The sequence below is a fragment of the Phocoena phocoena genome, chromosome 8, assembly GCF_963924675.1.
Source record: "Phocoena phocoena chromosome 8, mPhoPho1.1, whole genome shotgun sequence".
Taxonomy (NCBI): Eukaryota; Metazoa; Chordata; class Mammalia; order Artiodactyla; family Phocoenidae; genus Phocoena; species Phocoena phocoena.
This window is the reverse complement of record NC_089226.1, coordinates 49,754,888-49,966,464: the sequence shown is the minus strand read 5'-3', so window position 1 is coordinate 49,966,464 and position 211,577 is coordinate 49,754,888. Positions and strand designations below refer to the sequence as shown.

Genomic DNA, 211,577 nt, shown 5'->3' with positions numbered 1-211,577 from the left:
ACCACCTGTAGAACTCTAGAAATGTGTAACTTTTGCCCACCATTCACCCAGCTGAATTATTGTCCAGGGTTGTAACCAGCTGCTGTATATTTTTAAAACACTAGAGGTGAGTGCACAGGGGTGGGGTAGAGCAGCCTTCCACATCCCATACTTGTGGTTTTTTGTGGTGTGTCACACAAGTAATAACAAAGTTTTGGCAAGGATTTTAGGTTTATTACTAAATATATTCATAAATGAATTTTGAAGATGTGTAGATGACCTAGGGATCAATTTATGTGTGGTGTGGAGGAGGGGACATCAATTTTAGCTTTAAGAATACCACAATATCCTGACTTCCTGGATATTTCTTTTTTTTTTTTTTTTTTTTTTTTTGCTGTACGCAGGCCTCTCACTGTTGTGGCCTCTCCCGTTGCGGAGCACAGGCTCTGGACGCACAGGCTCAGCGGCCATGGCTCACAGGCCCAGCCGCTCCGCGGCATGTGGGATCTTCCTGGACCGGGGCATGAACCCCCCTCCCCTGCATCGGCAGGCGGACTCTCAACCACTGCGCCACCAGGGAAGCCCTGGATATTTCTTAGAGTGAGGGTTCAGTCTAATACGAAGAAAGTCTGATCATAAGAGACACTTAACCAGTAAGGGCTCAAAGCTATGACGGAATTATGGTAAAGTTACTCATATTTAAAAGAAACTGAAGTATGTAGACAGAGGCAAAAAGATATTAGAATTTTCTGAAAATAATTTTTCTTTAACTCCTTGCCCTAAATCCTAATTTTTTTAAATTATTGATGTTATTGTAGTATTCTTAGTATTTGGGTACATGATATATAAGAGTATCTTTTTTTTAGCTCAAAATTCTTTGACTCATTACTACATTTGTGATCTTTTCATTCAAAGTCATGTAACATTCTTTCATTCATATCTGCTAAAGGATAAAGACAAGACAAAGAGAACAAGCATATGAAAATTTTAAAGCAGCCCCAAGAGTCAAACTCAATAAGTCTTCTTTCAGAGGAGGGAGGTCCTCTTGGAGATGGTATATGAAGACTGACTTTAGTGTGTTGGACAGTAATATTAGTGGCCTTTCTGGACTCCTGTTGTTCAGTTTTAAATTTATCTTGAATAGCTTGCTAATTTTTTACAGAAATTCATAACATTCTAAGCCTCAGTGGTAATAGCAGCCTTATGGGGGTGATGGTTAGGATTAAACAAAGTTATGTAAAGCATTTAGCAGAGGACTTTGGAACATGTAAGTTTCTTGTGGATTTTTTATATTTTTAAAAAGTAGTCTCAAAGTACTTAGGACCCAAGGACAGGGATTACCTCAGCTGAACACTTCGCAATTTGTTGATAAGTCAAACTTGTATGACCAAATTGTTAGGAAAATACAGTTCCAGTTTTTCCTTTGATAAAGTGATGATATAGGGCAACAGTTTTTTTCAGCCCATACCACGTAAGGAATGTAAAATTCTTGTAATTGAGATCGTGTTAGTGCCTGGGGTGGCTGAAGTCAAAAAAATTACAATAAAATTTTGTTTGTGTTCTTGTATAGTTTGAAAAATCCCAACAGTTGATTATGAAAATTAGGCCCTGTCTTTACTGAGGATCAGTGTAGTTAATTAATTCTGTAAAAGATGATGTCCTAAATTATGAAAAATGTTAGAATTGTTTCATGCCTTCAAAGTTCTAAAATGCTTTTATATTTTAAGCTATGAAATTTGAGAGAACAGCCGTCAGTTATGTTGTCCACCTGTCTGTGTCTCTTCCAAAATAGAATCAATTTTCTTAGCATTCTCAGAAATGAAATGCCGGCAACCCAAAGGTGATGTATACCCAGCAGTTACAGTAAGAATTATTTTAAGCTGATCACAGAATTGAGACAAGCAAACTTAAGGGGGAAAATGAAAAACATTTAACCAAAAATTATCTTTATATTATAATTATTATAATTATAGCTTTATATTGAGTTAAATGTTTTCAACAGCGTGTATTTTTAAAGTAGACACAGATGAGCCTGTTATACAGGGTTCAGCAGTTGTAGTTTCTCCAGGGAAGATCTTTAACTCATTCAGCAAATTTCAATGTTTCGTATTTTAAGCATTTTACTTTAACAACATTCAGAAAACTAAAACGTATGTTTTCTAGTCTTGTTTAGTTGACCCACTGTTGGTTTGTAACAAGTTGGCATAATTTTACCTGCTGGGTTTAATATGCCACAAAAGGTATACGTAGTAAATATAAATATCCCAATGTCAGGATGTAAAATCAAGATGCTCATAGCTAATGATTAACCAGAAAAGTGAGCCCTCTATCCTATGATTTTTTATTTCTCAGTTTTTAATAGGTTTGGATAATTAAAGTGGCACTAGAAAAACATTTCTTTGCAAGAATATGAAGATGAACTTAATCCAATATCAATATGTTCATGAATATAGCCACTTAAGGAAAGTGCAGAGATATACAATTGTAAGCAATTAATGTACAGTAAGTTGGTACATATTCATAATTCTTAATTTGATATGTACTATTTGATGGTGATGTATGTTATTGAACTTGCTGTAAAAATTAGTCCTCAGTGAGTTCTGTCTTAAAACATTTTAGGAAATGTTCGTCAGAGTCACCCTCTTTATACCTAAGTCATGATTTGATGAATTTGGCACATAGGTGCTTGTAAATGGAACAGCTTGGAGACTTTTGAGCTACTCCGCCACCATAAGATAAAGTTCAGTAACCATAACCCTTAGCATAACCTAAATGATAATATTTTTTCACCTTTGAGCCAAAATAAAACTCAGCTTTCCTCCTTCCTTACCCTGCACCACCAGACTTTTAGTCCATTAATGTAGTATTAAGTGGGATCTTTCATAGTTTCTTGGCAGTTGTCCCCATTGAACTGGACAGCATTTATGCTGTTGGCTCGGTGTTAGCATATGTAGAGCCATTTTCTTGTGAATGTTTCATAATATCTTATATACAAGACAGAAAAACTATAGAAAAACTTATTTTTTAAACATGATGAAATAAAGCAGTTGCCTAAGTGGTGATGTACAAAAGTATACAATTGCAAATAACGTTAACATAGTAGAGTACTTCATTACAATTGCTAAGCTGCAACTAAACGTCTTACGTAAGTGTGATATAAATGACGTTTACCAGTCCTATACTATTTCAGTGAAATACTTTCCTAATAGGATGGTACAGCGTTTACTCTGTCCCAAAAATTGAGAATGCAGTGAAAATTAAGTACTTTTTTGTTTGTTTTTTGTATTTCAAATCGGCAGATGTTTATTGAGCATCTACTATGTACAAGAAAGCTACTTTTCTAATACTGCAATGGATTAAAACAAATCTGAAATACAGTTCCTTCCACCAAAAACTCCATCAAAAAACGTAAGATACCTCTGAAGTAATCAACACAGTTCTATATGTGTTTGCAATACCCTTTGGGGAATTAAGCAACATTTACTAAACACCTAAGCATATCAGAGTGATCTGTTAGCAAGCATTCTAAACAGAACGATCTGAAATATTAAAGTAACAACGCAGAACTGACAAATATTAGTCTATTAACAAAGATTAGATGAATGAATAAAGAAATCCATACGAACTACTAAAAGGAAGGCTTCAAAGGTGCTTCAGAGGAGATGGATTTTCTTCTTGGCTAAATAAAACATGATAGAAATGCTGGTCCTTTTCTGGGGTTCGGCTTACTAAAAAGCCTATACTTGGAGTTTATGACGTTTTTCTTTGAGCTCGGGATATTAAAGTTGCAAAGGTTGGAGAGTTCTGATGTAAAGCCTGAGGACAGCTAGGTGGATTGGTTGAAATCTGGTTCCTGAGATGAAGGGACAGAAATGTGTGCTGTTCTGGGCCCAGCATGGGTAACACATCTGTAGGAAGAAAATTGGCCTGGAAGGCAAGAAACCTTGGTTGAAAAGTTGACTTTGGTACTAACCTGCAGTCTCAGTTTTTTAAAGGTCATTTGAAATCTAAGTACATGAAGTACTGTTTTTGATGATGAACTTTACATTTATTTATTTTACATTTGGCAAGCTCAATGGAAGAACCTCCATTTCAACTCTGCTTTGTTTACTCTTTGTATCTTTAATATTGGGTATTATGCCTCTTGAGTTTCAGTCCCATGACTATTCTGTTTTCAGTATTCATGTTTTTGTCTTTCTAAAATTTTTTGCTTCTTTGTTTCTTACTAGTCCTGAGATAATTTATGAGCAATTATTGTAGCATTTCATCTGGCAGTGTATTTGCCTAAGATGGGTTGCTGGATTTTCTTGTTTTCCGGATAAACTCTGCACTCTCGTCTTTCTCATTCTTGGAATCCGTTTTGCATTCGTTGCAGTTCTGGGTTCTTGTATGGAAATTCTAATATTTATGGAGTACTGAGAGCAAGCCAGATTTCAGGAGTTTATGGAGTGAGTGAAAGGAATGGGGAAAGAAGTAAGCACTGCATGTAGATAATTTTTAAGAAGTTTGGCTCCAGGGCTTCCCTGGTGGCACAGTGGTTGAGAGTCCGCCTGCCGATGCAGGGGACACGTGTTTGTGCCCAGGTCCGGGAGGGTCGCACATGCCGCGGAGCGGCTGGGCCCGTGAGCCATGGCCGCTGAGCCTGCGCGTCCGGAGCCTGTGCTCTGCAACAGGAGAGGCCACAACGGTGAGAGGCCCGCGTATCGGGGAAAAAAAAAAAAAAAGTTTGGCTCCAAAAGAGGTAAGAAAGAAGAGTTTACAGAGGGCATGTGGGATTGAAAGGGGTTTGTATTTAAATCTTCCTACTTCAGGGTCAAAATCACATTCTACTTCACGCGGTCTGATCATTTCCCAAAGGAATCAGGACTTAAAATTCTACCTTGCCCTGAAATCAGGCCAGGGGGAGAGGAGGAAGAGCTCTGAAGTATTTTTGTGATTTTTTTTTTTTTTTGTACATAATACTCAGTGCTTTTCATTTGATTTGATTATTTTTCCTTCCCAGTTTTCAGGTCTTTTCATTTAACCTAACTTGTACTCCAAGAATAGTGGTTTTTATCACAGTTCCAAAAAAAGCATAGCAATGACCATGAGCCTCAGCTTCTTTTGAAAAATGCCTTGTTCTAAAAGGTGGTGTCTGCCCTTTATACCTATATCATTAATTCTTCCTAGCTAGACTGACTGGGATGATCTTCACAACCACTTTTAGAAAAAATGGTGCTCAGTTGAACCAGGAGGTTAGACTTGAACAAGACATGTCTGTTTCTTGTCCAGCTAAGATTTTATCAATGTACATTAACCTAAAGGAGGAGAAATCTGAGATAGTCAAATTGTTTAGATTACTTAAATGAGGAGGGTATAACTGTCACAAGGAGAGAAAAGCAACTAACACCTTAGGGCAACCAGGCCCTCCACAAAAGTGGAAAATACAATTCTGACTGATACGAACTAAATTTTCCATAACCTGTACTCACTCTCATCCCATTACCCAGTAACGTAAATGAGCTGCTGTTTCTCTCTGGGAGTTTAACTGGCAGAATAAATGGAAAGATGTCAGCAAAAGAAGGAAGCAGGTAAGACAGATAAGATTTTGTATAATCAAAAAATATATCAAAGGTGTTGGTTATTACTAGATCTTGGCACAGTAACCCAGGTTTCATTGCTTTCCATGAGATGTACCAGAAGAAATAACCTGAGGTATTTCCATGAAAAGAGAAACTTTGGGCTACCCGTGAATTGCTCTGCTATAAGTTACATTTTGGATTGCAGTGCATAGTGCAAGCCTCCATACATCCAGCAAGATGCCCCATTTTAGACTAAAACTTGACTGTCCAGACTAATAACCTATTTCTAACAAATTTAAGACTATCTCATAGTCTCCCACCTCTTCAACCATCTGGAGAGAGGAAAAGATAAAACAGCGTTACTTGAGTAATTGTCATGGGCCCAAAGTTATACCCAGATTCAGAAAGTTATTGGACACCCCTGTTTACTGCTGAGTTGTTTATTTAGGGTGTTACTTATTTAATTGTTAATTACTAATACCTGCTCAGTGGTCTGATGAAGATAAACTTCATATAGGCTGTTAATTTACATACCTGAACCCATTCTGCCTTTCAGTAATCTGAGTAGAAACTTAAAAGTTATGTGTAACACATCGTAGCTTGAGAGAACCCTAAATTTGCAGAATATATCTTGATACTGTGTAAAGTTCACTTAAAATGTACTTAACAGTTCAAATAACTGGGAAGTAATTCCTCTGATAACACTGGCAAGGACATGCTATTAAAATATTTTTGTGCTAGTTGAAGTCAAAATAGACCTACAACCTGTCACGTTGTATTTGTGTATATTATGCATTATGATGGTTAAATCCACTTAAGATCATCACCATAGGATCATGAGAAGTTGATTTAGTAGTTGAGAGTATGAGCATTAGCAATGGAAAGACCTGGGTTTGAATCTCAGTACTTACCTGATTTGGGGTATATTCATCAGTCTGAGACTTTGAATCCTATAAAAATAGTATTTGTCAGCTTCATTGAGTTTTCCGAAGAATTAAGAAAATAATATGAAATTTAATAAGCTCTCAAAAGGCAGTATAGTGTAGTGGCTTAGAGCATAGTCTCAGCCAGTCAGCCTGGGTTGAAGTCACACTTCTGCACATTGTGTTGACTTTGAGCAAGTTATTTAACTCTGCCTCAGCTTCCATCTGTGCAGTGGGAATAGTACCTCCCTCATTGGCTTGCTGTGAGAATTGAATGCATGTATAAAGCAGTGTCGCCTGTGAGATCACTTTTGAGGCAAAAACTAGTTTTTTGCAAATCTACTCACCGTGTATTAGGATTCACTGAAAGTACATATATCCTTCAAAGTTAAACCATTTTTAATCATGAAGAGTATGATTCTCTCTGCTTTAGATGTTATAAGTTAATGCCCCATCAGTTTTAACAGTTTACCAAATACCTAGCTTAGTAAATGATACTTCATACGCTATATATTTTATGCATAACATATGATATTCATACCATAATTCATAATTAACAGGGATTCTATCACAGTTTAAAGATTGAGAAGATAAGGAAAGTATTGTCTAAAATAAAACCATTTTCAGGGTTTGGTCTGCGATACCTGAAGTGAGTTCAATCTTTATGGTTCACTTTAAGAATGTTAGGTCTGTAAGACCTTACAAAGGCATAGCTTGAAAGAACTGCCTTTGAGTCAGGCCTGGGTTCTGGATTTCTGGTCTAATAAGCTAGGAAGTAAGGTATCAGCTTAGGCAAATTAACTTTTGAATCTGTTTCTTTATCTTTAAAAATACAGTAACATTTAACATAGAACACCAGATACATAGGGTTTTTTTGTTTTTTTGGCCACGTACCACATGGCATGTAGGATCTTAGTTCCCTGACCAGGGATCAAACCCACACCCCCTGCAGTGGAAGCACAGAGTCTTAATTACTACACCACTAGGAAGTCCCTGGGGACCTGTATTTTTAGGGCACTCACCATGTGATTTCCTCTTCACCTAGTTTTACTTGAAAGCACCGTGGTAAATTAACTTGCCAAAGTCAGGCCTCAATACATAGGCCCCCTCTCATTTTTGTGTTCCTAACTACTTTCCATTGTGCTCACTATTTCTTATTGCTGCAATTCCAAGACACAGTTGCCAAAACTTTTTAAATGTTTCTTTGTAGGTATGTTCAATGAAGAATGTAATCCAGCCACATCAAGTATTGCTTAATTCAGATGTATAAAGTTTATTTTAGGGAAATGAACAAATTATATGATCCATGTCTTCATCTAAAGCATTTGATTTAAAAATTTTGAATAAGAAGCAGCCCTACCATATCCTATTATAGACATCCAGGGTGTCAGTATTTGGGGATAGGGGGTACTGGTTCAACCAGTTCTAAATCCATTTATTTCATTCTGTACATATGTATTGATTAGTTACCAAGTGAGAGGCTGTGGAGGTACAAAGATTACTATGACCCTTTAGACCATTAGACTCAACCTTTTACTGTCATGTACCCCTTGGTTAATCTAGTGAAGTCTATGGATCACTTTTCAGAAAAGTTTTTAAACATAAAATACAGGGCTTCCCTGGTGGCGCAGTGGTTAAGAGTCCGCCTGCTGTTGCAGGGGACACAGGTTCGTGCCCCGGTCCGGGAAGATCCCACATGCCGCAGAGCGGCTAGGCCCATGAGCCATGGCCGCTGAGCCTGAGCGTCTGGAGCCTGTGGTCCGCAACGGGAGAGGCCACAACAGTGAGAGGCCCACGTACCGCATAAAAAAAAAAAAAAAAAGCATAAAATACAGTATATTGGATAATAAAGGGAGACAATGATATTGAAATAATTATCAAAAAAATTTTAATTTTGGACGTAGAAATATATATGCTTTATAATTCATTAACAAGCAAGTTGTCTGCAGCAATCGTAATAGGAAAACATCAGAGTTCAGCTGTGACACGTTTACGCCTAACACTACTGTGATCTGTTGCCTGCATTCAAATTTTATTGGAAGTTATTGAAAATAGAGATGTAATTTTTCCCTATCCAATTTCATGGACCCCTGAATTCTGACTATGAACCCCTGATTAAGAACCCTGGCTAAATTTTTTAATAATAGGAGCTTTCTCTTTTTCACTGTTGTACCCAAGACCCAATTAAGAGACCCAAGCACTGAAACACTTGTGACGCTCTACCTCATATATTCAAAATCAAAATAGTTGCATCATAAAATGGACTTAAGGAAGTTCTCAAATTTCTCATGTTGAGGACATAGATACTTTTAGAAGGTACTAAATTATCTCCATTTGTTTCGTGGGGGCAGGCAGGGAAAGAGGCTGCTTTGCTGTTTTCTGGAAGTATCCAAGCTTGTCTATATCTGCTATACTTGGTATGTGGTTAAGAGCTCGATAACAGAATAAATGAATGAACCTTTACCATAAGGGGTTCACGATTTTAGAGAATATTAAATTCATCAAGGTATAACATGAAAAAATGGAATACCATGCTAGGGAGTACATGCTCTGCTCCATAAATGGACAGATTAGAGGTGTTTGTAACTAGTATCTCTTATAGATAGAATGAAAGAATAGGACTGGTATCTTCAAGTGGTCACACTGGAGTGTAAGCTCCCTGAGGGAAGGATTTTTGTCTTTTTTCACTGTATCTGATATATTCCAAAAACCTAGGAAAGTTCCTGGCACGCTCAACTAGTTTATCCTTACCTAATCAGCCTCAAATCTGTGGTACCTCTATTTCTCTAGACACTGCTCAAACATTTCAACATTAACCTACCTGCAACTATGGAAATTTTTAAAAAATACCTCTTCTTCCTTAGACATTCAATAAGTGAATCGAGGGATATTGTTTTTCTCAGTAGCAAGCTAGTAAGTACTGCCATAAATATATGTTTAGCTACCATTTTCATTCAACAGTACTTCAGGGTAGAAATCACCTGCATTTTAAAATTAAGGGACAAATCAGCTGAGGGTCACCTGTTAACAAGTAGAGAGGAATTGAAAATAGAACCCAGGTTTGTTTGACATTTTTTAAGTCTACACAAGAACTACTGCTAGTATCTTTTGCTTTTAGTTGAAACAGAAAAGGAAAAAGTAAATGTCCCAGACCTAAGTAGCTTCCATTTGGCCAAGACTACAAATGTAGTGTTTTCCCTTCATTTCCCAAAGAGGTGCAACAACCATGTGACACCAAGGCTTTTTGATGACAAAACAGAAGTTCCATAACTATTTAAATCACATTTTTTAAAGTCTCATTTGAAAATACACATTTTTTAAACTTTAAATATAGATAAGTTGTAGTTTATGCTGCAGTAATCTCTGCTTTATTTTCACAATATATTAGTACTTGATATTCTTTTCATATTTTCTATTCTGTCCTCCAAGAAAAACATTTCAAGGTTTCTGGGGTTTGTGTTGGTAATTTACAGCTAAAAGGATTTTTTAATGCCCATTCTCCTACCTATACCCACCAATATCAATGGGTACATTTTCATATAGCTTGTTTAGAAGGCAGTAAAGCAGCTTAGACAAAACATCATTGTTTAGACTAAGGAAATGTTTATGAAAGTGGAGTGATTTTCAAGCCCTTTTGATCCACATGGGGAGCACTAGACCAATATCTAAATTAATGCATGATACAGATACATATTTCAGTTCTGACTGAGCATTCATGTTGGTCAATCCATAACTTGGAGAAGTTCAATAGAACTTCATTTTACATATGAAGAAATTGGGTACCTGGGAAGTAAAACCTGGCTTGGCCTGTGCTTATGTGAAACCATTTATAGGCTTTATCCATGCTGCTTAGTGTGAGCATTCACTCACTTCACTGCAGAAATACTGTTTGATCACAGCGTGCTGCCCCAGTCCCTGCTGGAGACATTCCATAATATGTGGTATATGGACCTACTGCCATTGTAAACTATAAGGAGTTCTGAATTCTGAATCACACCTGGTCCCAAGGGTTTACAATAAGGGATTGTTGACCTGTAGTTATTTTCTTTCCAAAATAGTCATCTAGGTGATTTGGTACTTAGAAGCATAAATACAGTGACAATATTCTACCTTCTAACCTCTCCCCTTTCAGTGCAAAGCTGCAACATGACCGGGTCATAAACCAGTAAACTGCCTTTGGCCGCCAGATATTATTGTTAACAGTAGGTAATACGCTCTTTTCTTCTGCCAGGCACATACGCAGTTAGGCATGCAGCAATTGTTTAATGGATAAATAAGTTGTTAAATTATAACACTTTGATGGATTGCTCAATCCTTTAAGTAATAATTGACTTACATCACCTCTTATAACCTGATTCTTTTGTGACAGATGTTAGCTAGTGAAGTGGACTGTCACAGACAATGAAGGAAATAGAACATTGTTTATGAAACCCTAGATGGCCTGGACAGGAGACTAAATTGGAATCCTTAATTCCCAGTGCAGAGAGGGCCTTGATATTTAAGAATAAAAATATTAATAGCTGAGCTTTATGTCATGTGTTTAATGTCATGACCATAAAGCCGTTACTGTAACACTTAAGTTTATCTTCTAAAGGAAGCCTGTGAAATGTTTCCAGAATGACTTGGTTTTTAGTGATATTAGTTATTGTTTTCCTTCGGGATCTGATTCTTTGTAGATTCCAAGATGATGCAGTTTCGTCAAAGGCTGTGCCATCCTCAGTTTCTTTAAAAATAAAAAAATACTCTGCAATTAGGTAAAACATTGTTAGATGGACTGCCGCCATCTGGTCTCTTTTCCTGTCACCCAGGTTTTTCATCAACCACAGCTCTATGAAAGGACATTGAAGGGTCTCCTGTTACACACAATATACTAATGCTCATTACAGAACATTGAAATAAGATGACAGCTTCCATTATCAGCCTACACAGTAATCTTTCCCTACCTTCTGTCCTCTTATTTCCCACTTAGTTTGTGTACTACTAACTATATTGAGGTAACCTGACCACTAAGTTTGAAGATTCTTTGAGACCAGGAGCTATACCGTATTTATTTTCACATTTCCTTCTGTGCTTAAAACAGGACTTCTGTTTCTTCAGTAAATATTGAGTATCCACTAGGTGTCAGATATTATACTAGGTAGATTCTGGGGACACCAAGGTAACTAAACAGGGAACATGCTATTCGGAGTCTAACAGTCTTGTGGAGGAGAAGTGGAAAAATAGATCTGTAAGTCAAAAAAGCTGCAGTGTAATATTATAGTGGAATAGATGATTTCCTGGTTTAAGAGTTCTAAAAAAATCATTTCCAAAAACATCTCCCCAGTAAGTCTGACTCAGTGACTAAATTTCCACCACTAGAATGTCATTATAAGACATTACACTGTGGTTGCTTCTGGGCAGGAAAACTAAAGGATATTAATGGGCTGTGAAATCACTTTTTTATTCCTTTTAAAAATTTTTAGATTTACATAGTACAATTCACTCTTTTTGATGTATAATTCTACAGGTTTTGGCAAATGCACAGTCATGTAATCACCACAATCAAGATGTAGAACAGTTGGATCACCCCCCAAAATTCTCTCTTTTTATAATTTGTGATAAAAATTAATTTTATTTTTCAAAAATTAATGCTGGAATGTTCTATGTGTATCTACTCTTAATTCAAAAAAGTATGTCTTTTGGGATAGCACCTTTTATCTTAAGCCTCTTTAGAAATACAGATATCCAAGGAGGGGCTGAATCATTATACCATTGTTAGTCGTCCACACCTTGGTTTGTAGATGAAGCTGTTGAAAGGAATTAGGACTCAGAAAAGGTAAAGGGTGCATGGTGTATGTAGTGTGTGTGTCTTAGGTTAGAAAGAGGGTAGGAGTCAGTGGGCAGAATTGGAGATTAGGGCCTGACAGTGGAACAGTGTACATGGAAGTGTAGATATGGGTAGTGTGTTTTGTGTTTAGTATAAGGGCCCTGGGTTCTCAGAGATAAGAAACACCAAATAAAGAGATGAGCCCTGAAGAGGAGGAGGTCTTCATGTGAAGATGAATTTTTATCTGGAGCTACAGAACTGGGATTCTAGTACTGATTCTGCCAGTAACCTGTTCTCAAAAAGTCATATCCCCTTTCTGGGCCTCAGTTTCATCATCTATAAAAAAGTTTGCATTAAGTATATTCTAAAGCCCATTTCAGTTTTCTTCAACTAGAAACAAACCTTTGTGTGTGTGTGTGTTTCTGAATTTCTGTCCTCCAGTTTCAACTAAAGAGACCCATCTGTAGATAACAATAACCAAACTAGCAAGCATTATGATCCCCTAAAATTTCATGTAGTTTGATGTCAGAAGCTGCAGAGCACGGTTAAGGCTGATCTGAATTGGGCTTCAGTGACACAGCTCTCTGACCCTCAGTCTTCTCATTTATAGAATGACTGTATATACTCTATGGTTCCCTGTAGTTCTCACATTTTATGACTATAAAACCTATTAAAACTACCAGTGTTGGGCTTCCCTGGTGGTGCAGTGGTTGAGAGTCCGCCTGCCGATGCAGGGGACACTGGTTCGTGCCCCGGTCTGGGAAGATCCCACATGCCGCAGAGCGGCTAGGCCCGTGAGCCATGGCCGCTGAGCCTGCGCATCCGGAGCCTGTGCTCCGCAACGGAACAGGCCACAACAGTGAGAGGCCCGCGTACCACACACACACACACACAAAAAGAATTCATTTAATCTTCCTGATTTACTAGTGTGGTAGAGACTAGTTGTTCATCAAAACATGGGCAAGTAAAAGGACTACATTTCCTGGCCTCCTTTGCAACCACATTACTGTGTTCTGGCCAATGAAATACGGGCAGAAGTGATCAACACCACCTCCAAACCTGAGTCATGAAGATTTCCCATGCAGTTCTCCATGCTCTCTTCCCTCATCTATCAGAGGATCCAGCAGAATCGTTATGCAAGGGGCTCTCTCTTTCTCCCCCTGCCACCTGCAACCTCCATTGGATTGTGATTTGAGTCAGAAACAAACTCGTTGTGTTAAGTCACTGAGATGTGACCGTTACAGCAGTTAGTGTACCCTGACTAAAACAAGGTTTGACAAGAACCCAGAGAAGGAAGAGAGAAATTGTTCACAGTGTCTGGCTCATTATGTACAATAAAAAGGGTGATTAACCTCATTAACTTAAAAGATGACGATTACTTTTATGGGAGATATTATGAGCAAATAGCTGTTAAAGTACTTCAGGTAAAGTGTGAAAAATGTAAGGATTTACACTCTGGTTTCCAAAGATTTTCATAGACACCCTGGGGACACCTCAAGGAATGAAGATACCATCCCTACAGTGTCTCGTACGCTGTGCTGCTAAATCAAGTGAACACATTTCGCTAAGTTTTATAAAGATATAATAACATGGATGAATACATTTTTTATGCTGCATTGGGAATCCTTCCTCCATTTTCTTTTTGCTGCACGCGGGCCTCCCCCGCCGCGGAGCACAGGCTCTGGACGCGCAGGCTCAGCGGCCACAGCTCACGGGTCCCCTGCTCCGCGGCATGTGGGATCCTCCCGGACCCGGGCATGAGCCCGCGTCCCCCACATCGGCAGGCGGACTCCCAACCACTGCGCCAGCAGGGAAGCCCCTTCCTCCATCTTGATGTTTTTCTCTTGTGTATTCAAATCCAAGAGCTGAAATGTGGGTTTTCAATTTCTCCCTCGAGTTAGCCTATATATAATCAATAGCTTCCTTCACTCTTAACACATTTTCTGAACATTGCAATATTTAGCTGGAGCCATATTTTTATCTTGAGGAATTAAATTTCTATAATTTGGTTTACCCTTGGCTTTTGAATGATCTAATGTCATATACACATATATATATATAAAATTTTTATTTATTTATTTATTTTGCTGTACGCGGGCCTCTCACTGTTGTGGCCTCTCCCGTTGCGGAGCACAGGCTCCGGACGCGCAGGCTCAGCGGCTGTGGCTTACGGGCCCAGGCGCTCTGTGGCATGTGGGATCTTCCTGGGCCGGGGCACGAACCCGTGTCCCCTGCATCGGCAGGCGGACTCTCAACCACTGTGCCACCAGGGAAGCCCCTAATGTCATATATTTATTTATTTATTTATTTATTTTTGGCTGAGTTGGGTCTTTGTTGCTGCGCGGGGGCTTTCTCTACTTGAGGAGAGTGGGGGCTACTCTTCGTTGTGGTGTGTGGGCTTCTCATTGTGGTGGCTTCTCTTGTGGCGGAGCATGGGCTCTAGGCATGGGGGCTTCAGTAGTTGTGGCTCGCGGGCTCTAGAGCGAAAGCCCAGTAGTTGTGGCACACGGGCTTAGTTGCTCCGTGGCATGTGGGATCTTCCCAGACCAGGGCTCAAACCCCTGTTCCCCGCATTGGCAGGTGGATTCTTAACCACTGCGCCACCAGGGAAGCCCTCGTGTCATATTTTTGATCTAGCAACTTTTTGCTGTGTTTTCTCTTTTTTATGCTTATTTGCAAAGTTGATTCCTATGGAATTGCACGGATAGCTACTTAGGCTTTTAGCTTCACATTTTCTCCTGAAATGCACATGAATTATTTCTTCTTGACTTTGGTGAATCAGAATATTAGCACAGCCTCCCAAGACTATTTGCTGCTATTACCCTTATCATGCTCCTTCTCTGAATCTTATGTTTTCAAAACATTTAGGAGCTGGGCAATTGGTTTTGAAGCCTTGATAAGTGTTCACGGAAGCTATGTGGCTTAGAGGATACAAACAGACTTTGTATTCAGACAGACCTGATTTCCAGTACTGGCATAGCCACCAAATATCTATATATGACACTGGTCAATTTCACTTCTTAGGAGTCACAACTAAAATTAAGATGGTAAAGCTCACTTTGCAAAGATAAATGGGATATATAGGACGATTTCTTTTTTTTCTTTCTTTTTTTTTTTTTTTTGGCTATGCGGCATGGCATGCTGAATCTTAGTTTCCCCATCAGGTATTGAACCCACACCCCCTGTGGTGGAAGGGCAGATTCTTAACCACTGGACCACCAGGGAAGTCCCTGATTTCATTTTTTTAAATAAGGATACAATAATCTTAAAATACTAGCAAACTAAACCCAGAATGTACATTATAACCATGTATTTGTATCAGGAATATGTTTGGTTTAATATTTTTAAAAATCAAAATATAATTTATACCTTAACTGATTGATGGGATAAACACATTTCGTCATTTCAGTAGAAGCAGAAAATTTTAAATAAAATTCAACATCCATTCATAAAACCGAAAACCTTACCAAACTGGGACTAGAATTTATTTTTTTCTGTTTTTTGGCTGCATCAGGTCTTCGTTCTCTCCAGTTGTGGCGTGCAGGCTTCTCTCCAGTTGTGGCATGCAGATTTTCTCTAATTGTGGCATGCAGGCTTCAGAGCGCGTGGGCTCTGTAGTTTGCAGCACGTGGACTCTCTTGTTGAGGCGTGCGAGCTCAGTAGTTGTGGCTCACAAGCTTAGTTGCCCCTCGTCATTGGGATCTTAGTTCCCTGACCAGGGATTGAATCCACACACCCTGCATTGGAAGGCGGATTCTTAACCACTGGACCAGCAGGGAAGTCCCTAGAAGAGAAGCTCTTAAGCTGATAAAGGATATCTATTTTTTAAAAACTTATGCTTTAGGAAGCAAAAGCTGTATTAAATTGATAAAGGATAACTTTTAAAGTATATAATACTTAATGTTTAAAAGATGAAAAATTTTCCTTTGAGATCAAGAATAAAAGACTTATTTTATTCCCCATTGTCCTGGAGGTCCTAGCCAGCACAGTAAAGCAAGAAAGAAATATAAATAAAGGTGTTAAGGATTGGAAAGGAAGAAAGGAAAAACAACTACATTTAAATTATTAGACTTAATAAGAGCTTAGAAAGTTTACTGCATACAAGACTAATTATAAAAACCAATTGCATTTTTATATACCAGCCACAAATAGTTGTATTTTTTGTTTGTTTGTTTTTTGTTTTTTCGAGGTACACAGGTCTCTCACTGTTGTGGCCTCTCCTGCTGCGGAGCACAGGCTCTGGACGCGCAGGCTCAGCGGCCATGGCTCACGGGCCTAGCCGCTCCGCGGCATGTGGGATCTTCCCGGACCGGGGCACGAACCCGTGGCCCCTGCATCAGCAGGCGGACTCTCAACCACTGCACCACCAGGGAAGCCCCACAAATAGTTTTTAAACGTATCTGAGATGGACAACTTATAATAGCATTAAACATAACAAGTACCTAGGATTAATCTAACAAAAGATGTGTCTATCTCTAGAGAGAAGACCAAAACTTTATTCAGAGACATTAAAGAAGACATAATAGAGAAATATTCCATGTTCAGACTAACTATCTTTCACCCCACTTCTTAATGCTCTGAATATAATACCCTTTCTGAAGCCCAAGTCCTGGTGCTTCAGAAACCTTCTTGTCTCCAGCTCTTTGTTGCTGTAAACAGATGTCTGGATAAGAAGGAAGAACTAAAACTCTGCACAGAAATAGCTCCTAATAGTCTCAGCACTGTTGTGTCCAATCCTGGACACAAACTTAACTGTCACCAGCTCTGATGACAAGGGACACTCTACTGGGACTACATGGTACACCCTGACCTTTGAGAGTTCTGGGGAAGCCCAGCACATCTCCAAACAAAAGAAAAGTCAGCATTTATAGATGGGTTCACTCTATCCAAATCACATTCCTTCTTTTGATCCTTAGTACAAGCCTATGGGGAACAGTTTTGTATTACCCCCATTTCATATGTGAGAAAGCTGAGGTTCCTCAAGGTTAATGACAACCAAAAATAGTCAACTATAAAACTGGGACTCAAATCCAGGGCTTTTGACATCAAATTTGATGCATTCAAACACAGCATTTTTTTTTTTGCGATACGCGGGCCTCTCACTGTTGTGGCCTCTCCCGTTGCGGAGCACAGGCTCCGGACGCTCAGGCTCAGCGGCCGTGGCTCACGGGCCCAGCCGCTCTGCGGCATGTGGGATCTTCCCGGACCGGGGCACGAACCCGTGTCCCCTGCATCGGCAGGCAGACTCTCAACCACTGCGCCACGGGGGAAGCTTCCAAACACAGCATATTTTTGAGAGCAACCCTGTCCTACTACTTTTTCAGGGCAAATACAATGTCTTACAGATTCTTGAGTCTTTTGACTGGGCAAATCTTTTCCTAATGCCTCTCTTCTCAAACAATTGAGTTTCTAAAGGCATTATATTTTTACATCTTAGAAGGAAAGCAAATGAGAGAAAGGAGAGAGAAAAGTAGGGACTTTAAAATACTTGCTTCACAAATTGGCCATTGATTTTTTTTTTTAATTGAAGTATAGTTGATTCACAATGTTGTGTTAGTTCCCCGACCAGGGCTCGAACCCGTGATATATATATATTCTTTTCCCTTATAGGTTATTATAAAATATTGAATATAGTTCCTTGTGCTGTACAATAGGTCCTTGTTGGTTATATATTTTATTTATAGTAGTGCGTATCTGTTATTCCCAACCTCCTAATTTATCCCTCCCTCTCTGGCAGTTAAATTTTATAGTCAAGCCAAAACTTTCTTTCCCTTACCTGTGACATGAGATAATAGATTTACGTCTCTTTCTCAGACTTTTTAGGATTAAATAAAGTAAAAAATGGAAAGGGCTTAGCACAGTGCCTAGCACATAATATGTGCTTAGTAAATGTTGTTGGCATTTATTGTTATTGGCAGCTACTATACCACCAGAAGATAATCCCACAGGCTTTACAACCAGAGTATTGCCCAGATCAAGGCAGAGGAAGCACAACCCCAGACTAACTGCAGCCTTTTTTTGCCAGGTCTTTTGTGCTATTCTTAAAGAGACATCCTTTCCCTAGAGAGCTGCAGAGGGGAGGAAGACCCCTGGAAACTAAGTGTTTTTGGTTCTCAACATGTGATTCACAGGGAAGCTATATTGTTTAAGACATCTCCTTTGTTCATTTGTTCATTCTTTTATTTTTTTACTCAATGGACCTTTATTGAAGAGCCAGCTATGTACCAGGCGCTATGCTAGTCACTGAGAATGGAGAGAAATACATCATAAAATAGCGTTGTAGAGGGAACTCTGGGGCGATCATCTCAGGTGCAAAGCTCTGGGGGTCCAGGACTGTTCCTTTGGAGGAAGAGGGGGCAGACTACCAGTTATGGTGGGAAATGTATGAGCTTGACATCAGAGGGATCAAGGTTTGAATCAAGGTGCTGCTTACTTTCTGTGTGAACTAGAACAAATTCTTCATATCTCTAACACCCCATTTCTTCATCTGTTAAATGGGAACTAAATACTTACCATGAAAGGGTATTATAGAGATTCAGTGGTGTCATGTAAATGATATGCTTGGCCTTTAGTGGCTCCCACTCCTCATGAAATTGATCCGCCCTCTTCCCCACCAACCTCTCCCCTCCAAATTGCATTTTTCTTTGTTGTGGTTTCTTTTTCCCTTTAAACCTGACTTTAATTTGCTGTAAAACTGCTCTCCAACAAATAATAATAATAAAATAAATGGAGAAGTGAGTGGGACACACAGTGTACTTTGCCCCCAACCAGGAAGCCACCCTCCCACTTCTCTTCCCACACAACCATCATGTTTCAAGAACAAACTACTGGGTCTCAAAGGCCAGTCATCCTTAATTGCCCATAACCAAGCATTTCAGACCATCTCTGATTAGTACATCAAAAGGAGCCCATTGCGTGTAGGTGGACTATTTCCACATTTGCTCTTTATCCCTCAGTAACTGGTCAGACTATTCAGAAGGGAAAAGGATCTTGAAAGGTTGTTGACTCTAGAAGAATGCCGAATATGTCATCCTGGGCTCTTGATGCATCAGGACAAATATCCTTTGTTCTCTCCTGGATAGTGATGCCATAACTTCTTGGTTTCTATTTGAACCCTGCTCTAAACACTGAAAAGTTGTTTTTTTCATTTATTTACTTCACCATTTATTCATTCATTCACTCACTAGACATTTATTGACCACCAACTATGTACCAGGCCTGTGCTAGATCTTGGGGATATATCAATGAAAAAGACAGACAGACTAGACCAGAGTAGACAGACCAAAAAACCAAAAATCATGTCATCAAATAAATTAACAAGAAAATTGTGATAGATAATTACTGCGAAAGAACTAAACGGGTAATGTATAAAAGAGTAAGTAAGTAGAGAAGGGAAACAGAGTGGTCAGAATGGGCCTATTTAAATTGAGCCCTGGGACTTCCCTGGTGGTCCAGTGGTTAAGAATCTGCCTTCCAATTCAAGGGACGTGGGTTTGATCCCTAGTTGGGCAACTAAGATCTCACATGTCACGGGGCAACTAAGCCCATGTGCTCTAGAGCTCGCACGCCATGACTAGAGAGAAGCCCACAAGCCGCAACAAAGAGCCCGCGCACCAAAACGGAAGATCCTGCGTGCTGCAATTAAGACCCGATGCAGCCAAATAAATAAATATTTTAAAATAAAAATGAATAAATTGAGCCCTGAGGTGCCAATATGAGAAAAGCCAGGAAGAAGCTTTCTTAGCAGAGGGAACAGTAAGTGGAAAGGTCTCTGAGAGGGGGGAGAGCTTGGTATGTTTAGAGAAATTAAAGGAGTATGAAATGAAGACTAAATAGGGTTTTATAAGCTAGGACTATGGATTTTACTTTAAGTGTAATTTACTAACTATTCAACAAACACTGAGTGCCTAACCTGTGCCAGGCATTTTTCTAGGCTCTGGACATGCAACATTGAAAGTAACTCTTGAAAGTTACATTCTAGTGCGGGAGACAAGGAGTAAACAAAATAAATAAGTAAAATAGATAGCATTTTTAGATAGTGCTAAGGAGAATATTTTAATTAACTAAGAAAAGGAGTTACGTGTAGGGTTGCAATTTTAGATAAGGGTGGCCAGATAAGACCACACTGAAAAAATTACATTTATGTAAAGATTTGAAGTGTCCATGTGCTGTCCAGGAGCAGAGCCCAATATTTAGAGGTCAAGGAAGATGAAGAGTACCAGGAAAGGGGAATGACAAAAGTACCTGGAATAGTAAGAGAAAAATCAAGCAATTGTCCTGGAAGCTAGAAAATGTTTCAGGGAGGAGAGAGATCAACAGTGTAAAATGCTGCAGATAGTAAATAAAGATTAAAAACTGACACACAATCATTGGATTTAGCAATGTGGAGGTGGAGGTCATTGGTGACCTTGAAAGATCAGTTTCACTTCTATAGTGGAAGCAAAACCCCAGTAGGAGTATGTTCAGAGAGCATTGGAGTAAGGGAACTGGAGACCTTGAAAATAGAGACACTTTCAAGGAGTTTTGCCATAAGGAAAGGGATGAAATTAGGTAGTAGCCACAGGAGAAGTTAGGTCAAAATAGAGTTTTTCCTCCAACTTTTAAAAATGTTCATTTACATTTTTGTAAATGTAAAAAGTTGAAAGAATAGCACCGTACCAATATATTCTTCACCTAGTTGTGGCAATTGTTGACATTTTGCCATATTTGCTTTCTCTCTAGAGAGAAGGGTTTCTTTAAAGATTTTTTTCGAACTGTGAAATATAATGCACATACAGAAAAGTCCACAAAACAAAATGTATAACTCAATGAATGACCACAAAGCTAACACCCATGTAACCAACATCAGTATCAAGAACTAGAACACTGCCTGCATCCCTACAGCCCCCTTGTGCCCACTCCCTCCCATTAAAAAGTAACCACCATCCTGAATTTTCATAGTAATAACTTCTTGCTTTTCCTTCTAGTTTTACTGCATAATAGTGAATTTCTAAACACTATAGTTTCATATTTTGCTTGTTTTTGAGCTTTAAGAATGGAATAATACATACAGCGATATTTTGTATATCTAACTTCTTTAGCTCATATGTTGTGGGTTTATTTCTCTGTTGTATAGTATTCTGTTATAAAAATATGCCACCATTTATTATTCATTGTACTGTTTATGGTCATGTTGATTGTCTCCAGTTTTTCACTCATACGAATAATGCTGAATGCTGAATGCTGCTGTGAATGTGCCTGTATATGTATCTTGGTGCACATGTAAATGCATTTCTATTTCTATTGGGTATATTCCTAGGAGTAGAATTGCTGGGTCATAGGTATGTATAAATGCAACTTCCACAGTGAATACCAAAGAGTTTCCCCATTGGTTGTGCCAATTTACATTCTCATCAGCAATGTTTGAAAAGATGTTGCTCCACATCCTTTTCCTTCTTTTTCTTTTAAATGCTTGCCATCTTAGTGAATATGTTGTGGTATATCATTGTGTAATTAACATTCCCCTGAGTACTGATGTTCTTTGACCATTTGGATATCATCTTTTGTGACACGCCTTTGAAGATTTTTGCCCATCTATAAATTTGAGTTGTTTAACTTCTATTGATTTGTAGGTGTTTTTTCTATATACTAGATATAAGTCCTTGTAGATTATTTGTGTTGCACATCTTCTCTCAGCCTGTGCTTTGCCTTTTCATTTTCTTAATGCTGTCTCTATATGAATAGAAGTTCTTCATTTAATGTAGTTAACTGATCAGTCTTTCTGTATTGTGCTTTTTTGGGTTCTGTTTAGGAACTTTTCCCCTATCTCAAGGTAGATATTCCCTGGTGTAATCTCCTAGAAGTTGTATTGTTCCACTTTCCACATTTAGGGCTATAATCTACCTGGTGTTGAGTTTTGTATATTGTCTTTCCTCTTTTTAGTATATGGATATCTAATGACCCAGTACCATTTATTGAAAGACCATCCTTTCCTCACTGTTCCACCTCTATGATAAATCAGATGTTAATGCGGCAATTCATTCCTAAGCTTCGTGTTTTACTCCATTGGTCTATTTTCTTGTCTTGCCGTTACCATACTGACTTAATTACTATAGCTTTAAAATAAATCTTGATATCTGATGAAGCAGTTAGTCCTACCTTGTTCTTTTTCAAAAGTGTCTTAGCTGCTATTGGACCTTCCATGTCCCTACAAATTTTAGAATCACCTTATGGAGTTTCATAAACAAAACAAAAGTCTTCTTGGGATCTGGATTGGAATTGCAATGCATCTATAGATAATAGAATTGATATCTATAAAATAATCGAGTCTTCCAACCCATGAATGTAGTATATCCTTCCTTTCTTTAATTTTTCTCAATAAAGTTCATAGTTTTCTAGGCAAAGATCTTGCACATTTTTTTGGTGTGAATTTATTTCTAAGTATTATTTGAAACTTTAAAGATTTTAATTCCTGTTGTTGGTGCATAGAAACACAATTGATTTGTATTTTCACCTTTATACTGCAACCTTCTTAAACTCGCTTTTTTTTATTAATAATTTTTTTTTTTATTAATAATTTTTTTTTTTTTTTTTTTGCAGTACGCGGGCCTATCACTGTTGTGGCCTCTCCCGTTGCGGAGCACAGGCTCCGGACGCGCAGGCTCAGCGGCCATGGCTCACGGGCCCAGCCGCTCTGCGGCATGTGGGATACTCCCGGACCGGGGCACGAACCCGCGTCCCCTGCATTGGCAGGCAGACTCTCAACCACCGTGCCACCAGGGAAGCCCCTTAAACTCGCTTTTTAATTCTAGTAATTTATCTGTAGGTTCCTTTGGATTTTCTATGTATATAACCATGTCATGTGTGAATAATGACAGTTTGTTTATTCCTTTTCTTCACTCTGAAATTACAAAATACCTCCTTATTTCTGTTAGTAATTTTAAAATGATAATGAAATCTTTGATTTGGAATTTATTTTTGGTATACGGTATGAGGTATGGCTACAAGCTAATTTTTTTTTCCCAGATGAATATCCTGATTTTTTATTTAACAGTTATTGAATAAGCCATCTTTCCCCAATAATTTGAAATGAGACCTTTATAATATATTAAATTCCTATGTGTATTTGACTGTATTTTTTATGGTTTTTTCTCTGTTCACTGATCTCTTTCTGTCTTAGTTATTGTAACTTTAAAATGTTTTAATATATGGTGGGACTTTTTTATAGAGTATTTATTGCTATTCTTTTAAATTTTATTTATATAAATTTGAGAATCAGCTTATCTACTTCCAAAAGAAAATTCTGTTAGGATTTTTATTAGGAGAGCTTGAAATTATACATTCTGTTTCTGACGTTGAGTCTTCCTACCCATGAAGAGGAGCTGCCTTTCTAATTGTTCTGTGTTCCTTAGTATTACAATATAGACCTTGTGCATTTCTCATAATTTATTCCTAGACATTTGTCTTTTTTGTTGATATTGTTAATGAAGATATTTACTGCATTATATTTTCAAACTGGTCATTGTTTGCTTGAAGTTTGCATAGTAGTTTTTCTGTGAGTTAATTTTGTAATCCAACCACTGAACTAAATTCTCTTCTTGTCTGTAATAGTTATTCATTTGATTCTCTTGTTTTTCCCCAGGTAAGCAATTATATCATCTCTAAACAATATACAATTTATTTCCTTCTTTCTACTGTTTATTTCTCTTCTTTTTTTTTCCATTAAGGGGTTATAAGCAGGAGGGCTATCTAATCTGATTACAATATTAAAGAATACATTGGCTGCAAAAGCAGAACAAAGGAAACTTTTGGAGTCCAGTACAGTAATTCAGGTACGAAAAGATTGTGGTTTGGGCTAAGAGACTGACAGCAGAGACGGACGGAAGTCAATAGACTGGAAATATATTTCAAAGGTAAAATATGTGGCAGAGAACAGGCTGATCGTATTATGTTAAAGATTTGCAAACATCCTGGAAATCTTCAGAATATAAGAATCATAGTTAGTTAGAAAGGACCATAAATATAAACAAGTGTGTACTCTAATCCTATCTTTTCTTGGATTCACTCCAACTTCCCAGCCACCTCCAGTGATAGCTCCCTACCTCCCATGTAGTCTATTCCATTTACTCCGCAAACCCTTCTCTTTGTCAGGTACTGGGTGGGGCCCTAAGAAACATGGGTAATCAAGATTCACTCCCCTCTCTGGGGGAACTCAGAGAAAAGGACAACTCTCTTAGAAAGTTTCTTTCCTGGCAGATTCTGCCTTCTAGTTTCCTGTCTAAACTCTCTTACAGAACAAGGCTGACCTCTCTTCCTATGCTGCTCATACCCCAGATGTTTGTAAAGCTAATCATAGCCTTTTGGGGTTTCTTATCCCCTTTTTCTTTTTTTTTTTTTTTTAACCTGATCTCTCTCCAAGTTCCCTCTTTATCCTGGTCCAAATTTAAGAAACTTGAAACTTGTACTTTTGTGTTATTTTTCTGAGAGTTATTATGTCATATCTTTACCTTTACTCCATAATTCAATACCTGGGGAATTAGTGTTCATTATATATAGTTAGATATTCTTGTTCATATTTTTTTGTTTTGACTTAGTGTTTCCTTTTTTTAAACTGTCTTCATTAAGGAGTTAGTATGTGAAGTGTATAATTAGCTTTGGAAACAATAGACTAAAGAGCCATGTAATCAATTACCTTGCCAGGCTCAGCAAACACTAGCTGGTTACAAGGATAAAAGCATTTATCCAATGAAAAGACAGAATAAAATAATAATGCATATGGAAGGAAGCTCGCAAGTTGATTTGTGCTAAGTGAAATATAAATATATGATTTCTCCAAGATAAGCAATAGTATAGAATCTGCTTTTATGGATACTATATAACATCCAGTCCAAATAATAAGAATTTTTTTCCCCAGTAGCCCATTACTCTTCCAAAGTAGTTACATTAATTATGTGTTCACAATCCCCATCCAATTTAACAGTCAATATATTTAATGAACATGTTATCTTCTTGGCCAGGCGTTTTTGTGTAACATTTGAATATAACTGTATTTACAGTATCAAAGTCTTAATGCAATTTGACATGTTTTCCCAAGTGGGTTGCAGAGAAGTGACAGGGGGGAAGGCAAGAGGTTGTTTTCTGTGAAGAGGGTGACTGACCTTGGTCAATTCAGAATGGAGACAGCTGTGAATTATAATGGGTTCCTCTGATAATTGTCATATTTAAACTAAACTGATGATATGATAGCTCAGGGAATAATTCCTGGTGCTTTGCAAGTGTTGTGGGCAGTTTGCTTCCCTGCATGATGTAAGATAAAATTTTCTCCTTAAATCTTTTCTTTAAGCATGGGTAACTTGAAATAGTGTAAATGGTTTTGCAGTCAGATATGTCCGACTTTGAAATCTGATATGAATCTGGACAATTCAATAGTGTTTTATTTTGCACATTACTTAACTTTTCTAATTTGGTTTTTAAAAATTTAAATGGATTATAATATTTCCCTAATAAGGTTATTGTGAATTGAATTAATACAATGTGTGTGTATTATTGTCATTGTTCAATGTTTTTATATATATATATATATATATAAATATATATATATATATATATATATATATATATATATATATATAAAACCAACTAACAAAAACCCTTACTTAGTAAGTATTTAGTAATGTTAGAGGCCAAATTCCCCATCATGTGTTCCCTTTCTTTGCAATCCATTCATTTGCCTAAATTACTTCTCTCTTCTTTCATATCTGACATTTATTGGGTTAAGTTTTTTTGATTCTGCTTCTGAAATGCTTTTCAAATTAGTTTCACCACCTCCATTCTTTTTGGCAATGCCTTAGTTCAGGATACTATTGTCTTTAGCCTAGATTATTGCATCAAGTTTTTAACTAAGGTTTTTCCCTCCCTCCAGTTCCCTTGGCACTTCCAGTACATCATCCACACTGTCCAAAGATTCTCAAACCACAATTTTTTTTTTTCCCCCTGCGGTACGCGGGCCTCTCACTGTTGTGGCTTCTCCTGTTGCGGAGCACAGGTTCCAGACGCGCAGGCTCAGCGGCCATGGCTCACGGGCCCAGCCGCTCCGTGGCATGTGGGATCTTCCCAGACCGGGGCACGAACCCACGTCCCCTGCATCAGCAGGCGGACTCTCAACCACTGCACCACCAGGGAAGCCCCTCAAAACACAATTTTGACTATGGCAACTTCTCTTGCCTAAGTACTATTAATAGCCAGTCTTCACTGCACAGATCTTGTCTTCTTCATCTTTCATCTCCGATATCAAACAGGGTGTTCTATGTTATCCACCCTCTTCCATTAGCTTCTTTAACTTTCTGTTATTACATTAGATTATAGCAAACTTTCTGAACAAAAAATGGCTTTTGAACATATTTTATTTTTTTAATATTTATTTATTATTTATTTATTTATTTTTGGCCGCACTGGGTCTTAGTTGTGGCATGCATGCGGGATCTTAGTTCCCCGACTAGGGATTGAACCTGGGCCCCCTGCATTGGGAGCATGGAGTCTTACCCACTGGGCCACCGGGGAAGTCCCTGAACATATAATAAAGATGTTCAGCTTCACTTAGAATGAGAGATCTGAAAATTAAAACTACGTAAGATATTATTTTTCATCAGTTTGGCAAAGATAAAAAAGTTTGACAATACATTATTTTGGCTAGGGTATGGGGAACTATTCTCATACATTGTTGATGGGAGCGTAAATTAGTACAATCTTTTTGGAGAATAATTTGACAATATGTATCAAAAATGACCATAATTTTGACCCAGCATCCTATTTATCCTACAGAAATATACATACAAGATATATATGGAGAATATTCACTGCAGCACTGGAACAGCAACAGGTGGAGAATAACCAAAATGTCTATCAACAGGGTGATGGTTATGTATATTACAGTATATCCACAAAATGTAATTCTAAAGAGTCAAAAAGAATGATGCAATCTCTGTGCAATGATTTTTTTTTTTCCCTTTCTTGCAGTACGCGGGCCTCTCACTGTTGTGGCCTCTCCCGTTGCGGAGCAAAGCTCCGGACGCGCAGGCTCAGTGGCCATGGCTCATGGACCCAGCCGCTCCACGGCATGTGGGATCTTCCCAGACCAGGGCACGAACTCGTGTCCCCTGCATCGGCAGGCGGACTCTCAACCACTGGGCCACCAGGGAAGCCCGTGTGCAATGATATTTTTTAAATCTCTAAAATAAAATAAAAAGCAAAATGTACAGCAGTATATGTAGGATGCTATCATTTGTATAAAAATTTTAAAAGATACGTATGCATGTATATTAAGTATTAAAACATCTCTGGAGTAACATACAAAGGATTGAAAAGAGTGATAGCCTCCAAGGAGGTAAACTAGGAGAGACTTACGCTTTATGTTCTTCACTACTGTTTGAATTTTTTTTTTCACCAGGCACACATATTATTTTTCAAAAATACCCCAGAGCAATGGCTAAACAAATTATGGCAGATCACCTTGATGATATATGAGTCTGGTACTGTGCTGAATTCAAAACAGTCCTATGAGATGGCATTGTTCATTTCTAACAAAAAGCTAAACTGATGATGGATGAGATGGAATGTCTGGACAAGGTCCCCAGAAGCAGAAGGGATATGAGCCTGGCCCTTCGTGGCACCAACTCCCTGCAGCCCGCCTCAGAAGTACCTAAATTGTGAAAAATACCCCATTTTATTCTAAGTATGACTCTGCATGTCTGTGCTGTTTTTTCACTAGATTGGAAGCTTCTTGAAAGCAAGAGCCATTCATCAGTTTATCATCAACTACTATCACAATGGCTGGGGTGTGGTAAGTGCTCAGTAAAAGTTTGTTGATATCAACAGATGATTTTCTTTTAGCAACCAGATATTTATGAGATGTAAATGCTAGAACCTGTCATCTTTTGTAAAAGGTAGAATATTTTGTTTTAATTTTTTTCGGCTACACCACATGACTTGAGGCATCTTGGATCCCCGACCAGTTATTGAATCCGGGCCACGGCACTGAAAGCACCAAGTCCTAACCACTGGACCACCAGGGAACTCCCAAGGTAGACTATTTTTTTTTTTTAAACATCTTTATTGGGGTATAATTGCTTTACAATGGTGTGTTAGTTTCTGCTTTATAACAAAGTGAATCAGCTATACATATACATATGTTCCCATATGTCTTCCCTCTTGCGTCTCCCTCCCTCCCACTCTCCCCATCCCACCCCTCCAGGCTGTCACAAAGCCCCGAGCTAATATCCCTGTGCCTTGCGGCTGCTTCCCCCTAGCTAAGATAGACTATTTTAATTTCTGTCTTCATTTTACCAAGCAATTTAAAATGGAAAAAATTGAGCTTGCCTGGTGGCACAGTGGTTAAGAATCCACCTGCCAATGCAGGGGACACGGGTTCAAGCCCTGGTCCGGTAAGATCCCACATGCCGTGGAGCAACTAAGCCCGTGCGCCATAACTACTGAGCCTGCGCTCTAGAGCCTGCGAGCCACAACTACTGAGCCCACGTGCCACAACTACTGAAGCCCACATGCCTAGAGCCCATGCTCCACAACAAGAGAATCCACCACAATGAGAAGCCCGTGCACTGCAAGGAAGAATAACCCCCGCTCGCCACAATTAGAGGAAGCTGCGCACAGCAACGAAGAACAAAAGCAGCCAAAAATAAATAAATAAAACAAATAAATTCATTAAAAAAATAAAAAGGAAAAAGTGGAATCTTGATGGTAAACACTGTAGCCACAGAATTCAGGAGCAAGCTATTCTCTTTGATGTTTGGTTTTCTAATGCATAAGAGAATAGTACGAAACATTCTAAAAACACGTGCCTCTCCACATAGCTGACAGAGGCAAGTGTGAGACTGACCTTGTGGATTATCCTGTGAAAAATTTCACTCGATGCCTTTTGTTTCTAGCTCCGTTTGGACTGCTCAGAGCAGGAGTTTTTGGCCCCAAGCCTGTTTATGCCTGGAGGAGCTCTGCCTCATGTCAGAGGATTTCTGGCCCTATCAGCTCTAGTGACCTGCTTCTGAGATGTACAAACAGTACACTCATTGCAGAGCTTCTAGACTTTGGAAAACTGTGGTATTTAGACTCTCCAGAGCAATCAGCAACTCCTAAAAGGCATTTGTTCAAAGCCAAACTGAAAGTTACTAGACATTTTCCAAAATAGTGCTTAAAGCAATACTTAGTTCACTAAATCTGAATTTATTGGTCTCCTCTAATTTCCCATCTTTTCTGGAGGTGTGAGTCAACCAATGGTGAACAAGGGTGAGGGGCTAGGAGGTGGTTTGGGTCTATCAACTGGGACTTAAAACTTGGGTTTATCAACTTAGAATCTCAGAGAATTCCTTTTCCAGCATCACCTGGGCAAAGCAGAAAGGTAATAAAAATAGCACAGACTGAAAGCAGGCTGACCAGAGTTTGAAACTTGGTTCTGTCAACAACCGGTCATGTGACCTTGGGCAAATTACTTAACTTCTTTGAGGTTTTGTGTCCTCATTTTGCAATGTTGTGGTAAGAATTTGATAGACCATCATCAGCACACTTCCAGGTGTGTTTTAGGTGCTCAATAAGTCTTGATGAGCAACATGAGTTGAATAACATACTTAAGATGACTGGCATATAGAGGAGTTTAATAAATATTAATTCCCTCCCTACTCTCTACCCTCTCACTTTCAGTTCAGGCTATATGTTGCCCTTTGGTGAATTTTCCCCCTTCAAGATTGCTCCCAAAGGTCATCAAAGACTATTTTTAACCAGAGAAAAAAAATTAAGGCAAAAAGGGAGCATGCAGTGGAAATGTATTCACTTTAGCTTCCAAGCCCCAAAGGGATGACCTTGTTTTTCTATTTGTTTGGTCAAGAATAAACCTGTGCAATGCTGTTGAGCAGAGAAAATTTTTTATTTTAGTTTTTAAAACTGTTTATAGTGTTGCAAAATAGATTAGAAACTACAAATGGAGAGTGGCCATCGCCAAACCATGCATTAGAATCTTCTTACACTTTTATTACAAAGGCACCATGGATCAGTAGCTGAGCACATAGCTTTAATCTCTGACCAACCTAGATTAGAGTCCAAACTCTGTCCCTTAGTTTCCTTGTGAGCTTGGGCAATTTACTTAACCAGTCTGAGCCTCAATGTGCTTATCCGTAAAATGAGGCTAATAAGAGTATCCACCTCATAACAGCACTATTTACAATAGCCAAGACATGGAAGCAACCAAAATGTCCATCGACAGATGAGTGGATAAAGAGAATGTGGTATGTATATATATATATATATATATATATATATATATATATATATATACACATACATACACACACAATGGAATATTATGGAATATTACTCAGCCATAAAAAAGAATGAAATAATGCCATTTGCAGCAACATGGATGGACCTAGAGATTATCATACTAAGTGAAGTAAATCAGACAAAGACAAATACCATATGATATCACTCATATGTGGAATCTAAAAAAATATAAATGAACTTATTTACAAAACAGAAATAGACTCACAGACATAGAAAACAAATTTATGGTTACCAAAGGGGAAAGTAGGGGGCTGGGGGAGAAAGGGATAAATTAGGAATTTGAGATTAACATATACACACTACTTTATATAAAATATATGAACAACAAGGACCTACTGTATAGCATAGGGACCTACTGTATAGTTATTCAATATCTTGTAATAACCTAAAATGAAAAAGAATCTGAAAAAGAATATATATATGTATTAGATATGTATATACATATAACTGAATCATTTTGCTGTACACCTGAAACTAACACAACATCATAAATCAACTATACTTCAATTTAAAAAAGAAAAGGGTATCCACCTCATGAGTTTTGTAAGGATTTAATTAAATAATTACTATGCTTACAATGGTGCCTGGCATAAGGCTCACTCTCAACAAATTGTAGCTGTTATTTTCATCATCTCATTTAATATAATCCCACAAGCCAGCTACCATTATTGCCTCTATTTTACGAATAAGGAAACCAGAGTCTGAGATGATGAATATAAAAGTATTTAGCATATCACCAGGCAAATAGTAAAAGCTCAAAATATGTGAGCTTAAAAAAAAAGAATAAAAGCAATGTTCCCCAACCTGCAGATCAATATCTGTGATTAGAACTTAAAGTCAAGTACTGATCCTTTATGCTCTGCAGGCATTTTGAGTAGAAAGAGGAAACTAAAATGACCTATTAACTTGTCTATCTACTCCCATGTGCTAGGAGGATATGGCCAGAGTCCCCATACAGCTAGCATGTAGGTGCTGCATGTGCTCAGTAAATATTTGCTAATCAACTAAGTGAAGCAGTGAGCACACAGCAGCCCTGTTCTGAATCTTTCCCATCAGGAGATGTTGTGCAGTTCCCGTTCCTGACCTACCCCCCCTCTTCATTGTGACTTCCTTCCTCATCTTAAACCTTCAGGAAAATTAACACAGGACCCTCCTCGCTGAAAGATAAGAGGATGTGTGCCTTCAACAAAACACTTGAGCGTTCCTGGAGATGTCAACCCTGCAAATTTCACCCAAAGTCCAAAACTGGGCTGACCACATCTAGTTGAGAAACCGTAGTAGAGTCTTTATTAAAAGTAGGCACCTGATGGATTTCCCTGGTGGTCCAGTGGCTAAGACGCCATGCTCCCAATGCAGGGGGCCCGGGTTTGATCCCCGGTCAGGGAAATAGATCCCGCATCTGCAACTAAGACCCGGCATAGCCAGATAAATAAATATTTAAAAAAATAAAAGTAGGCACTTGAAAGATTGTAACATTTTGAGGGGATGAGCAGGACTCAACGTTGTTTTGGAAAGGAGCATGTTTAAAGCCTGAATAATCAATAGTTAAGCTTTGAAAAACTTACTTGCTTCAGTGATGCATAGTACAGGGAATGTGCCCAGCAAATGGTAGTTTTTATTACCAGAAAGAAGGGCGAGAGTTGAGGCCAAATCCCTTAATAATAAGTTCTCATATCCAAGAGCTCAAGTCCTCAGAACATGGTCCTCAGAAACAGGATTTTATTGGTATGTTTACAAATTGCCTAGAAGACAGGCAGCTGTGATGGGAGTAATTGTGAGATTTAAGGTTAGAAGAATTTAGGTCCCAAATCCCAACACTAACATTTTTAGGCAGTGTGAATTGGATTAATCACCTGTCATCTCTGAGATTTGGGTTCCCCATATGAAAGTAATTCCCAGGATTTTTCTGAGTAACAAGAGAAACGTGGATTATAGCCCTTTATAAATTGTGAAGTACTCTTAAAAACACTAGCAAGTCCTTTTGTCTCTGACCCTGTACCAGCGATGCCCTAAGAAAGGAAATACGGTACTGTGCCTGAGGCGCCAGTTTTCCCATCAGATGGGCTGCAGAGATCTCATGAACTCACAGCCACTCTTGTGTCAGATGCTGAGTTACTGACAGGGTAGAAGGGGACATGAAGGGGATCTGGGACACAGGAAATTCCACATCAGCTTTCTCAGATCTATCTAGCAAGGAACTCTTCGCCATCGTTCACCCTCATCAGGAAAACTCATCTGCACTCTCAACTTTCTCACAGAAGAAATGCCTCTTACAAAGGATCCAGGAAGTTGGAGGAAAAAGGGAAGCTGGAGGAAGAATGTTATTGCTCAGCACTTTGTTTTCAGAATATTCCTGCAGTGACTTTTCATCTTCAGACTTTTTCATCTTCATGTCAGTGTGAACAGCTGGCATGTTTCATGAGCTCTTTCTTACAGCAGCAGTGTGGTGTCACACACAGAGCTTTAGAGTGACTCAAGGCTTGGCTCCAAGGCCCTAGCCTTTCACTAATGTGTGACCTTCAGCTGATTTCTACTTCCTTTGAACTACGGCTGCTTCTGAAAACTAAGCAAAGCCATGGAGATAGAAGAAACATCACTTCTTAGCTCAAATTTTTGCTCTCAGAAGCCACACTTTTAGTTCCCAATTAGATTTCCTCTTGAATTGGTCTCCAAATGATATTTCCTGAGTTATTCTAGTCTCCTCTACGGTTGTGACCTCCAACACGATCTTCTTAATCTGAGTACTTAGTGCCCAGACCCGAACCCAGCACACAATATGTTCTCAGTACATGATTGTTAAATAACCGATTATAGGTATTAACTTAAAACTCATTGTAATCTCTTTGAGTGAAGCCCCCAAATTACCCCCCACACAGTGCAAAGCAGGTGCTCAAGAAACACAAATTGATTAATTCATCCATTCTGCATTTATCATCTCTTCCTCCTGCTTCATTTGCATCTTCTCATCTTTGGGAAGTTGAGATTTCCTGTTGTGTTTTCTGTTTCCCAGCCGTCACCAACCACTAGTACAAACTGGCGTCTTCTTGGAAAATCTCCCCTTAAAGGTAGGGTTTCCAGGTTTAGCAAATAAAAATACGTGACACCAAGTTAAATGTGAATTTCAGATAAAGAGTGAAAAATTTTTTAGTATAAAGGTGTCCCATACAACATTTGGGTCATACTAATACTAAATTTTTTTAACTGTTTATCTTAAATTCAAATGTAACTGAAATCTATATTTTATCTGGCAACCCTACTTACAGGGTCTTACCCCAAGCATAGACACCAATATGAAAGCTGTCATTTCTCGAAATTACACCTTTTAGGCTCCATGCTCATTAACTACTCAGTCCCCAAACATGCCTAAGGAGACAGCAAGCTGTTTTATTTTCCTTCAAGCACATGCCCTGCTCAGAGTGATATGTTGGAGAAGAGAGAATCAAGTTTCTTAGTTTCCTTGCTGATCTCAAGTTTCCTTCCTTTCACCAATGAGCTCTCTCTCTCTCCTCACCCATGGGATAGGTGCTTATAGAAATATTCCATCAGCACCCAGAAATCAGAGTATCCAAACACTAAACTTTGCTGCTCCCAAAACCAGTTTATCTTTCCAAATCTCCCTGCTGCTGTCATTGAAACAGAAACCTCACCTCCTTCTCCAAACACAGGAGATGTTTTAACTTCTTTTAACGTCTTTTGTATGTCTTTTTGTTTAATGTCTTTCGTATGTCTCCTCCTTTTGTATGTACTAAGTCACAAAGTCCTGGGTTTGTCCTTTTTTTAAAAAAATTCATTTATTTTATTTTATTTATTTTTGGCTACATTGGGTTTTGTTGCTGTGCATGGGTTTTCTCTAGTTGCAGCGAGCCAGGGCTGCTCTTCGTTGTGGTGTGCGGGCCTCTCATTGTGGTGGCTTCTCTTGTTGCAGAGCATGGGCTCTAGGCACAAGGGCTTCAGTAGTTGTTGCACGCAGTCTCAGTAGTTGTGGTGTGCAGGCTCAGTAGTTGTGGCGCATGGGCTTAGTTGCTCTGCGGCATGTGGTATCTTCCGGGACCAGGGCTCGAACCTGTGTGCCCTGCATTGGCAGGCAGATTCTTAACCACTGCACCACTAGGGAAGCCCCTGGGTTTGTTCTTGCTGCTGTTTTTTATTTTTTGTTTACCCTGCAGAAACATCTCTTGGACCTGCCTCTTCCATTCCACTTCTCCAGCCAGCCCTGCTGATTTAGTGTCATCACCTGGGGCCTGGATTGCAGCAACAGCATCCCAGCTCTTCTGGCTCCCTGCATCTGTGCAACTTCTAGTAAATTCGTTGTTATATAGTGCCCTTTTCCCATCTGTGATTCCCTTTTGGGAGAGGCTGTCATGAGTCTCTATTTCCTGTTTAACAAATAAATACCAGGCTTCACAGCCCATTCTTCAAGGCCCCAAACCTATATAGCTTCTTCTCCATGTCTGCTTTCCACAGACTGATGAAATCCAATTTCTATTTGCCAGTCCCTGCTTCTGGCAACACCAACCCCATCATTGCATTAGCTTTGAGTCCCTAAATCCCTTCCTTCTCCTCCTCTGGGTCAATCCCCATCCCTTGCCTCCTTCAAAACCCAGCCCATTAGAAGATAACAAAGCCAATCTTGGGGTGAAGCACGTCTTTCCAAACGAAAGAAAGCAAAAGATGAAAACATAAAGGGATTGTACAATAAATTTTATTACACAAGAATGAAAATTTTCTTTATGTCAAAACGTCCTATAATCAAAACAAGAGAAACTAGGGAAAATGTTTGCCATGTATAACAAAGTTAATATTCTTGAAATAATTTTACAAACCAATTAAAAAGAGACATTCCAAAAGAAAATGAAGAAAAGATACTAGTGTGTAACACACACACAACGTAGAAGAGGCCAAGGCCGAAAACATGAAAAACCATAATACTTCAGTAGTAATAGAGAAATGCAATTAAGATAAAGATGAGCTTTCCTTTTCCTTTATCAAATGGGCATTTTTAGAAAGGATGATGGGACTTCCCTGGTGGTCTGGTGGTTAAGAATCCGCCTGCCAATGCAGGGGACACGGGTTTGAGCCCTGGTCCGGGAAGATCTCACATGCCGCAGAGCAACTAGCCCGTGTGCCACAGCTACTGAAGCCCACGCACCTAGAGCCTGTGCTCGACAACAAAAGAAGCCACCACAATGAGAAGCCTGCGTACCGCACGAAGAGTAGCCCCCGCTCACCACGACTAGACAAAGCCAGCGCGCAGCAATGAAGACCCAACACAGCCAAAAATAAATAAATAAATAATAAAAATTAATTAATTATTTTTTAAAAATTTTTAAAAGGATGATGGTGTCGATATGAGTGCAAGAACAGGACTTTTCACACATGTTTTAGCAATCAATTTCAGGCTGTTTCTTGTACTTCTTTAAAATTGCATAGATTTGAAAAAATATTACTTTTTTACCTTATTAACAGTGTTTCCCAATTTTTCTACAGTAAATATGTATCCTTTTTATGGTTAACAATATACACAAATGCATTTTTTAAAATCCTATAAAAATTAAAATGAAGATGAGGAGAGAGAAGAAGGAAAGTACATTATCTTAACTCTGAAAGACATGGTTTGGGAATCCCTGATGGCCAGTAACTAGTTGTGATTAACCTCTCAAGACTAGAATCCTCACCTCAGAGAGCTGTTTTTAAGATGAAACCAAAATGTGGTGTGTAACCTGTTGCCACAGTACCTGGCATTTTGTAAACATTCAAAAAATGGTGGCATCTATTATTATTCTGTTGTATCCTCAGCATCGAGTTTCAGTGTTCTGTGTATAGTAGGTGCTAAATTAAAATATCTGACTGATGATGTGATTTTATCTGGACCTTTAATATTTTTCTCTACTGACCCCAGACTCTTTCCCCTTTTCCTTTCCTCCTGCCTCTTCCACATCTGTCTAGCCATCCCCTTTCTCTTTCTCATTACACTCCATGTCTTATGGAACAATATTTCCCAAGTACTCTGAACAGCATTTTTCAAAATGCAACTCCCAAAGCCATTGACTTGTCAGCCTTACCTGAAGGTCAACAGCAATGACAAAGGTTGCCAGTCTTCTCTTCACTCTTTTACTAATACCTGACCTGAAACTCACCTGTCCTCGGGATGCTTCCTTTGCTTGACTGTACCTGAGTCTGCTCACATGAGTGCTTCCTGGTGGCTTGTGAAATGTCTGTCTGCTGGCCTTTTCTTTCCTCCAGGCTGAAGCTAATTCTATGTTTCTTATGATGCTTCCTGCATGTTCGTGTTCATCAGTCTTGTAAATTGTTTACAGCATTTACTAGTCAGCAAAATATCCCCCTTCCCTTTCTTGTCTTCCCCCCTTCATCCCTTCCACTCCTTCACCCTCTCCTCCTGAAAATATAATTATTAACTTCTTTTTCTCTGACATAAATTTGTATTTGCTTTGGGAAAGTAGGATGAATGCTTTTGTGCCTATGACCCATAGGCACAATATTGACTATATGTCCTTGTGTTATATTGATATTTCAGAAACATACACTAAATACTTTAGGGCAACTGATAAGAGATAATAACAACAGCAGGATGTTATGCTGCAACAAACTCTGGATTCTCTCCCTCATAACCTCATGGCTGTTAAAGTATGTGATTATGGGATGTATCATTAGACCAGATTTGAATTCTGTCTCCAATACTGTACAACCACAGGCAATTCACCCATCCTCTCTGAGCTTTAGCTTCTACATCTATAAAAAGAAAATGATAACATCTATCTCAAAAGGTGAGAATTAGGGCTTCCCTGGTGGTGCAGTGGTTGGGAGTCCGCCTGCCAATGAAGGGGACACGGGTTTGTGCCCCGGTCCGGGAAGATCCCACATGCCGCGGAGCCGCTAGGCCCGTGAGCCATGGCTGCTGAGCCTGCGCGTCTGGAGCCTGTGCTCCGCAACGGGCGAGGCCACAAGAGTGAGAGGCCCGCGTACCGCAAAAAAAAAAAGAAAAGGTGAGAATTAAATGTATGTAAAGCATATAAGAGACAATCTAACACAGAGTAGGAGTAGGGACATTCTAACATAAAGAGAAATGTGAATTTCCCCCTCCCTTTCCAAATTCATTCATTCCATGGGGATTTATAATCCAATAGAAAAAACCAAGACCTGCATAGATGAAGTAAACACTAAACACAGTCAAAATGAATTTATCAAACACATAGCATATACCATCTGCCAAGCACTCTACTAAAAGCACTTTGCAAACATTACCCAATTTAATCTTCACAACGGTTACTATTATATCTCTGTTTTAAGATGAGGAAACTAACATCCCACAGGTCCCACAGTTAGTAAGATGTGGAGCCCAAGCAATCTGGTACCAGTGTTCATGTTCATAACCACTGTGTCGTACTTTTCTCACTCATGCCTTGCACATAGTAGGAACTGAAGAATTATCTTCAAGTCTCTCCTAGCCTTTTTGACCAAATCAAAGAGTAATGACCACACATTCCAGGAAGAGCAAGCCTTACCTAGTCTTTGATCAAAACAATTGACTACTTTGCAGACAGGCTAAAACTCCAACCCAGTCTGGTGCAAAGGAACCAAACTGGGGTTTTTTTTTTAACTGTCAATAGGCTAGTTCCCCTAGGGCCAGTGACTCTGTAATAATAAATACCCTAGGTTGTGAAGAGGTTGACATTTTTTAAAGGTCCCTTTGGACTCCACAGATTTTTTCAGAGAGATATCATTTGGTAAGCCCCTTTAATATTTGTTTTCTCATTTAATTCTCACAGCTACCTTATAGAGTATCATTTATAGACCTAATTTATACTGACAGAGAAACTGGGGCTCATAAATGTTCAGTTCCCCAAGTTCACTCTAGCCAAGAAGTGTTTAGGATTTGAACTTTGGACTGTCCAAAGCCACTGAAGTTTCCATTATCCTACTCTTAGAAATGGCAATATCTGTAAGGCTGTCCTTATCAGCACTGGGTCCAGATGCCTCACCTGTGGACTCAGAGTTCTGACTACTTGTGTGAACCCAGTGTGCACATTTGGAAGCACTCTCTGTTCTCAATCAACAATGAAGGAGTAACTCTGGCAATAACATTTTCTCTTAAAACAGAGCATTTAGAGTAAGTCTTCAGGACACCAAAGTAGTAGCTGCAATTTAAAGCCATGATAAGGGGCAGAGAACATTTTGTTCTAGCCAGTCTGTGACTCTATCCGTCAAATTAATGATTCCAAAAGACTTTGAAGGTTCAGACTGCTATAGAAAGACTAATTGGAAAAGCCCTGGACCTTGATTGTATTTAACCCTGTTTCAATAATATTAACTGCTTGCCTTGCTGGGTAAGTTTTGTTGTGAGTGCCTCTTTAAGACATTTGAGGATGTGGCTAGGAATATGGTTGACACCTCCGGTGTTGATATTTCCTACTGAAATCTTTATGGACACCGACTTAAAATTTTTTTTATTGAAGTATAGTTTATGCACAATATTATATGAGTTTCAGGTATACAACATAGTGACTCACAATTTTTAAGATATACTCCGTTTATAGTTAGTATAAAATATTGGCTATATTCCCTGTATTGTACAATATATCCTCGTAGCTTATTTGTTTTTGTTTTTTTTTTGCGGTACGCGGGACTCTCACTGCTGTGGCCTCTCCCGCCACGGAGCACAGGCTCCGGACGCGCAGACCCAGCGGCCATGGCCCACGGGCCCAGCCGCTCCGCGGCATGTGGGATCCTCCCGGACCGGGGCACGAACCCGTGTCGCCTGCATTGGCAGGCGGACCCCCAACCACTGCACCACCAGGGAAGCCCACTTATTTGTTTTATGCATAGTAGTTTGTACGTCCTAAAACCGTATCCCTAACTTGCCCCTCCTCCATCCCTCTCCCCACTGGTAACCACTAGCTTGTTCTCCATATCTGTGAATCTGTTTCTTTTTTGTTATAGTCACTAGTTTATTTATTTATTTATTTATTTATTTATTTATTGGCTGCATTGGGTCTTCATTGCTGTACGTGGGCTTTCTCTAGTTGCAGCGAGCAGGGGCCACTCTTCGTTGAGGTGTGTGGGCTTCTCATTGCAGTGGCTTCCCTTGTTGCAGAGCATGGGATCTAGGCGTGCAGGCTTCAGTAGTTGTGGTGCGCGGGCTCAGTAGTTGTGGCTTGTGGGCTTAGTTGTTCCGCAGCATGTGGGATCTTCCTGGACCAAGGATCGAACCCGTGTCTCCTGCATTGGCAGGCGGATTCTTAACCACTCCACCACCAGGGAAGTCCCTGCTTTATTTTTTACATTCCACATATAAGTGATATCATACAGCATTTGTCCTTCTCTGACTTATTTCACTTAGCATAATGCCCTCCAAGTCCATCCATGTTGCTGTAAGTGGCATTATTTCATTCTTTTTTATGGCTGAGTAGTATTCCATTGTATATGTTTACCACATCTTCTTTATCCATTCATCTGTTGACACTGACTTTTCTTGAAGTAAACAATGCAACCACTAGAAGTTCCACAAATTTATGTTTTTAAGCAGAACCTCAGCTCTATTCAAAAAGAAATTCCGAAATTATTCCATCTCAAGGCATGCTTTTGTTTTTGTTTTTGTTTTTCCTGTACGCGGGCCTCTCACTGTTGTGGCCTCTCCCGCTGCGGAGCACAGACTGCAGACGCGCAGGCTCAGCGGCCATGGCCCACGGGCCCAGCCGCTCCGTGGCATGTGGGATCTTCCCGGACTGGGGCACGAACCCGTGTCCCCTGCATCGGCAGGCCGACTCTCAACCACTGTGCCACCAGGGAAGCCCCAAGGCATGTTTTTTAAGTTAACTGTATTGAAGTATAGTTGATTTATAATATATTAATTTCTACTGTACAGCAAAGTGATTCAGTTATACATATATATATTCTTTTTCATATTCTTTTCCATTATGATTTATCACAGGATATTTTATATAGTTCCCTGTGCTTTACAGAGGACCTTGTTGTTTATCCATTCTATATATATTCAATAATAATTTGCATCTGCTAATCCCAAACTCCCAATCCATCCCTCTCCCACCCCCCTTTCGCTTGGCAACCACTAGTCTGTTCTCTATGTCTGTTTCTGTTTCGTAGATAAGTTCATTTGTGTCATATTTTAGATTCCACATATAAGTGATATCATATGGTATTTGTCTTCTCTGTCTGACTTACTTCACTTGGTATGATAATCTCTAGGTCCAACCGTGTTGCTGCAAATGGCACTATTTCATTCTTTTTTATGGCTGAGTGGTATTCCACTATATATATGTACCACATCTTTATCCATTCATCTGTCGATGGACATTTAGATTGTTTCCATGTCTTTGCTATTGTGCCACAGTGAACACTGGGGTGCATGTATCTTTTCTAATTATTGTTTTCTCCAGATATATATCAAGACATGTTTGTTTTTTTTGCGGTACGTGGGCCTCTCACCGTTGTGGCCTCTCCCGCTGCGGAGCACAGGCTCTGGACATGCAGGCCGAGCGGCCATGGCTCATGGGCCCAGCCACTCCACGGCACACAGAACCCACCCGGACTGGGGCACAAACTCGTGTCCCCTGCATCGGCAGGCGGACCCTCAACCATTGTGCTACCAGGGAAGCCCCCAATACATGTTTTTAATGAGAAAATTATCTAGTTCTAAGGTGAAGATCAAGCTAAGCATAAGAACAAATGGATTCTGAACCCTCATTAACCTAGGTATCACCTATTTAGACTTGGTGATAATTTTGACTGCGTTTAGGGTAAATTAATCTTAGCTTAGCAAACCCTTTCTTCTTAAGACTAACTCACAACGTGGGGTTCCTGGATACTTAATGAATCTGTGAAAGTGGTTATGGAGGTTTCAGAACAATTTCCAACCTCGAGTGGGACCTATCAGGCTAACTCACATGTTAACTTTGGTGTTGTAATGATCTATTCAGTGTGACAGATCAGCTCCAATGGGCAGTCACAGATGATCTTAACTATTTAAATAAATAATGAAACAAATAATTATCATGAATTATTGTAGTTTGGTTAACAACATTTTTCAAAATTTGGGATACATGATGTTAGGGGGTGGGATCTATGTGTACAAAAAAGAAGTCCTTGATGGTGAAAAGTTTGGGAATTACTGTCCTTGAGTATAAATTAACAAAATCAGCAAGACCACAGAGGGATGTGTAAAATGTAGTATACTTTTATGTATATTACCCAAAAACTCGAATGGCAATAACTGAAATGTAACAGTGGTTGTTTTTGGTTTATAGTCTGTAGGCAATTAATCATTTTCTTGTTTTCTGTATTTTTTGGATTGTATTTAATGAGTGTGCATTAATTTTTAATTGTAACTACATATAGGTTTTGTAATTTAAAAATCAGATCATGATTTCTAAGCAAGTATTTTAGAGAACACTAACCTATACACATTTATGTATTATTCTTTTAAAAAGTTTTATTTTGTATTGGAATATAGTTGATTTACAATGTTGTGTTAGTTTCAGGTGTACAGCAAAATAATTCAGTTATACATAAACATATATCTATTCTTTTTCAGATACATTTCCCATATAGGTTTTTACAGAATATTGAGTAGAGTTCCCTGTGCTATACAGTAGGTCCTTGCTGGTTTTCTGTTTTATACATAGTAGTGAGTATCTGTTAATCCCATACTCCTAATTTATCCCTCCCTTTCCCCTTTAGTAACCATAAGTTTGTTTTCTGTGTCTGTGAGTCTGTTTCTGTTTTGTAAAAAAGTTCATTTGTATCATTTTTTTTTAGATTTCACATATAAGTGATATCATGTTATTTGTCTTTCTGTATTATTAACATGTTTCATTTAATCAGGTACTTAACACCACTACATTTTCCCCTATTTTATCCAACTCAGACCCAAAACATATACCTAAAAGTATTTAATACTTTTAGATTGATGGTGAATGACCTCTTGGGGGTCTGAATCTTGACATTGGCTTGCAACATCCAGAAAATAACATCAAACCTGTCAATTGATTGGTAATAATCTAAAAGCAGGTAGGCTGGGGACTTCCCTGGTGGCACAGTTCTTAAGAATCGCCTGCCAATGCAGGGGACACGCATTCAATCGCTGGTCCAGGAGGATCCCACATGACATGTAGCCACAAGTACTGAGGCTGTGTGCTGCAACTACTGAAGCCCGCATGCTCTAGGGCCCATGTGCCGCAACTACTGAGCTCGCATGCTGCAACTACTGAAGCCTGGCGCGCCTAGAGCCCCTGCTCCGCAACAAGAGACCTTGAGGGTAAAGTCTGTGACTGTTTATCTCTGTATTCCCAGCATTTAGCCTAATTCCTGGTTCATGGCCAGGCTCAGTACATGTTTGCTGAGTTATTAGCAAGATGACAGGTCTGATGCTGTGATTTGCTTCCACTGGTAGCAATAAAAACCATAAAGATACTCTGGATTACTTGTTTTATGGGGAAAAAAATAGTGTATTGGACCAGGTGAAGGACAACTGGAGGCTAGTCCCAATCCCAGAACTTCCTACCCAATGAAGTATATTCTTTGAATATTTTTCAGCTCTTTGAACATCTATACCTTCATCTATAAACTTGGATATGATGATCTCACAGGGCTGTAATGAGTATCAAGTCAGCGATTGTGGGTAAAAGCTTTTTGTAAATGAACTAGTAAGCTTCAGGCAAGAACAAATTTAAAACTGTTCAAGTTCTGAGTTTGTCCTTTTTAAGGCAGCAATAATCCCCAGAAAATTCTCTTCCCAATCCTCTGGGCACAAAGATAACTATGCTATAGTTCAGGTCTCTTCTTATTCCTAGAGCCTCCGTGAGCTGAGGCAGCTTTCAAATTTTGAGGCCCCTCATCTTGAATCAGTCTCCTCCCTCTGATGTAGCTAGTAGTATTAGGGATATCCAAATTCCATTTAGGATTAACATTTGTGAGAAGGCCTTTCCTTGCTCCTTGCAGATTCAATACGAAAGAGGGGCCAAAAGCTGAGGCCTCCTTGTGCTTGAAACCTGGGCTAAATGGCTCCAGCACATGGAATACCCCTCCCCTCAGCCTCTGAAAACTGGGCCTCTTAGTACCGTGAGAAAGAATGTAACACTCATGTCGTTTTTCTCCTGTTGTTTGAGTCTCACCTTGATTTGCTCTAGCAGGCTAAAGAATTTAGCCACTAAGTCAATGAGAGGGAGTCCTTAGGATTTAAAGACTTTTGGGAAGGGTAGAAGAGGGGGCGCCGGGGAAGATTACAAATGAAAGAAGTGCCTTCTAATTGGTTACCCTTAGGGATGTTTTCATGGGCCTCACCTAGGGCTATACTTAGGATCAAATGGAAAGATGGGATCATTAACTCTGCCCTGGAATGCAGTCTAGCAGCACTGATGAGATGATTGCTACCGTCTGATTCCTCCCGGCTGGCTGCTCACAGAGGCTCTGGTTGTTGCTGGGAGCTGTGAGCATTTTGCAAATTTCTCCAGTGTTCCTACTGCTTCTGTTTTCATGATAGTTGTAACTACATTTTCCCCTTTATGGGAGAAAGGACCTTTTTCCTTTATGGTGCCTCTAATCTCAGATTAGGTTTTTGGACTTTAAAGATTTCCTTTCCAGGCCATATGTGTCCCCACAAACACAGGAACAACTATAACATTCAGTTGTTCAAACCTGCTCCATTCAGACGATTTCTACCACATTGGCCATATTCAATCTTATGTATTAATTCCTCACCTTTGCCCCCATTATTGCCCCCACCCAGAATGCTCCTCCCCTGTTAATCTTAAATCATCCTAGGAACTTCTCTGGCCATCCAGGGGTTAAGACTCTGTGCTCCCACTGCAGGGGGCACGGGTTCAATCCCTGGTCAGAGAACCAAGATCCTGTATTCCGTGATGCCAAAAAAAAAAAAAAAAAATCCTTCTATAACCAGTTCTCAAAAGCCGTCTCAATTTAATCCAGATTTACTCAAGCTACTATGTATTGTGTAGTAAGCAGTGTATTATATTGTGGAGACAGAAAGTTTAAGGAAATGAGAATGTGGTTCCTGACCTCATGGCACTCACATTCTTGGAGGGAAGGAAAGCAGGAAAACTCATTGAATAAAATGTGATCAGAGATATCACTTTTAGCCACATGGGAAATACACATGCCTGAAAGGGTTTGGGGCAACTCATATATCTTCTATGAAACTGTTTTGAACCATTCAAACTCACACTTACGTATATTTGCTGGAAACTCATTATACTCAGAGTCAGTTTAGTTGATGTTATTTTTGTGTCACAATCAGATTTAAGCCCCTTGAGTTTAAGAACCATATTTTTTTGTATCCCACCAATGGCACATAACACTCAATAATATTTATTTGGCTTAACAGTTGGTTGCTTGATTTGGAGAAGAATGGAGTTGAAGAAAGAGCTTGGATTGGGGAATCCAGCAGCGCTGAGTTCTAATTTTAGCAGTAGCATTTGTTAGTGGTAGACTTTGGCAAGGCATTTAGCCTCTCTGAGTCTCAGTTCTTCTTCTTAAAATGGAGATGAGAACACCTTCCTCTCAAGTTGTTATGATTTTATTAGATAAGTGAAATGTTTGGATTTAAAGTAAAATTCTTTCTTCTTCCTCCTCCTCTTTCTGATAGGACTATCGGAAAAGGGATGATCCTTTGCACCTACCTCTTCACAGCCAATGTAACCATATTTTAAAAAATGAAAAATACGGACGTAGGCTTTAAAAACTTTTTTCCAACTTATGAAAAGTCTTGCAAAAGCATAAAAATTAAACCATATCTAGTGACTCATGTAATTACAAGATGTAAGCTTCACAACGGCAAGGATCATGTCTGTCTTGTTCAATATTGTGACTTGCTTATCTCATACTAGGTATTCAATAAAAATCAAAGGAAGGGATGAATAAATTGATAATAATAAATTTATATAAAAGAAATATACCAATTCACAAAAATTAGTTTAGAATATCTGGAATATTTGAAATTTGGGCTGTCTCAGAAAATCCAGATCAAATCTTTATACTCCTGACCCCAATATGACTGCCTGTGGCACAAACCCATGGGTCTAATAGAGTTTGATTCAGGACAATTGGCAATAGGATTTCATAGTGAAGAAGTTGTTCCTGACAGCTCTGTAGCTGCAGGCAGAATAGGCACAGAAGGGCAGTTTCTCACACAGTACAGTCTGAAAGTGCCTCAAAATATCAATTTTGAAATGAACGGGAAGAATATCATCTAGCCAACTATCTGGAAAAAAGTGAAGCTTTCGACCAGTTAAGGGGATAGCACCAGGTTTCTATGATATTTTCTAGTTTCTAAAACTATTTTCTAGTTTTCTGGTTTTCAGAACACTTTTATACACATACTGTCATTTGATCTCTACAACAACTGTGTGAATTAGGCAATTCAATAAACATTTGAGCATTTTCTAGGTCCCAGGTACCGTGCTTATTACCATAAGACATAAATTTGGATAAGTCATTGTTTTTTATTTCCAGTAATAATAATAATTATCATTTTTGGGGTTCTTACTACTTGCCACGCACTATCCTAAGTTATTTTTTGAAATGTATCATTTAATCCTCAAATAACCTGTGAAATTGGTATTATTATTATTATTTGTTTTAGACATACAGAAAATGATGCTTATAGATGTTAACAACTTGTCACGGTCACACAGTTAACAAGTAAGACTGACAAGTAAATTAATAAGTAAGATATGACATTCTAACCTGAGCTTACCTGACTCCAGAGATCCTGTTCTCTGAACAAGCTACCAAAAAATCCTAGTAAATAATTTGACTAACAGTTGCTCACTACTAGAAATGGGTCTCAAGTCCTATGTGAAATAAAATAGGATATAGTAATTTAAAAATTTTAAATGTTAAATGGTTCTTGTTTAACAGGCATTCCTTATGCCAACTTTTTTTTTTTTTCAATTTAGTTTTTGTTGCGTTGGGTCTTAGTTGCTGCACACAGGCTTTCTCTAGTTGCTTCGAGCGGGGGCTACTCTTCGTTGCGGTGCACAGGCCTCCCATTGCAGTGGCCTCTCTCGTTGCGGAGCACAGGCTTTTAGGCACGCGGGCTTCAGTAGTTGTGGCACACAGGCTCAGTAGTTGTGGTTTGCGGGCTCTAGAGCACAGGCTCAGTAGCTGTGGCACACGGGCCTAGTTGCTCTGCGGCATGTGGGATCTTCCCAGACCAGGGCTTGAACCTGTGTGCCCTGAATTGGCAGGCAGATTCTTAACCACTGTGCCACCAGGGAAGTCCCCTCTCAGGTTTCTTGACTGAGGTTACACAGCTAGTAAGAGCAAAGCTGAGATTTCATTCATTTTTTTCATTCGTTTATTCATCACTTCCAGGGAAGTCCCTATGCCAACTTTTTTGGAGGTTATTGATCAAAATTTGAAATGCTTAACACTTGTGCCAGGAATTCTGTTTTAGTAATTATCAAATGAATCCAAGTAAGCAAATATATGATAACATTTTAGGCTGAGTTCTTCCTCAAACAGTCCTTGAGACAAGGATTTGAGTGTAAGTGATTTATTTGGATAGTGACTCCAGAATCACTTGTGAGGGAGCAGGGAAATGAGAGAGGGAAGGGCAGGTGCAAGATTAATTAACAGATCACTACTGTGGGCAACAGGGGTTCATTCCTACTCAGGAAAACTATACAGAATTTGCCTCAGAGATGTCTTACCCAAGGAAGTTGAGGTAGTTATCCACAAATTCCCATCCATCATTGGATGGTGAGCCGCTGGTTGTTAATGCCCGACCCATGCATGATGCAGGCTCTCTCCTCCCACTCAGAAAGTCCAAGGCCAAGTCACAGGTGCCTGAAGCAGAAAGAGATCCCCTAGTGTAAAAAAAGCATTGAGGGCCTAGGGCATATCTGTGGGGCACTGACAGCTCTGTTGCAGTATATTAATACTCTATAATGGTGTAGTATATTTAGTGTACAACTATTTTTAGTGTAGTATATTTAGTGTATATTTCATATACAACCTAAATATACTATTTTTTTAAAAAATAAATTTATTTATTTATTTTTGACTGGGTTGGGTCTTCGTTGCTGCATGCGGACTTTCTGTAGCTGTGGCTAGTGGGGGTTGCTCTTTGCTGTGGTGCACGGGCTTCTCATTGTGGCGAGCACAGGCTCTGGGCATGCGGGCTTCAGTGGTTGTGGCACACGGGCTCAGTAGTTGTGGCTCACGGGTTCTAGAGCACAGGCTCAGTAGTTGTGGCGCATGGGCTTAGTTGCTCCACCGCATGTGGGATTTTCCCGGACCAGGTCTCAAACCTGTGTCCCCTGCATTGGTAGGCGGATTCTTAATCACTGTGCCACCAGGGAAGCCCCCTAAATATACTTTAGAGGGAATTGGCTAAAGTTTTCTGAATAACCTTATGACAAAGAGATATAGTTTCTGTTAAGCTTTTTCCAAGACTTAAAACTGGGAGTCCTTAACCTAGTCTGGAGGCTCAGAGAAGGCCTCTTTAGGAAAGTGACAGTAACCATGTGTATGTTGTAGGGAGGGAACGCTGAGGGAAACAATTCAAGCAGAGGAAATGACTTTTTTTATTTTAATATTTATTTATTTATTTTTGGCTGCACTGGGTCTTCGTTGCTGCGCACAGGCTTTCTCTAGTTGTGGGAATAGGGGGCTACTCTTCACTGTGGTGCGCGGGCCTCTCATTGCGGTGGCCTCTCCTGTTGCGGAGCACGGGCTCCAGGCGCGTGGGTCTGAGCAGTTGTGGCACTCAGGCTCGGTATTTGTGGCTCACAGGCTCTAGAGCGTAGGCTCAGCAGTCGTGGCGCATGGGCTTAGCCGCTCCGCGGCACGTGGGATCCTCCCGGACCAGGGCCCGAACCCGTGTCCCCTGCATTGGCAGGCAGATTCCCAACCACTGCGCCACCAGAGAAGCCCAATGACATTGTTAAAGCCCTGAGAAAAGAAGATCCTTGGAGCTCTGCTTAAGTGGGGGGCAAATTAGAGAACCAAGGCCGACTGGCTTTCTGCGGCTCAGGGGGAGGCAAGGGCCAGAGTCGGTGGGACCTTGTAGGATTAGGGACTTGATGGGGCACTGGGAAGCCATGGAAGGGTTTAAGTTTTTGCAGATGTTTAGCATGATGGCTCCACCGCAGAATAGAGAAAGTGGGGAACTACACTACACTGCTTGGCCTCTAAGTTCTTTGGCTAAACGAAGAATGTGAGGCTGTCAAGAATATATTCCAAGGTCTCTAACAGGCTGATTATTGTTGTATTTAAACAAAAGAATGATATATTCATTTCAGGTAATCAGAGATACTTTCCATTTTTACTACCTAACTTGATTTAACAAAGGACCTTGTTAATGTAAATTTTTAACTGTCCAAGAGCTTTGCACATAGAAAAGACTTCATAGGTATTGGAGTTATTAAAAATTAATATTCAATATATTAAGATGACAATTGAAAAAACTTAGTTTTCATTGTCTTTGAACTTAATATATTCAATTATTTTATTTATATACCTAGAAAATGTCAAAAATTGCCTGATGAATGTTCAATCAACTTGACTTGAGTAAACAAATCTTCATCAAACAATTATACTTAATCATGTTTCTTTAAACATTTAAACTGAGTTCATAAATTTAGTACATTCTATTTCTTTTAAACACTTTAAATGCTTGCCCTCATAAGCAAAACTTTCCAAGTTCTTAGTTCTCTTAAATATTGCAATAATATTTATGAACAGTAAGATTATTTTATGTCAAAAATCAGTTACTCAATTACACATTTTTGTTTGAAAATTGTAAGGTTATGTATCAGATTCTCTAAAATGTTAAATTCTCTAAAATTGCAAATACTCCTTTTTATTTTTTATTTATTTTTGCAGTACGCCGGCCTCTCACTGTTGTGGCCTCGCCCATTGCGGAGCACAGGCTCCAGACGCGCAGGCTCCGGACGCGCAGGCTCAGCGGCCATGACTCACGGGCCTAGCCGCTCTGCGGCATGTGGGATCTTCCCAGACCGGGGCACGAACCCGCGTCCCCTGCATCGGCAGGCGGACTCTCAACCACTGCACCACCAGGGAAGCCCAATACTCCTTTTTAAAAGTGAATTACCTAAACTGATATAATAGTCAATTTATTTAAATAAAACCACTCATTTCAAAACAATGAGAGTTCTTTGAGCATATCATAAAAGGTGTAAAGTCTATTATCTGAGGCATAGTGTTACAATTCTTTTTCAGAGGCAGAGGTTTTTAGAGAAGGCTGAGGTTGTTAAGTCCTTTGATTTGTATCAGGGAGAGTAAGACATTTCAAGGATGGTAAGAATAAGACCATGTAAAATGTCTTACAATCCGAATTTTTCTTTGATTTAAAATGAAATGAATAAATGGAAGCATATGAAAACCCTGGCTCCTCCAAGATCATAGGGCAGTTGGTTTTTCTGGATTAATCTGTCAATGTCAAAACAATTTAAAAGATAAACACAGTTATTTGTTTATTTGTAATAGAACTTTCTCTGAAATGTTCTAGATGATGAAGGTATATAGGAGGTCATGAGTCCAAAATAGAATGTATTCACAGACTTTTTGCAAAAGGTTAATATTCTTCAACAGAAAGAAAATGAGACAAATCCTCTGAGGAAATGATTTACTTTAGAGCTAGAATGTTAATATGTTGCTGATGAGATCAAGGTGTTTCACAAGTCTCTTATCAACTATATCAAAATATTTCACATATCGAATCAAGGTGATTGGGAAATAATGGCCATATATTTACTGAGCTACATTTATAACTTCATGTTTTCTTTTATTTCTGTAATTTCCATTTGGTTATTTCTTTTTAGAGATTCATTTCTTTGTTTAAATTATATTTCATTCATTTTGTTCATCTTTTCCTCAAATTCTTTTAATATATTTATAGTAATTATATTAAAGTTCTTCCATCTTAATTCAACATCTGGGTCATCTGTAGAACTGCTTCTGTTTTCTATTGACTTCTTTCCTCTTGATTTTGGGTCACATTGCCTAGTTTGTTCTCAAGTCTTTTAATTTTTAATTGATGTCAGCCAGACAATGTTTTAAAAGACCATAGATACTAGAGTACATATTACCTCCTCTCCCCTCAGAGGACATGCCCTTTCTTCTGTTAGGCATCTAGGATAAGGAGCTGTTCACTTTGGTCCAATCAATAGTTGAGGTGGTCGAGGATGGGTTGCATCTTTAATTAGTTTTGTTTCATTTCTGTTTTCAAATGTCTTGAGGGAAAGATAGACTCTATGTATATTAGATGCCTCTTTTCTAGTAGTATGTTTTGACCTATGTACCATAAGACCCTGTCTTTGTCATCTAGTGCAGTCTTCAGTTTCATACTTTGCCACACACTCAGCAAAAGTCCTGCTGCTGGGTCTTCCTGTCTTTCATGATCCAGTGTGTGGTAGCAAAGGCACCTTGAGCTGCTGTACTCAGCAAGGTTGAAAGCTGAGGAGGCAGCCTGGGGCCAGAGGAAGGTGGTGGCTCATACTGGCTGCAAACTCATACTACTGCTGCTATCTTGCTCCCTTCTCTCTCAAATAAATACCAAATATGTACAGATTATTCCAATATTGGTTTGATTTACTTCATTGTCTGTATGTTTACCAACCCAAGGAAACTGGGGTTACCAGTTCAGCAGGATGAGGTTGTTTATGAAGCAGAGATTTCGTATCTTGGGCTGCATATACCCAGAGTCATTATTCTTAAGCCATTAAGGAGCACACTGAGCTCTTTTAAAATGATATGATAGATTGAATCATTGTTCCCAGTGCTTCATGAACTTCCTGTATGCAATTCTATAGCCACATACTTATTATATAATTTTTTAGTGTCTTCTACTAGAGGAGGCAGAGGACATCTCCCCTCACCCCAAACGATGATGTACTTGGCCTTGTAACTTGTTTTGGTCAATGAAATGTGGGCCAAAATGACAAGTGTGCTAGTTCCAGGCCAAGACCTCAAGACGCATCTTATGTTTCTGCTTCCTCTCTTGGACTCCAGTGACCCTCCATGAGAAGAACATGTCCCAGGTAGCCACTGGTCCAAGGAGAATGAGGAAATATGTGGCACAGGCTTGAATCCAACCAGCAGCCTGGAGTCAAGCCTAACTGATTCCAGTCAAGCCTGGCAGAGCCACATCCAACCTACAGACCAGTGAGAGAGGAAATAAATATTTGCAGCTAAAAGCCCCTGAAAGTTTAAAGTTGACTGATATGCAGCAAAAACTATTTCAAACCAATTGTTAGTATTAAACATTTTTTTAAAAAGTTTATGCTGTTTTGGTTCTGTGAAATTTTCTAATTTGTCTTAGGGCTCTTTCTTTATTTTTTTAAAATTAATTTTGGCTGCATTGGGTCTTTGTTGCTGTGCACGGGCTTTCTCTAGTTGTGGTGAGCGGGGGCTACTCTTTGTTGCGGTGCGCGGGCTTCTCATTGCTGTGGCTTCTCTTGTTGCGGAGCATGGGCTCTAGGCGGGTGGGCTTCAGTAGTTGTGGTGCACAGGCTCAGTAGTTGTGGTGCATGGGCTTAGTTGCTCCACGGCATGTGGGATCTTCTTTGACCAGGGATCGAACCCGTGTCCCCTGAATTGGTAGTCAGATTCTTAACCACTGCGCCACCAGGCAAGTCCAGATTTCCTCATTTGATTAGCCAGGTAGCTCATTTATTTGCTACCTGATTGAATTGATGTTATTTTCAGATTTTTGCTTGTCTATCTCCATGATTGTTATGATCATTCTAATAATAGAGGTAAAGGAACTGCAATTATCAGGATGTTTAGATTTTGTGTATTTAATTGTGAGGCAGTTTAATAAGAGTGTGTGCATTTGAATAAAAGGTTTTTAATTGCTTTACATTTTTCCTAGTGTTAAAAAAAACATTTAGGGGCTTCGCTGGTGGTCCAGTGGTTAAGGCTCCACGCTTCTACTGCAGGGGGTGCAGGTTCGATCCCTGGTTGGGGAACTAACATCCCACATGACGCAGCCAAAAATAAAAAAAATTGCAGAAGAAAAAAAGCTTTTAAAATAATGGCTTTATCTCAGGATAAAAGGGCACTATATATAATTCATTGAGCATCTGCCAGGCACTGTGGAAAGTATGTATACCATCTTTTTCCTTAAAAACAAATTTAATTTTTTTCATTAGTTAATACTTTCCTAAGGTAGAAAGTTCAAAAGGCAAAAAAGAGAATGAAGGGAAAAGATTTCTTCTTACCCTGCTTCCCAGGCTGCCCTGTCCAAGGGCAATTAATGTTACCAGGTTTTTTTGTATATTCTTCCAGTGATATTACCTGCACATACAAACATATACATAATTATATGTGTATATTGTGTTACCCTGATTTTTTAAAATCAATGTAGTGTTAACATACTATTACAGCGTTCTGTATCTTGCTTTTATTTATTTTTTCACTTAACAATGTATCTTAGAGAATATTCTGTAGCAACACTTGAAGAGCTTTCTCATTCTTTTAAAAAAGCCACGTAGTATTCCAAAGCACTGTTTCTCAAACTGACAGAAGTCTTGTGGTCAAAATTATTTTCATAACACTAAGATGTTATTTTCCTTTTTCAGTATCTTTCACTAGAGTACAGTGGAGTCTTCCAGTGTCTACATGTCCTGTGCTATTGTAACAGAATGAATGCAGAAGCAAACCTAAAAATCCAGCTGTCTTGTATTAAGCCAGACATTAAAGAGATTTGCAAAAATATAAACCATGCTGCCTTTCTTTCTGATTTTTTGTGTGTGTTTGGAAAATGTAATATTTTTTTAAAGAAAATATGTTTTTAGCAGTCTCACAGACTTAGAGAATGAACTTATGGTTACCGGGGCAGGGGGTGGGGGGAAGGGATAGTTAGGGTGTTTGGGACTGACGTGTACACACTGCTATATTTAAAATGGATAACCAACAAGGACCTACTGTATAGCACAGGGAACTTTGCTCAATATTATGTGACAACCTAAACGGGAAAAGAATTTGAAAAGGAGTGGATATACGTATATGTATAACTGAATCACTTTGCTGTCACCTGAAACTAACACATCATTGTAAATCAACTATATTTCAATATAAATAATTTTTTTTTTTTTTTTTGCCGCACACGGGCCCCTCACCACCACGGCCTCTTCCATTGCAGAGCACAGGCTCCGGACGCGCAGGCTTCAGCGGCCATGGCCCACAGGCCTAGCCACTCCGCTCACGTGGGATCCCCCCAGACCGGGGCACGAACCCGCGTCCCCCACACCGGCAGGCGGACCCTCAACCACTGCGCCACCAGGGAAGCCCTAAAAATAAATTAAAAAAAAAAGAAAAAAATATGTTTCTAGGGAATTCCCTGGTAGTCCAGTGCTTGAAACTCTGCGCTTCCACTGCAGGGGGAACCCCTGGGTTTGATCCCTGGCGGGGGAACTGAGATCCTGCAAGCCATGTGGTGCGGACAAAAAATAATGTTTTTATATTAACATGTAAAGCGTTTATTATTATTTTAAATGAATAAATATTTTTATGTCTAAGTTCTAAGTTTTAAAATGATAAACATTAGTAGATGTAATCCATATAAACTAAAGCTATTGGGGGTCCTCAATAATTTTTAAGAGTGTAACATGGTCTTGAGACTAAAACGTTTGAGAACTGATCTATTGCACAGGTGTACCATAATTTAGTCTGTCCCCTGCCAATGGACATTTCAATTGTTTTCAGTGTGTTGCTACTTCAAGCCATGCTAAGATGAGTAACCTTCTACACACTTTATTTCCCACACGTGAGTAAATCTGTCTTCTGTTCTTAGAATTGCTGGGTCAATGTACCAGGACAAAGCCCACAATAATATCTATCATCTCATTCCATCCTTGTAATTACCTTGTGAGGTGAGACATCATTAATTCCTTTTTACATATTAGAAACCAGAAGCTTAAAGACGGAGATAACTTTCTTAGAGACATTGGGCTAAGAAGCTGCTACAGGGAAAGGAGTGAAACTATTTTATCATCCTCCATGCTTTGAACCACTATTCTGACTTATGGTTTCTCCATGCAGTATATGTGTACACTCCTTCAGTTTAATTCACTTACCTGATAACAGGCTCTATTCTTGCCTTGGCCCAGTTTATTTCCTGGCACAGAACAGTCCTGGAATTAGATGAACTGAGCCTCTCAGAGCAAAAGTCAGTACCAGAAAATGACTTAAGTGATAAGAAGAACAGGGCTTTTTATTTTGAATCACAAGAATTTCAACCACCAAATAATCTGGGAAATGAATTTTAGAATGTGATGCAGTTAAAACTAATCCACATAATTCTCAGAGTAAATTTTATAACCAAACCTATACATCAAAATAACATTACGTATAACCACTTTTCCCCCCATGAAACTTACACTGTAGTTCCCTTTGTTTAAGCAACATCATTTTTTTACTTAAATACAAAAAAAGACAACCCTAAGTGTTTAAAAGAAATGTAATAATTTTTTAACCAAACCTGGCACTGCCAGAAATATCGTTTTCATACAAAAATCTAGCCCAATCCCTCATAAAAATCCTTCAGTGGACTCCCATTTCTTGTACTACAAAGCTCATAAGAGATCATTTGTGATTGGCTCTTATCTCATAAATTCTCCTACACACATATTTTTGATCTGTTTTGAAATACTTGCACATCTCAGAGATATATTTCCTTCTTTGAACAGGTCTCTTCACATAGGTGGACACAGAGTGAAACCGGCAAAAACTCACTTAACATGGGCCATAAAATTTTATATATGTAATATTGTGTTCTTTTCTCCAAGAAAGTCTTCCAAGTTGTGTGTGCTTTGGGACCCACAAAACCTGGATCTACCTGTCTTTTTTACCAGGAATGCCCTTTTCTCCCTTAATCTAGTTATTCCAATTCACTCCTTTGAAACCTGACAACTGTTAACAATTCAGGGAGGGCTTACCTGACCACTCCAGTCTGATTTAGATGCTTCTTTCATACTTATGGTCTATCCTGCTATCTTGTCACACTGTATGGTAATTGTTGGTTTAATTGCTTATCTCACCCAGCAGACTATGACTCTCTCTCTCTCTCTCTCTCTCTCTCTCTCTCTCCATACATACATAGAATAAAGACTACATATATACAGTGTAACTATCTCCACAAAAGCAGGGGCCATGTTGAATAGGCTAATGAAAAAAACAACTTTTTAGCAAGGAAATCTATCTACATATAATTTTTTATGAAATAATATTTCAGAGTTTTTCTATTAGTATACATTTGCTGCATATTCTTTTGCTTTTTTCATGCACAATTGGAAGGAAATGCCGAATGCTTAAGATAAATATATGGGAGCAAAACAAATTGAGAAATTGTATCAAGTCATATTTTTCTGCAAATGAGTGATAAGATTGCTAAAAGTAGGGTTGCTGGCAAAATTTCTAAGGCCCAAAAAACTATGAACTGGTTTTTAGAACATGGTGATCACATCATTTGAATTGTCAGTCAGCCTCTCCCCACTGATAATCTCTATCTCTAAACTCCATAACTCAACTGACCCTGTATTTCCCTATTTGAGCTACTGGAATACAACAGTGGACAAGCTAGGTGAAACTGAAATCAGAAGTTCTGGATCAGTCAACAAGTAATCAACAAGTATTCATTGAATATATACTACATGTCAATTTTAGAACTTCCTTTAGAGCTAACACTAGAACTGCTTTATTCTTTTTTTTTTTTTTTTTGTGGTACGCGGGTCTCTCACTGTTGTGGCCTCTCCCGTTGCGGAGCACAGGCTCCGGATGCGCAGGCTCAGCGGCCATGGCTCACGGGCCCAGCCGCTCCGCGGCATGTGGGATCTTCTCTCAACCACTGCGCCACCAGAGAAGACCCTCCTGCATATTATTGATACACACTGGATTCACATGTTAAAGGCAATATTCCACCTCCTGGCAGTGTTAGTTAACTATATGTTTTTAAAGGGATTCCTTTTTAATTCTTATTCCCTTATTTCCTTTTTACTTTCTATAGATTTGCTGATTTATATGCTCAACGTGTTTAGTATACACATTTTAGTCTTTCTGATGGCATCAAACATTTACATCAAAAAGGTACTTGAGGACTTCCCTGGCGGCGCAGTGGTTGAGAATCCGCCTGCCGATGCAGGGGACACGGTTGGATCCCTGGTCTGGGAAGATCCCACATGCTGCGGAGCAACTAAGCCCGTGTGCCACAACGACAGAGCCTGCGCTCTAGAGCCCGTAAGCCACAACTACTGAGCCCGCATGCCGCAACTACTGAAGCCCCTGCACCTAAACCTGTGCTCCGCAACAAGAGAAGCCACTGCAATGAGAAGCCCATACACCAAAATGAAGAGTAGCCCCTGCTCGCGGCAACTAGAGAAAGACCCCGCGCAGCAACAAAGACCCAACGCAGCCAAAAATAAATAAAATTAAAAAAAAAAAGTACTTGATTTCTTAGAACAGAGGATTTTTTTGGGGGGGGGCATTAAGTCCTCTTGTAAGCACTCTGAACCACGGGAGGAGTGTAGTTATTTTCCTCAAAACAAAACAAAAAAAAGGAAATATAACCAGAGGGTTTGATTTTTTGAAATAGCTCTGGGATACCCACTGTTTCCTGGTCAGGTGTAGTACTTTTTCATATTATCCCATGAGATTATAATTGGGCTATAAATTTCGTGAAGGCCAGGCCAAGGACCTATTATGGTCACCACTGCACCTAGCATAGAGATGGGCTTAATGTTGGTGCAGAGTGCATTAGCTGCATATTTTGATGAAAGAACCGGCATTGAAACTATCACGGGAGAAGTTTCATGCATTCATTTGTGTGTTTAAAAATACTGATTATCTAGTTCGTGGTCTGTCCAGAGGATATAAAGTAAAAGTATTCCTGTAGTATAGCACATGACTCAAATACAGTTGCTACGTCGCTCTTGAGTTTTCCACGTCTTTTGTGGGTACATAGATTTGCTGATTTATATGCTAAGCATATATTGTTTACTCTCTGTGTAGCTTCGGAGGGATACAATAGAAGCCAAATCAGATCTTCGAAAACTTATTTTTTAAAAGTTCACTTGGTTGTTAAGATGATATAAAAGAATAAGGAAAGGCAGATATTTTCTGTAACTCAAAGTTTAGTAACTAAATTGAGCTTTAAAATTACAAGCAAAACTATTAGGACTATTTTACTGCCGACATGTCCCTCCAGAAAACAGGAACGTTGACAGCTCCTTAATTTTAACTGTGTCTGTTATATCTAAGTATCATCACTAACAATGGTATGCAGTTGAGATCCATAAATACCTATTCAACAATATTCCTTAGTTTCAAATGACAAAAGATAAGCTCTCCTCCCCAGGCTTCTCATTTATATGCGATATCACGTTAGGAAGAAATGAAAAACACATGTCAAACCAATCCTGTACACTTTAAATATGTGCAGTTTCTTATATATCAATAACACCTCAATAAAGCTGCTGAAAAACCCCAAAACAAAAAGTAATGAAAATGTTACTTTATATGGGACAAATAAAGGAACTACTTCATTTCTTAAGAGCGGTTTCTTCTGGGGAACAACAAAGTACCTCTGCAGAGCCTAGTAGCCTGAGGACAATGGTGACGCACATTTTATGTAATTAATACCTAATTTTTTTTTTTTAGCCTACACCTACCTTACTATCTCTACTCAACGAAAAAAATACCCTTTTAGTTTATTGTGTTATGCTGCAGCTCCACGGCAGAACTACTTGAATGGTTTGTGTTTTGCATCATTTCCAGCCTCCAAACAGGATTTTAGGATCCTTAGAAGTAAAATATATATTATCTACGTGACCGAAATTGCGTATCCTAGGTGTGTTTCGAAGTGCAGAAGATCGAGGAGCTATCGGCTCGGGGCTGGGTGTGGCTGGCTGTTGTGAGAAACCTTTCCTAGTGCTCGAAGTAGGCTTCCCAAAGATCTCCTCCAAATCCCTTATGGAAAAGCGTTTCTCTCTCTCTCTCTCTCTCACACACACACACACACACACACACCCTCTAAATAAAGGCATTTTCCTCGGGGTTCAACACCAGAGCGCCAGCCTAGGTGTTTTTGTTTGTGGAAGTGGGAAGCAGTGTGCTGAAGCCAACTCTAGGGGTCCTTCCCGAGGTTCCGGGTGAACCCGGCGCCTCCCTTCGGGCCTCAGTTCCGGGAAGGACAGTCGGCCGCAGCAGCTAGACCCGCCCAGGCTTTCGAAAGCACCTGAGTCGCGAGTGGCGACGTGGGGGGGCGGGTCGGGTCGAAAGCCTCCGCTCGGCTCAGCCCCCACCCCCGTGGCGGCGGCCCAGCAGGCTGAAGGGATGATGATTGACGGAGCGGCTTGGCGGCTAGGGCGTCGCAGAGAGAGGGTAGAAGAGGGGACGACTGAGCTTTCCCCTTAAACTGGTTGGGTTGGGCCTCGGGAACAGCCTTCCCCAGGCCTATTGGCCTCCCTGAACGGGTTGTTATGGTAACAAATGACAGGCCGGTGCTTTATGAATCGGCCAATGAGAGGGGCCGTCTTTTCCACCCCACTTCTGAGCAGTAGGTGTTGCGAAAGCCCGGGTAGAATCCCGAGAAGAAGGTGGAGCCAGGACTTTCAGCGGAAGGGCGGGGGGGCGGGGCTGGCGACCTGGCTGGGCGAGCCAATCACGCCTGGCTTTATAAACGGCCCCGCCCCTTTACCGCACAATTCCCCTCCCCTAGCTCATTTCGCACGACGCAGCGGTTGGGAGCACAGACATTTTCGGAGCTGGAGCCGCCGCCATTTTGTGTCTGTGGAGAAAGAAGAGTCTGTGGCGGCTGGAAGTGGACGGAGATCACCCGTGAGACGGCGGCGTTTCACACCCGAGGTTCCCCCCGTGTCGTCCCCCAACCCCCCTCCGCGGTCAGCATGTGGTGAAGCCGGAGCCGCGAGACCCGGGGAGAGGAAGAGGAGTCGGAAGGGAGGCGGGGTATCGAGAGCGGCTTCAGCTTCAGCTGCGGCGGACCTCGGAGGGGGGCCGCGGCGCAATGTCAGAGCAGACGCCGGCCGAGGCCGGTACTGCGGGGGCCCGGGAGGACGCCTGTCGGGATTATCAGTCATCACTCGAAGACCTGACCTTCAATAGCAAACCGCACATCAATATGCTGACCATTCTAGCCGAGGAGAACCTGCCCTTCGCCAAGGAGATCGTCTCTCTCATCGAGGCCCAAACCGCCAAGGTTTTTATACACCCCGCAGCCTCCTATTCTTCTAATACTCCCTGATTTTAGTGTCAGCCTCATCCCAGGTCTCGCTTCTATCCAAAGGGGGACGGTGTTCCTCCTCTCCAACCCTCCCCCTCCAACTCAGGCTCGGTCTCTGGCCCAGGCTTCGAGCGTGGGCCTCTCTTGGGGGGAGGGAGTGGGGAGGATAAAGGGTGGAGTCCTACTTCCGCTTACCAGCTCCCTATTTAGGCCACTGCATCGTGTATCCCGACGCACACGCTTTGAATAGAGCCCTTCGGGGAGGGGGAGAATTAAAGGCAGTTCGTTGTGTGGGGAAGTAAGAGTTAAAACCATTTGAACCCCCTGGGATGGTGGGGAGTGGTTCTCCCCCCGTCCCCCCGCCCCGAACTCTTTTGGGTAACTGTGCTCTGTGGGTTGGAAGGAGGTGAAGGGGGACCTGGGAGCGAGCTGTTGGGGGGTGGGAATAGGGCCTTGGCCCCGAGTGGAGCAGCCGCCTGTTAGGAGCCCAACATGGCGCCTGAAAAGCACATGATGCGAAAGGGAAGAGAGGAGAATCCATTCCCTGCCAGCCAGGCAGCTGCTCACACCCGTCAGCCCCATTTTGGGGTGGGGGCGGCTAGATATAATTTGTATTCTCCTATCGGAGGGTCTCATTTGCCCCCAGATACGGGAAATTGGGGTTGAGGGTGGGGTTGGAGGGGGTGGGGAGGAGATCTTATCCAACCTGTAGGTGGAGAACTGGCCCACTGGGTAACAAGTACTTGTAGTTTTCTTTTGAAAAGTTCAGTTCCTCCTCCTCTTCCTTTTCTCTTTTTTTCCTCCCTTCCTTCCCTGAAAGTGAAGACGTGCTTTGCTTCACCCCTTGACAGCAGTGGTCCTCTGCCACCCTATATTTCCCTGTAGTCCTCCTCTTCTGTGGATTCATGTGGGAGCGATTTGTCATTTAAGTAAAGTTACTGTTAAACTTAGTTATCGTAATGAGTTTTAATAGCTTCCCAGTACTACGTTTTAAGTTATTTTTGAAGCTTGTACTTATGGTTTAGTTTTTTTCTAGTTGTTAGTGATTGAAATGATCAGGATGAGCCTCCTTTTAGCAGAGTGAACCCCTTTTAAAAGGCCACTTTAACAACAACCACCAATATATTGTTTAGAGGCGCTTTCTGTCTAGTGTAAAACTGAGTGGTCTGACTTTAATAAATGGTTTTGAAATGTGTGACTGGTATTATAAAATTTGTGAATAAAACATATAAAATATGTATTTGTCTTTTTTATTTACCTTTGTAAGGTGTAGAATTTGTTTCCAAGACTTATTTTTATCTACGTGGTTGTGTGTTTTAAACAAAAGTCTTTAAGTGACTTGGGTTCATTCTTCTTTAGGTTCCATCCACTCTTTTGGGTAAATCTGTTCACAAGATACACGGTTTCAGGTGGTCCTTTCATACCTTAAAGAGGACAAAAAGTAAGGTTTTTTTTTTTCTCTTTAGGGCCCAACAAGTTTGTCATGCTCAGTCTGACAGCTAAAATACAAGTCCTTATTCACCTTTTCCTGTGAATGTCTGTGTGAAACAGCTATTGTTCTTTTTTTAAAGTATGAGATTTTAAAAGGAAGCATTCCTCATACTCAACATCCTTTTTATTGATACAACAAACATGTTGGACATGAAAACTTAGTTTTGCCTTGTCGAAGGCTTAACATTAAATGCCTTTTTAAAAAAAAAACAAATGCACTTGCGTTTTTAAAAAAATAACATTGATTTTTAAAAATTCTACCTAGTATTTTTGGGGTTACTAATATTCCACAGAGCCTAATATTTAGCAGCTCAGGTTGTCACTCAAAGAACCATTTTCTTGCTGGTTTTTAATGGATCCAGAAGACTTTCAGAAGTGAAAACTAAATGCTGAATATAGTGACCACATTAAAATTTGTATTTGTGTGTGGCTACACAGAGTGGTGAAAATAGATGGACTATTTGCTGATGAAAGACAGCTGAAATTTTTTTGGCACACGTTTCCTGGTTATTTTTGTAAAGCCAGATTGAGGAAAAGATGTAACAGTCACTTTGGGGAAATAATTTAATGGGGTTGGGGTTGAGGGTGAGGGGAGGGATTTTCTGTCATTTGGTAGCAAACTGGCTTGGTTTTGTGTTTCTGGAGGTGAATGTTTGTGTCCTTATCCTCTAGCGTTTCAGCATTACTAAACTTAAGGATTCACACTTACTTGACTCCTTCCATGAGGCAGTAGTAGCAAAAAAATATTACATATAAGAATTCACTTGTACAATAAAAAGTTAGCCAACTGAACAGATTTTGGTTTTAAAGAGAGCCTGTTTATCTTCATAAGTACAACAATGACTAAAATGGTATAAAACATGACATGGTAAGATAAAGACACAGCAATAAAGCAGTTGACGTGTTGGTACTTAATAGTTTACCCACATGCAATAGCCTTGTGAAACCCTTTTATTAGTACTGTAAAAGAAAACTTTCATACAAAGTTATTCAAAGGTTTCCTTAGTCAACTTTGGTTGTTATCAGAAGCAAGAGCACTTCCACACACTTGTATGGGCAATTGGTTTTGTGAAATAATGGTGGCATTGTGTACTGCAGAACTGTGAGCTTACCCTGGCTACAGGTAGCTGTGGGTAAGTGTTGTTCAGGGTTAAGATTCCTATACACGTGGGAAGGGTAAATGGGGATAATTTTTGTTTTTGTTTTTAAATCGTGGGTACTCCTGTGGAGTGGGAGTTAACACTTAGTTTATGTGGTGTGTCTTAATGCTCCTCAACAAGTCTGTGAACCTGCTGATGCTTTCTGGAAACTTGCTGTGCCTTCTAAAAGCCAGTGATGGGTAGGCTTTACAGTTGAGCTGGGGCAACATTTCTTTGCTTTGGAAAGGGCCACCTGTATCGGCATCATCACACTGGCCCTGCACAAATTTAGAACTCCTGGTTTGTGCGTGTCAGAGGAAAAATATTTCGACGGAGAGTCTGTGCTCTGAAGAAAATCTTGAGGACAAATCCTGGTTTCCAGAGTCAAGTTCAACCTGATTTACATGACTCAGCGGCTGCTCCATCCAGTTTTCCTTGTATCAGTAACAACTTGCACTTTCCTGCATGTTCATGTGCAAGTTTAAAAGTGTTTTTTTGCCATTAACTTCATATGTGAAGTGTACTTAATTTCTTTTGTTCATTGGATTATAGAGAAGTAATCCTAATGATTTTACAGGTAACAAAAGGTTCATAGACGTTAACATATAAAATATGCCTATGGAAATTAGGGTTTCTGCCAGAAGTCTGAAAACTTTGTTTCATTGAGTCTAGGTGCATCATCATAAGTTAATGTGGGTCACAAAGCTTACACTTGGATTACAGAAAATATCCTCCCCCTTTTTTTGTCACTTAAAACACAGTTTTTTTTTTAACTATACGAACCTGAAATTCTATTGAGTGTTAAATGAGGGTACTAGAGACTTTTCTTTCCAGTAATTCTGAGCTTATTTTGTATGCTCAACTAAAGATCATTGTAAGAGGTGAGACCTTGAACACTTAAATTTCATAAAGGTTAATATTGATTCAAAAGTGTTTAATATCAACAAAATATTGAGGTCTGTATTGTACGTTAAACGCTCACTTTTAAAAGTAGTTCTTTGTTGGCAATTCATTGTACTAAACTTTTCAGTTTCTTTTTATTACTTCAGGCTCCCTCCTCAGAGAAGCTTCCTGTTATGTACCTTATGGATTCTATCGTGAAAAATGTTGGAAGAGAGTATCTCACTGCCTTTACTAAAAATCTAGTTGCAACATTTATTTGTGTGTTTGAAAAGGTATATATACATTTAGAAACATTTGAATTTTTAAAACATGTTCCTGATTAAATAAATACTTGCCTTTGTGTTGGGTTTTCTTGGGTGGTGAAATGTTTTATTCTTTTGGGCATTTAACATGCTAAAGTTAGTGTTTTGTATTTAAAGTGGGTTCTAGGTGTTTTACATTATCCATTCAAAAATAGATGTGTTTGCTTTTAGAAGTTCATGTTTTTGATTGACTTTGTTCACTTGAAGATCTGTTTCATCACTAGAATACGGGCAAAAAGATCTGAAACTATCAAGAGTACTTCAAATTTCATTGTTTAGGTTTCTGGTTTTAGGATGTTGACTATTTCTGTCTTAAAAAAAAGAAAAAGAAAAAGCATAATTCTAGTGTGTGTCAACCTGTGATGGATGCCTGGAACTTGTGATTTTTTTTTTTTTTTTTTTTTTTTCTGGAAATGTTTCCTCTTGTTAACCTTGTTCAAGTATATTTTGTGTGAATGTTCTAGGTATGTGTGAATGGTGGATCAGTGAATTGCTTTAGGTTATTTTGGAAATACTTCTTCCCCACCTCTGGCCCCTCTTAGTGTTTAGAAGAAAGGCTTGTTAGTTTCTATACCTAGAGATTGTAAATTCCTTTCATAACATTGTATCTGGTAGTTTGGTTAATACAGTATTGAGGAAGACAAAGGATTTGCTGAAGTAATTCTCTTTCCTGTCAGGCTTCATCTTTCACACTGAGAAAAGGGGCATTTATAAGATATTTGGGTTTAAAGATTGTTTCCTAACAAAAAATTGGTGGTTCTTATATTTTAGTAGATGCACCTGTTGTGTCTCGAGAAATCTTAACAGTTGTCAGGCTTGGAGAATTGGGATTATTTTGAAAGAACTATCAGATTTTACTTGTTTGTTAGAACAGAAAATGTGTAGTGGCTACTTGAGTAATTTTTTTCCCTTTAAGTTCTTAGAGAAAAGAAATACTGCTAAGTAAGTATATGCAGAAGAAATTTGGAAAGCTGTATTTCAAACTGTATTATGGAGATTGTTAATAGTGTATTGTAGACTTTTGCTAAATACTGCTTACCTGAGACTCTAGTCTAAGGAGAAGTCAACTTTGCATTATAGAAATTGGGGCACTAAACCAATTGCTTGGTTTCAGTTTCAGTGTGTTCAAATTCATTTGGGTGTTTGGTAGAAAATGTTTACTGACTCTTACTGGGCCTTAACACTGAAGGTGATGAAAATGACCTTGTTTGTAGTAAATACTATCTAAAGACTGGAATATAGTCAAGGCTTTATTATTCTAAAGTTAGAACTCTAGCTCAGTTTTCTCAAGTGCTAGGTTTCTCTGATGGCTAATTTAAAAAGTATTATTGTTGTTACTATGCCCATCACAAGCATGAGCAGATAAGATATAAAACTAAAGCTCATCAGTAGGTAAGATTTTGTGAATTTCAATTATTCAGGTGCCTTCTACACCACAAATAAGCTTATTCATAGGTACCAGCCATATTGTATTGCAGGAGATTAGTTTTGTTTTACTTTGTACTAAATGTAAATAACTTAAAAAATTTAAGTCATCAGATAAACTATTTTCTAGTTGTTTTATATTTTTGTCCAGAGTGAAAGTAACAGTAGGAATACTGTGTCAAGCCTTAATATTTGGGAACATTTTGTACTTCTAAAAATTCAGACTTGTCTAATTGTTTGCTTTCATGAAGGCTAGGTGATAATGACTTTAATTTTTCTAATTTTTTTTGACAGAAATTTCTTTATTAACTTTACATCTGCAAACAAATGTACTTTTAATAAGTGATTACTGTTGTATATGTTTACGAATTAGTAGTATGTGTGCTATATGTGAAGTAGAACAGAGATTTATGTAGCATTATGCTTAATATATAAAACATCCTATAGTAACTTAACAAGCCATAGAATTGTTCTGTTGTTCTAGGTGGATGAAAATACTAGAAAAAGTTTATTTAAATTACGTTCCACCTGGGATGAAATATTCCCTTTGAAGAAACTTTATGCCCTGGATGTCAGAGTCAATTCGTTAGATCCTGCTTGGCCTATTAAACCTCTGCCCCCCAATGTGAATACATCTAGCATCCATGTGAATCCTAAATTTTTAAATAAATCGGTAAGTTCTAACATGAATGGTATATAACTAATATTTTTAACTGTCAAATTTTGACTTCTCTGAAATTTCCTGCCAGATAAAAGTAATAAGAATACCCTGTGCTGAATCAGTTTAATTTAAAAAAGAAAAAAATTTCCACCTTCAGGTTCACAGTACATTTAAAGTAAATGTTCTCCTTGTTTAGGTTTTACATATTTATTTTGCTTTTAAATTCCTGAAAATTTTCTGTGTGCTTTTAAACATGATTGGCCATTTAAGATTATGGATAGGGTTTATTAAGAGAGAAGCTGATAATTTTTAGCTCCCCCCTTAGCTGCTTCCTTTTTAGCTGTGATTTTTTTTTTGTAAACAAATTATTTTGTCTTATAGCCCGAAGAGTCTTCAACACCTGGCACAGTGGTCAGTTCCCCTAGCATCTCCACTCCTCCAATTGTTCCGGATATACAAAAGAATCTTACCCAAGAGCAACTAATAAGGCAGCAGTTACTGGCAAAACAAAAGCAGTTGTTAGAACTTCAGCAGAAAAAGCTGGAGCTTGAGCTAGAGCAAGCTAAGGCACAACTGGTAAGTAGAGGAGATTTGGCATTTTGAGTATTTTTAAACCTGTTTTCTGATGGATATGGAATTATTTTGTATTTGAATTTTATTAACATGTTGCTTTTATTAATAGTGTAATTTTTCCACTTTTACTTATTTTGCAAATTATGGTGTATTTATTAGACCAAATTTGTATATCCTTTTTGTAAAAGTCACTTTTAATATAGACTGCACTATTTTCTTTCAAATACTTTTTATTAGAGTGCTGTCTTATAAGATAGCCCCTTAGTTTTGTTAAAAATTATATCATGTGGGGGCTTCCCTCGTGGTGCAGTGGTTGAGAGTCCACCTGCCGATGCAGGGGACACGGGTTCGTGCCCCGGTCTAGGAAGATCCCACATGCCGCGGAGCGGCAGAGCCTGTGAGCCATGGCTGCTGAGCCTGCACGTCCGGAGCCTGTGCTCCGCAGCAGGAGAGGCCACAACAGTGAGAGGCCCGCGTACCGCAAAAAAAAAAAAATTATGTGGACGTAGTGTCAGTTCCAAGATGGTAGTTGTGTTGTGGCAGATGTTTTTGCCTAGTCTTTAATATTTTATGAGCTTATGTTTCATGAGCAGAAATCCTTAGCAGTTTCCTTAGAAGGCTACCAAAAAAACAGCCATCACAAAATTAAGGAGGCCAGGAAGATTATGTATTTCTGTGTATGAATAACGTTATATTAAGCTATTTTACTTAATTACTTAGCACTTGACCTTATTTGAGAGTAAGGGAGTACAGGAAGGCAGAATTTTTAAGTGCATTATCAGTGCCACTTTGAGAGGAGCTAAATTTTATGATTTAGAATTTACCCGGAAACACTTGGATGCTTGTGCAGCTGGAGTGCAGTGATTTATTTAGTAGTTTCTTAATATCAGTGTGGCCCAGAATTCTGAATAATTAGGAAGAGGGAGGGTTTTTTTTTTTCATTCTTCCTAGAAATTATAAAACCCCAAAGTAGAGGATTAGTAAGAAATAACAGGCCACATAAATATTGTATATGAACTTTTTCCTTTCATTTTAATATCCACTTAAATACTAGAAGTATACACTATAAATACGGTATTGAATAAATGGATTTATTGAATGAAGCATTATATTTCTTAGTTTTCAGTTTCTTGACAAATAATCTGAATGTTTTACAGTTGTAACATGAACGTTTATCTTGTATTTCAGGCAGTTTCTCTTAGTGTTCAGCAGGAGACATCCAACTTAGGTCCTGGAACTGCACAATCCAAATTACATGTTTCACAAATTCCCCCTATGGCAGTTAAATCTCCCCATCAGGTTCCTGTGCAACCTGAGAAAAGTCGTCCAGGTCCATCCTTACAAATTCAGGATATGAAAGGAACTAACCGGGATCCCCGTCTTAATAGGTTGAGTCAACATTCTTCTCATGGAAAAGATCAGAGTCACAGGAAGGAATTCCTAATGAACACATTGAGCCAGTCTGATATTAAGACAAGTAAAACTGTACCCTCTGAAAAACTAAATTCATCCAAGCAAGAAAAAAGTAAATCAGGTGAAAAAATAACCAAGAAAGAACTTGACCAATTAGATTCTAAATCCAAATCTAAATCTAAATCACCATCACCTTTGAAAAACAAATTATCCCACACAAAAGACTTGAAAAGTCAAGAATCTGAAAGTGCAAGGGTGTCTGATATGAGCAAGAGAGATCCAAGATTAAAAAGACATCTTCAGGATAAGACTGATAGCAAAGATGATGATCTAAAAGAGAAGAGGAAAACTGCAGAAAAAAAGGATAAAGATGAGCACGTGAAATCATCTGAACACAGACTGGTGGGAAGTAGAAATAAAATCATAAATGGCATTGTACAAAAACAGGATACCATAACGGAAGAATCAGAAAAACAGGGGACAAAACCAGGGAGATCGAGTACTAGAAAGCGATCAAGATCACGATCACCCAAGTCCCGGTCACCGATTATACATTCTCCCAAGAGAAGAGATAGGCGGTCACCCAAACGAAGGCAAAGGAGTATGTCTCCAACCTCAACACCCAAAGCTGGGAAGATTCGCCAGTCAGGAGTTAAGCAGTCACATATGGAAGAGTTTACACCACCTTCCAGGGAAGAAAGAAATGCGAAGAGAAGTACTAAACAGGATGTTCGAGATCCAAGGCGAATAAAAAAGACTGAAGAGGAACGACCACAAGAAACTGCAAATCAGCATTCCACCAAGTCAGGCACTGAACCAAAGGAAAATGTAGAAAATTGGCAAAGTTCCAAGTCTACCAAAAGATGGAAATCTGGTTGGGAAGAAAATAAAAGGTAGGTTGTTAACATTTTTAACTGAGTAGAATAATGTGTACATTTAAAAATACAGTGTTGATTTAAAAATTGGATAATGTTTATTGGGTGCTATAATTAGTACTTTTTTCCCCTGTTTAATTCTTAAAACCCTGTGGGTTAAGTACCATTATTATTGCTGTTTTACGTATAAGGAAACTGAAGTTTAGAAAGGTTAACTAATCTGCCTAAGGTGGCACATCCAGGACATGCAAGAATCAGAATTCATACCTGGTTTTCCTGACTTCAAATCTTGTGCTCTTAATCTTTAAATTAACTTTTATGGTTACATATATTCATTTTAGCCAGATCCTATTAAGGATCTTAAAATATGGTCCTGAGTATTTAAAAATTTTTTATGAAGTAACATAATTGCTTTTATGGTTTCAGTTTACAACAGGGTGATGAACATAGCAAAGCTCCTCATCTAAGGCATAGGGAGAGCTGGTCAAGCACTAAAGGAATCTTGTCACCTCGAGCTCCAAAACAGCAGCATCGATTAAGCGTAGATGCCAATCTTCAGATTCCTAAAGAGTTAACTCTTGCAAGCAAAAGAGAATTACTTCAAAAGGTAACTACTGTGTTCCCCTGTAGTCATTATTCTCCTTTTGTCTATAAGTTTTTTGTAAGTACTTTTTATATTTAAAATATTGATTTCCTTTTATCACCCCTATGCAGACGAGTGAACGTTTAGCATCTGGTGAAATTACACAGGAGGACTTCCTTGTTGTTGTGCATCAAATTCGACAGCTATTTCAGTATCAAGAAGGTAAACATAGATGCAATGTACGGGATAGTCCTACAGAAGAAAATAAAGGTGGATTAAAAAAGAAACCTCTCTTAACTGATGCTGAATTAACCTACTATGAACATAAAGCAAAACTGAAAAGGACACAGGTTCAGCATTCATTTCCAAGACTTGATCTCTTAGATCCTGATATTTTTGACTACCCTTTGACTGATGCCTTGTTGTCTGGAATAGAATGTGAGCCATCCAAAAGTAAACATGCAAGTAGGAATAGTGGAGCACAGTTTGACAGAAAAGAACAATTTAGTGAAAGAGCAAGACGTCTTTCTCCTATATCTGGGAGTCGTACTTATGCTGAGAATCTTTCACCCCATGAGGGCCGGAGAAGACATGACGAGCAAGTCTCTGCTAAAGGTAGAAAAAGTTAAATCAGATTATGCCTATTGAATCACAGCAGTGAAGGGAAAATGAACAAGCTAAGTGGGGATGGATTTTTGTGACTGTTCAGACTTCTGTTTTGTCGTTTGTTTTGTTTCGGTTTTTCCCTCAAAGGGAAGGGAAGGGAGCTGATATTTATAAGGCCAACCGTGTATTAGGTACTTTACTAGGTTCTTTATATATGTAATCTGATTTAATCCTCACAATGACCTAATGAAATATATATTATCCCCATTTTACAGATAGGAAACAAGACTGGAGAGGTTAAATAAGTTGCTCTCAAAGTCAAATAATTAGTAAATTGACTGAATGGGTATTTTATTTTACCCAGGTGTATCTGACTCTAGAGGGCATTCTCTTACCTGCTGCCTGTTGCTGTCTTTTTCCCTCCCCTCTCATAAAGTGAGATAGTTATGGATGTTTTTGAATAAACATTTACAAGAATATATGAAGAAGATTTTAGGATAATTTGATATAAATTATCAGATTCAGGGAAAATAATTTTTTTTTCTTTTTAAAAGGTGTACGAGAAGAGCAGAGATCACCATTCAATGATCGTTTTCCACTTAAGCGACCTAGATATGAAGATTCAGATAAACCATTTGTAGATAGCCCAGCATCAAGATTCGCCGGCCTTGATACAAATCAGCGACTTACGGCTTTAGCTGAAGATAGACCATTATACGATGGACCTAGCAGGCCATCAGTAGCGCGAGATGGCCCAACCAAGATGATTTTTGAAGGACCTAATAAGTTAAGCCCTAGAATTGATGGACCTCCTACGCCAGGTTCTCTTCGGTTTGATGGGTCACCAGGACAAATGGGGGGAGGTGGCCCTTTGAGATTTGAAGGACCACAAGGCCAGTTAGGAGGTGGGTGTCCTTTGAGATTTGAAGGTCCTCCGGGACCAGTAGGGACACCTCTGCGGTTTGAGGGGCCAATTGGTCAAGCAGGAGGAGGTGGTTTTCGGTTTGAAGGTTCCCCCGGTCTGCGGTTTGAGGGATCTGCAGGTGGTTTGCGATTTGAAGGACCAGGGTCCCAGCCTGTGGGTAGTCTCAGGTTTGAGGGACACCGGGGTCAACCTGTGGGTGGTCTGAGGTTTGAGGGACCTCATGGTCAGCCTGTGGGTGGACTTAGATTTGATAATCCCCGAGGTCAGCCTGTAGGTGGACTTAGATTTGAGGGAGGTCATGGTCCATCAGGGGCTGCAATTAGGTTTGATGGACCTCATGGTCAGCCATCAGGTGGGATCAGATTTGAGGGCCCATTGCTACAGCAGGGAGTTGGGATGAGATTTGAGGGCCCCCATGGTCAGTCAGTAGCTGGTATGAGATTTGAAGGACAACATAATCAACTTGGTGGGAACGTTAGGTTTGAGGGTCCACACGGTCAGCCAGGGGTTGGGATCAGGTTTGAAGGACCTTTAGTCCAACAAGGAGGTGGAATGAGGTTTGAGGGTCCTTCTGTACCAGGAGGCGGCCTGAGAATCGAAGGACCTCTGGGTCAAGGTGGTCCAAGATTTGAAAGTTGTCATGCTTTAAGGTTTGATGGGCAACCAGGTCAGCCATCACTCTTGCCAAGATTTGATGGATTACATGGTCAGCCAGGTCCTAGATTTGAAAGAACTGGTCAGCCAGGCCCGCAGAGATTTGATGGACCACCTGGACAGCAGGTTCAACCAAGATTTGATGGTGTACCTCAAAGATTTGATGGTCCACAACACCAGCAAGCATCAAGGTTTGATATTCCTCTTGGTCTTCAAGGCACACGATTTGACAATCATCCTTCACAAAGGCTTGAATCGGTATCTTTCAATCAGAGTGGCCCATATAATGATCCACCTGGCAATGCTTTTAATGCCCCATCCCAAGGACTGCAGTTCCAAAGACATGAACAAATATTTGATTCACCTCAAGGACCAAATTTTAATGGACCACATGGCCCTGGAAACCAGAGTTTCTCGAATCCCCTTAACAGAGCTTCTGGACACTATTTTGATGAGAAGAATCTTCAGAGCTCTCAGTTTGGAAACTTTGGCAATTTACCTGCTCCAATAACAGTAGGAAATATTCAGGCATCTCAGCAGGTAAGTCTGTTACAGTTATTCTAAAAGTATATTGTATGCAGATATGAACCATTTTTAATGTTTCTAGTGTTTGAGGAAGGTTTTCAGGATATAGTTTATTCTATAGGTTGGAAAGGATTTTTTAAAATTTAATTATTTTTAATAAGTTTTTTTGGGGGGGGGCAGTTTTTAATGTACTTCAAAACCCCACCTGCTAGGAAAGTGAGATGAGAGTCTTCTGGGGCTGAAATTTGCAGTTTAAATCCAAAATTGATCTTAGTTCTTTCAGGATCTAGAGCACCCTCTCAATCTCAGTCCCCCCCGCCCCCCCACAAATCTTTTCTTTTTTAATAGACTTTTTTAGAGTAGTTTAGGCTCACAGCAAAATTGAGCTATGAGGTATAGGGATTTCCCATATACCCCTTGCCTTCACATATGCATAGCCTCCTCATTATGGTTTTTTTGTTTTGTTTTGTTTTTGGTTTCTAAGGTATTAAAGTATAATACAGTTGTGTGTGTTTCATAGACCTCTGCTACATTGTACAACTTTTGAGCCTTGATGAGCTTTATAGTAATCATAGAGCTGATTTTATAGACTGTTCTTTGATATAGAACTTCCTTAGCCTGAGTTAACAAACAAACAAGAAAATCAAATTGCTCATGCTTTTACAGTCTGTAATTCTTTTTCTTCCTCTCTTCCTACTTTTCACCACCTTTCCGTCATTCCAGTCAACTGCAGTTGTTTGATGTTAACTTGTTCTGCATACATTTTAAAATGCTTATTGAAATAGTGTTAAAGCAATATGCTTATAATTTGTGGTTAATTCAGTTGATATTAATGATTACTTTTGCTTGCCTGCTGAAATTCTCCTGGGCTAAATTTACTTTTTTCCAGGTAGTGACACTTTCTTACTAGGACAGATTTATTATGCCAGTAACATTGCATGGAAGAAAGTGTAAAACAAGAAGAAAGGTTTTAGAAGCATGTTAGAAGCATTATTTATAGAAAGCAGCCTTCTGTCCATATCCAGTGGTTTGAGAAAACAACTGGCCTCCTTAGTTAGACTTATACTCTATTGTATGTTTTTAAGAGAAATGATACTCTTAATTGACAAGATACTCTAGAATGGGACTTGAGTTAGTCTTGTTCCTACATTATAAAGAATTGATGGGGTTTTTATTACGTATACATACCACTGAAGGTTCACACAGGATACTGAACAAGGCTTATAAATGGGCATTTGTTTACATAGTAGCAATATGTAGAAGTCCTACCTCATTCTTGACTACAAATAAAATAATTGTATGCCTGTACAGTACTTGGTTCATGACTTTTATTTTTTAACATTCCTTTAAAATCTTTTACAGTCCACTTTGTAACTCAGTTTGATGGCTAACAGAATGATGATAAAGGAGTTCAGATTGTTAATTAAAGCAGGCTTTTGACATCTGTGTAAAGGAGTTAGGTCCGTGAGTGAGTTCTGGCCTCAGCTTTGCTGTTTACTGGCTATTATGATTGTGTATAGATCACATCGCTGGATGTCAGATTTCTATTTGTAAGATAGGAGAAAACACTGGCAAGGTAAAGTGATTTGTGTAAGGTCACACAGCTAGTTTTTGGCTACCTTATGTTTGCATGGTATCTTAAACTTTTCAAAGAACCTTCACATCCATTATCAATTTTTTATAATTCTGTGAAAAATATAAGGGAAGGTCTTATTCCTTTTTATAGAAAGCCTAGTCAGGTTACACTTGTAAATCTTGTAATTTACACTTGTAAATCTTCATTATCGTAAACAGGCCTCATGATATCTGTGAATATATTAACGTAATTTGAATGTTAAAAGTTTTACTTAAAAATATAGAAAAGATGTTCTTAAAACCGAGATTTCTCTTAAAGGTTCTGACTGGTGTTGCTCAGCCAGTAGCATTTGGCCAAGGACAACAATTTTTGCCAGTTCATCCACAAAATCCTGGAGCATTTGTTCAGAATCCTTCAGGTATGTAATTTCTGAACTTTGTGTTTTTCGAAAGACAATTATTGTTTGAGTAGCTACCTTGTCAGTTTTAGAAAATGACACTTTTGAGAGGGCATATGCAATTTAGAGAAATTTAATCTGACTGGAATGTTGTGTTTTCTTTCTGAGTTTGTTTACATTGTTGATGTATATTCACACTAATCCCCTTTACAACTAGAGGTGGTTAGCCAGGACTTGTAGACCACAAAAAAGAGGGAAGGAGACCTAGTAGGTGGAAGCTAGAGGGTGGGGTAGGAATGTGACATTTGTGTTTAGGTAAAATGAAGTCAATGACAAACCTCAGAAATATCAATTACTTGATACTTTGAATTTTTGTTTTGTGTGTGTGTGATGATCCAATAAACATGAAGTGAATACTGCAGACATCACATTGTAAGCTGATTCATTCATATGTCTTTATGGGCACTCAAGTAATAATTGTACACAACATGTTAAAAGGATTTCCTAGCTAGATGCCCATGATAAGCATCTATAGGGTGAGGCTTAATGATATTGTTATGGATACAATAACAATAGTAGATACGAGGGCTTTAAAAATAAGATTTAGGGGGTTTCCCTGGTGGTGCAGCGGTTGAGAGTCTGCCTGCCGATGCAGGGGACACACGTTCGTGCCCTGGTCCGGGAAGATCCCACACGCTGCGGAGCGGCTGGGCCCGTGAGCCATGGCCGCTGAGCCTGCGCGTCCGGAGCCTGTGCTCTGCAACGGGAGAGGCCACAACAGTGAGAGGCCTGCATACTGCAAAAAAAAAAAAAAAAGTTTTAAGGAATTCCCTTGTGGTCCAGTGGTTAGGACTGCATACTTTCACTGCTGAAGGGCCCGGGTTCAATCCCTGGTTGGGGAACTAAGATCCCTCAAGCCATGTGGTGCAGGCAAAAAAAAAAAAAGTTTTAGTTTTAATATGTGAAAAATGAGAAGTATATAAATTAAAATTACTGGAAAGTCAATATATTGAGAGCTAACTCAACCAAATTGTAGTGGTACTTGCTTTATTTCTGAATCATTAAAACAGCCATCTTCAGAAACATGCTGTAGCATGGCTCTATTAAGTTTACAAATTTGGAGAGTTTTCCAAAAGTTCTGAAGTAACTAGGGAAGTCCTAGCCAAGCAAGCTTTAGTTTATGCATTAAGTATTAAACTGTGTCGTCACAGGAAGCTCACTCAATTAATTTGAAAGCGTTTTAATTGCTAGCTTGACAGTTAGGATTAGTATTCTTATTTTTTGTTTTCACTATAATGAAAAGGGAAGGAAAGTACTGAATATTTGGGGTCTAAATTCAGAAGACCAGGGTTAGAATCTCCACTCTGCTGCTTTACAGGTAGGTGGAGTATAAGCAAATATCCTTTCTGGGATATTTTTCCTCTGCAGATAGCATATGATAAAAGTCAGGATTTGCTAGGGAATTTTTTCTTTTCCCAGAGAATCAAATGAGATCGTATATGCAAAAGTACCATGTAACTTGTGAAGTGCTATATTGGTGTATTTTCCTTTAGAGCTCAGTTTTTCTTGTAGAGTAGAGGATTTGTTGTATTGGAGTTGGTAGCTTGAGATAGCGTGCAGCAACTGCAAATTTTGCTCTTTTTTGTATGAGATAATATACAAAACCTGCATGTTTTCTTTTGCTTTTACAACCTTGAGGTGCTTATGTATACAAGGCATAGCAGTGTCACAGAGGAAGTCACATCTTATTTCCTGGGTTGGAGGTTATTGAATGAGATGTTAGATATGCCTTCCTTCTTCAAGTTTTACTTAAAGAGATATGAAAAGTATTTAGTGTTCAATATTTGGCTTCTGTAAGGTTTTTTCTCAAAATTTAAAGTAAAAACACTCTTTTCCTAGTAGTAAATATACTCATGTTCATTTATTCATCCAAACAGTGATCACTTGCTATATTCTAGGCATTGTGCTAGGATGACTTTAATAAGGTTTATCCTTCTAAGGGCTTTATAGTGTAGCAGGATCTATGGACTTTTTTTTTTTTTTTTTTTTCCTCTAAATAGTTGTTCAGACTTCCCTAGTGGTCCAGTGGTTAAGACTCTGTGCTCCCAATGCAGGGGGCCCAGCTTTGATCCCTGGTCAGGGAACTAGATCCTGCATGCTCCATCTAAGAGCTGGCACAGCCAAATAAATAAAAACAGTAAAATAAACATTAAACAGCTGTTCACTAGGTTGATAAGTTAGACACCATCATTGGGTACCTGATTATGAAATTCCAAACCTGTTCTGAGAATCACCTCTTATTCCTGTTTCTAAATGCACAGAAAATCAAATAAAATCTGGAAGTGTCCTAAGCTTTTTTTTTGTTTCATGCAGCTCAGAGTATTGTTTGTTTATTTTTTAAATCTTTATTGGAGTATAATTGCTTTGCAATGATGTGTTAGTTTCTGCTGTACAACAAAGTCCATCAGCTATATGTATGTGTATATCCACATATCCCCTCCCTCTTGAGCCTCCCTCCCACCCTCCCTATCTCACCCCTCTAGGTCTTCACAACGCATCAAGCTGATCTCCCTGTGCTATGCAGCAGCTTCCCACTAGCCAGCCATTTTACATTTGGTAGTGTATATATGTCACTGCTACTCTCTCACTTCGTCCCAGCTTCCCCTTCCCACCCTATGTCTTCAAGTCCATTCTCTACGTCTGTGTCTTCATTCCTGCCCTGCCACTAGGTTCATCAGTACTGTTCTTTTAGATTCCATCTATGTGCGTTAGCATATGGTATTTATTTTTCTCTTTTTGACTTACTTCACTCTGTATGACAGGTTCTAAGTCCATCCATCTCGTTACAAATAACTCAATTTTGTTCCTTTTTATGGCGGAGTAATATTCCATTGTATATATGTGCCACATCTTCTTTATCCATTCATCTGTCGATGGACATTTAGGTTGCTTCCATGTCCTGTCTATTGTAAATAGTGCTGCAATGAACACTGTGGTACATGTCTCTTTGAATTATGGTTTTCTCAGGGTATGTGCCCAGTAGTGGGATTGCTGGGTCATATGGTAGTTCTATTTTTAGTTTTTTAAGGAACCTCCATACTGGCTATATCAATTTACATTCCCAACAGCAGTGCAGGAAGGTTCCCTTTTCTCCACACCCTCTCCAGCATTTATTGTTTGTAGATTTTTTTGGTGATGGCTATTCTGACTGGTGTGAGGTGATACCTCATTGTGATTTTGATTTGCGCTTCTCTAATGATTAGTGATGTTGAGCATCTTTTCATGAGTTTGTTGGCAATCTGTATATCTTCTTTGGATAAATGTCTTATTTAGGTCTTCCACCCATTTTTGGATTGGGTTGTTTGTTTTTTGATACTGAGCTGTATGAGCTGCTTCTGTATTTTGGAGATTAATCCTTTGTCAGTTGCTTTGTTTGCAAATATTTTCTCCCATTCTGAGGGTTGTCTTTTTGTCTTGTTTATGGTTTCCTTTGCTGTACAAAAGCTTTTAAGTTTCATTAGGTCCCATTTGTTTATTTTTGTTTTTATTTCCATTACTCTAGGAGGCTTTAAAAAATTTTTTTCTTCTGTGTGGTTTTTTTAAAATTATATGTTATAGGTGTACAATACAGTGATTCACAATTTTTAAAGCTTTTGTTTGGTTTATAGTTACTATAAAATATTGACTATATTCCCTGTGTTATACAGTATATCGTTGAGTTTATTTTATACCTAATAGTTTGTACCTCTTAATCCCTTACCCCTATATTTATATTGTTCCTACCTTCTTCCCTCTTCCCACTGGTAACCACTAGTATGTTCTTGTTCTTTGTGTGTCTACCTCTTTTTTGTAATATTCGCTAGTTGTATTTTTTAGATTCCATGTCTAAGTGATATCATACAGTATTTGTCTTTCTCTGTCTTATTTCACTTTGACTGTTTTTCTTTAAACAAATATTATATATACTGCCAAACACCTCAGTGCTTTACAAATATTAATTCATTTAATCCTCATAACAACCTTAGGTAGGAACAATTATTATTACCCTTTTATAGGTAAAGGGAACAGACACAGATAAGTAACTTGATCATGTCACACAACTAGAAAGTGGAATTTCTAGTTAGAATCGCAGGAGTCTGGTTCCATAGTTCATGCTCTTTTTTTTTTTTTCATAGTTCATGCTCTTGATCACTAAACTTGACTGCTGGAAGACATGTGATTAGCTAGTTATGATTCTTAGACATATAAATAGCTAATTCTAATGAAAGGTAAATGTTAAACTATTGTGTGAAGTGGCTGTTGTAATTGATCGTTGAGGTTGATTTATTCATTCATGTAGTCAGACATTTCATTTCAACAGACATTAATTAGCCTGTTGTATACAAGGCACTGTGCTAAGTGTAAAGAGTATGCAGTGGTTAAGGGCAGAGATTATGTATTGTATTGTGGATGCAAATTGAGTTTCTGCCATTAAGAGGAATTTTTAGTGATTCAGAACTTTTTTCTAGAGGTGTGGTAAATAAGATGCATAGTAGTGACATACAAATATATTAAAATTCTGTTTTTATAGTTGAGTTAAAGAATTGTAATTTTTAAATTAGTGCTTAGCAAAATATGGAATTGGATTGATTCCTCACCAGTGAGCTTAAGGAAAAGATTGTTATCCTTGTTTCATTTATTCAGATTTTTGAAGCTTTAGTAAGCCTGACACCTTTTCAGCAACAGCCTGAACTGCTTTGCAAGGGCAGTAATTGAGCAAGGGTCAGAGGGGCAGGTATATTCTGAGCCACATGGCTCATCTCCCTGCATTAGTTCCCTTGGGTAGTTATGGGAAGGTGGGGGAGCTGGGGGGCTGGGCAGGAGTACTTCCATTTAGGCTCTGGGTATTTTTTTCCCCTAGAAACCTGTGCTGAGAGATGGTAGCCTACTTCATCTATGCAAAACGACCTTTGCCAATATGGTTAGGTGAAGAATAGAGAATTGGAAGGGTGAAAAGTTGGACCTAGAGGTGTGGTGCTGCATTGCATAGAAGGGAGCATGAAGCTCTCTGCCCTCAGTATTATGCTTTTCTTTGGCATGGATTTAATTGGGCAACAGTGGGTAATACTGGTTTTTTAAGGTAACACGTATGCCTGTATAAAGTATTAGTGGGTTTCAGTATTCGTCTTAGAATATATTTTTAAGAGGTTATGATTTGCTGATGTAAATGCAAAGTTCACTTTTGGGAGCTTTTGGTAATTACACTGATCTTAACAAGATTTTATTAAGTTTAATGTTGATAGGATATCTTGAAGAAAACTTTAAAAATCCGTAGTATAATTTGCATCTTTAAGTTCTACTTTTATTTTAAGAGTGTTATTTTTTTAAAGGTGTCCTTCCTAAGGGATATCCTGATAATCATCTCAGTCAGGTGGATGTAAATGAATTGTTTTCAAAACTGCTAAAAACAGGAATTCTCAAATTGTCCCAGCCTGATTCAGCTACAACACGTAAGTATGGTTCTGTAATTCATCTACACAAAGCTTTATTAAGTTATAAAGATGTATGATATACAATGATGTGTTCTATGCTAAAATTTCTTACAATGTTGAATTCTTAGGTATACTTATATAACTGGTTTATAATGAAATAAAAAAAAATTTTTCTAACAAGGAACTGTTAGCCTTATAGTGGACATTGTTTCAGTTAACTAACATGCCTGCAAACACCATGTGCAGACTTTTTCTAGTTATTCTGTATTATTTTAGCTTATTTATAATTAAATAATTAGAATATTGATGAATTTCATGAAGATTGACTTTTAAGAGACCAGACCTAATATCACTTATCAAAATAAAGAATTGTATTAGGTTCCTTGCCAGTAAAACCTAAGATCAGGAGCACTGAATAGGCAAGATGGGGCTCTCCATATGCTTCTAACACTATAGCGTTCCCCTATAAAGAATACATGGACACTGGTTTTGAGATATTTGTTGTGTTTCTTTTCAATTGAAGAAGTAAATGAAGTTGCTGCTCAGCCCCCTGCTGAGGAGGAAGAAGATCAAAATGAAGATCAAGACGTTCCAGATCTTACCAATTTTACAATTGAAGAATTGAAACAGTATGTAATCTAATTTTCTAAGGTAAAAGGGACGGTGACTTTAATAACAGTGGATATTATCACTAGTGCTATTCGTCTTACCCCTCATTGTTTTTAAAATTTAGGAAGCCTGTTTTCCCTTTTTTAATGTGGTAAAATATACATAACATAAACTTAAGGAAGCCTATTATCTTCATTTCAAATATGTTTGCTGCCCACGTATTTAGGCCAAAAGTCTACCCCCAAATTTCTGTTTTTTATTATCTCTGTTTAGTATAGCAAGTTTAGGGAGTTTAAGGATTAGGTATTAGTAATCACTCATGTTTTCCTTTTTATCTCTATTTTCCCTTAATCATCACTGTTTTTTCTGTATTGATATTCTCATGCCTTTGAAGTTAAGAAAATGAGGTTTTTGTAGTCTAGTATTTAAGAAATAAAAATTTTTTTCATTTTATAGAAAATGCAAATGAATAAAATCAAGAAAATAAAATTACCTACAATTTCCACTTTACTGATAACCAGTGTTAACATTTGGTGCATATATTTTCATAAATTTTTATTGCCTATATTATATAAAAAACATTTACAGTTGCTTTATGGATCCATTATATTGTTATGAGTATTTTAAAAAATAATAGAACAGCTAATGGGTTTCATCTTTTTTTTTTAAATTGAAGCATAATTTATTTACAATGTGTTAGTTTCAGGTGTACAGCAAAGTGATTGTTTTATATATATATATATAAGAATATCAATATACACTTTTTCAGATTCTTTTATTATAAAACACTGAGTGTAGTCTCCTGTGCTATACGGGTTTCACCCTTTTAAAGACAGTGTTTTTCAAAGTGATACTTTTCACATAGTTAAAACTTTATAATGAAAGTCTTAAAGTAAAAGCTTATAATAAAAGATGGCATGCCTTTTTCCTAGTACTACTTTTTACCTGAAGGCAACCATTTTTTAACTCTTTTATCTATGGTTCTTGGCATTTACTTTTTTATTTCTTAAAAGATACATAGTTTTCTGGGCTTCCCTGGTGGCACAGTGGTTGAGAGTCCGCCTAATGATGCAGGGGACATGGGTTCGTGCCCTGGTCCGGGAGGATCCCACATGCCGCAGAGTGGCTAGGCCTGTGAGCCGTGGCCACTGAGCCTGTGCGTCCGGAGCCTGTGCTCCGCAACGGGAGCGGCCACAAAAAATACAGTTTTCTGATTTATTACATTTCTTGATTTATCCCATTTAGACAATTTATTGACTTCCTGAAAGCGAAGATTTAGGTACCTCTTTTACTGTCCTCCCAACTCTCCTCCATATAGTTATAAAGCCATTTATCATTAAATTTTTATTCAGTATTAATATTATGACTAAATATTTTGTTTTCTGGTATACAAAGTACTATGTACTGTGCTTTGCTTTATTCTACTATTTAAAAAAAATTTCTGGAGTTAATAACTGCCCTGTTTGTTCACTTAGTTATTCTGCATACCTATTTCTTTCCAGATAAGGAGCCCAGAATTTAAAAAAACTGATTATTGCTGACTTCAGTTTCCCACTAGTCTTCTACTTTTTCTTTTTAGTTACCCATACTATTATTATTTCTTCTGTACCTCTTTCAGTATTCTTTACATCAGGGTGGGACAGTTTAGTTATTTAAAACCGCGAAGATCTGGAGAGGTGAAATCTAATTGTTTTGCCATATCCACCCTGATATTGACATTACTCTAAGAACAGGCCAACTATTGCCTTATTAGTTAGCAGATGATCATTCCATTATTAGCTAGAAGGAAATAAGTAACTGGGCCAGGCCTATTGATAAGAGGGTAGACACCATGTTCCAAAATTAACCAAAGTTAAGGTAAAGAGAGTCACTGACACATTACTAGAGAATATTATTGATCTTTGGATATTAATTCTTTCAGCCAGCTGTTGGCTGAAACATTATTTTGTTAACATAATAATGGCTTCACCATTATCAAAATATGGAAAACTGAAGTACTTATAATTGCCTTTTTTTTTAAGGCCATTAAGTCAGCCACAGTATCAGAACTAAAGATTATTTCTGTATTTTTCAAAACAGACGTTATGATAGTGTTATAAATCGACTGTATACTGGTATTCAGTGTTACTCTTGTGGAATGAGGTTTACAACATCACAGACAGATGTATATGCAGATCACTTGGACTGGCATTATCGACAAAATAGAACTGAAAAAGATGTAAGCAGAAAAGTCACTCATAGACGTTGGTACTACAGTTTAACAGTAAGTAATTCATGTGCCTCTGAACTATCTTTTAGCCTTTAAATTATATCATTCAAAAGTATATTAGTTTAGGTAACTGCTGAGCACTAACTAGTGAATTTTTTGAGTAAAATTTGACCCTTAGAATATAAAAGGTTTTTTTAATTTAAAAAAATGTGAAGAGTATGTATTTGTTTTTTGTTGAAATTAAGAGTAGAACACAGGTTTCTTCTAGTTCTAAAATTCCAGGGTTCTATGACTGATTTTTTTTGGTAAAAAATTGTGCATGAAATTTATCTTATTTACATTAGTAGTTGTAATTCTAGAGTTAAAGGAATGTAAAGGTTAAGATCTTAATTGTTCATTAGTTGCTTTATGTTGTCTATTAGTTATGGGACTCAAAAAGATGGTATAATTCTAAATCAATATTAAAGCATATTGTAGAAGAAAGTACTCTTATATTTAAATGGCATTGTATTGAAGGTGTTCAGTAAGAGTCTAGAAACAAATGAATATACTCTTTTTAAATTAACTCTTTTTAAGGACTGGATAGAATTTGAGGAAATAGCTGATCTGGAAGAACGTGCAAAGAGCCAGTTTTTTGAAAAGGTGCACGAAGAAGTCGTGCTCAAAACTCAGGAGGCTGCTAAAGAAAAGGAGTTCCAAAGTGTACCTGCTGGACCAGCAGGAGCAGTTGAGGTAAAAGAACAATGTTCAATTTTATACCTCTGGTCATGCCTTTCACTTCCTTTAAGTAAATAATTATAAATATAACTTTATTTACATCCCTCTTTTAATGATTTTGAGACTTGTAAGCTTTACTCTTCAATGTTATTCTTGTTATCTGGCTTCGGGTTTCATAACCACTGTAGTTACTACATATTTATCTGTGACCAAGAGCTGTGAAATGTTAATTATTTTTGCATGGAAGAATGCGAAATCCTTAGATCTTACTTTGTATTATATATTTGAACATTGTTTAAATTTTCAGAAAACTCTTAAATTCCTTTCTCCACTTAACAAAATGTTTCTGTATTTTTACTTAATGGCATTGTGTTCTATTATGTAAACTTCATTTTTATATGGTTCTATTTTAGAGTTGTGAAATTTGTCAAGAACAATTTGAACAGTACTGGGATGAAGAAGAGGAGGAGTGGCATTTAAAAAATGCTATTAGAGTAGATGGAAAGGTAATTTTCAGCTCTTTATGAAGTACTTTAAAAGGAAGTATTAAGATTTTTTAAAAAAAGTTTTTATAGGGGTAGCTCACTACTTTGAAAGAAAAGTGTTAATTGCATTTTATTTTGGTTTTTAATAGAAGTGGTATTTCTAAGGTATTGGACTTTAGAGAGTCAGAGTGTGTGAGTTGGAAGGCATTTTAGCAATCATCTGGTCCTGTACTCATTTTATAAAAAAGGTTGCGTAACTAGTTAATGATAAATCCAGGACTAGATCTTCTGAGTCTAGTTAGTCTTCTTTCTGCCTAACCACACTATTTTGATTCTGAATTTATATTTCATCATCAAAACTGTTTCTGTCTTAACATACCATGTTATCTACTTAAATATATAAAGGAAGTTTTAAGGGAAATCAGGATGAAAATTTTGTTTTTATCCGTTTTTGTGACCAAATGATTTTTTGTTGCCTTTCCAAAGATAGTTTATCTCTGGTTTAAATTTTAAAAGAAAATCATACCAGAATAGTCCATTACAAATGAATATGCATGTGAATACTTAACTTACTTTTTTGTTTTTGCTTCAGATTTATCATCCGTCATGTTATGAAGATTATCAAAATGTAAGTTCTTTTTGGTTACTGTTTGTTCTCCTTTACATTGATAAATTTTATTTTCAGTTTTTTTTGCATCTGGGCAATATTTTTATTTTAATCTTGATGTGTTGAGCTGTCTTAGTTTTGATGTAGCATTTAGGTTGTTCACAAAATATTGGTGCTAGATTGATAGGGTCTGATTTAAATTTTGAAATTTTTGTATCATTCCTTGCATTCTCTTCATTTGAATCTTGATGTCTTCTACTAGAGTACTAGGCCTAGAGAATGAGAAGGTTCATGATGGGAATAATTTTCTATAAGTTACAGGTAGCATTTACTGCTTACTCCACTCGGCCATGTAATATAGGAATAATTTTTAAATTATCATACATGAAGTACAAAAAAAAATCAGTCTCTTGACCTTGGAAATTCAAATTTTCATATTTGTAGAGTGACCACTTTTTTTTAAAACCAAACAGTGGAACATCTTAACTGTCAAATATTTGTTTCACAAGTTCAAGGGGCAGTTTGGAAGATATACTTAGGTCATCAAAAGATTAGAGTTTGTAGGGTGTTTTGATGGTTTTGAGGGATTTTTAAAAAATCCTTAGGGTAGGGCTTCCCTGGTGGTGCAGTGGTTGAGAGTCCGCCTGCCGATGCAGGGGATATGGGTTCGTGCCCCGGTCCTGGAAGATCCCACATGCTGTAGAGTGGCTGGGCCCGTGAGCCATGCCTGCTGAGCCTGCGCATTCGGAGCCTGTGCTCCACAACGGGAGAGGCCACAACAGTGAGAGGCCCGCGTACTGGAAAAAAGAAAAAAAAATCCTTAGGGTATTTGAAATTAGGAGCAACAAATCCCAGGATATATGTAGGGGGTTATATTGGGATTTAAATATAGAAACGTGTCTAATCATTGAATCAGCTTCTTTTGTCATTATATTACTGCTCTTCTTACCATAGCTCATTGCTGAGCACATATCAAATGCTCAATATACATTTTATTTATTTATATTTATTTTATTTAGTTGGTTGTGCTAGGTCTTAGTTGCAGCAGGCGGTCTCCTTCGTTGCAGCATGTGTGCTCCTTCATTGAACCAGCAGGCTCCTTAGTTGCGGCTCGCTGGCTCCTTAGTTGTGGCATGTGGACTCTTAGTTGCGGCATGCGTGTGGGATCTAGTTCCCTGACCAGGGATCGAACCCAGGCCCCCTGCATTGGGAGTGCGGACTCTTAACCACTGCGCCACCAGGGAAGTCCCTCAATATACATTTTATTAATTGGCTGCCTTTATGGCATGTTTTGTGGGAAAGCAGGGTTTTCAATTGTGTTTGGTATATATTTGTTTCTTTGCCCATACAAGGGTCTTATAAAACTAAGTGTCACTTAATGTGATATTTGTGAACTTTAATCAGTACTTAAAGGGTTTTTCATTTTGTAGACATCTTCATTTGATTGTACACCATCTCCCAGCAAGACACCAGTTGAAAATCCCTTGAACATTATGTTGAACATTGTTAAAAACGAATTGCAGGAACCCTGTGAAAGTCCCAAAGTTAAGGAAGAACGGATTGATACTCCACCAGCTTGTACAGAGGAAAACATAGCAACAGCCACTGAAATTAAAACAGAAAATGACACAGTCGAGTCAGTTTAAGTAAAATGAGAAAGGTATGTTTTTCTTTTTTTTAAGAAAAAAAAAAAGCTGCTGTTGAAATCTAGAAGGTGAAGAATTTTTTATGTATATACAGACATATCTATATAAATTGTCTAGCTGAGGCAGGGCCTTCAGCTATCATTTGGTTAATAAATACATTTTAGTATTTGCATTTCCTACTGCCTGCACAGTTTCAGGTGCTTGTTGTGTGAAAGTTCTGTAGATGTGTGCAAATTTAACAAAATGAAATTGTATGTGTAAAAATGTACGATTTTCACTTGTGAAACTGTAAATTATAAATAAAAAAATATTTTTGCTATCCATGGAGTGTAATATTTATGCACACCATCAAATAAAGACAGTGTTTCTGTACTTTTTATTGGGTGAAAATGGAATTAAACAGCAATTTCAACATAAGATTTTTTTCCAGCAGCTTCCCATGATTAAAGAAGCAAAGTCTGAGTTAGTTTTATCCTTCAAAAGGGGGTTGTGAGAGCACTGCAGGACTTTTCTCAAATTGAAAAGCCAGATTTGAAAAAATTTTTTAAATGGAACAGGACATAATTGCATATATATATATATCTCCAGCTATAGAGAACCATCCAGATATCCATTTTTGAAAAGTATCTAATGAAGCAACTTTTATTCTTGAACTTGGACACTGATGCCATCAAATGATTAACAAATATATTTAAGTACTAAAGGTGATTTTTTTTAAAGGACATTTTTCAAATTTGTCAAATAACTTAATGCAGATGAACATATTTCTATTTTAAGTTACAGGGGGATCTGTAAGAATGTTAATTTGAAACATGGTTTAACCTTTTTTCCTTTGTTGGTTTTGACTGAATTAGATGGATGCCATGAGATGTTAATATTCATACATGTAATAAATAGAATGATGAAACTCCAGTTTGTATCTCTTTTATTTCTTAAGTGCCTTTAGAAAGTGACTTCTTTTTCCTATATCTTTCATCACTCTGTTCTTGAAAACATGAATGAGGCACCTGCAATGAGCCAGGCACTCTGAGATGCAAGATTAATCTTTTCTGCCATCTGTTGGAGGAGACAGGCATATAAGACAATGAAATGTGTTGAGCACTTACTATATGGTAGGCATTGGCAAACTCTTTACATAGATTTCCTCTGATACTTACAAATAATTCTAAATGGTAGGTGGTATCCCCAGTTTACAGATGAAATTGAATCATTCACTTATAAAATTGTAAAACAAGAATGAGAACCTGGCTTTGCTTCATTTCATTCCATAATATTCCTGCAATTTACAAAAATACCCTAATAGGCACACCAGACTACCTGGAGGTTGGTTAAGGAAGACTTTATAGAGGTGGTGGTATTTGAGTCTTGGAGGATAAATTGAAGTGGTGTCCACACTGGTAGGAGGCAAGGGTATCTATGAAGAATAAGCAGCAAAATTGAAGGCTCGAAAACACTTCATGTGTTTTTATATGGTTAAAACCCAGTAATGTTGAATAGAACGAGTCTTCTTGGTCATGCTGAGGACTGTGTATTATACTGATGACCACAGCAGCCACTAGAAATTTTAAACAGAGGTGATATCCTTTATGCATCTAAGGTTGGCCTTTTTTTTTTTGCGGTACACGGGCCTCTCACTGTTGTGGCCTCTCCCGTTGCGGAGCACAGGCTCCGGATGCGCAGGCTCAGCGGCCATGGCTCACGGGCCCAGCTGCTCTGCAGCATGTGGGATCTTCCCGGACCGGGGCACGAACCCGTGTCCCCTGCATCAGCGGGCGGACTCTCAACCACTGCGCCACCAGGGAAGCCCTGGCCTTTGTTTTTAAAGAATCAAGTGAACAAAAATTTAAAGAGATTAGCAAATGCTACAGAGAGGTCGAGTGAGAAAACGTGTCCAATGAATTTAAGAGAGAGAAACACATTATGTGATGCCCCAATATATGAACATACATGAACAATATCATGGAAGAAATGCTGGGGTCTGAATCTAAAAATGTAGGCAAAACTTCCTGTTGTGCCTTTTTTGGGGAAGACCATCCATAGCTTTTACCAAATGATTAAAAGTATGTCACAATCAAGAGGAAGGCAACATTCAAACCTACAAGTGTACCAAGGGTATTTGGGAAACATTTAAAGACTTATAGGTGGGGAGGTGAAAAATAAGCACAATTAAAGAAGTAAAATAAAACCAATGGGAAAAAATTTTTTTTAAATAGGTAGTCAACAAAGTTACGAAATACGGAAAAATTAAGACGTATCCCCTATTGACTGAAGAAGAGTTGAGTATGGGTGAGAGGGGACAAAATAATAAAAGCTGCTCATCTCTGAAACTTAACTGGAGAGATTTAATTGTAGTTGAACAAAGATGTTAGCACTTAGGTTTAAAAGGAACTTGTTGGAGAAAGATTGAAAACAGATGACTGGTAAGTCAGTCTCAGAGCTAGAAGGAGATACCATCAATAGCACAAAAGGACTTAGTTGTAATGGCGGAGGGACAGTATTTCTCTGAGATGTTCATAGGTATTTGCAGTTGAAATTGAGAATTCCTAGTTTTTGTTTGATGTAGATGTTGGGTATTGATTTAGAAGTGTGCCCCCCAATTTGGCTGTGCATTAGAATCACAGTGAATGCTAAGAAGAGACTGCTTATCTCGAGAGTCTTATTTAGTAGATTCTCATTCAGAGACACCTCTAATATTTAAGAAGCTCTATAGCTTTTTAAACACCAAAGCTAATGTTTTATGTCAATTATATCCCAATTTTAAAAAGCTCCGTAGTTAATTCTGTTATAATAAACGGCCAGATCTGACAACTGACCTAGAAATCAGCAACACCTAATTTTAGCCCCCTAAAAAAACGGAAAAGTAGTAAACACATATCATTAGGAACTAGAACCATTATTCTACACAAGAGAGTATAGCAAAGAAAGCTAAAGGAAGCCTCAGGGAAGCTGGAATATTGTCTTGTTTTTTTGGCCACACTGTGCAGCATGTGGATGTTAGTTCCCTGACCAGGGATCGAACTCACGCCCCCTGCAGTGGAAACGTGCAGTCTTAACCACTGGATCGCCAGGGAAGTCCCTGGAATACTGTCTTTTGAAATAAGAGTTGAAGTTTGTGAGAAGAAATAAAAGGAATATTGTATTAAAATCTACAAATTTCATTGTTCATACCCTATTTACAATGTTCTCTGATTTCAACATAATTTACCTATTTTTAAACATCCAACTTTTAGGTTCCATTAAATACTACAAAGGAATTTGTTATTCAGCTCAAAGTAAAATAAGCTTTGGGGAGAAAAATGACCTAATTATTATATATATTAAAAATTTAATAAGTACTGTATGATATCACTATATGTGGAATCTAAAAAATAAACTAGTGAATATAACAAAAAAGAAAACGACTCACAAATATAGAGAACTAGCAGTTACCAGAGTGAAGGGGGAGGGGCAAGATAGGAGTAGGGGATCAAGAGGTACAAACTACTATGTAGAAAATAAATAAGCTACAAGGATATATTGTACAGCACAGAGAATCTAGCCCATATTTTATAAGTATAAATGGAATATAGCCCTTAAAAATTGTGGATCACTGTGGTACACCTGAGACTTACATATATTTCACTATATTTCAATATTAAAAAAAGAAAAAAACTTAGATTCTCACAGAATAGTTTAACCTAAAATAAACAATTTTAGATTCTAGTTATATTTTCCTGGCTGTCTTTCTTTACAGCCTATTTAACATCTAACGAATGCTTCGAGGGGTTTATACAAAACATTCAGGAAGATATAAGGCATCTAAGCATGTCTACAAATGGAAAGGTTTAGCTGACTAAAGAGGTAATCTGGAGGTAGAAATGGAAAATCAGACTAGTGTCAAAAAAGGCCTGAACTTCTCCTGTAGGAGTAGGAAGTGCCCTCCTACTCCTATATGGGGTCAGCTCTCTGAAATAATGAACACTTTGTTGGGCAGGTGGGGAAGAGCAAGTTAAAGAGAGCAAAAATGCACCCATGGGGTGCCCCAGTGAGGGATTAGAGGTGAGCACCAAAGGGAAAGAATGCTTGGGAAGTAAGAGGGTCTATAGGCAGAAAAGGGTAGAGACGGTTACCAAAATCCACTTAATTCTTGTCCTGGAGTTGGTCCTACTCCCTCCTCTAGAACTAGATGGAAAGAGCTGGTTTACAGGGGATTAGAGGAACAACCTGCCTTATCACCCCACTTTGGAAAAACTGAGGTAGAGATGGAGGACTAGCCAATTTTACTCATTGTAACCGTAAGCTTCCTACTTAAAAGGGTTTTGAGTCTCTGGAATGCTGAGATGCCCACTTCAGTGTGTTCTGAAACCTGTTTCACTTGAGAAACTTCCTTCATAGTCAGTCCCTCACTTACCTTGAAATCCCGTGCAATCTGGTTTTTACATCTTGCCTATTTCATTAAAATTGCTCTCTTGAATATTATCAATGACTCCTTGCCAAAACCAGTGTGCTTTTCTTAGCCTCTTAATCGCTATTGGCCCATATAATTCTTTTTTTTCAATTGAATTTTTTTAAAAATTTTTATTTATTTATTTTTGGCTGCATTGGGTCTTTGTTGCTGCTCACGGGCTTTCTCTAGTTGCGGCGAGTGGGGGCTACTTTTCGTTGTGGTGCACGAGCTTCTCATTGTGGCTTCTCTCATTGCGGAGCACGGGCTGTATCAGTAGTTGTGGCCCACGGGCTCTAGAGCACAGGATCAGTAGTTGTGATGCACGGGCTTAGTTGCTCCACGGCATGTGGGATCATCGTGGCCCAGGGCTCAAACCCGTGTCCCCTGCATTGGCAGGTGGACTCTCAACCACTGTGCCACCAGGGAAGCCCGGTAGGCAGATTCTTAACCACTGCACCATCAGGGAAGCCCAGGCATTCTTTTATAATTATCAGTTTATTAACGTTTTCTAACTCTTCAGCCAATTTTTAAAAAATTTATATTTTCCTAAAAAATTGTCCAAGTCTGGGCTTCCCTGGTGGCGCAGTGGTTGAGAGTCCGCCTGCCAATGCAGGGGACGCGGGTTCGTGTCCCGGTCCGGGAGGATCCCACATGCCACAGAGTGGCTGGGCCTGTGAGCCATGGCCGCTGAGCCTGCGCGTCCGGAGCCTGTGCTCCGCAACGGGAGAGGCCACGACAGTGAGAGGCCCGCGTACCGCAAAAAAACAAAACCAAAATGTCCAAGTCAATTTTCAAGATTATACGGTTACACTAAATAATTCACTTGTTTTCAAAGTCCCTAATATCTGTAATGTGTTCCCTTTGCTTCTGATATTGTTTTCTCTCTTCTTCTTCCTCAGAGTTGCTGTCTGTTTATTGTTCTTTTTGAACATCAGCTACTATTATGATCAATTTTATTTTCTATTTCTTTAACTTCTGCTTTTATTTTTAATTCCTTTCAAGTTTATTTTGGGAGGGAGATTTTACTTTTTCTGCTTCTCTATGTTTCTGTTTCCTTTTCTGATCCTTTCCACCAAGTGTGTATCCTTTAAGAGTGTGCTGCCTTATTCCCTCAGCCTCAGTGTGTTTATCCATACAACAGAGCAAAAAAGTAATGCCTTTACCATTATTATATAAGTGGCTACAAACATTGTATTAATTTGGAGTTCAGTCATAGTGGGTTCCAACTCCCCACCACCTAGTTATGGGATCTTGGCCAAATCTTGATTTCTTCACCTGTAAAAACAGAAATAATAATACAGATTAAGACTATTTGCAAATCATTTAGCATAAAAACTGGCCCATATTAATAACTCAATAGATGTCTGGTAAGACAATAGGCCTCTGTTGCCCCATTTCCAAAACTTAGGGCATTGGGCTGACTAATTCCAAATTCCTTTCCAACTGATCAATTTTACTTTTCTTACTTTTCTTTTGGCCACGCCAAGCAGCATGCAGCATCTCAGTTCCCCGACCAGGGATCAAACCCATGCCCCCTGCAGTGGAAGTGCAGAGTCTTAACCATTGGGCCACCAGCAAAGTCCCTGAAAAATTTTACTTTCAATCTATCAGTTCATCCACCAGACAATCAACCAACCATCAACCCACTTACCCACACAACAGTTAGTAATTCCTTCCCTTCAACTAAGTATTCTAAATGTTAGGAATGCCATGATGAATAATGATACAGTTTCCACCTTCCAGAAGGTCAGAGTCCCTGGGGGGTAGGGGTGAGAACCAACTGTTAAGCAGGTAATTGTAATACAGTATGATAAGTGGTCTAATAAAGGCTGTGGGAATTCAGAGATTTCGAGGAGTATGCACAGCAAAATCAAAGATCTAGGTTGGAAACCTAATGCAAGGACTTAATACTTACTAGCTGTGTACCCTCAGGCAATTAACTTTGGTGCTGTACTTCTCTAACTGTAGAAAGGAACAGTAATACTATCCTTGTAGGTTAGGTGAAGGATTAAACAGAAAAACTAATATAAAGCGCTTAGTACAGTGCCAGATTCATCATAAGAACTCAACAAATGGAAGTTATTAATGTTACAAGAGGCCATGGAAGTTAAAGAAAGGCATTTACTGTATTTCAAGAGAGGAAAGGTAGGGTCGGGGGAATTTGCCAGCTGTGTTCACTAAACAAAACCTGTGGCAAAAGGATAGGAAAAAACAGGGTAAAAGGAGAATCAAGGTGGGTGATGCCCTTGGAGGGCAGAGAATTCTAATTTCTGTGTTTTCAGCTGCTAGCACAAGACCTGACCCATATATTTGCTATAAATATGAATGGAAGAATACACGTTATGCAGTAGGCTTGCAGAAAAAGATCTGGGCCAAAATGTTGAAAGTAAACATTTTACAGTGAAAGGAACCTTGGAGTCAGGAGACCTGGTGCAGTCTTTTGACTGATGACCTGTTTTTATACTGGCTTCACAACTTACCTGCTGTTGGATCTTAGCAAATTACTGATACCTTGAATCTCCTCACCTGTAAAATGGGGATAACACCTACCTTACAAAATTAGTGTGAGAATTAGTACCAAGCGATTATCAAAGAGCCTGGCAGTAGTAACACGCAACAATGATAGCGCTGCAGCTGCTAACTCCTCCATCAGGTCTTTTGTCCATACTTATGAAATGATAGGGTAAGAATATATTTTCTCCAATGCTCCAACCAGCACTGAAAAATGACACTCGGTTTGCCGGGGATAAAAGGCCCTGCCCGGCCCGAGGCACACACGCAGGTCACCTACGTCGACTGCAGTCCTGGAGTCTCCACGTGCGTCGCCGAGACACGGCGGGCGCGACCTATGCCAGGCCGTTATAGAGGCGGGGCCTAGACAGGCCGAATGTGAGACTGAGCGGAACTTCATCGAAAACCGGTCCATTCCACCATCTCTAGAGGAGAAGCTTTGGGGTTAAAAAACAAAAAACAAACAAACAAAAAAACCCTGCAGGGAAGCCGGAAGTGACGCACGACCGCGAGGGAGCGGAAATGACCGCAGCACGCCGGAAGTTTACTCATTTCCAAGGCGACGGCTCCACCATCGCTGCAACGGCTGGAGTCGGGACGCTGGAAAGCGACTTAGAGGAGAGGTTACTCGCCGACGGCGGCCGCCGCCACAGTGAATCGCGGGGAGTAGCAACCGAAGACGGCGGCCGCCGCACCAGCCATCGCGTGTGGAGGATAAACGGCCGGCACGGCCATCGCGGCGACCAATCCAGGGAAAGAGTTAGCGAAGGCCAGAGCTTTAGTCGTAGCGAAGACAGGGAAGGAATCCGTGAAGGCAGCGACCACCGCTGCAGGGTACCGACGGGAAGAGCAAGTGAAGACGTCCGCTTCTCCCGCAATGACTCAAGAAGGGTCAGTGAAGACCTGGGCCACCGTCGCAGTGTCTCTCAGGAGAGAGTCAGGGGAGACCGTGGCCACCGTCCCAGCAACTCTTGGGAGAGAGTAAGGGGAGACCGCAGCAGCGACGTGAGTTTAAGTGAAGTCGGAAGCCACCCCACTAGTGACTCCGGGGGAACGGTCAGAGAAGACCGCGGCCTCCATCTCGGTGGGACTTGGGAGGGAGTCAGGGAGCTCCGGGGTCCCCGAACCAGCGACTCCGGGGAGAGAGGCAGTGACGACCACAGCCGCCGCCTCAGTGGCTCTTGGGAGGGCGGAAGTGTGGATGGCGGCCGCAGCCTCAGCAGTTCCTGGGAGGAGGGGGTGAGTGAAGACCGCGGCTACGTGGCCAGCGACTCCTCCGTCGTGAGCGTCAGCGAAGACGCCAGCCGCCGCTGCTTCTGGGAGAGAGAAAGCGAAGACGAAGGTTCCCGCTGCCGGGGCTCCTGGGAGAGAACGACGGAGGACGGCGTCCCCCGGCCTAGCGACGACGAGGAAGACAGCCGCTGCTGCACTGGCTCGTGGGTGACAGCGAGCGAAGACCGCCGCAGCAGCAGGGCCCTGGACTCGACTCCTCCCCGGAGTCCGAGGGGTCGCACCATGCCCGGGGTGTCCGGTTCAGGCCCCTCCACCTTCTGCACGGAGACTGCGACCCCGTGTGAGTCAGATTACTTCACTGGCCCTCATCTCTGCCACACTCCTTTTCTCACTTCAGCTCACAGGAGCTTCGCCCCTTCTGGCAGTTCCCTTTCTCACCTGTCACTCCTCATTTCCCTTAATTGACCTGTTTTCAGTAGGTCACAGAGCTGCTCACCTGGCCCCCATCCTTCCTCATTTCAGCTCTACTTCCTTTTTTATTTTTCTATCTGCGCGCATTCCTGAGACTTCGTTCCCAGCTGACATCAACTCTTGTTAAAATGTATGGACTCTTTTAAGTTCTACCGTCTCTGCAGCATTTGACTCTGGAGAGAATGTTAGACTTATCTCATTTTCTTCCTTCCACTCTGCTGACTCTATATATCTATCTACCTACCTACCTATCTATCTACTTATGTACCCTGAATTTTCTTCTATCCTCTTTTTAAAACGTTGCTTTTTCCCTTGGATAGTGCCATCATTAGTGCTTTTTTCCTTGTCATGTACTATGGCTTCAACCCTAGTGACGACCCCGGAATCTGTTATTCATTCAGTCATCCAGTAAATATTTATTGAGTGCCTATTATGTGCTTTGTCTTAAGGATATGTAAGCAAAGAAGACAGGCACATTCCTTCCTTCTAGTGGGGAAGATGAATACTCAGCAAGTAATTACTGGTGTGATGAATGCTATAAAGAAGAGTAGAGAGCCGTTGGCTCCAGTATAGGGTGAGGTTGGGGATCAGAAAAAGCTGCCTAATACTGAGACACAGCTAACACTGAGAACTCAACTCCAGGCCTCTCACTGGAGCTGCAGACTCATATGTACAACTCCTTTCTGGAACTCTTCCATGGGCACCTCAAGACCAACACATTCAGAATATAATTTTGTATTCATATGCCCTCTCTGTCCTTTAGTGTTCGCTGTCTCAGTGGCAGTACACCACTTATGTAACTAAGCCAGACACCTTGGAGTTGTCCCGTTACTTTTCCCTTATTTCACCCACTATATCCATCCAAGTTCAATTCATCCTGCTTCCTTAATACATGTTGAATCTGTCTCCTTTTCTGTTCCTACTGCCAGTCACTTGGTTGAGGGTCTCAACCTCTCTGGTGTAGACTACTGTAGATATCTTCCTACATGGTCTCCTTGAGTCTATACTCTTGCCCTTTGCTCAATGAATTTGCCTTACTGCAGCCAGCCATATACAAAGCATTACAAATCTGATCATTCTTATTCTTCTGCTTAAAATCCCTCTGCTCAAGTTCAGCAAGTTCCAGCACAGCTTGCCTCTTGTCTAATTCTAGCCTCTTTTCCTTCCACTTTATGCTTCAACAATAGGGTGGGTATTTTTATAGTTTCTTGACCTGTCCAGGATGCCTTTCCCCACATCCATTTCACCTGGCAAATTCCTGCTAATCCTTGAAGATTCATCTTAGGTGTTACCTTCTCTAGGAATCTTTTTCTGCTCTCCTTCCCACCTACCCTAGCAAAGTTAGAAGTCTTCTGTGCTTTCATAACTTCTTATGAATATTTCTGTCATTGCTCTTACTACATTGTTTTGTAATTGTGTTTGTGTATCTCTGTGAGTCCCTTGAGGATAGAGATCATGTCTTCTTTTTCTTTTTATCCTTATGGTAGATACCAGATTAATGTTGAGTGGATAGATGGGTGGATGAATGAATAAATTGGAATGGAATGTGGTGAGAAAAAAGGCTGTCAAATTAGATGGAGCCAAATTATGGGAGGGCATAGACTGTCATACTGAGGGCTTGGATTTGGTTCTCTAGACTAGCAGCGGATAACCAGAAGCAGTTCAGAGTGGAGGAATGAAGTGATCAGAATAGTGTCCTTGTATACGATGGATTAAAGCGTCCCTGTATAAAATGTATTAGAGTGGGTAGAACGTCATTTGCAGTACTTGTTTAAAGGAGAATAATGGAAGGCCCTGGAGGTCCAGTGGTTAAGACTCCATGCTTCCACTGCATGGGGCACGGGTTCGATCCCTGGTCGAGGAGCTAAGACCCCACATGCCTTACGGCATGGCCAAAATATAAAAAAACAAACATAAGGGAGAGTAATGAAGGTCTGACCTAGGGGATTAGCATCATTAAACATTTACCAAGTGGTTTGGTTTTCTCGGGGTGCTTCCTTACTCTCTTTCCCGTATGCATAGATCTTAATTGTTCTTCAAAGACTTGCTCGAGTGTTTCCTCCTCCTTTATTTTACCTGTAATCTCTTAAGATGTTACTGTCAGGTTTTCGATTTCATCGAATTTATCCCAATAGATTTTAAAGTGTCAGTGGAAAGAAATGTCTTAAATCCATGTCTATTCATTGTGTTATAGCACCTGGCATATGGTACATGCTCAAAGGACTTTTGAGTAAAATGCATAGCATTTTGCTAAGGGTTGGTATAAGAAATGATTTCAGCTGTCAAGAAATTAACATGCTAATTGTGGAGAGAGGACATATACATAGATAAATAGTAATACAAGGCTGCATAGATTATCTGCCAGAGGTGTTGGTGAGTTCTTTTCAAAACAATTTGAGTTCAGGAATTGTGCCTGTTTGTTTGGTTTAGGAAATGCTTTGATTGAACTATTTACTTCTTCCTTCTCCAACAACTGTCTGTTTGTGCTTAGATACTTTTATTACTTCTGGTTCACAATGCACATTAAAATATTTCACGGTACAGTAAGGCTGACAATCCAGTCTTGATGTTTGGAACATTATATTATAAAATATAAGGCGCTAGAATGTATGAAGTAAAAATTGTGACCTGCCATTCCTTTCTTAGTGTAGGACATACGAGAAAGATATGAAAAATATTAGTAAAATATATCTGCCTGTGTGAGATAAGGTTCTGGTAAAGTCTTTTTCACTGGAGAGTAGGCCTTTGTTACAGAGAATAGCTGGGCAGATTTCAAAATGGTTACCTCTCTCCCCCTTTACCAAAGACATGAAGTGATTTTTCTTGGTTTTTCACAGTGATAACCTGGTGGCGTTTTGAAGGTAAAATCTATGAGAATGAGGGGACCTCCTAAGACTATGGCCCCGAGGAGTTTCTCACTGTTAGGCTACTACATACCCAGTCCCCAGCAACTTGTCAAAATTACTATTTAAGTGCTTTTAGAAGCTTATGGTTCTAGTGACTTCTGCTCCAGGTAAGCTGAACTTGACTGTGTTTCTCTGTATTTGCCTGTCTCTCCAAATTCAGGGTGGCCGTTTGTCCCGAGACTTCAATTCTTTGATGAGTGCAAGAAAAGTTGTTGACTTTGTTTGTTCTGCTTTTTTCCTATATGGATGGGGGTGACAACGTCCGTGCTCTTTACATATTAGAGCTGAAATTGAAGTCAGATTAAGATGTTAATCACAAACATCTTTGTAGTAAATTATTTGGAAAGCCAAAGTGATTTTGTACTTTCAGTTCAGTCGTTGCTTTAGTCTTTTTTTAGTTTTGTAATACATTTTAAGTAATTTTGTTTTTCAGTAGATGCCAGGAAGAAAGTGCATTTTGGTAGCATACATGATGCAGTACGCGCTGGAGATGTAAAACAGCTTTCAAAAATAGTAGAATGTGGTGCCAGCATTAATGAAGTTGACGTTCTCCATAAATTTACCCCTTTACACTGGGCAGCACATTCTGGCAGTTTGGAGGTAAGAAACTATATAAGTTATTAAACTGAGGTAAGTTTAGCGCGTTGACAGTTTTGTAAATTTAGCAAACAGGACTGAGGCCTTATGCTAGGCACTGAAAATATTTTTCTTTTCTTTTTTTAAAAAAATTTATTTTATTGAAGTATAGTTGATTTACAATGTTGTGTTAATTTCTGCTGTACAGCAGAGTGATTCAGTTATGCATTTATATACAAATATTTTTCTTTTCAGTTCAGTCTAACATTTGGGCGGTCTGGTTACCTTAGTAATAAGTTATCCTAAAACTTGGTGGTATAAAATAACCATTTATTTATGCTCAGGAGTGAACCAGGAATTTGGATTTCAGGGACAGCTTGTCTCTACTCCATGATGTTTGGGGCTCCACCTAGAAGATTTAAAAGCCAGGGCTGGAATCTTCTGAAGTCTTGTTCACGCAGCCATTTGGTAGTAGATGCTGGTTGTAGGCTGCGCCCCTTGATCCCTCTCCACGGGGGTCTTTTTGTGAGGTCCCCACATGTGGGTTAGTCTGTGCTTCCTCACAGGGTGGCGGCTGGGTTCCTAAGGCAAGCATACAGGGTAACTTGCAGAGGATAACGTAATGCATACCTGGCTGTATCAAATCCTAATATTTTTGCTGTAGTTGCTTCAGATTTTTGGAAAAGAAATGGAGTATCACAGATACATTTGAAGTCCCTGAGCACCCCTCCCAGGTGTCATTTCTCTCCTTCCAACTCCAGAGATAACTATTACCCTGAATTTGATGTTTATTATTACCATATATGTTTTATGCTGTTGTTACATATGATTATATCACTGTTTTAAAGGACATGTTTATATAAATGTCATCATATTATTTGTATCATTCTGCAGCTTGCTTTTTTTGTTCAACAATGTGTTTTTGAATTTTAATGACATGGTTACATATATATACTCTAGTTCATTCCTTTCAGCCATGCTGTAATAGTCTATTCTTAGATGAATATCAGAATTTATCGATTTTTTTGATTGATGGATATTTCATTGGTTTCAGTTTTTCACTAGTACAAGCAGTGTTTAGTGAATATTTTTATGCACAACTTCTTTTTTTTATTAATTTATTTTATTGAAGTATAGTTGATTTACAGTGTTGTCTTAATTTCTGCTGTATGGCAAAGTGATTCAGTTATATGTATGTATATATATTATTTTTCATATTCTTTTCCATTATAGTGTATCACAGGATATTGAATATAGTTCCCTGTGCTGTACAGTAGGACCTTGTTGTTTATCCATTCTGTATATAATAGTTTGCATCTGCTAATCCCAAACTCCCAATCCACCTTCTCCCACCCGCCTCCCCCTTGGCAACCACAAGTCTGTTCTCTATGTCTGTGAGTCTGTTTGTGTTTCATAGATAAGTTCATTTGTATGCACAACTTCTTATTCTTGGGCTGTGTGCAAAGCCAACTGGAATTTTTCTCACAATTCATGGTTGTGTGTGGGGAGTTTATTTTAGCTATTACATTTCTCCAGTCTGTAGGCTGCAGTAGGTCTATTCACTATGCAACTCTTTTTTCCCTGCCACACAGAGTCTGCTTTCCATGAATATAGCTTCTCTGTGTGATTTCTTTGTTTGGGCTTTTCGGCTTTTTGGAACCAAATCTGGTCCAAAGAATCTCTCTCCACCAGTTTGTGTGCCCCACTTGAACTGTAGGGGTTTTTGCTTTGGCCTTTTAGTGGCTTCCTCTCACCTGGGAGAAATGTGCCTTGACGGGTTTTTCTGTGCTTGCAGCCCTGTGTGGGGATTTTCTCTGGTGTTTGCTCCCACATTCCTGTTTGATCTGTACTTTGGCAGCTTTCCCATCTGTTTTGTGGTTTCAGATATCTCCTAGCTTCATCAAAGATGGGGTTTTCTTGCTCTTTTTTTAATTTTTTAAATGATTTTGAAGAGAGGAGGAAATACTGATTTTACTCTGCCATATTTGAAATAAGATAGGACTTGTTGCTATACCATTTATTTCATCTCTTTCCTGGGATCTTTTCAGCTTCTCTGATTAACCTACCCTGCCTTCTCTAAAATTAGTGGTTTTCTTTATGCTCTTGCCAATGGGTGTCTCTCTTCAACTTTACACTCTCTCTCCAGGCCATTTTTAGACTTCCTTGGCTTAATCACTTCTACATAATAATTCATTGATTCGCTTTCTCTCCAGAATTTGAATTCTGGTTTCTGCATCCGGCGCTTATCAACAGCTCATGCATATCTGACTGGCATCTTAAATTTAGTTGGTCTAAAACTAAACTGTTATTCTTTTCCCTCCCTTTCTTAGTTTTCCAGGCTAATGTCCTTTGCATCATATTGAGTTGTCTCAGGATTTTACAGAAGCAAAACACAGTATCAGCATTTGTCTAGGTCAAGTGCTTCATGATGCACATTGATGTAGTGAGAACTGATCCCTAAGTCAGTTGATTCTGTTCTGTCTTTGTCTCAGATTTGTCCTCTACACCTTCATAGCCACTGCCTTAGAGCTACTTGATTTCCTCCTTTCCTCTCTTGTCTACTTCTAGTTCATAACGGGCATACAAAATTATTGCTCTAAAACAAAAATCTGCTATTACTTAAAACCTTCCTTAAGTCCCTGTAGTGACTCTCTATACCCTGTAGGATGAAGTTTAAGCTATTTAATACGGTAGGCTTACCTCTCCAACCTCATCTCCCATCAGACTTGTTTCATGTTGCAGTACTGGTGACTACTGTCATTTCCCAAACTAGTCCACTATTTCATATTATCATAGACTGTGTACATGCTGTTTCATCTGGCTGGTCTCACCTCTTCCCAGTGGTTAGCTTGTTGAAATCCAGGTCAGGTAGCACCCACTTGGCAGGGCCTTCTGTGTTTCCCCCCCTCAGTATCCTCCAACTAGCAACTTTTCCCTCAATTTTATACACATTTAAAAAATTGTATTTATCACATTGAATTGCATTCTCTGTTAGATATTTTTTAACATTCTTTTTTAAAAAAATATTTATTTATTTTTTATTTATTTGTCTGTGCCGGGTCTTAGGTGCAGCATGCGGGATATAGTTCCCTGACCAGGGATCGAACCCAGGCCCCCTGAATTGGGAGCGCGGAGTCTTAACCACTGGACCACCAGGGCAGTCCCTCTCTGTTAGATTTTGAGCTCTTTGGGGCCTCCCTGGTGGCGCAGTGGTTGAGAGGCCACCTGCCGATGCAGGGGACACAGGTTCATGCCCCAGTCCGGGAGGATCCCACATGCCGCGGAGTGGCTGGGCCCGTGAGCCATGGCCGCTGAGCCTGCGCGTCCGGAGCCTGTGCTCCGCAACGGGACAGGCCACAACAGTGAGAGGCCCGCATACCGCAAAGAAACAAAAACAAAAACAATAGATTTTGAGCTCTTTGAAGGTACCATTTGGATTTTATTTATCTTTTTTTCCACAGCATCTAGCATAGTGTCTGGCATATTGGAGTCACATTGCGGGTTCCCAATAAATGTTTGTTGTATTGATGAATTTGTTGAATTAAATTTATATTTTTACTGTATAGCATAGTGCATAGCAGCTGTTCAAGAAATGTTCGTTAAATTTTAACAAAAATAAATCTAAATCAAAAGGTTTTGGCAACTTTCTACTTTCCCATTTGAGGATCATGTCCTAATTCTCTACTTGAGTACTGCATTAATACCTTTACATTTTGTTATCCTTTCTGAAATTTCTTAAGACTCATGGTACTATGTTGGTAGTATAAAATGATCACTAAATTAACAGCTGGTGAAAACTGTGCTTTGTTAGACTTCATTTTTTTTCTCCTGTCAGATGAAATCAGCTTTTGAGCCCCTGTAGTAAACTTTTATTTCAGATATACTTTGCACCTTCAGAATTTTCTTTTTTTTATTAAATTCTGTCTCTTTATTTTCTATTTGATGAATCATTGTCATCATATTTTTGTTTAATTCATTAAACATAAATTTTAAAAAATTAATTTATTTGGCTGCGTTGGGTCTTCATTGCTGCATGCGGGCTTTCTCTAGTTGCAGCGAGCGGGAGCTACTCTTTGTTGCAGTGCGCAGGCTTTTCATTGTGGTGGCTTCTCTTGTTGCGGAGCCCAGGCTCTAGGTGTGCGGGCTTCAGTAGTTGTGGCACGTGGGCTCAGTAGTTGTGGTGCACAGGCTTAGTTGCTCCACGGCATGTGGGATCTTCCTGGACCAGGGCTCCAACCGGTGCCCCCTGCATTGGCAGGGGGTGTTTTAACCACTGTGCTAACAGGAAAGTCCCAACATAAATTCTTTAAAAAATAATTTCTTTTAGTTCTCTAAAGCTATATGTAATAGCTGCTTTGAAGTCTTTCTGAGCTGAGCATCTGGGCCCTCTCAGAGATGGTTTCTTTTTTTTTTCTTTTCTGTCCACACCTCATGGCATGTGGGATCTTAGTTCCCTGACCAGGGATGGGACCTGTGCCCACTGCATTGGAAGTGTGGAGTCTTAACCACTGGACCACCAGGGAAGTACCTCAGAGATGGTTTCTATCGATTCCTTTTTATTCCTGTGTATGTGTTACACATTCTTGTTTTCTTTGTATGTCTCATAATTTTTTAGTTTGGACATTTTGAAAACTGGACATTTTATTTTTATTTTTTGCAGTGCTTAGTATTTATTAGGTGCCTTGAGTTTTGGTATCTATTGACAAAGTATATTGTCTATTCCTCACAATAACTTTGATATTAGAATTCTTTTTAAAAAAAATTTTATTGAAGTATAGTTGATCTACAATGTTGTGTTAATTTCTGCTGTACAGCAAAGTGACTCAGTTATACATATATATATCCTTTTTATTTAATATTTATTTATTTATTCTAGGCTGCGTTGGGTCTTTGTTGCTGCGCACGGGCTTTCTCTGGTTGTGGCGAGTGGGGGCTATTCTTCGTTGCAGTGCGTGGGCTTCTCATTGCGGTGGCTTCTCTTGTTGCAGAGCATGGGCTCTAGGCATGGGGGCTTCAGTAGTTGTGGCACAGGGGCTTAGTTGCTCCACGGCATGTGGGATCTTCCCAGACCAGGGATCGAACCCTTGCCCCCTGCAGTGGGAGCGTGGCGTCCTAACCACTGGACTGCCAAGGAATTCCCTAAATGGTTGTTTTTGACAACTTTGTTTAGCTTTGTCATTGCTTCTTGGGGAGGATTTACCAAGCTCCTCACGTAGTCATTTCTGAAGACCTGCTGATTGGTCAGTTGATTTTTGACAAAGATGCAAAGGCAATCTAATGGAGAACAGATAGTATTTTTATTAAATGGTGCTGGCACAGTTGGACAGTCATACGTAAGAAAATGAGCCTCAACTCATACTTGGTACCATATGTAAAAATGTACTGAAAGCAGATGATAAACAAATGTAAAACTTAACCTTCTAAAACTTCTAGAAGAAAACATTGGAGAGAATCTTTGCAAATCATAAATATGACTAAGAACTTGTAGCCAGAATATATGAGACTCTCACAATTCAGTAGTAAGAAAACAACCCAATTAAAAACGGGCAAATGACTTCATTAGACACTTTCTCAAAGAGGACGTGTGGATGATAATGAGCACATGAAAAAAGTGTTCAACATCATTAGCCATTAGGGAAATGCAAATTAAAACCACAATTAGGTGTCACTACACACCGGTTAGTATGGCAAAACAAAAACAAAAGCATAACCCAGAGAAATGATAATACCAAGTATTGACAAGGACATGGAGCGACTAGAACTCTCATACACTGCTGGTAGAAATGTAAAATGGTGCAGTCACTTTGGAAAACAGTTTGGCAGTTTCTTATAAAGTTAAACAACATATAGTTACCTGTGTCCCAGAAATCTCACTTCTGCATATTTACCCCGGAGAGATAAATAACCTGTACATGAATGTTTACAGTGGTTTTATTCTCCAGTACCTGTACAGTGTTAGCATATAGTTGGTTCTCCATAAATATTTGTTGAGCAAATGAATGACTTTCTGTGATTATTAGTGAGGTTCAACTCCACCCCTCCCCATATTTTATTGGCCATTAATCTCCATGACAGGCAAATGATACCTAAATGATTAGCCTTTTCAAAAAATGATATCGCAATGATTGATGTCACAGTGTATCCCAATGATACAATCAATTCTTTTATAAAGAAAGAAACTTCTTTAAGGTAGAATCTACAAACTTGAATATATAAAGAGAGTAACACTATATGTGGCACAGACCTCTAGTACTGAATTATATTGAGACTTAAGTTGATTTAAAAAAATCTTAAATGAAGATGTGTTTTACTCCCTCACTTTGTTTAATATGCCACTTATTTTCTTAGAAAGTATCATCAGAATTACAGTGTCTTCTCTGATACACAAGTTTCTGGACCCATTTAAAGATCTATGGCAGAGATTGTAAATTGGCAGCTGTTGAGTGAATTTGACCACAGATGTGTTTGGTCAAACGTAAGATATGGACCAGCATTTCACTCACTGCAAAAACTGGCTGGAATTGAGTAGTATTTCACCTTATGGACAGGGAATGTGGTCTCCAGTTTGCCAACCCCTACCACTCCATATTGTTTACCTAACAGTAAGGCCAAATGTGGGTTACTATATCATTGTGCTTGTGCTTTTGTTTTTCTTATACCTGGCCCCCTCATTCACTTCTGATGCTTCTCAGGCTGTAGTATTTCATGATGATAGACTAACTTTAAAGATATAAAAATGTTAAAAATATCTGCTAACATGGTTAACATGGGTATTTTCTTAACATAGTGTCTTCATTGGCTCCTCTGGCATGGAGCTGATCTCTCACGAGCAACCATGAGAGGTTGGACAGCAGCTCACATAGCTGCCATCAGGGGACAGGATGCTTGCATGCAGGTAATAATAACTTTGGTTACTTTTTAAAAAAATTCAATAAGTTTAATTACTTTAGCATAGTTCTGTTGGGCTATTGCCTTTATTCTAATAATTTGATCCCATAGACTTAGTAGTTCTATGTTCTAAACAAAAACTTACTGGATTCTAGGACTCATATTTTGGTACCAACTGTCACTCAGACAGATTGTATAAGATTGGAAATTATATTATCTCTAAAGCAGTTGGCTATCTGTTTGGGTTGTTTTAAGGGATGTCATAGTCATGCCCAGATTATCTTCTTTATAGCTTGCCATGCCTAAAATTCCTCATTTAATGTATTTCCTGGCCAGAGTTATACATTAATATGTGGCAGGATCTAGTTTATTAGAGTAAATAGACTTAATCAATGTTGTGAAATGGACTGGAGCTTCGAGGAATACAAAATCATATAAGCAAACAGTCCCTGCCTATAAGAAACCTGAGATTCTATTGGGAATGACAGTAGCTTTACTCAGTGAGTTACAAAACAGTACAAATCACAGTCTCTGAGTAAGGTTCTCATGAAAAGTATAGATGAGAAGAACTGCAGAACTTAAGAGAAGATAAGGGAATCATAAATGGAGGAAATGAAACTTCAGCTAATCCTAAAAGAATGGGTTGATTTTAAAAAGATAAGTAGTGAAGAAGCATTGTAGGTAGGGACGGTGTCAGGAGCAAATAAAAATAATGATTTTAATTTATTGAACACTTTTTGTGTGTCAATCACCGTCTCCCATGCATCACTTCATTTAATACAATAATCTTATGAGTTTCCCTTCCTGTAGATTAGGAAACAGATTCAGAGAGTTAAGTTCGTTGCTTAAGTTAGTGACAAAGCCAGGGTTTGAACCTAGACTTTGTCCCATTAACCTCTATGCTATAATTCTATGTGAAATCTTTGAATTGGAAAAATGAGGTGTGTTCAAGGAATATACCATTATATGAGTTTGACTGAGTGTAGATGATTTGTTCTGAACTAAGTTTAGATAAAGCCAGACTTGTAAAATGTCTTAGGAATAGAATAAAGATTCATTTGTATAGGAAAGAGAATTTTATATGTATACTATACACACGTATATGTGTGTGTATATATGTATATACACACATACATACATACACACACATGCACATAGACATTAACAGGGGAATGTAGTAATGAAAACAATATTTCAGGAAATTATTCTAGCAAGATGTATCCAGGATTATGTAGGATGAAGAGAGTGTTTGGAAGCAAGATAATCAGAGACTTTTGATATTATCACTAACCATAGAGGGTGAGATTAGTTGGTGGCAGTGGGAAACAAAGAAAATTATTTAAAACATCTTGCATAGCAGGCATTGGCAAAGTGTAGTGAGACTGTAAGGTTTTGAGTCAGAACGACAGATAATTATGGCACTATAGATAGGGACATCTGAAAGGCAGGGGAGGTTTGGGAGGAAGGATGTTGAGTTCACCTCTGGCCCATGTTGAGTTTACGGTGCCTATAGGTCATTTGGGTGCCGAAGGACAGGGCAGTTGAAAAGGACACTGGTGACAAAGATTTCAGGAGTAATAAAGCTTAGAGAAGAGTACAGAGTACTGAGGATTGAGTGTTGAAAAATGTTACTAGTAGGGATGGGAGGAAGCAGCGAAATGAGTAAGGAATTCAGAGGAGAAAGAGAGATAGAGAGTCAGGACCCATGAGCGCTGTGCAAGTGAAGGAAGAAGTTGAAGTCAGGCAGAGTATCACTTACAGAATAAAACTAAGGGGAACAGCACTTAAGGAAATGCCACTGAACTAGAGAACTCTCTATAGGGAGAGGTTGGCTATATTTCTATGCAGTGATAGGGACAGCACCCAATTTGCAGGTGGATTTGAAGTCGAGGCATTGAGGTATTTGGAAAGTAGGCAGTGAAAGGAAGGAGCAAATACAATAGTAACTTAAGGGGATATCAGGGTCAAATGAAGCTTTACTTGCTTTCCTTCCTCTAAGCATTAGTTTAACCCACTCCCTCTCCCTTGATTGTCCTTCTGTTCCCCAAAGTGATCTCTTCATTCTTAGAGCTTTTGTGATGCTTTGGGGTACTATACTTTGTAGTTGTTACTTACAAAGCACTGCTTTGTATAGTTGATTGTCTTTGTCTCTACATGTGTCCTAATTCCCTAAGTTGATATATCTTCATATTCTTTGTAGTGACATAGTAAGCACTCAGTATATGGTTTGTGATGATTATTGACTAGTTTGTTAATGGGAGTCAGGCAAAATCATGGATACTGTTCTTCCTAAAACTCTTGGTAGGAATTATGACTAAGTAAACTTTTGCTGAGATGCTGGTAAATATAGCCTGGTTAAAAGAAAAAAAGTCGGACGGAGGTAAAACTGAAAAATATTTGCTAATAATTTTTTAAACCAATTACTCTGTATATTATATAAAGGGGTGTGTTGTGTATATGATGTAACCCATATACAGAAATTGGGCCAATTGTAAATTCAGATGGAATCTCCTCAGATGCCATTAGAATTTTGATTTGGAGCTTAGAACTGGTTACTTTAGTAATGAAATCCTTTTATTGTATTCAAAACCCAGTTAATAAAAGATTCTGCTTTTGAAATAGAGGAAGTTTAAATTTCAATTTTGTTAGCTTAGCATTAAATTATTTAACTTAGTGGTTGTTAATCTGTGCTCATGAAAAGTTTGTTTTATAAATTGTATGTACATGCTCAAATCAGAATGTGAAATTGGGTATACATGTCTCCTAGGCAATGTTAAAAAGGATCTCAAGCATTTTCTTAGGACTAGCTAAGAATTTCTCACACTTTGTGTGTAGCACACATGTAAGAACTTACGTAATAGCTTAGCTATAGGTTAACAAATTCCTTGCCTTTAAATAATCTGCATCTGCATTTATGATTTAACATCTATCTTCATATAAACTCATTCTTATGTCTCTACTTTCAGACTCTTATAATTAATGGAGCCAATCTGGCAGCTCAAGATGATCGTGGATGCACTCCTTTACACCTTGCGACAACACACGGACATTCTTTCACTTTACAAATAATGCTCCGAAGTGGAGTGGTGAGGGATGCCTGTTAATAAGTGAGAACGTATAATGATATGGACTATAGTCCATACAGTCCATATCATATGGACTAACATTTGGTAGTCTGGTTATCTCTTCCTGACTTTGTAAATCCCTTATGTGACTTTGAGGAAGTAATTTGATCTCTCTCTTTAGCTTTTCTATCTTTAAACATGGGAGCAATAATTTAGATAAATCATCAACAACAACCACAAAAACAGCTTAGTGGTACAAAATATTTCAGAGGCTATGAATTCTTCATGTCAGTTCAGAGTTTAACAGGGAAGATTCTGAAGCTTCCAGACACATCTTAACCAGGGATTGTAAATCTTTCTGACTTGCTGTGTGTTTACCTGTTTCTTTGGTAACTCTTATTTCATACACTAATTTAGAAAGTGATTTATATCTCCAGAAATTTCATTTATTGTGATATTTATTTTTAATATTACCCAGTGGCTGTAAAAAGTAACTTCTTATAAGAGTTAAATATTTTTTCATTAACTCTTTGGTTATGCTCCCAAGGATAATATTTGATCATTTGAATCCATCTCTTTCATTTTATTGGTCAGGAACTTGTGACCAGTAAAATGACTAGTTAAGTTCCTTTTTAAAAAGAAACGATTTTTATGTGGCTAGTTATGTTCTTTTTTAAAAGACTTTATAATTTCATTTGTATATTATTAGCTCATATGTTCAAATCAGTGGTTGCAGTAAATATTTCTATGATATTTAGTGTTTGCCTTATAGTTTTAAGAACAGCCTCCAATTCTCATTTGCAGAATTAAGCTGCTAGACTTAGTGTTTCCCCTACAAAACGTAAAAGAACTGAGTCCTTGTGAATGTTACCTCTAGGATCCCAGCGTGACTGATAAGAGAGAGTGGAAACCTGTGCATTATGCAGCTTTTCATGGGCGGCTTGGCTGTCTGCAACTTCTTGTTAAATGGGGATGTAGCATAGAAGATGTGGACTACAATGGAAACCTTCCAGGTATTCGCAAAAGCAAATATTTTGTTTTTCTATTAATGTAAACTTTAACAATGTTTGATCATGTTTAAGAAATTTGAACTGTCATCATTCTAATATTTCCTAACAAAACTAAAGTAGTAAATATGTTGACATGAACATTTTTTATCTTATATTATGTCTATGTTATGTACCCATCATGGGACTGATTTTTTTTTTCTGGAACCATATTAGCAAAAGAGAAATATCCAAAATTAAACTTGGATTTACTCTTCCCACCAGCTGTTTCCCTCATCTACTCTCTAGTGTTATTGTTTTTTAACTTCATATGTCTCTTCCCCACAGATTACTTAAAAAAGTAATAGTACAGATAGTGGACACTAGTGTATTTGAGTTAATTTGCTAATTGCAGTTGTCTAGCCTGTGGTCAACTAGCCAGATGAGACCTATACTCTTAAGTACCCTGTCTTCTTCTAAGAGGTGCTGTAGAAGTTCAGAAGAGAGTTAGACCACAGTGAGATTGGTTACTGAAACAATACTTGAACTATGTCTTAAAGGAATCTTAGGTAGCAAACAAATGAAGGGGAAGTCCAGGCAAAATAATCACTTTGATTATTAAAAACTCCCTAGATCCCAGTGGATCTCTGATTACTTAGCTTGGCATGCTGGGCCTTCATAATTTGGCTCTGACTTTCCTCCCTGCCCTCATCTTCCATCCCTTGACACTGCTATCTTGGATCATTTTGCTTCTTTCTGAAGGACATCCTTTAGTGTTCATTTAGTGAAGGTTTGTTGGTATGAACTCTCTTGATTTTTGTGTATCTGGAAGTAGCTCTTTTACTCTCAGTCTTTTTAAAAAAAATTTTATTTTTGACATATAGCATGCATACAGAAAAACGCCCAATTCAAATGCACAGCTCACTAAATTTTCACAAGTGAACACTTCTCTGTGACCATCAGCTAAATCAAGAAACAGGGTAGTCTCCTTCGTGTCCTCTTTCTAGTTACTGCCAACTTCCAAAGTTAATCACTACCTTGACTTCCAACGTAAAAATTAGTATTGTTTTTTTTCTGAACTCCATGGAATAAAATAATACACTGGTGTCCTTTTGTGTGTGGCTTCTTTTGACTTTCCAAAGTGGTTTTTATCAACTTATACACCCACAGGCAGTGTTTAAGGCTTTCAATTACTCCACTTTCTCATCAGCACTTGACACTATCAGTTTTTTTAGTTTTAGTCATTCTTTTGAGTGTATAGTAATATCTCATTGTGGTTTTAATTTGAATTTTCCCAGATGACTAGAGATGTAGAACATCATTTCATATGATTAATGGCTGTTTAGTTATTTTCTTCTGTGAAATACCAATTTGAAGCTTCTTCACTTTTTTTTTTTTTTAAACTATATGCAGGCCTGTCACTGTTGTGGCCTCTCCTGCTGTGGAGCACAGGCTCCGGACGCGCAGGCTCAGCGGCCATGGCTCATGGGCCCAGCCGCTCTGCGGCATGTGGGATCTTCCCGGACCGAGGCACAAACCCATGTCCCCTGCGTCGGCAGGCGGACTCTCAACCACTGCGCCACCAGGGAAGCCCTGCATTTTTTTTTTTTTTTAATTTTTATTGAGTTGTCCCTCTTTTTTTCTAATTGAGTTGTAGGGGTTCTTTATATATTCTGACCACAAGCTCTTTGTCACTTACATGTGTTGCAAATATCTTTTCCTTTTAAGTATCCTTTCTGTTCTATTGTCTTGCCTTTTCATTCTTTTAAGATATCTTTTGATGAATAGAAGTTTTCATTTTACTGTAGTCCAGTTTAATAAGCTCTTCCTTTATGGTTAGTACTTTCTGAATCCTGTGAAAAAAAAGTAAGGAAAGACTTTTTTTTAACAGGATTCAGAAAGTCTTCATTTCATGAAGACACTCTTTTATATTATCTTCTAGGAATTTTATTATTTTATTTTCACATTTCCACCTGGAATTAACTTTTCTTCAATACAAGGTAGGGGGGAATTTCATTTTTATTAAGTTCTTTATTGAATTTGCCTGATCACTTTGTTAGTCTCTTGTTGCCTGCTCATTGAAAAAAAAAATCAACTTTTATTTCCTTAAACATGTATAATTATTTTATAACCATATGTAGTATATTTTTTAATAGTATAAGGTAGAGGTTAAGAATGTGGCCTCAGGACTAGACTGCTTATATTCAGACCTCTCTGTTAAAAACTATTAATTCAAAATTTATTAAGCATCTGTGTGTCAGTCCCTAGGTGCTGGGGATATCACTGCAAATAAAACAGACAAAAGTCTCTGCCGTTGTGTGTGGTGAGGGGGGAGACAGACAATAATAAAAATGAATGAACAGAATATATATTGTATTAAATAGGGATATGTGTTTGGATTAAATAGCAAAGGGGAGTAGAGTGTTACAGGGGATGAAGTTTGAAATAGGGTAGTCAGGGAAGCCTTCACTGAAGAGGTGACATTTGGGTGAAGACTTGGAGTTGAGGGAGCAAGTCTTGATATCCTGGGGGAAGAACATTTTAGGAAGATGTAACAGCAATGTGTAAAACTCCTGAGGCAGGATTGTGCCTTGCGTATTTGAGTAACAGCAAGTCAGTGTGGTTGGAACAGAAGTGAGGGCGTAATAGATGATGAGGTCAGAGAGGTAACAAGAGCCATTGAAGCATTTTGAGCGTGGGAGTGACATGATCTATGTTTAAAACCATCATTTTGGCTATTGTGTTTATAATACTAGATTGTAGTGAGGGTGTGGGCATGAGTGGTTAGGAGCTTGATGCAATAATTTAGGTTACTGTTTGGTTGGACTAGATAATGAGAAGTAATTGGGGTCTGTGTATGTTTTACAGATAGAGCCAGTAAGATTTGCTGATTGATCAGATGTGGGGAGTGACAGAAATGGGAGTCAAGGGTGGCTCCAGGGTTTTTGGCTTGACCTTCATGGAAAGGAGAGCATTTCCATTAACTGAGATGAGGAAAGCTGTGTAAGGAATATGTATGCAAAAAGGGTAAGGAGTTCAGTTTTTGACCTGTTAAGTTTGAAATGCCTATGATACATTTCATGTATATGATGAGTAAGCAGTTAGAGGAGTCCGAACTTTCAGAGGGAGTTTTTTAGTGGAAGGTTCAGCTGAGAAAGTGTACACTGGCACGTGCCAACTACTTGTGGACATTGTTACTTAATTGATTCTCCTGAGTTTTACTGGTGACTTGGGCACTGCCCTACTTCTCCAGAGCCAAGATTTGTATACAAATTGGAGTCTTTCCCAAATAGTCACTTCTCAAGAGGTGTAAAGGCTCTCTTGTTCTTTGTAATCATTGCCTCTAAGCTTGTAATACCCCAGAACCATTCCTGTTTTTTGCAGCTTTTGGGTTATGGCTGTTCCTCAATCTGATTCCTTATATTGATATTTTCTTTCAGGGATTCCTTAACACTTCTTGTCTGTTCGTGGTGTTCTTGTCTGTTTTTCTTGTCCTTTATGGCTTTAAAAAATATTTTTCTATTATTTTCAAGAATTTAAGAGAAGAAATGGTGAGATAGTGTGTGTGCTTAGTCTGCAGTTTTGATCTAGTCTTCTTGTTTATAATAAAAATAATGTTTATGAAAAAGTGACAAAATACATAGTGATAAAAATAACATCACCCCTATTTGCATAGTGACTATTTTGGTTTATTTCTTCCACTTTTTTCCAAAATATTAAGATAAATTTATCTATCTAGCACCTATATTACATAGAAGGCATTTTTTCCATATAATTATAAGCTGCGCAGTTGGGATTTCACTTTCCAAGAAAATTTTCTGAGACCTGCTCTTTGGTGACCCTCACTTGGCCTCTCTACATTCACAGTAAGTGTAGCTATTCAACCATTTAATGTACTGCTGTGGCTTGACTAGAAGGCTGACTGAGTAAGGACATGTAAGCTGGAAAAATGGTCTGTTATCCTTGCATCCAGAGTACATCTCTGTTATATAGGATAGGGATAGTTGTCTCCCTAGGAGGATTAGAGTTAATGTGTTGTTTCTTTTTTCAAGATATTTTATTGTCAATTTAAAATTAAATTATTATTATTTTTTTCTCTCACCTATAGTTCACTTAGCAGCCATGGAAGGCCACCTTCACTGTTTTAAATTCCTACTCAGTAGAATGAGCAGTGCCTCCCAAGCTTTGAAAGCCTTCAATGATAATGGAGAAAATGTATTGGACCTAGCCCAGAGGTTCTTTAAGCAGAACATTTTACAGTTTATCCAGGGGGCTGAGTATGAAGGAAATGATCCAAAAGATCAAGAAAGTAAGTAATAAACCTGAAGTGTTTTAGCATTTAATAAGTAGAATAAATGGAGGAGGAAAAGAAAGGAGTTATAAGACATGTTATATTAAAATATGTTATGTATCATTGTCCACACATTCATCCAGATTCTCTTCTTTATATGAAATATTTTAAGCAGAAATATAGAGAGATTAATGTAATATAATGAACACTTCTTTTTTTTTAACATCTTTATTGGATTATAATTGCTTTACAATGGTGTGTTAGTTTCTGCATTATAACAAATTGAATCAGCTATACATATACATATATCCCCATATCCCCTCCCTTTTGCGTCTCTCTCCCACCCTCCCTATCCCACCCCTGTAGGTGGACACAAAGCAGCGAGCTGATCTCCCTGTGTTATGTGGCTGATTCCCACTAGCTATCTGTTTTACATTTGGTAGTGTATAAATGTCCATGCCACTCTCTCACTTCGTTCCAGCTTACCCTTACCCCTCCCCGTGTCCTCAAGGCTGTTCTCTGTGTCTGTGTCTTTATTCCTGTCCTGCCCCTAGATTCTTCAGAACCATTTTTTTTTTTAGGTTACATATATATGTGTTAGCATACGCTATTTGTTTTTCTCTTTCTGACTTCACTCTGTGTGACAGTCTCTAGGTCCATCCACCTCACTACAAATAACTCAATTTCATTTCTTTTAATGGCTGAGTAATATTCCATTGTATATATGTGCCACATCTTCTTTATCCATTCATCTGTCGACGGGCACTTAGGTTGCTTCCATGTCCTGGCTATTGTAAATAGTGCTGCAGTGAACATTGTGGTACATGACACATTTTGAATTACGGTTTTCTCAGGGTATATGCCCAGTAGTGGGATTGCTGAATCGTATGGTAGTTCTATTTTTAGTTTTATAAGGAACCTCCATACTGTTCTCCATAGTGGCTGTATCAGTTTACATTCCCACCAACAGTGCAAGAGGGTTCCCTTTTCTCCACACCCTCTCCAGCATTTATTGTTTGTAGATTTTTTGATGATGGCCATTCTCACTGGGGTGAGGTGATACCTCATTGTAGTTTTGAGTTGCATTTCTCTAATGATTAGTGATGTTGAGCATCCTTTCATGTGTTTGTTGGCAATCTGTATATCTTCTTTGGAGAAATGTCTATTTAGGTCTTCTGCCCATTTTCGGATTGAGTTGTTTGGTTTTTTGATATTGAGCTGCATGAGCTGCTTATAAATTTTGGAGATTAATCCTTTGTCAGTTGCTTCATTTGCAAATATTTTCTCCCATTCTGAGGGTTGTCTTTCGTCTTGTTTATGGTTTCCTTTGCTGTGCAAAAGCTTTGAAGTTTCATATTGAAGTTTCATTAGGTCCCATTTGTTTAGTTTTGTTTTTATTTCCATTTCTCTAGGAGGTGAGTCAAAAAGGATCTTGCTGTGATTTACGTCATAGAGTATTCTGCCTATGTTTTTCTCTAAGAGTTTTATATTATCTGGCCTTATATTTAGGTCTTTAATCCATTTTGAGTTTATTTTTGTGTTTGGTGTTAGGGAGTGTTCTAATATCATTCTTTTGCATGTAGCTGTCGAGTTTTCCCAGCACCACTTATTGAAGAGGCTGTCTTTTCTCCATTGTATATTCTTGCCGCCTTTATCAAGGATAGGGTGCCCATATGTGCGTGGGTTTATCTCTGGGCTTTCTATCCTGTTCCACTGATACATAGTTTTCTTTTTGTGCCAGTACCATGCTGTCTTGATTACTGTAGCTTTGTAGTATAGTCTGAAGTCTGGAAGCCTGATTCCTCCAGCTCCATTTTTCGTTCTCAAGATTGCTTTGGCTCTTTGGGGTCTTTTGTGTTTCCATACAAATTGTGAGATTTTTTGTTCTAGTTCTGTGAAAAATGCCATTGGTAGTTTGATAGGGATTCCATTGAATCTGTAGATTGCTTTGGGTAGTATAGTCATTTGACAATGTTGATTCTTCCAATCCAAGAACATGGTATATCTCTCCATCTGTTTGTGTCATCTTTAATTTCTTTCATCATTGCCTTGTAGTTTTCTGGATATAGGTCTTTTATCTTGTTAGGTAGGATTATTCCTAGGTATTTCATTCTTTTTGCTGTGGTAAATGGGAGTGTTTCCTTAATTTCTCTTTAAGATTTTTTGTCATTAGTGTATAGGAATGCAAGAGATTTCTGTGCTTTAATTTTGTATCCTGCTACTTTACCAAATTCATTGATTAGCTCTAGTAGTTTTCTGGTAGCATCTTTAGGATTCTCTACGTATAATATCATGTCATCTGCAAACAGTGACAGTTTTACTTCTTTTCCAATTTGGATTCCTTTTATTTCTTTTTCTTCTCTGATCGCTGTGGCTAAAACTTCCAAAACTATGTTGAATAGTAGTGGTGAGAGTGGGCAACCTTTTCTTGTTCCTGATCTTAGTGGAAATGTTTTCAGTTTTTCACCATTGAGGATGATGTTGGCTGTGGGTTTGTCATATATGGCCTTTATTATGTTGAGGTAAGTTCTGTCTGTGCCTACTTTCTGGAGGGTTTTTATCATAAATGGCTGTTGAATTTTGTCAAAAGCTTTCTCTGCATCTATTGAGATGATCATATGGTTTATATCCTTCAATTTGTTAATATGGTGTATCACATTGATTGATTTGCGTATATTGAAGAATCCTGGCATTCCTGGGGTAAACCCCACTTGATCATGGTGTATGATCCTTTTAATGTGTTGTTGGATTCTGTTGGCTAGTATTTTGTTGAGGATTTTTCCATCTATGTTCATCAGTGATATTGGCCTGTAGTTTTCTTTCTTTGTGACATCTTTGTCTGGTTTTGGTATGAGGGTGATGGTGGTCTCGTAGAATGAGTTTGGGAGTGTACCTCCCTGTGGTATATTTTGGAAGAGTTTGAGAAGGATAGGTGTTAGCTCTTCTCTAAATGTTTGATAGAATTCTCCTGTGAAACCATCTGGTCCTAGGCTTTTGTTTGTTGGGAGATTTTTTTTTTTTTTTTTGGCGGTACGCAGGCCTCTCACTGTTGTGGCCTCTCCCATTGCGGAGCACAGGCTCCAGACGTGCAGGCTCAGCAGCCTTGGCTCACGGGCCCGGCATGTGGGATCTTCCCGGACTGGGGCACGAACCCATGTCCCCTGCATCGGCAGGCGGACTCTCAACCACTGCACCACCAGGGAAGCCCTGTTGGAAGATTTTTTTATCACAGTTTCGATTTTAGTGCTTATGATTGGTCTGTTTGTTTTCTGTTTCTTCCTGGTTCAGTGTCAGAGGGTTGTGCTTTTCTTAGAATTTGTCCATTTCTTCCAGGTTGTCGATTTTATTGGCATATAGTTGCTTGTAGTAATCTCTCATGGTCCTTTGTATTTCTGCAGTGTCAGTTATTTCTCCTTCTTCATTTCTAAGTATATTGATTTGAGTCTTCTCCCTATTTTTCTTTATGAGTCTGGCTAATGGTTTATCTATTTTGTTTATCTTCTCTAAGAACCAGCTTTTAATTTTATTGATCTTTGCTATTGTTTCCTTCATTTCTTTTTCATTTATTTCTGATCTGATCTTTATGATTTCTTTCCTTCTGCTAACTGTGGGTTTTTTTTGTTCTTCTTTCTCTAATTGCTTTAGGTGTAAGGTTAGGTTTTTTATTTGAGATTTTTCTTGTTTCTTGAGGTAGGATTGTATTGCATAAACTTCCCTCTTAGAACTGCTTTTGCTACATCCCATAGGTTTTGGGTCATCGTGTTTTCATTGTCATTTGTTTCTGAGTGTTTTTTGATTTCTTCAATGATCTCTTCGTTTTTAAGTAGTGTATTGTTTAGCCTCCATGTGTTTGTATTTTTTACAGATCTTTTGCTGTAATTGATATTTAGTCTCATAGCATTGTGGTTGGAAAAGATACTTGTTACAATTTCCATTTACTTATATTTACCAAGGCTTGATTTGTGACCCAAGATATGACTTATCCTGGAGAATGTGCCATGAGCACTTGAGAAGAAGGTGTATTCTGTTATTTTTGGATGGAATGTCCTATAAATATCAATTAAGTCCATCTTGTTTAATGTATCATTTAAAGCTTGTGTTCCCTTATTTATTTTCATTTTGGATGATCTGTCCATTGGTGAAAGTGGGGTGTTAAAGTCCCCTATTATGATGGTGTTACTGTCAATTTCCCCTTTTATGGCTGGTAGCATTTCCCTTATGTATTGAGGTGCCCCTATGTTGGGTGCATAAATATTTACAGTCGTTATACCTTCTTGGATTGATCCCTTGATCATTATGAAGTGTCCTTCTTTGTCTCTTGTAATAGTCTTTATTTTAAAGTCTATTTTGTCTGATATGAGAGTTGCTACTCCAGCTTTCTTTTGATTTCCATTTGCATGGAATATCTTTTTACATCCCCTCACTTTCAGTCTGTATGTGTCCCTAGGTCTGAAGTGGGTCTCATGTAGACACCATATATATGGGTCTTGTTTTTGTATCCATTCAGCCAGTCTATGTCTTTTGGTTGGAACATTTAATCCATTTACATTTATGGTAGTTATTGATATGTATGTTCCTGTTACCATTTTCTTAATTGTTTTGGGTTTGTTATTGTAAGTCTTTTCCTTCTCTTGTGTTTCCTGCCTAGAGAAGTTCCTTTAGCATTTGTTGTAAAGCTGGTTTGGTGGTACTGAATTCTTAGATTTTGCTTGTCTGTAAAGGTTTTAATTTCTCCGTTGAATCTGAATGAGATCCTTGCTGGGTATTTTTCCCTTTCATCACTTCAAGTATGTCCTGCCACTCCCTTCTGGCTTGCAGAGTTGCTGCTGAAAGATCAGCTGTTAACCTTCTGGGGATTCCCTTGTATGTTATTTGATGCTTTTGCCTTGCTGCTTTTAGTACTTTTTCTTTGTATTTAATTTCTGATAGTTTGATTAATATATGTCTTGGGCATACGTGTCTTGGCGTGTTTCTCCTTGGATTTATCCTGTATGGGACTCTCTGCGCTTCCTGGACTCCATTCAGTATTTCCTTTCCCATATTAGGGAAGTTTTCAACTATACAACTGTAATCTCCTCACATATTTTCACAGTTCCTTTTTTTTTCTCTTCTTCTTCTGGGACCCCTATAATTTGAATGTTGATGCGTTTAATGTTGTCCCAGAGGTCTCTGAGACTGTCCTCAATTCTTTTCATTCTTTTTTCTTTATTCTGCTCTGCGGTAGTTATTTCCACTATTTTATCTTCCAGGTCACTTATCTGTTCTTCTGCCTCAGTTATTCTGCTATTGATTCCTTCTAGAGAATTTTAAATTTCATTTATTGTGTTGTTCATCATTGTTTGTTTGCTCTTTAGTTCTTCTAGGTCTTTGTTAAACGTTTCTCATATTTTCTCCATTCTATTTCCAAGATTTTACATCATCTTTACTGTCATTACTCTGAATTCTTTTTCAGGTAGGCTACCTATTTCCTCTTCATTTGTTTGGTTTGGTGGGTTTTTACCTTGCTCCTTCATCTGCTGCATATTTCTCTGTCTTCTCATTTTGTTTAACTTACTATGTTTGGGGTCTCCTTTTCACGGGCTGCACGTTCGTAGTTCCTTTTGTTTTTGGTGTCTGCCCCTAGTGGATGAGGTTGGTTCAGTGGGTTGTGTAGGCTTCCTGGTGGAGGGGTCTGGTGCCTGTGTCCTAGTGGGTCGGACTGGATCTTGTCTTTCTGGTGGGCAGGACCGCTTCTGGTGGTGTGTTTTGGGGTGTCTATGACCTTATTATGATTTTAGGCAGCCTCTCTGCTAATGGGTGGGGTTGTGTTCCTGTCTTGCTAGTTTTTTGGCATAAGATGTCCACCACTGTAGCTTGCTGGTTGTTGAGTGGAGCTGGGTCTTAGCGTTGAGATGGAGATTCTCTGGGAGAGCTTTTGCTGTTTGGTATTACTTGGGGCCGGGAGGTATCTGGTGGACCAGTGTCCTGAACTTGGCTCTCCCACCTCAGAGGCTCAGGCCTGACACCTGGCTGGAGCACCAAGACCCTGTGAGCCACACAGCTCAGAAGAAAAGGGAGAAAAAGAAAGAAAGAAAAGTAAATAAATAAATAAATTTATTTTTAAAAATATAAAATATTATTAATAATAAAAAATTAAGAAATAAATAAAAAAGAAAGGAAGAAGAGAGCAACCAAACGAAATAACAAACCCACCAATGATAAGAAGTGCTAAAAACTATACCAAAAAAAAACCAAAAGGGACAGACAGAACCCTAGGACAAATGGCAGAAGCAAAGCTATACAGACAAAATCACACGAAGAAGCATACACATACACACTCACAAAAAGAGAAAAAGGGAAAATAAAAAATATATATATTAAAAAAAAGAGAGCAATCAAATCAATAAACAAATCTACCAGTAATAATAAGCTCTAAATACTAAACTAAGATAAACATAAAACGAGAAAGAAATTAGTTGCAGAAAGCACACGCCAAGTCTACAGTTGTTCCCAAAGTCCACTGTCTCAATTTTGGGATAATTCGTTGTTTATTCAGGTATTCCACAGATGCAGGGTACGTCACGTTGATTGTGGAGATTTAATCCACTGCTCCTGAGGCTGCTGGGAGAAATTTTGCTTTCTCTTTGTTGGCACAGCTCCTGGGGTTCAGCTTTGGATTTGGCCCTGCGTCTGTGTGTAGGTTGCCTGAGGGCGTCTGTTCCCCACCCAGACAGGAGGGGGTTAAAGGTGCCACTGATTAGGGGGCTCTGGCTCACCCAGGCCAGGGAGCGGGAGGGGAATGCAGGGCGAGTCTGCTGTGGCAGAGGCTGGCGTGACGTTGCAGTGTGTTATCCCAGGGAAGTTGTCCCTGGATCAGAGGACCCTGGCAGGAGTGGGCTGCACAGGCTCCCGGGAGGGAAGCTGTGGATAGTGACCTGTGCTTGCACACAGGCATCTTGGTGTCTGCAGCAGCAGCCTTAGCGTTTCATGCCCATCTCTGGTGTCCGCTCTGATAGACATGGCTTGCGCCTGCCTCTGGAGCTCGTTTTGGTGGTGCTCTGAATCCCCTCTCCTCACGAACCCCAAAACAATGGTCTCTTGCCTCTTAGGCAGGTCCAGGCTTTTTCCTGGACTCCCTCCTGGCTAGCTGTGGAGCACTAGCCCCCTTCAGGCAGTGTTCACGCCGCCAACCCCAGTCCTCTCCCTGGGATCTGACCAAAGCCGGAGCCTCAGCTCCCAGCCTCCACCCGCCCCGGCGGGTGAGCAGACAAGCCTCTCGGGCTGGTGAGTGCTGGTCAGCACCGATCCTCTGTGCAGGAATCTCTCCACTTTGCCCTCCACACCCCTGTTGCTGTGCTTTCCTCCGTGGCTCCGAAGCTTCCTCCCCACCCACCCCCCCGTCTCCGCCAGTGAAGGGGCTTCCTGGTGTGTGGAAACTTTTCCTCCTTCACAGCTCCCTCCCACTGGTGCAGGTCCTGTCCCTATTCTTTTGTCTCTGTTTTTTCTTTTGCCCTACCCACGTACGTGGGAAGTGTCTTGCCTTTTAGGAAGTCTGAGGTCTTCTGCCAGAGTTCAGTAGGTGTTCTGTAGGAGTTGTTCCACATGTAGATGTATTTTTGATGTATTTGTGGGGAGGAAGGTGATCTCCACATCTTACTCCTCTGCCATCTTGAGAGTCTTCAATGAACACTCTTTATGCCACTAGATTTAAGAATAAAATATTATAGATAAGATACACTTGAAGCTTCCTGGTTCTCTCTCCTTAATACCATTCATTTCCTTTTCTCCCTCAGAGGTAACCATTATTTTGGATTTGTGATTCCATTCTATGGTTTTATATTTAGTATATATATACTCACAAAAATGTGTGGTATCATTTTGTATATTTTTAGTTTAAGAGACTAAACTGTTATATCTAATAAGAAATCCTAAAATTCAGCAGCTTAAATTATATAGAAGTTTATTTCTTTTATATAATAGCCCTGGTTGGAGAGTGCATCTGTTCTATGTAGTCATTCAGGGACCTGTTATCTTCCTAACTAGCTCTCTCTAGTTGTTGCTAATCCAGCAGGAGGTGGGGAGAGAACAAGAGTATAAGCTAGGATTTTTTTTTTTTTTTTGCGGTACGCGGGCCTCTCACTGTTGTGGCCTCTCCCCTTGCGGAGCACAGGCTCTGGACGCACAGGCTCAGCAGCCATGGCTCACGGGCCCAGCCGCTCTGTGGCACGTGGGATCTTCCCGGACCGGGGCACAAACCTGTGTCCCCTGCATCGGCAGGCGGACTCTCAACCACTTCGCCACCAGGGAAGCCCTAAGCTAGGATTTTTAAGATCTAATTTGCAGTCATCACTTTTGCTAACATTCTGTTGGCAAGAGTTTAGTCACATGGCCACACCCAGCTGCAAGGAAGCCTGGATAATTTAGTACCCAGCTGAGAGGCCTCAGCTCAGATGCAGCTCTTGTTACTGTGGAAGGAAGGGGATTTTAGTGGACAACTAGAAGTCTTTGAAACTTCTTTTAAAACTTTATAAAAATGGCATGAAATAGTAATGTATACTCCTCTCTTTCTTTTTTCACAAAATGATATGATTTTTGAGGTTTATTAGACAGATAGATGTATTTTAGTTTATTCTTTTAAATTGTGGTATTGCATTTAATAAAAAACACTGTTTATCCATTCTCCGATTTGACATTTAGATTGTTTACAGTTTTCAGAATTACAATCAAGGTGGTAATTGATATTCCTGTATGTGTCCTTGTTTACATGCACAGGATGTTCTTTTTTTTTTTTTTTTTTTTTTTTGCGGTGCGCGGGCCTCACTATTGTGGCCTCTCCCGTTGCGGAGCACAGGCTCCAGATGCGCAGGCTCAGCGGCCATGGCTCACGGGCCCAGCTGCTCCGCGGCATGTGGGATCTTCCTGGACCGAGGCACGAACCCATGTCTCCTACATCGGCAGGCAGACTCTCAACCACTGCGCCACCAGGGAAGCCCCAGGATGTTCTTTAGAGAAGTGCTTCCCTACCCTTTTCACACTTTGCCCACATAGAAAATGATATTTGTATGGCATACTGGTACTGTTGGATGAGGCTTCTTGAGGTACTGCCTATCTTCTCTGAAGATTGAGAGTTAAGAGCACTGCCTTGGTAAATAGTTGGGAAACTCTACTTTAGGTTTTGCTTGTTGGGATATGCCCATTTTCAGTATAAATAGTTATAAATGCTGCATTCTTTATCAGAGTGGTTGTAGTAATTTACACTCTCATCAGCAATGTTTGGTGAGAATTTAGAGAAACAGTATTCAGTATTGTCAGACGTAAAAATTTTTGCCACTTAGTTGGGTATGAAGAGGTTTAACTTGTGTTTTTATTTGCAGTTTTTTGATTACTAATGAGGCTGAACATTGTTTAGTAAAGTTATTGGCTATTCTAGTTTTCTATTGAATTGCCTGTAAAATTGTGTTCTTTGTCCTTTTCTAAAAAATTTGAGCTGTTTTATATAGTTCTGATACCAATCATTTATTTATTTTATCTGATATAGATTTTTTCTCTCACACTGTGGCTTGTTTTTTCACAAATGATATCCTTGTTTAAAAAAAGCAACTTTATTAAAGTATGATTTACATAAAATAAACTGTATTTATTTAAAGTATGCAGTTCATCTCAAATGTTTTTTCATACCCTCTTGTAGTTCATCCCTCTTTTCACCCTGGCCGTACACAGCCACTGATTTGTTTTCTGTCACTATAGATTAGTTTGGGTTTTCTAATGGAAATAGATTTCTAATGGGTTTCTCTAATCTTTTGAGATTCATTTGTGTTGTGTATATTAGTAGTTCGTTACTCTTTTTTTTTTTTTGAAAGAGAGAAAGCAAGCTCTCGTGTCTCTCTTTTTTTAAAAAAATAAATTTATTTTATTTTTGGTTGCATTGGGTCTTCGTTGCTGCATGGGGGCTTTCTCTGGTTGCGGTGAGTGGGGGCTATCCTACTGTTTGTTGCGGTGCGCGGGCTTCTCATTGCAGTGGCTTCTCTTGTTGCGGAGCACAGGCTCTAGGTGCACAGGCTTCAGTAGTTGTGGTTCGTGGGTTCTAGAGCGCAGGCTAAGTAGTTGTGGCGCACTGGCTTAGTTGCTCTGCGGCGTGTGGGATCTTCCCGGACCAGGGCTTGAGCCCATGTCCCCTGCATTGGCAGGCAGATTCTCAACCACTGCACCACCAGGGAAGCCCAGTACTACACAGTTTTGATTACTGTAGCTTTATAGTAAGACTTACAGTCAGGTATTATAAGTCTCCAACTTTGTTCTTTTTAAAATACTCCTTGGGTATTCTAGGTTGTTTCCTTTCCATATACAGAAATGAGAATAGCTACCTCAGGGTTGTTGAGAGGGTTAAATGAGGCAGTCCTTACAAGTGCTTACTACCATGCTTGGCATTCAGTAAGGCTCAGTATATCTCGTTGTTATCATTAAAAACATTTTATTAAGTATTTACTATGTGCTAGGCACTAGGTCAGGTGTATTCACACCTGTCTATGTCTATGTTTATGTATAGATACACACATATACTTTATCTCCTTCCAGTTTCTTTTGCTTTCTTCACTTGTAAACAGGGAGGGAGTGGTCTGTGCAAATGTAGGACTTGAGACCAAGTATGTCTTTATACAAAGGGTTGAAAATGACCATCTCCTTGTGTTTTGTGGTGGCCTGAGAGAAACAGGGAAGATGGCAAGAATAGTTCTGGTACCATATATTCCTGGCATGTTTGAGATCCTGAGGGATGGAAAGGCTACACTGTTAATAATAATCTTATTTTATGATTCTCTTTCTATTACTTGTCATTGCATCAACTGAACTAATTCCAATGTAACATTCTCACAGTTGAGTTAATACTGAAACCTGAAATGTGTGACTGATTAAGGCAGGGAAAAGGAACGAATTCCTATGTTTCCTGAAATGCTGAATTTTTAATTCATAGCTTTAGCATTTCCAGGTCATGTGGCTGCCTTTAAGGGTGATTTGGAAATGCTTAAGAAATTAATAGAAGATGGAGTAATCAATATTAATGAACGTGATAATAATGGATCAACTCTTATGCATAAAGGTAAGTTATGATTCCTGCTTCATCTTCAGTTCTGACACAATTGCTGTTGAGTTATTTAGCTTTTATTTTTTATTTATTTATTTTTTAAAAAAATTATTATTTATTTTTGGCTGTGTTGGGTCTTTGCTGCTGCGCACGGGCTTTCTCTAGTTGTGGCGAGCAGGGGCTACTCTTTGTTGTGGTGCACGGGCTTCTCATTGCAGTGGCTTCTCTTGTTGCGGAGCACAGGCTCTAAGCACACGGGCTTCAGTAGTTGTGGCACATGGGCTTAGTTGCTCCACGGCATGTGGGATCTTCCTGGACCAGGGCTCAGACCCGTGTCCCCTGCATTGGCAGGCGGATTCTTAACCACTGCACCACCAGGGAAGTCCCCCCTCAGGTTTCTTGACTGAGGTTACACAGCTAGTAAGAGCAAAGCTGAGGTTTCATTCATTTTTTTCCATTCATTTATTCATCAACTCTATAGACATTTATTGAGTGTCTTTATATGCCAGCCACTTGCTAAGTTCTGTCCTGTCCTCCAATCTGTTGTTTAGTGGACCTAAACTCAGATCTTTTTGGACTGAGTTTCCCCCCAACAGTTTCCCTGCATTTTGAGATGGACCTAGAAGGAGGGGAGAAATTAGATGATCATATGATTGAGTGATGGGCACTAGGTGAGAAGACACATAAGCAGAGTTGTGGAGGTGAAAATTAATATTGAGTGCATGTGTTTTAAGGAAAGGTGGTGAACAGTTTAGGTAATCAGTGAGGGGCCCTGAACATTTTGAGTTATGAGGGTCAGAGGAATAAGCTATTTATACAAGATGGCAAAAGATTTTCAAAGTCTTTCACATTCACACAGATTGCACTTACATTTGGCCTGGTACAAGATTGGTCAGGAGCTATGAATACAGTAGATGAACACTGGATAAGGATTAGAAAAAACCTAGATTATAGTTTCAAATCCATTACTTACTGGCTGTATGATGTTAAATAGCCTATTTGAGCTTCAACATCTATATCTGTATGTAAAGCTCTCTGCATAGGGGCTGAGTACAGCAGATACTTGATTAAATATTTGTCTAATGAATGAATAAATGAAATAGAGAAAATAACATCTGGCCAACCTACTTCTGCTGGTTATTGTAAGGATTAGTATTTACAAAAATACTCTGCAGTGGTACTGTCCAAAATTTTAGAAAATTGTTCTAATAACAGTAACTTTTTTGTGTGTACATTTTGTTTTGTTTTTACAGCTGCTGGGCAAGGCCACATAGAGTGTTTGCAGTGGCTAATTAAAATGGGAGCAGACAGTAATATTACCAACAAAGCAAGGGAGAAACCCAGTGATGTGGCTAAGAGGTATCCCTATCTGCTTTGCTTCTTTCTTTTGTTTTTAAAGTTTTGCATTTACTCTCCTATACTCAGAAATCTCTGAAGATTTCTGGATTATAGGACTCAGTCAAATGCTGATGGAATGATAATTTTCAAGCTGAATTAACATTTGACAACATATCAGCTCTTCTCTCTAAAGCAGTGATTCTCAGCTGGGAGGTAGTAGTCCCCCTTCTTGCGGGGTGTGCATTTGGAAATGTGGGGAGGGGGTTGTCACAGTGATGGAGACCATCACTAATGTTTCATGAGGTCAGGTCCAGGAATGCCAGACATTCTACAGTGCTCAGAACAGTAGTGTACAACAAAGAATTTTCCCACCCAAATGCTGGTACCTGTTGAGAAATGCTGTGTGATAAAAAGGAGTAATCAAAAGGAGTCATGGATTTTGAAACAAATTTTGATATTTATATTTGAATTAAATGTAACACCTATTATTGAACACCTCTAGCTCATTCAGGTCAGGCCCTCACGGAATATTTAGTTCATCCATTTGTTCATTTGATTGTTTTTTCATTCAACTTCCGCTCCAAGTGCTATGGTTAGCATTAAGTTTACCAAGATGAAAAAAAATAGTCCTTGCCCTCAAGAAACTTACAGTCTTGTGGAGAGACAAATGTGCAAACATAACTTTTATTGATTATAATCAGTATGTCATATTACATGTCATGTATAAGGTGCAGTAAGAGCACAGAAGAAAAAGTGCCCAAGTATTCCTATTCTAAAGTTGTGGGGGAGAAATGTTAATACAGATGATGGTAAGAGTTATGAAGGCAACTGCGGGGGACAGAATTTATATAGAAGTCTGGGAAAACTTTTTTTTGGAGAAAGCAACATTTATGCTGACACTTGAAGGAGGAAGAGTTTTAAGATAACACCTTGTGTGTCTGAGGAACGCATGTGATTCAGAACTGCTTGAATCTAAAGTAGGAGTGTGGGCTAAAAGTTGCACATGAGGCTTGACTGGATGCAAGGGCCTAATTATTCATTAAATTGCCATGCAATTTTTGTTTGTGAGTTCATGTTCCTTAAAATTTTGTCTGTGGGATCTCTTTGAAGCCATGGAATATGGTTTTGTTTTACCACATAGTAGCATCATTATCAACTCAGGCCCACTATTTTTTATTTTTTAAAATAGCTTTATCAAGGTATAATTGGCATATAGTAAAGTACACATATTTGTACAGCACAAACTGATGAATTCTGATATATGTATATACCTGTGAAATCATCACCACAATCAAGATAGTGAACATATCCATCACCCCCTAAAATCTCCTTGTGCACCTTTGTAATCTCTCCCTCCTACTGCTTTCCACTGCCCCATCCCCAAACAGACACTAATTTGCTTTCTGTCACTATAGATTAGTTTGCATTTGCTAGAATTTTATATAAATGGAATCATACAGTATGTACTCTTATATATTTGGCTTTTTCCACTAAGCATAATTATTTTGAAAATCATTCATGTGTATTAGTGGTTCATCTCTTATTGCTGAGTAGTATTCCATTGACTGTGGAATTCCGTAGTATTCCATAGTTTGCTTATCCCCTTATCTGTTGAAGGATATCTTGTTTGTATCTACTTTTTGGTGATTATGAATAAAGCTGCTATAAACATTCAGGTACAGATTTTTGTGTGAACATAAGTTTTCAGTTCACTTGAGTAATACGTGGGAGTAGGATTGCTGAGTCAGATGCTAAGAGGGTGTGTTTATCAGAAACTGCCACAGTGCCTTCCAAAGTGACCACACCAATTTGCATTCCATCATCAGTGGATGAGTGTTTCTGTTGCTTCTTACCTTGCCAGCATTTGATAATTGTCAGAGTTTTTGATTTTCGTAATTCCAGTAGGTGTGTAGTGGTGTCTCATTGTGTTTTTTGTTTTTTCCTAATGGAAAATGATTTGGGGCATCTTTTCATATACATATTTGCCATTTGTACGTTCTCCTTTGGTGAAGTGACTGTTCAGATCTTTTATCCACTTTTAAAACTTGGGTGGTTTTCTTATTGTTGAGTTTTAAGAACTCTTTCTATATTCTGGATACTAGTTCTTTCTCAGATTTTTGTTTTGTGAAGATTTTCTCCCAGTTGTGGTTTGTTTTTTCATTCTCTTAACAGTGAAGAGCAAAATTTTTTTAACAATTTGCTCTTCTATGGGTTATGCTTTTGGTATCATATCTAAGAAATCTTTGATTTACACCAAGTCACAAAGATTTTCCTTTATGTTTTCTTTTAGACATTGTTATAGATACAGTTTTAGGTTTTACATTAAGGTCTGTGATCCATTTTGAGTTAATTTTTGTATGTGGTATGAGGTATGTATCCAAGTTCTTTTTTTTGCATATGGATATCTAATTGTTCTAGCACCATTTGTTGAAAAAGCTGTCCTTTTTCTTCTATTGCCTTTGTGTCTTTGTCCACGTCAGGTGTCCATGTATGCGTGGGCTTATTTCCGTAGTCTGTATTTTATCCATTGATCTATTTGTCTGTCTTTATATCAGTATTACATGGGTGATTTAGTACTGTATCTGAATATATTCATAATTTCTGACCCACATTTCTTTGTCATTCATGCACCAAAGTGCTAGTGTGAGTGTAGTGTTATAGAAACAACCTTGAATCTGGCATAAAGCAAGTACTCAGTAAATGATAGCTGTGAAGTGACAATCTAGTAATAGAGATAATGAATTCTATTAACCGTACAACTTCCTATGTTTATTACTATATTGTTAATGATTTGCAGTACCTGGTGAAAGGTAAAGATATATGTGTGCATGTGCACATGGTTATGGAAGTGTGTGAACAAAATAAAATTTGAGGTTTTTATGTTTAGCGAGTAATTCTCCATGTCCTAAGAGAAAGCATTGAACATTTTTTTAAAAATTAATTAATTATTTTTGCTTAGGTTGGGTTTTTGTCGCTGTGCGCGGGCTTTCTCTAGTTGCAGTACGCGGGCTTCTCATTGCGGTGGCTTATTTTGCTGCAGAGCACGGCCTCTATGCGCACAGGCTTCAGCGGTTGTGGCACACGGGCTCAGTAGTTATGGCTTGTGGGCTGTAGAGCGCAGGCTCAGTTGCTGTGGCGCATGGACTTAGCTGCTCCGCGGCATGTGGGATCTTCCCAGACCAGGGCTCAAATCCGTGTCCCCTGCATTGGCAGGCGGACTCTCAACCACTGCACCACCAGGGAAGTCCCAGCATTGAACATTTTAATTAGCAAAACTGTGGGAAAAATAATGCAGATTACATACAATCACAACAACAACTTGAAAACCAAGGGTATATTATTAGAAGCTTCATAGAGATGTGGGAAAGATCAAAGAAAATAAGAAATGTGGATATGAAAGTCATTATTTTTCCATTAAATTTCAAAGCCATGCTGAGTGCTTTGAGGGTTGAGGAAGGATGAAGATTAAGGGGGCTAGAGCTATAGTTTTCCCTCTGCAACCAGAACTAATTCTATGATCTAAATTAGGCCATCAGGAAAAGGTAGTAAATACAGGTAAATCAAGTAGGGTGGTTCCGGGCTTTCTACTCAGTTGAGCAGCTCCGTTTGGGGACACACCAAATATTCTTTTGATATTGGGTCACTTCTTTCAGTTGGATTTTTGCCACTAAAAAATGGAATCTGGGAATTCCCAGGCAGTCCAGTAGTTAGGACTCCTCGCTTTCACTGCCGAGGGCCCGGGTTCAATCCCTGGTCGGGCAGCTAAGATCCCACAAGCCCTGCGGCGTGGCCAAAAAAAAAATTCTGGAATCATTCTTTAATATGACTGCTTGTCCTTAGTTTCCACTAACTGTTTGAATTCCCCGCATTGCTGGATATGCATCAAATTGTCACTGACCTTCAGATACAGTTTTCGTTCTTCACTGGTGTGTGAGTTGGTGCGATAATGTAGAGTGTAATTCCCTAAATTAAATGCAAACTGCTATTTCAATTTGAAAAAGATTGTGGATCTTGTAATTTCTAATTCTTTTCTACAGGTTTGCCCATTTAGCAGCAGTAAAGCTATTGGAAGGACTACAGAAATATGATACAGATGATGAGAGTGAAATTGATGAAAATGATATTAAGTTTTTCATAAGACATGGTGTTGAGGGAAGCACTGATGCCAAGGATGATATAGGTCTCAGTGAGTCGGATAAAACAGATGCCAGAGGTAAGTGTGCCAACTCTTCCATGATTTTTCCTTTAAAAAATACCACAGATTTGGGAATTATTTTAAAGACAACTACCATCTACAAGGTAAAATACTTTGATATTTTTTGGGGAACCAGAACTAGTACAGATTTTTGTACTAGGGGTTGTTGAACATATAAAGAATGTGAGACATGATCTTTGTCCCTCAAAGAGGAAAGGGGTATTTTCCTGCCATATAACCCTGATTTCACTTCTCATGATATTTGTCAGAGAGCCGTGGTTCATATGAATGGATGAGAGGAACTGTTTCAATGGCACTCTTTCATAGAAGAAAGGTGAGAAGGATCTTTTTGAACGGAGGCTAACCAAAGCAGAGGCAGCTGTAGTAAAGTGAGCAGAGCTTGGCACTGGATTCAGACATCAGAGCTTCACCTCTTTCTAGCTGTGTTACTTTCTGAACCTTGGTTTCCTCATCTGTAAAAATGAGAATATTAACGTAATGTCATCCCACAGACTGCACTAGAGAATGGGAAGTGCCTAGAGGCTTAGTAAATGTCAATTCCCTTCCTCATGATCTCTGGAAAGTATTTTCAGTTATTCTGGCAGGAAAAACTAGTACCAAAACTGTATTGTCTGAGAAAAACTTCTAGTTCATGTCTAAATTTTAAAAAAAAATTATTTTTAAGAGCTCCCAGAACATCGTCAGGCAGAACCTCACGCTCCAGGTGATGGTAGAAGCCTCTTTCCTGGTGAATGCAACCTAAAAGATGCTGATATTAGGGGCTCCCAACAAGCAGCCCACCTGGATCACCCCACAGTGAGACTCAGAGTCAGTGATCCCTTCAGAATTTCCTGACAGCTTTATTTTAAAGAGCTTCACTGAGATATAATTCACATACCATTCAATTTACCCATTTAAGGTGTACAATTTAATGGTTTCTAGTATATTCAGATTTGTGCAACCATTATTACAATAAAATTTGTAACATTTCCATCACCCCCCAAAAGAAACCTCATACCCATTAATAGTCAATCCCCCTAACCTCTACCTTCTTCTCCCTTCCCCTCAAACCACCCCCCAATTAGGCAACTGCTAATCTACTGTCTGTCTCTATAGGTTTGCCTATTTGGGGCATTTCATATGAATGGGATGATACCATATATGGTTTTTTGTGACTGGCTTCTTTCACTTAGCACAGTGTCTTCAGGGTTTATGCACATTGTAACGTGGATCATTACTTCATAATTTATTCCTTTTTATTGCCAAATAATATTTTTGTATGGATATACCACATTTTATTTTATTTTTAATTTTTTATTTATTTTTTCCTAAATTTATTTGGCTGCACTGGGTATTAGTTGTGGCATGCAGTATCTTTGTAGCGGCATGCAAGCTCTTAGTTGCAGCATGTGGGATCTAGTTCTCTGACCAGAGATCACACCCGGCCCCCCTGCATTGGGAATGTGGAGTCTTAGCCACTGGACCACCAGGGAAGTCCCTATACCACATTTTATATATCTACTCGTCAGTTGTTGGACATTTGAGTTGTTTCCACATTTTGGCTATTAAGAATAATGCTGCTGGGACTTCCCTGGTGGTCCAGTGGGTAAGACTCCACACTCCCAGTACAGGAGGCCCGGGTTCGATCTCTGGTTGGGGAACTAGATCCTGCATGCCGCAACTAAGAAGTCCGCATGTTACAACTAAAGATCCCGCATGCCTCAACGAAGATCCCATGTGCCACAGCTAAGACCCGGCACAGCCTAAATAAATAAATAAATAAATATGAAAAAAAATAATGCTGCTATGAACATTTGTATACATGCTTTTTTGAAAATGGAAATGTATTTTCATTTCTCTTGGATATACACCTAGCAGCTGGAATTGCTGCATCATCTGGTAAAAATATGTCTAACATTTTGAGGAACTTTCAAGCTGTTATGCAAAATAGCTGCACCATTTTATATTCCCACCAACAATGCCTGAGGGTTCCAGTTTCTCCCCTTCCTTGCCAATACTCGTTATTGTTTGTCTTGTTAATAACTAAAACTGTTTTAATGAGTGTGTAGTGGTATCTCAGTGTAGATTTGATTGGTGTTTCCCTAATGAATAATGATGTTGAGTATCTTTTCATGTGCCCATTGATCATTTGTATATCTTTTGGAGAAATGTCTATTCAAATCCTTTGCCTATTTTTCAGCTGAGTTGTTTATCTTTTTACTATTGAGTTGTAAGAGTACTTGCAGATATAAGTCCCTTATATCTGCAAGTATAAGTATTTGCAGATACTTTCTCCTATTCTGTGGGTTGTCTTTTAACTTTTTTTTTAACATCTTTATTGGAGTATAATTGCTTTACAATGGTGTGTTAGTTTCTGCTTTATAACAAAGTGAATCAGTTATACATATACATATGTCCCCATATATCTTCCCTCTTGCGTCTCCCTCCCACCCTCCCTGTCCCACCCCTCTAGGTGGTCACAAACCACCGAGCTGATCTCCCTGTGCTATGCGGCTGCTTCCCACTAGCAATCTATTTTACGTTTGGTAGTGTATATATGTCCATGCCACTCTCTCACTTTGTCACAGCTTACCCTTCCCCCTCCCCATATCCTCAAGTCCATTCTCTAGTAGGTCTGTGTCTTTATTCCTGTCTTACCCCTAGGTTCTTCATGACCTTGTGTTTTTTTTTTTCTTAGATTCCATATATATGTGTTAGCATACGGTATTTGTTTTTCTCTTTCTGACTTACATCACTCTGTAAGACAGACTCTAGGTCCATCCACCTCACTACAAATATCTCAATTTCGTTTCTTTTTATGGCTGAGTAATATTCCATTGTATATATGTGCCACATCTTCTTTATCCATTCATCTGATGATGGACACTTAGGTTGCTTCCATGTCCTGGCTATTGTAAATAGAGCTGCAATGAACGTTTTAGTACATGACTCTTTGAATTATGGTTTTCTCAGGGTATATGCCCAGTAGTGGGATTGCTGGGTCGTATGGTAGTTCTATTTTTAGATTTTTAAGGAACCTCCATACTGTTCTCCATAGTGGCTGTATCAATTTACACTCCCATCAACAGTGCAAGAGGGTTCCCTTTTCTCCACACTCTCTCCAGCATTTATTGTTTCTAGATTTTTTTGATGATGGCCATTCTGACTGGTGTGAGATGATATCTCATTGCAGTTTTGATTTGCATTTCTCTAATGATTAATGATGTTGAGCATTCTTTCATGTGTTTGTTGGCAATCTGTATATCTTCTTTGGAGAAATGTCTATTTAGGTCTTCTGCCCATTTTTGGATTGGGTTGTTTGTTTTTCTGTTATTGAGCTGCATGAGCTGCTTGTAAATCTTGGAGATTAATCCTTTGTCAGTTGCTTCATTTGCAAATATTTTCTCCCATTCTGAGGGCTGTCTTTTCGTCTTGTTTATGGTTTCCTTTGCTGTGCAAAAGCTTTGAAGTTTCATTAGGTCCCATTTGTTTAGTTTTGTTTTTATTTCCATTTCTCTAGGAGGTGGGTCAAAAAGGATCTTGCTGTGATTTATGTCATAGAGTGTTCTGCCTATGTTTTCCTCTAAGAGTTTGAGAGTGTCTGGCCTTACATTTAGGTCTTTAATCCATTTCGAGTTTATTTTTGTGTATGGTGTTAGGGAGTGTTCTAATTTCATACTTTTACATGTACCTGTCCAGTTTTCCCAGCACCACTTATTGAGGAGGCTGTCTTTTATCCTAACTTTCTTAATGATGTCCTTGCCAGTGCAAGTTTTTAATTTTGATGCAATCCATTTTATCTATTAAAAAAATTTTTTTGCCTAAATTTCTTTTTTGTTGATTGTACTGAGAATTAGCAAGGACTTATTAGAACTGCAGAAGATGAACAGTTGATTTGTAGAATTTCAGTGTCTTCTGAAATTAGTTGAGTAGGAGATTTTTGTGAAGTGATCATTGTCAGTGAATCACAAAAATTTTTAAAGATGTTTAAGGAAAGACCAAGAACGAAGCTAGAACAGTTTCCTTCTGTGGTGTGTTTGACACAAATGCACTCTTGCACCCTTGCCATATAGTGAGGCTCTGGCTGGTGCCCAGCTGGGGTGCTTGCAGCTAGTGAAGGTACTATATATGAAGTCCTGTGCTATTTGACATGACTATTTAATTTTATTCCAGGGCAAAATCCAAAGGACTGGCCAGTCTCTTGGAATACTAGGTTTTGCCAGAGTGCCTACAGGGGACTGATTGGATTTCTTGTCATCACAGACTTCTTGGAACTGAGCCTCAATTCAGAGCATTCTTTAGTGAATTAGGTTTAGGGTCATGGCATCATAGAACCCCATTTGAGGTTTGACTCCTGGCTCAACATTCCTGTCACATGTCATCCAGCATCCAATCACCTTCAGTGACAAGGCCCCCACTATCACCCATGTGGCCCATTTCTACCTTTTGACAGGGGTAAATGTATAAGGCACTTATCATAGTGTCCTTCCCATCACAGGCACTCCACAAATACATGATAGCTCTTAACTTTTTTTCTTTTTTAACATCTTTATTGGAGTATAATTGCTTTACAGTGGTGTGTTAGTTTCTGCTTTATAACAAAGTGAATCAGTTATATATATATATATACATATGTTCCCATATTTCTTCCCTCTTGCGTCTCCCTCCCTCCCACCCTCTTAACTGTTTTTGTTGAAAAGTTTCGCCTTTGTTAAGATCTTTCTTCCTGGAACTAATCCCTATTAATCCTAGCTCTTACCTCTGATGATCCCATAGAACAGCCCTTTCAAAACATAGCCTTCAAATGTTAAAGAATTAAATAAACCATCACAATTCTTTCCATTTTATGTAACATTGAAAAAAAGATCCCCTCTACTTGTTTGCTATTAGTTATGGTGGATCCCAAACCTGTCTGCCCGTCAGAATTGTCTGAGGAGCTTTTACTAACTACTGATACCTGAATTTGTAGGACTGCTATGGGGCTCAAACATACACATTTTTAAAAAGTACCCCAGTTGATTCTGATGTATGTAGTTTGGAACCTGCAGCTCTAACCTATTGAGAGATAAATCAGAGTGGTGAGTGTCAGGGAGAAGAGGCTGTGATTTGCTAACCTGGTTGTAAAGCAGAGTTTCTCAGCTTCTGTGTTATTGACATTTTGGGCCAGATACTTACTTGTTGAGGGGGGCCCACCTGTGCATTTTAAGATATTTAGTAGCATCCTGAGCCTCTACATGCCAATAGTCTGTTTCCCTCCATCCCCCGAGGTTTAACAAGTAAAAGGTCTCCAGATATTGCCAAGTGTTCCTTGGAGGAGAAAATCACCCCAGGTTGAGAACTTGTACCACAAAGGCTAGAAAAAATCATGGTTTTGATAGCTGGAGAATAGCTCAAGGTAGCTCTTAACACACTTCTTTCTCAATATCCTCTTGCCTAGATATTACAAGTGACTAATCATAAAATTGGGGGGCTGGATTAGTTCTGATTTATCATAAATAAATCAAGCATATTTCAGTTTTTCTAATTTTCTGACATAAATAGATTGTGCATGGTCCTGTAATATATAACTAGTCCTAAAACACTGCTAGCCAGCTTCCCTCCCCTCCCCTCCCCTCCCCTCCCCTCCCTTTCCCTTCCTTTCCCTGGTATTAATAGTCATAACAGTGATATATCCTCCAACAGCAGGAACAGAATCCTCCATTTAGATATTTCACTGCTTGTTCACCCTAATACTCTGCTACTGATATGTGTCCTTCTATATAGACACCACCCTCCCTCCATCTCCTTCCCCGAACCATACAGACACTGACCATGCAGACACTGGCTTTAGAGGAAGAGTATGCTCCAGGACCAGCATCCTGTGAGCTCATGAGCTGTTATCTGTCTAAACTAGGTTCCTGTTCAACTCTGTCTTGCAGTGAGAGCTTATAAGAAAATTGTAGAATTGAGACACCTCCTGGAAATTGCAGAGAGCAACTATAAACACTTGGGAGGCATAACAGAAGAAGATCTAAAGCAGAAGAAAGAACAGCTTGAGTCTGAAAAGTAATGTCCTCATAACTTTGATGGTTTGTTTTTACTTACCTTTCTAAATGCCACGTGAGGGTTTGTTGATTAACAACTTATTTTTTCATCCCCACCAAAGGGTGTGAGTCTCCAACCTGTTTTCCTCCTAAGCCTCCAGATGGAGAAGGTGTTAAGATTTTTTTAAAATTGTGGTAAGGGACTTTCCTGGTGGCACAGTGGTTAAGAATCCACCTGCTAGTGCAGGGGACATGGGTTTGAGCCCTGGGACGGGAAGATCCCACATGCCGCGGAGTAACTAAGCCCGTGCACCACAACTGCTGAAGCCCGCGTGCCTAGAGCCTGTGCTCTGCAACAAGAGAAGCCACCGTAGTGAGAAGCCTGTGCTCCGCAACAAAGAGTAGCCTCCACTTGCCGCAACTAGGGAAAGCCTGCGCGCAGCAACAAAGACCCAACACAGGTCTTCGTTGTGGTGCCAAAAACTTGTGCACCAATTAAAAAAAAATTTTTTTTAATTTTTTAAAAATTAAAAAAAAATTGTGGTAAAATACACATAAGCATAACATATATCTTAACCACTTTTAAGGCAGAATTCAGTAGTGTTAAGTACATTCCACATTTTTGTACAACCATCCTCCAGAACTTTTTGTCTTGCAAAACTAAAATGCTAAGAAGAGTTCCTGTTTTCGTTTTTTTGTCTGTTTTTTTTTTTTTTTTTGCGGTACACGGGCCTCTCACTGCCGTCGCCTCTGCTCTTACGGAGCACAGGCTCCGGACGCGCAGGCTCAGCTGCCATGGCCCACGGGCCCAGCTGCACCGCGGCATGTGGGATCTTCCCGGACCGAGGCACGAACCCATATCCCCTGCATTGGCAGGCGGACTCTCAACCACTGCGCCACCAGGGAAGCCCCTTTGTTTTTTTGAGACCACAGTTACTTTGAGCTTTTCAACCAACACAGTCTCTAGCCATCCCTATCGAATTGGACTGCTTGCTCACAAGTCACCAACCTAGTCCTGTGTTCACGGACAGTGGCACCCCTCAGAACGCCTGCATATTCCCTCACTTTTCACTTCCTGCACCTGAAATTGGCTCTCGGTACATATGGTACCTCTCTAGTTAATTAATGGCTGCTGGGATAGAGGATGCCAAGTGCTTATTTCCTCCCACTGCCTCTTTGCTTGTCTCTGCTTTCCACAGTGGACAGGGAACACAGGGAGACAGGAGGGGAGACTTGTAGTTTAATCAGAACAAGGGTCTGTAAAGAGCAGTGCACATGGATTCTCTACTTCCCCTGCCCTTTCCTTTGGTTGGGTCTCTTTCCCTCATACTCTTAGAACCTCCTGTTTCTCTTGCATTCACCCTCTTCTGAATTTAATCTCAGTAAGAGGTCTGGTAAATGTATTCAGAGTAACATCTAAATCTTTGATAAGATGGGTACTTGGGAGTTTGAACAGAAGACAAAATCTTAAGCCAAAATACTCTGTCTCTTAATGGGATATTAGGCACTAGGAAGTTGTGGTAGACCAAAAAGAAATTTTCTTTTTTTTAATCAGGGGCCTCCTTGGTATCTCATAAGTGCTGTCCACTGCCTGCCTCTCTCTCTCTCTCTCTCTCTCTCTCTCTCTCTCTCTATATATATATATATATATATATATGTATGTAGGTATGTATATTTTGGCTGCATTGCACAGCATGCGGGATCTTAGTTCCTTGACCGGGGATTGAACCCGTGCCCCCTGCAAGGGAAGCGTGGAGTCCTAACCACTGGACCGCCAGGGAATTCCTGACTGCCTCTGTATTGATTAAAGTGTTTGAGATGTAGAATATTTTTAGTATTGGCCTCTGCCTAAGAACCTAGCCGAAAGTTCTTAGCTCCCTTGTAGTCTAGAAAAGTACTTCACAGTAGAGCAATTATTTCCTAGATAATGAGCTTTAAATTTTGTTCCCTTTACTTCTCTTCCAAGACATATTACTGTACTACTGCTAGGGATGCTTGTAGTACTTCTGAGCACTACTGTATGGTAGGCACTGTATAAGCCTCTTGTATATATTGTTTCATGCAGTCTTCACAGCTCCATTAGCTATTATCTCGGTACGTGGATTAGGAAACCAAGACTGAATTTACAAGTAACTCGCATGAAGTCACAAAGGGAGGACTAAGCGTGGGGGGTGGAGCCAGGATTTGTGTCTGAGTCTGTATGACTCCAAACCTATTATCCAAGGTCATTACAATTTTAATAATAGTCTTTAATGGAACGTTTAATTCTAATGTTCACATTTCAGTGTGAAATGGTTATTATATTGATGTAAGTCATTTGAGCAGGATTTTTTTTTTTATAAAGATTGCTTTAGGCTTTGTGCCAGATTGTAGTTTCTTATTAGCTGAGACTGCAGTGTTTCCTCTGAGTAAGCTTTACTTCTTCTCTAGTATGTGTTTCTCACTTTGTGTTGAGTACATCTGAAGACGTTTATTCTTTGGGTACAAACTCCTGATCTTATATCTAATTGTAAAGGAAACCTGGATAAGTATTAGTTTGAGAGATGTCCTTTTGCCTTTGTCGTTATTGATTGGTTAGATGAAACCCAGAATACAGCAAAACGTGGTTGTGTTATTCTGTCCTGGGGCTGATTTTCTCTTCTCATTTGCTGAATTCTAGGTTTCCACAGTTAATGTTCTTCTTTCCTATCTCCAACCTCAACCCCACTCACTTCCATACCAGGGCTACTACTGTATACTCTTAGATTGCCCTCCTTCAGACCTGACATCCAACTCAACATGCCTTGGGAGTTCTGGTGCCCTCACCATCCAGCAATAAGGCAGAAAGAAACCCTGGTTCCAGTCCTAGCATCACTTGTCTGGGTATATTTTAACATCTTCCTGATATGTTTCCCAACTTCCTGTCCCTGCTCCCTCACCCCCCATCCTCATCCCCTGCAGTCTGTTCATCATGCTAAAACCTAAGTCAGATAAATCTCACATATTGTTGACTGAAAGAAGCCAGGCACACAAATGAATATAATGTACAACTTCATTTACAAGCAGAGACAAAACTAATCTAACACGATAGGTATTCAGAAGTGTGGTTACCTCTGCGAAGTGAGGGTTGCCTGGGAAGGGCATGAAGGAACTTTCTGAGATGATGGAAGTATTTTGTATCTTGGTAGTCATGGTGGATGCATTAGTGGAAACTCATTGAATTGTTTAAACTAGATATTTGTGTAATTCACTCAAAGTAAATTTTACATCATTAAAAAAAACAAAGCTAAACAAAGCAAAAGACATTTAAGTTAGAGCATGCCGTTTCTCTGTTGAGATCCTCTAATGGCTTCCCATTTCACTCAGAGTAAAAGCCAAGTCCTTGTTGCGACTTACCAGGCCCTACTTGTTCTGGCTCCCTTTTACCTGACTACTCCAGCCACACTGGCTTCTTTCTTCGAGTTCACCACGTGTTCTTCTGCCTTAGGGCCTTTGCACTTGCTATTCTCTCTGTCTGGGATGCTCGTACCCCAGATGTCTACTTGATTATCTCTTATTTCCTTTTGGACTTTGCTCACAAGCCCCCTTCTCAGTAAGGCCTTCCCTGGTCATTGTATATGGGGTATTAACCCCCTCCTCAACAACATTTCTATTATTTTCTTGCTTTATTTTTTTCTCCCTTAGCATTTATCACCTTCCAACATACTTATATTTACTTACTTATATTGAAATACATGTATTTACTTATTTATTTTACTGTCTTCCACCACTGCTGCCAAGGTAGGCCCCACAAGGGTAGATGTGGCCTGTTTTGTTCACTGCTTTTATCTCCAGTATGTATAGATCAGTGCTGGCTCATAGTACACTCTCAGTATATATTTGTTGAAAAAATGCTTTCTTTGTTTTATTTGCCTTAAATATAATGTATATAATGTATGGATACTTTTCACTATTACCAAAAATAATTGCTAGTTGATATTGGAGATTGATTGAAACCAAATTTTTTTGACAGGACTATCAAAGAGCTGCAGGGCCACCTAGAGTATGAACGACTACGCAGAGAAAAATTAGAATGTCAGCTGGATGAGTATCGAGCAGAGGTGGATCAACTCAGGGAGATGCTGGAAAAAACTCAGGTTCCCAACTTTGCGGCTGTGGTTGGTATCCTTCTTAACACATTTATCTTTCTCAAGAAGTAGTATACAAGAGTAGCTAAGAGTACCAGCTTTGGAGGGGGCTATTTGGGTTTAAATCCTGGCTGCAGCCCTTTTTGGTTTGGACAAGTCATTTAACCTCTCTTTGCCTTATTTGTAAATTGGAGTTAATAACGTATTTTCTAGGAGTAAGGAGTAAAGGAATATACATATACACATACATATATATATATATATATACACACACATACATTACTCTATAAAACTATATACACATACATATGTGTCTATGTACCTACCTATCAGTTGGAATAGCAACCTGGTTCATATGTGTGCAGTAAGTTTTATTATTATTGTATCATGTAAGGAAAAAAATTTTATAAGCAGAGTAATCAATAAGAATTCTGAGACAGCTATGGAGTATGTATGTTTTAATTCTAAATATCCAAAATAAACTGCTCTAAAAAGAAACTGACATGAGAAACAGATAACAAAGAACAAATGAAGAAAAGCAGGTGGAGTATAGAAAATAGAGTGAAAGTGACAGCAAGAAACCCCCAGTGGTGCTTGCATTTCAGGCCATCCAGTCTCAGTAGAGCAGGCAGAAAGCTCACCAGGGAAACTTTGGCCCTCACTCTCTCCTGCTCTGAAGATGTGGCCTTTGTGGACAGTTCATGTGACATAGTGTAGAGATTCAGGTACGTTTCATATTTTCCTTCCATAGGGAATTTTTTTCTTCAGTCCTCGTGGGTAAGTTAATTTTGTTCCAGATCTACATCACCTCAAATATGATATATAATAAAAACTTCCTGGCTTCTTTTTATTTTGTACAAGGTAATCATTAGTCTCTTTAATAACCACTTAAAAAGTATTAATATATGTGCTTATTGTAAAATGTTAAAAACAGGGCAGATGCTCCTCCCCATATCAAGTTCCACTCTCCAGAGGAAGCCGCTATTAATGGTTTGGTCTCATATTAGACAACATTCTGTTCATCTGCAAACGTGTGTATTTCTGTATGCAAATTCACTTTCTCTGGGTTTTGGTATCTCACCAGTGCTTAATTTTCCAAGGGATAGAAATAATCATCATAATCCATTATCTTCATTTTTGCAGTGACCATCTTATACCACGTTTGGAGAGGCTGGCTGGGGCAGTCATGTGGTGTTGGCTAGCGGACATACACCTTTTATAAACTACCACTGACACTCCAGATCCGCTCCCTCTCCACCTTGTGGCAGGAACTCTGCCTATTCTAGTCTCCTCAGAGGCAAGAACATACATTGTTCTTCGCTAGCTAGCTGCCTAGATCTTTTGGAGATCACCCAAGCTGCACGCCTTTTGAGTCAATCCAGATTGATGGTCTACATAGAAAATTTTTGGTTTTTAGCTATTTAAAATTATTCTTTTCTTGCCCAGAAATGTCTGTTCCCAGGGTGGTTTGATGTCATACACTAATAGAGCACATCCTTCCTAAGACCTTGCTCTCTACCAACAATGTGTAGCTTTCAGGAGCGCTGACTCGAGGTCCCTGTACTCTGGGCCCATCGTTTTTCACGGTTTTTGCGGTAGGTTACACGAGTTTTTGTAAATGAGCAAATGTCACTGACCTCTAATGGCAGCTGCTTATTTTCTGTTCTGCAAAAGCTTCTGGGTCTCAATTTCCTCATCTTTAAAATGAGGATAACACCTACCTCATGGGATGGTATTGATGTTAGATGAAATACTGTGTAGAACTCCTGAGGTATTTTCTGTCTACTAGTATTCATGGTATTCTCCCTTCCTCATAGCCTTTTCTTTTTTTTCCTTTCTTTCAATTTTCTACATTTGAGTTGTATAAACAGTCAGTGGATAAATGTGTGTAGCCCTATGCATCTGAAAGGAGGAGGAATTAGTTTATTGTGGAGTCTAAATATGTAAAGTATAAATAGAATGAACTTTTGATTCAGTGCTCATTTATATAGAGGCTTCAAGAAGCTCTGACTAAATCTCTCCTGCCACCTTCTGGTAAGGACCTATGATTGCATATGACTTTTTCCCCTATGAAAGAATCTGCAAGAGCATAATTTTTAGCCAGAAAAAAAATTCCTAGGATAGTCTGACATAATGCACTTAAATAGGTTTTTTATAATAATAATAACTGGTTTTGATAATAATACATTTTTATAGTGCTTTCTCACATATTGTCTCAGCCTGCATTAACCCACTTCACCAGCCTTATTTTCTATTCTCCTACACATCGCCTACCTTTTCTGAACTTGCCCCACACTTTCCCACCCCCAAGCCTTTGCTCGTTTTGTCCTTATACTTTGAAGCCTTTTGTCAACTCTGCCTCTCAAAATCCTCTTTAGGAACCATCTTGTTCATCAACCTTGTCCTAACCCCCTTGACCACAAATGATCTGTCCTCCTTTCAGCAAGCACTTTGTACTGCTCTGAGGGCACCTCATCATTTGTATTATAGTTCAATTGGCTACTTTACACACAGCACTGAAAATTTAAATTCTGTGAGATCTAACTTGCCTTGATTAATAGCATCATCATCATCAACAGTTACTGAGTACTTGCTATGTGTTGCGCTCAGTGCCAGGAACTTTTTATCTGGCAGATGTTATTTTCTTCATTTTACAAATAACAAACCAAATCTCAGAGAAAATAAGGAATTCGCGTAAAGTCACACAGCTTGTTAGATGGGCAGCCATGATTTGAACCTAACTGCCTTAACCCCCTTTTAGTGACACTCGTTACTGCCAGTATAGCCCCTTTGCCCTTCCAGCTCACTCACTGTGCTTATGAGAAGATTTAGTTTGAAAAATTGGTCTTTAAAAATTTTTTTTAAAAGATGATGTTGGGGGTAGGAGTTTATTAATTTTATTTATTTATTTTTGCTGTGTTGGGTCTTCATTTCTGTGTGAGGGCTTTCTCCAGTTGTGGCAGGTGGGGGCCACTCTTCATCACAGTGCGCGGGCCTCTCACTATCGCGGCCTCTCTTGTTGCGGAGCACAGGCTCCAGACTCGCAGGCTCAGTAGTTGTGGCTCACGGGCCCAGTCGCTCCGCAGCATGTGGGATCCTCCCAGACCAGGGCTTAAACCCATGTCCCCTGCATTAGCAGGCAGACTCTTAACCACTGTGCCACCAGGGAAGCCCGGTCTTTAAAATTTTTGATGTTAGGTCTTCAAATAAGTGAATTTATTTATGAAAATTTAAATATAAAATTTATAGTAATTTGATAAAATGTTACTTATATTGGAATTATATACAGTAATTCAAACATTTATTTCAAGATATGTCTTAAATACAAAGTTGAGGTGATGAAGCTTCCAAAAGATAACACAGTGGGATATCTTTGTGACCTTGGGGTAGAAAAAAAATTGATAGATTCGACTTTATTAAAATAAGACTTCACTTTATCAAGGGCAACATTAATAAAGGCAAGCCAAAGAGTAGGAAAATATATCTCCTTCCTTATTTTCCTTCCTTCTATCCAAAAGCACAAAGAACTTACACAAACCAGTATGAAAAAGACAGACAACCCAGTAAAAAACCGGGCAAGACATGATCAGGCGCTTTACAAAATAAGATATACAAGTGGCCAATAAACGTGAAAGTGTACTCAGAAGTGTTACCAGAATTATTAGTTATCACAAATATAAATTAACACCCAACAAGATGTCAATATACCACCAAAATGGCTAAAACAATACAAAACAGACATTACCAAGTATTGATGGGGATGTGGAGCAAGTGGAACTCTTATTCACCACTGGTGGAGTGTAAATTGATTTTAAATCACTTGGGACAATTGTTTGGCCATATTGAGTACAGCTGAACATATATACATCTGTGACTCAGTTCCCAGTGCAATGAGTACATGTCTCTTGATGTACACAGATGGGCACCAAAAGACATGAACAAGAATATTCATATTAGCATTAGTATAAATATCCCCCAAACTGGATAAAAAATTCTATCAACAGTAAGAATAAATACATTTTGGTATAATCATACCATGGAATATTATAAAGCAATGGAAATGTATGAATTACTGCTCTACACATCACTATGGGTCAATTTCACAAACATAATGCTGAGCAAAAGAAAACTACAGTATGATACCATGCAGTCCCCAAATACGTAAAATAAATCAAGTTAATAGTGCCTGGGAGGAGGCAAATGGATGATTCTGGGATACAGGTAATGTTCAGTTTCTTGTTCAATTTCTTGATTTCAGTTGTGGTCACATTGGGTGTTTTCACTTTGTAAAAATTCATCACACTGTACACTTTTCGGGGTGCTCTTTGATAGGTGTATTGTACTTAAATAAAAATGTTTACTTAAAAAACGTAAACTAGATGGGAACTATAATAGCTTTGGTAGAGATGTCTGTCTACAGATTGATGCAGCACTGAACTCCTCATAGCTTCCATCTCCAAAACCAGTATCATTCGAGAAGTCGTTGGTCTAAAGCTTTGGGCCATGCTTGCTAATCAGGAACAGCCAACCTGGAACTGGTAATATTCTATGAATACTTCTGTGTTTAACTTACCCTTGTTTTCTATCTCTGCTGGGCTTCTCCCTGTCCTCTGACATCCTAGCCTGTGAGCCTGTAAGGGTCCTTGGAGCAATCTGAGGGCTTAAGTGAGTTTATCCAATCTGAGCTGTTAGTCTAAGGAAGTTCTAGAAGTTTGTGATTTCTCTCTCTCTATTGGTTACTGCTTTGACACTCTGATGAGAGACTGTTCTGGTAATCAAAGTGGGATTTATCTCCCTTTAGTTGTGTATGCTTCCCAAAACTTACCAGATTGCATGAAATTGTTTTAAAAACAAGAATTCCATATACCCAGGCAATAATTTGTAGACACATAACCTGTCAACAGTTTCACGCAGTATTATTAATCTCTTCAACAAACCTGTAAATTCTTTCAGATGGAAACCGGTTAGTATTTAAAATATATACATTTTCACATAGGGGTGGTGGTTTAATTTACACTTAGAATTGCTTTAGGTGTCTAAGCACCGCACCATGAATCATGTGTTTAATATCTCAGTATTGCAGTTCTCTTTTCCTGAGTTTGGGAGAAAACACATATTAGGGAGAAATATGTTTCTGTCTATAATTTATGATGAGGAAGAGGAAATGACTAATCTTGGTGAAGAATGTTCCCCCAATGCAGAAACTTCTGGAATTTGGAAGTTTGGAACTTTCAACGAACACTTACTGGAGGCCTGTTGAGTGCCAAGCACATATTTTCTTTTGAACTAGTTTATAGTAAGGCTTGCTTGGTTTGGTAGAACAACGTACATATTTGATGTTAGTAGATGCTTTGGTATTTGACCACTATTTCTAGAGTATTTGGGATTGTTTAAACTCCTTCAGGAGTTAGCATATATGAAAAGTAAAGGAAAGTAAATATTAACTGTTTCTGAAAGTCTGGTAACTCTATTAAGCACTAGAAAATTGGCTACCTCTGACAAGTAGCTTCCTCTCTTTTCCTACATTTTCTATATTCTTTCTCTAATTCTATCTATCTAGTTGGATGAGGTTAATAAACTCCTGCCCTACCTCAGTGTTCTTTCATAGACATTATTGCATTCATCCCCTAATGATCTTGAGGACCTCTTGAAAGCTGGGGAGTGAACTGAGCACCTCTTTTGTATCTGCTATTCCACCACAGACTCCTGAGTGGGAACCAGATCTCATTCCTTTTTGTGTACCTGTAGCACAGTATACACAGTATACAGTGTAGTTTTAGGAACTGAATGAGCAATTTTTTGCTGGAAGACAGGATGGAGGAATGGTTACAACATGAACTTTGGTGTTGGACAAAATTTGGATTTGAATCCTGCCATTTACTTAGTTTTGTGACCTTGGGAAAAGTTGATTAATGTCTTTGACTTCTGTCCTTGTATCTGTAAAATGTTGTTAATACAACCTATTTCACCTTGTTTTATATATAAAGTATGAAATACAGTGGGTACCATATGCTAAGCCCCAGTAAAAGGTTTGTTGTTCCTGGTCTTCAGACTGGTTGGTAAGCTTTTTCAAGAGAAGGGACCATCATGTTGCCCTGTGCTCACCAGTGCCTGGCCACTCTATGGGAGGGCCAGCAGATTCCCCATCTATTCCTCTCTCAAGGGGGAGGGAACGTGTGTGGTTCTGTTTTCCTGGGTGGTGGAAAAACAGCAGTTTGCTTCTATGTTCACACACTTCTATGAGTTAAGCTGACTGACCTCGTTAGCAAAGGTGTAGGTGGGAACACCTTGGGGAATCCTACCTCCAGCCAGGGGCTCTCCTGATAGACATGTGGCCTTGTGATGTTCCTGAAACTCCTGCATTCAGATCTCTCCTGCCCAACTGGGTGCAGAGCACTTTTCTGACTAGAAGAATTATTCAAAGATGACTGACATCTAGTGAGTATCCACTGTGTTTCTAGTCCTCTCTTACTCCTTCCCAGAGCATTTATTGAGAATCTTCTGTGCTAGGTACTGAGAGTACCACAACGGATGAGAAATATTCAGAAACAGTGTGTGGCAGGGCAAAGTGAAAGAGACAAGAGCAGTTGAGGGATGTTTTGTGAACAGAGAAGGAAATACAGGATCCAGGAAATGTGATTCCTAACAGAATGGGGCTTGCAAAGAATCCAGAGGATGCCATGCTAATGCTTTGTGTTATTTTGTTTAGTAATATGTTGTAAAATGTTGGTCTAAAATAGAAGCAGAAACAACAAGGTGTTCTGTGTGGGGGATGTATGAGGTAAAGGTAGTCTGATGAATCAGCACAATATGAACTGGTGCTTCTGATGTAAGTATTTACACACAATTCTAAAAGAAATGTAAACCAGAGTTGAAAATGTCATGGTTAAATTTTTTCTTTTGGAACAGTAACGTAGAAAGACGAAAATGTGTCTAGCATAGAAATCTTATTTGGTTCTCTTTTTCTTTGTAGGAAGATGACCCTCCTTGTGAGTCAAGCAAAGAGAAGAGGCGAGTGAAGAAAAAGGTGTCTTCTGGGGGAGTTTTTGTGAAAAGGTACTAATCAGTGAAATAACTTTAAATAAACCTGCTTGATTTTTCTTTTCTTTTTAAATTGATATAAATGTAAATCTATAAATTCTTCTCAGAATTACTCAGACATGCTGTCATTCCAATTCTGAAGGCAGAAATGTATAATGTCAAACGGATTAAAATTACATGGACTCAGTTGTATTCCCCCTCCCAATATATTTTTTATATATTTATGTAGGCAAGTCAAAACTCTAGATTTATGAGTAATTTTGCAAGTATTGACATAAACTTTACAATATAAGATAACACAGTAATCAAAAGGTCTAGTTATAAAGATTATTAGAAGTTCTATTATGGCTTCATAATAGAATTATATTTCTTTTACTTTCTGTAGAGTACTCTCTTACTAGTGTAGGTATAGCTTTTCTCCCAACTTTTCAAATGACTTGATTTTTTAAAAAAAATTTATTTTATTGAAGTATAGATATATAATGTTAATTTCTGCTGTACAGCAAAGTGATTCAGCTATACACACACACGTTCTTTTCCATTATGGTTTATCACAGGATATTGAATATAGTTCCCTGTGCTATACACTAGTATCTTATTTGTTTATCCATTCTATATTTAATAGTTTGCATCCCAATCCATCCCTCCTCCACCTTTCTCCTCCCTTGGCAACCACAAGTTTGTTCTGTGTTAGTGAGTCTGTATTTGCTTGGTAAATAAGTTTATTTGTGTCATATTTTAGATACCACATATAAGTGGTATCATATATGTCTTTCTCTGATTTACTTCATTTAGTATGAAGCAAATGTTGCTGCGAATGGCATTATTTCATTCTTTTTTATGGCTGAGTAGTATTCCATTGTGGATTTATACCACATCTTCTTTATCCATTCAGTTCTTTTTTTTTTTAACGGTATGCAGGCCTCTCACTGTTGTGGCCTCTCCCGTTGCAGAGCACAGGTTCCAGATGTGCAGGCTCAGCAGCCATGGCTCACGGGCCCAGCTGCTCCGCAGCATGTGGGCTCTTCTTCCCAGACCGGGGCGTGAACCCGTGTCCCCTGCATCGGCAGGCAAACTCCCAACCACTGCGCCACCAGGGAAGCCCTATCCATTCAGATCTTGATGGACACTTAGGTTGTTTCCATGTCTTGGCTATTGTGAATAGTGCTATGAACATAGGGGTACATGTATCTTTTTGAATTATAGTTTTGTCTGGGAATATGCCCAGGAGTGGGACTGCTGGATCATATGGTAGCTCTATCTGTAGTTTTTTGAAGGCACCTCCATACTGTTTACCACAGTGGCTGCATCAGTTTACATTCCAACTAACAGTGTAGGACAGTTCACTTTTCTCCAGACCCTCTCCAGCATTTGTTATTTGTAGATTTTTTTTTATTGTGTCTACATTTTTTTAACATCTTTATTGGAGTATAATTGCTTTACAGTGAGTGTTGTGTTAGTTTCTGCTATAACAAAGTGAATCAGCTATACATATACATACATCCCCATATCTCCTCCCTCTTGGGTCTCCCTCCCACCCTCCCTATCCCACCCCTCTAGGTGGTCACAAAGCACCAAGCTGATCTCCCTGTGCTATGCGGCTGCTTCCCACTATCTATTTTACGTTTGGTAGTGTATATATGTCCATGCCACTCTCTCACTTTGTCACAGCTTACCCTTCCACCTCCTCCTGTCCTCAAGTCCCTTCTCTAGTAGGTCTGCGTCTTTATTCCCGTCCTGCCCCTAGGTTCTTCATGACCATTTTTTTTTTTTAGATTCCATATATATATGTGTTAGCATATGGTTATTTGTTTTCCTCTTTCTGACTTACTTTACCCTATGACAGTCTCTAGGTCCATCCACCTCACTACAAATGTTGCCATTCTGACGGGTGTGAGGTGGTACCTCATTGCAGTGTTGATTTGCATTTCTCTAATGATTAGCGATGTTGAGCATCTTTTCATGTGCCTATTGGCCATGTGTATGTCAAATGACTTGAGTTTTAAAAAATCTGAACTTAGGAAACAAAGACAAGTAAGTAAGTTTTAGAAAAGGACAACTTTTTACAATAACAACCAAATATCTCCAGGGAAGTTTACATAAAATGAAAATCAGCTTTCGTAAAAAGAAAAAAAAAACGTAACGCATGTTTGCCAAAAATATACATTTAAATAATCTGCTTTAGAATTCAACCATTGTTTTGTCTTGCAAGCCTTATAAGAAAGGAATAACAGAGATGAGGTTGACTGGACAGGATGAAAAATATGTGGCTTTATTATTCTTTCTTCTCTTTTTTCTCTTTTCCCTTGACTTTGCTGACCAAAGAACCACCATGGCATTTCATTTCAGTTCTGACTTCAATTCCCTCACTTTTCCTACCCCACCCTTTTCTTCCTTGAGCTAGCAAAGACGTGTGACTCTCTTGGGGCACTTATCTAGTTTCTGCCTCCCTCTGAATATCTGATTGCTGGCTTTGAGCTTGCTTCACTGGCATCAGCCTTCCTACCATACCCCAGACTGCCCATCTCTAGGCCCTGGCAAGTACCTTACATGGACAGGCCATTTTGGCCCAGTATCATCAGGACCAGTTTGCCCTGACACGAGTGCATTTGATTGCTAAGACCAGTTTAGGCTGGTCAAAGGCCTGTAAGGAAGTGTTCAAAAATTTACCTATCCTTTTCATAACCTTTATAGTCATTAGTCATTATTGTTAGTTTCTCTGTGGTTTCCAATAGGCTTTCAATCTGTAGTAAAAACATTTGTCAACATTTATTGGGCACTTACTATGTGTGTGATCTGTACCAAGTCCTTTACATGTATTACTGCTTAATTCTCACCACAGCTATATGAAAAGAGGTACAGCACTTCATACATGGAGATTAAGAAAGTCACAGAGTCACATAGCAATGTGGAGCTGGGATTCTAACCTTAGGAGGGGAATTTCAGAGTCTGCATTCTGGAATTCCCAAAGCCAACATTTCTCTCACTTTCTGGGACTACACACAGCCTTACCTTTTCCTTCTAGCCTGATGACTCTAAAGTAATCCCAACCTGGAAACAGTTTGTTACACTTCCTCCTGTTTTCTCAAGGCCACATTTCTAGTCTCTGTACAAGTGAGGTAGGAAATACCAGAAGAGTGTTGTAATAGAAGCATGCATCCTTGTGGCAGAGGTTCCCTGGATGTCTCCCAATACCTCTTTCTCCCCCTTTTCTATAGTATTAGGGTTTACCTGGGCTTGTGGCTGCTCAGGATAAGGACTGACTTCCCAGTCGTCTTTGCAGCTAAGATACCAAGTGTGGCCAATAGAGTGTGAGCGAAAATGGTGTGTAAAACCCTAGGGGTCATGTCCCTAAAGGGAAAGGGCTTTCCCACACCTTCCCCTTTCTTCTTCTGGAATGTGGGGTGGTAGTGAGTCACTGAACTTTGCAAATGAGAGCACTACCAGGGGTGATGGAGCATAAGACAAAAAGGAGCCAGGACACATGGAAAGAAGAGCCTAGACAGTATTGCTAAGTATTAGCAAAATGCAAATCACAACTACAGTGAGTTCTCAGAGAACTCAACTTGGAGATTACTCTTACTATCGAGTAAGAACATAAAATCTTGAGTTAAAGTCTTGTGACTTATCTGCCATGTGATCTTGGCAACTTCACCTGTGTGAAGTTACAACTGTGTGACCTTAACTTCAGTTACCTGGTTTCTTTAGCTGTAAAATGAGGATAATACCACCTACCTAAGAGGACTGTGATGAAAAATAGGTGAGTTGATACATATCATTTAGTATATTCACTGTTATATATATAGTCAATGTAGCTATTCTACAAAATGACAATCACTAATTTTAGTGTTGGTGATGACCATAGTGCTTTCCACTGCCTCATTTTTTTTCCCCTTTATAAGTAGAGGGATGTGGAGCTCACCTCCTCCCACAAATACATCAAAAAATCCATCCATATGTGGAATAGTTCTCACAGAACACCCACTGAATGCTTTCAGATCTCATACAACCAAAGCTTCAAGAAAGATCCCCATGTAACTGGGTAGGATGAAGGGAAAAGGGAGAAGAGGAGGAACTGGGATGGGACCTGCACCCCTGGGAGGGAGCTGTGAAGGAAGAATGCTAACCTCACCGTGGGAACCTCCTTCACCAGCTGGGAGGTATGCCAGGACAGATAGGGAACTTCAAAGGCTGAAGAGGAGGGTATGGGAGTTGGCCTGAGGCACCACAGGGTACGGAGAGACTAACACAGAAGGTCCTGACCATATCACCACACTTCCCAGCCCAAGATGTGCGCCTGCTGGTGTGCAGAGCGACTGGGTGCTGAAACTCAGGCTTCAGCAGACAGACCCAAGGAGAGGACTCGGTTTGGTTGCATGGAGACAGACCAAAGGGTCTGGAGCATGGTCCAGACCATAACTGGGGGCGTGTGCATGTGGAGGTGGGGCTGAAAGCTGAACTGATAGCTGGCCATCCCACTGTGGTTGCCGGGATGCAGCTCTGGCAGGTTCCTGCTCTGGCGGACTTTTCACTGGAACCACACATGCGTGCCTGAGGGCACCCTGGGCTGACTGCGGGTTCAGGGGATGCAGCTCCAGTGGGTTTATGCGCTGGTGGCTTGGTGAGCGCGTATGCTCTGAACTTATTACCAGGGCCCCCAAAAGGAGGTGGGCCCAAAGGGCAGCGCCAGCAACACTGATCTTTGTGGGTGCACACACCGGGTGGCAGGCGGCATGACAGAATCCCATGTCCTGGCAGGCAGCTCCTGGGGAGGAACATGCAGTGGCTCCTCTCCCAGAGGGAGTGCTCCAGTCCTGCCTACTTCACACCACAGCTTAGAACCAGATCTGGGGATCTGCACTACAACAACTGGGGAGCAGACCCTGCCCCTGACAGGGCTGTGACACCCAGAGAGCAAAGAGGAGGACTTGCTCAACATCCATTATGGGCTCTGGTCACCATGACACTAATCACACTCCCCTATCAAGGGGATAATGGCTGGCACACACACAGGAAAGACATGGCAAGCATCGATACCAAAAACAGCCCTTGCACCAAAGATACTGGACTCAGGCAGGCTACACTGGGATGCTCCCACATAAAAACAGCCCTTCCAGACCACAGCAGATAACCGCTTCTCCTAAATTCATAGTCAGAGAAATGTAAGAAAAAAGAAGCAAAGGAATTACTCCCAATTAAAAGAACAAGAGAAATCCCCTGAAAGGACAAACAGTGAAACAAACCTCTACAGTCTACCAGACCCTGAGTTCAAAAAGGAGGTAATAAAAATGCTGAAGGAATTAAGAAATGCTATTGATAGAAATGTAGATCACTGTAACAAGGAACTAGAAACTGTAAAGAGGAGCCAATCAAAATTAGACAACTCAATTGCCGAGATGAAAACCAAAGCTAAAGGCAATAAACAGCAAAGTAAATAATGCAGAAGAACGAATAAGTGATCTGGAAGATAGAATAATGGAGATCACTCAGTCAAAACAGCTGACAGAAGGTATGCTATCTATGGGATAATATAAAGCACTCAGCTGATTTCTCTACAGAAACTTTGCTGGCCAGAAGGAAATGGCAAGACATATTCAAAGTCCTGGAAGGGAAAAACCTGCAACCTAGGATATTCTACCCAGCAAGATTATCATTTAGAATAGAAGGAGACAAAAAGAATTTCTCAGACAAGCAAAAACTAAGAGAGTAAACAGCAATATTAAACCTATCTTAAAAGAAATATTGAAAGCTCTTCTCTAAATTGAAAAGAAGCAACAATCCATAGGAAAGGGAAAAATCACAATAGAAAAGGTAAATATATAAAAGGATCGAAGATCATTTAAATAAGACAGTACACAGTTAAAAAACAATCCAAAAAATTCTGTGAAAATGATTGAACAGAAAAGGATAAACATGAAGATGTAAAATAAGACATGAAAATCACAAAATGTAGGGAAGGGGAGTAAGAAATGTAGATCTTTTAGAATGTGTTTGAGCTCATATGACTACCAGTCTAAAGCAAGTAGATATAGTGACAGTTAACATAGTTGAAAACCAGAGTAACCACAAATCAAAAAGACATACAATAGATTCCCAAAAACCCAAAAGAAAGGAACTCAGGCATAATACAAAAGAAAACTATCAAATCACAAAAGGAAACACAAAAAGAAGAAAGGAACAAAGAAGAAATACAAAATCAACTGAAAAACAAGGTTTAAAATGGCAATAAATATATATTTATCAATAATTACTTTAAATGTCAATGCACTAAATGCTCTGATCAAAAGACACAGAATGGCAGACTGGATAATAAAACAAGAACCTACAATATACTGCCTACAGGAGATCCACTTTAGGGTGAAGGACACACATAGATTGAAAATGAGGGGATGGAAAAAGATATTTCATGCAAATGGAAATGACAAGAAAGTGGGGGTAGCAATACTCATATAAGACAAAATAGACTTTAAAAAACAAAGGCCATGAAGAAAGATAAAGAAGGACACTGTATAATGATAAAAGGATCAATACAAGAAGAGGGTAGTACACTCATTAACATATATGCACTCCATATAGGAGTACCTAAATTCATAAAACAAATGCTACCAAACATCAAGGGAGAAATTCACAGGAATATGATAAGACTTTAACACTGCACTGTCATTAATGGACACAGATCTTCCAGACAGAAAAATCAATAAGGCAACAGAGATCCTAAATAGCACAATAGAACAGTTAGACTTAATTGATATCTTCAGGACATAACACCCCAAAAAACCAGTATACACATTCTTTTCAAGTGCACATGGGCCATTCTCTAGTATAGACCACATAACTAGGACACAAAACAAGCCTCAACAAATTTCAGAGGATAGACATTATTTCAAGAATCTTTTCTGACCACAACCCATGACATTTTTCACAGAACTAGAACAAATAATCCTAAAATTTATACGGAACCACAAAAGACCCAGAATTGCCAAAGCAATTCTGAGGAAAAAGAACAAAGCTAGAGGCAAAACCTTCCCAGACTTCAGACAATACTACAAAGCTACAGTAATCAATACAGTGTTGTATTAGCACAAAAACAGACATCTGGATCAATGGGACAGAATAGAGAGCTGAGAAACACACACACCTATGGCCAATTAATCTTCGGCAAAGGAGGCAAGAATATACCATGGAGAAAAGACAATCTCTTCAATAAGTGGTGTTGGGTAAACTGGACAGCTACATGTAAAAGAATGAAATGAGAACATTCTCTAACCCCATATACAAAAATAAACTCAAAAAAATGAACTGATATAAGGACCTAAATAATACCTTTATTTACTGATAAAACGGATATTGGAGAATGTGGTTAATATCTTCAGTCCAGTAAACTTATCACTGACCCCCGAATCGGACTTACCTTGTCCCAAGTATCACTGTACTAGAGCAGGCCTCACCCTGTAGAGGTGAACTTGATCCTACAGGAGCAGAACAGAATGAATGTTCTCTGTAGACAGGCTGGTCCCAAACAGGAATGGGGAGAAGTGGCTGGGCTACTTGGGCCTTGTTTCTCCTTTCACCTTACTTAATCACCTAGGGCAGGGTGGTTGAAGGAAGAGTGATTACAATATTATGCTATTGGAGCTTCCTTCACATGGAGGAAAGAAATACTCCCTCTCAATATTTTAGCATATTTTAAATTGTAACAAATGAATAATTTACCTGTTTACTGTCTGTCTTCTCCAACTAAGATTGTCAGTTCCATGATAAGGAAGCCATGTTCAGCTCTGTGCACATGGGTGCCAGCATGTTGTCTGGCCCATGGCAGGCATTCTTATTTACTGAGTGAGCAAATGTACTGTAGAGTTTATTACAATGGAACCTATATGGTCTTTATTTATTAATCCAACACAAATTTATCTACAGTGTGCCAAGAATTTTCTTAGGCAAGAGGATTCTGAGATATTTTGAATCAAAATACAGAAAGTTTTGTTTTGAAAACAAGCCAGCTGTTAGCTCTTTGAAAAAAACTTAGTTGGAGAGCCTCTGATTCTCACTCGCTGGACCATACAAGGTCAGTCTTTTGATTGCTCTATACTTTAGATTCCCTATTTATAACTAAACAAGTTTGCAACACATACCAAAGAAATCCTGTATGATTTACAGTTGTTCAAGCAAACAAGAAAACTCTGGTTCAGTTTCTATGAGCTATCAAAAGGATAAAGACAAAATGCCTGTCTATCTCTAATCAATCAGGTTTTGAATGGCATCTTTTCAACATAATGAAATAAAGACATATATAAAAAACAAAGACAAAATACACCTTCCCATTCTAAAACATTTCCTTTAGTCCATATGTACTTTAAATAATCTTGTATTAAGTTTCTACTGCAACTTTCAATGTTCAGAGTAAATCCATCCTGGCACAGTGTTTGTTCTAAGAAGTCAGCAGCAGCAGGAGTAGGAGCATAATGTAGTAGTTTCACTGTTATTTCCAGAGTCTATAAAATCCCAACGCTATTGCCAGGCAAGTAAACACTGAGGCTGTGAAAAGAAGAAAACATGTTATAGGTAATGCATTTGTGATTATCTTGCAGAGACAAAGAGAATAATGTCATCTTCAATTTAAATTGAAAGCAAAATCAGGAAATCCAACCAGTTTTCTTTTCTTTGCCTGCGTTGCGCGGCATGTGGGATCTTAGTTTCCCAGCGAGGGATCAAACCCACGCCTCCTGCATTGGAAGCATGGAGTCTTAACCACTGGACCACCAAGGAATTCCCAATCCAACCAATTTTCTACTTTAGGTTTTTAATTCCCTAGAAAATTAAGCTAAGGATAAAGGATATCCATTAGGGCTGGATTAATATCAATTCTTCTTAAAAGCTTCCTGTATTTTAAACCAGAATAAGGATGACAGTAATTTAAAAGTGTACATTATGTCGGTTAGAATCTATAAAGTGTTTAAAGTCATTATTAACATTAGCACTATTAACAATGACTACTTTAAATAATTACAAACTCTAATTTTAGAAATAATTTATAAGTGAAAAACCACCTTTCTTACATGTACTGAAAAATTACGTAGTTAAGCCATTAAAATAGACATCCATATCATCCAAAAGAAAATTTTAATTGCCTTGTCAGTACATTTAAAAATGATTTCGTGCCTGCTGAGCTCCCAGGCCAGTCCCCTGCCCTCCAAGGCTCCCCCTTCGCCACCCTCCCACCCAGCTGCATTGGTACTGGGGGCATAGGAAGGAGGCTGGGGAGATCAGGAGTGGCAGGCAGGAGGGGCACTCCCAGACCCCAGACTGGAGGAGCAGGAGAGGAGGGCGTTTGCCCTGCCCACTTGAGCCCAGGAATCCTGCTGGGCTCCAAGGTGAGGTCCCCTGCCCTCTGAAACGAGGGGTGGGGGGGCACACCTCGGTCCCTTCTGTTGCTTGAGCCTAAGCCCTACCCCCCGGAGCCCCCGGGGCCTCTTCCAGCCCTGTGGGTCCTGAGCATTGGCCCTGCCCATCACCCAAACCTCACCCTTGCTAAGGTCCCGCTCTCCACAGCCAACGCCCTCCCCCCATCTTTTTTCTTTTTCCTCCTCCTCCTCGTTTTTACTATTGTGGTACTGATGTCCCTTCCAGTTGTTGATTCATCTATATTTTTAGTTTTACATTATTTCTAACATATCTGTTAGTTTCCTAGTCTAATTTTATTTATTTATTTTTTTTTTTTTTTTATTTTTTTGCAGTACGCGGGCCTCTCACTGTTGTGGCCTCTCCCGCTGTGGAGCACAGGCTCCGGACGCGCAGGCTCAGTGGCCGTGGCTCACGGGCCCAGCCGCTCCGCAGCATGTGGGATCTTCCCGGACCGGGGCACGAACCCGTGTCCCCTGCATCGGCAGGCGGACTCTCAACTGCTGCGCCACCAGGGAAGCCCTAATTTTATTTTTTACTTTGTTATTTTTTTTTTTTGCCACCCCATGCAGCTTGCAGGATTTTGATTTGTGAGCCCAGGGTTAGGAGGAAGCTCCTATGGTGGGAGCTCCAAGTCCAAACCACTGGACTAACAGAGAACCTCAGACCTCAGGGAATATTCATCGGAGTGAGGTCTCACAGAGTTCCTCATCTCAGCACCAAGACCCAGCTCTACCCAATAGCCTACAAACTCGTGTTGGAAGCCTCAAGCCAAACAACCAGTAAAACAGGAACACAATCCCACTCATAAGAGAAAGAAAAACCAAAGAGATGGCAAAAAAAATATGTCACAGATGAAGGAGCAAGGTAAAAACCTACAGGACCAAATAAACGAAGAGGAAACAGGCAATCAACCTGAAAAAGAATTCAGAGTAATGATATTAAAGATGATCCAGAATCTCAGAATGGAAGCACGGATTGAGAAAATACAAGAAATGTTTAACAAAGATCTTTTAAAGAACTTTTAAAGAACAAACTTTTAAAGCACAAACAGAGATGAACAACACAATAACTGAAATGAAAAATACACCAGAAGGAATCAATAACAATAACAGAGGCAGAAGAACAAATAAGTGAGCTGGAAGACAGAATGGTGGAAATAACTGCTGAGGAGCAGAATGAAGAAAAAAGAATGAAAAGAATTGAAGACAATCTCAGAGACCTCTGGGACAATACTAAACGCACCAACATTTGAATTACAGGGGTCCCAGAAGAAGAAGAGAAAAAGAAAGGGTCTGAGAAAATAATGTGAAGAGATTATAGTAGAAAACTTCCCTAATGTGGGAAAGGAAATAGTCACCCAAGTCCAGGAAGCACAGAGAGTCCCATACAGGATAAACCCTAGGAAAAACACACCAAAACATATATTAATCAAACTAACAAAAACTAAATTCAAAGGAAAAATATTAAAAGCAGCAGGGGAAAAACAAAAAATAACATACAAAGGAATCCCCATAAGGTTATCAGCTGATTTTTCAGTGGAAACTAGCAGGCCAGAAGGCAGTGGCAGGACATACTTAAAAGTGATGAAAGAGAAAAACCTACAACCAAGATTACTGTACCCAGCAAAGGATCTCATTCAGATTCGATGGAGAAGTCAAAAGCTTTTCAGACAAACGAAAGCTAAGAGAATTCATTAACACCAAATGCTAAAGAAACTTCTCTAAGTGGGAAACACAAGACAAGAAAAAGACCCACAAAAACAAACCCAAAACAATTAAGAAAATGGTAATAGGAACATACATATCCATAATAACCTTGAATGTAAATGGATTAAATGCTCCAACCAAAAGACACAGACTGGCTGAATGGATACAAAAACAGGACCCATATATATGCTCTCTACAGGAGACCCACTTCAGACCTAGGAACATATACAGACTGAAAGTGAAGGGATGGAAAAAGATATTCCATGCAAAAGGAAATCAAAAGAAAGCTGGAGTACCAATACTTATATCAGATAAAACGGACTTTAAAATAAAGACTGTTACAAGAGATAAGGAGGGACACTACATATGATCAAAGGATCAGTCCAAGAAGATATAGCAATTATAAATGTTTATGCACCCAACATAGTGCCTCAATACATAAGGCAAATGCTAACAACCATGAAAGGAGAAATCAACAGTAACAATAATAGTAGGGGACTTTAACACCCCACTTACACCAAAGGACAGATCATCCAAACAGAAAATAAATAAGAAACACAAGCTTTAAATGACACAATAGACTAGATAGATCTAATTGATATTTACAGAACATTCCACCCCAAAGTGGCAGAATACACTTTCTCCTCAGGTGCACATGGAACATTCTCCAGGATAGATCACATCTTGGGTTGCAAATCAAGCCTTGGAAAATTTAAGAAAATTGAAATCGTATCAAGCTTCTTTTCTGACCAAAATGCCGTGAGACTGGAAATCAATTAAGAGGAATAAAACTGTGAAAAACACAAATACATGGAGGCTAAACAGTGCACTACAAAAAAACCAAGAGATCACTGAAGAAATCAAAGAAGAAATAAAAAAATACATAGAAACAAATGACAATGAAAACACGACGACCCAAAACCTATGGGACGCAGCAAAAGCAGTTCTAAAAGGGAAGTTTACAGCAATTCAATCTCACCTCAAGAAACAAGAAAAATCTCAAATAAACAATCTAATCCTACGCTTAAAACAACTAGAGAATGATGACCAAAGAAAACCCAAATTCAGTAGAAGGAAAGAAATCATAAAGATCAAAGCAGAAATAAATGAAATAGAAACAAAGAAAATAGCAAAGATAAATAAAACTAAAAGCTGGTTCTCTGAGAAGATAAACAAAATTGATAAACCCTTAGCCAGACTCATCAAGATAAAAAGGGGGAGGATGCAAATCAATAAAATTAGAAATGAAAAAGGAGAAATCACAACGGACACTGCAGAAATACAAAGGACTATAAGAGACTACTACAAACAACTATATACCAATAAAATGGACAACCATGAAGAAATGGACAAATTCTTGGAAAGGTACAATTTTACAAGACTGAAACAGGAAGAATTAGAAAATATAAACAGACGTATCACAAGTAATGAAATTGAAAGTGTAATTAAAAATCTTCCAACAAACAGAAATCCAGGACCAGATAGCTTCACAGGTGAATTCTATCAAACGTTTAGAGAAGAGCTAACACCAATCCTTCTCAAACTCTTCCAAAAAACTGCAGAGGGAGAAACACTCCCAAATTCATTCTACGAAGCCACCATCACCCTGATTCCAAAACCAGAAAAAGATATCACAAAAAAAGAAAATTGCAGACCAATATCACTGATGAACATACATGCAAAAATCCTGAACAAAATACTAACAAACAGGAATCCAACAGCACATTAAAAGGATCATACACCATGATCAAGTGAGATTTATCCCAGGGATGGAAGAATTCTTCAATATACGCAAATCAATCAATGTGATATACCACGTTAACAAATTAAGGAATAAAAACCATATGATCATCTCAATAGATGCAGAAAATGCTTTTGACAAAATTCAACACCCATTTATGATAAAAACTCTCCAGGGCTTCCCTGGTGGTGCAGTGGTTGAGAATCTGCCTGCCGATGCAGGGGACACGGGTTTGTGCCCCGGTCTGGGAAGATCCCACATGCCGCGGAGCGGCTGGGCCCGTGAGCCATGGCCGCTGAGCCTGCGCGTCCGGAGCCTGTGCTCCGCAACGGGAGAGGCCACAACAGTGAGAGGCCCGCGTACCGCAAAAAAAAAAAAAAAACTCTCCAGAAAATGGGCATAGAGGGAACCTACCTCAATATAATAAAGGCCATATTATGACAAACCCACAGCAAGCATCATATTCAATGCTTAAAAACTGAAAGCATTTCCTCTAAGATCAGGAACAAGACATGGATGTCCACTCTCGCCACTCTTATTCAACAGTTTTGGAAGTCCTAGCCACAGCAATCAGAGAAGAAAAAGAAATAAAAGGAATACAAATTGGAAAAGAAGAAGTAAAACTGTCACTATTTGCCAATGACATGATACTGTACATAGAAAATCCTAAAGGTGTCACCAGAAAACTACTAGAACTAATCAATGAATTTGGTAAGGTTGCAGGATACAAAATGCACAGAAATCTCTGGCATTCCTATACACCAACAACGAAAAATCAGAGAAATTAAGGAAACACTCCCATTTACCATTGCAACAAATGGAATAAAATACCTAGGAATAAATCTGCCTAAGGAGGTGAAAGACTTGTACTCAGAAAACTATAAAACACTGATGAAAGAAATCAAAGATGACATAAACAGACGGAGAAATATACCATGTTCTCTGACTGGAAGAATCAATATTGTGAAAATGACTATACTACCCAAAGCAATCTACAGATTCAGTGCAATCCCTATCAAACTACCAATGGCATTCTTCATAAAATTAGAACAAAAAAATCTCACAATTCGTATGGAAACACAAAAGATCCCGAAAGCCAAAGCTATCATGAGAAAGAAAAACGGAGTTGGAGGAATCAGGCTCCCTGACTTCAAACTATACCACAAAGCTACAGTAATCAAGACAGTATGGTACTGGCACAAAAACAGAAATATAGATCAAGGGTACAGGTTAGAATGCCCGGAGATAAACCCACGCACATTTGGGCACCTAATTTATGACAAAGGAGGCAAGAACATACAATGGAGAAAAGACAGCGTCTTCAATAAGTGGTGCTGGGAAAACTGGACAGCCTCATGTAAAAGATTGAAATTAGAACATTACCTAACACCGTACACAAAAATAAACTCCAAATGGATTAAAGACTTAAATGTAAGACCAGACACTATAAAACTTTTAGAGGAAAACATAGGAAAAACACTCTTTGACATAAACCACAGCAAGATCTTTTTGAACCACCTCCTAGAGTAACAGAAATAAAAACAAACAAATGGGACTTAATTAAACTTAAAAGCTTTTACACAGCAAAGGAAACCATAAACAAGACAAAAAGACAACCCTCAGAATGGGAGAAAACATTTGCAAATTAAACAACAGACCAAGGAATAGTCTCCAAACTATACCAACAGTTCATGGGGCTCAATATCAAAAAAACAAACAATCCAGTTAAAAAATGGGCGGAAGACCTAAACAGACATTTCACCAAGGAAGACATACAGATGGCCAAGAAGCACATGAAAAGATGCTCAACATCACTAATTATTAGAGAAATGAAAATCAAAACTACAGTGAGGTATATCACCTCATGCCAGCCAGAATGGCCAGTATCAAAAAAGTTAGAAACAATAAATGCTGGAAAGGGTGTGGTGAAAAGGGAACCCTCCTACACTGTTGGTGGGAATGTAAATTGATACAACCACTATGGAAAACAGTATGGACGTTCCTTAAAAAACTACAAATAGAACTACTATACGACCCAGCAATCCCACTACTGGGCATATACCCTGAGAAGACAATAATTCAAAAAGAGACATGCACCACAATGTTCACTGCAGCACTATTTACAATAGCCAGGACATGGAACCAACCTAAATGTCCATCAACAGATGAATGGATAAAGATGATGTGGGACATATATACAATGGAATATTATTCAGCCATAAAAAGAAATGAAACTGAGTTATTTGTAGTGAGGTGGATGGACATAGAGTCTGTCATACAGAGTAAGTCAGAAAGAGAAAAATACCGTTATAGTAACGCATATATATGGAATCTAAAAAAAAAAAAAATGGTACTGATGAACCTAGTTGCAGCGCAGGAATAAAGAGGTAGGCATAGAGAATGGACTTGAGGACATGGGGTGGGAGGGCAAAGCTGGGAGAAAGTGAGAGGAGCATCGACGTATATACACTACTGAATGTAAAATAGTTGGCTGGTGGCAAGCAGCAGCATAGCACGGGGAGATCGGCTTGGTGGTTTGCGATGACCTAGAGGGGTGGGAAAGGGAGGATGGAAGGGAGGCTCAAGAGGGAGGGGATATGGGGACATGTGTATGCATATGGCTGATTCACTTTGTTGTGCAACAGAAACTAACACAGTATGGTGAGACAATTATTAAAAAAAAATGTCAAAAAGAAAAAGTGATTTCATAATTATTAAAAATTTATAAATAAAAAATGGAATTTTAATGGAAGCCCTTAAAAAAAAACTCAATGAGGTAGAAGAAAAGGCAGAGAAAGCATCAGGCTTTTTATTTATTTTTTATTTTTTATTTATTTATTAATATATTTGTGTTTGGCTGTCTTGGGTCTTCATTGCTGCCTGTGGGCTTTCTCTAGTTGTGGCAAGCGGGGGGGCTAATCTTTGTTGCGGTGCGTGGGCTTCTCATTGTGGTGGCTTCTCGTTGCAGAGCATGGGCTCTAGGAGCACAGGCTTCAGTAGTTGTGGCACATGGGCTCAGTAGTTGTGGCTCGCGGGCTCTAGAGTGCAGGCTCAGTAGTTGTGGCGCCCCGGCTTAGTTGCTCCACGGCATGTGGGATCTTCCCAGACCAGGGGTAGAACCCGTGTCTACCACACTGGCAGGCGGATTCTTAACCACTGTGCCGCCAGGGAAGGCCCGCATCAGGCTTTTTAAACAGTTAATATACCACCTGTTCTCTATGTTACATCATACTGATTAGAAAACCTTTCTGTTCTCCTTAAGAAGGTGAATTTGGGTGAGGCTTTTAGGGACTCCCTAGATTCTAGTCTGTTTAAACAGCCATGATTTTAAAATAGAGACTCTGAGATGAAGAGCAAACTTCTATGATTAAAGACACAAGAGGGACTTCCCTAGTGGCACAGTGGTTAAGAATCCGCCTGCCGATGCAGGGGACACAGGTTTGAGCCCTGGTCCGGCAAGATCCCACATGCCGCGGAGCAACTAAGCCCGTGCACCACAACTACTGAGCCTGTGCTCTAGAGCCCCTGTGCCACAACTACTGAGCCCATGCACCTAGAGCCCGTGCTCCACAACAAGACAAGCTACTGCAATGAGAAGCCTGTGCACTGCAACAAAGAGTAGCCCCCGCGTGCCGCAACTAGAGAAAGCCTGCACGCAGCCAAACAATTAAAAAAAAGAAAAAAAAAAGACATGAGAAACAGCCTTTCATATAGTTAAGGCTATCCTATTTTTAATGTGTAAATCTAATTATACATTATTCCATTTGGTCACACTACTTACTGAAACTTGATTAATGACAAGATCATTTCCTTAATTTTAAGAAATGGGATTAGGTCTCTCTGAGACACAGGGGGAAGCTGGACAGTTGAGGAGAAAGAATAACACTTAAACAGTTTCTTGTCTTGTTGCCACTGGTCAATTATACATTCTCTCATTTGATCCTACTACTTACCATGTTCCAGATAGTGTGCTAAAGAATTTCATGTATCACCGTATTTATCCATAATTAAAACCCTATGAGGTTGGTGATAGTATTCCCATCATACAGATGAGGCAACAAGCCCAAAGTTTTACTGCTTGCAAGTGGTGGAAGCAGGACTCAACACTATGTGTACCTGTCTCCAAGGTAGTTGCTGTTGCTCTTAAAAATAAAGGGTGGTGCCTTCAGAACTGTTAGTTGTAAATCCTCAGTGAAGAAAGGAAAGGAAGATAACTCTTTAGGTAAATACACTAGAAGAAGCTGAGTGGAATACAAAGCTCTTCCTAACCTGGGGTGCTTTGAGGTCTATTTTCAAAGTGGGAATGAACACTGCAAACTGCGCTGATTTGGCATTTCCTGTTAGCATTCCTATTGGACAGATGATCTCTGGTTCCAGAGACTTTGCTAGAATAGGGGTTTTCAAATCTTGTTTTAGCCTTAGAACCCTTTTTTCAAATGGATCTTAGATGCTAAGTCATTCAAGTTGAAGAGAGGAAGGGGGAGTCGGGGTGTGCATCAGCTGAGGGCTAGGGGCTCCATCTCTACTCCTGCTGCCGCTTCAACATAATTAGTGCCTACCCAGAAAATCACTGATGGTATAAAGCAGCAATTTTATTTTGGACAATAACATAAAAATTTTAAATGTGCCTATCTTTTTGACCCCAATTTTTAGATGTGCACAAGCAATTTATTATATAGAAATACTAGCATGATGGCATAAAGGGGTGTGTGTGTATTTACTCACACATATATAGGGCTATTTGGTCCAATATTTTTTAAAATAAATTTATTTTTGGCTGCATTGGGTCTTCGTTGCTGCACGTGGGCTTTCTCTAGTTGTGGCGAGCAGGGGCTTCTCTCGTTGTGGAGCACGGGCTCTAGGCACATGGGCTTCATTGCTCCGCGGCATGTGGGATCTTCCCGGACCAGGGCTTGAACCTGTGTCCCCTGTGTTGGCAGGTGGATTCTTAACCACTGGCACCACCAGGGAAGCCCGCAATATTGTTTTTAATAAAAACAGTTGGGAGCAGAATGTCTGTTAATAGAGGTTTGGATAAATAAATTATGGTATTTTCATACAATGGAATAGTATGTTTTCTAGTAAAAAAAAAAAGTCTATATATGTATTCATGTGGAAAGATAATCAAAACATTTGGTTAAATTTTTAGAAGTTGTACTCTGTACAGTATCATCTAATTACTGTTTAAAAAATCTGCAATGTTCACATATAGAAGGAAAAGCCTAGAAAGATATATACTATTAATAGTAAATACACATGGGGAGGGAGAAGGCTTTCACTTTTACTATATTGCTTTTGAATTATATGAACAATTTAGGATGAAAATGTATTACTTTTTTATACAAAGAAAAATGTACTACTCGACTAGGGCATTCTTTCTAACTCCTTGGGGCTCTGTAAATTGGTCAGGTCACATGGTACTTAAGGAACTCAGTATGTGACAAATAATCTAATTTTGGGTAGTATACCTGCTCTGTCAGTTGGATTCAAGATAGGAGGTAGTTTTTGCCCCTTTGCTTGCTGTGGTTTTTAATGGTCTATATCTATTTTGGTGATCTTTATCTAAAAATTTTCGTTTTTTTCATTGTGGAATACCCAGTGTATCTTTGCATCGTTTTGTACTTGTGTTTATGTTTATCTTTGACATCCATATGCTTTTTCCCATTAGGAGGATGCAGAGTTTGCCTGTTAAACTTATATCCTAAATTTACTGCCTATTAAACTTACATTTTCCAAGTACTCCAGGGAACCAAACAATAAAGGAGATCTGTTACAGCTCCTCCTTTTTTTCTTCTGTGCCCCATGGCGACCTTGGGAGGTAGGAGCTAATAAGTCCGAAAATCAAATGACAGTAATTCCTTTCTCTGACAAACACAGCCTTACCTGCAAGGTAACGAATTGTCTCAAGCTTGTTAGACTCCATTAGGGTTTTTAAAGAAGCAATTTCAGTGTCAATTTTGTTACCGGTCTCTGAAATAATACCTCTGGTTTTGGTATCCTGTAGTAATTAAGAATAAGACAATTAAATTTTGTCCCTGTGTATCATGGAGAAAAATGTTTACTTTAGAAATCCTCATTTATGGGCTAATTTTGTGTAACAGAAGTTTTAAGTGGGGAAACAGTAAAAAAGCACAGTGATATTAAAAAGAAAAAATAACACTACATGAATATTACAAATTGACAAAAAGTATTCCTTCTACTTACTTTGATATTTGGAGACTATTTCTTAGGATTATCACATTCTGGGCACATTCTACTAAAAACCTCACAGGAAGATACAGGCATACCTCATTTTATTGTGCTTCGAAGATGCTGCATGCTGTTTTCAAACAAATTGAAGCTCTGTGGCAACCCTGAGTCAAACAAGTGTATCGGCGCCATTTTTCCATGAGCATTTGCTCACTTCACGTCTCTGTGTCACATTTTGGTGATTCTTGCAATACTTCAAACTTTTTCATTATTACTATATTTATTATGGTGATCTGTGACCAGTGATCTCTGATGTTACTATTGCAAAAGATTACCATGCACTGACTGCTCAGAAGATGATTAGCATCTTTGTAGCAGTTATTTTTAAATTAAGGTATAGATATTGTTTATTTAGATATAGTGCTACTGCACACTTAATAAACTACAGTATATTGTAAACATAACTTTTATATGCACTGGGAAACCAAAAAATTTGTGTGACTCACTTTATTTCAGTATTTGCTTTATTGCTGTTGTCTGGAAGTGGACCTGCAATACCTCTGAGGTATGCCTGTATTTGAGACCTAAATATATGAGGATAAACTAAGAAGCAAAAATGTTAGTCACAGAACTATCACCTTATTTGTATAAAGTCCTTAGGATATCAGTTAAAACTTTAAATGTATTTTGCAAAAGGAAAAACCAACTGGGTTTATAATATGAACTGGCACCAATACTAAAGGAGATGGCAGAAATGCTTGTTGGGTAACACTGAATGCTATATGCATAGGGACTAAGGGGTAGAAAGAGAAATAAGATGATATTTATAGCTCAGAAATTAGCTGGGAGAGAATTTGTTGATTTCCTTGTTTATCTCCCTTATCTGGCCAAGAAGTTAGAGAAGGGAATACAGGCTGCTTAGAACAGCAAATGGGACCTTCGCGTCTACTGAATTATAATCAAGAGTGATGTCTCTTATGTTAGACTGTAGACCGAGTGACTTCTTAACTTTTAAGAAAAGGACTAGGCTGAGTCAGAAAGCTAGGTTTTACTCAGCCACAGAGATTAATTAATGATCACAATTTAGGATTACTGAGAGGTAAACAGTAGTTATGAGTATGGAATTTAGAATCCAGGTTGACATCTGGCTCTACCACTTTTTAGTTGTGTGACCTTAACTTCCTTCTGCCTCACTTTCCAAATTGGTAGAATGGGAATAGAGTGCCTACCTCACACAGAGGCTGATATGAGGATTAAATAAATTAATAGACAAAAAAAGTAAGTAAAACAGTATCTAACATAAAAACTTTTTATTTGACTGAACCTAGGCATTCATTAAATACTAATTGTGAATCCTTGTCTTTTTTAAAAAATAGTTCTCTTCCATATAAAAATAATTTAGTTAAAAAAAAAGTATGCTACCTGGAAAGCTTGATTCTGACTCAGAAGTCACAGCTCAGGTACTCCCCTCCACCTGGTAGCAGCTTCCCCCAAAGTACTGGTTAACTATAACAGCTATGAGGAAATCATGGAATCTATAGGGCTAGCTTGTTGAAGTCCAAACTTATAAAATGATACATATAAAGGCAGTTACATAAGGCATGAGAGCTATACAGAAGAGAAACTTTTACATAGCAGCTTACATTTTTGGTAAATTCTGTGGTTGCCTCCATAAGTTTCTTTTCTTGATCTGTAAACTAAACGATATGGTTTATCAAGAGGTTAAAAAAAGACTAAAAGGAATTAAAAAGGATTAAGTGCAAAAAAGTACATTTAAAAGCACATTACCATATCTGTTACTCTGCTCCTTTCTAGGTTGATATCCAGTTTATTATCTGCTCTGATTCGACTGGTTTCATTCTTTAAAGAAAAAAAAAATTAAGAAAGTGATCTTGTAATGAATATTTGTTCTGAAATTAATGAACTATTCTGAAGTGGGGAAAAAAGTTTCACTTACTATCAGTTGTTGCTTAACTTGTTCTAATTCAATTTTCATTTTCTAGGTATAAAGAAAGATCACACACAATTGGTGTTAAATCAAAGTCCATATTATGATTTATTAAAAAAAATCTGAAACCTTGCATAAGCAAAAATTGGACATTCTGTGGATTTCTAATACATTATCTGATAAAGAATAAAGACAAAAAAAGAACTAATTCAGAAAATAATTACGAACATAACATTAGACAATGTTTCAATACAGTAGTCCCCCCTGATCCACTGGGGATAAGTTCCGAGACCCCAAGTGGATGAAACCTCGAATAGTACTGAACCCTATATGTATTATGTTTTTTCTTATACTAATGGGTAGGTAGCATATACAGTGTGGATACACTGGACAAAGAGATGATTCATGTCCTGGGGGGAATGGAGTGGGACGGTGAAAGATTTCATCATGCTACTCAGATCAGTGTGACATAAACATATGAATTGTTTATTTCTGGAATTTTCCACTTAATATTTTCAGACTGCAGTTGACCACAAGTAACTAAAACTGTGGAAAGCGAAAATGCAGATAAAGGGGGACCTACTGTACTCTACTTAAAAATAAAAAAAGATTGGTATTCTAAATTTTAAAATGTTTTAAGCTAGTGGGTAACAACAAAGTTCTGACTGAATTACAGAAACATTTTTCTCTTAAGTGACAAAATAATTATTATAGAACCAAAAAAATGGAAAATGCTACATTACTGTCAGTTCTGAGAACATTATTCTGAACTACACTAGAAATTTAATAAAATATATGTAGATCAAAGATTTCCTTTTATGTGACCTGTTTAAGATACAACTGTCATTCTTTAGTATGCAAGAAACTATGATGTATACATAGGTTAGGTATGGTTAAACATGTATACTTTTATCTAAAAACTTGCTAATAATTATTTAATAACCATATGAAATTGTTTTGGGGTCCTATTCTTCACCAAGTAGGATACTTATGAAATCAGTTATTTTATTAGTAATAAATTGAGACTTGCATCACCTGGTTCTCTGCTCGCAGATTTGCAAATTCACTTTTCTCTAGGATGACCATGTCTTTCCTGATGGAGTCCAAGTGAGCCATTAACTGTTGTACTGTTATTTCCTAAAATGAAAAATTAAAATAACTGAGTGATGCCATCCCATTGCATGGAATTGTTCATGAAAATTTTTTAAAATTATTGTCTTGCTACAAGGTATAATGTTGCTTGGCTAAGTAAAAAACAAAACAAATGAAACCTATATATCTGAAATATCAAAATTAAAAGAAGTAGGAGATTCAAGGAAGAAAAAGTATTTCCCAGTGAAGAGAAACACATGTCTAGGTCTTTTCAATGAAAGAATCCCAATTAAATGCTTACTTAACCTCCAAGAGCTCCTCAGCAAATACTCTTTTTTGTTTGTTTATTTATTTTAAAAATATCTATGTGGGAAAGTTTTTATCTTTCATTGCTTTGCTTTTTTTTTTTTTTAATTTTTATTTTTTGGCTGCACGGCTTGCGGGATCTTGGTTCCCGACCAGGGATCGAACCTGCACCCCAGACAGTGGAAGCATGGAGTCTTAACCACTGGACCGCCAGGGAAGTTGATTTTGAAGGATCTTCTACCATCAGAAATTTCTAGGATACTGAATAAGACTTAGAAGTCAGGTAATAAAATAGAAGTATGGTTTAAATAATTGTCAGTATAACATAGTTTGGTTTAAATTCCTGAGTATCTTTCCTATATTTGGCACTACAAAGAATTTGTGAAAGAAAAGGTGGCCCCTATCTGATAGATTTTTTTTTTTAAGTTTTTAGTTAACACCTCCATCACCACACAAATTCTTTCTTTCTTTTTTTAAAATTTATTTTATTTATTTTTGGCTGTGTTGGGTCTTCATTGCTGCATGTGGGCTTTCTCTAGTTGCAGTGAGCGGGGGCTACTCTTTGTTGTGGTGCACGGGCTTCTCATTGCAGTGGCTTCTCTTGTTGCGGAGCACGGGCTCTAGGTGCGCAGGCTTCAGGAGTTGTGGTGCGCGGGCTTCAGGAGTTAGCGGGCGCTAGAACACAGGCTCAGTAGCTGTGGTGCACGGGCTTAGTTGCTCCGTGGCATGTGGGATCTTCCCAGACTAGGGATCGAACCTGGGTCCCCTGCATTGGCAGGCGGATTCTTAACCACTGCACCACCAGGGAAGCCCTATCTGATAGACTTATAAACTTTTACTTTGCTAGGGAGGGACATTTTTGTAGAAATGATTTAAAGCAGTCTCACAAGGCAAATATAACGTTAACCACTAAACTTCTCAAAATCGTGTAGCTTGCTGACTCATCTTTTATCTCTTTTTAATCAAAAGTAGATGAAGGTGTAACCTTGAAAGAAACCCTCTATAACAGGGTTTATAAACAAAACAGAAAAACCCAAACAAGAACAGAATGACTAGTGGAACTCCCACGTTGTCATAGTTTGTGGCTAGGAGTACATTGTTGGGGTTACAGTCCTCCACTGACCACAATATGGGTGAGAAAGGCTATTTCAAAACTGCCTTGACATTTAGAAAACAGAGGCTACAGTAGTTCCAGATGCATGGCTACGGAATGACTCAGTCTTCAAAGGGTCTGGAGTGCACACATATTCTCTAAGAACAGCGGTCAGATGGCACAGCCACATAGACTGGAGGTTAAAAATGTGAGTTCTGGGGCTTCCCTGGTGGCGCAGTGGTTGAGAGTCCGCCTGCCGATGCAGGGGACACGGGTTCGTGCCCCGGTCTGGGAGGATCCCACATGCTGTGGAGCGGCTGGGCCCGTGAGCCATGGCCGCTGAGCCTGCGCGTCCAGAGCATGTGCTCCGCAATGGGAGAGGCCACAGCAGTGAGAGGCCCGCGTACAGCAAAAAAAAAAAAAAAAAAAAAAATGTGAGTTCTGGAGTCAGGCTGCCTGGGTTTGAATCCAAATGCTGCCATTTACTATGAGCCTTTGGGCACACTATTTAGCTTCTTTGACCTCCTCTTTGCTGAAATAGGAATAGAAACTACCTATATCTTATAGAGTTGTTTTGAGGACTAAATGATATAGTGCATGTAAAATGCTTACAGTAATACTTGGTGCAGTTAGCATTCGATGAATGTCATGAGACAGGTGTCTAATGGCTGAAGCAGGACAGTGTGACTCCAGTGTTTTGATGTGGAGGGAGTTTTGCTTTAAATATTATTCCTATCATAAAATTAAAAAGTATTTTTTACTGTGTACAATAGACATCCCTGACTCTAATGCTTTCCCTATCCCTCATCTATATTATTGGGGAGGGAGGTTCATTTTCTTTTATGCAGTTCTGCTTGAAATATTCATGAGAATTACCTCAGAAGTCATATAGAAGTGGCCTCTAGGGGTTGTCGGTCTTGTTCCCCCCAAATATCATTATGAAGGAGTTCGAAGACATTAACTATAATATTATTTTTGTTTAAGTCTTTAACAAAATGTTATTTTATTACCAGAACTACATAGAGAAGAGTAGAAAATGTAACTACATACTTCTTATAGACTCTGAACCTGAGAATAAGGAATTACTGTACTGTGACTCTAAACTCTTTCTACCTCCCTTTCCGCCTCTAAATAGTTTGGGACTCAAAAAGCCTATAAGATAGCACGTATGTCCATCTTCAAAAACTTTAAGTGGAAAAATTTAATACAGTCAAATCTATTAAAAGTGTGATCATTGTAACTACTGTGGCGCCACCAGAGAATATGAATGTTATTCAGACTATAAGCAAATTCAGAATATAACCGAATTCTCAGACTGAGCACACTTGACTTAGCATGGCTCTTTCTGAAGTGATCAGGTATGAAGCTTGTTTGCCTCATGGCCTATGGCTCAAGGATGGAATGGGATTTTGATTTCATACACCAGTAATAAAAAACCCAAAAGTTCAATAGTAGTGTTCCTACATCCAATCCTGCATTTTGTGTGTGTGTGTGTGTGTGTGTGTGTGTGTGTGTGTGTGTGTGTGGTACACAGGCCTCTCACTGTTGTGGCCTCTCCCGTTGATGCGCAGGCTCAGCGGCCATGGCTCACAGGCTCAGCCGCTCCGCGTCATGTGGGATCCTCCCAGACCGGAGCACGAGCCCGTGTCCTCTGCATCGGCAGGCGGACTCTCAACCACTGCGCCACCAGGGAAGCCCCCGATCCTACATTTTAAATGTAAGATTAAATGGCCCTGGCAGCATAAAAATTCCTCAAAAAACAGTTTTAATTCACTGATTATATTGCAGAGAAACTTAAAAATCTGATTTAGGAGTACCATTAGCTCTTTCAGGATAGCTCAAAGGTTTGAGGGGGATTAAATGAGTGGCTTTTTCTTTGGTGGATTTAATATTAATAGTCTGTTATGATCCTGAATAAATTTAGCTAAAATAATACACATACAAATTTAAAGTTAAGTTAAATCTAGGGGCTGAATGCTTTTAATTCTAAATACATAATTATTTGGATATTACAGAAAAAATCTTTTAAAAATTTCGCTCTTTCATGACCTTTGAAGTAATGACATTTTATGCAAGAGCTCCTAATTTTATGTAAGAAAGAAATCCTAATATTTCTCTGCTGTGAAATATTTATCTGAAGAAGAAAGCCTAAATTTAAAAAATTAAAATTAAAAAAATATAACCAGAGAAAGAAAACAGATTCTTAAACACAGTAATTAATTCATGATCGACAGATTATGAATTATTATTCTACAGTTAAGTTCATTCAGCTTATTCTATCCTTCATATAAAATTATTGCTTTTTGTCCATAGCACCACAATGACAACTCTTGCAAATTACTGAACCTCTCTGATCCTTTCTTCGGTGGTAAAATAGAATAATTCTACCTACTTTTCAAGGTTGTTAGAGAGATTAAATAAGATCATATATGAGCAGTCCCCAGCACTGCCTCTCACTTCTTAAGTTCTTAGTAAATGGTATTACTTGGCGTTTAAGGATTCAGGTATCTGGTCAGATTAAAGCATCTTAGGTGATTTATGAACTCCTTCCCAGCCATGTATGTTAAGTCCCTTCCAGCTTTCCAACTTTGTGAAAATTAACCAGAACATACACATGACTGCAGTAAACTGGTCAGCTCTTCTACTGTGGTGGGCTTTCTATGTGGAAAAAGTTGTTTCACTAACAACCTACCACCATCCCATGACTCAAATAATATAATTATCTTACACAATGAAAGATCTGACAAAATTTTACTCTTTGTGTTACCATAATTTTGTGATGACTATTCTAACTCCTCAGTCTCTCTGGATACTGACTTTGCTACACGTTTTTCGTTTTTGGTTCCTTTAGAGAGAATAATAAGGAAGATGCAGGTGTGTTTAGAAGGTGGGTGGCTAAACAGAGATGCAGTTATGAAAATAATTGTCTAATGAAACTGTCAGAAGTGATAAAAATGAAAACATTACCTGTTGAGCTTGAGTGACCATCTCCTTATAGATAGTATCGAGGCTGACATTTGATAAAATGGTTAATGCTGATACAATTGTTTCTGCTTGTGCTTTGTCAAATCCTACAAGCGGCAAATAGGTATTTATATTTTTTTAAAAGTGCACATCCTTCTCAAAATAGACAGGTAGAATAACTTCTATCATTTAAATTTTCATGCAGTTGACTCTTGAACACATGGATTTGAACTGAGTGGGTCCACTTAGATGCAGATTTTTCTCAACAGTAAATACTACCATACCACACAATCTGTGGTTGCTTGAAGCTATGGATGTGGAATTGCGGATACAGAGGGCCACTATAAAGTTACATGCAGATTTTTGACTACACAGGCGGTCGGTGCCCCAACCCCGGTGTTGTTCAAGGGTCAACTGCAGTCTTTTAAAAAAATGGTTATAATTAAAAATCGACAGATTATGCTAAATTACTCTCTAAAAAGCACTCTCCAATTTTAATTCCACTGATCCATTTCCCCACATTTACATCAACATGGGTATTACTAGTCTTTTTTGAGTGTATAATTGGCATTAAAATGGTACTGCATTATTATTTTAATTTACACTTAAAATTTGCATTTCCTTGATTAAGCATCTTTACATACATTTATTGGTAATTTATTTTTCTGTGAGCTGTTTATGGCCTTTGTCCATTTTTCTATAAAACTGCTTAACTTTTCTTATTGATTCATATGAATTCTTTGTATATTAAAGCAATAGGCTCACTGTCATATGTGTTGCTAACATTTTTAACCTTACAGATCATATCCTTTGATACACAGATTTAAAGAAATATTTCTGTAGTCACATCTGTCAGTCTTTACTTTTACTTTCATTGCTTTTGAGTTTTGTCTTGCTTCCTTACTCTAAAAGTCAAAAAATATTTCTATAATATTTTTTGTAGTCTTTCTTTGTTTTACATTTAGCTTTTAATCAATCTGGAATTTATTTTTCAGTAAGGGAATCTATTTTTTTCCAATGGCTAGTCATTTATCATTGCTCATTTATTAAACAGTCCTTCCTTTCCCTAATTTGTAATGCCTTCTTTATTGCTAAGACACACGTTGCTGAATACCATTCTATTCCATTAAATCAACTCTTCTATTCCTATAGTTTCATATACTTTATTGTTTTTTTTTTTTTTTTTTTTTTGCGGTACGTGGGCCTCTCACCGTTGTGGCCTGTCCCGTTGCGGAGCACAGGCTCTGGACGCGCAGGCTCAGTGGCCGTGGCTCACGGGCCCAGCCGCTCCGCAGCACGTGGGATCTTCCCAGACCGGGACACGAACCCATGTCCCCTGCATAGGCAGGCAGACTCTCCACCACTGCGCCACCAGGGAAGCTCTTCATATACTTTAAATAACTGTTTTGACATTGGTAATTTTTTGTGACATTCTTTGATTTTCTTTTTTTTCTATTCTTAAACATTGTGCTTGTACTTCCACATAAACTTTAGTATCAGCCTAGAAACTAGTTGTTTTTTTACATAATTGGAATCATTCTGCACATGTATCTTGAGCATTTCTCACATCAGTAAATACTCTTCAAACTATACCATTTTCGTGACTAAAATATTCTATTTTATGGATGGCTCATATTTAAATAGTGACTTTTTTTTAAACATCTTTATTGGAGTATAATTGCTTTACAATGGTGTGTTAGTTTCTGCTTTATAACAAAGTGAGTCAGTTATACATATATCCCCATATCTCTTCCTTCTTGCATCTCCCTCCCTCCCACCCTCCCTATCCCACCCCTCTAGGTGGTCACAAAGCACCAAGCTGATATCCCTGTGCTATGCGGCTGCTTCCCACTAGCAATCTATTTTACGTTTGGTAGTGTATATATGTCCATGCCACTCTCTCATTTTGTCACAGCTTACCCTTCCCCCTCCCCATATCCTCAAGTCCATTCTCTAGTAGGTCTGTGTCTTTATTCCTGTCTTATCCCTAGGTTCTTCATGACCTTGTGTTTTTTTTTTTTCTTAGATTCCATATATATGTGTTAGCATACGGTATTTGTTTTTCTCTTTCTGACTTACTTCACTCTGTATGACTGACTCCAGGTCCATCCACCTCACTACAAATAACTCAATTTCGTTTCTTTTTATGGTTGAGTAATATTCCATTGTATATATGCGCCACATCTTTATCCATTCATGCAGCTCAATATCAAAAAAACAAACAACCCAATCCAAAAATGGGCAGAAGACCTAAACAGACATTTCTCCAAAGAAGATATACAGATTGCCAACAAACACATGAAAGAATGCTCAACATCATTAATCATTAGAGAAATGCAAATCAAAACTACAATGAGATATCATCTCACACCAGTCAGAATGGCCAACATCAACAAATCTACAAACAATAAATGCTGGAGAGGGTGTGGAGAAAAGGGAACCCTCTTGCACTGTTGGTGGGAGTGTAAATTGATACAGCCACTATGGAGAACAGTATGGAGGTTCCTTAAAAAACTAAAAATAGAACTACCATACGACCCAGCAATCCCACTACTGGGCATATACTCTGAGAAAACCATAATTCAAAGAGTCATATACCACAATGTTCATTGCAGCTCTATTTACAATAGCCAGGACATGGAAGCAACCTAAACAGTGACTCTTAATTGTTCATAATGGTGATGTTGTCTTGACTAGGTAATTTGTTATGAGTACTGCTGATATTCTTTCAAAAGGGACCCATGTTTCTCACCATGAGTTTCCAAGTCCTGAACCAATGCATGCGTATCAAACGTTAATTTCCTTTGTTCTAAAGGAGTTATGTCCACTGGCCTCATATCATATCCTTCCTTGGTTGCGGTGGTGAAGAAATCTGAAAAGAGAAGGCAGGTTTTTTTGTAGTAGCTAAGAGAAGCGTCACATTTTAGCTTCTAAAGCATTTCCCCCATCTATTTGCAATACAGTTCCAGCTGTTCTACTTGGGAATTCTGTAATTTCAAGCAAGATAAAGGATTTGTCTGAGCCCCTGATTCTTTTTTTATTTTGGCCACGCCGTGCAGCATGCAGGATCTTAATTCCCTGACTAGGGATCGAACCCATACCCGCTGCATTGGGAGGGTAGTCTTAACCACTGGACTGCCAGGGAAGTCCCTGAGCCCCTGATTCTTTTATTTGAAAAGTCTCTAACATTATTCTGTACGTAGTAAACATTCAGTAAATGTTTGCTGTCTTTTAGTATGCCAAAATTTTAAGAGTCAGTCTAACATCATAACATAATATACATCAAAAGCTTTGGGGGGGACTTCCCTGGTGGCGCAGTGGTTAAGAATCCACCTGCCAATGCAGGGGACACGGGTTCGAGCCCTGGTCTGGGATGATCCCACATGCCGCGGAACAACTAAGCCCGTACGCCACAGCTACTGAGCCTGCGCTCTAGAGCCCGTGAGCCACAGATACTGAGCCCGCATGCCACAACTACTGAAGCCCACACGCCTAGAGCCCGTGTTCCGCAACAAAGAGAAGCCACCACAATGAGAAGCCCGCACACCACAACGAAGAGTAGACACCGCTCGCCTCAACTAGAGAAAGCCTGCGCACAGCAACAAAGACCCAAAGTAGCCCAAAGTAAATAAATAAATTTATTAAAAAAAAAAAAAAAACTTTGGGTATTGCTGGCACATCTCTAATTACTGGAGAGCAGAAACTGTCCAGCAACTCTCCTTCTTGCTCAGAAGTCTTTCACAGAGCTGTGATAATTTTTAGACATATACCCCCGTCTAAAGTAGCTTTCTGTCCTCCCACTCTTACATATCCACAGTTTATTTCCTACACAGTTCTCAGTTCTAATCTGAATTATCTTGTTTACTGCTTGTCTCTCTGAACCAGAATGTAAGTGCCATGAGGCCTGGACTGTGTCTTTCATCTGTATCTTTAGTACCTAAAACAGTGCTTGGCAAATAGTTGGCTCACAGTATTTTATTGTTGAATCAATCAGTGAATCGGATTTTAAATCCAGAAGTATTTAGTGGTATCAACACAAAAGACCTAGGACGTTGTTCTCATTTTTGAAATAAATGTCCTATTTCAATAAATTCCCAATTTTTAACCTAGACACAGAATGGTTCTTTTCTATCTACTGCTGATGAATTTATTAAAAAGTATTTTCTTTGGGGGAGAACTCTGTCTATATACAACTTTATTGCCATTACTATGTTTTATGTGAAATAACTGCTAATTAGTATAAACTACTAATCAAACACAAGGTACTATACTAGATACTTTATATACTACCAAGGCATCATGGTATTATTCACCTTTTTAGATAAGAAAATCAAGCCTAGGAAAGGTAAAGCCTAAGGTTTTGCCTAATGTCTTGCCTAAGGTCATAGAGTCTCTGGCAGAATCAGGATTCAGATCCAGGTCTTCTGACTCCAAATCTCAGGCTGTCTTACCCCATGCTGTCTTTTTTATCCTAAGCCACTTAAGACATCTAGGTACTTAAAAGACAAAGCTGCAACCTCAGGTATTACTTTTCTGCTAGTATAGTGTAAGGCAAATGTGATTCCTTCCTATATAACTTTCTAGTCAAGAAACATCTGAGTGCCAGGCACTGTGTTAGGCACAGGGGATGATGAGCAAAACCAGACATAACAGATGTCTTCATTGACTTTATAGACTAATAAACAGGAAACATGTTTTTTTAAAAAATCTAAACATAAACTCTAAATTCAAATAATGAAAGAGTAATGTCTAGTCCTTTATATTAATTCATTCAAGTACTCAGATGAATTCTGGTTAACCAGAAATAAAAGGAAGCAGATGTAAAGGTGGATCAATTTTGAACACACACACACTCATTAGCACAGAGGTCGGCAATCTTTTTGGCTTTGAGTGGCATCTAGAAGAGTTAAGCAGTGTGCCTGTGGGTCAATACTGAACCTAAGGAGGGAGAGAAAAAGAAAATTAGAGGAAAAAGAGGGGCAGATTTCTATAACAACTGCATTAGGAACAATGATTGGTACCCTTAGTTACCTATCCTTGATTAGAAGTTCATTCAGTTGATTAGAAGTTCAGTCTTTTATTTGGGGTTTAGGGGAAAAAATCAGTAATAATATTTATACAACATGTTACTATTTTCACACCTGTTACTTTATCCTTAAAATTCTCATGTTGTGGATGAGGAAAACAGGCTCAGAGGAGCTAAGTAATTTGAGATCTTATGGTCTCAGAGCAAGGCATATTAGTACACAGTCCCTCTGACTTCAGTCAACAAACTCTTAATACCTTCCACAAAGAGAAGCTTCCTACTTGTTGACTGAAAAAAAAAAAGTGCAACCTAAAAGTTGAGGATTATGTTTTATTCAGTGGATTTTCTGAGGACTTAAGCCTGGAGGACAGCCTCTCAGATCGTCTGAGAGACTGCTCCGAAGAGGTAAGGGAGGAGCCAAGATATACAGGAGTTTTGCAACAAAAACCAGGTAGTTGGAACATCAAAAGATTACTGTTAAAGAAAACCAGACATCTCAAGTTAATGAATTTAGCGCTGTACTATGTATGGGAAGATGCAAGGGTCTGGGCTTACTGAAATCATTCCTTTGATATGCACCTTAACTATCTAGGACCGGTGTCCTGCTTTTCTCCACCCTGAATCCCCTCCGAGTGCATAGCTGAGGGTGGCTGCAGTGGCTGGTGGCTGCAGCATCCTTCGTTTACTGATATGGCAGGCAACATTTTTCATCCACAGTGCCTCGCCTTGCTCATAAATCCAACCATCATTTGGGAAGCATTTCATGACCAATTTTGTCCCATGGTGCTAGGAAGGCTCATTCCTAGATCAGGTGAAGATTCTGTTGATAGGCTATACTCAATGTGGATTAGGATTGGATTAGGCCCTGTTGATAATCTAAACTTCTCTGGATCACCTGTCTTACTAGTCTCTTGATCCAGAAAATGTTTTCCCTTGTTGCTTCTTCCCATAACTAGAGTTGTACTATTACAGTTATTTTATGTAGGTTATGTATATATAATCAACGGTCTGAAGACTTTTAGCCATCATTAATTTTGCTGGAGACCTGGTTACATATTGGGTAATGCAAAAGACAACAATTTTTTTTTTCCCCTGGCCACGCTGTGCAGCTTGTGGGATCTTCCCCGACCAGGGATTGAACCTGCAACCTCAGCAGTAAAAGCTTGGAGTCCTAACCACTAGACCACCAGGGAATTCCCCAGTAGACAGTAATCTTATAAAACAGACAGGATGTAGGTAACACAACTAATACAGCTTTATACATTAATAAAGTCATAGTACAGCAGAGACAGAAAGTATAAACAAATTGAAAACAAGGAGAACAAATTAAAGCAATGATTAGTATAACTAGTTGTAATCTGGTTGCAATAAACCATCAAGTTCACAGGGGAGCCAGCTGGAGAAGCCAAATTCTGGAAGGATCAGGCAGAGAGAAAATGATATATATTTTATATTTCATCTTTGTTTACAAAGGTATACTTTATCAACTTGTTGTAGGTCATAGCATAAGAGGAAAGCTTTTCCTGTTTTCCTGGAAAACAAGGATTAAAATCCAGTATATTTCAGAAAAAGTGATAAAATTATAAATCATATTCATCAGTTCATTTAGTCTCATGTAATTAATTCCTGAAGATCTGAATGCAGTCATCAGGTCTCCCATCCGAATTCTGTAATATCTTACCCAGTTCAGTGGTATGATCTGAAAATTATCAGAAACTTTTATTTGTCAAAAAGTCATTTTTACGAATCTTCTTTAAGATCTTCATTTTATAAAAGCATCAGAGTAGGGCTTCCCTGGTGGCGCAGTGGTTGAGAGTCCGCCTGCCGATGCAGGGACACGGGTTCGTGCCCCGGTCTGGGAAGATCCCACATGCCGCGGAGCGGCTGGGCCCGTGAGCCATGGCCGCTGAGCCTGCGCGTCCGGAGCCTGTCCTCCGCAACGGGAGAGGCCACAACAGTGAGAGGCCCGCGTAACGCATAAAAAAAAAAAAAAAAAAAAAAAAAAAAAAAAAGCATCAGAGTAAAACAATGATTGTTTACAAACGACAAGACTTAAAATGGCACGGTTAAAGATCTGATTACAATGCAATTGACAAGAAACTTGGATACTTATGTGACACACATTTTAAGATAATTAGACTTATGACTGATAACTTATACCAGGCACATCAGATTTTTAGGTATTCCATATAAATTTTGGAATATCTGTATTAATGACATTTACCTATACACTATAACCTATGGTTCATCTCCAATCACTTGATGATGCTTCTCAAGTAATTTAACATACCAAATAAGCCTAATTAGTTTAATATTCTTCTCTGAGATGTCTCAGGGTTCCTTCAAAGCATCCCAGAGTTAGCTGGAGGTCAAAAGAACTTTAGTTAGAATTTCATATTTGGGGGACTTCCCTGGTGGTGCAGTGGTGAGGAATCCACCTGCCAATGCAGGGGACACAGGTTAGATCCTGGTCTGGAAGATCCCACGTGCCGTGGAGCAACTAAGCCCATGCGCCACCACTAATGAGCCTACACTCTACAGCCTGTGAGCCACAACTACTGAGCCCACGTGCCACAACTACTGAAGCCCGTGTGCCTAGAGCCCTGCTCCACAACAAGAGAACCCACCTCAGTGAGAAGCCCGCACACCACAACGAAGAGTAGACCCCACTTTCTCAACTAGAGAAGCCCGCGCACAGCAACAAAGACCCAACGCAGCCAAAAAAAAAGATGTTAGCGGAACTATTAAAAAAAAAGAAGTTCATATTTGGGATGTTTGTCAAAAACATCAAAAAGGTTTCAAAACACTTGGTCAAATAGGATCATAGGTTATTGTGAAACAGTACTTCAAAAAACAAATACAGATCACTTAAAGGCAAAGAAACTCACACAATCTGTTTCCAATAGCAATACTCCAAGAAAACTTTGTTCTCTTAACAAAGAGAGGAACCAAATCCAGTTTTGCACCAGCCTTTTAATAACAAAATCCATTTACCTAATTAAATTTAATCTAATCCCAGCCTGACTATGTACAAAACTCCTTTTTCAGGGCTCCCTTTCTACAGAAAGTCTACTTTCTACAGAAAGTCTCCCTTCTAAGACTTTTTGTATACGTATTAGTTTATCCTATATTTTTCCATCCAAAAATAACCAGTTCTAGGACAATCATTTTTTCCCCTTAACAAAATGTATTTTCATTCCTCACACCTTCTTTTGCTGAAAACACCCATCCTACTTTCCTTGCATATTGAAATGTTTCCCTTATTATTTTTAGTAACTTTAATTACATATTCCGCCTTTAACCCTTAAAAACCTTACTCTCTACCAAAAATCAACAATCAGCAAGTAACTGTAAACTGTCATACCAGCATTTCCTTATTGGAATATCCTATAACCTCTAGAAACATATAACATAATTTCTTTTCTCAATGTGGTATAAGATATGGGTCTAATAAACCCAAACATCTTTAGTTTCCCTCTCGTAAGGAGACAAAAGTAGGTAAATTTAGATCTGTTTAGCAATTACTGTTCCAGTATTTTATCTTATTTGAAATGACCTGGATATTCAGTGAACTGCCATTTAATTTAACTTAGCAAAACTCAACTTACCAAAAATCTGGAGAAACTATTTTAAATAAACATACCCCAAACATAATTATTCCTAAAGGGTTCACCTAAAAACTCTCATCCCATTCCCCTTTATTTTATAACTTATGAAAATACTACCATACCAAGTTAAAAAAAAATTTTTTTTTTTTTGCTGACAAACTCTGTAACAGAAATAACATGAACATGTTGACCTTCGGTAAACTTACTTTTATTATAAAAGTAAGATATGTCTACATTGATTAAACCAGCAAACTTAAGCTAGCTTTAATACCAGACGTTAATTTAATATTGAATATTTCCTAGATCATGTGACCCTGAAACTCCTTCCGGCCAGTTTCTTTCATATTTAGAAATATTTAATTTGTAAGCACTTACTTTTAAGTCAATTAAATAGAGCTCTTTATAAATTTAATTTTGATAATATTTCCCAGAGGTAGAGATATTTCATACATATAATGTCTACACAGACACATAAATAGACAAATTTAGAGATCTCATAGCTTCACTTTAAAAACTTAATTATGATTCTTGTACTACAATGTAAATTTACTAGTTATTTATAACAGTTGGAGTAAGTTAAATTTCTTTGCTCAGATGACAAAGGCTTTACTATTTGTGGAAAAGACTTTTAATATTTGTATTTGTCCTTGATAAACCCTTAAGGAGGCTATGAATTAGATTTTGGCTGAGGGAGCCTTTCCAGTGGTTTGAGTTTAAAAAGGCCACTTTTTTCCTTTTTCCCTCGTTGGTTTCAGGTTCTGAAACCTGACTGAGCTAATTAGGTTCAGTCTCAGATCATTGTGGGCTGTATTTACATTTCTGATTTATAGAGATTTGCAAGACAAAGATGTTGCTTTTAATTCCACAAAAACAGGTCTGCCACCTAAATGACACCAAATTAAAAGATTAATTTGCCCAACTATGTTTTCTTTAATTTCCTTTTTTGTATCAGTGAGAAGATTTCCAACTAAACTGCAATTCGGGAGTTCTGTGTTCTAGGATTTCAGGGCTGAATTTATCATGCCTTCAAAAGCTTGCATAAGGCATTCAACAAAGGCCCTCTTTCTCAGTTTTACTTTATACTGTATGGGCTCAGGTAATGCTACTGGTTTCCTTTAGCATGTTTAATTAATATTTCCTTAGGGGCAAATTCATATGCCCTGCCTTATAATACCAAGCAGGGGAAGCATTCACCAGTAAAACATGTCTATTCCACGATATAATTAAGCAAAAGAGATGTAACCATCTTATATAAAGCCCACTTAAAATGGGTACACTTTTATAAATTTTCATCTCAATTCTATCAACTTTTATTCTTTTAACTTTAGTTTCCATAAGGACTCAATCAACAAGTGTAGGTCTTACAAGGAGTCCTAAAAGCCTTTCTTTTTATCCTGACCATTATATCTATTTTTGTATAAAACACTCTGGGATCCCCAGTGGGGGGTTGAGCCAAGGGTTTCAAGCCCTTTTCTCAATCTTTTAACTTTATTGGCCTGTTGCCCCAAGTAACTGTTGGTCAGGTATCTGAGTGTAATTTTCTTCCAGCCTTTTAAATATATAAATACATAAATATAAACAAACAAACAAATAAAACACTGAGGTAAACAGAGTGGACTTGTCTGGGGCCCTGTAATGTTGGGGACAGCAAGGGATCCTTTTGGCCCATCCAACCTCAGGTAGTGCTGTATCAAACCTTTGATTTAATCCCATTAATTTCCATTTTATTTACTCCATTTAAAAATAACCATCTAAAGATTTCTTTATTAATTTGGGACACTTCCCTTTAAAATTTCCACCTGGTTGGGAAAAAGTCTCTAGAATTTCCCTTCAGTTTTTTCCCCCCTGTTAATCAACCTAGTTAACATGAATTATTCTAATGTTTTTAGTAGCATCTGTAAGACCCACTGAGGGGAAGTGGAGACCACAAACAAGGCTTCCCAAACCATTTGTATTTTTGGTTTGTTTTAAACTTAGGGAGTTTTTAGGTTAACCATTGCCAACTAAAAACTGGCATTTGCCATCTGCCTCTCTAAGTATTAAGTCACTAGCCACTGCAGTCACTGACCTTCAACACACCCTGCAAGGAGTTCAGGGCGGAGATCAGGAATGAGGCACTCTGTGCTCTGGGAAAAACTGACAGAACAGGCCTTCAGATAGTTAGATATTTTCAGGAGAAGGTTTTATGAGCCCAAATTCTTGTATCTTTTCATATTTAGAAAAGCACTAAAATCATCAAGGGAGACATCTGCTTCTCATGACCAGCAGTAACCTTCTGCAAAAATGTGTGCCAGACTGCACATACCCCCCTGCTTCACTAAAATCATATATATACTGACCTTTCCCTCTACCTCTTTGGAGCAGTTCCTCAGAGCTATCTGAGAGGCTGTCTCCTGGGCTATAGTCCTCATTATGCCCCAAATAAAACTTAATTCACAGCTCTCATGTTGTGCATGTTTTTTTCAGTCAACACCATTATATGTATTTCCCACCTTTTGTTTCCCCCCCCATAGGTACCAATAAAACAGCTGTTTATAATGAGCTCTCTAAAAATTTACCAATTGAAGTTTCTCAGATTTGAAGGATCCATCATCTAGTCATTAATGAGATGTACCTTAATAGTGACTCAAACCAGTAAGATGCAAGAGGCTTCCCCATAAGAGAGTGCAAAAGATGGAGCCTAAACAAGATCCAGAAAGTTTACTCCCCAAAACAGTTAAGAAAGTAAAAGACTTCATTGTACAGGTTGACCCAACAAAGGTTAAGATGGCAAAAAGCCCCTGAGAGGTGGTACAGTCACACAAAAGACTGCTCAGAATCCCAGTCTATTCGATAGGTTGCCAAATGTATACCATATGTGCACCTTTTGGATGGCAGAGACCAAGTTCTCAAAACACACACACACACACACACACACACACACACGCGCGCGCGCGCGCACACACACACACACACACACACACACGAAGATCAGGGAGTATCTTTACATTTAAAAGACAAAGGAAGAGAAATGCAAGTTCCCCCTAGAAGGACTTTTGTTTAAGGTCAGAATTCTGAAAAGACATTTTTATCAGGCTGGCTTTTTCTAACTTAACTGCGTACACAAAAAAAGAGCTCCATCTTGGGAGAGAGTGGCCAAGATGGTGGAGTAGAAAGACCCTGAGCTCATCTCTTCACACAAGCATAGCAAAATCACAACTATCTGCAGAGCAACGATTGATGAAAAAGACTGGAACCTACCAGAAAAGATCTTCTACAACTGAAGTCATAAAGAAGGAACCACAACAAGATGGAGAGAAGGGGTGAACACATGATATAATCAAATCCCAGCTCCACAAACTGGAGAATAATTGTGTTGCAGAGGTAATCTCACAGGAGTGAGATTTCTGAGCCCCACGTCAGGCTCTCCAGCCCGGCGGTCTGACACCTGTAAGATGAGCCCCCAGAGCGTTTGACTTTGAAGGCTAATGGGGCTTAACTGCAGGAGCCCCGCAGGACTTGGGGGAATAACAGACTTCACTCTTAAAGGCCCACACAAAAATCTCACGCACACCAGGACCCAGGGCAAAGCAGTCACTTGATAGGCGTGTGGGCCAGACCTGCCTGCTGGTCTTGGAGAGTCTCCTGGAGAGGCGGTGAGGCAGGTGGCTGTGGCTCACCCTGGGGACATAGACACAGGTGGCAGAAACTGGGGAACATTCAGCTGTGTGAGCACTGCTGCTGCTGGCAGCTGCTATCTTGGCTCATTAGCCAAGACCTAGTACCACCCAACAGCCTGCAGGCACCAGGGCTGAGAAGCCTCAGGACAAACAACTAACTGGGCAGGGACACGGCTCCACTCATAAGCACTGAAGCTGCCTAAAGACTAAAAAGCCCACAGCCACCTCTGGACACACCCCTAGACAAAGCCCAGCCAACAGGAGGGCCAACTCCCAGCTCTAACCACTAGTGGGCAGGCACTGGTCCCTCCTGCCAAGAAGCCTGCACAGGCCCTTAGACCAGCCTCACACACCAGGAGGCAGACACTAGAAGCAACAAACCTATGATCCTGCAGTGGAGGCCAGACCCTACCCTGGGGCCAGCTGGGTCCTGGCCCTACCCACTAGCAGGCCAATGCAAACTTTGGAACACCCTGGACCCCAGATCCAACAGTGTCAGGAGCTGGCCCCACACCAACAATCTGAAATGAACTCTGGGATCCCTGGGCCCTGCAGCCAGACTCCAGAACCAGCTCTGCCTGACAGTAGCCTGGCACTAACACCAGGATCTGGCTTCACTTGCCGGTGGGTGGGCAACAGCTCAGGAGACTTTGGGACCCTGACTCCACCTACCAGTGAGTGAGCACTAGCCTTGGGACCCCTTAGGATTCCGCAACCATCCATGTCATGACCAGGCCCCACTAAATAGCAGCTAGCAGCATCCACACAAGGCAGGCTGTGGCAACCAACTAAATTAGGGGCCAACCAAACCTACCAGACTGCCCACACAGCCCTCTTAGGGGGAACCCCTAGAGTGTATAGCTTGGGTGACAAGAGAGGAGTGCACCGCTGGGATGCACAGGATGCCGCCTACAGAGGGCCATTTCCAAGGCAACTAGCCTGCCACATACATAAAAATACAAATAGCAAATCAGACAAAATGAGATAGCAGAGGAATACATGCCTGATGAAGGAACAAGATAAAACCACAGAAGAAGTAACTGATGCGGAAATAGGCAATCTACGCAAGAAAGAGTTCAGGGTAATGATTGTAAAGATAATCAAAGAACTTGGGAGGAGAACAGATAAACAGAGCAAGAAGTTAGAAGTTTTTAATGAAGAGGTAGAAAATACAAAGGACAACCAAGCAGAGATGAAGAATACAATAACTGAAATGAAAATTACACTAGAATGAATTAATAGTAGACTAAATGATTCAGAAGAACAGATCAGTGAGCTAGAAGACAGTGTAAATCACTATAGCTGAACAGAAAAAAGAATGAAAAGAAATGAGGACAGTTTAAGAGACCTCTGGAAAACATCAGCACAATAATATTGCATTATAGGGGTCCCAGAAGGAGAAGACAGAGAGGGCCTGAGAAAATATTTGAAGAGACAGTAGCTGAAAACCTCCCTAACCTGGGAAAGGAAACAGTCATCCAAGTCCAGGAAGTACAGAGATTCCCACAGAGGATTAACCCAAAGAGGAACACACCAAGACATATTGTAATCATAATGACAAAGTTAAAAATAAAGAGAGAATACTAAAAGCAGCAAGGGAAAATCAACAAAAAACATACAAAGGAACTCCCATAAGGCTATCAGCTGATTTTTCAGCAGACCTCTGCAGGCCGGAAGGGAGTGGCACAATATATTTAAAGTGATGAAAGGGGAAAACTTACAACCAAGAATACTCTACCCAGCAAGGCTCTCATTCACACTCGATGGAGAAATCAAAAGCTTTACAGACAAGCAAAAGCTGAAAGAATTGAGTACCACCAAACCAGCTTTACAACAAATGATAAAGAAATTTCTCTAGATGATAAAGACCACCTAGAAGCTAGAAACAAGAAAACAACTAGAAACAAGAAAATTACAAAATGAAAAAGCTCACCAGTAAAGGCAAACATACAGTAAAGGTAGGAGATCACCCACACACAAAACCAGTAGGGAGTTTAAAAGACAAAAGTGGTAAAATCATGTTTATCCACAACAAGCAGTTAAGGGATACACAAAACAATTAAATGTAAAATATGATATCAAAAACAGTAATTGTGGGGACTTCCCTGGCAGTCTAGCAGTTAAGACTCTGAGCTCCCAATGCAGGGGGCATGGGGTCGATCCCTGGTCAGGGAACTAAGATCCTGCATGCTGTGCAGTGCGGCCAAAAAAAACCAAAAGCAAAACCAAAACAAATGAAAAAACTCCCAGTAATTGTGAGGGGAAGAAAGTACAAATGAAGGGTATTTAAAATGCATTTGAAATTAAGAGAGCAGCAACTTAGAACAATCATCTATATACATAGACTGCTATACAAAACCCTCATGGTATCCGCCAACCAAAAACTTACAATGGATCTACACACAAGAAAGAAAAAGGGGACTTCCCTAGTGGCGCAGTGGTTAAAAATCTGCCGGCCAATGTAGGGGACACAGGTTCCAGCCCTGGTCTGGGAAGATCCCACATGCTGTGGAGCAACTAAACCTGTGTGCCACAACTACTGAGCCTGCACTCTAGAGCCCACAAGCCACAACTACTGAAGCCCATGTGCCTAGAGCCTGTGCTCCGTAACAAGAGAAGCCACCGCAATGAGAAGCCCACGCACCAAGACAAAGAGCAGCCCACACTAGCCACAACTACAGAAAGGCCACACACAGCAACGAAGACCCAGTGCAGCCAAAAATAAATAAATAAATAAATTTATTTTTTAAAAAAAGAAAAGAAAAAGGAATCCAAACACAACACTAAATATAGTCATCAAATCACAAGAGAAGTGAACAAAAGAAGGGGGAAATAAAAGACTTACAAAAATCCGGAACAGTTAACAAAATGGCAATAAGAACATATATATAGTTAATTGGATGAAATGGGCTTAATTGATATTTATTGAGCATTTCACCTGAAAGAAGTAGAATAAACATCCTTTTCTCATGCACATGGAACATTCTCCAGGATAGATCACATGCTAGGCCACAAAACAAGCCTCAATAAATTAAAAAAATTGAAATCATATCAAGCATTTTTTTCTGACCCCAACACTATGAGACTAGAAATCAACTACAAGAAAAAAACTGCAAAACACACAAACACGTCAAGGCTAAACAATACACTACTAAACAACCAATGAGTCACTGAAGAAATCAAAGAGGAAACAAAAAAATACCTGAAAAAAGGAAAATGACAACATGATGATCCAAAACCTATGGATGCAGCAAAAGCAATTCTAAGCGATACAAGTTTACCTCAGGAAACAAGAAAAATCTCAAATAACCTTACGTCGAAAGCAACTAGAGAAAGAATAAACAAAACTCAAAGTTAGTAGGAGGAAAGAAATCATAAAGATCAGAGGAGAAATAAATGAAATAGAGATGAAGAAAATAATAGAAAAGATCAATGAACCGGGTTCTTTGAAAATATAAGCAGTATTGATAAACCTTTAGCCAGACTCATCAAGAAAAAAAAGGAGAGGGCCCAAATCAATAAAAATCAGAAATGAATTAGAAGAAGTTACAACCAACACCACAGAGATACAAAGGACCATAAGAGACTACTACAGGGAACTATATGCCAATAAAGTGGACAACCTGAAAGAAATGGACAAATTCTTAGAAAGGTGCACACTCCCAAGACAAAACCAGGAATAGAAAATATGAGCAGACCAAGTACCAGTACTGAAAATAATTAATTAAAAAACTCCCAGGCTTCCCTGGTGGCACAGTGGTTGAGAGTCCGCCTGCCGATGCAGGGAACACAGGTTCATGCCCCGGTCCGGGAAGATCCCACATGCCGCAGAACGGCTGGGCCTGTGAGCCATGGCTGCTGAGCCTGTGTGTCCAGAGCCTGTGCTCTGCAACGGGAGAGGCCACAGCAGTGAGAAGCCCGTGTACTGCAAAAAAAACAAAAAAAAAACTCCCAACAAACAAAAGTCCAGGACCAGATGGCTTTACAGGTGAAATCTACCAAACATTTGGAGAAGAGTTAACACCTACCCTTCTGAAACTATTTCAAAAAATTGCAGAGGAAGGAACACTTCTGACCTCCTTTTATGAGGCCACCATCACCCTGAAACCAAAATCAGACAAAGCTATCACAAAGACAAAAACCACATTCACAGAAAGATAAACAAGATGAAAAGGCAGAAGGCTATGTACCAGATGAAGGAACAAGATAAAACCTCAGAAAAACAACTAAATGAGGTGGAGATAGGCAACCTTCCAGAAAAATAATTCAGAATAATGATGTGAAGATGATCCAGGACCTCGGAAAAAGAATGAAGGCAAAGATCAAGAAGATGCAAGAAATGCTTAACAAAGACCTAGAAGAATTAAAGAACAGAGACGAACAATACAATAACCAAAATGAAAACTACACTAGAAGGAATCAATAGCAGAATAACTGAGGCAGAAGAACAGATAAGTGACCTGGAAGACAGAATGGTGGAATTCACTGCTGCAAAAGAGAATAAAGAAAAGAGAATGAAAAGAAATGAAGACAGTCTAAGAGACCTCTGGGACATTAAACGCAACAACATTCACAATATAGGAGTCTCAGAAGGAGAAGAGAGAGAGAAAGGACCCAAGAAAATATTTGTAGAGATTATAGTCGAAAACTTCCTAACGTGGGAAAGGAAATAGCCACCCAAGTCCAGGAAGCACAGAGAGTCCCATACAGGATAAACCCAAGGAGAAACACACAGTAATCAAATTGGCAAAAATTAAAGACAAGGAAAAATTATTGAAAGCAGCAAGGGAAAAACGACAAATAAAATACACGAGAACTCCCGTAAGGTTAACAGCTGATTTCTCAGCAGAAACTCTACAAGCCAGAAGGGAGTAGCATGATATATTTAAAGTGATGAAAGGGAAAAACCTACAACCAAGATTACTCTACCCAGCAAGGATCTCATTCAGATTCGATGGAGAAATCAAAAGCTTTATAGACAAGCAAAAGCTAAGAGAATTCAGCACCACCAACCAGCTCTACAACAAATACTAAAGGAACTTCTCTAAGTGGGAAACACAAGAGTAGAAAAGGACCTACAAAAACAAACCCAAAACAATAAAGAAAATGGTCATAGGAACATACATATCGATAATTACCTTAAACGTGAATGGATTAAGTGCTCCAACCAAAAGAAACAGGCTTGCTTAATGGATACAAAAACAAGACCCATATATATACTGTCTACAAGAGACCCACACTTCAGACCTAGAGACATATACAGACTGAAAGTGAGGGGATGGAAAAAGATATGCCATGCAAATGGAAATCAAAAGAAAGCTGGAGTAGCAATACTCATATCAGATAAAATAGACTTTAAAATAAAGAATGTTACAAGAGACAAGGAAGGACACGACATAATGATCAAGGGATCAATCCAAAAAGAAGATATAACAATTATAAATATATATGCACCCACATAGGAGCACCTCAATACATAAGACAACTGCTAACAGCTATAAAAGAGGAAATCGACAGTGACACAATAATAGTGGGAGACTTTAACACCTCACTTACACAAATGGACAGATCATCCAAACAGAAAATTAATAAAGAAACACAAGCTTTAAATGACACAATAGACCAAATAGATTTAATTGATATTTATAGGACATTCCATCCAAAAACAGCAGATTACACTTTGTTCTCAAGCGTGCACGGAACATTCTCCAGGATAGATCACATCTTGGGTCATAAATCAAGCCTCAGTAAATTTAAGAAAATTGAAATCATATCAATCATCTTTTCTGACCACAACCCTATGAGATTAGAAATCAATTACAGGGAAAAAAAACAGAAAAAACACAAACACATGGAGGCTAAACAATACGTTACTAAATAACCAAGCGATCACTGGAGAAATAAAGAGGAAATCAAAATATACCTAGAGACAACTGACAATGAAAACACGATGATCCAAAACCTATGGAATGCAGCAAAAGCAGTTCTAAGAGGGAAGTTTATAGCAATACAAGCCTACCTCAAGAAACAAGAAAAATCTCAAGTAAACAATCTAACCTTACACCTAATGGAACTACAGAAAGAAGAAAAAACAAAACCCAAAGTTAGCAGAAGGAAAGAAACGATAAAGATCAGAGCAGAGATAAATGAAATAAAAACAAAGAAAACAATAGCAAAGAGTAATAAAACTAAAAGCTGGTTCTCTGAGAAGATAAACAAAATTGATAAACCACTGGCCAGACTCATCAAGAAAAAGAGGGAGAGGACTCAAATCAATAAAATTAGAAATGAAAAAGAAGTTACAACAGACACTGCAGAAATACAAAGCATCCTGAGACTACTACAAGCAACTCTATGCCAATAAAATGGACAACCTGGAAGAAATGGACAAATTCTTAGAAAGGTATAACCTCCTAAGACTGAACCAGGAAAAAACAGAAAATATGAACAGACCAATCGCAAGTAATGAAATTGAAACTGTGATTAAAAATCTTCCAACAAACAAAAGTCAGGACCAGATGGCTTCACAGGTGAATTCTATCAAAAATTTAGAGAAGAGCTAACACCCATCCTTCTCAAACTTTTCCAAAAAATTCCGGAGGAAGGAACACTCCCAAATTCATTCTGTGAGGCCACCATCACCCTGATACCAAAACCAGACAAAGATACTATATAAAAAAAATTACAGACCAATATCATTGATGAATACAGATGCAAAAATCCTCAACAAAATACTAGCAAACAGAATCCAACAACACATTAAAAGGATCATACACCATGATCAAGTGGGATTTATCCCAGGGATGCAAGGATTCTTCAATATACACAAATCAATCAATGTAATACACCATAATAACAAATTGAAGAATAGAAACCATATGATCATCTCAATAGATGCAGAAAAAGCTTTTGACAAAATTCAACACCCATTTATGATAAAAACTCTCCAGAAAATGGGCATAGAGGAAAGCTACCTCAACATAATAAAGGCCATATACGATAAACCCAGAGCAAACATCATTCTCAATGGTGATAAACTAAAAGCATTTCCTCTAAGATCAGGAACAAGACAAGGATGTCCACTCTCACCACTATTATTCAACATAGTTTTGGAATTCCTAGCCACGGCAATCAAAGAAAAAGAAATAAAAGGAATACAAATTGGAAAAGAAGAAGTAAAATTATCACTGTTTGCAGATGACATGATATACTACACATAGAGAATCCTAAAGATTTCACCAGAAAACTACTAGAGCTAATCAATGAATTTGGTAAAGTTGCAGGATACAAAATTAATGCACAGAAATCTCTTGCATTCCTATACACTAATGATGAAAAATCTGGAAGAGAAATTAAGGAAACACTCCCATTTACCATTGCAACAAAAAGAATAAAATAACTAGGAATAAACCTACCTAGGGAGACAAAAGACCTGTATGCAGAAAACTATAAGACACTGATGAAAGAAATTAAAGATGATACCAACAGATGGAGAGATATACCCTGTTCTTGGATTGGAAGAATCAATACTGTGAAAATGACTATACTACCCAAAACAATCTACAGATTCAATGCAATCCCTATCAATTTACCAATGGCATTTTTTACGGAACTAGAACAAAAAATCTTAAAATTTGTATGGAGATTCAAAAGACCCCCAATAGCCAAAGTAGTCTTGAGGGAAAACAACAGAGCTGGAGGAATTAGACTCCCTAACTTCAGACTATACTACAAAGCTACAGTAATCAAGACAATATGGTACTGGCACAAAAACAGAAATATAGATCAATGGAACAGGATAGAAAGCCCAGAGATAAGCCCATGCACCTATGGTCAACTAATCTATGTCAAAGGAGGCAAGGATATACAATGGAGAAAAGACAGCCTCTTCAATAAGTGGTGCTGGGAAAACTGGACAGCTACACGAAAAGGAATGAAATTAAAACACTCCCTGACACCATACACAAAAATAAACTCAAAATGGATTAGAGACCAAAATGCAAGACCGGACCGTATAAAACTCTCAGAGGTAAACATAGGAAGAACACTCTTTGACATAAATCACAGCAAGGTATTTTTTGATCCACCTCCTAGAGTAATGGAAATAAAAAGAAAAATAAACAAATGGAACCTAATGAAACTTCAAAGCTTTTGCACAGCAAAGGAAACCATAAACAAGACGAAAAGACAACCCTCAAAATGGGAGAAAATATTTGCAAACGAATCAACGGAAAAAGGATTAATCTCCAAAATATATAAACAGCTCATGCAGCTCAATATTAAAGAAACAAACAATGCAATCCAAAAATGGGCAGAAGACCTAAAGAGACATTTCTCCAAAGAAGACATACTGATGGCCAAGAAGCACATGAAAAGCTGCTCAACATCACTAATTATTAGAGAAATGCAAATCAAAACTACAAGGAGGTATCACCTCACACCAGTTAGAATGGGCATCATCAGAAAATCTACAAGCAACAAATGCTGGAGAGGGTGCGGAGAAAAGGGAACCCTCTTGCACTGTTGGTGGGAATGTAAATTGATACAGGCAGTATGGAGAACAGTATGGAGGTTCCTTAAAAAACTAAAAATAGAATTACCATATGACCCAGCAATCCCACTACTGGGCATACACCCAGAGAAAACCATAATTCAAAAAGACACATGCACCCCAATGTTCACTGCAGCACTATTTACAATCGCCAGGTCATGGAAGCAACCTAAATGCCCATCAACAGACGAATGGATAAAGAAGATGTGGTACATATATACAATGGAATATTACTCAGACATAAAAAGGAATGAAATTGGGTCATTTGTAGACACGTGGATGGATTTAGAGACTGTCAAATAGATACAGAGTGAAGTAAGTCAGAAAGAGAAAAACAAATGTCACGTATTAACGCATATATGTGGAACCTAGAAAAATAGTACAGATAAACTGGTCTGCAGGACAGAAACTGAGAAACAGATGTAGAAAACAAACATGATACTATATAGAAAATCCTAAAGACGCCACCAGGAAACTATTAGAGCTCATCAATGAATTTGGTAAAGTTGCAGGATACAATATTAATATACAGAAATCTGTTGTAATTCTACACAATACAACGAAAATCAGAAAGAGAAATTTAAGGAAACAATCCCATTTACCATCACATCCAAAAGAATAAAATACCTAGGAATAAACCTGAGGAAGCAAGAAGACCTGTATGCTGAAAATTATAAGACACTGATTAAAGAAACTGAGGACGACACAATAGCCAAAACAATCTTGAGAAAAAACAGAGCTGGAGGAATCATGCTCCCTGACTTCAGACTGTACTACAGAGCTATAACAATCAAAATAGTATGGTACCAGCACAAAAACAAACACATCGATCAATGAAACAGGATAAAGCCCAGAAATAAACCCATGCACTTATGATCAATTAATCTATGACAAAGAAGGCAAGAATATACAATGGAGAAGGGACAGTCTCTTCAATAAGTGGTGCTGGGAAAACTGGACAGCTACACGTAAAATAATTAAATTAGAACATTCTCTAACACCATACACAAGAATAAACTCAAAATGGATTAAAGACCTAAATGTGAGACCAGATACTATAAAACTCCTAAAGGAAAACATAGAACACTCTTTGACATAAATCACAGAGATATCTTTTCGGATCTGTCTCCTAGAGTAATAGAAATAAAAACAAAAATAAACAAATGAGACCTAATTAAACGTAAAAGCTTTTGCACAGCAAAGGCAACCATAAACAAAAACAAAAAGACAAACTATGGAATGGGAGAAAATATTTGCAAAGGATGCAACCGACAAGGGATTAATTTCCAAAATATACAGTTTATACAGCTAAATATCGAAAAATAATACAATCAAAATTTGGGCAGAAGACCTAAATAAATTCTTGGCTTGACAGCTTTCTATATTTTAGTAATTTATAGATGGTGCCTCAATGTTTTCTCAATTGCATTTTTTTCAAGAAGAAATCTGATGTCAGTCTTATCTTTGTTGCTCTGTATTTAGTATGCCTATTTCATTTTTTTTCCTGGATGTTTTTATTATTTTTTGATCTTTGCTTTAAACAAATTTTATAATGAGGTGCTTTGGTTGTTTTCTTCATGTTCCTTGTACTTGAGTGTTTGTTGAGCTTCGTCATTTTATAGTTTCCCTCAAATTTGAAAACTTTCACCCATCATTTCTTCAAAATTTTTTTGCTACCTTCTATTTTTGGGCCTCAAGTTACACATATATTAGGCCAACTGAAGATGTCTCCGAGCTCACTGGAACCTTTTTTCTACCTCGTCCTCCCACATTCTTTTACACTTTGGATAGGTTTTTATTGCTATATTTTCAAATTTTCCAATCTTCTCTTCTGCAAGACTAATTTTTTTTCTAAGCTCAGCAGAATTTTATTTACTTTTTAAAAATTTATTCATAGGAAAGGAACATTATTTTGTGACAACATCAAGACTACCAAACTCAGGAACAACGAGATGGAAGAGACACATAGGACAAGTTATATTGCAAGGCAAATTTGTTGGGAATTCTATCTAATGCAGTTTTCATATAAAACCTATTTTTGATATCTAGAAACTCAACTTGATAGATTTACCTTTCCTATATCTTCTAAGTTTTTAAACATGTTTATGTCTGATAATTCTTACATCTGTCAGTTCTAGCTTGGTTTCAAATTATTGATTTTTTTCTCTTCATTATAGGTTGTGTGTTCCTGATTTTTTCATGCTTGGTGATTTTTGATTGGATGCTAAATAATAAGTTTGTTATCTTGTTTGGTGGTGGATATATTTATAAGTATTCTTGAGCTTCATTCTGGAATGCACTGAAATTACTCAGAAACGGTTTTATTTTTTTAGGTCTGGATTTTAATATACATTATTCAGGCCCAGAGTAGTGGTCAGTCTAGGGTTATTTATCCCCAACTAATGAGGTAATACCCTTAAATGTATCCTACCCAATGTCCCATGAATGAGTTTTTTCCCATCTGGCTGATGGAAACAGACATTGTTCCTGGTCCTGTAGGTGTGTGGGGTACTGTTCTCCTTAAATACATGTAACTATACATATATGTGCATGTGTGTACATATATGGTGTGTGTATATATATGTACATATATATATACATATATATATATATATATATATATATATATATATATAGTGGTTCTTTCTCTAGTCTCAGGCAGTCTTCTCATATGTACACACTGTTCACTACTCCATTAAGTACTCTAAGTGGATCCTTTGCTAATCTCTGAAGTTCTCTCTCTGTGCACATTCTCCTCTATGGTATCTGTTCTGTGAACTCAAGTCATTTTAGTCTCCCATACTGTCAGTTCCATCTCTTCAACTCTAAGAATGTGCCAGGTATAATAACCAATCATCTTACTTGGCCTGGAACTGAGGGATGGATAGTCCAGGGCAAATCAGACTATATTTGTCACCCTATCACTAGGTTTTCTCTGAGCTCCCCCTCCCTGAACCACAGCCAGAAACTGCAGGTAACAAGCGAGGGTAATAATAGTTTCCTTAGAAGATAAATAGGGTGCCTGAAAATCCGTCTTAGAAGGAAGCCAAAAACTAGGTAGCCTTCCTTATACAGATATTTCTTCAGCACTCTTCACAGTACCCAACTCTTAACAAGGATATTTATGCTTCATACCTTTAAAATTAATCAATAAAAATCACTTCATGAGTTGTAAAATAGTTGGATTTGCGATTTCAGCAATAGGTTGGGGATTTCTGTAAATTCATGGGGTCTCAAACAAGATTTATTCTAAATGAGTAACACTGGAAATGGAGATGATAAGGGAAATGTAAACCTGCTGCATAAAAAAAAAAGTTCATGTAACGTATATCCTGGTTGGACTTCCTAAAGAGAAGCAGAGTAAAACAACCAGGCTAGTTTTTATACCGTGTCCCAAAAGAAGAAATACAAGTCAGATTCTGCTAAAAACAAACAAACAAACAAATGAAACATTCAGGAAGATTAAAAAAAAATCTGGTGTCTGGAGAATGGCAAGTTCTATAATACTGCTACAAAGGTAGGAGAGTAGATACAGGGAATAGGGAGAATGGACTAGAAAAATAGACTGGCCCAGACTATGAAGATCATGGCTTGCAATGCAATGGTATTTAAAGTTTATCCTGTAGGCCAGTGGTTCTCAACCCTATCTGTATAGCAGACTCAACTGTAAGGATTTTGAAGAATAAATATACCTAAACATAACTGTTAGAGTTATTTGTGTAGTAGTTCTGAGGTACAGTCCAAGCCTATAATGCTTTAAAATCTTAACAGGTATCCCTGATGCACAGTCAGATTTATAAGTCAAAGCAGCCACTGTAGGCCAAAGTTCTATGAAAACAATAACGATAATAAATATATTCTTCAACATTTGTACTCTGTACCTTTTTTGGCTCTTCAAAGAATCAAAGTTGAGAAAAAATGTAAAACTGAAGCAAACTATAGAGTCCACACATAGCTGCTGCTCTTCATCCCTCACCTCCCTCACTCTGACAGTGGTCTGCTTTCTTTCCTGAGTAGGAGAACTGCAGAGGCAGCTGGTAATACTTTGTGTAGGCATGTGATTTTTATGTAAATCACACGCAAAGAAACTAAGAATCATTTCTCAGATGGCCCAAGTGAAGAATATTTGTCTCAGGGGAGAGATCAAGATGGCAAAATAGAAGGGCGTGGAGCTCACCTCCTCCCACAAATACATCAAAAATCCATCTACATGTGGAACAATTCTCACAGAATACCCAGTGAACACTGGCAGATCTGATACAATCAAAGCTTCAAGAACGATCACCATGTAATGCAGTAGGACTAAAGAAAAAAAAAAAAAAAAAAGAATTGGGACAGGACCTATGCCCCTGGGAGGAAGCTGTGAAAGAAAAAAGCTTCTCTCACTCTGGGAACCCCCTTCACTGGCTGGGAGATCAGCTGGAATAGATAGGGCGCTTCAGAGACTTAGGGAATAGTGCAGCAACTGGCTTGCAGCATGCAGAACAGAGACCAGCATACAGTCCTGGCCACCTCACTGCACTCCCCATCCTGAGATGCGCATCTGCTAGTGCACCTGGGGGCTGGGGGCTGAAACTCGAGCTTCAGCAGACAGACCCAGGGAGAGGACTGATGTTGTCTGAGTAGAGATAGCACAAAGTGGCTGGAGTGTGGTCCCGGCTGCAACTGGGAGTGTGTGCAGAACGGAGCCTGGGTCTGCCACAGAAGCCCCACTGTTAATGCATGTGTGAAGGGAGAGGCGATACCCCACCATAGCAGCCTGATTACCAGCATGCTCACAGCTGGTATGGCTCTGACTCTATTAGCTCTGGGAACGTGTAAGTGCCAGTGACTTGCCCATACCCAGAGGTGGGGCTGAAACCTGAGCCATATCTCCAAGGATGTGAGAGTTTGGCAGATTTATGATGCTGGTGCCTTTGTAAGCTCAGCACCTGTGGGTCATCCGAGCTGTTTACTGGTGTTCCCATGGCTGAGGCAGGTCTGGCATTAGCATGCACACAGAGGTGGGGCTGGGGTCTGGGCTAATTCTGTGGCTCCCACAGCAGTACTGGTGCCTATGTGATTGCAATGGAAATGCAGTAGGGACCTGTGCTGGTGGCTTTGTGAGCATAGCACCTGAGGGACATTTGGGCTGATTGCTACATTCCGACAGCTGAGGTGGGGCCAAGCGCAGTGCCAACAACAGTGTACTCTGTGAGCACACACGGGTGACAGGCAACATGACAGAGTGACAACAACATTGTACTCTGTGAGCACACACGGATGACAGGCAACATGACAGAGTGCACTTCCTGGTGGACAGCTCCTGTGGAGGCATATTCAGTGGCTCCTTTACCAGAAGAAGTGCTCCAGTCCTGCCTACCTTACACCACAGCTCAGACATGGATCTAGGGGCTTCTACTCCAACAACTGGGGAGCAAGCAAACCCTGCCCCTGACAGGGCTGTGACAACCAGACCAAAGGTGAGACGATGCTCAACATCCAGTGCAGGCTCTGGTTACCACAACACCAATCACACCCCCCCATCAAGAGGATAATGACCAGAACACACTGAGGGGATATGTGGCAGGCATCCATACTAAAAAGTGTCCTCACAGCAAAAATATTAGACTCATGGAAGCTATGCAGGGACACACCAACATAAAAACAGCCCTTCAAGACCACAGTAGATAACTGTTTCTCCTAAATTCAGTCAGAGAAATATAAGTAAAATTAAGCAGCAGAAGAACCACCCCAAATTAGAGGATCAAGAGAACTAGCCTGAAAGAAGAAACAATGAAACAGACCTGTACAGCCTACTAAATGCTGAGTTCAAAAAGGAGGTAATAAAAATACTTAAGGAATTAAGAATAGCTATTGATAGAAATACAGATCATTTTAACAAGGAACTAGAAACTATAAAGGGGAGCCAATTAAACTAGAAAACTCATTTGCTGAGATGAAAACCAAACTAAAGACAAGAAACAGGAAATTAATAATGAGAAGAATAAAGAAGTGATCTGGAAGACAGAGTAATGGAAATCACCCAATCAGAACAGCAGACAGAAAGACAAATGAAAAAAAAAAAGATGAAAGCAACATAAAAGACCTATGGGATAATATAAAGTGTGCCAATCTATGCGTAATAGGGATCCCAGAAAGAGAAGAAACAGAAAAGGGGATTGAAAATGTATTTGAAAAAATTATGGTTGAAAACTTCCCAAGCCTAAAGAAGGAAACAGATATCCAGGTACAGGAAACAAGAGGGTCCCAAACAAGATAAACCAAAACAGACCTACACCAAGATATTTTATAGTTAAAATGGCAAAAGTTAAAAAGAGAGGATTCTAAAGGCAGCAAGAGAAAAATAAAGAATTAGTTACAAGGGAACCCCCATAAGGCTATCAGCTGATTTCTCTACAGAAACGTTACAGGCCTGGAGTGGCAAGATATATTCAAATTGGTAAGGGAAAACCCTGCAACCTAGGATACTCTACCCAGCAATATTACCATTTAGAATAGAAGGAGAGATTAAAAATTCCTCAGACAAGCAAAAACTAAAAGAATACAGTAATACTAGACTTATCCTAAAAGAAATATTGAAAAGTGTTCTCTAAATAGAGAAGCAAGAATCTATAGGAAAGAGAAAATCACAGTAGGAAAGTAAATCACTTAAATAAACCACTACAGAGATTAAGAAAAAAATTTTATGAAAGCAATTATAACTACAATGCACAGAAAAGGATAAACATGAAGATGTAAAATAGGACATCAAAATCACAAAATGTGGGCAAAGGGAGTACGAAAATGTTGATCTTTTAGACTGCGTTTGAGCTTATATAACTACCAGTCTAAAGCAAGTAGACATAGTAATGGGTTAACATACTTGGAAACCAGGTAACCACAAATCAAAAACATACAATAAATTCACAGACACCAAAAAGAAAGGTACTCAAGCATAATACAAAAGAAAACCATCAAGCCACAAAAAGAAATACAAAAAGCAAAAGAAACAAAGAAGAAATACAAAATGAACTGGAAAACAAGGTTTAAAATGGCAATAAATACATATTTATTTATTCAATAATTACCTTAAATGTCAATGAACTAAATGCTCCAACCACGAGTGGCAGACTGGGTAATAAAAGAAGAACCTACATTATGCTGCCTACAAGAAACCCACTTTAGGGCAAAGACACACATAGACTGAAAGTGAGGGGAAAAAGACACTTCATACAAATGGAAATGAAAAGACAGCAGGGGTAGCAATACTCATATCAGACAATACAGACTGTAAAACAAAACTCATAAAGAAAAATAAAGAAGGACACTGTATAATGATAAAAGGATCAATACAAGAAAAGGATATTACACTCGTTAACATATACACACTCAATATAGGAGCACCTAAATACATAAAACAAATACTAACAGTCATAAAGGGAGAAACTGATGGAAATACAATAATAGTGGGAGACTTTAACACTGCACTGACATCAATGGACAGATCATCCAGACAGAAGATCAGTGAGGCAACAGAGACCCTAAAGGACACAATAAAACAATTAGACTTAACTGATATCTTTAGGACATTACATCAAAAAAAACCCCAGAATACACATTCTTTTCAAGCACACATGGAATATACTCTAGGACAGACAATATACTAGGACACAAAACAAACCTCCAAAAATTTAAGAGGATAGAAATTATTTCAAGCATCTTTTTTGACTACAATGGCAAGAAATTAGAAATCAACCACAGAAAAAGAAACGTTACATGGTGGGTAAACAATGTGCTACTAAAAAACCAATGGGTCAATGACAAAATCAAAGAGGAAATTTTAAAATACCTTGAGACAAATGACAATGAAAACACAACCATAAAAAATCTATAGATACAGCAAAAGCAGTTCTAACAGGGAAGTTAATAGCAATACAGGCCTTCCTCAAAAAAAACAAGAAAAATCTCAAATAATCTAACCTACCAGCTAAAAGAATTAGAAAAAGAACAAAACTTGAAGTCAGCAGAGGAAGCAAATAATAAAGATTAGAGAGAAAATAAGGAGTTCCCTGGTGGTGCAGTGGTTAGGACTTGGCACTTTCACTGCCTTGGCCTGGGTTCAATCTCTGGTCGGGGAACTAAGATCCCGCAAGTCACAGCATGGCCAAAATAAATAAGTAAACAAAATAAAGAATTAATTAAAAAAAAAAAGGGATTCCCTGTTGATCCAGTGGTTAGGACTCTGTGCTTTCACTGCCGAGGGCCTGGGTTTGATCCCCGGTTGGGGAACTAAGATCCCACAAGCCATGCGACATGGTGCAAAAACAAACAAAAAAAAAAGAGGGATAAAGAGAGAGAAAATAAAACAGATTAAAAGAAAGTAGGGGGCTTCCCTGGTGGCGCAGTGGTTGAGAGTCCGCCTGCTGATGCAGGGGACAGGGGTTCGTGCCCCAGTCCAGGAAGGTCCCACATGCCGCAGAGCGGCTGGGCCCATGAGCCATGGCCGCTGAGCCTGCGCTCCACAACGGGAGAGGCCACAACGGTAAGAGGCCCGCGTACTGCAAAAAACAAACAAACAAATAAAAGAAAGTAGGAAAAAAAATCAATAAAACCAAGAGCTGGGGAATTCCCTGATGGTCCAATGGTTAGGGCTCTGCGCTTCCACTGCAGAGGGCAAGGGTTCAATCCCTGGTCGGGGAGCTAAGATCTTGCAAGCTGCGTGGTGTGGCCAAAACAAAACAAAAAGAATAATCTTAAAAACAAACAAAAAACCAAGAGCTGGTTTTTTGAAAGGATAAACAATATCTATAAATCTGGCCAGGCTCACCAAGAAGAAAAGGGAGAGGACCCAGATAAACAAAATAAGAAATGAAAGAGGAAAAATAACAACTGAAATTGCAGAAATACAAAAACTGTAAGAGAATACTATGAATAATTATATGCCAATAAATTCATCAACCTAGAAGAAATGGACAAGTTTCTAGAAACATAGAGCCCACCAAAACTGAATCAAGAAGAGAGAATACGAACAAACCAATTGCTAGAAGTGAATTAGAATGTATAATTTAAAAACTCCCTGCAAACAAAAGTCCTGAACTGGGATGGCTTCACTGGAGAATTCTACCAAACATACAAAGAAGAACTTATACTGATCCTTCTCAAACTCTTCCAAAAGATTGAAGAGGAGGGAACACTTCTAAAGTCATCCTCTGAAGCCACCATCACCCTGATACCAAAACAACACAAAGACACTACCAAAAAAGAAAATTATAGGCCAAATATCTTTGATGAATATAGATGAAAAAATTCTCAACAAAATAACAGCAAACCAAATCCAACAACACATAAAAAGGATCATACACCACGATCAAGTTGGATTCATCCCAGGATCATAAAGATGGTTCAACATATGCGTATTAATCAATGTGATAAACCACACCAACAAAAGAAAATACAAAAAAAACTACATGATTGTCTCAACAGATGCAGAAAATGCACTTGATAAAATTCAACATCCATTCATGATAGAAACTCTTGCCACAGTGGCTATAAGGGGAACATATCTCAACATAATAAAAGCTATTTATGACAATCCCACAACCGACATAACTCAATGGTGAAAAGCTAAAAGCCTTCCCGTTAAAATCTGGAATAAGACAAGGATGCCCACTCTCACCACTTCTATTCAACATAGTATTAGAAGTCCCAGCCACAGCAATCAGACAAGAAAAAGAAAAGGTATCCAAATTAGAAGAGATAAAGTTATCATTATATGCAAATGACATGACACTATATACATAAAACCCTAAAGACTCCACACAATAACTACCAGAACTGATAAACAAATTCAGCAAGGTAGGAGGATACAAGATTAATGTACAGAAATTGGTTGCACTTCTTTACACTAAAAATGAAATATCAGAAAGGGAAAGTAAGACAACAATCCCTTTTAAAACTGCATCAAAACAAAACAAAAACTTAGGAATAAACCTGACCAAGGAGGTGAAACACTTATATGCTGAGAACTATAAAACACTGATAAAGGAAACTGAAGGTGATTCAAAGAAATGGAAAGATATCCCATGCTCTTGGATCGGAAGAATTAATATTGTTAAAATGGCCATACTACCCAAAGCAATGTACAGATTTAATGCGATCCCTATCAAATTACCCATGACATTTTTCAAAGAACTAGAACAAACAATCCTAAAATTTATATGGAACCACAAAAAAAACACACCCACAACTGCCAAAGTAATCCTGAGGAAAAAGAACAAAGCTGGAGGCATAACCCTCCAAGACTTCAGACAATACTATAAAGCTTACAGTAATCCTAACAGCATGGTATTGCACAAAAAGAGACATATGGATCAATGGAACAGAACAGAGAGCCCAGAAATAAACCCACACACCTATGATGAATTAATCTTTGACAACTGAGGCAAGGATACACAACGGAGAAAAGACAGTCTCTTTAGCAAGTGGTGCTGGGAAAGCTGGACAGCTGCAGGTAAATCAATGAAGTTAGGACACTCCCAGGACTCCCCTGGTGGTCCAGTGGTTAAGACTCTGTGTTTCCACTGCAGGGGGCATGGGTTCCATCCCTAGTTGGGGAACTAAGGACCCCGCATGTCGTGTGGCACAACCAAAAAAAAAAACCCCCCAAAACAAAAAAACCCTACTCCCTCACACCATACACAAAAATAAACTCAAAATGGCTTAAAGACTTAAATGTAAGACGTGACACAATAAAACTCCTAGAAGAGAACACAGACAAAACATTCTCTGCCATAAATCATATCAATGTTTTTTTTGGTCAGTCTCCCAAGGCAATAGAAGTAAAAGCAAAAATAAACAAGCGGGACCTAATTAAACTTAAAAGCTTCTGCACAGCAAAGGAAACCATAAACAAAAGGAAGACCACCCTTAGAATGGGAGAAAATATTTGCAAACGAAGTGACTGACAAGGGATTAATCTCCAAAATATACAAATAGCTCATGCAGCTCAATATCAAAAAACAAACAATCCAATCAAAAAATGGGCGGAAGATCTAAACAGACATTTCTCCAAAGAAGACATACAGATGGCCAAAAGCCCATGAAAAGATGCTCAACATCACTAATTATTAGAGAAATGCAAATCAAAACTACAATGAGGTATCACTTCACACCGGTCAGAATGGCCATCATGAAAAAATCTACACACAGTAAATGCTGGAGAGGGTGTGGAGAGAAGGGAACCTTCCTACACTGTTGGTGGGAATATCAATTGGTACAGCCACTGTGGAGAACAGTATGAAGGTTCCTTAAAAAAAATAAAAACAAGGCTTCCCAGGTGGCGCAGTGGTTGAGAGTCTGCCTGCCAATGCAGGGGACACGGGTTCGTGCCCCGGTCTGGGAAGATCCCACATGCCGTGGAGCGGCTGGGCCCGTGAGCCATGGCCGCTGAGCCTGCGCGTTCGGAGCCTGTGCTCCGCAACGGGAGAGGCCACAATAGTGAGAGGCCTGTGTACTGCAAAAAACAAAACAAACAAATAAAATAAAATAAAATAAAAACAGAGCTACCACATCATTCATCAATCCTATTCCTCAGCATATATCCAGAGAAAGCCATAATTTGAAAAGATACATGCACCCCAATGTTCACTGTGGCACTATTTACAATAGCCAGGACATGGAAGCAACATAAATGTCCGCTGATGGATGAATGGATAAAGAAGATGTGGTACAACGGAATATTACTCAGCCATAAAAAAGAACGAAATAATGCTGTTTGCAGCAAGATGGATGGACCTAGAGACTATCATACTAAATGAAGTCAGAGAGAGAATGACAAATATCATATGATATCACTTACATGTGGCATATAATATAATACAAATGAACTTATTTACAAAACAGAAACAGGCTCACAGACATAGAAAACAAACTTATGGTTACCAAAGGGGAAAGGGTGGGAGGAGGGATAAATTAGGGGTTTGGGTTTAGCAAACTAAACCCAAACCGGATACAAACTACTACAAACCAGATACAAACTACTATATATATCAATAAAATAGATTAAAAAAACAAGGTCCTACTATATAGCACAGGGAACTATATTTAATATCTTGTAATAAAGTATAATGGATATACTCAATATCTTGTAATAACCTATAATGGAAGATAATGTAAAAAAAGAATATACATATGTATAACTGAATCACTCTCCTATACATTTGGAACTAACACAACATTGTAAATCAACTATATTTCAATAAAAACTTTTTAAAAAGACAAAAATAAAGTATGGAAAAGAATCTGAAAAATATATATATGTGTGTGTGTGTGTATATATATATATATGACTGAGTCACTGCTGAAACTAACACAACATTGTAAATCAACTATACTTAAAGAATTTTAAAAATTTACTGCTAACTTCAGAGGTGCAACACTTCAGTGACGTGGGTGATCATTAATATATATTTTTACATGCTGGTCTGTAGACGTATGCTTTGCTAGATGCATGAGAATTATCAGGATTAATATATTAAATAATAAACTAACAGAGAGATCTATGGGGTCCACCTCTCCAGACTGACTCAGTAGTTCTGCGGAAGGGCCAAAAACTGTGTTTTTTAAAGCACCCCCAGTGTTTTTGATGTTCTGCTAAGTTTGGGAAGTAGTAATGAACTAGGAATCCAGCACTATTGGTCACAAAACTTAGACAAACCTTCCTGTGCCTTCCTTTATCTTTAAATAGGGAATGGGACTAGATGATAGTTAACTAAGACCCTTCCCTTGGTCAGAGGTCAAGGTTTTCAAATTCCTTGATTACTGACATTATGAGGCAAGCTTAAACTACTTGTACCCAGTAAACATTCAATAAATATTTGTTTAATGAAGAGGGACACAAATCATATTAGCTCTAAAAGGTTACAAAGGATTGAGGCTGCGGCGATTTTCCAGGGTTCAAAAAAATGCTACGTCCATTTTGTAAAGCCCATCATGATGTGCGTGTATACTAAACACCTAAATATGTACAAATACCTTGCCAAGGACCCTGGGAACTAAACAGCGGTCTTATAGATGGGGGATCTACAACTGCAGTCTTGCTTGGGTGAGTAAAACGAAACAATGAGCAAAACAGCACAAAGTAGTGGTACTGGGCGGCTCAGTTCACCCGGCACTGAAGATTTAAGGTGAACAGACAATGGTTATTACGAAGTGCCTACTCTGCGGACAACCTTAAAGAGTTTTTAAATTAGGGGAAAGAAGATTCTGGAAACGTCTCTCAAAGTCAGACGTCCAGGACACACTGCTAACAGCTGCGCCTCCCAGTCAACCCTTGTAGTTACGGCATTCCCGTTTTCTTTTCCTTCCTTTTTTTTTTTTTTTGAAAGGCTACTAGGTGATTACAGAGTACTGAAAATCAGCGAAAATAAAGCGGACCTGACCTGAAATGTACGCTGTAGCTTACCAGAGACCTGGGTTCGAGGACTGCACCTAAGCAATACAGTCAAAGTCTGAACAGGCCGCGAAAAATATACGGCCTCTCCGAACACAGATTACCTAACGGTTGCTCCCGACACACCTACGAGAGGGCGGGGATTATCAGCCCCATTTGATAATAATAATGAGAAGGGTTCAGAAAGACGCCTGGCGGGGCTCTAGTGGCGGAGCCAGGCGGGAAGCCAGGCCTGCAGAGGAAAGCCCTCCGAAGAGGAAGGCGCTCCTCTTCTCCGTCCTCGACCCTCCCGCCTCAATCCCTCGGGGCGAGGCCCGGAAGCAGGGTCGCCAGGACCCGGAGTGGGCTGGAAGGCGTGGCACCCTCGCCTCACGCTCGCCCGAGCATGCACGAACCACGGGCACCGTCTTTCTACAGAGCACGCAGGCATCGGTGATGCGGTGCCTTTTCTCACCTCTCCTCAGGGCCGGCGAAAAACGCCCGCGGGGAGTTGAAACCCGGCGGGCCCCGCAGCCTTCAGAACGCAGTAGCCGCCCAAACCAGCGACTCCACATGTCTTCGGCTTTCCAGCTGGCGGGGTAGGGCGAAAGGCTGGATAAATAGCGCTCAGGCTTTTGGGTAAGGTAGTTCTGGTACCGCGAGGATGCTGGGAAGTGTAGTTTTCGGCCTGTCACACGAGCATCTCTCGGCGCAGGCTCACACCGCTGTCCCGCAAAGCTGGGCCTCTTCACAGACGGACCCACAGTTCCCTAGCATGGTTCAGAGCGGCTCCGCTTTTCCCACCGCCCCTCCCTAACCCGTGCACGCTGTTACCGCCCTAAGAAAGCGGAATCTTGTTTGAGAACCTTCCGGCTCCCATTTCCAGGCAATGAGATGTACAGCTCAACAGCCAACTCCCACCGAAAAGCCAATGCCCATTTCCAGTTTGGCTCAGTGGGAGACAGAGTCACGTCTAGCCCCACGGCAACCTGGGAAGTGCAGTCCTCGGCCGCTGAGCATCCCGGGGGATCGCGCAGAGGCCTTCTGGGAAGTGTAGTCCCGCGGGCCCCTCATTCTTGCTGCTTCATATCCTGCTGCTTCGCCCTCTCGTGCACAGGAGGACGAAATGTATTTGGTTTAGTCGCTTTCTTCAGGGAAGCTGAATTCCTTCGTTTCTACGGTAGACAAGATTTTAAATCTTTATCCCTCTCAGACCTCAGTACTCCAGACTTTTCCCCACATGGTAAAATGTTGAAAATAACAACACACAGTAGTTGTGGGGTTCAAATGTGCCAATATATTCTGTGTAAATTCTAAAATGGTAAACAATTGTTAGGTTTTAGTGGCTTAATTATTCTTACAAGGATGTAAAACAGTTACCACTGGGTTGGCCAATCTATGAGTTTGTTTTTAAAGCTTTGTGAGCGTCATCTTCTTGACAAGCACTATTCTAAGCACTGAGGCACATTAAAAGAACGCTTGATTCCTGCCAGGGCTTTAACAGAAAAATAAATGGAGAGGAAATATAAATGCCTTAAAAAAAAAAAAAAAGTTTAATCTCACCAGTTAAAAAAAAAGTCAAACCTAAAGATAGACCATTCTTACCTGTTAAAGATTTTCTGAAAAATAATGATCAATTCTACCAAATAAGCCATCAGATAGGGTCACTCAAGCTGCTGGCAGGAATTTATGTTAGTATAACATATTTGGAAAACAATTTTAATAATATATATAAAACTCGAAAAATTGAATATATACATATATATCCCCAATGTGACTATAATTCTGTTAAACGATATGAGTAAAGTCAACAGGCATTGTTAATAAAAACAACTGCAGCTGCTCACAGCCTGGGAGATACAGATCAGTAAGTGGGAACACAAATTACCTTAAATTCAGTAATGATTATGAAAAAAAGTGTACCTCTTTTATACCTCTTGTTATTTATATTACTGTAAAATTCTCTTCCCAACACAAATACACAGTGTTGATGCTGGGCCAATCATATTCTTTGGAATTGAATATGGAATTGGCGATTGGATTCAGGGATTCTTAATCATCTTCTGAAGTTCGCTGGCACTACAGCAAGTGAATTTGGGAGCTGGCACAGTCACAATTTTGCCAGAGAAGTACAGAAAGGCAGAAGCAGAGATAGCAGATGGAGTGAGAGTCCAGGTGGTATTCAGCTAATAGATTTAGCCACTTCCTGAGACCTTCCTAAGGCTCCTGTGTTTCCAAATTCTCCATTGTTGCTATCATTTGTATACTGAAAGTCTTAATTGATAAAAATGTTTTCCCATAAATGTGTTAATATTTTCTCGTGTGTTGAGAGGAATAAAGGAGCTGATGCATATAAAATACTCAGCTCGGTACATGGCACGTATGAACACCTAACAAGCAGTGGCTATTTTTATTACTAATGCCTGTTGACTTTGCCCAATGTTCAGAAGTAATTCTCCATGGGTCTCTCATGCTTCTGCATGGCTCGTTAGCAGAGGCTCTCTTTGCCTTTTGTTATGGACTCTCTTTTTAAGGAAGTTTGTATAATGAACAGCCTTGGGAAGTACAGTGTCTCCCTCTGGAGCCAAATGGAGCCTCATGCTTACTGCCTATTATAAAAACTTTGGGTTTTTCTAGCTCAGGGTTCCTCTCTGTAATGCAATCCACTGCACACTCAGGCACACACCTGGGCCTATCTGCATCACAACATGGGACTCAGGGGAAGGGGAACTGATGCAAATATGCTGATGATCAGGCAGCTTGCTGTGCTGTAATTACATCCTTTGTCTCTGGCCCAGGAGCCTCATGTCTTCTGCCAACATCCAGGCAACTGTGGCAGGCTAACTTGTTGTCTTGCAAATAGGTAAGATCTTAGACCCTTCACAGTTCTTAACAATCGTTGCCCTTCATTGGACTTTAAAACATTTTTCATTCTTTTAATTTTACTCACAGAAATATCTGTATGCTGGCTAGTTAGTTTAAGGCTAGATGTGTGAGGAATGTAAAGAAACATAACTCAGTCCAACAACTATTCGGGTCCTACTATATGCAAAGACTTCTGCTCTCCCAGAACGTATAATATAACTGGGAGAATAGAACAAGTGTGCTAATAGCTTCCACACAAGGCAGTAATGGATTGGTGTCATTTAAATGTTACAGAAAAAAAAATCCTTTGGTTCAGTTGAGGATGATACTTTTCGGTCATGGTTAGCAAGAGAAGGTAAGATTTGAGGGTTTTTTAAGGGTTTTCGTGGGCAGAGATTGTAGGGACAAGGTCTAGGAGAGAGGATTGGAGTAAACAAAGACATTTAATTCATTAATTAATTAAATTAATCTCCATGCTCCTTCCCACTTTGGGGCCTCTGTGCATGGTGTTCTCTCAAGTTGGAGCCCTTTCTCTTCCTCTTTACCTGGTTCATTTCTTCCTATCCTTCAGATCTTAGTTTAACTCACACCCGTTTGGGGGGGGGGTCCCTCCTCTCCCCACATGTAGATTTCGTCTATTTGTTATGGACTCCTGTAGCAACCCAACTTTCCCATGTCACGACACTTCTTACTTGTATCCTGCATGATGGTAGAGGCACGTCTGTCACTGTTTTCACCAACACCTAGCATAAAGCCTGGACCATAATGAACCTTTGGTAAACATGTATTGAATGAATGAATATACATTCAAAATATAATCATAGTTTGGTGAGAAGACCTGACAGATTGGGGCATAGGAGTTATTTGGAAGATTGGGTGGAATTTGGGGAGATAAAACTGAAAAAAGAAGAAGAAAAAAGGACTAAATAATTTGGGTAGAATTTTGAGTAGACTCTTGGGAGATTTCAAAAGTTTTTGAGCCCAAACAGATAAAAGCGAGTGTGAGCACCTTTCCAGAAAACACTATGTGCCATTCACTAATGCAGGCTGAAGAATCTTTGCTACTCCCAATGTCTGATGAGGGGACCTGGCCATGAGACATGTTCCCTCTTGAAAGCAACCTAGTTAATCCATACCTCAGAGGCCAGCCAATAGGGTAGCAGGGAAGTGGGTCCTGAAGTTTTCACTGTGAAGGACCACTTTTATTATGTTTTTACCCTTATGAGTCCCCAATTTAAACATATCTTGTACTCTTTACCCAC

The 211,577-nt window shown here is 39.0% G+C and overlaps 3 protein-coding genes across 7 annotated transcripts; 2 read left to right on the top strand and 1 right to left on the bottom strand.

Annotated features, from left to right (window-relative positions):
* The first annotated feature begins 59,362 nt into the window (after nt 1-59,362).
* On the top strand, nt 59,363-85,639 carry PCF11 (PCF11 cleavage and polyadenylation factor subunit). Of its 4 annotated transcripts, none has more exons than XM_065882588.1 (16): nt 59,363-59,823; nt 63,527-63,652; nt 65,592-65,780; nt 66,150-66,344; nt 67,530-68,647; nt 69,056-69,236; nt 69,344-69,434; nt 70,373-71,937; nt 73,817-73,916; nt 79,265-79,384; nt 79,893-79,995; nt 82,055-82,238; nt 82,761-82,916; nt 83,315-83,407; nt 83,979-84,014; nt 85,424-85,639. In XM_065882588.1, the coding sequence occupies exons 1-16, from the start codon at nt 59,632-59,634 to the stop codon at nt 85,637-85,639; spliced, it is 4,665 nt and encodes a 1,554-aa protein (XP_065738660.1). In that variant the 5' UTR covers nt 59,363-59,631. The 4 variants fall into 4 exon arrangements, with proteins under 4 accessions (XP_065738660.1, XP_065738659.1, XP_065738658.1 ...); XM_065882587.1 differs by having other exon boundaries at nt 79,890-79,995; XM_065882586.1 differs by having other exon boundaries at nt 69,344-69,827.
* An 8,452-nt stretch (nt 85,640-94,091) lies between these two features.
* On the top strand, nt 94,092-146,776 carry ANKRD42 (ankyrin repeat domain 42). The gene is made up of 12 exons (XM_065882592.1): nt 94,092-94,149; nt 97,623-97,699; nt 104,550-104,657; nt 107,617-107,736; nt 108,593-108,728; nt 112,810-113,010; nt 123,941-124,066; nt 125,305-125,410; nt 129,427-129,602; nt 135,503-135,629; nt 139,599-139,743; nt 146,687-146,776. The coding sequence occupies exons 1-12, from the start codon at nt 94,092-94,094 to the stop codon at nt 146,774-146,776; spliced, it is 1,470 nt and encodes a 489-aa protein (XP_065738664.1).
* An 8,092-nt stretch (nt 146,777-154,868) lies between these two features.
* Nucleotides 154,869-208,373, bottom strand: CCDC90B (coiled-coil domain containing 90B). Of its 2 annotated transcripts, XM_065882127.1 has the most exons (9): nt 207,926-208,373; nt 175,948-176,067; nt 173,199-173,302; nt 168,776-168,877; nt 167,750-167,791; nt 167,581-167,652; nt 167,436-167,489; nt 165,487-165,601; nt 154,869-155,289 (listed from the first exon to the last, which is right to left on the bottom strand). In XM_065882127.1, exons 1-9 carry the CDS (start codon nt 208,023-208,025, stop codon nt 155,234-155,236), a joined length of 765 nt encoding a protein of 254 aa, XP_065738199.1. In that variant the 5' UTR covers nt 208,026-208,373; the 3' UTR covers nt 154,869-155,233. The 2 variants fall into 2 exon arrangements, with proteins under 2 accessions (XP_065738199.1, XP_065738200.1); XM_065882128.1 differs by lacking the exons at nt 173,199-173,302; nt 207,926-208,373 and having other exon boundaries at nt 155,234-155,289; nt 175,948-175,977.
* Between the last annotated feature and the right edge of the window lie 3,204 nt (nt 208,374-211,577).

Excerpts from the sequence above, each read along its gene's own strand:
- CCDC90B (XM_065882127.1), bottom strand. The coding sequence starts at position 208,025 with ATGTGGAGTCGCTGGTTTGGGCGGCTACTGCGTTCTGAAGGCTGCGGG. Across the intron at positions 176,068-207,925 it reads TTCGCCGGCCCTGAGGAGAG|ATTTCTTCACCACCGCAACC; the intron begins GTGAGAAAAGGC and ends TTCTCTTTTCAG. Across the intron at positions 167,792-168,775 it reads ATCTGCGAGCAGAGAACCAG|AAAATGAAAATTGAATTAGA; the intron begins GTGATGCAAGTC and ends CTTTATACCTAG.
- PCF11 (XM_065882585.1), top strand. The coding sequence starts at position 59,632 with ATGTCAGAGCAGACGCCGGCCGAGGCCGGTACTGCGGGGGCCCGGGAG. Across the intron at positions 69,237-69,343 it reads AAAGAGAATTACTTCAAAAG|ACGAGTGAACGTTTAGCATC; the intron begins GTAACTACTGTG and ends ACCCCTATGCAG. Across the intron at positions 71,938-73,816 it reads ATATTCAGGCATCTCAGCAG|GTTCTGACTGGTGTTGCTCA; the intron begins GTAAGTCTGTTA and ends TTTCTCTTAAAG.
- ANKRD42 (XM_065882592.1), top strand. The coding sequence starts at position 94,092 with ATGCCCGGGGTGTCCGGTTCAGGCCCCTCCACCTTCTGCACGGAGACT. Across the intron at positions 107,737-108,592 it reads TAATGCTCCGAAGTGGAGTG|GATCCCAGCGTGACTGATAA; the intron begins GTGAGGGATGCC and ends TGTTACCTCTAG. Across the intron at positions 139,744-146,686 it reads TTCCCAACTTTGCGGCTGTG|GAAGATGACCCTCCTTGTGA; the intron begins GTTGGTATCCTT and ends TTTTCTTTGTAG.